Genomic DNA, 247,336 nt, shown 5'->3' on the forward strand with positions numbered 1-247,336 from the left:
CATACACTGTGTTTAATCCTTCCTTCACGTAACACAAAACTCTGCGTGTAGCAGACTTTCGGCTGCTCTTTTGAAGCAGCAATCCACAACTCGCTCAGGGGAAGCGCGATCTCAGCGCGGCGTTTTGCTCTCCTGACTATAATTGGAATATCTTGAAGTGTTTGTCTCAAACTCAGGAGGAATAACTCGGAGCCACCACGGCAGATTTTCACGTTTAATGCCTTCTCATCAAAGCCCTCGCCTCGCTGCGAGTTAACAGCGCCCCCCCCCCCCTCCAACCCCCCCCCAAGCCTTTGCTAAATGTAGGCGTGACGGCATTTTAACATTAGCACAACAGACAAAAATTTGGAGGCGTTTCAAGAATGGCCAGCAGGCAGCAACAGGGCTCCCCTCCAGCCGCCCACGCTGCTCCTTTTTTTTTTTTTTTCCAGAGGGGACAGCGAGGAGGTGGCAGCGCCCCGCGGGCAGGGCTGCTCGGGGCGGCGGGCAGCTCGGCCGCCTGTCAGCTCGCCAAATTCAGCCGAAATAAGGCTAAAAATCGCCTAAAAATCGGGACGGCCGCTCTGCCATAGAGGGAACGAGCCGAGCCCTGAGGAGAATTCACCTCAGGAGCGGCCAAGAGGCGGGGGGGGGGGGGGGGGGGGTGTATGTGGGGGGGGCGCCTCAGCTCGCTGACGAGACGGGGGCGGGCTGGCGGCGTGAGGGGAGACGGGGGGGTGAGGGGGGCAAAACTGCCGCCTTGCGACCAAATAAGGGTAAATTCGCCACCAGGCGGCCGCTGGGAGGTGACACGCGGCGTTTGAGGGAACTTTCAGGAATTATAAGCGCTGTGGGGGGGGCGCTGCCCCGCTGCCCCCCCCCCCTCCTCCTCCCACCCCTGGCGCCCCTCAGGGGCTCGGGGTGACTCTGAGGGGGGGGGGCGCGTGCCCAGCCCCTTGGCAGCGCGGCGCGAGTTGCGTAGCGACCACGCCCCGCCCCCCGGCCCTCCTGCCCGCTTCCCATTGGACAGCGCTGACGTCAATCCCCCGGCCCTCGCGCCCAGCGTCCAGTGGAACTTTCTAGCAGAGCTTCGGGCGCGGGGGGGGGCGGGGCCAGCGGGGAGCGCGCGCTGTGATTGGCCCGCGGCCGTGGCGCACGCTGCCAAGCGAGAGGGATCGAGAAACAACAGGAAGAAGGCCGCCGGCCGCCCCGAGGGGCGTGGCTAGAGGAGGGGCGGAGCGCTGCTGATTGGCTAGGAGGAAGGGGGCGGGCGCTGCTCGTGGAGGCGCGGCGGCGATTGGTCGGTCGCGGCAGGCGGGCTTCTGGATTGGTCCGCGGCGTTCTGGCAGGTTCCAGAAGGAGGCTGAGCGGGCTATAAAAGGGGCGCGGGCGGCGCGGCAACGGCAGAACGCGCCGCGGCAGGCAGCGGGAGCGGGTGGCGGGGACGTGACCGGGAGTCAACGAGCAGCTGATCGCAGAAAGCCGCCGTCATGTCTGGCAAAGGGCCGGCGATCGGCATCGACCTGGGCACCACGTACTCGTGTGTGGGCGTCTTCCAGCATGGCAAAGTGGAGATCATCGCCAACGACCAGGGCAACCGCACCACGCCCAGCTACGTGGCCTTCACCGATACCGAGCGGCTCATCGGCGACGCCGCCAAGAACCAGGTGGCGATGAACCCCACCAACACCATCTTCGATGCCAAGCGCCTCATCGGCCGCAAGTACGATGACCCCACCGTGCAGTCGGACATGAAGCACTGGCCCTTCCGCGTGGTGAACGAGGGTGGCAAGCCCAAGGTGCAGGTGGAGTACAAGGGCGAGATGAAGACCTTCTTCCCCGAGGAGATCAGCTCCATGGTGCTTACCAAGATGAAGGAGATTGCCGAGGCCTATCTGGGGCGCAAGGTGCAGAACGCTGTCATCACGGTGCCTGCTTACTTCAATGACTCCCAGCGCCAGGCCACCAAAGATGCTGGCACCATCACCGGCCTGAACGTGATGCGTATTATCAACGAGCCCACAGCAGCTGCGATAGCCTACGGCTTGGACAAGAAAGGTACTCGGGCTGGCGAGAAGAACGTGCTCATCTTTGACTTGGGAGGGGGCACTTTTGATGTTTCCATCCTTACCATTGAGGATGGCATCTTTGAGGTGAAGTCCACAGCTGGGGACACCCACCTGGGGGGGGAGGACTTTGACAACCGCATGGTGAACCACTTTGTGGAAGAATTCAAGCGTAAGCACAAGCGTGACATTGCTGGCAATAAGCGTGCGGTGAGGCGACTGCGTACGGCTTGTGAGAGGGCGAAGCGCACTCTCAGCTCTTCCACGCAAGCTAGCATTGAGATCGACTCCCTGTACGAGGGCATTGACTTCTACACTTCCATTACTCGTGCCCGCTTTGAGGAGCTCAATGCCGACCTCTTCCGTGGCACCCTGGAGCCCGTAGAAAAGGCCCTGCGTGATGCCAAGCTAGACAAGGGCCAGATCCAGGAGATCGTGCTGGTTGGAGGCTCCACCCGTATCCCCAAGATCCAGAAACTACTACAGGACTTCTTCAATGGCAAAGAGCTAAACAAGAGCATCAATCCTGATGAGGCTGTTGCTTACGGTGCGGCCGTGCAAGCGGCTATCCTCATGGGAGACAAGTCCGAGAATGTGCAGGATCTGCTCCTGCTGGATGTCACCCCACTGTCCCTGGGCATCGAGACAGCCGGCGGGGTGATGACCGCCCTCATCAAGCGTAACACCACCATTCCCACCAAACAAACGCAGACCTTCACCACCTACTCAGACAACCAGAGCAGTGTCCTGGTCCAGGTGTACGAGGGTGAGAGGGCCATGACCAAGGACAACAACTTGCTGGGCAAGTTTGATCTGACAGGCATCCCCCCAGCGCCCCGCGGGGTCCCCCAGATCGAGGTTACTTTCGACATAGATGCCAATGGTATCCTGAACGTCAGCGCGGTAGACAAGAGCACGGGTAAGGAGAACAAGATAACCATCACCAACGACAAGGGTCGCCTCAGCAAGGATGACATTGACCGTATGGTGCAAGAAGCAGAGAAATACAAAGCAGAGGACGAAGCCAACAGAGATCGGGTGGGAGCCAAGAACTCGCTCGAGTCCTACACTTACAACATGAAGCAGACGGTGGAGGATGATAAACTGAAGGGAAAGATCAGTGACCAGGACAAGCAGAAAGTGCTCGACAAGTGCCGGGAGGTGATCTCTTGGCTCGATCGCAACCAGATGGCTGAGAAAGAAGAGTACGAGCACAAGCAGAAAGAGCTGGAGAAACTCTGCAACCCGATCGTCACAAAATTGTACCAGGGAGCTGGAGGAGCTGGGGCAGGTGGATCCGGTGGCCCGACCATCGAAGAAGTAGATTAAAAGGACTGAGCACAGACTGGTTTATGGACAGTCACTCCATTCTTTGCTTTATATTTTTCTAACGTTTAAGAAAAACGTCATTGCCAATAACAGAGTTTATTCTGTTGGGTGTGTATAAAGGCAGATCTATCAGCTTGGTTTTGATAAAAGGGAAGGCACGTCCTGCTTTATAAGGTTAGTAATAGAGAAGTTTTGTTAATTCAGATACAGCTACTTGTATTCTGGATGTTTGTCTCTGTTTAAGTGTCTCTTCTAAAGTAACCACGCAACTGTTGCAGTTGACAAGTTTCAAGTTATGCATGGGGGAAAAAAAAACTTTATGGAAGATGAGAAATGCCGAACTTCTGGAAATTTTGGTAATAAATAAAATGTATTTAAAGCATAAATCTAGCTTCCTTCATTTTGTGGGTGGGGGGCGGTGGGGTGGGTGGGTGCCCCCAACCCCCTGAGCGGGGCTGGGGTGGTGACGGGGAGCCCCGGGGGTGCCTTTCCTTACAGGCACAGAGCTCCTGGGCGGGCTCGTCCCCTCCCTGGGGAGCTGAGCTTGCTTCAGGCTGGTGGGGGGGCTTGGGCTGGACTCCCCTCAGCCGTGGGGTGTGGGGTACAAGCCCCTTAATCGTGCAAGTGCCCCCGAAAGGAGCGGCATGGGAATGAGCACAATCAGACAGATCTGCTCTGGGGACAGCTGGGCTTGGCAGTGCGTGGCCGGCTACACAGCCTGCTGAGTTATTCCTGGGTTGCTTGCATGCACGCTGAGCTTCTATTTTATTTTTTTTGTACTGAAAGTGTTTTTCCTCTAAGTTGATCGAAAGTACGGCTGCCAAGGATCCTGAGCGCGGTAAATGCTGAATAATGAGTCCGGCTGCCGAAGCCGATAGAATAGGCAAATCCTGTAGTAGTTAAACTCGCCCAGCTCTCCTCCAAACAGCCTCTGGAGCTCTTGCTCTGTTTCAGAAAGCAAAACAGCAGTGTTTGGAGTCAGAGGAGCCGAGAGCTAATCAGCTGTAGTGGTAGAGCCTGATGACACGCACATTTCGGGCTGCCTTGTCCTTTAAGGGAAAAAACTGCTCGGCAGCGGGCAGTTGCAGGAAATCAGCAGGCTTGGGCTCGCTCTTGTTTGGGTGAGCGGGGCAGGCGCTGCGCCCGCTGCAGCTCCAGCAGCTTTCCGGGCTCGAATCCCCTGAGCTTGTAGGTGGTGGAGAAAACACCTCTGTGGGATGTTTTGTTGGAAGAGGGCAGGCTAAAATAAATTTGTGTAGTGTTTAATACCGGCGGAGATGTAAAAGGCTGGTTTACAAGGTGGATTTCTCTCGGCTGGCTTGCCAAGCGCAGGCTGCTGGTTGCTGCGCACTATCGCGTGGCTGCAGAGAGGGGTTACAGTGCTACTGGAATGCCAGCCTTGTAAAAAGCTTGTTTGATCAGCTGTTGGCTTAAATTACTCAAAACCACTTAAAGTTTATTGAACGGTTCATATGTAAATGGTAGTACAATCACAGTAGGACTTGAAAAGTCAATTACTGCAACTTAAGCACCTGCTGACTGCTTAAGCAAAATCTGGGAAGGCTGTAATCAGGCGGGGTGTTTCTGATGTTTAGATACGCAGCATTTTCCTGGCAATCAACCCCTGGATGTCCAGACTGTAGCAAATACAGGACCCCGAGAATGTAGAAGCCACCGTGGCTTTTTGATTATTTTTTCCCAGGAGCTAATAGAGAAATACACTTATGAATAGCAATAGGTCGTCTGCAAGAAACAAGTTGTTACTGTGAACTGTAATATTTCGTCGGATGCCTGCTTCCTAACTGCTACGGGGCGCCGATAAGGGTCAGGTAGCACCCGTGGTCACTGTAAATTAAGGTTAACTATTTTTTCTGTTGGCTGACTTGTAATTGTCCTCGCCACGTAGTTTCCTTTGCTCTCCAGCTCTCGGTGTGCGTTCTTCAGTGTCGCTCCCCGGTTATTAAATACAATTTCTTGTTGTTTTTCCCAAGCGTCTATTTAAGTGTATCGCAGAGCTCATTTGGCTAAATGCAGGCAGCAGGTTGTTTGTCACCTGTCCTTTCGCTCACCTCGGTCACTGCTGCTCTGTGCTGGTGGCTGCATTTCGGTGTAGGGACAGGGACCAGGGGAGCAAGGCACCTCTCCAGATGCTGGGAGTTAAAGCACCCAAGCAGCCAAGGACATGCACAGGCTAAAGCTGGAGTAATTCTGGAGTATTTGTGGGCTTTTTTTTTTTTTTTTTTTTTCTGAGAAAGGGATACTTTTTAACCCAGACAGATTAGACAGATTGTGGGGCACATTTTAAAGATGAGGAACTTCTGCTTGCATGCACAACTGGAAAGATTGGAAGTCTCAAGGCACAAAGTAACCTTTCAAAAATGTAAACAGCTCCCCAAAATGCAAGAGGCAGAAAACTTGAAGAGCTCAGAGCCGAATTCCTCGCATTGGTCTACTTGGTTTATAAAACAAAGAATAACTTTGGGTTGGTTTTCAGTGTATTGAACTTACTGCAGAGAGAAACTTTTCCTGCTGAAGTTGGTGGTGACTCCCCACTGACTCCAGTGGGTATAATTTTTCCACCTGGTTTCTTAAAGAAATAAAGTAGGTGTCAGAGGGGGAAAATGCCTCTCCTCATTTGCAGATGGGACAATTTGATCTGTACAGGTAGTTCTGTGGAGTAGTTGCGCATTTGAAGTGAGTTTGCCAGGAAAATAATCTGGTCTAAAATCTGCAGTTTCATTGCTTCCACACTCAGCGTGCCTCATCCTCGGCACTGTCCTGACTCGCAGGGAAAGCCGCCTCCTTTTGCCAGAACTGTGGCTTTGCCTTTCTGAATTTTGCTTATTCTTAAATAGGGCTGTGCAAAGACCAAGCCCATGGGAAGGTTATAAAGTGGCTATAACTTTGTAGCACTTTGTGTAACTACAGCATTAACTTCTGATGGCTCCTTGTATTTGCTGATCAGGTTTATATGAATGGCTTTATTTTATATAGAGGAACACCCGTAGCCTTAATACTGGAGAATTTAATCACCCAAATTAAAATCCCTAAGCGCTTTAGTGCTTCCCCGGCCGTGCAGCCAGGTGTGGAGCAAGGTGAAGCAATCCCTCCATGTGCCGAGCAGGGAACTCTGCGATGCCCCACCCTCACTCCGCAGGGGAATGGGAAGAGCCAAAACAGCCGAAGCAAAACCAAAATAATAATAATAATAATAATAAAATACTGAACTAATGCCATGCAAGAGAGCTGCGAGGGAGCTGAGGACACCTGAGACAACCTGTTTGGGAGCAGGGAAGCTGGGACGTGCTGGGGCTGGCTGCGTCCCCCCAGCCGGGCTGGTGACTCAGCCCCATGCCTCCGTAGCATCTGTTTGAAGTTCTGAAGCACAGAGGGCTTAGCAGACAGGCTGCAGCCCTGCTCATCCCTTGTGATAGCATCTTAAAGACCAGAGTGAATATACCCCAGCAGCCAGCCTTTTATCTTGCGGGAGACACGGCGGAGAGCCCCGCAGGCTGGGCAGCTTTGCTCTCGGCAGCTGCCTGTCATTTGTTTGAGAGGTTCTCCTTCAAGGTTTGGGGCACCATGGGGCAGAGCCGAGGGGTGACAGCTCTGAAGATGTGACATTCCAGGACTACGCTGCTAATCTCATCCTCCACGTTGCCAGCTGCTCCCCCAGGTACATAGGAGGGACAGCGAGAGAAGGCGACCGTGCTCAGGGAATTCACATCTCCAGCCTCGGCATTTTTCTGCATGTATGTGCAAGGTATGACATTAAGAAACCTGCACTTACTCTCAGCCTGCATACTTAGCATTAAAGTGCATTTTTTTTTCTTTTTTTTTTTCTTTTTCAGTCTTGCCAAAGCATTGCAACATAACAGCATTTCAAGCTCTAATGATTTAAAAGGTGTTCCAAATGTCTCCTTCTTTACCCAGCCCTGCGCCTGGCATGAGGTTCTCCTACTTTGTCCCTTTGGAAAGCACACAGTGGTGTAATCTCTGCCTCCCTTAGGAAGCTGGTGCCTTGGTATATGGGAATCCTGTGATATTAACCCAGCAAAGCACGTGGATGCTCTTACAGCAGCAAAATTATGCTCTGTAGTTGTTCATCACAGGAAAGTTGCCACCCCTCCCTACCCCACAGCAAAACGAGTTATGCCAGTAAGGCTTCTCCAGCACACCCACGTGGGGCAGGTATCACATCTCTCCACCGCTCTCATCCACATATTTATGCAGGCAGCAGCCTTTAGCGTGGACCTGCCTCTCGAGTGGATTTTGCTTGTAGCAGTGCGGTGATTATACAGTTGGGCAGGCCAGCATTTCCAGATGCAGCAACATACTTCACTTCCACATATGAAGCAGCAGTATTTAAAACCCCTGATCCGCCCTTGCATGACCCATTTGCCTTTACTCTCTCCTGCACCAGTAGGGTGGAGACATAGAAAAGCTGGTTCCTCTGGTCATCCCAATAACAGCACCATTTTAGAGAGGGGAACCAGGACATTTTTGAAGTATTTTTTTTTTTTTTTTTAAAGGAAAATCAAAATTAATGCAGGAAATTTTTGTTCCTTTTTGATTGCTGAAGATACCCTCTCCTACTGCTCAGGAACCACTTTTTGTGTACAGAAGGTGCCAGCTCACTGCTGTGTCCTGGACAAAAAGGCATGAACTCATTTTTGCTCGTGCTAAGGCAGCAGTTAGCAGCACCACAGCTGTACCCTATCTGTTGGAACATGCTAAAATGCCACTGCTCTGTTTTGAATAGCAATAAGAACACTTCCAGAAGTGCTAATACTCTGTACCTCTGTATCTCAGACAAAAAAAAAAAAAAGTACATGGGTTTACTGGTCTTGGTTGCTTTGCTTTAAACTGGCTAGCATCATGAAATATTTGTTAACTATCAGTCCCTGTAAGAGCTCTTGCAAGGCTGAGCTGACAGTTTAGCAATCACATATCATAGCTGGAAGCAGCATTTCTTTCCGCTAAGCTATATCCAAAAATGTAGACATATTTCTCATATTTCTTTCAAAACCATGTTTATTTCTCATTTGGCAAACTCCTTGTTTTCCTACAGATCTCATTCACAGCATGTTTGCAAGTGTACTAAGACAGCCTGCTTAAAGACAACCGATGCTAGCGAGTCCTTAGTCCTGTCCCCAGCTCTACATGTGTAAGAGAAGTAAACTAAAAATTATAAATTAAATAAAAATTCTCAGTAATAAACTAAAAATATTGTGCTCTATAATAATTATTTCAAGATTCACAGTATTGAATAGAGAAGATCTTGTCTGTAGCTAGACTATATTAAATTTTCACTATATTTTCCTCCTTGTATAGCAGTGAGATGGTTATTATGCTCTGGAGAAGAAATAGAAAGTGGGCTATTGACGTTTTTGTTAAGCTCCGTAGATTTCTGAGCACCTCAGAATGCTGGATCTAAATCAAATTTATGAAAATACCTGTTGGATATGAGGCACATTTAAATACTTCTTCCTTTCTGTAAGAGGCGTGTTCATAACAAAAGGTTGATTGTTAGGAGCACAAGGCAAATGTCTAGCTGCATGAAAATAGCTGACAAGTGCTAATGTTCAATAATCTCATCTGATAAAACCACGCGGAGGGAGTAATTGCAGGAGGATTTCATTAAAAGAATGTGCAGCTGGTTTTTCTGGCTTCCCAAGTGCAGGCTCTATTCCCATACGCCATGCTAGGCAGTCATTGTGGTCTGCTTTCCCTCAGAACTTCATCCTGGCTCTGACAGCTAGTTCTTACTCTGACCATCAGCAGGGTTGTGTTCGTGGATGTGGTCGCTGCCAGACACGGGAGGCAGCTGGGCCACAGGGCTGGGAACCTGGGGCAGGGCTGGCAGTGGTGTAGCAGGACGTTAGGGGGACACGGCATCTCGCCAGGAGCTGTGGGACAGCCCTTTAACCACCTTTTGCTTTGGATACCTGAATTACGGAGCTAAAGGCTGCGGTGCTGATAGAGGGGGGCACTGCAAATTGCTGAAAACAAGGAGCAGGAGCTTCAATTTTGCACAAATATGACGTGAAAAAGCACACCAGTGCTAACAGTGTTATGCCCGGGGACATTATTCCATTCATACAGCATGATCATCTTTTTAATGAGCAGGCAAAAGTAGTTGGCAGGTAAGTGGCATAGTCATGGAGTAAGTATTACCTCCTGCGAAATTGAATTCTACGCTTCTGTGTCTAATGCAAACAGCTGTGCACACACAGAGTCTAATATTCCCAGGGAAACCAGGGCTGACATTTACCTGCCCCTGGGAAGAGAGGAGGAAATTAATATGGTCGCTCTGGAAGCCAGAGACTTGACACAGCGAGAAGAAAAAAAAAAAAAGAGGCAGAAAAGAGGTGAATGACTCTGAATGGCCAGTGAGTCAGTGATATTTTTCTTGAGTTTATGCATGTGTTTATTTTCTGGGTGTGATATCTGAATTAAACATTAGATATACCTAAGGAATGGTTACATATGCGTACTGTTGAGTGTTTGCAGCTACTGAGACGCACACGGACACAGACACCACAAGAAACAACATTAAAAGAAGGGCTATTAAGGCTGCAAAGTCAGTTGCTCAGAAAGTATGAAGTGCTGGAATTATGACCATCTGAGCAATCCTATTTCTTGCTTTCTTTCTTTCTTCTTATGTATCATAACCCAGTTTTTAATTACATGGTAGCATATTTATTTATGTTTTTCTATAGGGCACCTCAGTCCGTGCACAGGACGGGCAGCATGTGCTCTGTAAGTAATATGTCCCAGTTCAATGCACGCCTTTTTTACTGCATGCTGGCCAGCCCCACCTCTGAAGGAGTGTCCTGTGAAGCTCATCGCCATCACATCTGAGTGCTTCATGCCAGTTTTCACCCCTGAGATGTGACACAGGGGATAAAATAAAACTATAAAAGCAGAACACCTTCTTCCTATTATGGGCTTGTCCGCTGGAAATGCCAAGGCACTCAGCTCAGTACTTTTTTGTAGGTTTAAGTACAGTTCCCATTGGCTTTGGTCGCAGCTGTGGATACTCAGTCCTGCCAAGGCCCTTTGCTCAGAAAGAAAAGAGAATGCAAATAATGGTCATTAGCTTTAAATGCGGGTTGAAGTGATTTGCCTGGAATTTTGTGACTGAAGCCTGTATGGAAATCAGTTTCCCACATAGCCTTCAACTGCTTCAACCATTACACCTTAATTTCACTTCTTGTAATCTTCTGGCGCACTCGCTTTATAGCTTCCAACTTTTGCAACAGCCAAAGCAGGGATCCAGCAGACACTAATCTCCTTTGCGACACGATGCCAGGCTTTTAATTCTTTTTCAGACTGATATCCATTTGGGCCATCAGCATGGGTGGGATGTTTGGTGCTCAGCTCTGCATTAAGTAGCTGTGCTGAACTGATCTCCTGCAGTGAGCACTCAATTAAGTAGAGTGCTGTGTCTGAATGTGCCAGGTCTCCTGTCCAGGGAATACCGTCAGTCTCGGGGTCCTCCCAGCACTGTTGTCTGTTCTAGCCTCATAGCTTGGCCAGAGCCAGTTCTGTCCCACTGCACACAAATCCCTTCTGGATATCTTCATCTCCCCTACCTCACCTGGCTGCCTCTCCAATTCCCAGGCCTTCCTTGCCTGCCTGGCCAGCTCTTTCTTTAGCTCTCAGCCCCAGACTTCCCATTCAGAGTTGTGCTCCCTGTAGGTAGTTCTCAGTTTCAGTTTATTCTTGTATTTCCTCTGGGCTTTTTGTGTAAATTTGCTCCCAACCCTGGTAAAGCAGTAGTCCTATTTCCTGAGTATCTCCCACTTGTCCTTTACTTTCGGTAGTTCTTTTGGCAGGACTTGTACTGGAGCAGAGGTGGGCTGATGGTCCCCTGAGGCAGATGACAGCCCCACTCTATCAAGCAGTCTGCTGACGAGCCATTAATCCCATACCTCCCACTGTCCTCTGGTGGGAGCCTATTTCTGCAGTGCTGCCTGGCTGCTGTGAGTGAGATCTGAGGTCGCTCTGAAACCTGCTTCTCTCATCCTCTTAAATATGTAACTTGGCTGCCAAGTCATGGATATGTACTTGGCAGCCTGCAATAGCAACTGGAAACACAACATACACAATATGATTGTCAAAAAAAAAAAAAAAATAATGGGGGGGGTGACTGCAGAGAACAGAGTCAGCTGAATTTTCAGGATGATTTGAGATTCTTGCTTAGCTATTCATGGACTAATTTTGTTAGCATGGATAAGCCTTTAAAGAGTACCTACAGGAGAAAAGATGCAGTGTCTGGACAGCTGTGGGAATGGGAGGCAGCTAGGGACAGGAAGCAGATTGTTTCATGGAAATTCTCTTTCCCCACATTGTATTGTCCCTGTGCTCTTCCATGTGCTCACGAACATCTTAGTGCTGCTTTCAGGAGTATTTTCCATAGTTAGAAACTATCACACAAAAAAAAAAAAAAAAAAAAAAAAAAAAAGAATGAGGCCATCTGTTAGAGCTGAAAGCATAGGAAATGTTATTTCTGTCTTACAGAGCTGGCCTGTCTAAAAGCCTTAGATCAGGTATTTTCATTGCTTCCTAGTGGAGCTGTACCAGGAAAATTTGCATAGACTGTGGCTGGTTTTCACCTTACAGCTGATCTGACCTACTGAGAGCTGTGCTCCTGCCCCCTTAACTTGTTCTGCATCTCCTCTGGCCCTCTCTGACTGCACTGAACCGCTGTGAAGCACTAACTCAAAAGAAAACTTATTGTTTATTTTTGCTGGATTACTCTTTTGACAGGTTAGGGAGCCGCCTTGCTGTGGGGCCTGAGCAGATACAGAATAAACACAAAGATAACTGATGGGAAAAGAATGCCTCTCCCATCAACAACGAGCTTTTAGGCTGTCTTAGCTGTGACACAAAACCTCACCCTTCTCGAGGGCTTGACTTCTACCAGCGGGAAGTACTTTTGTTGATACAACTTGTACCAATTTTGGGTGCCAGCTAAGCAGTACCAGTTGTACACAATGACACTGTTCCACTGCCAATGACTACTATGAGACCTTTTCTGCTTGCACAGCAGTGCTTCAAAGTATCCCAAAGATCAAAAACCCTCCCTCAAAACCATGACCTTAAGCGTCCTGCCTTACCGCATGGGAATTATTTGCAGGGGGAACTCACAAATCTGGAGCTGCCTGCTTGTACAAGGACTTGAGACATGTCACAGGAGACTTGTGACTTAGCAGATACACTTTTATATCTTGTAAAGGCCCACGCTAAAGGATGTGTAATGCCCACAATGGGGGGAATGGGTGCCATCCTGTGCCAGTGAGCAGGAGCACCTCTGCGGCTCCCTGCCTTCAAGGGACACAGTAGGCCCAAACGAGTGTCTGCTGAGGTGTCACTGCACAGGAAACACTTCATTTCTCTGTTTTGACTGAAAAGTTACCCAGGGAAGATGCATGGGGAGAAGGAGCTGAGCATGTGGAGTGTGAGTCCTTGTGCACGGAGCAGGCCGGAGGGGGCTTTGTGTGCTGGGATCTGCAGCTCCCAGGCTGTTACCGGGACACTACTGTAAACAGAGCCAGCCTGAGCGCCCAGCCACGTCCCAGGCGAGCACCATGACCTCGGTGAGTGTCCCCACCTCGCCCAGCTCCACGTTGTCCCTGCTGCCCACCTCTGCCTCTGCAGCAGGTCCCTGGGGGAGCGGGAAATGCCATGGGGTGGCTGGGGAGGGAGCAGGGTAGCCCTTCAGCCATCGTGTCAGTGAGAGCCGAGCTGTGTTTGTACGACATGGGGGTGGTATTTCCTCCTGCTGTGGTAGGCGCTGCTCTGCCGTGCTGCCACATTTTCTGTTTTTCATTCACAGCTCATAACCCGTTGTGTCTAATGTAAAGGTGTTGCATTTGTGTGGGCCTTTTCTTCTGCGAGTTGTAAACCAGTATTTGGAAGCTGGAGCTGAAGACTAAAACTGACAAGTTTAAATAGCCGCTCTTTGACAAAGGATTAGGGCCACGGTTTCCTAATGTTCATCCCTGTGGTCTAACCATTGCTCGGGCTGCTGGCTGCCGACATAAAATTATTTTGGCATTCTGCTACCAAGTGAGATTGAGCAAGAAGCTGAGACTCGCGGTGCTGTCTGTCTGAACGACACCAGGCAAAAGTTCACAGAAAGCCTGCTTTCACCTCCTTTGAGTTTGAGTTTTAGGCAGAAGGATTTCAGCAATAAGAAGGATTTTACTTTAAAGGTGACCAGCAAAAAACAGTTAAGAGTTTGCAAGTCTCTTTTGTTAATTAAGAAAGGGCTAATTAATCTCTATTTATTTTTATTTTTTTAGGGGATTTTTGGTTTTGTATAATTTTTTTTTGAAAGTATGGATACTGTACAATCCTGTTATCGGTGGTTTTGTTCAGTGTCTCCTGCCAGGTCTATCTGGTGTTGACTTAAAGTTCTCAGGACATCAGTAAAGTGCATAACTTTTTTTTTTTTTTTTTTTTTAATTAAAACAAGGATTTCCTTTCTCCTGGTGCTTAGTCACCATAATTACACAAATGTTATCAAAACCAAATAAAAGTGATATGTTGTATAATGCAGGGCTCCATTCGATTTCTCAGTCTTTATTGATTCACTGGCATCCAAAAAACTGATGCTCCTTAGCAAATTTTCAAGTATTTATTAATAACCTGAAAGACATAAAAAAGGATGGATTTTTGTGTGAATGTGTGTGTATGTGTGTGCATGTTTTATCTTATGCTGGCAACCTCTAATCTGAGAGAACTTCTGTTTAACTGAGTCACAAATAACAACTACGTGAAAAGCAGTTTTAAGAAAGGTACATAATGGGCAATATGCACAGCACTCGTGTTCTAAATATTTTGTTGAGCTGGGCCGAGAACAAGAGCTTTGTGTTTGTGACATGTAACCTGCGTGCTGTTTTCTTGCAGACAATAAAACTAACTTCAGGCGTGTGGTACTGGAAAGATGATACTAATACACTTGAATTTGCAAGGTAAAAGAATTCTGTTTGATTTCATATTGTGCAGTTTTAAAGCCTTGATTCAGCTGTTCCAAGTAAGGCAAAATCAGTCTAACATAGCTTCGGCTGAAAAGCATCGACAAACTCCATGACAAATATGTATTTGTGTATATATATATAGATACATGTATATAGATAGATATAGATATATATATATATTGAGACTGGAGCTCTTAAATGTTACTCTGTGGCATTTATCCCCTCATGTTAATGGAGAAAAACAGAAATATGCATTTGTTCTGTACTGGTCTCAAGATGAATTCACTTCAGAGGGACTGCTAAAAGTGTGTGGCAAGTCCTGCCCTGTGCCAGAAAACCATGCGGTGCAGCAGCAGTGCTGAAAGCAAGGGCTAAATGCTATCCATGGCATCTACAGGTGGAGGTCCACTGAGTCCATGGACTGAAGCTCTCTACATTACGTTTGGCCCCACATGGCAGTGAGCACTGTAGGACTGCAAACCTTTTGGGAAACCACAGCTGTGCAGGGCAGAAAGCTCATGTACCTGCACTTTGAGTTGGTGTGGCAGCTGTGGATTCAGACTTCATCTGGCCTGAAAAATTTCCATACATTTAACCACTGGGGAGAAACAATATCCTCTGCTGCCCTCTTCCCAGATGCAGGGCAGGCAGTGCACAGTGCAGCGCGGCATGGCGTGGTGCAGCTGGGTCAGTCGCCCACTCCCTGCTGCTGCCTCCCTGCCCTGCTGGCATTTTCCAAGCCTTCGTCACGGCAGAGCTGGGCTGCTCACCTCTTCCCTGACCACACGGTTGTTGTGGGAGCCTTTCATGGTCTGAGTCTCAGCAGCATCAGCCAGCTTCCCTTATGGGCTTGGGGATGCTGCTGACTCTACCCGGTGCTCTCTGGGATGGGAATGAGTTTCCCAGCCACGTCTGCTGCCTCTGCCCTTGGTGAACCCAAAGCCCCTATTCATTGGCGTTGTCAGGACAAGAGCAGGAGGGTGAAGCCTCTTGAGACATGGGTGACTTGAAGGGTTTACATGATGCAGTGCTTACGATGGCAGGAGACAGAGCAGGAGGACCTTTTCTTATTTTTGCCTTCTCTGTTCTTGAAAGCAATGTCTCATGTGGACCTAAGCATGACCCAGATGTTTTCTTAGTGTCAGTTAGAGGATGAAATATATATTCCTCTTTATCATGGCATGTTGACCTTTTTGCACTGCTGCTAAAAATGTAAATTCATGCCACTGCATGCTCACACTCTCTATTTCAGCTCCAGTCCAGCATCTCAGGAAAACCTTAAGGAAGGAAAAAATACTTGCTTTCGGGAAATATGTGTCAAGACATTAAAGAGGTATGTCAAACCGACTGACACAGCTCAAGAAGGAACAAGATTATTTGGGTGGGAATATTTTCATCCATTGTCTGAGGATCATGTCTGAACAAAACACGTGAAGCAGGGAGCCACCTGTCATTTCAATAGGGTGGATGAGTGGTCTGAACACAAAAACAGGGCCAGACATGCCTGGTGCTGAATGCTAGCTCAGGCACTAGCCTGCTGTGAGTTTGGTAAAGTCATTCTGCATCTTTGTTGCTGTTTCCAGATCGCTCAGAAAGAGGTAATAATTCTCATCTGCTCTGAAGAGTATTGTGAGGTAATTAATTCATCTTTGTAAGGCACTTCAAAGATTAAAGTATTATTATTATTATTAATTTTATAAATTCACAACACGGTGTAGCTGACTTTCATCCATTACTTAAAACCTCTTTGATCTAAATAATATAGTCGCAATTTATTATATTAGCAACTAAAAGGGCAACTTCAGAAGCAAGCTTGGAGGTGAAATGTCCTATTTCTCCTAACATTCCCAGCCTGTTTTGTGGTTATAATAGCTGAAAGTTAGCTCAGGCTATCTGCCAAGCACATTTCACTGCCTGGCCCTTTGAAATTGTGTGCAATGAGGAAAGTGCATACCAGGTAGATAATGTGACTGTTCTGTGACTGGAATTAACAGTGTCCTTAAATGCTATGTATTGGTCAACTCCTAGCATCTTCCAAGATGAAGGCAGCGCAACGCTCCCTGAAAAAAAGCTGGATGACAAAGAGGAAAAAATCCATAAGCTGTCAAAGTGGGTACAACATGAATATGTGACGTTGGATGATGTCAAATGTGAGTAAATGTTGGTATCTTGTATCAGCAAGGCATTGCCCACAGAAATCAGAAAACTATTGCTACTAATAGCTAGTGATTTTTTGGAGGATATACTATTTTCTCCTCTGTGTTTTCAGATGTTGCTTTACTTTTGAAAGAAGAAGAAAAAAAGTCAGAGCGCATGCTACCTTCTTCAGCAGTTATGGGGTATGTTATGTACAAATTGTTTCGAGAATTATGTGTGTGTGTTGGGTAGTGGAGAGACTATGGTGTATGAGAAGTGGAGTATGAAATATCAGAGGCTTAGAAGAGGGGTTTAGTGTGAGATAACACCACATGTATTTTAACCTTGGCATTCAGAGAAATAATCCCACTGCTTGTTTAGAAGCCCTCCACTCTGTTAGCTAAAGGTAGCCAGGAACTTGGGCCTAAATGTCCAAAGGTTGTTATTCATCTTACCCTAAGTTAAATTCCACGTTTGCTAGAGCATCCACAACACTGCATGCACCGTGAGTACCTAACACAACTGGGCATCTGGGCTGCCTTCTTGTGCAGCTGCTGTTCTGCTCAGAGCTGCAGAGCTCATTAATTGCTGCTGCTGCTTATCTGTGTTACTCCTCTACATGCTAAAGGAAGGAGGCAGCCGGCAGAGCATCACATCTCAGAGGCGTTTCCCTGAGATTGCCAGGGCCATGCAGTGGCTGCATTGCCTTTGATTTAGAATTGCATCTGTAGACTTTGTTGGGCCTTAGTCATACTGTCCTTGGACAAGAGGAGAGGTGTCCCAGTTGTCCCAGTTTTCCTGTCTTACTCTGAATGCAAATGCTGCTTTTTCAGCATGTTCAGTGCAGAAAATGTGCTTGCAGGAAGTCTGATGATACCCAATTCAACCCACTGTTCAGCATGTTTCTTGGACACTGCTAGTACTTCTCTAACAGCCTCCAAAATCTCGCTGTAGAGTGAAGTGCTTACTATGAACGGGTCTCAACCACACAGCCACACAGATATTCGATATAATGCAGGCCCTTGAGCAGAGACTTTGTTCTTTGTTGTAATGGTCTGGTGGTGTCTAGATCTGCAGACCTACAGACTTCCCAGTGACATTTCTACCTTTCATTTAGGAATAAGAAACTAGATGAGTTCCTCATGGCCCTGCTTTTCTACTTATCTTTTTACCTGGAAAAAATTGCCCTGGAAAAAGAAACCACATCCTTGATTTCGTGAGTACAAAACATTAGAGTTGTAAGTACCCAGAGCTTGCCTGACTTTAAGTGTGTAAATACCCAGACTTTGCCCTGGGTATTTATCTCCTCAAGATAATACTGCAGTCTGAATAAATCACTACTACTACCCGAATGTTAAATCTGTGTGGGTGCCCTGACCCAAATAACCATCCCCTATTGCCATTTCCCAATAACAGCATTAGCATCCCGTCGTTTCTGCTTGCAATATGGAGCACCTCCGAATCACAGCTGAGTGTGCTGGGCGTTTAGTTGTGCTGTGGGTCACATTGCTCCAAGATTCCATTTCTAAATACTTTGCAAGACAGGTTCAGATGACTCTTCAGTGCTAGAAACATGTTACAGCATGAGAAATATATGCTAGGAAAGCAGTTTCCAAGCAAGGGTGTGTGACCACACTTGCTACCTTGCAAAGTGGAAGTGGGGATGCCAGAGGAACAGTTTAGGAGCTGCTGTGTTAGAGAGTTTTATGCCTTGGGAGAAAGTGTTACTGAGTTACAAACCATGGTTATAAGAAACCTTAATGATTTGCTGGACTCTTTAATAGTCTCTGAGAATTGATTGACCATTTTATTAAAACACCTGATAATTACTTTCCTCACAATTCATGAAGCCTTGATATACACAGGGGTTGAGTTCTCTGGATTGAAGAAAAGACTTCTGGAGAATTGTTGGCCTTAAGGAAATGATTTCTTTCATGTCTGTAGATTGACAGGTTCTCATTGTGCAAGGAATATTTCATAAATAAAGGAAACCATCAACATATTTTTGAACATAAAAGTCCTAGATACAACTGTGGTGATTTGGGCTGAAATTTGCAGAATGATTCCCTTGTTCTTGGCTGGTAAAGGACAAGGAGGACTCTGCACTGGCCATGGCATCTCAGCATGGTTCATATCATCAGCTGGTGTGGCAAATACAAAAACAGACTGAAACAAAGAAGAGGATTTGGACCTATTGCCATACAGATTTATGTTTCCTGGGTCAAGAGGGCTCTGATTAGTAGCTACCAGCTATAAACACTGGTTAAACTCTGCCAGAAGAGACATTTTGCTGCATTATGGCATGCAGTGCTCCCAGAGTGACTGCTGCCTTTTGGTGGGAAACATATACCATCTCTGAGCTTCCCAAAGAAAAATTCTGTAGCACTGTTTTATTTAGATTCACTGCCTCCCCTGAAGGGAAGTGGCTTGCTTGCCAGGATTAGCTGCATGCAATGTAACATCAGAGAAGCTTAAAAAAGAGATGTTTACCATGCAGAAGGAGGAAGTCAGGATATTGATCTTCCAAAGTATAAATACAAGGAAGGATAATTAAATGAAAAAAGGCTATTTGAGATCTTACTTAATGTTCAAAATTTCCCTTAATTGTTCTTGCATCTTAGCTGATATGGAGGAATGAGAAGATATTAATCATGGTGTGAAGAGCTTTCTGACATTGCGTCTTCATTCTCTGTTCAAGTGTCGTCGTCGTCCCCATTCTTCCCTCCTCTCCCCCCCCCCATTTCCTCTGTTATCCACCTTGTCTGCTTCTGAATTTGGCATATGTTTATTTCAAATCAAAGGTAGCAAGGACTGTACTTTTTTTTTTTTTTTTTTTTTTTTTTCTTCCTTCTGTGGACTAAAGTTCTGGAATAGTCTTCTAGAAAGTAATGGGGGCTGGGGAGAAAACTACTTTTTTTTTTTCTGAAGGTGGAGCTCTGTGAGCTCGTGAGAGGGATTTTTTAACCACATAATAAAATCATAATGACAGAAAATGACGCTTGTGATAAGAATCCTTGGGTATGTGATATGTTGATGTATTTGAGAGGATGTGAAAGAAGATTGCATAGCCATTTGTTTTCCTGTACTTATCCCACTTAAATCCCATGCTCAGGGCTGTTGCTAGTTGTTTCTTCAGGAAGAAACCTCCCTCCCCTTCCTCCTAGATGTAATTTAATTTCAGAGGCTTTTTCGCTTTCCTGTGTAGTACTGGCTACATGCCACAGGTAGAGACAGACTGCAGGCAAGACAAGCTGGTACCATTTCATGTGTCTGGTTAGTGACACCTATAATTTGCTCAGAGTTAAGCTGACAGACAGATTGCTTGGAGACTGGGCTTGGTGACCTGCCTAGTCCTTCAGCAGCCTGATGTTCCTGTACGGTGGACACATCCAATGACCGTGCAGTCCTTGAGCTGCTCTTCTTGCAGACCCTGTGTGCTAATGCAGTAATGCAGAAACAACAGCACAGTTCATTCCTGCTCATACTTGGTGTTTCTGGAATTCCTGCCATTTGGGCTGCCTGTGAGAGATGCCCAACTCCTCTGTTGTGAATTCTTTGTCCACTGGGCTTGATGGGCTGAATAACTCAATTGTCTTGAACCTAGGCAGTGTAGAAGTACTCATGTCTCAAGATGTCTCAAGAAAACATCTAAGACCATCTTTGCTTATGAAATCATTGCTTCTGTGCATTAAACTTTCTTATGTCAGAAGGAGTTCCTATAAGAGAAAGTCATCACAAATCTGGACATCTTTGGCTTTTTGCAACCTTATCTTCTCTTGATGCTATTCAGATTCTGCGTACATCCAAGATTTGTGTTTTCCTGGCTTCTTCTAAATTCAGAAAGATCTTGTAGACAACTTCTAAAGCAACAAACCAGTTTTCCAAAGCAGTGGGCATGAAGCATTGCCCCACTGGAGACAGCCTGGGAGTATTCATCTCTGAAATATGTGACTCTAAGAACAAAAATTAAGCAGTAGTGAATGAGACATGAATGGAACATGGGCTATTATTTCTGTCCTGCATTTTCTTCCCCCCTTAGTTTCTATCTGTTTCTGCTTCCAACCCTTTCATGTCTTTTGAGGAAAATTTGCTGAATTTTATTAGCAATTATCCTTGAGAAGCCCAGAGTAATTGTCCTAATTATTAAAGGTGGGTCATGCAGGAAGCTTTAGAGCTTGAGGCCATCAGGGATGGGACAGATAAAAACACCTCTCCCGAGCGTGAAAGGAGGATTGTAACTTTTAGGCCTGTAGCGCTCCCAGGCCCTGGGAGACAGTCGGCTGGATTACAGGGGAAGCAGAGGAAATAGAAAGCTCTTTGGTTTGGCATTTCCTTAGCGTTTGATCTGAAGTGGTTTAAAATACAGGCTTGCGGTGTCAGCCGTTCCTGTTTAGAGGCCACCCCAAAAGCGCTTCGTGTGCCTTTTTGAAGAGAAGTAAGTGCTGTCTCCGAACGAGCCAGACCCACTGCTTCAGGCTGCCCAATGACAGAGTCTGCGCCTGGAGAGATCTAAATGCACCTCCAGGGCTTTCGTGTAGGCTGCAGAAAGGGTTCATAAGCTATGTAGGATCAAAGACAGCAACCTGAGAGGCTGTGGGCACAGAGCTTACAAGTTCTGTAGGGCAAGGGAGACTGTCTGGGCCCAAGCCCCAGGCCTGGTGGCCCCACCAGCACTGCAGAGCTGCGCTGGATGCTTGTGAACTCAGCCCTGCTGTAGAGGGGTCTTCTGATAGCAGAGTCATGGGGTGTGTTGGTTTATGTGCCTGAAAACCATGCATCCATTCTCTAAAATCTTTTTTTTTTTTTTTTTTTTTTTAAACAGAACTATGATTTTGCTGGAGAATAAAGAAATGGACGAGGTGTTGGCGAAGTTAGCAGTGGCCAGGATTCACCTTGCCAAGGTCTACAGTAACTTTATCCTCGAAAGAGGCCTGGCACAGCAGAGCCACTCACCTAGTGGAAAGTAAGCCAAGGAAAGCTCTTCCTTCTGGGGACCCTTGCTGTGTCAAGGGCCACGGCAGCCCAAGCACAAGGCCCCTTTTGGGTGACACAAGTGAAAGCCCGAGGTAACAAGTCTCATGAGTCGAACAGTCACAGGGGCAAAGAGACCAAGACACAGAGAAGTGTCCCAATCTCCCAGCTGCTCTAGCTGGTAACTGGCTCCAGAAGTGTTTCTGGTGAGCTGTTGCCAACTGGTTCGGCCACAGCAAGTTGCAGCAGAGTTCTGAATACCAGCCTGGGAAGCTCTAGCCCTGGCATGCGGAAGGCTTGCTAGATACACACAACAGGAAACTTTGATGGGTTCAGTGTGAAATCCAGCAGTGCAAAAAGCCATGCCAGCTGTGGATCTCACCTGTGCCATTTTGACTCATTAAACCTTAAAAGCAAATGGTTATGTGCCTGCTGTTTGCTATTGATCCTTGCATAAATTTCCTCCTATGCCAAGTCTGAAATAGCATAAGACTACTTGCAGGTGGAAGGGACCATGCTTGTGAAGGGACTAGAGACAAGAAAAGGTTGTGCTTAGGGACTGTGGGCTTTGGGAGCGCAGGACTCCTACCTCTGAGCAAGGAACATGGTACATGGCTTTTTCAGAGTGGTGGAAACCAGTACGTCTGTAGATGCCATGGGCCCAGCTAAAGACTAAGAGGAACAAAAAGCTGTAGTGGAAATTTAAAAAGAAACTGAAGGAGGTATGAATGAATGGGAAGGTATTTTAAAAGGCAGAGAAACTAGGGGAATTATGAGGCTTGGAGACAAGTATGCATGTTTCCTTTTTTGGGGCAGTAGCCAGTCACTAGGATTTTCTCAGAGCAGTTTCAGGCACGTTTTTTCAAAGTCCATTGGTGTGAAACTCTGCTGCCAGTTCTCCAGAGGAGTCACAGTCCTTCTCTTGTCTTCCTGCAACACAGCTTCTGGGCAGCCTCACTTCTCTCTGGGGCTGGAGGAACCTGGGTATCCTCCTAACCAAGAGGAGAAGGTAACTTATGAAACAGTGGAGGCAAAGAGGAGGTGGAGACTGCTATCCCCACAGGGCTTTCATTTTGGTGTGCCCCCATGCCACAGGGCACTGGACCCTGAAAATTAACTGCACATTCTCACAGCATCCTGGCATGTTGGTATTTCAGGGGGCAGATCTGGGAGCAGCGTTGCGTGCCACATGCCTGCTTCCAGATTTCTGCTAAGGCATCCAGTTAACCTTCTTGCTGGTTGGACAGGGAGGGCTGTGACAGCATTTCATTGTTTCTGTTGGGTGGCCCTAATGTCAGCACTTATGAGACTCAGCTTGAGGAACTTACTGCAACAAGCAACTTGAATCCAAGGACTGGATGCAGCTGGATAAAGCAGCCTGTGCTGCATACAGAGCTAGTTAGCTCTGCTGCCTCTCCACTCACTGGCATTGTCTGGTGGATGGGAATGTGCAGGATTGTGGCAAGGAAGAGGTCTAGTGGCAAAAAGAACAGCAGCTCGGGAGTGAGAGTAGAGAGCTGAAACAGGAAAATGTGTTCTTTAATATTTCCATCACAGTGGGGGTTAGAGGCTGGCATTGGGTTGGGACGCTGGTGTCTAGGCTGTAAAAAAACACAAAGGCTAGAAAAGGGCTGTGTCCTAAAGCATTCATGAGGTAAGGTGCTGTATGAAAAGAGACCTGACTGGGTTACTCATAGCAGGGTGGTGGTAGCTGACTACAGCTGACTTCAGAGTTAGGCTAATGCTGAGCATGTTACAATGTATGGCACTTCCCATAGCATTTGGCAATTACATAAATATAATCTCTTCCAGGCTGACTCAGTTTAGCCTTAAATGTTATCTGGAGCCTCCCAGACCATTATATGAACTGCCAAATATGAGAGCTAAGGGACAGAACTGATTAACACTCTTAATTGTAAAAGATGATTAGGAATTTTTTAAGCATACATTGTTTTGGGTGGAAAAGGTCCTTTGTCAAAATGGAAACTGGGGCTAGGGCTACCTTTGATGATTATTTATGTATTTATTTTACTTGGAAAATGTTTAGATTAAAAAAATGAGAAATTAACATTAATGTAAAATTCATTCAGTTTTACTATGTTTTCTTATAACCCAACCATGTTTTCATGCTGGTATTGAAGCTTTTGCTTTTTCTTGTAATTCACCATAGCAACATCTTAATTAAATCTTATACTATGTTGAGAAACTGATCTTCCAAGTGACCCTTCCAGATCTTCCAAATGTGTATGTGTTCGTATAAAATTATTGATTTTTCATGTGAAGTCTTTCTCTGAAAGTCTCCCATCTTAAAAAGGGAAGCTTAGATGGAGAACATCTTCATCTTAACAATTTACATGATTTGTAAAATGCAGCATTAAAATCCTATCTTGATACCATCCCAGACTGGAATTTGAGAGAGTACCTCCAGACCTGTTATTTGTGTATGTTAGCATTAGTCCTTTTGTGCCTCCAACGCTGAGGAAGGAATAGGTGTGTCTGGCTTTCTCCTTTTAAGTTGATGGAGGTTGTGCAACCTTTTTGTGGTGCCAGTTTCCTTATGGGTATTTGTCATAATGGGAAAAATACAGAGTGTTCCCAAAGCTGCAAGCATCGATGGCACAAATAGTTGAGTCGGCCCTTTACTGATCCTTGATGCTAGCTTGATCCATGAGCAATTGGAGTCACAGCCGTGGTCAAAGGAGCTGTTAAAATGGCACAAGAAACATTGCCCTGTGTGCCCCTACACAGAACAGTAATTCTTGTAGATGTCTGAAGCCATGATCTTACATCCAAACCCCATGCCTACAGCACCGTCTGTTCTTGGCGCTGTCCTCTTCCACACATTAATTCATCCTGTCACCCTGACAGCTCTAAGAGGTCACTGTTGTTATATTTCTGGAAATCGTGATGCTCTTTGCTCACTCATTCACATATTTCTTACAAGTCCTGTCCTGAATCTTGTTGCAAGTTTGATGTTTTCCTAACCCTTTCTGCATTTTCCTAGGTAATGAGCAACTGTGCTGTAGACATGGGAGGTGCCTCTTGCTTCAGCATTTATTTTAGGAAACTTTACTTCAAGCAGGTCTCTTAGCTTAATACCTTACTTGAAGGAAGTAAAGCACTGGGGAAAAGAAGGGTGGAGACCCCTAGCATTATTTAACTCTAATTATTGCTGTTAATTTCTGTTGCTGGCCTCCACATTGGTTTCTCTGCTAAACCGGGGAGTGGTTCTAAGATAATGCATGAACTATCTAATGTTAAAGGTAAAGCAGGGTTTTACATTGAGGTTTTAAAAGCTGGGGTCACATTAGGTTCCTCTGCTCTGATATTCTGAAACACAGAACATTGTGATTTTCCAGAATTCATAAGGAATTAAAAGCGTTGAAGTTATCTGGGAGATCTGCTTGGGCAGATGGCTGTGCCACGCTTGAAGAGTCAAACTTCTTTTCTCTTGTACAATATGTGGGTTTGGGATCTCAGCTGGTGTCATGAAGGGTATGATTAGTGAGAGCTCGGCAGGGAGATACACAGTCCTCCTGATCAAAATATCAATAAATTAAGATCAGAAGATAGTAAATAGAGCTATGGGGTTGCAGTGACGTTTCTGGGGTGATGGCAGCTGGGTGTACCCTAAGTGTGTGGAACAGTTGATGCTATCAGGAAGGTTAGGGACATTTCAGGAGTTGGTGAGTTGACAGAGATGGAGTTTATCGTGCATCTGGCAGGACTGTGGAGATCCAAAGGCTGGTAGAGAAAACTTGCTTTCCCTTCCACAAGGGTGAGCCGTGCCAGCTCCCGGAGAACCGAGTGGCTGCTGGGATGTGTGCATCACCCTCCACTCTAATGGTTGCTTCCCTGAAGGACAGTCATCTGGCTTTGCATGAGAATCCCCAGGCTCAAGTGGGTGGTGAGAGCATCTCTCTGGCGTCCACTGCGCAAATTGCTGCTTCTTTAACAAAGGCCCTTTGTCGTTTTCGTACATGTTTTACATTTCTGCTTGGAGATGCATTTGGCATCTCCTTCCTGACTTTCAAGTATATTGTCTCAGCATTGGCCTGGCTTTGTGCCCTTGGTAACTGCGCTCGTTGCTCTTGCAGTGATGTCAGGAAGAGTTTTCTATTCATTTCAGTGGGAACTGGGTTAGATCAGAGCTGACCACTTTTAAGAGGCCCAAGCAGAGAGATCAGTTTTGATAGCATAGGAGGGGTGCCTCCCCTGCTCATCACATCCAGCTTTGTTCTATTGGATTTAATTAACTGAGCCATACAATATTTTGCCTTTTCTCCTTCTGAGGCAGCGCAGTATTCTTGTCTTTCTCTTAGACAGTAGGTCTCTGCATGCTAGTAATGAGGATTTACCAGCAACAACTTTATTGCCCTGGTGAAATGCCAGCTTGGCAGCAGCCCCGTGAGTCATATTCAAAGCTCTGTACAAAGAACTGAAAGGATGACTGCTGCTATTAATTTTGTGCTCTTGTTCACTGCTTTAGGAGAACAACATCATCACAGAAAGATTGGAACTTCTTTGAGGTAAGAAAGACACAAAGATAAACGGAGATTTTGACTGAGTGTCAGCACAGACCATGTCCCCCTCTCACACATTCAGGTACTTCAGACAGCCTGCTCCTTTCCTTTTGGTTCTCCCAGTGGCTTACTTGCAGGGCAGAGTAGTACCCACAGTAAACTTTTACTTCTTGAGCCTAGATTATAATGTCTCTGTAAAATACCAACTTTTTGCCCTTCAGCCCAAGCCTCTTCCCCCTTGGAGCCCTGAGCTGGGGAATTTCAGTCCCTCTGTGGCTCAGAGCCCAGCCAGTTCCCATCACAGCCTGGGGTCCCTCTGGGAGGTCTGGTCTATAGCTTTCTTCTCATCATTGGCCTCACAATTTCATCTCTATAGGTAAGAAATTTCACAGTCTTCTTTCAGTTCCATTGTGCTTGGCAACATTTTTAGATGCCAATAAGCTTTTCTGGCCTGCTACATACAGCTCAATGAGCAATTTATGAGCCTCACTATGTAGCAGGGCTTTGGCAAATTAATACAAAACAGCTAGGCCCAAATTATACTCTGTAGTTCACAAACTGGGGAGCCTTTCCTTGAAAGAGAGGAACTGGATTCAATTCCAAGGATACACAGTAGTCCCAGTGAGACCACCTTTTCAGGAACCTTAGTAGAGACTCAATCTACTGGGGGTTGATTCAACTTGGGCCAGGGATCACAAATGTTAAAATGGACTGAAAAGCTGGATCTTCTTTTTAACCAGCAAGCAGAGATGTGGAAGTAAGAGGCACTGAGTTCATATTTGGTAGCAATATCTTCTGTGATCACAATGCTGTCATTTTGGGTGGGAATCATCTTGTCTAACTCCAGCTGCCCAAACAATAGCTGTCCTGTCAGCCTAAGCCCTTAGGCTTCGTTGACAGTCGATGCAGACAAAGGGGGTGAATTGTTGCCTTTTGAGACAGATGTGTGCGATAAGAACCCCCACAGAATGACTCATCCCACTAGTCTCTTTCCATTAATTATTGAAGGAAACTGGATGGTAATCCCAGGTTCACTCCTTAGTTCCTAGCAGCAAAACTAAGCCACACTGGTCAGCTGAGCAAGACAAAATCCATCTGAGCTAACTGTGTTTATAGCCTCATTTGTCTGCAAACCTTTAAAAAAATCTGCTTTCAAATCTTCAGTGATATTTGGTGAAGTTAGATGCCAGACTGGTTGCTGACTTTTTAATGGAGTCACGCCAACCTGCACTGTGGGACGCAGTGAGATTCTGAACCTTCTCCCAGTGAAAATGTGATCTGTGTTTTCAATTTAGGGCTTCTACAACTTCTGCAGCTATGTGGCTTGGCTTGTGTTCAGACGGAAGCACTTCCAAGTGATTCGGGAAGAAATCGGCAGGCTTCTTTGCTCCGACATGTTCAATCCCACCCTAAAAGACAGGAGAAATGTTTTTTTGCAGGAAGCAGGCAAGAGGGCTACTGATGCAGATGCAGTGAGATTGCCATGGCAGAGGTACAGTTTGACATACCGATGAGCCCTTCGATAACGTGCCCTGTACAAATAGACTGAGATAACAGCTGCATTTGTTTTCTTTCAAGACAAGCCCATGCTAAGCATCCACCCATAAACAGCATGGTCCAGCAGCGCTCGCCCATGCTCAGCACACTGCTGCCCTTGCCAAAGGAGAGAGCTCATTACCTCGCCCAGAACCACTACTGTCAGGGCATGGACCCGCGCCCCTGCTCGTGTGACAACCTGCCGGACTTCTCAGAGCTGTTCACTACCAAGTGAGGGGCTATTTCTCTGCATAAATAGATCTGGTAGTGCTGGTAGGAAGGATGTCTGGCAGCTAGCTCTTCCTCACCAGGAGAGGGGCTGTTGGATATGGGCCTTGCATAGGCAGTAGTTAGAGAGGAAGAGGAGTGTAAGGCAGGCGTGAGTGAGCCTGAAACTTGCAGATGAAGAACTCTTGGCTAACTGCAAGCAACACAGCTACTGCCCATCATACTGTTCTGTTAAAACTGGAAAGTTTTTTTGGGAAAGCAAATATGCATTGAGATAAATTTGAACAAAAAACAAATTCAAACTTGTCAAAATCAAAATGGGATGTTTATTTTTTTCCTCTCATGATTCATTACAGTTTCTTATTTCTTCAGCATTCTGATCTGACATGACCAATGTATTCTATTCTGACAATTTTTTTTTTTTTTGTTACTATATTGCACTTAAAAAAAAAATAATTTAAATTGTAATACAGATAGAACCTTTTCTTCCAATTCAAAACAAACACAACATTTTTCAAGCCTGGATATGCCATGAAAGAGATATTCAATTTTGCATCTGCCTATGGTTAACAGCAGTATCACTACAATTGTTTTTATGTAATAAGTGATGCAAACATAGAATCATAGAATCATAGAATATCCCGAGTCGGAAGGGACCCATAAGGATCATTGAGTCCAATTCAGTGTTGCTCTGCTGAAGTGTATATAAGGCTCCCTGTAAGACTTTTCTACGTAAGTCATCTTCTTCTGCCTGGAAATTATAATTTGAGAATTGCCTTAGTTTTTCTGGATCTACCAGAATTCTGGCAATCTAATGAACACTACAGCACTCTACATGCAAAATTGTCAGACTTATCCAGAACACACGACCAGCAAGTCCAGTATTTCCTCAGAGAGTGAAATTTGCTACAAATGCACATATAGTTGTTTTGTGCATGCTTTGGAAGTTGGGTGCCCCCTAAGCATCTCGGTGTTATAACTTAATCACAGCAATTCATGTGCAATACAGCCAACCTTTCCAGGAAGGGCCAAGTTTCACTTGGACATACGCAATTCATGTTGTGTGCATGCACGTTCGAGACAGAAACATGACATGGTATGCAAGGTGCTGAGTGTCTAAGTGTGGTTATTTGTTCTTCCCTGGAGGAAGCAGACAATCACAGCATAGTGTGTGTTATTCACAGTCCAGTTAAAGGAGGCAACGTTCCTTGCTGGTTTACCTTGGAAATACTACAAGCTGTTCCCCCTTTCTCCTATTTTCCTCTGCTTCATTGTGTCAAGCCTATTAACACCGTGTTTTCTAACAGGGTGGGCATCATTGGAGCTCACTGTAGTGAGTTAAATTCCTGTATGCTCGAGTCTGACGAGGCGATGGAGGAGGACGAACAAGAACAAGAAGAAGGACAAGAAAAAGAAAAAGAAGAAGGACAAGAACAAGAACAAGAACAAGAAAAAGAACAAGAACAAGAAGAAGGACAAGAACGAGAACAAGGAAGACAAAGGAGTTGTTCCTCTGTCCTGACAAATGGCCTGAATCTGCCACCTCTATAAAGCTCCCAAAACAGGTTTAGTAGTGAGAGTGCTGTATTGTCAAAAGCAATGGCAGAAGATGATTGTAATCAGAGCATCTAGCAGAAGTGGTATCTTATTTCATTCAGTGGCATAATTTCATATTGCTAAGTAAATAATTTTGAAATTGCAGATTAAAAAGCCAAAATCATTTGTCAGAAGTGGGGTAGTTTTACACACAAGGATCTGTACTGGGTGACTGAAGAACTGGACTGTAATTCCTGGTTCTGTCACTAACTATTCCTCTTTCATCTTAGTGCTTTCTTTGCACTATTTCTGAGAAGACTGTTTTACTGACTTATTTTGGGAAGTGCTTTGACACCCGCAGATGAATATGATTATGGATTTTAACATCAACCCTCTTTTTCTACAGGGTTAGTAAAGCAATGAGGGGACAGGACTTACTATAGTTTAAAAGTTCCTGGAACTGTACTTTTAAAGGAAGTTACTCTTTAATATATCGTCTTTAATATATTGTTTAATCCTTTTTTGATTTCCATCATCTCTCATTTTGTTCTTAGCCTAATTTATGATTCATTGTGAAAAGAGTATAGCAAAGAGGAAAGCTGTTTTTTAAAATATCTATGAACTTTCATTTTATCTTTTAAATAATATATATATATTATTTTTATCATGGACTTTACATGATTGGAAAAGCAAATCTTAGAAGTTCAAAATCAAAGTATGCAGCTGGGTTGTCAATATCTTGAAACATAACGCATTCATGATAAGAAATCATGTATCACTTTACCTACAAGACTAAATATCTGTACTAATCCTTGTCATCAGGAGGAAAATTTAGGATGAAATCCTGGCCTTTGCATAGTCAATAAGAATCAATGAAAAAATAATGGATGATTAAAAAGTGAAAGAAAAGCTGAGAGGTAATATTTTCAGCATTTTTAGAAGTTTGCTGCATCAGTGATGGTTTGGAAGTTTTTCAGTGAAATATATTTCTGCTAGATAAAAATAACAACACAATTTTCCCTTGCAGTGTGTGGTTCAGTCTTTAAAAGGATGAAGGTTTGCACTGAAATTATATTGAGGAACTTCTGCAGTTACCAATAGTCCAGGGACTAGGTCACTTACATGAGATGTTCTTGCACCACCTTATTGAGACAGACATTTGAACTGCAGACTCACAGCTATTATTTAGTCTCTTCACTTAGGCTGGCACATGTTATTTTAACACCTAAGTGGCATTGTGGACTAGGATGGTTTTCCACGTGTCAGGTGAGTCCTTTTATCATGGGATGAGCCGTGGCCTGCAGTTTATCTCTCAAGCTTTTCAGTAGACATCTGTTCTTGTACAAAGCAAAAATAAATAAAAAAAAAAACTCTTAGAAATTTTGTGGGGCAGAAAACACATTATCTCCTGAAGGAAAAATACATAAAAATATTAATTTAAAACTGAGTGATACTTCTATGTCTTCTTCACATACATGATGTGGAGTGGTGCACTCTTTGTTTCAAACTAACATTTCTAGGTTATATGCTTGCATTCATTCTGGGCAGGCAGATTAGTGCTCATATGGTCTGAAAAATGGTGGGAAGACTGAGATGGTGCTTTAGTTGCAGGTTTCCTGAGAGCTCAGTTGGTCCAAAGCATGTGCAGCTGTTTTTCCAGGCTGCAGGAGTGACTCCTGACTGGACATGCAAGAGACATTTGTGGTATCACTGCCCTGCAGCAACAGTTTCTCTACTGAATGATGTAGCAATATGTTGGCCAATACCTGGAGCTAAGGGACACTACATCACAGCTTGCTTCTCATGGTCTTGGGAGAAAACTTTTGGTTTCTGCATTAGGGGACCTCTACAAGGCTGGGCGATGTTTTGTCTCTGTAAGTGTGACACTGTCCCCTCTCTGATCTGTGGATTGACATCCCAGGACGCTAATCCTTTCAAAAGCATCTTGCTTTGCCATGTCCACGCAGACAGGTATAGTACAGGGCCTTAGAAAAGAGTATGAGGGAAAGGTATTCTTTGCCACCTTGGTCCTGCAGGGCAGTGCAGTCTGTGGTGCTTGCTAATAACTGGGATCTGTGAACAAGCCCCTGCAGTGCCTGGGGCAGAGATCTCATGGAGTTACACACTTGGCTTGTGGTGGGCCTGGGGCAGCCACAGGAAGACAGGAGAAGACCGAAGGGTGGAGCAGACACTCACGTAGGCAGCAGAGCTTCTGGATGCGAATGAGCTTTTTGTGCAGTGTCACCTACCTGCAAGGTCTGTGTCACTGCAGGGAGGAGGAAGCACCGGGCAGCTACCAGTGGTGATCGAAAGCAGCTGATGAGCTACTCAGACTGAGAGATGATGCTCAACATGATATGCTTGTCCCTTTCCAGGTTCCAGGTAGGCTCCTCAGAGTCTCCTTAAGGGGAATGGCCCCACTGGGGTACTTCCTGTCCATGAAATGGAGAGCAACAAGTGACTGGCTGCTCTTGCAAGCTCTTTTCCATGGACAAACGGCAGCTCAGTTACTTCTGTCTGCACCTGTAACATGCCATCAGGCTCACTCAGGGTAAAATCTGATGGCCCTGGTCTAGTTTGAAGACACTGGTAGTAAGGCAAGCCCTCAGCCATGGCTTTGGGCCTATGCTTCCTGTGGTAATCTAACAACATCCTTGAACTTTCCAGAAAGGATTGAGAAATACCTTGAAGTTCTGATCCTTTAGTCAGCAGAGCCCTTTCCAGGGCTGCCTTCACGGTGTTGAGTGTCTGCTGCTTCTGAAGCGATGTACGGCCAACACGGACAAGCCATGCTTGTTTCAGCATGTAAGCAAGACCTGGCAGCCTTTCACACATGACAGTGAGTCATCCTTCCAGCAGGAGAGACTGAGTCAGAAAGGGCACTTGACAAGCTTATTTATCAGTCTCCTGTTATTTGGCCCTGGAGAATTTTACTCTGGGAAACCCACCCTTGTTAATGAGAGGCAGAGCTCAGAAGTGTATCATACCGGCTTTTATTTCCATAGGCTTTGCATGCAGTTTCATATTAGGAAATCACAGCAGGTTGGCCATTTCCATGATTTTTTCCTTTTAAAGGGATTCTGAATATGCCAGCGATATCGGAATAACTTGCCCAAGCTAGGGTTACTATGAAGAGTACAAACTCGAATGCCTTGGAGTGACGAAAAGAGCCTGGGGGCTCTGTGCAACAGCACTTATTGAGTCCCCATTTACTTTCTTAGGCCTGATTTGATCAGAGCCTTAATTGAGTGCTGCTAGCATGGCCTAGTGTCTTGACTGGGTTTTGATTATGGCTCTGCCACTCATAGGCTCCATAGAGGGTGTGTCAGGCTTTCCAGTGTAAGTGTCTATTTTCAGAAGTTATATTGCTCTGTTGTAGAAATTCATGCCAAGCAGCAAGTTGGCAGGAAATGTCGCAACTTAGAGATGGAAAAATAGACAGAGAAAAAAAAAATCTGCCTGATGGTTAATTAAGGAAACTCTGCCTTTGTTGGTTTCAGGCTTTGGGCCTGAGACAGTGATGGCAGTGCAGCAAGGGGAGCCATCAGGCCGTAGGGTGACCATTACGTGCAGTTGGGTGTCCTGAGGTATGGAAAGAAGCAAAGTAGCTCAGGTCCATTCTATTTGCGTTGCAGAGGGGTTTGGAGCAGTAGCCTATGAAGACAGCACTCACACAGCAGCAGGGCTACGGGGCTCAGCAAGCTCTCTGTGAGCACGGCAGGGCCTGGAGCTCTTGTAGTTTCCTTGTCTGTGGACCCTCTGGTTCAGTCCTGTTTGTCTTGTCGTGTTAAGGACAGCACTTACTGTCCTTACAGTAAGGGAACAGGGAACAGGCAGTCTGAGCCTTCCCATTTTCCTGTGCAAGAAAGACATGCCAAAAGCAGCACTTTGTCAGCATATAACAGGTTCTGTCCATTTTTGCTTGGATTCACACAAACATTTTAGCAGTGTTATGCCCCAATGAAATCAGAAGACTAGCACTCATACACCTTTGGAAATGTGGCTTTTTGTTGCTGGGTGCTGCAGTGGTGAAAGATGCCAACATGCTTCCTGATCCTCTGCCTTGGGCAGGTGGGGAATATTTTTCAGCCTTCTTTTCCCTCTCAGCTAGACAAAACAGTCCATGAATCCTTGACAGAACCCTAAAGAGGCTTCTCATTGCTCCTGTTTGCTTATCTTCCCTGCCCTTTCAAGGCCAAACTGCACCTACCAACCAGGCAAGGAGAACCAATGGCAGCTCCTTGGTATGGACAGCTGATACCATCACCTCAGGTGCTCCTCGCCAGCATGAGCTTGTGATGCCTTCTTACCTCCAGGTGTGCTGGGGGAAAGAGAGCAGCAGTCAGACTGGAAATTGAACCAGGCAGCGATTTGCAGTAGGAAGAGAAGTTGTCAGTCTGGATTTTCTTTAGAAAGGCTTCCTAATGGTGGTGGTGGTATGTGTTCCTGCAATGGATAGGTCTAAAGCCTGCATCCTGTAGACAAACTGCACTGGAAGCACCATGTACCAGCTACAGTTCTTGTGGCTCAAACTACAGTATAAATGTTTGCAGTGAGATTTTTTACAGCTTGCAGCAAAAATAAAACAAACTGCAATTCACAGAATATGAAGATATTCTTACTCTAGCTCTTCTTCCATGTGAGAAAGGTTGAAAGAACAGGCTGTAAATATACTGTCATCTGTTGCAGCCTTTCTGTTTGGAAGAGATGTGATAATATGAATGCAGTCTATTCCCAGTGTGTTCTGTGTTATTTACAGAAGGATAAACACAGAGTCTATTTTCCCTCTATTTGAATGCAGTAGAAACAAGCACAAATGAATAGTTTCTGTACACACATTCCCAAGACTGCTGGCCTTGACAAGGTCTGACCTCAAGAGAGTCCCTCTCTACATTGCTCCTTACTTTTCCCTCTCCAGTACCAAACCAACCTAAGCACATCAGCCATTACCACGTCTGGGCAAACACAGCAGTTCCTGAGTTTTCCAAGTCCTGCTGTGGAAGCTAGATCTCTGGGAGAGGGCTTCCACTGATCAACTGTCCTTACTACATTATAAGAGGATGGTTATTCCTTCTGCTGAACCTGGAAGGGTGTGCATGATGTGTTCCTGACAGTAATGGGATGTGTGGGGATTGTGGATTAAAGACTTGCCCAAAGGCTGCTATTAACATTTTTCAGTGTAATAATCAAGAGACGGAGGAGGAACATCTAATTTAGGTGTTCACAGCAGGTCACCTTAAGACAGTGCCCAGATCTCTGTATTGATTGGATTGGGAGACAGAGTAGGGCAGGCCTGGATAGGCAGGGAATTGACCCACCCATTGCTCCTTTGTGCTTAGAAGCTATAAGAGCTCTCACACCTGAAGGGCTGTGATACGTGCTTTTAGGAAGGAGGCAGGTGAGATGTATGGGACTGTTGTGCTCTGCACAGACAGGAGCAGCTCAGATGCATGAAGTTCTGTTATGGACTGGTGTGATGGGCTGGTCAGAAGTTTATGGGACAGGATCAGAGCAAAGGCCAACGCAGGTAACTTTGTGGTAGGCATCTACTGCAGATCACAGAGTCAAGAAGACAAAACAGATGAAAGCTCTTTAGACATGTGGAAGAATGTCACAGTTTCAAGCCTTGTTTTTTATGGGAGATATCAACCAATGTGACATCTGCTGGGCAGGAAGCAGTAGCGCACAGGTAATTCAGGTTTCTGGAGCAGGTCAGGGACAATTTCCTGATATAAGTGCTGGACAGGCTGAGTAGAAAGGTGTTCTGATGGATTCACTACTCAAAAGCAAGGAAGAAATGGTAGGGGTTGTGATGGTCAGTGGTAGCCATGGAGAGACCAAGAGGTGGCAGAATTTAAGATCGTGTGAAAGGGGAGAGAGGTGAGTAGCAGAACAATGACCCTGAGATTCAGGAGACCAGACTGGCTTGTTCAGGGAACTGATAAGCAACATCCCTTGGCATACTGCTGTGAAGAGTAAAATGATATGGAGTGTTAGTCTGTCTTCAAAGGCTGCCTCCTCAAACCCCAGGTATGGCCCATACTGATTCACAGAATGTTAAGCAGGTAGCATGAGACCAGTGTGGGTGCACAGAACTACCAACTGAGAAAAAAAAACAAAACAACAAAACACACAGATATAATAATAATAATAATAATAAAACAGAAATAAAACGTGTAAGAGCTGGAAACAAAGACAGTCATTCAAGGAGCAGTATAGAACTACCCAGGTATGTAAGAACAGGATTAAGAAGGCCAAGGCCTGGCTATGGTTGAAAGCAGTACAAATACGAAGAGATTTCTACAGGCATGTTAGTAGTGAAAGGAAGACCAAGAAAATGTGGGTCCACTACTGAATGGGGCAGGTGATCTGGTGATGAAGGACACAGAAAAGTCTGAGGTTCTCAGTATTTTCTCTGTCTTTACTGGTGGAGTCTGCTCCCATTATCTACGTCTAGTGGCAGAGTTTGGAACAGAAAGATACTACCCACAGTGGAAGATGATCATGCTGGGGCAACATAGATAAACTGGACATATACAAATTCATGGGACTGGATGGGAGGCGGTTTAGATAGACAAAAGGAAGACAGTTCTTTATAGTGGGGGCTGTCAGGCACTGAAGCAAGCTGACCAGAAAGTGCATACAATTTCTAATCTTGGAAGAACTCAGAGCTTAGCTAGATGAGGCCTGCAGAAACCCACCCTTTCATTGAGCGGAAGATTGCAGCAGAGTCCAGCAGAAGCCATTTCCAACCTATTTTTTTCTATGATTCCAGTAGGTGTCTGGAATATAAACATAAACTGAAGAGTCTCTGGAGAAAAGTTTCACCCTTAAAATGTGCAGCACTGAACACAGCATGGCCTAAATGCCACCCAGCCCTGAATGGGCCCACAGCACATGGACATACAGAGCAAAGGGCAGTAATGGTGGTACAGGGACTGCAGCTGATAGGAAGACCTCTTGCTGTGAGGATTTGTAGGGCTTACACAGCACTCTCTGCTGCTCCATTCTAGCCTCTCACCCTTTAGGTGTGCTCCAGGACTTCTGTCCTAAACCTCCCAGTGCTCAAGGTATTGGTGTCACACACTCTGAAGTCTTTGTGAGTCCCTAACAGATCTCTCTCCAAGAGCCTTGGGTAGGCCGAGACCTCTCTGAAGTGGTGCTGACATGAGTTTGAGCAACTGCGGCAGCTGAGAGCTGATGTGTTCTTGTTTCACCGAGCTGGCAGCGGTTACAATAGCAGTACAGAGTGCAGTGTAGGACTTGCCAGGGTGTTAGTCACCAGCAGACAAGCTATCTGAGATCCCTGGGCAAACACTCAGTTGCTAGGGCAGGCTGGCACCTGTGCCACTGCATCTTCACAGCTCTCGGTACTTAACCCGGCAGCTATGGTCAGACATCCAGCACACAGACCCCAAGAAGGGTCTGGTTTTCTTGCTAGGCTTTTACCTTGTCCCTGAGGAGCTTCTGACCCTTCAGAACATACTTCAGATGTTGTTGCACAGCTGCTGGTTCAGCAGGTTCACACCCACAGGAAGGCTACCATAAGTGTTTCAGGTTTAATGTAGGTTAATTTAGCTTTAATCAGTGTTTTGGACATGTTGCCATTCTTTATTTCAACACTATTTCAGAAGGGCTGCCTTTTAGGCTATTTAATTCTCTGTAGACTTCTGTTTGGAAGCATGAGCAGTTTTTCCAGGCCTGTAGCAGGAGACTGTATCTCTACAAGTGAGACACTCCATCCCCTGCTGCCTGACCAAGCGGAGCCATGGATGTCCTCGAGCAAAACTCAGAGAGTTCCTGAAGCCTCTCTGAGGATGATGAAAGCCTGGGGAGTAAAGCCCCAAAAACAACTGAACCTAACTTTGTAGTAAGGATTGCACTTTAAACAGGAGTAAGTTGCATGTGCCTACTAGTAATTAAATGGACATTTTATATCATTTCTTTGAACAGTCCTTCTTCTTGAAGTTGAGTCTGAATTATTGGCTGATGAAAGTCCAAATGGCAGTCCCGTATACGATCTTTTGGCAGAAGCTGTGTGAATGTGGAAATGGGAAAAACCTTGCTGAGAGCATGTCTGCATGAAAGTGATAGGCTTTGGTGCAATTCTAAGGGTTCATTTCCACATGGGGCCTGATTCCTGTGCTAATTTGCACTTGACATGACTACAGACATATTCCTTTTTAGTCTTAAAACCTTCTCTCCCCAGTCAGAAACACCTGCCTGTTGTGACTCGGGTGCCACTCCAGAGGGGACATTCTCTTCAAGGAAGGGACAACTGATGTACAACAGCAAGCAGAAGGTTGGGAGCAAAGCAGAGAAGCCAGTCAAAAACCCATGGATCAAGGTTCAATATGAAGACTCATTTATTGCCTAAATGATTGTACTTGTAATACAGTAAGCATTACAGGCTAAGAATTGTCTCTGGATATTTTTTTAGCAAAGATTACTGAAAGATTCCTATCAGAGTAAATAACACTGTACCCAGTAGAGCTGAGTTATTACGTGAGAATGAACATCTAGACTTGGTGTGAATTTTGGATTTCTCCATAATGCTCTAATTTAAAACAGAGGGGAAAAAAAGAGAAAGAAAAAAAAATCAGGAAGCAGTGGAACAGTAACTTCATTGTGACCATTATTAATACAAAACCATGGCTGTACCTTTGAAATGAGTTCTAGATGTAAGTCTGTGTTGTCAGTTACACTGAAGATTAGAAACATGTCTACATATTGTATTTTGTCAGAATATTCTTCCATGGTTTCACATTCTCACCCAAGGTACCACGCAAACCAAGCCTGTCCCTGACGGATTAATATCAATGGAGTCACATGTCAGGATTGTGACTCTTTCAGTACTCATTAGTCCAGGATTAAATTGGTATTGAATTGGCCTGGTCTGCAGAACTAACCCCTGGCTCTCGTTCAGTGCACACACTGCAACAAAACACAAGCATTTAGGACCTGTCACATCCTTCTCTCCCCTCGCTTTCTCAAGCACCACGGACTTGTTAACCCAAACAGCTGAGGCACATTCAGACCAAATACGCATCTCACCTTAGGCCAAATATTTCTGCTTTGCTTCTGCTTTGCTGAGATCACACTTTTGTATGTTTTAGTTCATTTGCACCAAATGTAAACCTCATTTGGAGGCATGGAACAAGCACCTGGGGTGGCTGGAACTCCCAGAAGAGGACCTGGGAGTGGGAGATGCTGGTGAGACCCCATGGCTTTTGAAGTCATGCATGCTTTCTGCCTTTTGGAGAAAGACAAGGACCCCGGCTGGTGACAGCAGGTACTCGCCAGAGGTGCTTTCAGTGCACACCATGGGGTTATTTCGGTCTCACAAAATCCACTACCTATGCTATTTATCCTTGAGAGTCTTTTACTAGCAGTGTGTCTATTTATATTCACACAACTATAGCACCCTCCGTAACGCCAGTAATTCTCAATGCAATGGTATTTGTCACGGTGAGCAAAAAGCAGAAGCTGTCCCCCCTCAGTGGCAGGCTGTCCGGTGATGTTGGCAGTGTGTCACACAACTCAGTGACTCGTGGCTTGTTCCTACCTGGAAAAGAAACAGAAAGAGGTGGACAGAATCATAGGGCAAGCGGCAGAGGCATTCCCATAAAGGCTTAGTGGTTTTGCCAGGACAATTAAATTTGCTTTACAAGGAATCTGGTAGGTTTAGAGGAAACTTGGAAATCTGTGAATGCCAAGAGCTTCTCATCCCTACAAGGTAAAGCTGTTAGCATTCTGCTTTGTGTCGTTACTTCCTGAGGTACCCCATCCGTAGCAAATTGTTCATCTCCCTCAATTCACTCTTCAGTGACAGCATTTTAGTTTGATAAAAGGGGAAATAATTGCACCCAACAAGCTGTCATTTTACTCTGTTCATGGAAGAGATGATAGAGGGAGGGAGCAGATTCAACATTAGTTCATTAGTTAACAGTTACATCAAAGAAATTAGCTGGTCTTCTGGCTGACGTCTGAAAAAAAAGTAAGATTAATTTGTTTGATCAGAGCACTTTAAAAAATGTAAAATCCTATTTGATAATATTATGCAATAACCAAGGCACACAGAGCATCTGGACCTTCATGCTCTGCTGGTAAGTGTGTCTGCCTGTTCAGAGGCACACAAATTTCCTGGCACTGGCATGAGCTTTTTGAGGATTAAGCCTTGGTTCCCCCAGCTGACATTCTCCGTAAAGGTCAGTTAGCCTTTCCCGTGTCCCCGGTCAAACTCACTGACACTGAGCCCCTTTCCTTTGCTAAAGATGATCCAAGCCTTGGAATATGCTCTTGACTAATGAGCTATTTTGGTTTCTGAACCAGCTGTTTCACTGGAGCAAGTCAATGTAGCTCTGATGTGAATTAAAAGGAGCCAACTTTGGCTTTGATGCCCTTAGCTGCTTCGCCAGTGTATCTGTTTCAGCAAAGCCTCCTAGCAGACACACAGCTCATATTCACCAGAGTGCTTCGAGGAGTAGGTCCCATTCTGGTTCCCTGTAAGAAAGGATGTAGAACAGCAGAGGCTGCTTGGCTGAGGTATCTCATCAATATCTCCTTCATGTGAGGTCTCCCAAATACTTTCCTTCTCTCCCTGCCTTTTGTGCCAGCCTCAGTGTCATGCTGTCCCCTGAGACCTTGCTTGGTAAATCCTGTGTCCTCCTCCCAGGCAGATCTTTCCTCCCTGCCATGCTAATGCTCCTGACAGCTCTGCAGCAGTCTCTGTCCCACCAGCTCACCACCATGACATCTGCATGGATGAGGCCTCTACTTCAGTCCCCAGGCTGGTCAAACCCGTGTTCTGCTTGTGTCTTGGATCAGGTCACATTCATCTTTGATTCTTCCACTTTATCCTTGCTCTCCTTTGTGGTCAAAGAAATCTCTTTCTTGGTGTATGTCTCTATGTAATAATCTAGGAGAGCCAAACGAATTATAAGGGGTTTTGAGTATCCATATCTCCCTTTTATAGCTAAATAACTTGGGCCCAGCAATATCTGGTGTGTAGCCCAAGGCCATAAAGAAAGTCTGCGTCAGAACCTGCAATTATATCCAGTTTTCTGACTCTCATACCCTTCTCTTAGGCATTAGAGTACCTATAATGGCTCTCTTCTACACTGCTCCTTGCACATACAAATGAACGTTTTCTTATTCTATATTTAATGATTTCTTATCATGAACTCTTTATTGTTGTACTCAGGTGCAGTCTGACAAAAACATGCTTTCTCTTTACTAAAGCAATGAAGACATATACTTCTGCTGACGTTTGGCTTCTTCAGCTCATGGATCAGCAAAGTTAATTGCTGAATTGTCCTTAATTCCCAAAACCAGTGCTGAGACAAGTCCATTCACATAGCGTTTATCTACTGATGCATTGGAATTGTGAGCATAAAATCCAGACTTCTTACATCAGTTCAAACATACCAGACATTCTCCAGTTAAGTTTTGGGAAAAAGCTGTCATGTTGCTTATGGAGCAACAGTGAATTTTATACATATGACTTACACTCTGGTTTTAGCGTAGGAATATCTGAAGCATGTATCAGTGAGTCATTTGTTAAAGTATTGAATCCTGAAGCAAGGGAATCATTTTGCTGATTGTGTTTCTGTGCTTTCTAGTATGTGTCATGGAAAACATTGGCTATCATGCCAGACTTTGCCTCAGAGGAAGGTCATATTCCTTTAGCACCTCTTGATTAACACAATACTTGAAACTCCCTTCCCTACTTTTAATTAGTAAGCATGATTGAAACCTCTGTGGGTATTTCTAATAGCTGCAGGAATGCTGAGATCGGGGATATTTACCTGTTCTGGCCTGCTGGGGTGGAAGAACCCAGAAGAAGTCATTTGTTTACATTAAATTTCCAGTACTGGTGAAATTTGCCCAAGAAGACTCCGCAGCTGTAGGGTGCTATATCTGCTAACGTGCTGAGAAGTGTTGTAATGATCTTCCAGATCTTCAGAACTGGCTAATTTTTGTCACTTGAATCTTTCAGGCACCTCCTGTAGTACAGAAATAATGCAAAGCCTCATGCACCCTGGAGGAAATGTCGGCTAAGTGGGATTATGCGACAGTGAAGGGCCAAAATAGTAGAGCTGTGAGTGGTGGGAGCTCTGATGAGCCATGGTCCTATGGCAAACAACAGGCTGAAAGTATACATGAGCTACTCAGTGGAATTGTGTGGAGATGTCACCTCCCGAGCCTGGCTTTCTCTCTGAGATGTGGCAGGGCAGAGGTAGTCTGGTGCAGGAGGGCAGTCAGGCAGAAGGAAAGCAACCATGGAGCAGTACCATGGGTATGTCTGCTATGAGCCTGTCTGCAGAAGAGCTTGGCTGAGAAGATCTCGCACTCAAATCATGAGATGTGATGGATGGAACTGGGCAGATGAAGAATGAAAGAGCCATTGGGTGAGCTGGACCATGGCATCCCAGCCACCTCCTTTTGCTCGGCCTGAGGATGCTGCAGGGAGCAAGCAGTGCCCCATCATGTCAATAAAGGAAAGCAAGAGCTCTGTTGGTGTAGCAACTGTACAACTGAAGGCAGTTACATCAGCTCTGTCCCAACTACCTAGCAAGTCGTAGCAGAAACTCAGGATTTCAGCAATGCTGTTCAAGGTTCACAGGCTTTTCTAGAGGATTGTCAACACTGTCCAGTGCTGTTTGCTTTACAACTGAGTAAAAAATGGTGTGGAGGATACTACATTGCTAGGGTAGGATTTTATTTAATCTGTGTTGTGATTTCACACTCAAGCTCTTTGTGTGACTATTGGGCAATTTCCCCCATTATTCCTATAAGTTAATTGCGGGAATTTCTCTTTGAACAAACAAACAGACAAAAACAAAGCAGCACAACAACCATTTGGTTTTGTTATTCAAATGAAAAATTATATCGGCATGCATGCATTTATTGAATTAGAACATTTATTAGTTGCTCATTTATTCCTTTAACTCTGACAGGAAATTTTCTCTTTCTGATCTTTCCCAGCATGGTTCTGTCTGGGAAAGCTGATAATATCTCACTTTTTAGGTGCTATTTCTCATCGTGCTTTTGGCAGACACGATGGTTGCAAATGAAAGGTGACCACGGAGGGAGTGGCTAAGAGGTCATTGCTGTATGGGCTGATAATTATTAGTCACAATATATATTGGGAAAGGCTCTTCGTACTTCATAATTTTATATGTCACAAAAATAGTTTGTTTTTGCTCTGAGCCTGATAAATTGCTGTTTCAGCTGGATAATTGTTGCAGCTTGTTTGATTACAAAATCTTTGGTCATCTGAATAGTATTTCTGTAGCACGGGTGAGAAGTCATGGTAGTAGCTCCAAAGCTTTATTAGGAAGAAAGTTCTACTGTTGCTGTTTAGCGTGGGATAGGCTATGAAGAAGAAGACAGGATATGTTAGAAATACCAACACTATTACTGATTTTTTTTTTTTTTGGACATTCTTTCTACTCATATCATAAAGAAAGCTCCTTTCATTAGGGGCTCTCTCTATATAAATTATCATGGGTGAAAAATGTATGGGAATGTCTTTCTTCTAATTTTCCCTTCCAAAGAAAATCATATATTAATTAAGCTTAACATTTTCTAAAATGCCGCATGCATATGGGTGTGGGATTGAGCATGCAAAGGGCACTCCGAAATGCTTCTCATGCTGCTATTAATAAAGAAACCTTACTGACAACATGCATTGACAACATTGTTGTCTACTGTACTCGTTTAAAAAATAATAGTTTTGTGAATTTCTCAGCAATATGGTACAAACATAACTCATGCAAAGAACAGTGGTTCAAAAAGGGACTGAAAACCTCATTGTTTAGTGGAATACATAATCTGCTGACAGCTCTGTTCAATTTGGGCTTCAGACTGTAAACTCCTAGCTCAGGTTTTTTATAATCTTGGTGTGAGCTGACTGATTGAAGAACGGACAATGGAAGGGCAAGCCAAGGGCTCCAGATCTTACTGGCATATTGTTATATCACGTTCTCAATTTCAATTTGCTGTACAAAATGCATGTTTATCCCATGAACTTGGGAAGAAGAGCTCAGAATTGAGGTTTTAATGGTGACAGTTGCTAGTGTGAATTGGCAGCACCTGGAAACTAGGAGATGTGCTAAGAGATGTGAAGAGATGTGGGCTAAGAGATGTGAACCATTGATTCCTCCCAGGGTGGTGCTAGTTCCCAGAACTGCCCCTCAGGCAGACTCTGTGCCATAGCTGCCAATGCCCTTCTAAGAGGATGTGCTGAAAAATGCAGAACCAAGAGATCATCCTTTACCCTTTGAATAAAGCAGAGATTGACACTGCCATGGTTATGGTGTTCCCCCTCTGTACTACTGACTTTGACAGTTTTCTGAAGAAATGGCAAGATATACTGCTTTGGGAACCATCCTGTCCTGATTCTGGAGGTGCAAAAAGTATTTCCTGCCTTTGGGTGAGAGCAGAGGAGAAAAGGTATAGCTAGCACTGTACTAGAATTTTTCTCAGAAACTATTTTTTTTTTTGATCAAAAAAAAATTGATGCACTGTGATAAAAACTGAAGTTAAATGTCTCATTTTGAAAATTGTGGCAGGTTTGTTTTTTTTTATATATATACTCTCTTTTGAAAGTTTCACATTTTAAAAAAATGTATATATATTTTTAACATAGGCTAACTCAAATTATTGGCAAGACATAGTTTGATTTACTCCAAACATGTTTTATGGTGCCCTTTGAAAAATGTTAGGTCATCTAATTTATTCATCTAATTCAAACTGGGAAATCTGCCAAATTCTTGAAAATTCTCCAGGGACAGGAAAGGATTATACTGTGGCTTCTCTAAGCTCTAGCGTTGTCTTTATTTAGCCCACTCATAGCTTTAGACATTGGGCAACAACTACAAGTACTGACGGATGGTTTCTTTAGCCCTGGGTTAGCTCTGGCCTATTTGAGGGACTGGTAATCTCTCCTCAGAAAAGCAAGTAGTGACACACAGCTCACTGAAAGCAGAATTCTTTGGGTTGTAAAAGACATCCAGCAGGAGAGAGCTGCCCTCACCCATAGGTCAACAAATACTTATCCAAGCTGCTTGCTATTTTATACCTTTTCCTGATTCTAGTGGCCTGTTTGAAGGAGGATGCCGTTCCTTGCCCTGTTCCCTTTCCCTCAGAGGCAGAGGCTTATGTGCGGCAGCAGCAATGCTCTCTATTCTCTCTGCAAGTTTCTCTGTGAAGGGGTTCCCTAATGGCCAGAGGAGTTGTGACATTACCCTACATACATGTACTCCTTCAAATCTATGTTGAAACACACATTTCATGGTCTTAAAGGACAGTTGACTGGCATATTCTGCTTTTCTGCTAGCACAGCCATTTAGACTATGGCAGACTTCTGCCTATGAAATGCCAACACAGAGAGTGTGGATTATTAATACCACCTGGTGACCTCAGGATTTTTAACATCCAGCTCTAATGTAGCTAGCTAACCCCTGTTCAAGAGGTTGTTTCTTCTTACAATCCTACATGTGACTTGTTAGGTATCATTTCTAAATCATGGAATCATTTTGGTTGGATAAGATCTCTAAAATCATCAAGTCCAACCATTAATGATCAACACTATCTTAGGCACTTCACAGGCATAGTTTATAGCTTATTTTTTTAACTGCATTGCATTTACTTCAACGCTAAGCAGATAGTCCACTACTGTGTAGCTGCTTTTCCAAATCTATTCGGAAATTATCAATAAGACATGTGGCTTGCGCCTGCATTTGAATGTGTAAAACCATCTGGTGTAATATACCTGTTTGGTTTTGTTTGTTTGTTTTTTTCCTTTTAAGTGAATATTAACATTGAGCGAAAGCCTCACTTTCAGTCTATATAGAAAATGTATTTGCACCAAAATAGCCCCTCATGAAGTATGCACACAGCAATGGCACTTACATGTATAACCAGGCATTTCCTCATTTTGGTTTGATTTCTAGGTATGCAGGCAGTTGCTTAAATAGAGAATTAGCTGACTGGAAGTGTTCTCTGATGGTGAGTGAGGATTTCATGAACATTTGAACAAACCAGATGCAGAATACCACAGCTGCAGATAAGCAGAGTTGTATTTTTCACAGGAATATTATTCTGCACTTGCAACTTGAGGTGATGGAGGCCTTCAGTTATTCAGTGCAGAATATAATCAATGCTATCAACAGCAATGCTATGTCAACAGCATCCTGGCTTGTATCAGAAACAGCATGGTCAGCATGACTAGGGAAGTGATTGTCCCTCTGTACGTAGCTCTGGTGAGGCTGCACTTCGAACACTATGTTCAGTTTTGGGCTCTTCACTACAAGAAGGCATCAAGGCCCTGGAGTGTGTCCAAAGAACGGCAACGAAGCTGGTGAAGGGCCCAGAGAACTAGTCTTATTAGGAGTGGCTGAAGGAGCTGGGGTTGTTTAGCCTACAGAAAAGAAGACTCAGGGGAGACCTCTTTGTACTTTACAATTATCTTAAAGGAAGTTCTTGCGAGGTGGGGATTGGGCTCTTCTCCCAGGGACGAAGTGATGAGGGGAAATGGCCTTAAGTTGTGCCAAGGGAGGTTTACATTGAATATTAGGAGAAATTTCTTTACTGAAAGAGTTGTGAAGCATTGGAACAGGCTGCCCAGGGAAGTGGTTGCATCACCATCCCTGGAGGTCTTCAAGAAATGTGTAGATGTAGAACTTAGTGGCATGGTTTAGTGGCGGATTTGTCAGTGCTAGGTTAAAGGTTGGACTAGATGATCTTGGAGGCCTCATCCAACCTGAACAATTCTGTGATTCTGTGCTTCCTTAAAAAGGGTTTCCTCTTAAGTGACTGCCTTGAACAGATTTTATTTTTTTTCCAGACTGCTGCTGATCAGCATTGCAATTTTCTGGAGGAAGAGTTGCTCTTGTGAAGTGATCCTGACTGAGAGAAGCTGTAAAACAGGAGTATAAAATCCTGAATGGCATGAAGAAGGTAAGAAGGGAGCAATTATTCGTCACTCATTATAGCCCAAGAACTAAACATTATCAACTGAAATGTTTAGTCCGTTTTAAACTTTTTTCACTTGCTAATCAACTAAGCTGTGATAAACCCTAAACCACCGGATGTTGTGGATGTTGAATGCATACACAGTTCAAAAACTGATTAAACAAGCAGATAAAAAGTCTCCTGCTGTGTATTAACCTTCAGCTGATGAAGTTCTGAAGCTGCAGATTGCTGGAAACTGTGAGGACATACCTGTTTGTTCCTTGCTTTATTTACATCCTTCCTAAAAGCACTCAGTTATTAGATGTAAGTTATTAGTTGTACATCTTCAAGTAGTGTGTGTGCAGGGGGGATTTTAGGAATAGAACAGCTAGACAGCAGTATTGCACACAGCTTCCTACAATTAGCTGATGAGAGGCTTCCCAAACTGGTGGTTGCTTTGGGACCTTTGTACTCAGTAACTTTCCATCTGCTGATTTCTCAGTGGATTTTCTAAGATGCAGAATTTGAGGTTTCTCCTCACATACTAAGAATTGTGCAAGGTGCAGATCCTGGAACAGCAGCTGTGAGAGCCGTTTGGTCTCTCTGCCGCTTACCTAGGAATCAAGGCTCAGTTGCAAAGTGCTGTCTCCGAACAGCAAAGACGTGATTGCACAGAGATAAGTTCGAGTGTTTGCTAATCTGCTTTGCCACCTGATTTAACAGATGCCAAGAACTTTACTTCTCAGAATGTTTTTCCCAAAGCTTTTTTAATTTACCCTTTATTGATAAACGTCAAGAAAACAATGTCAGGAAATAATTAGAAAAGACGCAGGAAAAAAAAAAAAAAGGAAAACAGATGGAAAATGAGTCTAACCCGGGGAGCATTGCAGCTCCTCGACCATTTCATTTTCCTTGGGTGCCCCCTTGTGTCCATCACTAGTATAGACAAATGTATTTGGCCTGGCACAGAGAGAAAAAGAAGCATCCAGCTGCTATCACTATCCTTATAAGGTTAATCCATTTCGAAATCCTTTGTTCCCCCTCTATCTAGTTTGGAGCTGACTTCAGCTCCAAAGAATCTGTGTGCAAATTTGCAGGTTGAATGCATCATTTATTTTGGCTTATTTTGGACAGTCCAGAACCAAAGAAGGTTTCCTCTGTGTTTTGCCCCCACCCCTGTTGTGGGCACATCCCAAACTTATCGTGAGAGTTCAGACAGACTCTTAGGCCAGATTTTAAGATGCATGATCACAGCTGAAATCCCAGACTGCTGTGGATACTCACATGCTCACAGCAGCCGATCAAGTCAAGGGATTAACCTCTGTGCCTCGAACTTTAACCAAAAATATTTCCCACGCATGTGGGTGAGTTGGGAGGCTCAGTACACAGAAGGCTCAGCTATGATGACAAGGCACAGAGTCCATGAGTTTTCTCTCATATGGTATGTAAGAATCTGCTTCAAATTAGTTTATTTATAGAAGAAGACTCGTTCCTTGTGAAAGTGCAGTGAGTGATGTGTCATCACCTTGCTCTAGCATAGTCCCTGCTGTGCTGTTCAGCATTAGCAGAGTGGGATTCCCTTGCACTCCCGCCTGTTTTTGTACAGCCCATTTGCATTCTTCCTACTGTTGCATGAGCAGTAGGAAAAAAAATATACATATTTATTCTATTTTTCAAGCAAGTGAGAATAGTTCCTTTCTTTAAAACCCAAAAAGGGTGGGAGAGCTTGGGGTTATATTCAGGGTTCCTGCAGACACAGCAGGAAGGAAATCGGTCAGTCTGGGCTAACAGACATCCTGATCACCATTTTTTATTACATTTAGAGTGAAAATAAGAGGTATGAAATATGAGGGTAGGTAAAATGGAAAGCAGGTTCTTTTCTCCTCTTGACCGAAAGGGGAAAATAGTGCAGATACTGGGGTTCTGTCAACACAAATTTTTAATCTGTCAGTTCTAACTCCAATTCCAGCTTGAGATGGCTTACTAATAGGTTATTATGCTATCCTAAGTGAACTGAGTAAATGGTCAAAAAGGATTTAGTTAATACTCTTGCAAGCAGAAAGGACAAAGATCTTACAGTGGTGACTTGTGTATAAGAAAGCTTTTCATGAGCAGGATGAGGCAAAGGACACATTTCCTTATTCAGTATCACATTAAATAACTTTTTTTTTTTTTTTTTTTTTGGCACATCAGCTGTATGTGATACTTTCACTGGGGCCCTCTGCTGGTCACATTCAAAACGAAAAACTCAAAGCACTCCAAACTTCTTTGGGACTCCCAGGAAAGACTGGTAACACTTAAACAATCAAAACACCACTAATTTTGGAATGGGGATGCAAAATTTAATTCTTCATGGATCACAAATACATCAGCCTCTACTTAAGTGAGTTAAGAGTAAACTTTTTTAGGGAAAAGTATTTCATAGCTGTTTGCTGCAGGGTTTCTTGTGTTGGTGCTGACCTCTGTCATAGAACTGTATGAGTGATCTGGTTTGGTAGTTGTCAATTAAAATGTTCTGATACTGCAGAGACTTTTCTGAGTGAGAAAAATTATTATTATTATTATTATTATTATTATTATTATTATTATTATTATTATTATTATATTTTTTTCATGGGACCTTCTCCTCCTATAAATAACAAAAATATTTGTTCAGGAATTGTATCAGGATTATCATTTTCCTCTGACATTATCTACATGGTGTATAATTTTGTGATATTTCTGCATTAATGGATTTGTGTATTTCTAATGCCAACAGCTCAAAGTATACAAAAATCCTGCTGTGGTATCTATTCTGCTCAGTTTTGGTCAGTGGAATGCCACACATATGGGCTGCGTGATAAAGCAGACAATAACCTTGGCTGAAAGTGTATTTGTTGGGTTCAGGAACGAATGAACAAAACAGTTACAAAGCACTAGACTTAAATGCTATGGTACCTTAGGCAAAACTCAGAGTACCTACCTGAAACCGATTCATTATGCTCCATAACATTTTTACCCATTTATTATAATAGAATGGTCGAACAGATTTGATTGATGAATAATTTTTGAAGCATAACAGAAGCATTATTTTGAAATATGAGCGTTGTAGCTCCGATTTTATCTGCAAGGGAACACAAATTGGCATACAGAAGATGAGAAAATGAGGCCCACACTTTTCTCTGCCGCATATTTTTACACCACTTTTAGTTACTGATGGCGTATACACACCTTTTAATTATTATAGGCTTGATAGCATGTCAAGAATAACAGAGCAGTCAGGCATGGGAACGGGCTGCCCAGGGAGGTGGTGGAGTCACCGTCCCTGGGGTGTTCAAGGAAAGGTTGGACGTGGTGCTTAGGGACATGGTTTAGTGGGTGGCATTGGTGGTAGGGTGATGGTTGGACCAGATGATCTTGAAGGTCTCTTCCAACCTTAATGACTCTAGATTGTATGATTCTATACCACTTGCTATCCAAAGTGCAAATTTCCTTGTTTAGTGATACTCTTTTCCCTTGAAATGAAACCACCTGAGTGTGAAGGACAATGACTAGCAGAGAGGAAGCATTTTATTGTGCAGAAACCGCATCATGAACTGATTAACAACTTAAATAAGCTTAGATTAGAAGCCTATGATGAAATCAATGAAACCTGGGGAAACTTGAGTGGATTTTCATACAGCCTGCAACCTCTCACTTTCCCGCAGCTCAACACGAAAAGCTGACGGGCTGGCTTCACAGAACACTGAATACACTTGAGACACGCATTTATAACAGCCCTATCGGCCAGAATCCCCACAAACACCCGTGTGGTGACTCCCCCGAGGCCCTTCAGGCGCCGCCCCGCCGCCATTTCCTCGCCCCCCCGCCCTGAGGGGCGCGGCCATGTCTCGCGAGAACCGGCGAGGGGGCGGCCGCCGCCGCGCTCCTCCCCGTGCCGGTACCGGCGAGCGAGGCCTGAGCGGGGCCGGGCCGGGCCGTGCCGGGCCGGGCGGTGTCAGTCGGGGGGTGGCGGGGCTGAGGTGAGGGGGGGCCGCGATGCCGGGCGGGCGGGTGTGCGCCGCTTGCGGCTGCTCGGAGATCGAGGTGGACTCGGCTCGCGGGGACGCGGTGTGCACGGGCTGCGGCTCGGTGCTGGAGGACAACATCATCGTCTCCGAGGTGCAGTTCGTGGAGAACAGCGGCGGCGGCTCCTCTGCCGTGGGGCAGTTCGTGTCGCTAGACGGTGAGCGGGGGGGACAGGGGGGTGGCAGTGGTGTGGGTTTTGGGGGCAGCACGTGGAGAAAAGAGCTCTGCAAAGCACAGGGGGGGGTGTGGGAGAGGGGCACTGCCTGCTGTGTGAGGTGGGGGACAGGGAGATGGGGTGGGTGGGGAAAGGTGCTGCGGGAGGTGGGGAGATGCTTCGTGTGTGGCAGGGGTAAGTGCATGAGGGGCTGGGGCTGTGTGTGGGGTGGGCTGGGTGTGCGAGGGAAGGTGTCCAGTGGAAGGGGTGGCTGTATGGGGAGCTGTGAAATGATTTGGGGTGGGAGACGGGACAGTTAGGTGGCTGGTGGGCAGAGGGAGTGAACGGAGGCATGGAGGTGATGTGGTGGAGGCAAAAAGAGGCTGGAAGCAATGGGTGAAGGGGCTCATTCTGTAAATGGGGGGGTTGGGGTGTAGCCCTGCAGGATAAGGGGTGTGTGTGTGGCACAGGGCTGCATGCAGAGGACAGGGTGGTTGGAAGAGGAGAGGAGGAAATAGCTGTGGGGAATAAGTATAGGGAGAAAGAAAAAGCAAGAAACATGGTAAGGAGCCTTGTGAAGGAGCTTAGTAGTGAAAGAAGGGGCCTGAAGTGTTTTATGGTCTGTGGGGAAGAAAGAGTCGGTGTGGTGGAAAGGCCAGCACTGCATGGTGGAGTTTGGGGGTTTGTAGTGTAGGGTTCCCCTAGATGTCTGGTGCCATTGCCATCTTCCATCTCAGGGTGCTGGCATTACATTTCCTCATAAGCTCCTGACTAACTCACGTATCCTGCGCTTTTTCTTGTAGTGATGTGGGGAGTCCATTTTTACGGACTTGTACTGCTTTTTACCTCCCACCCAAAATTATGCAGGACAGATGGCATGCAAGGTAAAACTCATTTTGGGAGCTCTGAAAAAATATCAGGAGAGAAAGAGAGAACTGCACCATCCTGAGGTTCTTTCCTCTTTGGGCTGAGCTGCACAGCAGTTTCCAAAGTTCCTTTAAGGGATGTTCTGTGCAAGTCCTGGGATGCTGTAATTGGCTTCTCCTTTTAATGGACAATGCAGTAATGAATTCTCAATAGGTAGTTCCTTGGTCTCGTGTAAATAGTTACCTATTACACATCACACTGAAGAATACCTCTAGCAGCTGGGAAGACATAAGCACTGTGAAGATAGGTGGGTGTGTAAAAGTGAAAAGCTAATTGGAGTGTGTATGGTGGCTTTATCTGGCTGGCACAAGGTGTGGTTTCAGGGGCTTCACTGCATGCTGATACTGTCATACATACTAGCACTTAAGTCCCCGTGTGCATTAATGCTTGCATTTTGGTGAAATTGTTTGTGAAAATAATAGAACACTGTTATAAATCTACAATGCTGCTTGTGGATTTGCAAAGTTAGCGCGAGGATGAGTGAGGGGCCCTATTTCACACAGTAAATATTTTATGGGAATTTGGGCATGATAATTTATGTAGGTATATGTTATGCTTTAAGACAAATGCTTCCGTCATGTCATGGATTTTTTTCCCTTGATTTTAAACTGAGGAATACAAGCTAATCTGAAAAGATGTATTTGAGCTGTAGTAACAGTGTCTTTGTGATGTATGCTTGTCTATTATGCTAGTATGACATTGATTTAAGTACTTGGGAATGGGGATGAAACTTGTTTCCTATATAAGGAAGACAGAATTCATCCTTCTCTGAGTGTTGTCCTGTCTGGGTAATTTGCAGTGGAATGTACATTTCTTTTAATGTGTTTGCTTAAAACAAGGTTTTCTGGTAAGCTGTAGCTTTCGGTGATTCTTCTGATGATATAAGCAGGATTTGATCAAAGTTATCTGTTTTTAACTTCTTTTCTCATCATCTCTGTAGGCTTTTTAGCACTGTGGCTCTGAGGGATCCCCAGTATAAGAAATGCCTTGGGCTAAGTTTCCTTCGACTGCAGTCTGGTGTTCGTGGGCAGCCCCCCAGTGTGGAGTGTTGCAGTGTTAGAGGTGCCTGGGCTACCATTTTTGAGACCCCGACTTCTGATCAGTAGAGGTGGGCGACTCGGAGACCATCGCCTAGGTTTTGCCAGTTGTGAGGGCTGTCAGGTTCTCTGGTGCAGGGCTGGGATTTGAGTGGGTTTCTTTTGTCTGAGGAGTTTGGATTTCCTGGTTGTGCAACAAATCTTGTGAGATTCCTAAGCCCCTCCAGGCTCCATAGGAGCTCCCATTTGTGTGCTAATATATGTAGAATAGCTATAGATGCCTTTATTCATTATTTATTTTCATATTCATAAAAAAGAAGGAGGAAATGAAAAGCACTGAGATACTGTTATTGACTTCTCTTTGGTACATCTAGCAAAACCTTTTATTTTGCCAAGCTGCATGTTGAAGATTCAGAAACTTGCATTTGTTTGCTGAAAGAGGGAAGAGTCCTGTGCTTCTCAGCATTGATGCAAAGCGGCCTGTCTGCCTCGTGCCAAGTCCTTGACAGTAAGCCCAGCAACTGACACCTGGGAAATCCCTTCTTTTGTCCTGTAAGGGTTGGAAGAAGGTGTGAGATCAGTTATGTTTCCACAGGCAGTACTGAACCTTGGATGTTGGTGTGCCTAGCATAGGAAGCTGATGCCTCTCACAGAGGGTTGGTACGGCCAGTACTTTCCAACGCCCGTGTGTGTGTCTGTTTCATTGTTCAGACGGTTTTAACATCTGAGCATGGGTGTGCTGAGAAAATGAGGGGATTTGAGTGAAAGATCTTGGTTCGCTACTAAAGGGAAGTTTTGAAAAAATGCAGGCAGAAATGGGCAAAAGGACAGAAATGGGCAAAAGGACAGAAACAGTGAAAGACAGAACAGGTGGATGTACAGGTAAATATGGGGGAAGAATGGTTCATGGCAAGGTGAAGTCGTGCCTAGCAGATTTTTTGGAGCTTTCTAAAAAAGTCAGTAAGTATGTAGACAAAGAAGATTGTTGGATTTGCAAAAGGAGGTCAGCGAGATCCTTCACCAGAAGCTAAAGAGTCTGAGCTGTCATGGATAAGAGAAAGTCATTACAGAGAAACTACTTAAACACTACGTAACATAGGATATAACTAAATAATAATAATTCTCATGGAGGAGGTGGCAGTGAAGTTCCACAGGCATTCGGGCTGTCTGATAATGTGGAAAACAAGTGAATGTTGTGTTAATGAGACTTGCTGACAACACTAAATTATTTGGGATAGTAAAGACTGTACAATAACCAGTTGCTAGTAGTAGTCTAGGTAGTAGGGTAGCACGTGGGATTAAGAGTTGTGTGAGTGAGGATTGTTCCTTTCCTCCATGAGATGATGGAATTTGGACCAGTCATTGTAACTTTAGAAAGAGGTCCTTTAGGGTTTCAATGGATAACTATAAAAATATTTAGCTCAATGTTCATTCACGTTACAAAACAAATAAATAAAACACGGTATGGCTAAGGTAATGTTAGAAGTTTTCAGGAAAAGGCTATAACAGTGCAAGTCACTGTTCTGTATCTACAGCCCTGTCTGCAACTTAAATACGGCGTGCAGTTCTGGTCTGTTCCTCTGTTTTTTTCTCCATCCTCAAGAAAATGTCTGGTAGAGCTAGAAAAGATAGAGAGGGAGATAAGGTGATCAAGAGGAGCGTTTCTCCTCTTGAGAAATGACTGAATACACTCAGCCTCTTCAGACTAAGAAAGAGATGATTGAATGGGAACATGATAGAGGTCTGAAATTGTGTACAATATCCTGGTTTCAATGAGCAATTGTTCAGTATCACATAATGCAAAAACGGGGGAGCACTAACAAAGGTAGCAGGTAGCTTTTAAAGGTAGCAAGTAGGATGTTCAGAAGCATCACGAGTGGTGGTTGTTCTTTTATTTTTGTCTTTTTTTTCTCTCCCAGAAAAAAACAAAGCAGCCCCTATTTCATTAAATTGTGAGTCTTAAGTGGTGGGTGTTAAAAGTTCATACGGGTTCAAAAAGGACTGAACAAACAGGACAAAGATGTGGCGTGGCCATTAAGAATAAGATACAGTTTCTGGCTCAGGAAATCCATCTGCCTTAGATCTCTAGAATCAGGGCAACATGACAAGCTTTGCTCTTATGCTTTGTGCTTGTAGGTATGTTTGTTAATGGTCTTTACCTTTCAGAGGTAGGATACTGGACTAAGACCTTTGGTCTGACTTGGTGCAGCAGTGCTGAGTCTACAGAAGAAGGTTGATTTTTTTTTTTTTTTTCTCTGAGCTCTACACAGATGCTTTTGAGGGTTTTCACTGTCCTGTTAAAACTGGTCTAAGAATCTGAGGGCAATGGTTTTTCAGTATAAACATCAGGTGTCCCTCAGTATTAATACTGTTTTCTTTCAGCTTTTGTTTGGGGAAGTGATAACAAAAATTCTCTGATGTTGACAGTTATCGGTATGTTATCTCTTGAAAGCGTTTCACAAAAAGATCAGAATACGTAGTTAGAAGTTGATAGAAGAAACATTTATGACTATGAGAGAGTCTTACTATTAGGTATCCAGATATCCAGACTGCAAGACAAAAGCTTATTTAGAGTGAGGTTTATCAAGTTCCATGTGCCATCCTTTGTAATTGGGATCATGAATTTTTCCCTGATGGTAGTTGGGGGCGTTTAAAATGAGGTATTGTACATTTATAGATACACAAAGAGGGTGCTAGGCCATGTCAGTCCTGGTGAGACACCCTTTGGAGAGGGGCATCACCTGCCTGTCTCATCAAGACACCAATGCTCTTCATGGCCATGATCTTGATGGAAGAGGAAAATGTGGTTGCAAGTTAGCCTAATCCCACAATTCTTATTACTGCTGCCCAACAGGGAGTGGTGAGTCTTGTGAAGCACCCACCCCTTGGTGGGTGGTGGGCTGGTAAGGCCCTTCAGTGTGAAGGTTACCATCTTCATGCCCTATGGGGGGGCTGATGTGTATCTATCTATTCTCTGGTGGGAAAGTCCTCCAAGCACGAGCTAGTGAAAGCTTTGGTAAGCCCCGTTCTGTTCCAGTTAATTGCACTTTTAAATTCTGTTGCAAGTGGTCACAACCAGGTAAGAACCTAGCCTCAACATTTGATCCTGGCCATGTTATTCTCTCGATGCTTGTGAAGGCCATGCAGAAGAGTGTCATTCCTGAACTTTATTAAACTGATTCAAGAGTCTGCAAGTACCAGTGGAAGAGAGTTGTCATGTACATGTGAGCTCCAAGGAACTGTTATCTGCACAAGCTATGTTTGAAATATGTGCTTTTCATACAAGAATTTAGTTTTGAAGAATAACAGTTCAGTTTATAATTGATAGCAAGTTCAGACTCTCACAAAATCATCCAAAGAGGTTGCTGCTTGTGTCTTTGCACCAAATTTGCAAAGTGTTTGAATTAAAATTCCTCGTTTTCCTAATTGAAGTTAATGTAATCTGTTTTTTTTGTTGTACCCAAGTTCTTAACAGACCCCTATCAGTCATAACATTTGAATGTACCTCGACACTGAAGCACAGTGATGCAGGCTCTGGGAATGAGCTACATTTCCACCTCCTCATTATCCTGTAATTGTACACTGGAAAAAGGAGCTCTACTGAGCCCTCCTCAGCATAGATTTTACAGTCACTGCTTTTGTAGAAAGGCAAATTGAGTTGTATGCCGCATCTGAAAGCAGCGTATCCTCTGATCACTCTTGTGCTGTGTCTGTACAGGAGTACCCCGTCTTGTGGTACTTGCTGGGAGAAGCGGCTTTCACAAGTATTTTCCCTGAGGCTGACAGGAAAAATAAGTATGAAAGCGAAGATAGCATGGAGAGGAAAGCTCAACGTGGAGCAGACTTTGATAGTCTAGATCTCTTCAGATTTTCTCTAAAGAAGCTGAGAAAATGGAAGTCTAAGGCTTCAATCTGACACTAATCACAGGAGAAGAAAACAGCTCCATGCTGATGCTCAAGCAGTGCAGCAGCGAGCTGGAAGACGTAACTGAAAAAAATCAGCGTTGGAAGATAGCACTGCAAGGCACACTGAGCTTGTGATCCTGAAAGGCACTGTGCCTGGGGAAGCTGAGCTTTAAGTTTCAGAAAAGGTCCTTAAACACATGGTAATTAATTGGGAGAAATAGCATCTGATAAGCTTCGTAGGAGTAACCTGCACGGAGATGCCTGATGCCCTGGGCTGGGGCTCCCCCTAGCCTCCTACAAAGTTTGTGGTCGTATCTGTAGTAAAAAATTAAATTAGAATTATTTTTGCATAAGCTTTTGACTAGCTCTTACTCAGCATTGTCTTCCCTAACCAGCTGCGTAGCTTTGCAAAATGTAGAGGAACTTCATAGAGACCTCTACCTCAGTTTGTATTAAATTAAAGATCTTGTCTTTGCTTTACCTTGGTCATCGAATGTTAGACGCAGTCAAGGTTAGTGTGGAGTTAAGTAGAGAAGGGACTTCGTTGCTCAGATATTGGTGGCTGCTATAAAAAAAAAAAAAGTCCGTGGTACTTAATGGAGGTGGTGGTGTTCCTGATTTTTTTTATGCTGTCCGTCTCTTTTCAAGTTGGCTAGTTCATAGCAGCATGAAAGGAAATCGTACATCCATTTAGACACAGTCATTCTGGTGATGAAACTGTGGAATGGAGAAGACAAGTTAGTGGAACTAGGGTCGTTTCCCAACTCCATATAAGACCTACAGGATATTTTATCATCAAATGCACGTTGTGGAAAGCCTCGATAGGATGGTTATGGAATGATTGTGGGCTGGTCACCGAAATAGGATTCTTGCCCCAGAGGACTTAACTTGTATTTGGGATCTGAGATGTGTGTACATCACCAGCATCTCCATGTGAGGTTGAACAGCATGACTGTCCTGAAATAGGTTTATTCCCAATTTCTATTGGGTTTGGTGACTTCTGATTAAAAATGTGATCAACTAAATTACAACTGTGTACCTTTCTCTGAATGACATCTTGACATTTGTTTGAGATGTACAATAACTGGTGCGAATTAAAATCTTGTTCTTATGTAGTAACTAAGCCAGGAGGATTTAGGAGGGTCACAGCTGTATGTCATAGGCATGGTCATAGAAATGGGAGGTTGCAAGGGGCATTGACAACATTAGTCCAAGTTCGGCAGTGAATCAGGATCAAGTAAAGCTCATGGCTCTTGTGCAGCATACATATATAAGATTCTCCATCTGCAAATGTACATAAGATTGCAAAATACCAAATTGAGGCTGATAGGATGAATGTCACTTGTAGGAAGTTATCTGCTTGCTTTTGCTCATATGTGAAACGCAAATTGTGAACCTGTAGCCCCGAACACACCAGCAAGCATTTGTTAAAACTTCTAGAAGAGGAGGTTCCACAACTTTAAGTAATCTGTTTCAAGTATTAGAATATCAAGGGAAAATTTTGCTAATCCAAATCTTTGCTTGCAAGTATATTATAAGCAACTTACTGCAGTGACCCATTTGTGGTGTCATAAATGCTGAACGTGTGTTCTCACTCTTTAGTGTCCCTTGGCAAATTTAACGTAGGATACCCTTTTGTAAAGCTATGGTATGTTCAGTTTTTCAGGTGTACACGTGGAAGCTTAGTGTAGAGTTTTATATTTACTACTTTATCCTTAAAAACTTCTTTGTTCTTAGATCTGAGAGTGTGAGCAATATTGACCCTAAGTGCAGGACGTGACTGCAGTTTGACTTATCAAAGTATTTGAGTCTTCTGGGGTTTGTGGAAATAAAGTATGTTGAACAGTGGAAAGCTATGGTCAGCAAAAAAGAAAGAAGAGAGGGACTAGATACAGGGAAGAAAATGCTTTCATAATACTTAAGCTAAGCTTATTAACTATTTATATGATATGCCTTTTTTCCCCCCTCTAGAACTTGAAAGTAAGTACTGACAGAGTGGGACACTTGGTAAAGATGATGATTTCTGTATTCCTATCAGATTATTTGTTTTTGAGTGGTGACTTGTATACAATAAAGGATTATTATGTATTTTTCAGTCTTACAGAAGTGGTAGAAGTAGGGGGGTTGTTTTTAATTGGTAGCTTTTAATGGGTTTCCATGTAGGATGTATTGATAGACAAAGTCCTGGAATAAAATATTTCTTACAGTACAGCCTTGAACAGTTCTGAAATGGATTCCAGCAGTAATGCACATACTAAACTTGAAACTCTGTGAACTGAAAATAAAAATATCAGCAAAATTCCTCTTATTTGTGGTCTGGATTTCTAGAGATGACAAATTCATGGTTAGTGTTAAATTATGTAGAGTGGTCATGATGTAACTTGCAAAACAGAAGAAAGTGTTGGTATACTGGATTTGCAGACCTTTTGGGGAAGTTTTGAAGAGTATATATGTGTTTCACTTTGTGCTAGGTTTTCACTTTTCTGATTACAAAACTAATCCTGTTGGGAAGGAAGAGGGGAAACTTGCATCTGCTTCATGCATAAAATAATGACTGCAGGTTTGTGACTTGAGCGGAATCACTTTTTGCTTCTCTTCTGAAATCCTCAAGGTGGCAATCTTGCATCAGAGCTGAGCATAGGATTTTTTCCTACACTGAATGTTTTATGTGCTGTCCTTGTGATGGCAACAAACGCTTGCTTGAAGTGCTGCAGAGTATGCTGCTGTCGGTTGGGTAGATGCTGAGCGTTGCACGTAGCTTGGACGCAGACTGACTTTCAGAGACTTGTGCAGTCTTAAACTTGGGCGTGGTGAACACAACGGTATGTTTATCTCCCTGGTTGGTAGTTATGAAAATAAGCACATAGAAAACTAGCTATGGGTGGACTAGATTAAAAGTTTTGTCTGTATAAATTTATTCAGCAGTAGCGTTTGCGCTGGCTGTGGTGCATACATGCAGGTTTGTTAACTTCCCTTTAAAAATGCCTGAGAAAAGAAGTCTACTGATTTTAGTTGTTTTTTATGCTCGGAAGACTTTAATTACATCATTTTATTATTATAGGCATGAATTGTAACGGGACATTGACCTACTCTCCTTTTGACTTTTGTGGCCTGACTTTAGTAGGAAGCTCGTTAAGTTTTATGATAGATTACCTAGCCCATCCTGACTATGAAACAGTTGATGGGATGCAGTTTGCATTATTTACTGATTTTTATGATGGGTCTATAAATACGTCAGTTTAAACTGAAGCCTTTTCTCCTATCATGTGCAGAAGAAAGGGCTGGAGTTCTCCAGTTTTAATTTCACAGGGAAGGGTTTTGGTAGCCCTGGTCCTATCGAACACCAGATACGCTTCAGTTCCACTTGTAGCAGCTTCATTCCTGGTCTTCACGTGCTTGTTCATTTAGAGGAAACAAGATCCATGTCACTGGGAGTGGTGCTGTTTCTTCTCCAGGTGTTGAACCTGAAGCTCAGAAATAGCCAAGGTGGCAGGGTCTGAGGGGAGCTGTGGGGCTGGGGTTGGAAGGGGCCCTTCAAGGTCATCCAGCCCAAACCCCCTGCCCTGGGTGTGGGGTTAGGAGCTGGGTCTGGGCCTGTGGAAGCTTTGCCCAGGTATCATCACGTTTCCAGGTGTGTGACCTCCATTGGTTCTCCTCATTTTGTGTCCTCGGGCACTGCATCCTGCCAAGATGACCCCAAAAATTCGAGTAGCTCCTCTTGAGCTGCCTAGCACATCTCTCCATGCCTTCTGTTGTCCAAAGACTTGATGTTTTTTTTAGGTCCCATCCAACTGAAGCCTTCCAATTCAAAACTTCAAAAGTATCCAAAGCTAACAGGAAGGAGAGAGGAGGCTTCAGTGAAGCAAAGCTTGAGAATCTGAGTTGTTTTCTAAAAATAACCAGTAGATGACAAGGTGCCCTGGGAGGCACCACCTCTCTGAGGAGGGTATTTGAGTTGGCTGCGGGAAGTGTTAGTGTTCACGTTGAGGAGTTGGCAGGCAGTGCTCGCAGACACCAAATACTTCTCGGATGTATTCCTTTTCCTCCGTCTCGAAAGCTGAATGTGAAAAACCAAAAGCCTGTTTAATTCATTTCTGAAGTTGTAGAGGAAAAATAGAAAAGGTCAAGAAATGTAAAAACTTCAGTGAAGCTGGAATGTTAATTCAGTTGTGCCTGGCAATTGCTGTTCCCTTCCTTTGTACCTTTTAAATGACTAGCTTTGTAGGGTTTTTTGGTCTTTAAACGAATTTGATGATTTCACAGATTTAAAAAAAAAAACTTTTTTATAGTTTCTCTTTTTAATACCCAGCTGTACAGTTGTATTAATGAGTTTGCTTTGCATTCCCCCTTTGTAAAGATTAAAGCTGAGGGTGAGACTTCATAGTCCGTGGAAGCGTCAGTTTGCGGCTCTGAGCGTGCGTGCCCCCAGCAGAGCAGCTTTCTGTCAGCTTGCAAAGCCAAATGCCAGCTCCAGCTGAGAAATGGACGCAGCAATTCTGCTGGCAGAGTTTGTAAGTTAAGTTTGTTGTTAATAGCATTGTTATCACCGCTGATTGTTTCAGTGCAGGCTTTTTATTAGTAACACAGAGACCTATTAAAGAGCGATGTAGCTCTTTTGACGATGATAGTCCAATATAGTTGAGTGTTTTCATGTCTTCAAAGAGCAAGAGGACTGGAAAAGCATCGTGGAGCTGTGAGGCAGTTGCTGTGTGAGCCTGCTACCCCCAGCACGCCCTGCTGCTCCTTCCCAATCCTGCCCCGTGTCTCTGCTGCTGTGCCCTCTCCTGCTGGAAGTCAGATGAGGGAGATGGCCCGTGGTAAAGCAAACCTTGAAACAAGAAAAAGGGGAGAGTAGGAAAGAGAACTTCTGGAGGTAGATTTGCTGCTGAGGAAAAGGTGCATAGGACTTTGTCACGGTTCACATATTTTTGTGGGGTAAACCATTCTTACTAGTTGTACACCAAAACCAGCATAAGCACTGGGATAATTTGGTAGTCTCTGTTTTGCCTGATCTGTTTGTTTTGGTACCTGTAAGAATAGAAAGGAGATGTTGCTGACTATAACAGGCAAAATACAGGGTTGGGAGGCTTACCTCTGTATTCAGTGCGGAGGTCACCACTGACTATTTTTATCTCTAATTAGGATGTTGAGGTACTTAAGCTTTGGGGCATTTATGTGAGAGCTTCTGATTATTGTTTGTTGAAAGGATCTGTTAATGAAGTGAGGGTGAACTTGGTTTCTGTTGTGGATAGTGCTGGAAACCTAATTGAAAGGTTGCCTGGAAAAGTAAGCTCGGAAGACTTGTAGGCAATTCTACCAGAATATTAGCTGTTCTGTTCTTTCTCAACAAGATATGTATTAAATACAGCTAAGAGAGACTAGCTAAGAAAGTCTAATAAAAGTTCAGGCCGTAGTTTCTCATGGTTTGGATTTGCTATGGAAGTGTCTTACTCAGGTGTGTAGTGGAAATGCCCTGAATTGCTTTCCACTGGTACTCCATGCCTTTGTATGTGTCTGTCCCAAAGCCACTGCAGTTTGCTCCAGAGAGCAGGTGTAAGATGAGAAAACACAGCGACAAGAACCTGAGGAAAACTGTAGACATGGCAGGAAACAAGATGACTTCGCTTCTTATTCTGCAGAGCAGACTAAAGTCCAATTACTAGCAAATTTCTTGTTTTTAGTCCTGTGCAATTTAGCTTTTTGGTCGCGCTGTTAAGCTGATAGGTTCTAATATCCTGCTTGGAGTGGCCTGATTATTTTTTAAAAACTTCCTGCTTAAGTAAGAGACTATTTCTGTCCTTAGTAGTTTTAATTCCCTGCTCTGGAAGATTCGTTTGCATGAGCAGTTCCATTGACTCCCAGAGGACTCCGCATTCAGACTCCTCAGCATTGGCACAGACGCATAAACCAGCCTCTAGTTGATGTTAATTTACAACACAGACTTATTTTAGTCTCCAGCCTTTCAGGGTGTAAACATAGCAGTTCCAGACTTGCACTTTTTGTAGCCAAAGTTTCGCTCTGTGTGTCTGATGTTAAACCAAAGTTATTATAAAGTGTGTGTTACGTCTGTAGTAGCCAACACAAGTCATTATTGAATGCTAACTGTGGTTTTATGTTCTGTAGTGCCAGTGATTAGCTAGTAAAATTCAGTATTGAATATTCTTCAGACAAAAAATGTAACTAAGAATTTTTCACGTTTTACTTTGAGCGGTGTCTCATGATACTGATTTTTGTTTTCTGCCCAAAATAAGGGATGTGGCGTTTTTGTGCTTTATTTGGAGCTGAGTTTAGGGGGACTTACAGAGTTTTGTATGTACAGTGGTATCCTGAGGAGGAAATAAAATGACACGGGGTTTGCATTCTGTCTTAAGTCCTTCAAGCGCTCTGCAGTATCCTTTTTAATGTAATTTGGCATGTTGTAAATTATACAGATAACAAGTTCAGTGGCTCATTAAGTTTTCTTTCAATGTTTTAATTCAGGTATTGTATTTGACATATTTTTTATTTCCTTCCCTAATAGGTGCAGGCAAAACACCGACCTTAGGAGGAGGATTCCATGCCAACCTGGGAAAGGAGTCACGAGCACAAACTCTACAGAATGGTATCCACAAGCTTTAATCTTATTGATGTGACTTTTTTTTTTTAATTAACATGATTGATTTGCTATTAATTTGTAGTTTTGAATGTGACCTCAAAACCTTGGCAGGCCACTTGCTAGTCACTAGACAAGTCTGCCAAGTTCTGATTTTTCCTTTGCTCTCATTTGGTTGTTATACCTGATTTATGAGGTCAGGTAGATGGCTGACAAAGGGTAATGGCACCTTACAGTACTGTTGGATTTTAAAAGGGCTTTTTCAAGGTTGATATACCAATTGCACATTTTTGTTATCTTGTTAACCTACTTCAGCGTTTTATTTCATCAGTTTTCAGCGTTCTTGGAGTGTTTTTAATGCATGTTTATTTTAAAGTATAATTGTTGAAATGCTTTTGTTTTTATACAGTATAAAAGTAAAGATACACACATTATGCACACTTCATAGTAATCACATGCTTAATACATGACTGTTGAACAGAGAAGGGAAAAGTAGAAAAAAGATTTTAGTGTTCAGAAAATGTTTAAGGAAACGGTCTGGTTACATGCTATCCATTTTAATTGAGTTCTTCCCAAAGTACAGTCCTTAAAGAGAATGAATAAAACAGCTTTTATTCCAGAAACCTAATGTTCTTCCAGTTTCAATTGCTGTTGCTCATATCAATGGACAGGAGTTGTCATTTTTCAGCTAATTAATACTCATGTCTCATGACTCTTGGAGATGACAGCTGATGGACTGCCATATCAAAGGCTCAGAAGCTGATGTGTAATTAACCAAGAGTGTTAGATGGGTTTCACTGATATGATGCTTGTTTTGGGGGGGTATTTTAAATAAAGGTATTTTCCTCAGTTCAAATCTTAGATAAATAATTAAAACACAGAGAATCTTGGCTGGTATTGTATCTGCATTGATGTTGAAAGGATAAGATTGATCTGTTATATCTGCATACGTACAGAAAGAGTAAAATTGATCTGTGCTATTGAAACATACCCAGATTGGTTTGTTCAGCAGTATTTGGCTAATTTATATACAGATTACTGGGCTGCTTGTACCAAACAGTGTCAGGCCCTGCTTATTTGACAGAGTAAAGCTTGCAGTTTGTGAGCAGGTCTCATAAGATAGTAACTTTGGATGTGACACTGAATTTTGAAAATGTCTGTACAAACTGTTCTAGTGGAATAAAACCACTAGAATACCATTTACAGCTGTTGAAGTTTGTCATTGGATGAAGATATTCTAATCATAGCTGTAATTTTGCATAGGTATTTAAAAAAAATCTGCTTGTTGTGAATAGGGACTGCTCAGTTACTTAAGTATAATTGTAGAAAAAATAAACTGAGGGGAGAAAGTGCACTCTTTTTGTTGTTGTTGTTCAAAACCACGTTTTGGTAACTGAAATTAAACACAGCCTAGGATTGTTCTGGAATATAGACGTGGCTTCTTTCCTGACTGTTTGCTGGGGAAGGTCTGAGCATCTTTCATCCCAACAGCTTTTGTGTGTACTGGACTTGTCAGGACCCCCTAATCATATCCAATGATCTTTACTTGGCTGAAGTCTAACAGCATCATAGAAAAGAAATTACAGTTGTTTGAAACGAAATGGTCTTCCAAACAGTTTTGAAATAGGAAAATATTTTGTCTTTTTAGTTATACCTGTCTGAGGCTTTTTACAGTTTTTCTTCTCTTGTGGTGATCCTTTATATTTAAATAAAAAAAAAAAGGGGGGGGGGGGCATTTGGTCTTTGATCTCCTCAGCCAACCTGTATTTGTCACGGTGCCAAGCTGTCTCTGAGAAAGTTCGTTTCAATGAGCAAAGCAGTGTTCTTGCTCAGTCCCAGGCTTGAGAACAGCGGCTGCTATTTCAGGTAGAGCAATTGGTGTCTGAAAGGCCCTTCTTTCTGCTGCTCTGTAATGAGCTAGTTGTCTGCTGCATTTAATCACGTTTTTAGCTTTGTGTAGTTCTCAATTGCAAATTGAGCTATGGCAGTGAACTTATAAAATCTCACCCTGCCATTGTGTTCATGATTGCTTTTTTTTGTAATTGTGTTAATATCTGTTGTATTTATTCTTTATAGCATAGCAAGGTAAATGAATTTACTGTATATTTTTGAAAGAAAAAACGTGAGGTTATTCACTGAATGAAACTGAAGTGCTCTGATAGCTGACTGCAAGAAAAATGGGCAGTTGTCCCTGGAGCACTGATCTGTGCGTTTGGGAAGAAAACACGAAGCTAATTGTTTATTTGCTCGTACTCCCATGTTTACATTTCCAGAGTTACCTGAGTTGCACATGGACTGCTGAAATGAGCTGCCATGGGGATTCTGGTGCAGCACGACTTGTAAACGTGCTTCCAGGAGGTCTGCTCCTTACTCAGGTCCAGGCTGCGTGCTGCCTTCAGCATACGATCGTGCTGTATCCTTCTGTATGGTGCTCTGTGTAGGCTGCTGCCCAAGGGAAGAACCGGGCTCTGTGGAAAGCAGCGATGGGCAGGGGAGCCCAGCTTGCTCTGGAGGTTGTCCCTGGTGGATGAGAGCAGCTGGGAGCGCGCGTGTGTGGTCTGAGCGTGCTGGCAGGTCTCGCAGCGTGCCTGGTCTGCTTGCCAGCAACCTGCAAGCTTGACATGATCCGGGGAGAAGTCCAGCAACGGAGCAGGAACTTGTTTTTTAAAAAACAACAACCTCCCCCTGCTTGCACTTCCCTCCCCCATGTAGTTTGGGCCAAATTCTTCCTGCCTGTAATGTCTGTCTTTTCAGGGGAGGTGAAAGGGAGGTGATTTGGCCTCACTGTCTCTTATTTAATCCCTAGTAAAGCAGCTGGGGTTGGCTAACTCTGCGATGCTGCCATCTTTTGAGGGTTATAATTAAGGGATGTTTAGAATTACATGAAAAACAGTTTTTCATTAGAATATCTAAAGTAGTAACTCGTGTTTTTTTTCTTTTCCTCCATTCTGAAGTGAAGAAATGCCAAAGTAAAGTCTCCCAACAACAACTGCTTGAAACTTTTCTGCAAAATCATTTTGTGCATTGGTATTTACATGTATGCTCTCAAGAAAGTCACGGGCAAGCCCTGAAGGTTTTACAGTTTCCAGGCTTGTGTAAGAATATCGGATACACGCCACTAGTCTCCCTTATCACACATGCCTTTGCTGTATGTTTCCTTGCTATTTATAACGTGGTGGTGCGTGGCAGTTCATATTCTCTGCCTTTCTTTACTGAACCAGCTGATGTTTGTGGGTGTTTGGTGAGGAATTGGCTGCAGTTATAAAAACTGGAGTCTTGTTTACACTCGTTTAAAATATGTATGCAAGAAAGACCTAATACTGTTGTGTTTGTTCATTACCAGTTTGATTTTCAGTGTGCTGCGCTGCGCTAATTGAGCAGGCTAAGCTCCACGAGTTCTGTAATGTCGGGCCCACGGAATGGCTCATCTCTGCTCACGTAGAGCTCCTTCTTGTAAAAGCCTACACATCTGTGAGATGATACGAAGAGGTGTTTCAGCTTTGTTTTTAAAAGGTTTGACCAAATAACCACGCAGTCTTCTTTCTGTGAGAAAGAAGAGTAATGAAAGGAGAGTTAGCTCAGAGAGGGGACCCTGTGACAAGACTTTCCTTTGTTGTCTGAGCCTCTTCAAATTGCCACAGGATTGCCCAACTTCTGTGGGCATTTAACAGGGCTGAAGTGGAGAGTTCTGTCTCTTTAAATCTCATTTTACAGCTCTGTGCTACATTACATAATCTCTCTAAATAGCTGGTTTATTCTTGCTTCCTTGCAGGCAATCTGCTCTCACTATATCCATGTCAGATCCATAGTTACAAGGGAGTTGTTCTTGACTTGGAGCTCTGATACTTTCAATAGTCTTCAGTGGCTGAAAAGAAAAGGGAGAGGGGAAGGAAGGTCAATGGCGTGATTATAACTTGAAAGCTTCAGTTGCAGATATTCAAATTTGGTTAAAACTAAGTTTGAGGATTGCAGCTGCATCTAGCTTAATCCAATTTCTGAACTGTTGTGCTGTGTTTTTAATCATTACTTTAAATGAATGTGCTTTCCTTCAGTCCTCTTAAATGCCAAAACGTAGCTAACAGTATTTTAATTCTACATGGGAAGGCATTTCTGAAGATGTTTTCTAATGCACTTTTGACTGTTTAAACTATTTACTTAATTCTTTAACATTTATTGTCATCCCTAATTTCATAGCTGGTTTATTGCAAGTGATTATAGAAGGCCCTACTTCCTACCAGAACTGTCCAGTGTGAATTACACCAGGATAATATATTATGCGCATGAAGAACAGATGTATCCAAAGAAGAGAACTGGAGAACACATCTTTATCTAACAAAACCTGAAACAGCAAGGGGGCAGAAGTGAGTAGAATCATACAATAATTTAAGGATCTCTGGAGGTCTGCAGTCAAAGTGGTGGCTTTGAAGCTGCATTAGGCTGCTCAGGGCATAGTGCAGCTGAGCTTTGAGTATCCCCAAGGATAGATATGGTGCAGTCTCCCTGGACAACCTGTTCTAATGCTTGACCACCCTCACTGAGAAGATTTTTTTTCCCTTATATTTAATGTGATTCTTGCTGCTTGTCCTTTTGCTGTGCATATCTGACTCTTTATAACCCCCCACTGAGTAGCTGAAGACACCGGTAAGACCTCCCCCTTAGCTTTTCTTCTGAAGACCAAACAAATTCAGCTCTTGGCCTCACATCATGTGCTCCGGTCTCCCAGTCATCTTAACGGCTCTTTGCTGGACTTGCTTCAATATGTCAATGCCTTTCTTGTGCAAAGAAGTCCTGAACCAGACAAAGGACTCAAAATACAGTCTCACAAGCATGGAACAGGGGATAATAACTACTTATCTTGACCTGCTGGCTGTGCTTTTAATAATGCAGTTCTAATATAGAGTTAGCCTTCATCACTGCAATTGGGTGCTGCTCAGTCACGTTCATCATTCCCTAAGGACTCCAGATCCTTTTTCTGCAAAGCTATTCCCTAGTCAAACAATCCCCAGCCTGTATTGTTGCTGTTGGTTCTTTGTTGGCAAAAAGAAATAATTGCATTTGCCTTGTTGAGCTGTGTGAGGTTTGTCAGCTTGTATTTTGCGGCATTTTAAGGTCTCTCTTAAGGATCTTAAGGCTGAGGGGAGCCTGACTCACCTGTGGTTTCCTACTTCCTCCTCTGGAGGAAAAGTCTGAAACACTTGTAATTCTTCCAGTCGCAGAGAGCCTCAATTCCTACAACCTTTTAAATATTATTTTAAAGATACTACTTTTTGCCAGCTCCATTAGCATCCTCAGGTATATCCCTTCTAATCCTGTTGGCTTGTGAATGTGGAGTTTGCTAAGTGATCCCTTGCTCAGTCCTTGTCTGCCATGTATAGTACTTAGTTTCCTCCAAACTCTGGTGAAGAGATCTGTGAGACCTGAAAATGATATTGCTGCTGAAGACCAGTGGGAGTCATGAGCTGCTCTGAAGCTAAGTTGACCCCAAGAACACGTCAGTACTGAATGGCACTGTACAGGATCACTGTCATTATCGGCCTGTCACTTGTTCTGCAGCAAAGCTTCATGCATTCGTTTAGGACTAGAGGGAATGGCCTCAAGTTGTGCCAGGGGAGGTTCAGGTTGGAAATAAGGAGATTTCTGCTCAGCAAGAGCAGTCAGGCATTGGGACGGGTTGCCCAGGGAGGTGGTGGAGTCACCATCCCTGGGGGAGTGTTGAAGGAAGGGTTGGATGTGGTGCTTGGGGACATGGGTTAGTGGGTGACACTGGTGGTAGGGGGTAGGGTGATGGTTGGACCAAAGGATCTTGGAGGTCTCTTCCAACCTTAATGATTCCGTGATTCAGGCTGTTCCTTTGCATAAAATGAACACCTCTTTTTCTCCTTTCACCTTCCCTGTCTGTCCTTCCCATAGAGCCTGTAACCATCCATTTTACGATTCCAGTCATGCTACCTGTCCAACTGTGATTCCCAGCAAGTTTGTAGTTTTGCAGTTGTGCATAGTCTGTAAATCCTTTCTGGTTGTTTTCTTTGCTGGGTGCGATCTTTTCTTTGGCTCTTCCTTGTCTATCAGCTACAAATGTATCTGGCCTTGATTTCAGTAATGAAACTTTGAGTCTAATCTCTCTGCCTTACACTTACTTGTCCTTCTGGCTTTCATTTCTGTTGTGGTACAAGCTAGTCTCAATCCTTCCACCTTCGATTAGTACCTCCATTGCGTTTTCTTTTGTTTCCTCTTCAACTAATTGCTTAAAGTTGTCCTTGTCTGGGTTTGTCATGTATTTTTTATTTGCTAAGGCTTTGAAAGACTTACTCTTCTAGCCAGACCATTGCTTTGGTCTTACCCTCTTTGACTGATCTACTGACTTGTCCCTTTATTAGTCCTTTGTCATTAAGAACTTAACTCATTTTCTTCATCTTTCCATTTAGCGTGTCAGCTTTTGCCACGTCTCCTTGGGGAGGATGTATGATTCCTTTTTCATTTGGGATAATCTTTTCTACTTACTAAGTGCAGCTCTTTAGTCTGGAAAACATCTTCATTACTTCATACCTCTTCCATCAAGTTCATGGTAGGTTGGGATCCAGCTGCCAAATCTTGGATGTCTGCGTGAGTTCCTTGTCCTGAACTCCACTGAGGGTCTCTATGCAGAGGTGGACAGATTCAGGGTGTGATTAAGGAGTGACCTGAAAGGAAGTCATACATGACTCATTTTTTGAAGTGCCTCTTTGCTCACCGAAAGGAAGTCTGGATTGACCAAGCTCAGATGTTCATCTCTGAGGACAAGGGTGATGAATCCTACGCTTTGGTGTCTGTGTTTGGGGATCATCTTGACAGAGACCTAACATGGTCAAAACTGAACTACTGAATCACATCCTACTGTCCTGTTTTTTTGCATGTTAACAAACTCAAGCTTCCCCCTTTGAGGTCACTCACAGCTTTCCCTCTTTCTGTTTTGTAGATTCATCCTTTCTGCTAACATGGATGGGTCTTAGACATAACACTCACATATTTGTTACTTGCACAAGTGTCTCTTGACCTTTGCTCTCGCTCTTTGGTCAGAACATGCTACAGAGTTGGGAAAGCAGAAAAGTTTTGAGTTGGGATGTTAAATCTTTGGTACCATCATAACTTTATGGAAGAATTTTAAAAGGAATGTGTTTTTTCCCAACCTCTTTGTCCTTCCATATTTGTGATCACTGTTATTTATCCCATAACTTTTCAATGGGGAACTTTTCTGTTCTTATGGGGCTGCTGTGCTTGCGTTCCAGTGTATCGCCCCTCTGTGCTTCTAAGTTTTGCTTGAATCTCAGTAGGTACTGGCTTTCCTGGTCTTCTGCCTTGATGCAGGCTCTGGTAAGTCCCAAAAGTACAGCCCACAGCTCAGATGCTGGAGGCTCTGCTGGCTGACCTTCAGGGTATCTCAGCAGCTCACATCTTCCTCAGAGCTTCAGCTTTCTGGGTTTGCAGGGAACTTGTTCAGCATAGACTTGAAGAAACACCAATTGAGAAATATTATTTAAAAAAAGGGGGGGGGAGAGAAAAAACAAACAAAACAGGCAGAAAAACACTTTGTAGCCAGTGATAAGTTATTCCAAAAAATATAAAAATATGATTTGTCCTGCTGACTTTGTCCTCGCAGGGTTTCCAGGGAAGAGGGGCTGTGATTCTTCAAGTTAACGGTAGAGGATTTGCTGGAAGTACAGTAGTGGTTGGATTTTGCCATCAGCAAACATCAGTAAAATTCTTCAGCACAGCATCCTGGCCAGTTGGAATACATGCATCAGGCTTTGTCTTCCCTACTCTGTTCATGTGTTCGCGTATCCAGAAAAAGGAAATATTAGAAGAGACTTCCAAAATAGTTTGGAGGTGTTGGTTTCATCTGTACGTAGACTTAGGACAATTTTTGTTGTTACTTTCTCTTAATTTTCAAGATTGTTCCTAAAATTGGGAAGAAAAAAGTATTCTTAAAGGAGTTAAGAGATGCTTTCTGTTGTATTAACTGAGACCAAAAAACCCCTTGGTGTTCAGCCTCTTTGAGTTGGCCTGACTCTAACTGGCGTTAAAGGCGTCTTTCATGACTCTTGTGCTCTGTCTCCTCTCCTGTCTCTGCTCTGTCTCTGAGTTTATTAGTTGGCTGTGGGCAAGAAAACTGTTGTGCCAGGGAAGCACAGATCTCTGCTTCTTTCTGTCAAACAAAAGAAGAAATGCACGCTTGTGAAATTTCTTACTTGGTATTAAGGTTTTGGTGTCTTGTATCTTAAGAATTTTCCCCATTAACTTTGACAATGTCTATGTGACACAGAGTAGGACAATACCTAGCACGTTTGTGGGATTCATTGACAGAGATTTATCTCCCTACAGCCTTGTGTAGATAATTGGAACCTGTCGTTTCTCCCGAGAGCAATCCTTTAAGTAAAGACAGTTTATCTAGCAGGCTAATGTTTTTTGAAGCATTCACTTTTTATAGTACCATTCATAAGGAGGTGAACTTGGATATTAATAGGTCTAGCTTCCTACTTGCACGCTGTGACAGAGAATAGGTAACTGCCTCTCTCCCCTTTCTCCCCACCCCTCTAGTAATGTCTATGAATTTCCGTGCTGCCTCTCTTAACCAGCTTCTGAATTAAACCATTTGAGCTGTGGAAGGTTGTTAGACAAGTTTAAAATGCACTTTGAGTAATGTAGCTTTGATTTCAGTTCTGTGTAGCTGCCACTCTTTTTTATCATGAAAATGTACATCACTTACAGGGCATAGGACTGGTTTTAAATGCTTAAACGTGATTTTTGAAGTGTTTGTGTCATTTTAGGCACTATGGCTATACCATAATATAACCCAGAGGGGGAGAACTCTTGTTTCTTCTTAATGCTGTTCCCTGATAGCACCTAGTTCCTTACTTCACGTGCTGAAGCAGTGCAGGGAAGCGTTATCTCAGCCTGAGGATCTGCAAGCGTGACTTGCTGATGGAGCTGTTGCAGCTTTCTTGGAAGACGGCTGTTCCTAAGTAATGGCCCCAGCCTTGACCTTCCGGACCCCTGTGCTACGGGATTAACAAACACCAGAGTAAACTCAGGGTCTGTGTACATTGCTTTTAAAAGGAAGATTTACTTGTTTAAGTTCTTGCAGACATGCTTGTGCTCGTTGTCACCTGTGCTGTGCAGCTGGAGGCGAATAAGCTGTGATCCTGAGCTGCTTTCTTCACGTCGTGGTGGATGGTGTCAGTGTAAGCACGTAGTGGCTGCAGCGTTGGAACCGGCGGGTGTCATTCAATGTGGGATCAGGATCCTGGAGGTGACAGCTCTGGCCTGCCTGCCACAGGTCATGCAGACACGCTGTGTGCATCCCTCTCATAGGGATGCAATAACACCTCCGGGCACATCTGGCACAGTGTCTGTCGTGCATCCTGCAGTGGCTGAGGGAGCTGTATCAGAGCAGTGCGTGTGGTGGTGCTTCCTCACTCATCTAGTCTCATTTTCGTCTCGTTCCTCATGCAGAAGCTGATCTGTAGCTTTGATCGTCCTCGTTGCCCTCCTGGTTCTGCGACATCCTCTCCCAGATGGATGAGGGCTGTTATCGTGTGTGTCATTCACAGGTAGCTCAGGGAAAGGCTTTGGCTCCTGCGCACTATATTGCTGCACCAGCCTTTCTCAGACAGGTGTAGTACATGGGTGAAAGACACAAACATAAAGGTAGCTGCTATTAGTTACAAATGAGTAGAAACGACAGGGTTCTCTACCAGGTATGAAACATGTTCTGTTCTCACATCCAATGCAGTGGCAGACTAACCAACATCCAACACCCACCCAGAAAAACAAAGCAGCAACAGAAACCCCTCAGGAGTTTAAAAAACAAACAAACTTTCCCAACCAGGACAACTCTGTGCATGCATGCAAGTTATTTTTAACCTGAATGATCTCTGTCATTTGCTGTGTTCCTGTGGGTAGTTGTGTCAGCCTGGGAGCTGACGTGCTGTGGTGCACGGGTGGCAATGAGGTATTGTGTAAAGGGTTGGGAACTTCTTTAAGTGGTATTGCTATCTGAAGCCTTCGTTTTATACAGCTACAGCTCTGAAGACTGGCTCCGTGGTACATGCCTAGCAGTAAAGCCGGTTTGTTCCATGCCTTTCAGTGAAAATATCTGGGTTACACAAGAAAAACAAACAAAAAAAACAACAACAAAAGCAACCCACCAGCCAAAACAAAAAATAAATAGACCAACTCTTTTCCTGCTTCACTTCGTTTCACTCCTCTGCATGCTGCCATAGAGTAGATGAGGGAATGGATGCTGTAGAGATGAGCCTCTTAAACCAGCTTTGCAGCAGGAGAGGCTGAACGCAGGACCACATTGTTCTCCTTTATATTTTTACATGTATTTATAACTCACCGTCCTGTTACGTTCAATCCTGCGCAGTCAGAGTGAAGGAAGGTGTTTTCTGTTCTTTTGGCTTGACTTAATACGAGTGGGAAGCTTTTAGAAATGTTCTGTTCATTGACTGCTGCTGGCAGATGGATGCTCTCTGCTTGAAGTGCCTCAGGCCTTCATATCTTCCGCTTCCCCCCCTCCATCCTCCCAGCACACACCCTGGAGTGTGCAGGCTGTGCTAATTTAGTCGCAACTTAAAAAGGAATGATGAAGAAGAAATGCTCCACTCTAATAGAATTCTTGTCGCTCGCTACGTCTTCAGGGAGTACTTTTTCATTTCAGGATCCCTAAGGATTTTTTCAGCAACATGTATTAGCTGTTCGGAGATACTCCACTGGAACAGCAGTAAAATTCTTAGTGCGTTAGGACCAAAATGCTAATTCTGTTTATATATTTAATCAATTAGAATATATAGCATACATGACATTCAGTTTGATTTTTCAAGTGATTTTAATAACTTAGGCTTGACTGTTTCTAATTCTGAGGTGGCCTTTCATCTGTATGAACTATAAACCAAGCCATTAAATAAACAGTTCATTAACCTGTTATACTCTAACATTTGAATGAATTCCAGAATTTTACTAAATTGGCTGTTGCTGTGTCAAGAGCTTTCCCCTATTTACCAGCAGAAATCAGCTGGTGTTTAGCTCTTTCTTTAGCAGAATCATAAAATGTTACTGTTTACTGATAAAAAGTGCATGTATTTCTAATTGAAAAGAATCCAAATTACACAGAACCAGAACTAATATGTTTTTCTATGCTGCTTACTGTAGCTTAACTGTACAGTTTTTGTAAGGCACTAAAGAAGGTCGCCAGGTGGTGCTGTTACACACTGATACAAGCACTTGTTAATAGAGCTCAAATCCTAAAAGAAAATGCCGTTGTCATAATTATTCAACTGTAATTTCATGGGAGGAGTGGCGAGAAAGAGTTGTGTTTTTTTTCTTTAATCATGTCTTTAAAGTAGAGCTCTTCCGGAGAATTTTGGTTTTGCTCTTCTGGCTGCTCGGTGTGAATTTCCCACATGTTCCTGCTGTAAAAATGGAGCGTGGGGTAATGCAAGAGGTTGCGTGCTGGGTGTGTGGGACCATAGCTGGGCTGTAGCCTTGGTGATTTCTACTTGGGTGATGAGCTTATGAAGTTCCTCATTAGATAATGAGGGAGGATAACATGCAAGTACTGCATGTTTTATCAAAGATTGAAGAATGAAGAGTGATGTCTCTTCATAAGCTGAAAATAACCTGTTTCTTGAATAGCAGTTAATTTAACCTTACAGTTTTTGAAAGGCAAGAACTCCAGCCTGCTATGGGAGGAGGCTCCTTACAAAAAAAAAAAAAAAAAGCTAGGTGACTTTTTTTAATATGTTCAATACATGTCATGTTCCCCTTCTTTTTTCTAGGAAAAAAATAACTTCATACATAAAGTCATTTTTTCTAAAGCTGTATAGTAATTATAGTAATTAGTGTTGTAAAGAAAGTTTCTTTTTTCCAAAGGTTTTGTGGTAGTGGCTATTCACGGATGAACTGTGAAATGGGGGAAAAAAAGTTGCAAACTGTTCCTTCAGTGAAGATTTGTAGGGTCTTTTTGTATTCAAGTAATTGAATAATTTTGGACAATATGGATAATTAAATACTAGCCCATGTAGACTAAGCCTAAGTACTGTTGAATATGTAGGTAAAATGAAGGAAGGTTAAGCAATTGTGGGAGGGAGAAGGTTGTCAAAGGATAGCTCTCCTGAAGGCTATCACTTGTGATTTCTGACATTGAGGATGTAACACTTCAAAAAATGAATTGTATTCCTTCACATACTATATTTTTTTCTTTGATTAGTTTCTAATAGAAATTACAAACGATTTTTATAAAGCAGAGAAAAAATACAGCAAGATCTCCTTGAACCCAAGCTGCAGTGTAGGTAGGACGTTAGGTTCAGCATGCTTCAACCTGTTTTTGAGCTGTGCTCTTTAGATCTCCTCTGGATGTCAGCAGGAGCTGTGTTTGCTTGCCATTGTTCTTTAGGATCCCAAATATGTATCTAGAAATCTGGCTTTAATCACCTAGATTTAAAGCTTTTATACTGTTAAGACAAAGATGTCCCAAACAAACACAGCATAAATTAAGTGAAAAGGTAATTGATTGCTTAGCTGTTCTAAAGTCAGCTCAGATTACTCCTGCTTCAACTGAAAGAGGCTTCTCTTAAGTTTGAGCAATAGAAAAATCAAACAGACGTGGATCTTTCTTCAAAGAAAGGCCATTAGCACTGAATGCAGCTAAGCAAGTGGCTAATTACCTTCAACTGTGTGTCTCCCTATGAAATATTATGCTAATGAACCTGTGATTTTTTTTAACAAAATCAATTAGAGTTTGGATTTTTAGGGTAAGGCAGTATATTTTTTCCTTCATGTACTCCGAAACTACACAGTTGATTATTAGTACTTCTGGGCATTATATTATGAGATGTGTAATGTTGAGGAAGCAGGTTAGGATCTTCGTTCCGGATTTCAGGGGTATACGGAGATGGGTTCTGGTACAGGGATTAGACACAGGTTCTCGTGTACGGTTGTCACTCATTAAAGTACATGAATGTTTACATCTGTACCTTATGTGCACTATTTGATGACTTCCATAAATCCCTATTCAGGGACAACATTCCATGCCATTTTTATGGTGGGAATCACGAGCTTATCATTGCTCCAAAGGGAGCTGTGCAGGGTTCAGTAGTTAGCACTTCACTTTGTAGCCTGTTTTGGATGAATTTCTAAGAATGGATAGCTCTCCAGAAACCAAGCAGTAGGTCTGGTCTGAGGTGGTACCGAGCTACTTTGGTCATACAGAACGTGCTGAACCTGAAGGTGCTAAAACCTCTTTCCCGTCCTTGCAGAACTGATGTATAAAACACAGCCATCTTTGATGCTCTGGCCTTTTGGGAAGCATCACGTTGCCTTGTCTAAAAGGGAGACAAAAACACTGCAGAGTCTTGTGGGGCATAGCATGGGTACTAACCATTGGAAGCTGTCTTGTTAGTTCAGGCTGTTACAGAGCCCCCATGCAGAAGGGCATATCTGGTTCCTTTGGACACGTGCATGCACGTGCAAGCCTAGATTTAAGGAAATCCTTTTACGTGGGAAAAGATGCTTTCTAAATCAGGTTAAGAGATTAATTTGTCTGCTCATAGAATATGTATACTGCACGTTATGAGGCAGTGCAGACAGCTGTAAACTTCTGCTTTCAGACTCTGGGTAGCGTCTTAGATAAATCGGAGGAGCTGCGTGCTGTGGAACTGCTCTCGAGGCTTGCTGCTGTACTTCTTGCACGTGTCTCACTTCCCTTCCTTGCTCAGACTGATGTCTTTAGGAAACTGCCCACTTTTTCTTTTTTTCTGAGTTAGTGGTTTAGCACAAGACATGAGGAGTGCTGGGAGCTGGTGTGAGAGGTGTGTGTTGGGGGGGGGGGGATAAAAGAGGGCTGGGGGTTTCCCCTTTCAACTGCCTTGGGTAAATTCAAAATTCATCCTCTAATACTAACCTGAATTCTTATTTAAAAAAAAAAAGTAAAAAAAAAAAAAAAAACTAATTGCAGACAGATTAGGAAAATGTTCTTGCCAAATACAAATGATTAACAATACAGACCAAGCTGCTCCAGTTGCACCTAGTCTTCAGGCTGAGGTTTTTATACGATACCTCTCCTGTTTCTTCCCCTAGGTCTGCCGTGAAGTGAAATGGAGGAAGCTGGCTTTGTGTGAGAAATCAGGAAATCGGTAGTAGCCCTTAGTTTATCATTCACCCCTCTCTAACTAGCAGCCTCCATTTTAAATGTGAGATGAATTGTCAGCATTTGCTAATCCAAATTCACCCGCATTTCCAAAGGTGAGCACAGCTGTCATCAGCAAATCAGCATCTGTAAATGAAGAAGATTTCGGAGGGGTTGCCTTGTTATTCTGAGCCCCATGCAGCCTGCCAAATCCAAGCAGGTGTTGTGTTTGCTTACTTCCGTGGCTAGGAAAGCTCCGTGAGCTCAGGGAAATAGCTAGAAATAAAATTATTCAATGTCAACTGAAATCTTCTAAGTGATTTCATAAGCAATACTAATGTGGGTGAATAGCTTTGCAAGTGCAATCTCTTTCCATCTCAGAAAATGTATTTCTGTACCTAAAGGCTTCTTTCTTTTGGGGGGTGGGAGGTGATAAAGTAGTCTGATGTTTTTTAGCTGCATGCAATCTCTGTTTTAAAGTTTAAACACCGGGAAAATAATTTGCCAGCTTTCCTAATGATACGGTAGGAAAATATGGATCTTGAGACTATTCAAAATCATCCCAAAATAGATTTAGAGACTATAGTTCCTACCATGCACTAGAGAAAAATACTGCTGCTGGTGCAAGCTGAATCAGTCCTTGAGCGTGTCAAGGAAGAATACCACTTTTCAAGTGATTTTTGGAACAAATCCAGGGTGCTTGTGAGGTGACGTTTGTTGTCTGAGTGGTCTGTGTTGTTCCAGCTGGCCCTATACTGGAAGTTAACTCTTGCTTGCTGCCAGCTTCTTTCTTGAGAGCAAGCGGGTATCTGTGGCTTTGGTCAAAATAAAGTTGTTCAGCATCCTGTGGTCATAAACGTACTTCTGTCTCCGTTCTCAGTCCACAGTGAACCTACCGTACATTGATGGAAGATAGGGTGCCAAATACCCTTAAGGAGACTATTTCTGGTTGTGCAGAACTGGGAATGGAAATAATGTTCTTTCTGAAGGGTTTCAGGGCTGCTTGCGTGTTCTTTTTGTCATTGGTTAGACACTTTTCCTACTGTATGTGTGGGTAGTTCTCTTTCTTAAGAAGGTTGTGGTTTGTTTGTTTGTTTTTTAATGAAGGTCTTTGGCATAGAGAGCTAAAGCTCTGAGGTTGCTTGGGATTTCTGCGAAACGTTGACTTGTCGTGCTAGGAAAGTCAAGTTGTGAGCTTACAGTGACACTAAATACTACCCTAAGAAAACTTCAGAGTACGAGGGAGTCTAAGTGGTGACATGGAAACAAAAGTCAAGTTCTTCAGAGAGTACCCATGGAACATTTTGTCTCACAGCAGAAGAGAGGACCTGCCTCCGTGGCGCGGTGCAGAGAGATGCCTGCCTTCTCCTCCAGGTGCAGTCACTCACTGTCAAGCTATGAGGGATCTTAGTCAGATACCCGTTCCTGATTTAGTCTGTGGGAAGGAAGACATAAAAGGGAGACAGCGTAATAGCAGCCACTTAGAACAAAATGCTGCGCTGAAGTTTTGGAGTGTTCCTATTTCCAAAGGATAATAGGCACAGTGACAAGAAACTGAGCCCGTGATGGATTTGGAGCCCGCAGAAATGTGTGGCTGTGCCAAGGTCAGCTCCCCCTCCACATGAGCATGGCTTTCAGGAGGAAGTTGAGTGCTGAAGCTTATGATAATCAAAGCTGGTTTAAACAAAGTGGGGCCTATACCTCTTGTTGTGTGATAAAGTAGCAGGATGGTGTTTGATCATACGGAAATGCTAACTTCTGCGCGTCCTGGAGCTACTTTGTCGGCCAGGCCCGTGATTATACAGACATCAGGTCATCATGAACAGAGCTAGGCTGAATTTCATCTGCCTGTCTGCTTTTCTTACTGCTCTAGAGTGAAATATAGAAGGTAGGAAGGAGAAAGAGCCAGTTTGTGATTGTTCTGCAGAGGGAAGTGGGTTTTTTGGGGTTGGTCAGTACAGCGGTACAACCTCTGAGGCCTTCAGAGAGGAGGCCGCTCATAGCGTTAACAGATCCGAGGCAGGCAGTTGATTGAAGAGTTGGGTTTTTTCTTGTGGGTCTTAAGAGGTTAGTAAGTAAAACTTACTCTGTGGACTCTACCAAAGCAGTACGTTGTTTTTTTTTTAGGTTCAAGATAATGCTGATGTTAAGTGATTCCTTAGGGCAGCTTCATTGAGCGTAGCTCCACAAAGTCAAAGAGGACAAAAGTAAAAATTAATTTTGGTGTTTACAGCACCTACCAAATTGAAACTCTGAGGCAGGTAGTGTTTTATAGCCAGCTTATTAAGAAAAAAAGAAATCGAAACACTGTCACTAATGAGAAAAATGTTAAAAAGTTAAAACCTGTCTGATTCAGGCTTGGATGTTATTGAGACAGATCATTCTCATGACTGGTATAAGAGCAATTTTTGAGATAGGTTACAATCAATATTCCTCCTTGTGTTAAACATCAGTGCCTACCCTGTAGGAGCAGTGGCGGTGTCAGGGGAGGAGAATCCATATCTCCTTTAATGAGGTCCGTTAGGTTGCTGCATAGCAATCATCACGTAAATCCACTGATTTCTGTTTAAGTCTTTAGTCAGTATGTTCTCTGGTAGCTGTTCTTCACCGTGCCATATTACCTAGGGGGAAATGAATTAATAATGCATCTAGTCCTGGATATGTATGTTTAATGGGTAATCTCACATCCTGTCTTGGAGTCAGACTGCACAGAAAGCTGTGTTGCAGTTGATCTTTGAGGTTTAGCATGTGAAGAGGAGAATGTAATTGTCCTTACCTGAAATTGTCTTTAACTACTAAGTACTTTAACTACTAAGGACTGGCACCCAGAGGGTGAGTGGGTTATATAGAAGAGCCAAGGAAGTTGGTATCTAAAGATTTGATTGTGGAAGAAATTCCACACAGTTTGAGTGGTGTTGTGTTTTTATTGCTGTTGGTTGGTTTGCTCAAAGTGTCATTAATATAATATTTAATTTAGAATGGAGTGGTGACTGTGGAAAAGGTTTCTGAAGATGTGGGAAGATGAGTAGGTGGATCTTTGCTCTACAGGCTGGGTTGTTCTGTCAGATTGCCCTTGGGTCTGTGTTGATGTGCTACCAAACTGCAAACGGGCTGAAATGCTGCTGTACTGAGCCAGCAGAGATGGCAATTTTGGGAACGTGGGGGGAGGATGTTTCCTCCTCTTCTGTACACTCTGAGCACACAATGTTTCTGTCATAGAAAGTTGCCCCTTTCTCTTAAGCTTTACAATTTTGCAAAAGCATGAGAACTTCAACATAGGAAATCAGCACGGCCTATTTTTCTTCCACGGGATCGCTCCATGCTGTGCGGTTTTTCTTGTGTCTTGCTCTTCCTGGATTCATTTGTTCCAAGCAGCGGGGCTTTCCACCAGTTCCCTTGGGAAACTGTTATGAGGTCCGATGAGTTGTGTGGTAAGTTCTTGTTAATATGGTGCTTACATTTTCCTTTAAGTTCATGTCATTAGGTCTTAGTCATGAGCTCATGTACATTTCTATTTATGGTTTAAACTTCCATTATCTTCCAGAAATCTACTGATCTTCTGCTCCTCTCTTAACAAATCGTGTTCAGTGATGTGATGAAGGCTGGACGTTTGATCCCTGGGTCTTTCACAGTCGTTGTTGTCCCCCCGCCACCACGTTCTCCCTCTTTAATTTGAGGGTGATTGGGGTTCCTGAGGAAAGCAAAGCCTGGGGATAATTCACTCCACCTGGAAAAGTTGTTAATGGTATATTGTATGTGCCGCATAGGTTCTTATAAATGGAAGAGATTACATACATAAAGAGGGATACTGCTCAAATATGCCAAATATTTTCCGAGAGGGACATGTTGGCTCTGTAGGAATACATAGATGGCATTGTAGTTCTAACCCTTTACTGGAACAGTCTGTACATCTGACTTACATAAATGTTATTGTTTAAAGAAACGTAGGACTGTGTCTGAAATATGTGCCTTCTCTCGTTGGCCATAAATCTTCTCTCAACTCCAAGCCAAAGCAGATAGCACAAGAGAGCGGTTTGATAAATAGCATCACCCATCTATTTCATTGTTTAGCTGAGATTTGTGGCAACCTTCACTTATTTTTAGTTTCAAAAGGAAGGAAATGCAGAAGTTGAGGTTGAAGCTCTGTCCCTAACTTCTTCCATCGTGTATGGGCTGTGCGCAGATAAAATTATCGGGCAGTCATAGCTCTGATCTAAATAGGCCTTTTGTAGCAGTAAAGGAGAGCAGCCCCCTCACATTCATGCTCCTCGTTATCAGTAGCTGATGGACTCAGCTGCCAGGGACAAACTGAGGGCAGAATTGCATTCTTTAGCTGCAGCCCGAATAAAGATTGATGCTCTTTTACCTAACCGCTGGGCTTCTTATCCCTTTTAGATAAAGGGATGAAATATTTGACTGCTCTTGTCAGCCTCACATAAAAATACCTTAAATAAGTATTAACCTAATACAATCTTTCTTGTTTTTGTTATGGCTCTGTGCCTTTTCCAGCTTGATTTCACTTCTTCTCTTTCTGCTTCCATTTTTAGATTGTGTTTTATCTCTTATCCCTTTGATATTGTTAATAACTGCCTCTTTTTCTTCACACCCCCTCCAACTACTTCACTCTGCGTCCTTTTTCCCTTGATGCTTTTTCTCCTTATTTCCCTTTTTGAGGTGGCTTAAGGAATTTGCCAATTAGTTGATATTTATGAAGTTTTTCCTTTTGCAATTACTGTGTCATACGTGTTTGCCAGCTGGGTATGGTCTGGATGGGGAGAGAGGGCCTTTTGTTACATTTGCATGTAGAACCGGAGAAAACAAATTCATTTTATAAAAGAAGAAAGAAAAAAGGCAACCCCAAGCCAGATGCTGGAAGTAGCATGAGGCTTGCAGGCCTTTTCCAGTCCTGAAGCAGCAGCAGCAACTTTAAGGCCAAGCACAGGTTGCGAGCAAAGCGGTGTTAGTCTCTGTCAGTAAGGTTTTTCTCTGCCTGCACAGTTGGACGATGGGGAGTGGAAATAATTTACCACTGCCGGTTGTATTTTGACAGAACAACTGGCATGCAGAAGAGCGGAGCTGAACTCTAGGGGAGCAAAATTGTTCTGCATGTGTCTGAGGACAAGGAAATTCTCAGGCATGTAATAAAAGATAAGTATTAAAAGGTGGATGAGGAGGGTAGGGAAGGCTTACAGAGATGCACAGGAGCCTTTTGGCAGGAAAAGGGAAGGGCTGGGCTGGCTTTTATAGCAGGGAAGGTGGATTAAACTTTTTTTTTTTTTTTAAACATTCTTAGTATGTATGGCTCTAGCTAATAGTCACTGCAGTGCAGTGGAGAGGTAATTGCTTAGCTGCAGTCACTTGATTGCTTCTGCTCCTTTCTATCTCCTTGCCCTCATCCAGCTGCAGTTCTGGCCACGGGATACCTCCAGCTCCTGCCTCCTTGCCCCAGTGGATCAGTGCTGATCTGGGGTTCCTGCCTGCTTCCGCGGTGTCCGCAGGACTCTGAAAAACAGCTCCTGTCAGTTTTCAGTTCTCACTCTTTGCCTTGCAAAAGCCCTGATCCGCAGGGAAGGCACTAGAACTTGCTGTCAGCGAGCAGATAACATTGCGCTGATTTATACGCCCTGCGCATCTATAAAGTTTTCCACTGCAGCAGTGAATCCTGTTGTGTTCAGCCCTCACTTTTGTTTTGTTTTAAAGGTTCTGACAACTCACACCAATAGGCAACAGATTCCGCTTGCATATGATGCTGCATTCTTGAATTTTCCTCCTTGTGTAGATTGGACAAAGTTGTTTGTTAGTTAGATGCTTTTTGCTTTGTAGGTGGGAAACAAGTTCTGACCTCTCTAATAATACTCAAATATCTGTTTTTTAAAAGTTTAAAAAAAAAAATCCAAACTGTCAGGTTATGTCACGAGCAATTTTTTTTTCTTGCAGTAATATAGAAATTTTGGATGGTTGAGCGTAGTGCTTGGATCAGCAGTAATGCTGTGTGACAGCAGAAATATTTCATTTCTTGTTGTGACAAGAGTAACAATTGGTAATTGGTAAGTGTGGAGGGAAAAAAAGCTTTACGTGCATATAGGTATAGAAAAATCAGAAAAATGTCACTTAAGATGTAATTAAAAAAAAATCACTGTCCAAATAAAACAGAGGAAGCTTAAAGCATAGCCTAACTGATGGTGCTGTCAGAAGGATGCCTTGCATGCTCAATAGCTACCATGACCTAAAAGCTCCTGATATCCTACATTTTTTTTCTAATTCTCATGATGTCAGATAAGCAAGGGCTATCTTATATTAATCATGCGTGTGCTCTAGGTTCTTGCCAGCGGTGCAGCCTTCCAGCTGTTTCAACTTTAAAACAGTAAAAAAAATCAGTTGATAAAACTTCAGGAAATAAAAAGGGTCGTACAAAACCCAACCACCTGAAGCGTTTCAGTGCACTAACAACTAAATGAACGCGTTAGCACGTATTTAAGCTGCGATACGTCAGACTTGTGCAAGCAGGTTGGATCAGAAGAGCAGCAAGGGCTGGGAGCAGTAGCAGAGAAGCGGGAGGAAGTGTAGGGATCGTGTGTATGCTTCTCTCTGACCCATTTAGGCGGTGCTCTCACATTCGTTTTAAGTCGATCCACGTGTGTGCTGCTGCTGACAGCAGTTCTCCTCGCCCCAGCCACCTTCCGCCAGCTCGGGGCTTGGGAGGCCGCTTGTTGAGTTATGGGGGAGCTGCTCCAAATGAAAACTTAACTTCTTCGGGCTGATTTTCAGCAGGGCAAGTTCCCTCCTCTCTGTCGTAAACGTCGGGCTGGAGGTGGGAGCGCTGCCTGCAGCAACAGCTTGGGCTTCAGCTCGGCTCAGCCGTGATGCCGTGCCTTCAGATGTGAGTGAATCAGCCACGTGTTGCTTTTCTGTGTATTTTTTTTTAATGTCAGCATCAGCATGGTTTTCCTACTTGTGATAGCAGAAGTAAAGTTCTGTAAGGATTTCATTAGCAAAAAGTTCTTTAGCTGGATTTAAAAAGCAAGTAAATAATAATTAAGAAGCAGGCAAGCTACTGTCTAAGGATGATGGGGGGAGAGAGCAATCGGTTAGGTACAGCACATGAACAAACCCTAGGGCTTCAGCAGCCTGTTGTTGAACCCAGAATAGTGTTTAGATGGATAAAATGGGAACAAGGCTGCAGCAGCAGAAGTACCACCTGTGAGGGGAGCAGGGATCCAGGAACTCAACGCAGCAAATCAGAGGAACTGCTCGCAGTGCCAAGGTTTTCAGAATTGCAAGGGAAATGAATTCAAATGGCCAGTTGCTGTGTATGAAAGGAGCCTGTCCATGTGGGAGTGATATCTTATAATCAGGGAATGGAAAAAGGGGTTGGGGGGGAGTTACGTGGGCATTTCGCAGGCCTGTGTTGGCATTAATGGAACACAAGGACCAAAATTGAGGGAATGAATACTTAAAGAAGCACAGATAAGTGCTGGGAAGAGATATTAACAGCAGATTTTCTAGGTGGAAGAAAAGTAGCTTAGTATCAAATATTTAAGAAGTAGTTGGGGCAGTGACGACTATTTGAATTTTTAAGCCATTAATCGTGACGGCGCCTGCTGTAGCTCTCTGTAGCTGAATGAACCACCCTCTGACACGTGACAGAAGGGCTTCTTCACCAGGAGGGACGGGGAGCTGCAGGTGGTGGTTGGGGTGCTCCCACAGGAGGCAGAACGGCTGCGTTGGGTGGATGTCAACAGGCAGGGAACCGAGTGCTGCAGGTCGGGACCGACGTAGCGTGGTTCTGGCCATAAGAAAGTAAAGTAGAGGCATCAACCCTTGGCTAAACAGGTCTGGCTTAAATCTTTTTTTTAATTTCACAAGGATTGTTTCACAAGTTTGTTTTTTTTTTTTTTTTCAGTGCATCTCCCCAGTCATGCAGACACAGCTGTGGGAATGTCCAGGGACAAGGCTGGGTTCCCTTCCATCGCGTGGAGACCCCAGTGGCAGCCGGCTCCTCCAGGAGCTGCCTCCGGAGTGCTCAGCCCCAGGCCCCACACCTCTCCTGGGGGACCTGGGGCTTGTTCTGGGAAAACAGACACAGGTTTAGGGACCACGGGCACCTCAGCAACAGTAGGGTCGGGGTTTGGGGCTAGGCTGAAGGTGGGCAGAGCATGGGGGTGAGGCCAGCATCTCCCATCACTCTCCTTGCAGGCAATGAGGTGTTGCTGGGAATGTCTCTTAGCCATCCTTAATAAAATTAAAGCTGTTGTGCTAGGTCAGCGCTGCTATAATGCCCTGCTGTGCTGCTGCTTTTAGTGCTCGTTGGCCGTTTTCCTTGCAGGCTCGCGGAGATAAAGCTGCTTCTCACTTGCCTGTGGTGCCAGTTGCTGGAAAGGCTCCGTGCAATCGCTGCAGTCAGCGCTGCGGTTTCCTCCCTTCCTCCCGCCATTGTTTGGCCTTTAAATGTTTTTCTTGTCTTTGATCATGGGACCCTACTCTTGATTAGGCTTCTGGGACCGGCCTTCATAAATGTAGCCGTGCTGGTGTTCCTGGACTTTCCCTGTTGTGGCTTTGTTTGTTTGTTTTACTCGTTTGTAATACAAACAGCACAGAAGCCTGGCATGGAGCAAAGAGCAGGAAATTCATTCAGGCTTTGAGCTGGGACTTACTGAAATTGAAAGATATGACAAAGCATGCAGGGATGCCCACACATAAAAACTGCTCTTTTTCCTTTTCCAGGGAGTTCTTCTGGTGAGCTTTTTCCAAGCAAGAAAATAAAAGGAGCGTAAAACCAAATGCAGAATGAAATCTGCACGTAAAATTCAGTCAATAAAGTAATTCAAATTTGGAAAATGAATACCCAAGTAAAAGTCACCCAAATCATTTCCTTTAATAGAATCCAGTGTTTGTTACCATAACAATCCCTTTTTGCAGAAAAGGATTAGTGCTGTTAACACGACTCCATCGCCCAATTCAGGTACCATTAAGTTTCCAGAGCCCCTTGAGCAAATAGCAGACGGGGAGGAAATCTTTATGCTTTGATTTTGATGATGCAGTTTAGTATTGTAATAACAATTCATTTAGGCTCTGGCTGTGTACTGCCTGTTATTTCCCTGGAAACTTACGAAACTTATAAAAAGTGCTACTTTGAAATAGCAGCAGTACACACTTCATTGGTCGGAGGGAAGAGCTGCAGATGAGCAGGCAGAAGCCAGAGGAGAGTAATAAATAGCTGCAGCTACTTGACATAACTGACTTTTAAGGGATCCAAAAAAAGGTATGATCCCTCTTGAAGAGTGGAAAAGAATAAGATGTTTCTGTAGTAACGAGATCATAAAAGACAGAAAATTGCTTGTAAAGAATGGGTCTGATTTTTTTTCCCCATTTTTCTATTTTGCTTCTATAAAAATTGGAGCTGCAGTTTTGCTATCAGCTGCCACTTGTGTAAGCATTTAATATTACCAAGTTTTTTCTTCAGATCTGTTTTTGTGGCAGTGATTGCTAACCTCTACATTTTGTTTTGTAATAACAAGTTTCCTCGGTCCAAAGTGTGTAAATTTTCTGACCTAAAAGGACAGAGGAATTCAGCTGTCCTATCTGAACTTCTTGGTTTGAGGCTTACGTGCGTGTCTAAAGCACTGAGATTGGCATCAGCTGAGAAGAGATGAGAGTGTTTGTTTCTTTCAGCGTGCTGGGAGTTGGATGAGTAGAAACACTTTTTTTAGTAGACTTGGAACTAAAACCAGAAAAGGGCCTTTTGTTTGTAGATGCAGATTCAGGAGCGTGATAAACTTTACTACTTGGTAGCCTGGGAACTTGATTTTGTGTGCTGCTTACAGAAATGCAAGCTTTCTCTCTCTTCCTTTTTTTCTTTCTCTATTCCTCTCCCTGCCCAGTATGATGTGCCCTAGAGAAGTAAATGGGAACTGCTTGGTATCTGTCCTAAACATCATAAAATTTCTGTTGTTTCTAGACTTTTTTTTTTTTTATTTCACTCTTTAAAGGAAAATAAATTTACTGTTTTACTGTTGAGGGAAGGGAGAGGATTTTTGTAACCTTGCTGATGGGCTTGTGCAGCCTCTAAAAAGACAGTTCCTAGTCCTTTTCCCAGAGATACAGCCACCATTTGAATGCCATCACTAAGTTGCAAGGCCAGCATGAAGTGTAAGCTTTGATCTTATATTTTTTTCTGGTTCAAAAAGAAATCCCAGGTTCTGTCAATGACCTGTAAGGCCCAAGAAAGGAAACTATTTTTGCACGCTACTGATACACAAAAAACGTACCTAAAAAACGTACCTAATGGGGGTGTGCTTTACCTCTGTCTCCTCCTTGTCTGCTTGTTCTTGTCTTGTCTTGCAATTTAGAAAAAATTCAATATGCACTTATGACTGTTTCATACAATGATATTACTTTATAATACTGGGATGGTAGTTGCCAGTTTTTTGTGTTGTCCTCTCAAGCTTTTTTTTTTTTTTTATCGTTCTACTGGGTATAATGGATAAGAAAGTCAGAAAGTTGTCATGCATTTTGTTTTATAACCCAGAGCATGGTGTGGTTTAAAGGTAAATTCTTTTCTTTTCCAGCCAGTAGAGCAATTCAATTTATTTGATGAGTTTGTAACACTGCAGTGTAATCTGGTGAACGCTGGGTTGAGCAGATTGCTAATAAATTGCATTGCGATGCTGGATATTCCTACTGTTTTGGCTGAGATCATGAGGCTTGCTGCATCCTTGCAGAGAGCTGGACCAGCTAGCTGCACGCTGGGACCATATGGTCAGACCAGCAGCACGGGCATCAGCCAGCACTTCGGGCTGATTGAAGCCATGCTGGTAAGCGTAGAGCAAACCAGAGATAGTCAGGAGAAGAACAAGAAATAGCAGGCTATAAAATGCCACCCGGCTAGCAAGGAGCAGGGGGAGTGAAAGTGCATCCAAGGGCTGGTGGACGTGCTGCAGTATTGTGGGTTTGCTGGAGGGAATTACTCATCTTCTGAGCCCCAGAGCTGGCAGCTTCTCGGCAGATCCTCCCTGCACTGCCCGTACTGCTGCGGTAGGCTCTCTGAATGCTTAGCAGCCTTGTAGATACCATCGCACTCCTACGAGGGCTTTTTCATGTTGAGGACCGGCAGTACGAATGGGAATTTGGTCTCGGTTCATATTTGTCTTTCTTGATGCTATCTGGAGTGCTGTATAGAGAATTTGTTTTGATGAGTTATTTTCTTATGCCCTATTTTTTCTTAAGTGCAAACGTTTTCTCTTCACATGCCAACAGAGCAAAATTGCTGTACTTATAGTTAAATAAAATATAACATCTATATTTTTCAGCTCTGGAAATACCAAATCGGCGAGATTGGCAGAACAGATAGTATATTGCTTTGTGATTTCCATTCGGTTGTCATCTGGCTGAGCTGAGGGCACTGTACAACAGTTTGCTACTGCAGCACTGGCACAAAAACTGTTGAGCTGATACCTGCCTTCTCTTGGCTGCTACCTTTTGAGTGGAAATGCTTCCTGAATTTGTAGAGGAACCAGGAGGAGTACAAGGGATCTGATGTTCCCTGTGTAGGAATCCAGAAACGCAGTTAATATTGGTAACTCTTTCAGCTCTTTGTTGTTGTTGCTGTTGTTGCATAAGATACCAGGAAAATAGAAATTTGTTGTCATGTTAAATTCAGGGCAGGAGGGAAACCCAACATATCTTTTGATCTTCCTTTGGTAAATAGGAGACTGGTTGCCGAATGTAAATGTTTATCTTAGACGATGGTGCTATAAATAGTACATTTATCCCTCTTCTGTAGCAGATGAGGACAAAACCAAGTTAGTCATCGAGACACATGTCGCTTCTAAGATGCTGCTGCTTGTTCTGCGTAACGTTGTTCGTTTGGGGGGGTCACTGGCAGAATCACAGCCGTATTTTTGCTCAAGCTGTCTGCCTGACAATACTGCAGAGCAGCTTGAGGAAGTACCAGCACACAGATCTAAAGCCTTCACTGGTCTGCAGAAGGCTGTGTATGGCACGTAATGAAATACTCATCCCTGTTAGGAAATGCTACCTTTCTGGGCTCTCAGATCTCTTCGGTATTTGTCCGTAGACAATGACTGGCCACCCCGAAATTAATTGCATTTTAAAATACTGATGCTGGGTGAAAAGCTCTGCTAAAAAAAAGTGTACGTTATTCAAACAAGCATACTATTTGCCTAGGATGAATTACGATGAATTCTATTTCAACATTTGCAATTAAGGTTAAATACTCAGAGAATATTAATGGTAGCTCGGGGGTGAGGCCAGATAGTGGGAAAGACTGGGGGTGGGTGGGAAATAAACACCTTTCTCAATGTTATTGAGTGCCCCATGAGGTGTGGAGCTAGCTGTGCCTGTATGGGAAGGGAGTTCCTGGGAGGAGGAATGCCTTGCAGTGGGGACAGGCCAGGGGGGTGCTGGGGTAAAAGCCCTCATGTATGCTCGTCCTGTTCGTGCTCTGCATCCCCAGTTCACTTGGGCTGGTCCCTGGTGTGTGCCCTGAGCTACTCTGGTGGCGATAAGGCTTCCTCGTCAACTTTTGTGTGGTGGCTGCACCCTGTGGGTGCCACCGCCCTGGGGAGCCAGGCTGGCCCTGCGGGCCTTCTGCCTTCAGCCCAGGAGCCTTCAGAAGAGCTGGTGGCCCTTCACTGGCTGCTCTTATGTTTGTTATGAAAGCTTTACTCAAGTGTTGTCCGAGTTTTGCTTTTAAAACTTCTGGAATTGTTTCCTGTTAGTTGCCTTTGTGACTTTGAAGACGTTGAGTTGGAGGGAATGACGTGCTCTCGCTGCTGAGGTGATTCCGGTCTGGGTCTCCTGAAGCTGGGGGAGGCACAGTGGTGCAGTCAGCTCTCCTTATTTCTTCATTTATTTTTAAGTGGTTGTACGTCTACAGGTAGCGCATAAAGTCTCTACAGATGACAGTTCTTTGTGTCTTCATCTCAGCCTGCTGAAGCGTGACCAGAATGGAGAACACCACCAGTGAAAGGCACTTCTGACTTAAGAGCCCTAATAGTCTCCTTGGGGTCACAAACCACAGGGGATCGTCTCCTTGCCTCTCCTTGCCCGTGCTTCATGCTCTGTCAGATGGTGGATTGCTTCTGATGGCTCTTTCTCTGTTGCCTGTCTGTTCTCTTGGCTCAGAGGCCTGGGCAAGGTGGATCCAGTGTGGCTCTGCTTGAAAAATAAGTTTGGAGAGCAGGAATCTCTGCAGTCTGTCCCCTCATCCTGGGGCTTGATAGCTGCACAGCTCCTGCCGTCACTTTTGTATCGTGGTGGGGGGATCTGTAAGCTTTGGGAATGTCCACAGCTCTTTGTTTTTCCTGTGTGAGGAAAGGGAAGAGGGTGGCTGAAGATGGGGTCCCAGTCTCCAAACTGGGGGAGACCTGGGGCATGAGCACTGCCTGCATGTCACTGCCAGACCAGGACCTGCTCATGTCTTGCCTTCTGCTCCATTGGGTGGGTCTCTCAGGATCAAGTTGGGGGATTAAATAGGAAGCTTAGCTGATAGGAAGCACCTTTTCTAGCCTCGCTGATCCCCACTGGCCTCTGCTCACTGAGGGTTGTAGAAACCCAGAGCCTGCTTCAGAGCACACGTCGTCAAATGCGAAATAAAACTCGGGGAGGAAGAGCACTAGGTAGTGTCTTAATTGTGGGGAGATGTGTTTGTATTTGAGACTCTAAGGCATCAAAGCCACCAGTCCAGTGCCTGCTGATGTTAATGGAAAAGCAATTCACTTAATGGGCTTTGGAATACCCTTGGGTAGCTTATTGTCCCAGTACCTCCTGTGGAAGGTGACGTATCCTTCCTGTCATTACTTCTTCATCCAAATGTGTTGTACCCGATTGCCCCAAGTGACTGTGTGCTCACCACCGAGATCTCCTCCATTTGCCATCCCTACAGAGAGCAGGAGCAGGAGCTTTGCTGTAACTTCTGTTCGTCCAGAGTTTTTCCGGCCCTGGTGGGTTTCTGGAATCACTCTTTATTAAAGCCAAGTTGAGCCAGCGCTGTCAGCAGAAGGTTGTTCAGAGGTTAACCATTTTACCATGTTATTAGTGATGATTATGTAGGAAATTTGCATAAAATTAAGAAGTGCAGTGTTTGCAGGCGTTTTTGGGGTAAGTGTTGTGCAGTCACCATCACTTTCTGCAGGAAGGGTTGCTGAGGCACACGCAAGCTTTGTGCCCGCTTCAGCAAAGCTGCTTCTGACATCTCTGAAGGGAACAGATGAGTGTTTCCTGTAAATATGCATACTGGAAACATCTGTCCAGCACGTTGAATTAAAGGATTTTTCTTGATGTGCTGTCTGACCCCTTTATGGTGAGGAACTTCAGTACTGTTTTCCTCATGACTTCCCCCCATCTTTTTTCTTAAGCTGTCTTTTCGGTGCACTTTTTTGTAGCTGGACTTGTGAGAATGGACTGAATCTTGCTTTCCACATCTGTCTTAGCAGCTGTACTGCTTCCTGCAATGAATCATCCGAAGCACTTTTTTTTTAATTATTATTATTTTGTTTAAGGGTGAAGGCCCATTTGTTTTCCTGGAGCCACAAACGAGTCTCCGCAGTCTGGCAGCCAAGCCTTAAATGAAGGCACTGCTGTGAAAGTGTTCGGAGGAAGGAAGTGCCTCCCTATCAGTGGTGATCACAGACCGGCTCTCAGAGCAGCCCCTTTCCTTATGGGCTTAGGCTGTGGTCAGAGGAACTGCAAACTTCATCAGCTCTTGGAGAGATGAAGCAAAATGTCTCATCTGTTTGCACGCTAACATCAAATCTGACATGATCTGATGCTTTCAAAAGCTGAGCTCTGTAGTGCCAATTTTCAAACTGTGTTTGGGGAGGGGGGTGTAATCTTTCCTTCTGAGGAAAATCTTTTTGATCCTCTCTTGGAATGATCTTTGCAACTTCATTTTCCAGGGCTCATAGCTTGAATACATTTCGGTTTAGGAGTGCAAATCCAGGCTTTTTTTTTTTTTTTTTTTAGCCCACCAATGATGTAGCTCCCCGGAACTTGATCGATTGCTGTGTTCTAACTTTTGTATTTAATACAGAGATGAAATCCAAAATCCACCCTCTTGGTTTTGTATTCAAACCCTACCCTGAAAAGCACTTCAGTTACGAAGTTGTTAAGAATTTATTCTTCCTTGTTAATTTTTCTAGGAAAACGGCAGATTCACCACTTGGGAAACCAGCTTCAACTGAATCAACACTGTCTGGATACCGCCTTTAATTTTTTCAAGATGGCTGTGAGCAAGCACCTAACCCGGGGGAGAAAGATGACCCATGTAATTGCTGCATGTCTCTACCTGGTGTGCAGAACAGAAGGAACTCCTCGTATCCTTTCACGCTTGTGCAATCTGAGAGTTATCACTTGGTCCCCTAGGTAACACACCTATGATGGAGGGCAAAAAGTTCACTGTTCAAGCAGTGACAATAAAAAACATACTTTTAGCAAGTTAAGATCATTTAAAAAAAAAAAAGATCAGCTAGATCACTTAAAAAAAAAAAAAATTGAAAAGGTAAGTGTTTAGGACCTAATTTTATGACTGTTGGTTTTGTATAATGAAGTGAGTGGGATATTTTCCTGTGGTTCAAGTAAAATTCTTCCCTTTCTAAATAGACAATACGTAGTATTATTTTCAAGGATCCATAAATTTATGTCTGCACACCCTTAGTAACTTAATTTCTTGTTTCTCAACGTTTTCTTCTAGTGAAAAGCTGTTTTTTTTCTTGTGCTTTGCTAGTTGTTTTTTTTATTATTATTATTAAGGAAAAACAAAAAGTAAACCAGCTGAAAATTAACCCCAAGCCTTGTGCACTGTCAGCATTAAAAACCAGATCTTAATTCCACTGGGTTTTCCAACAAGATACTTGGATATCTTTCTTTTAATGCTTGTGGGAAGGACAGTAACATGATTGAGGTTGGGGGGAAAAGACATCTGATAAATTCTGAAATTTGCTTAAAGATCATGCAGGAAGTCAATGGCTGGAGATGGCATGGGTTAGAGTTGCAAGTGAGTACTCATTGCTCTATACATCAATATTTTTTTTTGTAAATATTCTTTTAAATCCCTATAAACTTAAATACTGATGGGTATTTCAATTTATTTGCTATATATATGTTTTTTATGTTGTGTTGGAGTAACTGCAATTTGGAATTTAGTATCATGAACCCAAGAGAATACAAGCAATTACTTCTGTATTATTTTAGCTGTCCTTTTCTGCTTTAAAGCAGTTTGTGCATATCATTAGTATTCTATTTGATGTTTTTTCTAGATTGCTTGTTTTCATTCTATATTTCTTTTAGCAGTTGAACAGCTTATCTTTCCTTTTAGGATCTGAGTTATTTTTACTTTTGAGATCTATCTTTATCTTAAAACTTGTGTTTTCTGGTAATGTAGTCATCGTGTTTGTTTTTTAACATATAAACATTTTTGCAGGAATAATGGAATTTAAAATAGGGCTTGCCTATTACACTAATCTTTTCTAATGTATCTTGTGCAAACTTTTGAATGGTATAACTCTGTTACTGTAAAGACAGTGTTCAATTAGAAGCATTGCCACTTTTTTATGCCCATATCACATTTTTATATTTATAGTCATTATCTGATATTACTAAATCATAGCCTAACCATAATATACAAATCCATTTTTCCTAATTGGCAGTGATAAAAGTATTTGGAACACTAAGAGCTGTAATAGGCAAGCAGGTACATTGTAATGCAGCAGCAGCTATCTGTGCAACAAGTATATCTAACTGTTCTAACAAACAAACAACAATTCTGTTTTTGTTTGACATACTTTTTTTTAAAGTATTTCAGCTTCTATCTCAGTAATGTGCAAGACATACTGGTCTGGTCAACACCTAAATCAATTTTTCCACCTTTTTTGTTAAAAATAGGTCATTTCCTATGTAATCTTGCATATAGAACAGTAGAAGTATGTTATGAATAAGACTACAAATATAGGCTCTGTATTTTTATATTAATATCCCCCAAAACTCCATCTTTACCTGCTTGGTTACTGTGTGACCTGGGAATCAAGATGTGATAGTGCGTGACTCTATGGCTCAGTTCCTTTAGTGCTGATTTTTTTTGAAATCAAACTTCATTTTGTTGTTGATATTAAGAACGTAACTGTGATCCTTTGGGAGAGTGAGTTCAGGTTCTGCCTGTGTTCTGCTGGTTTGTTTTTCTCGATTTTGTTTTAAAGTGTTTCAAGGCCAGTGTAGTGCAAAAACAAATCCCAGATTACAGATTCTGAACATTGAATCATATATTGCTTTTCTGGTTTCTTACCCTTTCATTAGAAGTTTGAAAACCTGGGAGAGACAGGTACATACTGCTGGCCTTTGAAATTAAAATACATTCGCATCTCCACAGATTAATTATGATGGTCATTATCAGTGTGTTATATTTATTTCCAGCCTAGATCTGTCAATATACAGAAGTGCTATAGGAGGCAGACCTGCTCCCACAGCAAGAAAGACCAAGAGCAGGTATAGAGAATGGCAAAGTGGTGAGATGCTTTAGCAAGAACAAAGATGCATGTTCAGGGTAATAAGCCTGCAATTGGTTTTGGTCTTGTGGAGAAATCAGTAGAGGATAGCACGTAAAGAGAAGAAATGTGATGTACAAAATATATACAGTATTTGTAACACTTTTAGATTTATATAACATTGCTAAGAAGATTTACAGACTTTAAAATGCTCATTGTCATTGTGTTGGATGTAGAACTCTTATGAAGAAATTATTTGGGAGAAGTTTAGAAAAGGAAGTTAAAGACTTTGAACATATTTTAGAGGAAAGAGATAACCTGGAAGAAGATGCAAAGAGCAGCGTTTTTGGAGCTTAAAGATAATGCCTTGGTTTTGGGTGGCCTGTGTGAGTGGAGTGACTGGAGTCATAGAGGCAAGAGAGATTCGATGGGAAAGGATTAGCCTTTGAAATGGAAGACAATGCATTTAAAATAAATATATATATGATGGCAGAAGGAGCAAAGTATGTATGTGTCTCGGGGAGTTACACTCAAATATAGCCAGGGGCTGAAGTGATGCGAAATGGTGGTGTGCACTCACCAGTGGCAGGACCAAAGGAGTGGGAAGCATTTGGAGAGGGAGAACAGGATTTAATTGTCTGCATTGAACTCAGTTTGAGGGAATGGAATGTATTAATCTTATGTGGATATCTGCTTATTCTTTTTTTCATAATGTACGTGTTGCCAGCCAGCCTCTGTGAAAATGTGAGGAAAACTCTAGCCAAGTCTGCTGGTGCAGTCGGAATTATGCCTGAATAACCCCAGTCTGAAACAGAAAAACATTAAGTTCTCCTTGTTTCTTATGTGTTGTTTAATTAATAGCAAAATGCAAAATACTCACGTAATACAAATAAGTTTGTTTTCTTTAAGTTATAGAACTATTTTTTTTCAGCTTCAAAAATGATTACAAGTACAGCTTTTATTTGCAGTTCTTTGGAAAGATTAACACTTCATCTGAGATCTGAGTTCATTTTACATCAGTTTATGGCTTTTAGCTTATTTGACACAGAAACCCACAGTGCAGTAACTTTGACACGGCTTTTCCTTTACCTTGTTTATGTTTCTTGTCAGTGGTAATGCTCCAAAGGAAGACGGCTCGCTAGCCATTAGCTGGATCTGGGAGGGGTTTCATCCTTTGGGCGAGCTACCTATCAAAGCTTTAATTTATTATTCTCTTTGTAAAATGTGTCTGTGTAAGCAGTGTCAGAGAAAGGAAAAAATAAAAACCTGTATGGAGGGGTTGCTGGTTTTAAACCATCGGGTCTGCTGGGGCTGAGCAGCTCTGAGCACTTCCAGCGACATCTGACTTCAGCTGGCACTGGGAGCTCTTAGGGCACTGCCGGCTTCGGCTGGTAATTTGTTTCTTGGAATAGTAACAGTCCTCAGTTGTTTCTCTTTAATGTTTTGAACAGCTTTTCCACCCCTACATATGTTTGAATGGAAACAAAGGGCTCTTTCGCTGGTCCTGCTGTTCCCGGAGGGAGAAGTTGGGAAGCGCCAGGCCGCGCTTGGAGTGGCTTCGGGCCGGGCCGCAGGCTGCGGCTGCCCCGGGGTCACCCAGAAACAATGGGAGGCTGGCTAGGGCTTTCCAGGTGGGATATCGGTTTGTTTAAATCGAGGCACATTTCATTTTGTTTGTGATCCTTTTTGCTGTATGCATCTGCGATAAAAACTGTACGACTGTCCACAGTTCTGTTTGTAATATTTTCCAACGCTGCCACCTGGGCTTTTTATGAGTAACATTTTGCATGGTAAATACGTTTTATCTCCATCACCACCTTTTTTTTCCCTTTTTTTTTCCCCTTTGATGCTCTTTGGAAAATGCACCCTTAGCTGTAAACCAAATCCTGTCATACTAGACCTTAGTAAATAAAACCTTTTCCACATGAGAGGAGTCCTCACAAAGTTCCCTCACCAGCTATCTTGTGTAAATATCCCAGTGTTTGCCTGCAGAGGTAAGTTCAGGGCAGGTTTTTCCCCCTGGGCAGCCTTCTCAGCTTGATGTCCATGTTATTCAGGTGGCTTCAGCGGTGTTTTGTAGTCAGAGGAAAGATGTGGGCTCCTCCCATGGTCAGTGCAGGGTAGCCAAATGAGACCTTTTCTCTGGATTGTTCATGGAGAGCCTTTCTGCCAAACATTGAAGAAAAACACCTCTTAAATGTAAGTGTTGGGAGTTTAAGGCTGACAGGAGAAAGTTTGGTGCCTTGGTTGCTTGTGTGTAAACTTGTGCTGGGTTAGAAAGTGTCAGGCACTTTTCCTCCCCTGCTTCCTCTGCCCCCGAACCACCCTTTTGTTTGAGGCAGGATCACAGAGGCAATGCAGGATGCCAGCAGGCAAGGATTTGGGAAAAAAACCTGGGCATCGCTTCACTGAATGGGGCAGTACTTTGTTATTTCCTATTTGTCTGCAGTACTTGCACTCTATTGCCAAGCTATTTGAATGCCTCCCGGTTTAATGTGTTTATTTTCATGTCACAGTAAGGGAAGTTGAGAGTATTTATCTTCATTTTCCAGGTGCAGAACCAAAGCTAAGTGACACATTCAAAGTTACCCAGAAAATCTGAGATGGAGCAAGGAATTGGTTTCTTTTCTCCTGGATTAGGCACTAGCCACTGAACCTTTCTTCCTTTTTGGATTTTGCAAGAGGTGTTCAGCTAATTTCCTTTAGAGCAGTGTCAGGTTCTGTTGGCTTCCATACTGTCATGGGAGGCTTTGTGCAGCCTCACCATGAGAGCCTTTGATGGATACATCTTTGTTCCCCTGCTAACACTTCAAGGTCCATCTTAGCAAGGAAAAGGGCAAGACTTCCTTCTTTATTAGAAATGAAAAATTAGATCTCCAGCAATCTGTTGACCTCCGCTAAGCTTCCTGGAAGCCAGCAGGCCCTAATGTTCCCAATTAAAAAGTTAACTTTTGAAATGAGATTTTCTTTAATCAACAAAATTTCAGAGCTCTAGTTAGGGAAGTTAATAAAAATAGTTTCTATTTCTCTTTGCTTATGGACAGTCTTCTTAGTCACTGACCTCTTGATTAAATATGATTGCGGTCAAAATGTGGTTTGCCCAAGTGTTGAATTTGACAAAGGCATAAGGTATTAAAAACTGATTTTAAATTGTATAGTTAAAAATACATGTAATATTTACCAAAGCAAACGGCTTCATTTCACTAGACTATTTTTGTGGTAAAAGATGCTGCGGTCTTACTTCCTAGAAAGGTGCTAGGACTTAGTCTTAGAATAGCCTTGTCCACTTCGCTTCAGAATGAAGTTTTAAAATTGGCAAGCTTTTTTTGTGGCTGGATTTTAATTGGGAGAGTCTCACCCTGTTAATGAAAACTTGTCACGTTAAATACAGTGCAGCTCTTGTTGTCCCATATTAGTTGCATCTGTTTCCAAAGAGCTCATGTATTTTGTAGTGTGTGGCTTGTGTGATTCCTTTTTGATACCATAGGTGAAAGTGCTAGAGTTATAATGAAGAAGACCTGTATAGCAACAGAAATTTAGTTTCAGCTAAATTGAAGAGGTGCTGTTTCTAAACAGCACCTGTTTCTCTGTTTTCTCCTCTGGTTCTCCAGCCTTTCCAACCCTTTCCTCCAGCCAGGGTTGGGACTGCTGGATTTCAACAGCAGGACTCATGACCTGAAGCCAGCATATCCAGTCTCCTTTTCCGTGTATTGAAGGGAAGTCATATTTTTTCACTTGACAGTACTGCCTCACACTTTTTTTTTGCCATAGAGAGAGATGCAAGTACACTTCTGAGAGGATGTTTTATGTTGCTCATTGATGGGAAGGATGGACACGTTTTCCTTTCGTGTGCTCATTTGATGCTGTATGCAGGCTTGTTCTCTCCGGTTTTGTCATGAATTTGAACCCATACAAAATGCTATTGAGAGATTAACTCTGTTTTGGGAGGAAAATCTGTGGCCACTGCTCTAGCTATTGCATATGGGTGCTTGTTTGAAAAGCACTGTCCACCTGCAGTCATCTGGGGCCAGTCCTCCATCTTCCAGGTGAGCCAGCTCCATTCTCATCCCCACACTGCAGGGGCTGCTCCTGGTGCTGCCCTGCGCTGCTGGAGTTGTTAGGGCAGTCGGAGCTGCCTCACTCAAAGGTATCTTGCCAGGCAGAAGAGCCTGTGTTTCCCTTAGGCCTTGTGCCATTCGTGTCAGTCCCCTGTGAATGTCTTTGTAGTATCTAAGATGTTTCTGGGTACTTGCATTTAATGCACAGTTTTTTATTCCACCTGTATCTGGTGGTTTGCAGTGTCTCTTAATGAGAATTAGCTCAAGAAGAAAATGACCTGAAGCCTTTCAGACTGGTGGAGTGGCTTTGCCCCAGAGAAACAGGGCTGGGGAGGTAGTAAGTGGCCCTCAGCTTCTCCTCTTGTCCCTCAGGGACAAAAAAAAAAAAAAGAGCCAAAAACTTCACTTGGGTATGACTCAGAAGTGGCAGGAAAATAGGGAGTGTGACCAGCGAACAGCGTTATCCCCCAGGGTGTCCTGCCTCCGAAAGTTATTGAAGCTTCCCAGAGGAACACCACGATTTTAAAGTGGAGATTCAGTACTTGGGTGATTTTCTTTGTTCCTTTAAGGTTTTGGGAATATAAGAAGGGAAGGGAGCCTTACATTGTGGAGTGTGTCAACTCACCATCTTGCTGTTTCAATTCTCCTGCTTAATGCCCGTTATGGATGCTGCGGGGAGGGAGGGGAAAAGCTGCTGTAAGTGCAGTAGTGATAATTGACCCACTTAAGAGAGCTGCTCTAATTTTGCATGTTACAGCATCCTGGAAATTCAGATAAGAATGTTGATCTCTCCAGCTAATAGGATTTCTAAATATATCATCCAGAAGAAGCAGGAGGACTGTAATTTTGCATGTCTCTGTGTATTGAGGCTAACGTTTTGTTTAAGAACTGCACACTCTGAAAATCTGCTCTTTTATGAACTTGCTACTAACGCAGGATAGAAAAGTTGTTTGACCTCTGGGGCTGGCGGGTGCGGGGGACACCTGGTCCTGCTCTCATCAAATGCGGTGTCAAAATTCTCACAGCTTCTGTGTGGAAGAGTGACCAACTTTTTCCCCTCAGGATGCTGGCACCCAGCAGGTGGCTCAAATTGTCAACTTTTCCATAATGCAGCGTTAAACAAAGCGTCTGCAGAGACAGAGGGGGGGGACAGGGTCACAAGATGGCCTATAAAGATTACAGATTAGGCAGTTTTTGATAGTTTTGCTATTTCTGTTTTTCCCATTCAAGTGAAATTTTGAGCAGTAAAGGTCAAAATAATCCTCTTCTGAAATTTGACTGCAGAAGTCCTTTTTTTTTTTTTTCTCTGCTTTACAGAGCAGAGTGTTTCAAGTCTGTCTCTAGGCAGTTCTTTCTCCAAGCACACTGATGGATGTGACTGCTAAAAACAGAGCTTTTGCTCACAGTAGAGCTGTTGCACCTAGATTGTTTTTAATTTTTTGCAGGTACTTTGCCCTTGCCCATCATACCTGTCCGTGCTGGGACACAGCCAGCTGTCATTGTCCCTCTTGGGAAGGAAGGAACAAGCTTTGCTCTGAAAACTTCTGGATTAGGCCCACCGAAGCCTTTGTTGCTGTGGGTTTGAGTCGTGTTATGGGCAGGTAGAACAAATGCTTATTGTTTGGCAGCCCCGTGCTCTGTCACTGTGTCGGGCCTTGTGTAGCACAAAAATACTTACAGCAGAAGAACCTGTGCCAGATTTTTTATGCATGCAGTAACGGTCTGCTTAAATTCATTGCATTGTCTGCCCTCTTAGTAAGTGGCTTCCAGTTTGGGGTTTCTGAACTGATGAGACATTCCCGTGGTGGAGGTAAAATGAGGAAAGAAACAAGAACAGGAAAGCTGTGGAGGCATTGGCAGCAGTGGGGTACAAATGCTGGGGGCTGCAGCCCTCAGATACCAGCAGCACAGAGTGGGGGTGAGGCTTTGAAACACGGTGGCAAAGCCCCAGGAGCTAATGAGGTGAGGGAAGGCAGGGCGAGTTCTGGGTGGATAGAGGGGGTGATGGATGAGGGGAGAGAAATGTGATGGCAGAGGGGCCTCCTTCAAGTGAAACAAATACAAAGGAGGGGCGATAAGGAAGGGGATCCCACCTCTGATGTCTTTGACCTTCAGCAGTCCTTGCATGGTTGTGAAAATAAATATTTAACAATCTCTTAAAGCTTGTTTAAAAGAGGAAATGACTGGGTTGGCTCTGCTTAATTCAGAAGTTTCTCCCTGCATCTGAATTCTGCTGCTGATGTCAGCAAAAGCAGCATTATAAATGGGGAGTGTTTTGCCCTGATGGGAGTTAATACATTGCAAACACTAGCTAAATACAAAGTGGTGTGGTGTGGCCGGTCATTGTATAGCACGTTATTGCTTTTGTCAGAGGATATGCTGGATGTGGTGAGGGATGTGGAGGAGAAGCTTCCTCTTCCTTCTCTGCACCCCCACCTTCCCCTTTTTTTTGAAAGGAGAAAGAAAAAAATGTTACCTGATGCTTTGTCTAAATAAATCCTGGTAGCAAACACGATCAATTACTGTTAATGCTTTTGATGCATTCGCTGAAAAATATTCCTGATTGTAGCCATCGCTAATGATTTCTGCATTTTAATACTTTGGAAATCAATTAGAAAATTAAATGCTCTCTTCCATTAAAATCATTTTGAAGACTGTATATTTGCATTTTAATGCAGTAAGAATGATGTCTTAGCAGGCAAATTCATATTCTTAAATAGTTTAATTAAGATAGGTAATACAAAATAGGGTAAATAAAAGCCACTGAATTGAAAGCTATAAGCGCTAATATGCTCGCTGTCTGCAAATACTGCTTTAACTTGAGGTCTTCTAAAACTGTTTCTACTTTCATCATCCTCTTAAGTCTCACACTTTCTTTTTTTTGTCTTTCACTTCTTAATGTTTTAAGAATAAAGTAAAGGTGTATCAGAGAAACAGTGTTACCTTTTGAATTTGTTTTGGAAAAGCACAAGTCATTTTCATACTGGTCTTTCCTTCTATCTTGGAAGTAGTCCTGAGAATGATTTCTTAGATCCTAATAAAGTATAAGCCTTTTAAAAAATAGTAAAAAAAACAAACAAACAAACAAAAAAACTCTTCAAGAGCTCTCTTATTTCTTCAGATGTTTGTCACTAGGATTTTGTTTGCATGCTGTAATCTTTATACGCAAGCTTCACACTGGAAATGCAATCAAGGATTTCTAGCATTTTGTAATGTGGCAAGTATAACTCTGATCTGAGCCTTTCCTAACCTTCTCATTATTAGCCTGCCTTTATGGCAAGTCCATGTCCTTCCTCAAAGGAGAAAGAGAATATCTTCTAAATTTAACTGCCAGATTGGCTCAGTATTGTTGTAAGACTGAATGATGTAATACCCAGTCACATGGTGGTATAGCTGCTATTTTCCCCCTTGAGAGAGAGAGAATTTTTCCATATTACTCAGTTTCAGCAGTTTGGGGAAAATGGGAATCTTAAATGAGACCCAAAACAACCAAAATCTTGATTTCTTCCAAGCTCTGCATTTGAAGCCAAATGTTCCCCATGCCTTCTTTATTTTGACTTGCTAATTGGAAATAAGATGTTGAAGATAATGTGTGCTTTGAAGCTAGTGTATTGTGTATTTTATTTAGACTTGATCCTTTAAACATTTGACAATAAAACATAAATTGCAGAGCTCTCGTCTTTAGATCAGCTGTAAGTGAATCATTTAAGTTTTCAACATCCTTCCAGTTTGGGAGAAACACAGTAGTATCAGTAATGTTTTGACTGCATGTGTTGGTAAAGTGCTATGAGATTTGCTAATCTGTGTTTTTAAATGGAGATATAGAACTGTTTCTTCAATGGTGGAGCATCTTGTCTGCCAAAAATAAGATTTTATTCCTAGACAGTAGAAATCAGTGCTCTTCAAATTCTCTTTGTATTGATAAGCAGGGAGGAATGGTAAATGTATCTATAATATAATTTCTTATACCGCATACAAATTACTAATGATGAAAAGCAAGTTTTGAAAGAGGAGAAAACCTTTTAAGTGTATAAGCTGAAAAAATAATATGGTGAGAAAATTAGGCATTAAAAAGGCATATTCAGCAATGTGACGTGTACTGACTGAAATACGCAAATATATTACAATATATTAAAAAAAACAAAACAAAAACAACAACAACAAAAAAAAACACTCCAGAAATTGCCTCTGTCTTATTGTCAGGAGATTTTCTCACCTTTATATGTTCTGCCATTGTGGTGGTGTTTTTTTTCATTCTGTAATTGGTCCTTTTAACTTTTTATTGTGCTTGTAGAGGGCCTTTTGGCCTTGCAGTTTCCAAGAGGAAACAACGTTGTTATTGTCACTTCAGGTACTGTACTGTGTGGCCCCATTGTGGGACAAACAAAGAGCTGATGGTTCAGGTTAGACTGCAGAAAATCTGAGACGTTGCCTGAATGCGCTGGTTTGTGAGAAATTACGACCGTGTCCGTACTTTGCAAGGATTTCGTCCCCTTTTAGCTAACTTGCATTAAGAACACACTTTATTTATTTTCCCCCTAATGAAGCCATGCCTTCAGAGTAATGAAGTTCTGCCTGTTCAGCTCCAAAGGTTGTGAGGCTGTAGATGCTCTTTTCTGTGACTTTTCCTGTTGGGCAAAAGGGCTGGGCAGTCTGCGCTGAGAATATTTCCATTTGAAATGTGCTGTTGAAATTACCAGTGGGCCATCCTTCATCTTCAGGGAGCTGAGGGAAAAGTTATAAAATAATTGTAAGTTATTACCGAGGAAGTTTTTTGAAGAAACATATGGAGTTTTCAGCTGCTGGGTCTCAGTTGGTACCTGACACTGGAGAACATCCTATTCTGTACTTATCTGGAGTTGAAAGTTTGGATTTCCCATGTGAGTGCCATTACCTTCTGCAGGATCTAAGTTAAATTTTCTTTTCTACTTGACAATTTCTGGTCCTTAAAGGATTAGTCTTCTAGGGAATGCAACAGATGGACTACATCTGTGCTGCTGTTTCTTAGGGACTCCCAAATCACTGCATTCTTACTGCATCTGGAGGACCTAGTTCATTGCCAATAATTACTTCCAGTGCATATTCAGATAACACTTTCTCAGCTGAAAAATACTTTTGTATACTTTCAGTATTATATTTATCCATCTCTGCTTGTTATCTTCCACCTAGAATCTAGACTTCTGCTGTGGCAAAGAAAAAACCTCAAGCATTGGTTGCTACTCTATTCATTCCCCAGTCCTGGAACTGATGGCTTCATCGTTTCAGCTGTTTCTTGAAGTCATTCAGTGATGAAACAAGGGTGCTCCAGTCCTTGTTTTTTTGCTGATAATGTTGGCAGCCCTCCCAGTGGAGCTGTAAGCAAGTCACTTTCCTACTGTTGCAACTGGAAAAGTTGGGAGCATGATCAGGAGCCAAGAATGTTGGCTGAGGATTTGCAGCATCCAGAAGCAGAGGACAGTGTCAAAAACAGAAGCTGTAAAAAATATTGCTTGAAAAAAGTATTTGTTCATGAGAATCCCTCCCACCAAAGTATTCAGAGGGCTCTAGGGTGGAAGGGAAGAGAAAATAAGAGATTTTTCCATCAGTTTCCTAGCAGACAGAGATGGTGGGATGCATACAGGGAAATGCTTACATAGGCAATGTATTTGAAACTTAGAAAATGCAGAAGAGACAATGCCTGTGCTCTCTGTAGGATCACAGAATAATTTAGATTGGAGGGGGCCTCTGGAGATCATCTGCTCCAATTCTCCACTCACATCCTCATTAGATCACTGAAGCCCTGCTCAAGCTGAGTTTTGGTCGTCTCTAACGACGGACATATCCTACTCTCTCTGGACCGTGTATTGCAGTGTTTTGCTCGCTTCATGGTAAATATTTTTCTTCCTAGTATCTAATCAGATTTTGCCTTGCTGCAACTTGCATCAGTTGCCTTTTGTTCTGTCACCGTGTCCAAGAAGAATCTGGCTGTCTTCTCTGCACACCATCGTGAGGTAAAGACAGTGCTTGGTCTTTCTTGATGGAAGAGCGTGCTGCTTACTCCTGCTCCCCTTGTCCATGGGGACCTCCAGCTCCTTTTCTGTGAGCTGTTCAGAGCCGGTCAGTCCCCACCTGCACTGTAGCAAGGGGTTAATGTGCCTCAGGCAGAAGACTTCTTGAATTGAAAGGCAGATGCAGTGCCTGCCAGCCCTCTTCTCCAAGTCGCAAAGGTTCCTCTGAACTTGGCTTTTATAATGACCTCCCTCCTGGTGCACTGACTGCTTCCCCAGCGTGATGGCATTGCAGACCTGCCTGCGGTGCCTTCTGCCTTGGCGTCTCCTTCTGAGTGAAGACAGCTTGGCCTCGAGGGGTGCCTGGAGTAACTGTCTGCGAGCTGGGCTTTGTACCACTCGTCACAGCCCTTGGAGCCTGGCAGCCCAGCCAATTCTGTGCTTACCTCACAGATCTCAATTGTAATGGCTCAGCAGTTTGGCTCTGAGCACTGTGGCAGGCCATGTCTTTGTGTCCCACATGCCATCAGCCAGGTTGCCACATGAACTTCATGGGTTGGTAACACCGTGCCTGTGGCGCCTCCGCACTGCCCTCCTCAGTCGTTCTGGTTTTTGGCCAGTCCTGTACAGAGACCATCTCATCTCTCTTCTGGTGGGCAACACAGGGGCAGGTGCTTGCTGTTTTTTAGGGTTGGTGCCTGAAGGCCCTCCCAGAGCAGCAGCAGGCCGGGGTTCACTCCCTGAGGGGCGTCAAGGCCGAGGGAGCAGTCGGGGCCTGGCCATGGGCCTTCTCCTTCTGAAGCTGTGGGTGCTGTGCAAGCCCAAGCACCACAGCTGTGGGGCGAGGAGGAGAGCAAAGAGGAAGCTTTTCTAGGTGAATGGTCAGGCTTTTTGGCTGAGAGGGTGCATACTTTTCTCTCAGGTTGTTCCTCTGTTTGTTTTTGTAATGTATTTATTATGTAAGATTGTGATGACCCAATACATAAACAGTTCTGGCAGCAGGGCTGTAACTCCAGTTTGCTCCCTCCTAGCTGAGGGGTAGAATTTGCAGTACTGTGTGGAGAAGGTTGGCATTACAATCCTCATCTCCTAATATCAGAGCAACGGAGGCACAGAGGTGAAGCCAAGTGTCTTGCTCAGCTGGGCAGTACCATGGTGCAGACACATGTCCCTCGGGCATCCAGCAGCACGCTGCCTCCCAGAACATCAGAGTCCTGTCCCTGCACACTGTTGCTTTTTGTGATTTCATGAAGGCCCTGGAATATACCTTTCCAACCATATTTTTAGCTAAAATTGTGACAAAGAGCAGGTTCTGAAGGCTCACTGGTGCTGTTGTGCTGAGCTTGTTATCAGAAGTCTGTGCTGAATTTGTACGTCTTGGCAGTAGGGGGAAAGAAGTTATCATTTTTCTTGAAAGCTCTGCAAATATGACAAAATCAGCAAGCAGCTGTAAACACGGGACCCACAATAGCACTCTCAGTTGTTGTTCGGAGCAGAGATGTATTTTAGGCGCTTGCAGCCAGCGTGCTGCAGAATGTTATTTGAAATTACACTGCTTGGTTACAATAAAAATGCTGCAAGACTGTGTGAAAGGAGTCTAAAGAGATCTTTCCCAGCATATCGCTGGCAGTTTTTATTTTCCCAGAGGCAGATGATATGTACATCACTACTGATTTTTTTTTTTTCTGGCGAAGAATTCCAGCAGCTGAGATAAGTTTACAGCTTCTTAAAACTGATAATGAAAGAGCAGCCTCTGTGCTGTAAGGGAGACATGAGATAAGTGCTTGCCATTGCTACGGCATTCAGAAGATAATACAGGGATAAAAGTTAAAATGACACTTGAAGAAAATATTCCTCGTTTTCCATCTTGATTAAAACCATTTAATGAAGGTTGTTAACTTTTAAGAATGTGAGAAATGGCATTTGCAAGTAAATTACCTTCAGTGTGTTCGCTAACTGGTTCTGTGCAGCATTGTACTGAGATGCTGTGGGAGTTCCTGTTTAAGCGAAGTAAATATTGACAGTAATGTCAACAGAACTGCAATATCCATGACAAGTAGAGAATTGCAGCAGACTGCTTACTGAGGATTTGAATTTTCAGTAGGACATTTGTATGTGTATTCTGGCCACTTCCAGCCCTGCTCTCCCCACCCCGTGCCTCACCCCAGGAAAGTGTTTTCCTTTTGCTCCTTAAGGATCCCTTCATAAACATGAGTAACCCAATAACAAGGAGTTGACTCTTGCTTTACCTTTTTAAAACACTTGGTACGTGTATGTTCAAAGTGATTTGAGTAAATTGGTGCAAAACTCAAATTTTAAACTGAATAAAGGGATGCGGCAGAGTTAATATAAGAACTCCTTTAGCTATGTGTTTTGGATAACAGATCTGTGGAAATTAGAACTGGCATACTTGGGGGTGAATATCCGATACGCATTGCATCTATTTTCATCATAAGGAACTCAGTATGTAACTTAGCTCTTAAGCCCTCGTTGCATGTTTTGGACAGGTGGGCAAATTTGCATAACCCACCAGTAATATTAAAGCATTGCATTAAGGCAGGGTATAGCCTGGGTCTCTCAAGGGCGAGGAGATGGTCTGAAAAATGATGATTGACCATAAAGCTAACTAATGGGGATTACACCAAAAATACAGTTGACAGCTTCTTTTCTCTGACCCTTTGGAGATACTTGGGAGCCCCAGAGTGAAAATGTTTATTATAATAGTAAGATAATTAAGAAGATTTAAGCATTTTATCAGGGAAGGGAGAACTATTTTTTTTTTTAATATAAAAACCATAAGATAGAAGGATAAAATGTGTTTTGCAGTGCATTTGGAGCACTGGAAACAGAAACCCAGTGTCCTGAACCACAACCCAGCGTCCCTCTGGACTATGCCTTTCATTTTCTTGGGGAAAACTGATTCCAAAGGAGAAACTTCTATTTTCCCAGCCTTTCATGTAGATAAAGTGGAAAGTGTATCAAATGCCTGTGACTGTATTTTCCCAGCTGAATAGATCATCATGAAGATTTACTGTAGTAATTGAACTCTCTGAAAAGTTAGCTACCTTAAAATCTCAGATATGTTGTCTTTCTGCCCTGATATGTGAACTCCTCCCTCCACCTGCAGTGTTATACTTGCTCAAGGACCAAATTTAATCTTGTTTTGGGGACAACTTTTCAAGACATAAATTTGCTTTAAATTTAAAATCTGGTGTTTTATGTCCTTGAAGGGGAATGTGTCATGCTGAGAACTGTATCCATTTCAAAGTGTGATGCATCGCTTGTCCCTTACCCTGAAAGGTACTTTAAAACTATAAAATATCAATTTTAAGTTAGGAAAACTATTAAGTTGTTGGTGGTGGTTGTTTTTTTTCCCCCTCCTCCTTCATCTTTTTCTTCTTGAGCCTCGGCTCACGGGAAGTGAAGATATCTTCTCACCCTGACCGTGACAGCTAGTGGTAATCTCTCCTTTGTGCACTGCTGGGAAGTAGAAGTGAAGACAAGGTTGCATATCATGTCTTGTCACAGGTTGGTCAATTCAAACACGCTAACTCTCTTGCCAGTGTTTGCTGCTGCATCTCAAGATACCTGGCGAGCTGTCTGAGGAAGTAACACGAGTTTTCTGCCCACACACTTCCAAATAAATGTCCCTCAGATACTCTTATGGTAGTAGTCTGAAGCATAACCTGTGAAAAATGCCTTAAGCTTTATTTGGCAAAATGCTTTTTTTAGTAACTCATTTGGGATAAGCTGTTATTTATGAACTGCAATGCAAGTCTGATTTAGAAAACATAAATTCTTAATGAGATAGCAAATTGTGTACACCTCTGTGCTGTTACTACTTATGTAGGTTTCTCCTATGGCTAATGGTCTGATGTAGGTTTTTTTTTATGTTTAGTGTAAGCATTTCTTAAAGTGAAAGCATGGGTTGAGACTTCCCCAACCCATTGATACAATGCATCAGTTCAGCTCCATGTTTTTGATTTGTTTTATTGAAAGGTGACTAAACCAGAGCGCTTTGTGGAGTTCAGCCAGCATAAAAGTGGCACGTGGTACTGACTTCCGAGCGAGGCTGATAAACTAGCACTGAACACCTAGCTCACAGCTCCGTGCCGTGTTTAAGACGTGTTCCAAAGGCAGGTGGGTGATGGGAGCAGTGCCTTTAATCAGACGTGCTTTGAGCACTAATTAAGTTTGGTGGCATTTGTGGAAGTGTTGCCACGTCCATGCCCTAGCAGGGAGCTGGCCACATGCACAAAGCCACCATGATCATGGTTTCCCACCAGAGCTCTGTGGATTTGGGTAACTGGGAGTGCAGAGCATCCTCACCTGCCAAGGGTAGGGGTTGCTGGCCAACAGGAATACGCTGCTGTGGGACACGTGTGCCTCTCCTACCTGCTTTCTGAATCCAAGGGCACCCTTTGGTGCACTGCTGCAAGGATTGAAAGGAGCTCCTGCAGGCATGTGCCCACCTGCAACTGCTACAGAAGGGCTTGGGACAGCTTTATTCCATCACTGCGTTACGTGATACAGGTTGATGTGACTCTGTTAAAGGCCTTTTACAGGGGGAAGCTGAACACATCCGACTGCTGGACTTTCTACCAAAGGCCATTAAGGAGTCAGCAGCCTCAGAATGGCAAGGATGCAATTAATTTCTGTTTAAAGCCCTGCTCTTTCTTTCTTTTTTTTTTTTTTTTTTTTAATAAAGCCTCCAGCGTCAGAAACTTCCTGCTGAGTGGCGGTGTTTTACGTGTGAGATATTGGATAATGCATGTGCACGGATAAATCAAGTTCATTGATAGTGGCAGGAGAGCAGTGTTTGAGATTCTGGGCAAACTCCGCTGTGTCCCAGCGCAGTTGTACAGCAGCTGCCACGCTCCCATCCCTGCAAAATTCTGTTGAGCTAATTCTCCCAGGAGCAGTTAATACCAGTGCATTAGACTCAGCGTGGGCATGAAAGGAAAGATGTAACGCTTGGCTTCTAGCATGGAAAATGTAAAACATTCTGCACCGATACAATTTGGTTTTGTTCTAGTTTAACAGAGCAGGGCAATGGTACATTTCTAAAGGTATAGCTGGGCGTTACCATGTGTACACCAGAGCAATACTATGATGAATTTTGGCACGGGAATTGTGTATGTGCTTAAAACAAAGGTGTTAGCCAGCTTCACAAAATCGCGATATACTATAAAGCAGTTATTCTGCAGACTTCTGCTCCTTATTTGTTTTAAGGTTTCTCTTTCAGATAAGGTGGGGCGTTGTGTTTTGGAGCCAGCTGGGGAGGACTCTGCAAACAGCATTACTTGAAAGAGAAATTGGAGAAGGTGGGCTGGGTGACGGGGAGATTGGCTGGGGCTGCAGTTGGGATGAATGCTTTGAGCCAGGGTGAGCTGGCGCGGCTTCAGAAAGAAATCATCGAGCTCTGCCCTTGGCTGGGTGTTCCTCCCCCAGTCCGTCCCCTGCCCTGTATCAGCCCAGGTGTTTGTGCAGTTATGTGTGAACTAGGGGGGAGTTAATCCAGTTGAAAACAGGCCCAAAAAAAAAAAAGAGGGGGGTGTATTTGTATCAGACAGTTCCCTCGGCTGGTGTGCCCTATTGCTGCACAAACAGCAGTCCAGGGAAAGGGGTGGTGACAAGTAACAATCAAGCCAGTTGGAGCAAGGCTGAGATTATTCTCTTTGTTTGTGGTGGTGTCAAGTGCCAGACAAACCATAGCCTTATCTTTTATCCCCTCCACCTCCCCCAAATCTTTCCAAACACTTCCATTTGGACTTTTCTGAACAGCAGAGTGTAAAGGCTCACGGCAGCTCTGGTTTTCCTTTGCCACTGCTGGGCGGGGAATGATTTTCTCTGCTCCTTTCTTCCACTTTTCTCTCTGCCAGCTGCAAGCTTACCTGCCACGTGCTGTGCTGAATACCTGATTGTCAGCTCAGAGTAATTCTTCCAAATCTTACATTTTGTGAAATTTCTTTCAGTGTTGGTACAAGTCATAACCTTTATAGACTCTAGATACAGGGAAAAGAGAAGATTAAACTGCTTTACTTTTACCTAAATTGTTCCTAAAATCGTTCCTATTGTCCTCCTTCCCGGCTGCTTTTTTATGTCCTTCTATTACTAAATGGCCATTCTGTGCGGGTTTTTGGACTGTGCAGCTTCATACCTGCTTATGTGCTTGAACTTTTTTCTGACTCACGATGTTTTTTGCAGTGATTTTTCCTATTTACTGTTTCTTTTTCTCCTGCAGCCTCAGCTCTGGTCCTTTCCTGGTGCCACTCTCCCGTTCTTGTCCGCCAGCTCCACTCTTCTTTTAACCTGCTTCTCCTAGCAACCTCACCGGTGCTTTTTCAGGGGAAGGGGTCTCTTTCTTCTTGGGACTTTTTGTTTTTTGACTGTAGCCAACTGTTTTTACATTGTCACATCACCCAGGTTATAGATCAACTTGTCTCTAAAACCTCTAAAATTAATATTTACACTTTCATACTATGCCTTAATTTTCTTTTCCTGAAGTGTACTAACTCGATTATCTCTCAGTGCCAGAGTTCACATATTCCTTGTGTAGTTTATCCGTCTAATGTCCTGAATAATTGAGAGTTAACAAGCATTTTAGGATAATCTTTTTTTTATTTTTTTACTTTTTTGGTTGTGTTGCACTGTGAATAAATTTACATGTGACTATGTAAATACTTCGTAATATCACACAAAGCAGGTTACCTACTTGAAGTCAGTAACACTAGGACTAGAGCCGAGCTGGAGCTCTTTGAAGACTATTCTCTAAGGGAAGCATTTGGAAAAGTGCTGAACGCTCACTGAATATTCAGCTAGCCTGGCATGCTTTTGAAAACGGTACTGTAAAGGGGAATGTGTCTGAAGACAATTATTAAGAAAAGCTACAGCATTAATTTTGTAAAGGCTGAACTGTACGTGCATCAGGGAGCTGGAAGTTTAATGTAGCTTGCAGGCGGTGGATTCATCCCGTCTCACTGGCGGTGGCGCCGAAGTCAGCAGCCCGGCTGCCCTAGATTTTGTCTGCAATCGCTGGGGATAGAGGAGAGAGAATTGGTGTCAGAGGCTAATTCAGATCCTAGGTGAGCCAGGAAGCTACTTTTCTCCCCATTTCACTTACTGCTAATATCAGGCAGGCTGAATGCAGCCCGAAATGTCTGTCTCCTTTTTAATAGATCTGCCTAGGTGGTTGTGCAGTGCTGAATTACCACCGCTGACTTTGTTCTAACTATTAAGATAAAGGTGTTCCACGCACTAAAAGGGAGCAGCTACAGGAGAAACACACCGATTGACCTGGGGAAGGAGTCCGGCAACGCTTTTTGTCCTTAACAACTAGGGATTTTAGGATATAGTCTTATGGCATGCAGACCTGCAGTTATGTGCAAAGAAGAACAAAAGGAAAAACCCATACAGACCAAAATCTAGTCCTTTTTTTTTTTTTCTCTCATGCATTGATCTGCACATAAATAAAGATGGCTTTTTATGAAAATGGCGTTAGGAATGTTTTTAAGTGCTGTCTTTATACTCAAGTGCAGACTGTGCTGTGCAGTCTTGTTCTTTGCACAGACAGAATTGCAAGCTTAGGAAACTTCAGAAACTGGCTCCATAGGATTTCGGCCTCAAGGCAAAGCATTAGAGTTATGAGAAGTAAGTTTTCTACAAAAGAATTGGCTTTGGTTATTATTTTCTAATCCTGTTAGTTCAACGAAGTTAGGAAGAGAAATGTTTACTTAAAACAATTAGTGCTGTCAGTCAGTTTTAATTAATTGCTAATTAAAATGGCGAAAGTTTGTAAAGCAGCAGACATGTAATTGCGATAAGTGATAATCAGACATGGCGAGCTGTATGAAAATATGGAAGGACAAGGATGTTGATGGAATGGGTGATGGAAAATTAGGTTCAGGGCCAGGCAAATGCAGTCACTAATTTTTTTTCCCCTGATATCACTGCACTTCTTTGTCCACCCACTTTTATCTTATCTGCATATGTTTGTTATTGTAAGTGCTGCTGGGAAGTTCATGTCTCTTACGTAGCGTATTCAAAACTGTAAATAATTAGTTTCATTTAGAATTTGAGGGGGGAAAAATTAACATTCAGAACTTCTTGTTTGCTTTCCAGTCACCTTTCTTATTAAACTTTGCCTTTTTTGTTTGGTTGTTTGCTGCCAGCTGAAATGTTCTTGTTGAATACAGAGAGAATTCAAATTTAATTATTTTATATACCTAGTGGATCTGTGAGGAGCTTTTGTTAGAAGCAGAAAGCATTTTAGCTTCAAACAAAGAAGGTGGAGCTTCATCAGTGGACAGCACAGGATTTAGGGACGTCACATTTCTGCTGAGTAGCTTGCAGTCAGGATTCCTTGGCATTAAACTTTCTGGGGTGTGACAAATTTTGTAGTACACTTGTAAAAAAAAAAAAAAAAAAAAAAAAAAAGTTTAGAGGGTAACTTAAGAAAACTTTAAAAATAAAATAAACACCATGACCCCCAGATAAACCCCAAAAGAGAATACAAAACACAAAGTCCCACCAACCAAACCCAGACTCTGCCTTCTCCATGCTGTACATACGTGCCTGTATCTCCCAAGCATGACAGGGCAAGTAGTGCAAGATCCTTGACACACTAAAATTGACACAGTAAAACCCCACAAAATTGTTTGAGGGTTTCCTGATTACTGTAGACTTTGTCAAACATTAAAACCAAGACATTTTTAGGAGGGGCACGGTTATTCTTGCATTTCTGTACATGACTTTGTCAAATGGCAGTTTTGCCTCCTGCTTAATGATACCCAAAACCTAGGGGATTTTTCTCCATATAAGTACTTCAGAATTGCTGGAATACATAAAATGTGGGCCTGTCTAAAGGACAAATGCATTCTTGTTTTGGTATTTGGGGTTTTAGGTTTCCGGTAGTATTCATTTCATCATGAACTTTTGTTTCCTCTGGTGCTGAGAATGAGATCATTATTGCTGTGATTCATTGTGCTCTCACATTATCCCCAGATTACCAGATTATAAAGGCAGAAAGGGAGTGCTGTGACCACTCAGACTGACCTCTTGCATCATGTTGGTCAAAGGATTCCCTTGAATTAAATCTTTTGAAGTTAAGCCTTTAGACTCCTCTCATTTTGATTTTAAAGTTTCCAAGTGATGGACAATCAGTTGCATACCTTGGTGAAATTAGCTAAAAATAGCAAAAGAAAAGCAGCTGAAACCATTAAAACTTTTTAAAAATAAAATAAAATTGGGTGCATTTATAACCTTGACCCCCTTGTGTTTATATTCTGTCATTTTGCATGTGTGTATCTGCAATATCGGTAGCTTTCTGTCCCTTTGAGAACTTTCCTGTGTGCTAGCAGGCTCCATATGTAAAATTATCATTGTTTTCTTTTGGCTTCAAAGAAAACATTTATCTTAGGGTTGTATAATTTTTGAATACATATTAAGTATTATCTGCTGCTTTCAGCTGTTGTGTGTTCTCCTGAACTGTTCCAGCTCTGAAAAGGAGTTTAAAAACAACAGCCTGTTTTTACAACTACTTCCTGCTGATAATTGTGCTCACAATATTCATAGTAAAGGCCAACCCGTTGCTACTGCATGACTCAAGTTTCCCCTTCGCTTTTGCTTTGCCGTAGCAACTGCATACACATCGAATCATTGAGAGGGATTGCTGGAGGCTACCTTAAATGAAATCCAGAAATGCCACATTTTTATGGTGACCTTTGCTTTTACAATTTCAGTGGACACTTGAACTAACTTCTCTACGGAGCAAAGCAACTGCATGCTAGAGCATCTGTAGTGTAGCTCCAAATTGTCTCAGATTTGCCTGAACCCTGCAAGTGAATTTCCCAACTTCTTAGCTCTCGTCTGTTGTCCCTACAGCTGCATGCACGTTCTCTGTTTCTCCTTACTTAGACAAAAAGGGGGATTTGATTTTTCTTCCAGTAATAAATTCTGGGCACTTGTAGTGTGTTATTAAGTTTAGCTCTTCCACCAAAGTGTTTTTAGCAGTTTGAGGAGAATGAAGATGACTTTTACATTTCATAACTCTAATAGAAATGCCTAGGTTAGAAATGTAGCTTTCTCTTTCACCTGAGATCTGCATTAGCCTCTGGCAGTGATTCTCTATCTGCAGTGGCAGTAGGCAGCCTCAAGGGCAATGTCCGCCCACTTTGGTGTTTAAGGAACCCGTAAGCTGCTTTTTTTTCTGGTTTCTTTATGTATTTGTTTATTTTCCCCCCTAAATAGTGATGAAGTCTATCAAATAGAAGTAGTAACTTTCAGTTATCTCAGCGGTGAAAGTATCTCCAAGTGGGCATATTACAACCAGGCACTTCAAGTCAGTAACGAGCCAAGAATGTTTTTAGGTCTAGAGTATTTCTCAAGCATAAAATTGGTGATGTCTTTCTAGATCTGTTTGAGGAGCTGTCAAGAGCTGTGGTTGCTTGGCAGATTCATTACTAAACTCATTCGGTTTCTTTTTTCTCACCACTTTGACCAAAAAGCTGCACTGAATTCTGTATTGCCCTGCGTAGATTTCTAGGCTCCATTTCTTACAGATTGGTTTAGTTAGCAATTCCCATACTGTCTTAAATTTTAAGATTACTTTGATTTCTTGCATAATGTTATTTATAATAAATTTGGGATTTTTTCAGAGACTTGGTGAGGTCTTACCTAATAAATTATCCAAACAGACCTACTGTGTGTTTTTTAATGCTGAAAACTTTCACCAAATATTATTAACATAATGTATTGAATTTTGTAGCGAATTTGGAATGCTAAGTTCCTATAATTTTAAATGCAAACTAAGTATAGAAATGCTCAAGGATAAATATTTTTAGTGAGACAAATGTGTATGCATAAACTGACTCTATTAGCTGAATTAGTCTTCTTCCGTGGCTGATACTTAGTAGAAGTTTGTCCTCCAACAATACCTTAAAAACAACATACACTGATATTTGTATTGTAGTGGTGTACCAAACTAGACTGATGTCCCTCTATTTCTTAATACTCAATTTCTTCACACATTGCTACATACAAAAATTTGCATATACCTCTGCATACGTGTTTCCTTTGCCTTCCTCTGTCTCTCATGTGTTTTACTTTGACACTGCTTTTAATGGCAATACCGGAACTCCTTTCTGACTGGTAAAGGAGTGGCCGATGGATCGAGCCTGTGATTGTCGCTTTGCTATCAGCGACAGGGCTACCTTTGCACTTTAAGCTTAATGTTTGTTTGGGTTTGGTTTTAGGTGTTATTAGGACAATGCATTTCTAAATGTGCTTAATTGCAGTAAAATCCGGTGCAAACTTGTGGTTTTGGCTTGTTTTTAGTCTGTTGTAAGTCTCAAATGTGCTCATAAGGTATAGTAAATGGTGACCTGGTCTTTTAGTTGTAACAATATAGGATTACAGTGAACTCAGTGGTTGGACCAGATGATCTTGAAGTTGTTTTTTTCCAACCTTAATGATTCAAAGATAACAGCTGATTGCCCTGGTCAGAAGAATGAGTAGCCAAAGTGGCTTTCTGTTCCTAACTCTTTGGCAAGTCATGCTAGATGAAGGCAAAAAAAAAATGTATTGCCATTTTCCTAGTTTGCTCTTCCAACTGTTTTTCAGTGCAGTGGGATCCCTGACTCTTGAGCTAGCAAAGGAGATGGATGATCTTTATACTCCTGAAGTGGGAAAGTATTTATCTCATTGCTAATGTCATTGTTACTGTTTTCTTCCTAGGCTACGATATATGGTGAGTATTTGTAAGTCACACAAGGTATTGGCTTTTCTTTCAGACCATCACGTTACACAGGCAGCTTGTGGAAGAACTGCAGCAAGTGCAGGCAGGATTTTTTGGGCAGCTGACCTGTTAGCTGGGTGCTGGCTCTTAGCAGAAGCACTGCATCCACGCACCTCACCTGCATTTGGTTTATGCTGCAGTTTAACCTGGGTTTGTTTCTTCCTTGTTTGGGTTGCTCATGACACTTAGAAATGCTGTCACAGTCAACAAGAGTGTGTATTCCTTGACTTCTTCACAGACATGTTACTTGACCTCAGTGATCTTCTCCAGGTATTGTATCTATTTTTGTTTGAAACTTTTGCTGAATTGTTAAACTTTGATTAATTTCAAGTGAAGAGCTGTCAGCATGGGCTATTTGGGATGTTTTAATTTCTCTGTAAAAATTATAGTTTGGAAAATCACTGGGTTTGTAGTTCAGTAATTGTTCAATGGAATTATTTTTTTTTTCTTTTAACGTTGCAAAATATCAAGAGTTAGTATGATGCTTTCTTCAGGATTCAGTGGCACAAAGTAAGATGTTACACATTTTTAAAAAAAACAGTTGTTGAAGTTCTAACTTTTTTGTAGGTAATGTGGTGTAAATGGATTAGTGCATTAAAGTGACGTGTTTTATAAAATGTGTTTTCAAAGAAATTTGTATTTGCTCTTTATGTGGAAGTAGAAAGCTCTGCTGACATACGCTGTCTTACTCTCGTTTTCCATGTTAGGACTGTTTTACATACAATGTGAGTAGGTTAGTTACATCTATTTTTGTCCTCCCAGCTGTCCTGGTAAATGGCATCCCTCTGAAGGCTATTTATTGCTTACAGCAATCTGCTGGAATTGCAATAATCGAATGAATCTTTAATTCTTCAAATTACTAACTTTCTTCAATGTTTCCAAACTCTCATTGAATTATTTTGATTGCAAGCAAATACTGCATGTATAGAATGGGGGCAGGGGGTGAGATTTTCTTTTAAACACAGGTGATTGTTCATGGCAATTGTTATGAAATAGAATGACTGTAGTAAAATGGAGCATATTCTCTAAATGTGAAGAAGAGTGGGTATTGAATCTGTAAAAGAAAAAAAAAATGAGCAGACGAAGATTGAATGATTTGTTTTTTCCCCTCTGTACATTCCAGCCAGAAAAGGTGTCAAGATGGGGGCATATGGGAACCAAAAGGTTAAAGAGGGGTAACTGAAGAGATGGGAGAGCCAGAAATAGACTAGTGGTATGGAAATAATCAACACTGGAAGGAAGAAAATGCAACATTTTACTATTGTAATCTGTATTTAAATATGTGAGACTTCTGGTACGCTCCAAATTCTAGTTTCTGAAAGATGAATCTGAGCAAACAGAGGTGTTAAACATTATTATTAACTCTAGCTAGCCAGAAAGCCCTGTTTAAGAATGCATAAATGAGCTTTTCAGGTCTTCTCTAGATCTCCTCCCCAGCCTGAGTTTGGTTAATAAAACAAAAACCAACCAAACAACAACAAAAAACCATCTCCAGTTTCCTGTTTTAGGTCAACTGTATACATGTTTAAAATAAAATGAATCTATCTGCCAACAAAAGCTTCCTAGATGGTTCTTAGCTTTTGCTACTTTATTTCTCTGTAAACTTGGTGGCAAAACATTTACTGCCCAGGCAGAAAACTTCAGTGCGTTCTCCTTTAGATCAGTCTTTGCTTACAGACTGTATGCTTAAAAAAAAGAAAAGCAATTGATTTATTGAATGGTACTATTACCTTGAAGAGGCTTTTTCTTTCAAGGTCAGCTCTCTTATTGTAAAGTTGAGGTGTAAATGTCATTAATGAATAAAGAAGGGTTGCAGTAGCAGTGCTGTTTCTACTTGATGCAGCTCTGTTGCTGCAGGAGGACAGACCTCTGCATCAGTGACCTTGAAGCAGTGTCCTGCAGGCACTGGGGAGCTAAGGCCCTCTGGGAGCTCAGTGTAAGAGAGTTGGGTAGCTGAAAGTGAGAGGAAGATGAAGAAGGTGCGAATCTGCTGTTACCTGCAACTCGTTATCTGTCTCGTAACCTGCCATATACATATTCTTTCTCTCTCATAGCTTTTCAAAATAAATTGAAATAAATTAAAAAAAAAAAAAAAAGTGAGTGTGTGTAGGTGTGGAAGGGGAGTAGACAAATCTAGGAGAGAAAATCTGAAGTTTGTCCTCTGAGGTTCTGCTCTGCACCTCTTGTGCGTTCACTCTTCCTGTACTTAGTACGTTGCTTTGGGATTTGGTTCCCAGTTCTCAATAGAAAAGAAAAAAGAAGAAAAACAAAACAAAACCAACAAACAAACCTATCCCTTATAATGCTATGCTAAAAGCATATAATGTTATGCTGCTAAAATTGAGCAATAGAAGAGGCTAACTTTCACTGTTAATGGCAGCCTGTTTCTGAAGCCCTATCAGTTTTCCTCCTGTACTGATGACCGAGATGGGAGAGTTTGGCTTGTTCCACTGGGGAACTACACATTGCATAGCAACTTTTGGAACTCAAATTGCCATCAGAATAAAATATCCCCCTTTATTATTATTTTTTTTTATCAGACAGGCCAACTTTTTGTATTTTGTCTTCCATTTTATCTCTTCGTGAAATGTGTCCCATGTCTCGGAAACCTGTTGAAAGTGTTGTCAGATCCCGTATGCCTCTGGTGCATTTAGACTTGGAAGCGTTATCTGAAATGACTGAAAATGCACAGAGCACTGCTACAAATCAGGCTCCTTCCTCGTGCAGAGCGGAGTCATGCTTCGTGTTGATTGAGTTGGAAGGATGATCAGTCATCAGGCTCTGACAGGGAAAGTACTTGTTTATATTTCCAGATATTGCATTTTACTTGCAAATACATTCTTTAGAGAGGTCTATAATCAGGCCCTTTGTTTGCTTTTTTGTTCTTCCAATCTAAGTGACAGGACTTGCTTGTTTAGGAGAGTAGGGAAGCTTGTCTAGCCTTGGCCCAACTTTTGAACAGTTTGGGTTTGCCAGTCTCTTTCAGAGCACTCTCATTCCTTTCACCTGGAGAACTATTTGGCTCGAGTTTTGATTGCTGCCTTTCTAATCCTGGGAGATGCCCATCTCTTTTTTAGCCTCTTCTAATCTCCAGTGTCATGGTCTTCGCGACGTAGTCATAAAAGACTTCAGGAAGATGTTGGCAGTGCTTTGATCTCCCATTTCAGCCCAGTAGAATATCATTTCAGTGTGCCTTGTGGTGTGTCCTGCTGTTAAATAAGGCTAATGCTTCCTGAAAAGATGTAAGACACAGCCAGGCTCTTCAGAGCAGCGCGCAGCAGGAGGCTTAGCAGCAATGGATGTAATAAATGAAAACGAGATGTTTGGACTTGGTATCAAGAAAAGGTTTTTCCACCAAGAGAACAGTCCAGTGTGGGAACAGGTTGCTCAGAAGAATTTCCAAGTCCCTGTCCTTGCTCAGAGCAAAACCCTGAGCAACCTGGTTGGTAGCTGACCCTGCTTGGAGCAGGATGTTGGACTGAGAGCTCCCGAGATCCCTTCCCACCTGAACTACCCTACAATCCTAGATAAGAGGAGAGGGTGTACCAGAAGTGAAAGCCAGTAACTGGTACTTGCTGGTTCTAGTTCTTCAGCCTCTCTTCCACTTCAAAACATAACTCTTAGCTTCTTATGTCTCTTCTTCTTGAATTTGTTCAGTCAAGTAACAATACTATCTTGTCCGGAAGGATCATTATTTTGACTTATTTCTGTAAACCTGATTTATTTTATTTTTAAGGCAGCATTAGCCTTCCTGATTCCTCTACACTTGTCACAAATTACTCTCGTACTTTGTTGCATAGGTGGTATGATTCTAGTTTATTGTACAGCTGTGGTGTGGGAGGACTGCAGCATATGCCATTAGAGAAAGCAGACTCTCTGTGGGGTCCCTACACTGGAGGCAGTGCTTTAAAGCATAGCAGAGGAGCTGCTTAATTTTGATTTGTGGCTCTTCTTCAACTGCAGTCTGACAAGCTGGGGTTGGTACATGTTTGTAGTTTCACATTTTGTTTGTCTTTTGAGGTTAAATGTAATGTTCTGGTTGCAATATGGACCCAAAAAATAAGACACTTCAGTAGAAGGAGGAAGAGGAGGGTAAAACAGTATTTTTTTAAGACAGTACTAATTTGCCTCAGTTTTTGATACTCTTTATTCATTTAAAGATATTAACATGTTGATGGCATTTGCCTTTATTGCCCCTATGCAAATTGCTATTTTGATTGAGTTAATTTAAACAACCTGGCTGGGACCCTCAGGCATTACTATACTAGAAATGTTAATAATGAATCAAATAACCACAGGTGCCTCTTTCCCCAGCAACAGACACTCTCCTTAAAAACTCATTTGCTTTTCATGCTTGCTTAATTATTTAGGCAAGCAGCCACGGATATTTCACAGTGTGAGTTCTCATTGAGTTCCAACTGCCCGGTCTTCGTCTCTCTGAACGATAGAAGACCTTAAGCACCGTCACCACTTAGAGTGTTTTCCACAGTGCTGCACCACGGTCTTGGAAAGCCTTTTTGGAAATTGCTCGTAGTGAAAGGGTTTTGATTCATAAACTTACGGAACTCGTTAAATGAAAATTTTTGCTTGCCCATGATCACAGCTTTATTGATTGCTACTGTCGAAATTACCATAATCTGGTATCAATGGGAGATTCCCTGTTTCCCAAAGAGAGTTTAAAATCCTGGAACGCGTTAGGCTGATGAACAGATGAATTCCCGTGGTACTGGGAAGGAAGGATTTGTTATTATTTGTAGAAGTGGAAGTATATTGGTGTTTGTGAACACATCGGGCATGATGTGAAATCGAGAGGAAATTATGAAAGGATAAGAGTCCCTATGGAAGTGTCCCTTTGAAATCAGCATCTGATGACTGACAGATGTGAAATGAAAAGGCTGTGTCTCCGAAAAATAGCGTGAAGGGCAAAGAGTATAACAAGTAGGAGGATCTTTCTATAAAGATGTAAGTGAATAATTGGAAGCCGTTCCTTCTCCAAGTGCCACTCTTAACTGATACAAACTGTGCTATAACAAGAGCAGAAATTATTGGTACAGGGCAGCATCTTGTACAATCTGAATTTCTCCTGCAAAAGCTTAGGGATAAAAATGGGTTGCATGCAATGCCTTGGAGAGTGTATACTTTTTGTCTGAAAAACGTCTTCCTGCTGAAGTACCTAGTTCAAAACCAGGACAAAACAAAATGCGTAGTGACAGGTCCATGTGCTTGCAAATGCATTCTGTTAAATGCGAGATGAATGTAAAACTATGCGGTAAAACATATTGGGGCATGCAGATATGTAACAATACTCCCTCTGGAAGGGATCCGTGCTGCTCTCTGTTGTTTCACGTGTTGATGCTTAAACCTAGTGACTGCATGGAGTTTAGAAGATTTTAGTATTTGACCAAACTATGAAAAACAGCACAGAGAACACAGGTCTTAGGGAAGTCTATAAAACAATTGCTATGCTTTCAAACTATCGACTGGAGGCAGTTGGGGAAAATACAGTCTTTCTCTATGATCCTTATAAATCAAGAAGTGGGGAAAAGAGACTGAAGTTAATGTGGTAAGCTTGAAAGCTACAGCAATTGAAGTCTAAGCCAGACCCAGCTTTCTAGAAGGGCATTTTTGTTTATTCACCGTTCAAAGGACTCATAAAATTAGATTTTATGAATGCAAATGTCATATGGTTCTAAATTTGGAGCATTAAGCTTTTGATGGATTGGAGTATATGAATTTTTATAAGAAGTTCTTAATGAAGAAAGAACTAGAAATTAAAGTAGGCCTCTAAATTAATTCTCTTAATTTTTGAAGCTTAATAGAGTGCAAAAAAAAAAAAAAAACATAGAAAAGATGAGTAAAGAAAGATAGACTCTTTCTATATGCCTAATATAGCTATCATCTCATCCATCACAGGAGGGGTGTGTGTATGGAATAGTTCAAATTAGTGACAGCAGCATTGAAATTTAGCAGAAGGGCCTTCTTCCACTAAAACCAGAAGTTAAGTGCCTCATTTAAGCAGTTCAGCACCATCACTGATTTCTGAGTGAGCTTTATGCCATCTTTAGTTCTCTGCCTGTAGGAAATGCCCCAGAACTTCTGAATATTTGGTAACTTTCAAAGATGTGAAGCGTTTTGCTTTAGAGGGCCTGAAGTGTCTCTTCCTACTGATTTGCCAGGAGAACTGGAACCAGTTAAGTGCTCCCGATCCTTTTTGTGACTTTACCTTGACATTAAAAGAGCGTCAGCTTCATGAGGAAAACAATACAGAGTACGTAATGCACTGTGTATCCTACTTCTTTCTAAATTGGTAGTGATGAGAAACTGCAGAGAGCACTTGTGATCAAAAGAATGAAATTTCCCTGATGTACCATTTCTATTTGAATTTACTAGTTTGTGTAAATACAGTGTCTACGCCTTGAAGTCAGCCATAAAATACCGATGATGTGCATAAAGTGGAAAGGCAGGTTAGTTTTAAAGTACCTTACTTCTCGAAAGACCATGGACCTGGAGACTTTTAGGCAGGTAAGGATAGGAGGATGAAAAGCAATCATTAGGCAATTTTATAATGCGTTTGTCTTTGCTTTGTATTTAATCCAACGTCTGTTTTTGTTGCTAGAGTGTAGCTTAAAAAAAAAAAGTATCTTTGTCTCTTCATATCTGTTTGTTCTTTGATGATTGCATTTATAGGAAGTTTGCTTAGGAGGAGTTTCTTCCAGTGACACGGCTGGATATGGATATGCACAAAGTATTTGGATGTCCTGACAAAAAAAAAAGCCAGAGGGAGAAATGCTTGTCTGAATTAGAGGTTCTCTCTAGACTAAAATGAAGGAACTAGATTAGTTTGTGAAGCCTCTGATGGAAATATCATATGGACTTGGCTCCTCTGAAGTAACTTTATTGATTTGTGCAGTGAAATCATCCTTGCAGAACAAGATCTAAGTGATGAGCTTTAAGATTTATAGTAACTCGGTCAGCCAACTTAAAGGCTGAAATTACAGCCAAAACCCCACTCTTTATGCTGATATTTTTTAGACAAAAGGTCAAAAAAAGCCATCCCAGACTTGCAGTGAATGTAGAGCATCGAAAGCCAACTGAAACACTGCAGATATTTTAAGTAATGTCTCTGTGGCTCATGGAAAGTCGCGTGCTCCCAAACGCCTATATGAACTGCCAGGTTCAGCGGATGCTTGGTTTTCTGTGTAAAATTCTGTGACTTATTTCCTATTTACACTTACTTCTATTTACACTTGTTCAAAAAGTATATTTTGTTTTTCTTCCTTGCCCTAGAATAGTATTTCTATGTTGCCTGGCATCTGGGAGAAAAAAGGAGTGGTAAAATTTCAGACTATCCTATGGAGCCTTCTAGGGCAGAGAAACCACTGGTCAGACAGACAAAGCATGGGAGGTATTCAACATTTTCCACTAAATATGGCCTAAATTAACATCACATCATACGCACTTACTTGTTTGAACAGTCATTTTCAGCATACATGCGAATTCTGAGGATTTATTTGAAGTTTTCCTTTTTTTTAAATTTGAGTTCAGAGGGAAAAAAAAAATCACATTAGGAAAACTTTCACATAAAGCAAAAAGTTGTTTTGCAAGTGGATGGCTAGGTGAAGATGTGTCAGAATTTGTTTTTTTACTAGCTTGGCAGCAGCATCTCTACACTTGGGAGGCCGGCTGCTTTTAAACCAGTGTTGGTAAAGCTCCGTGAAACTGGAAGACAGTACTTAGTAACAGATTATTAATTTCCACGGGCTTGTACCTTAATGGACAACTCCGTTGTGTAATTGCTTAGTGAACACCTTCATTATGCTGGCATAGGAAAGAGAGGGGCAGTTCTATTACATGAAAGCAACAAAGGGCATGCTATTTACCCCTAAAAATAAAAATGAAAAGTTTGCATTGTAGGAGGTTGGATTTATTTTTTAAACTAACCTTTATATGCCCCTTAGGGGGAGCAAGGTGTGCCTAGAGCTTCATGGGAACGTTTGGGGATAATTGGGATTTGAAATACATGCTGCCTTTCTTGCTCACCACAAAAACACGTCTTCAGATAGTGAAATAAAACATCCTCCGACTTTTCAAACGCTGTACTTACGCCATAAATTGCAAATCGGAGTATGAGGAACAGCTCCTTCCATTTACATCCTCCTGGTCAAGAGTGGGACTATGCCTTAGCAAGCCTGCTGTGGTTCAGGGTGGTTTGGTGTTTGTTTGTTTGTTTATCTTTTTCATGTGGGGCAATGTCCAAACAATCAGAAGTGACGAATACCCTTGGGGCATGTAGCATTGCTCCTTTCTTTGGCAGAGAAGCTTGGTTTGTGCTTGTGCAATACTGAAGTGTCCCACTTCACATGATTTTACAGATGTAAAAGATGATGTAAAAGCAGAGATGCTTGTGATTATTTGCTGAAGTTTGGTTACGTTACAAGACAAATGACACTATAAAGTCTACTTAATACTTTAACATGTTAGGTGACAACTGGAAATTTGCCGAACTAGTACAGAGCAACACTGAGTCCACTGAAGAGCATAACGAACAGCATTTTGTATTTTTTTTCAGTATAAACTTAGGCTTTGATTTACAATGCTAACTTATGCAGCTTTTGACAAGCACCAGGTATTATTCTGTATCTGTGAATATTTCTTGTATTACTTGCATTGAATTTCCTAAAGCAGGTTCTTTACAATTTCAAAAATGTTTTTTTTTTTCTTTTCTACGTAAATGGTCTGTTTAAAAGCATTTGTGGTTTAAGATTCAAATAACAATTTTTGTCTTTTAATAGGTGAATGTCTATGTGCTGGGAAAAACTTTCCTTCTGCTGGCCAGAGAACTCTGCATAAATGCTCCAGCCATAGGTATTTTTTATTATTTAACTTTTGGTTTATTTGCTGCATGGTTGCTTAAGACAATTGTGTGTGTGTGTGAGCAAGATGCCGTTTTCTTTTCCAGCTTTGTTGTTTTTCTCAGAGCAGTTTAGGCTATACCAAGACAATGGACTGACGTGTGGCATCTGTGTTCGTCTACAAGTTTGCACAGGCCTGTCAAATTCAGTTCCATGAAGATGCTCCATCTCATAAACATTTGCCAAACTTACTGTCAGTCCATCACCTGTAGCTGAGCAGTTCAGCACTTGTAATACAAGTGACTTGATGGGAAATGAGGTGCAGCGTTTTCCAAGTAGGCAACTTTTTCCCAAGCATTTTAATAACTTTTTAATTAGTAAGTTATTGTTGAAATTATAGCACATGGTGATAGGGAGGGGGGTTTTCACCTTGTTAACAGGGTTAAAAAAATATTTTTGCCTCAGTTGCAACTTTGGAGCCAATTTGGAATTGATACCAATTCCAGCTATAAAAGGAGGAGTTTACAGAGAGGTCTTGTGACTGTTACCACCTCTGTGCACCATTTTTTCCTGTATTTTAATCCACCCCTACTCCCACTCTCCTTAATCTGCAGTGAGAATCAGATGCCTTTGAGTTCAAGAACACATGCATACTCCTTCAGTACTCCTTCAGATGTACTCAGCTGGTCATATAATTGTGTTCTTGCTCGTTTAGTTTGCAGCAAGAGAACCAGCAGCTCCTGTACTGAGCTTTGTTTTAATGGCACCCAGACAGCATATGGCAGGACATGGCTATCGACCATTATGGCAGCAAACTGCCTCAGTTAAAAGAGGTTGATGTCTGGTAGAAACTACTTTTTTTTCAAGACTTAGTACCCCTTTTGAGAGGGAAAACAGGCACTGTATTGCAACTTAGTTTCAAGGTGCAAAAATAACGCAGCTTAGGTAAAGACAAACAGAAAACCCTTCTAAAGTAAATCTAGAGGTACCTGTTGTACAGGGGGAAAAACAATGGTTTAGCTTGCTGTTTGAATAGTCTTTCCAAGGTCATTATGAGATTTATAAAGAAAAGTACTTCTAAGCGGTTCATCTCTAATCATAGTCAGAACTTTGAGGAACACACCTACTTTTGTCAGTCTTGGAGACAATTGAAGGATGGTAGCTATTAAATGTCTACTGATAGTGGATGGAAGGAACTTACAGTTCTCAACAAAAATACAGAGGGAGAAAGAAGATGCAGCATCATTTGCTTAAGGCAGCTTCCACCAATTAGTAACTTTGAGTGAACTTAAAGACCATATTGTAAATATTTCTCTAATGTATGCTCCTGTGATGTGTATTTAGATAGTGGCTGTCAGTATTATAGCTCTTGGCTTCATCACTTCTTGTGATGAAGCCTGTTGCTGTATTAAGCTTCATCAGTATGTCCTGACTGGCTCTTTGAATCTGGTGCAGTTTGACAGGCATCAGCGCTGCTGTTTGCTGGGCAGGCTGGAGGTTAATGCAGATGATGCCAAGAGCGTGTTGTGAACAGATGCTATAAGCTTTCAAGTATAACTACAGGGTGATATTAATTGGCATTAGATACACTCAAGTTTTGTCCGTGTTAACTTAGGCAACACACAAAACACCTCTAAGCTTCTATATCAGCTTCCCTGTGAAAGAAAATAAAAGCAAGTAAAAGCTGCCTGCTGGATAGTCTCAGCAGGCAAGGGAGCCTTCATAGGGGCAGGGATACACCCCCACATGTAAGGGGCAATGGCATTATCAACTGTAGTTGAATTAACAGACACAAGCCATAGGATCAGTAACAATCAAGTACACAGGAGTTAGGGCAAGTAAAAAGGTTTTATATTTCACAGATTCATAAACTGCTCTAGTTTAGAACATTCTGTTTAAGTCAGCTGCAGTCTGCAAGTTAGTTATCTATATACAAAATAAATGCACAGTACGTGCGAAATTTAACATTTTTCTGCTTGTTGCAGTCTTAATTAAGTCAAATAGCTTATGAATAAATAAAATAAGATTAAATTCGAGAGCATTCCTTCACTTATTTGTATAGGCTGATGTAGCAGATAGGTAAGTAGCATAACATTCCATACTGCTGTACAGTTTTGTAGTAAAATTGGAAAATCCCTTAATGTGCATTGTTGCAGTATCGGAATACAATCAAGGTGAAATGCATCATGCATAGAAAATGAGCTCAGGTATCTGTCCTCCTTGTACTCCAGTTCCATTGGTACTGTCCGAGGAGCACTGGAACTGGAATGTCACTTTTCCACACTGCACTTCAGTCATTCCCTCTTGCCCGAAGTAACTGAGTTCGTTGCCATCGAGAATAGCACTTACATTGTAAAACGTGTCCTGCTCAACCTGCACAGGGTGTTCAAACCACACAGAGAAAGTATTACTGGACCCGTCGGAGGTAAACTTTGTCAGATTTTGAGCAAGGACAACTCCTAAGCGCTTCAGTTCGATTTTGACGCTGTATTCAGCTTTGCCGCAACTTGACCCATACAATCCCAGTCCTGCTATAAATATCCGTTTGTCTACGGCAAACTGAATACTGTCACACCGCCCTCTGTACCTCCACTGGTTACTGCGGTACGCGGACGACTGAAATCGATGGCATCGCTGAGGTACGAGTCCTTTCCTTTTCGTCAGGGGAAACTCAAGTTTGGGTTTGTTGGCAGCCGTGTACCATAGGAATATGTTGTGAGTTTCCTCAAGGGTGAGGATGTCGGACTGGGCAGCTCCGTTGGCAAACTCTTCCAGAGTCATAGTGGGAATCCGCACCAAGTACAGCGCTTTTCCTAATACATTCCTCTTGTTGCGTGGCGTAACCGGCAGCCCTTGCCTTTTGCATTCAGCCTCTGCCCAGTTGAGAACGGCCTCGAAAACTACCACTTCCTTGGTGTTGAGCGCCTCCCGGGTTACAATGATCTCTAGCGTCTGTTGATCTATCTCACAGAAGCCTTCTGACTTCAGTGCCATTTCTGCTTGAGCATCAATCACCTCCCAGCAGCGCTGTGTCAGCTCTGGCTCCTCAAAGAGCCTGCTCTGAGACAGCAGAACGCAAGCGTTCTTCGCCTCTAAACTAGTCTCCAGAAAATTGACGCAAGCCTTTGCTAGGGCTGGCACGATGTACTTCTTGGCAGCATACAGCGTAGCCAGAACTGTGTCAGCTTCCAGGTCTATTTCATCACTATACATGTATCTAGAGGGGGGAAAAAAAGAAGTTTCTTAAGGGAAAAATAGATGTATGTATAGCCCATAAAAAAAAAAAAGAAAAACTCATCTGTAGTCATCTTTGCTGGCAGCGAGTCTGACACTCGGTATTTGTCAGCACATGAAGTAAACAGTAATATGTGCATATTGCACAATGCCAATTAGGAGGTAGATGTATAGTTTAAGCTACTTTGATTCCGTCCACGTAATTAGTAACTTGTAGTGGCCACTTACTTTAATAGGATTAGAAAGGCTGCAGGTTCCACATCTGGTATATGGATTTCAGATTTGACCTCTGCGAGATCACCATAAAACATAGCGTAGAAGACAGAGCTACCGACTGCCAAAACGTACTGGAAAATAGAGAGGGAGGGAGAGAAGCCTCAGTACCGTGCGTCTGTGATGACTGAGCGTGCTGGCTCTTGATAAGAGCTACACTTAGGGAAAGTTAAAAGCTGCAGCTGAGGCAGGCGCCCGCCTTAGACGGTTCCCTTTAACTGCCATATATGCCAATTACTTCTGGGATTAGGCAGGAGGGATAATTAAGAGAAAAAAATTGAATTGAGTTGTTGGGGTGGGGGTAAGAAGGGGGAATGATGCTCAGTACTATCACAAAAAGCAGGGGGGGGAAAAACAAAAATAATGCTCTGCACAAACCTTATGGGCAGGAACTTTCTTGGATGCCCCTGGCGGGCCCACGATGAAGTGGACGTCAGCCATGAGTTCGTTATTGAACATCAGCGCGTTCCTGCAAGCGAGGGGAAGGGAGGGAGGTGTGGAGAGGCCGCTCAGTGCCCCCATCTCCCCCCGAAACCCCCAGCCAGCCCGGTGGCGGGGTCGCTCGTCCCTTGTCGCTCGTCCCTTACCTCTCGCGCAGCGTGGGGTGGAAGGACTGCCAGTTGGCGCTCTCCAAGTTGTTGTTGTTGAGGTTCTGGAGCTGTGGCGGCGGGGGCGGCTGGGCGCTCTGCTGGAGCTGCAGCGCGTTCTTCTTGCTGTTGGCAGCGGTGGCGGCGGCGTTGCTGTTGGCGATGTTGGTGTTGGCGCTGGCAGGGTAAAGTTCTGCAGCCATCTTCCTCTTCAGGGCCAGGGGCACTATCTCATAGCATCCTGGCACCTTGCCGTTTGGCCTCGCGCTCTTTTTGGACTTCTTTAAGGTCTCTGGAAGCAGAAGAAAAAAAGTCAAACACTTCATGATCCTGCCATTGAGGCACCCATGGGGCAGTGGCATGAGCAAGAGAACTAACAGATCCCAACGCAGGTCCCGCGGTTCGCTTCTAGGTGCGGGGCGGCCTCTCTCTCCTCTCTTTTTTTTTAATTTTTATTTTTTTCCTTTTTTTCCTCCTTGGCTCCGAGGGGGGCTGCCCAGCCTCGGCACCGCCACGACTGCAGCGAGCGGGGCTGGCCGGCAGCTCCTTCCCCCGAGGAAAAAAAAAAAATAAAAAAAAATATATATTTAAAAAAAAATAGTAAAAATAGGGAAAAAAACCCAAGCACACACCACCAAAAAAGCCACAGATCCAGCAGAGCAGGCGCAGCGTTGAGGGGCGAGCCTCAGTCCCCGGGTCCTCCAGCCGCTACAGCCCCCCGCCGGCTCCCCAGCGCCCGGCTCCGTCCTTCCCCGCCCGGCGGCGGCTGCTGCTCGTGGGGCACATCCGCGGCGCTGGGGCTGGCTCCGGGGGCTGGCTCCGGGCTGCCCCGCACCAAGTTTCCTCCTCCTCCTCCTCCTCCTGGCCCCAGCCGCGGGGGCGTCGCTGCCCCCCGGGCGCTCCCCTCACGGCGCTGTCGGGACGCGGCTCGGCCGCGCTCGGCTCCCTTCGGCTCCGCTCGGCTCTGCCGGGCCCTGCCTCCGCCTCCCGCCCTAAGAGGCAGCGCCGCGCCGCGCGTCACCGCCAAGCAGCCAATCAGGAGAGGCGGGGGGAGCCGCCCCCCCCTCCCCTCCTCCTCCTCCTCCTCCTCCTCCTCCCGCCCGCCCCTCCTCGATCTCCGACGCCCGCCTGGGGGCGCAGAGCGGCCGGGGCCGTGCGCAGCGCCGAGTGGAGCCGAGCGGAGCCGAACGGAGCCGAGCGGAGCCGAACCGCCCCCGCCCCTCCCCGCCGCCCTTCCCGGCAGCACCGGGCGGGGGCGCCGCTGCCCCGCGCTGGGGAGGGGGGGCGGGAGGGGAGGGGATGGGATGGGGATATGGGATGGGGATGGGGATGGGATATGGGATGGGGATATGGGATGGGATACGGGATATGGGATGGGATATGGGATAACTGGGGGGAGCCCAGGGCCTCCTCACAGACCCTATCTGACGGGTGCTGCCCCCACACCCCGGTTTCCCACTTTAATTTTTATTTTAATTTTCTCCCCTTTATTTTTTTCCCATTTAACTTTTTTCCCTCCACTTTTTCCCCTTTATCCTTTCTCCCCCTTTTTGCCACCTTTACTTTCCCCCCTTAACTTCCCCTTCTTTACTTTCCCCCTTTATTTCCCCCTTCTTTTTCTCCCTTTATCTATTTCCCCTTTATATTTACCCCTTTTATTCCCCCCCTTTATCCCCACCCTTTATTTCCCCCTTTATTTCTCTCCCTGTTTTTCCCCCTTTATTCCCCCTCTTTATTTTCCCTTCTTTATTCCCCTCCTACTCCCCCCCCCCCTTTATTTCTTTCCCTGTTATTTCTTTCCCCTTTATTTCTTTCCCCCTTTATTTTTCCCACATTGATTATTTCATCACCCCAAGGCCCTCACAGTGCCCCCTCCTCTCTCCCTCCTGCCCTGCAGCCCCGTTACTGCTGTCTTATATCCTTCACTGGGGGTTTTCACTCTCCCTGCTACTTCTGTGCATCCAAGTTGCAGCTGGGATAGGGAGCAGCACCTCCCCTTAAAAACAAAACAAAACAGAATAAAATAAAATAAAATAAAATAAAATAAAATAAAATAAAATAAAATAAAATAAAATAAAATAAAATAAAATAAAATAAAATAAAATAAAATAAAATAAAACGTTTGTATCACAGCCCCCATCGTAGAAAGCCAGCTCTGCCCCAGGTGAAGCAGCAGTCCCTGGGCAAGGAGCAGACCCCTGGGGACGGGGGGCTCCTCCTGGGGGCACAGCGCGGTGCTGGGCGGCTGCCACTGGGGTCGAACCCCAAAAGGGTTTGTTTGCCCTCCTTGGGTTTAGCAGCATCTTAAAAAGCGTTTGTTCAGTCTTATTTGTCATTCCGTGCAGGAGATGGTCCTGTTAACTTTGGCCCCGTGTTTGATTTATGTATTGGTAGCTTTGCATCCTGGCCATTTACGGCCTCTTTATGGCTGTTCACTTAAAAACCATCCCTGTGCTCATTTTCTGACTGGGAGCTTTCAGAACTGGAATTAACGACGTGTAATGTTTGGTCAAATGACCCGTGGGCACGAACGCTGGCGGAGACCTCAGAGCAGCCACCACGCGGATGGGCCTCGCTGCTCCCTGATCCCAGAGGGGGTCGAGGAGCCCCCACTGCAATCCTTGTCCTCAGCAGGAGCCCGGTCCCTGCCCCAAAACAGGCAGCCGGGGGTCTTTGGGTGCCAGGCACCCATTGCTCCTGGGAGTGCTTCTTCTCCTGTTTTGGGATTGATGGTTTCTGTTAGTTTTAGAAGCCGTACTTTTGTAACAATCTGTAGTTGTGCCAATAGGCATTTATGCAAGAAAGTGCTTAAAATTGGGTTTTCCTCAGCTGTTCTCCCAGGCAATCTACTTGCAACGAGCACCTAAACGTGGTAGGGATCTACTAGCACACCGCATGGATAGCTGGAAGTACGGAGCCCTAAAAAAAATCGCAGGGATCGGTCAATCCCTTGGTTTTTGTCATCACGTTTAGGAGCTGGCTGCACTTGGGTGTTTCTGAAGTTTTGAGGGAGATGCGGTTGGAAGCTTTTGCTCGCTGAGTGCAACGCGTTCCTTCACGTGCCTCTGTAGGACTGACAGGCGTAATCACGTTCGTTGTGATCGTGGTAATTACGGAGAGCAACAGGGCATCATTGTCAGAACTCGGTGCTAAATGAAACCGCTTTGATTAATTGTAAATCTCGAAGCCTGGCGCAGCGATCTGAGCTGGGTTTTCATCTTTATCAGTTTAAGTGCCCACATAGGGGATCAGCTAAGGAAATTGAGTTGAGGCTAATAGTTAACAATTTACCGTACATCATGGATTTTCGGTCAAGTGATAAAAGGCTGGCAGGAAATGAGAAATTGATACCTCAAATAAGAGTAAACATGTGTTAAGCGTAGCATTTACAAGATCGTTTGATAAATTATAAATTGGTTTAGGCAAAGCACAATCCGAACTGACAGATTTCGGTTAGTTTGAAGCTGATAACACCAGCACTTGAAATAAGTTTATACATCACGAGGCAGATCCACAGCTGATGTAAATTGTCATAGTGCTGCTGACGTTAATTGGGTTCCAGCAATTTGTGCCGACGGAGGGTACGCCTGAATACATGCAGCATGTGGAGCTTTGAACCCTGAAAAGCATGTAAGGAAAACATGGTGTGGTGCTTTAAAAGCCTCTTGTCTGCAAAGCAAGAAAGGATTTTGTTTTAGCTGTACCCATAGTGAAAAGGTGTTTCAAAAGCTTAGTGTGTGCTGCTCTCCGGTTGTTTTCTGAGATGTGAAACAAGCTGACCATGACAGCCCCACGGTGCTGCCGTTCAAGTTTTGTGGTTCATAAATCAAGGTTCAGGACTAGTAATAATCGTGTTACCTTCTATTTCAGATCCGTGTTTATACATTCCTCGTTTTGCACATATGCTTGAGTTCGGGGATAAGAACCACGAGGTGTCCATGACGGCTCTCAGGCTGCTGCAGAGGATGAAGCGAGACTGGATGCACACCGGCCGCAGGCCGTCCGGGCTCTGCGGAGCAGGTAGGTGAAATGCTGGGCACGCTGCTTTGACCCCAGCAGGATGCACAGGAGGGTCTGCCAGCTGGGAATGCATGCAGGCTTCTTCATTTTCTAGGTGATCCCATATTCCCTGGGTTTTGCCCTGTCAGGCACATACAGCGTAGACAGCATTTCATCATTTTTGCCCCTACATTACTTGCTCAGATCCTTCGCCTCTTGCATTTTGCATTTTTAAACCTTCTTTCTGGTGCTCCTCTCTCCCCCACTCTCTGCAAGCTCTAGGTTTTTGTCAGCTAAAACTGCATCACGAGTGCAAGCACTTTGTTTTGTGTCTTCACACTGATTCTTATGCAAGAAATGCCCTCTCTGACCTAATCTGTGAAATTGTTTTCCTCTCCTTCTTCAGCTTTTTCTGAGATTCATTGCTAGCATGATGCTTACAAAAAATCTGCTGGCTTGGGAGGGCTAAGCTAAAAGGCAGTCAGTACCAGCCAGTGAGGTCAGACTGATGAAGAGTGCATATAGTCACACACACAGTTCATGTATGCCCTCGCTTTTCTTTGAAAGATCTTAAACGTGCATGCTTGAATGAGAAATAGTGCACAAACCACAGGGAACCCAGGATTATGAGATGATACTGAAATTTCTAGCCTTTTCTTGTTAATAGTACTTGCTTACTGCACATCACCAAAAAATCCGAGTACAGGCTCTGTAGGAAACCAGCCTTATCTTCGATTCACTACATAAGCTACGTCTATGTGAGCAAGTGATTTGATTCAGTAGACATGGATCCAATAGATGGAAGCAGGAGGTGCTGAGTCCCCTGTATCCATCCATGTCATAAGCCTTTTTTGTGGTCTGGGATGAAAACAGTTCCCTGGCCTAAATGGGCCACACGTTTGGGGCTATGTAAAGGACCAGTCCTTAGTTCAGCCCCTGATGTTCCATCAAGAACTGGAGCACTTCCCACACATACCTGAAGTAGAGCTCCGCTTTCCTTTCCTCCAAAAGAAAGCACTTTTGCCCGCTTAAACCTCTTCTGCCCACTGAACCGCTGCGTGATGAGTGGGGTTGGTGCTGCAACACTGAGCTATTGCTCTGACTCAAAACAGGAACGCAAATGCAGCCTGTGCTGGTTATCTGGCTATATAGAGGGTCTTGCATGAGAGCTCTTGGGCACCAGCAAGCCAGTGATCATGGTGACAGCAGTGAGGATAACGGCTTAAGCAGATTCAGTGTTTCGCTTCTGGAGGAGTTAACTGGAGATCTTTTTATTCAAGACTACTAATTCTGCTAAAAAGATGATAGCATTGAAAATGTGTGATCATGTTCTTCTGCTGTATGTAAGTAGCTAACCACAGTTTCCAAAATGAGCTAAAGCTTAGAGTTTTTTAGGGTGCAATTTGCAATCAGCTTAATTTTATTGGGTAGGAAGCAACATTTGTAACGTCAAATCAATCACCTGTATTCAAGGATGCAGCTGAACGCAAGCATTTACTGCTCTTTAGCTGAAAGCAGGGACAAAGGGAGGTCATCGTTACCTGACAGTTTTCTGCTTTTCTTGAGGAAATTTTCTTCTTTTTGACATTGACTTTCTCTGCTTATTCCTTAGCCCTGCTAGTGGCAGCAAGAATGCATGATTTCCGACGCACTGTTAAAGAGGTCATCAGGGTGGTCAAGGTTTGTGAGTCTACATTAAGGAAAAGGTCAGTGCAGTTTTATTACTTTTATCTTCCGTTTACAGTACTGAAAAGTGGTGTAGTCTAAAATGGACGTGTATCAGAGAAAAACATATTCTTTTCCTTTTCACAAGTGCCAAGGATAAAATAAGTACAACATGTTTAGCTGGTCATTTTAAAGTGCTAACACCTGCCTCTTATGTAAGGCCTCAAATGCTTGGCAAAGATGGTGAGAAGCATTGTGCCTATTTAACGGGTGAAGAGTTTAAGGCGAAAAAATGTTGGGTCAGAAATTTTAACAGGATGGTCATGAGTTCTCGGAAGCAATAACTGATTAATTCTCAAAGCTGAGGATGTAACGTGGGAATTTTTTTTGCAGTAATCCAGAATAGAATGCTGACAGGTCTTGTCTTTTAGCTGGTACCGAACAGAACTTTTCCAAATATTTTCAAAAAATGGTCATTTTCCATAGCGTTAAACTGCTAACAAATGGAAGACAGCACAATAAGTGTAGCGACGATACCTTCTCTGAGGGGGGTCAGAAGTAGGATTATCAGTAGATGTGAGCCTGAAAATAAGAATTTCACATGAACTTTGTCTTCTTTTTTCTTTTTTTTTTCCTAAAAAAGGTCCAGTAACATTTTCCGCATTTTCCGCATTTTGATGAAGTAAATATTAATAGCAATCACCCAGTCTCCCTTGTTTTAGTTTTGGAAAGTTGTAACCTTTTATTTTCCCATAGTTTAGTAAAAAAGTGACTTAACTGTGAAATGTTATGCTTTCTGTTGCCCCTAGTACAAAGTTTTTCTACCACCTGTGTATTTGGAAGTTTGTTGAACTGAAGTTTATCTTTAGAAAGCTTCTGGATGTTTCTCTTTCTCTCAATTGCATTGAGAACAGCTCAGGAACATCCTGCTGAATCTAATATTTGTCAATAAATAACATTAATTTCTTAACCTTGAAAAATGTTTTTACCCTAGATCTTTTCCTTTTTGCTCTGCCTTTCACTGGTGGTAAAGGGATAAGTCTAAATTGTTTAAATAGCTGTAGGCACTATAAGACCAAGGATGTATGAGTACAAATGACACTTTTTTTTTTTCTCTGGTCAACAGGTCATATGTTTTAATGTGGATTTTGTATAATTAATGATATATGCACCCAGAACTGACTTCAAGATGCCTTGGTTAAATAGTTAAAGAGTTCATTCTTACTATGAAAATAAGCATAATAAATTAGAGTTGGAAGGAAAATTAATCTGAGCAATTGTTTCAAGCGAAGAAATCTAGCTTCAAAATTCATGCTTTGAAATGTTTACTCAAGTCACACACGTCAACTAAAATGACAGCGTTATTTACTTTGACAGGGTAAACGTGACAGCTGAATTATTTTCAGGCAGCTATAATTACAACTGTATTTATCACGAATCTATAAATTTGATTGATGTTTTTCAAATAAGAGCACGTTATATAGTATTTAACGAGGGCAAATAAAAAATACCCTTGAATAACCATTCTTTGCACCCCATTTTTTTCCTCTTCTTTCAAGAATTGCTCTCAAAATGCCATTGAGTAGAAGTAGAAATTAATAAGCACTTGTTTCGTGTTCTTAAAAATTTCTTTGCTTCTCAGCTTTATGTAGTTTTATTTCCTTTTAATTATTGCTGTAGTTGCTCAGATCTGCAGAGAGCTGCTGCTGCTTTGTGCATTGTGAAGGTGTGGAGTGTAGCTGGGTGAAAGTGCAGCCTCGGGTGCTGCACTCATTGCTGATGGCTTTCGTCTGAAAGCTTTGGAAGGAAAAACAAACATGAGTCCAGAAAACGCTGATGCTTCCAGCCCAGGCTGGGGTGGGGCTGTGCTGAGCGGTGGCTGAGCAGGTAGGAGTGATGGATTTTAAGAAAGCCATGCTTGGTTTTCTTCCTATTTTGGGAAGACCTTCAGCAAGGGGTAGCAACCCTTAGCTAAGAAGTTGTTTCTAATCCTGTGCACTACGAGTCGTGCAGCTGTGTACAGGAGGATTTGTCACCCTGTTGTCCAGCAGCTGGAGAGCACCAAGCCCTTCGAGCCTGTGGTCTGTCACCACTTCCATGTCTGTGCATGGCAGAATGGCTTTTAGGAGGAGGTTCACAAAAATGTGACGTACATTCAGGTCATAAAAACGAATGACCCGATCATAAATTCAGTCTATTTTGGAAGGAAAAAGCAACAAAGCATGGAATTGGCCCACCGGCCTCATCACCCATCTTCAAATCAGGACTTCTTAATTTAACTGCATGGCTAAAAATATGCGTCTTTGTTTTTAATATGCATGGTTTTGGTACGATCTTAGTAAGAAAACTTTGTAGTTACTTCAGAGGTCCTTTTAGCTGTATGTTTTGAAGCACGCAATTAAAATGTAAAGCTTGTTGCTGTTGTTGAAAGAGAGCATATTAAATATTAATAAACGTACTGATAATTCTATCTGTCTCATTTCCAGGCTAATTGAAATGATATTAACTTATATATCACTTTATATATTCAAAGTACTGTACAAATATTAACTAATTAGTCAAATTGTTATTTTTTGTGTAATCATCTGTGGAGATAACGGAAATTAACTTTTAATAAATTTAACTCTTTTATTTAGTTTAATTCTCGCATTTCTGCCTCTTTCATGCACCTGTTTTTGCTTCTGCCTCTTTAGACTTTACATACTCTGACCCTTCTTCTGTTTATTCACCTCTTGCATACTTTTTCTGCATACTGAATTATAGTTTATCTGCAGTAAGAATAATTTTTTGTGATATTTGTCCATTGTGCATTATCTAATACTGTGCGGCCCTTATTCCTGTTTGAAGATCTTAGGCATTTCTTCAATAGAAATAAAAAAAAATAAATCAGCTTATCTTTGTTAACACTTGCATTTTGCTTCTTTGGCTTACTCACTCTCTTTATCTATAAATTGAGCTGCTTTTTGCATTAAGAAAAAAAAAATGTTTCTTCTCAGTTCCATACTATCTGTAAAAAAAACTATCTGGGGTGAACTTCAGAAAGGGTAACATTTCAGTGGAAATGATGTAGAAGAATCTGAAATGAAAGGCCAGAATGGGTTTAAAGTGTTCATTTTTGAGGTGAGTGTTTCTTTGCACAACCAAACAGTATTTTCAGTGAAGGAGAACCAGACTTCTTGACAAAGGAACTCCCTTTACCTGGCTGGGTGGAGATACTGCGGGTATTGTCATAATTGGAGTCCTTTGCTCATGGTCCAGGGACCCAGCTGTAGCTCTTGCAATGATTGCATTGGTAATTTTCTGGAAAAAAATACAGATTCATGCTCAGAGATGAATGTATTGCCTGCAGCTTTTCTTATTTTCATTGCAGCAGTGCATAGTTCGTATGAACTTCATGTCCAGACTCCTGCTGCAGTCTCCAGCTGGGTAGACTTCTGCGAGCACAAGCAAAGAGAGGAGCAGGTTGATCCGTGAGTTCAGAGTCAGGGTGGGCAGAGATGATAACAGGGGCATGCATGGCTGAGCGGTAGCTGCAAGGCTGGGTTTTCCAAAATACCAAAGCCATATCAAGGTCAGCACTGAAGGGAAAGGCGTGATGTAGTCAGTGGTGTGCTGTGATACAAGCAAAGCCATATCAAAATCCTGTGAAAGGAACGTGATGGATTAAGTGAGAGCCATTTGCTTAAGGTATTTGAGCATGGAGGGGGGCTGAGGGTGTCCGGGAAGTCTGAGTTGTTGAAGTTTGTTTGCTTAAAGTGTGGTATGGAGAGAAAAACTCTCAGAAACCTGGACAGGTTGCTGTGTGAGGAGCCTGGAGTGGTGTCTACTCTGATCTCAGATCAGCAGCCGTGGAGCTTCTTCACTGACCTCTAAACTAAGTGAGCTACACTAAGAGAGCAAATGGAGAACTATTTGATGTCTTAAGTAAAATAGCTTCAAGTGGTTTATAGGTGATTTCTAGAAATCTTTCTGGTATAATGAGTAAAACTGAACTGGATCCAAGCAAGTTGGTATTACACACCTTTGCAAACTTGATAATCTGTTTTAATGAAAACAGGTTTTATTTTTGATGAACCCAATTTTACAGGCAATGCTAGAAAGCTAATACATTAATTAGATTCCTGATATATTTCAGCACTTCATACTTACTTTAAAAATTGTCATTTCAAAGTTACTTGGTGGCTGTTACTTTTGATACAATAATTAACTTCTTAGCACTAAGTTGGTCTTAGCTCTTGTAAACAGTTTGCTCTTGTTTGACTTAGCTCGTCCGAGTGGCTCTGTTACAAAGTGAAGCAGTGGCTCTGTTACAAAGTGAAGCAGTGTGCTATTTTTCTTTTCCAAGAGATCATAGAATGTTTTGACATATTGCAGTAGAGGAACCATGCAAATGAACCAAAGTTTTAAATAATGCTAAAGCATTTTGTTTCATTACCGTGATGTGAACGCTGGAATCAGGAAAAAAGAACAAGAACAAAAAATTCCAAAGGGTTCAGACTGACAGATTTCAGGGACGCCCAGGAAGACCTGTTTATGGGATTATCAGTGGGCAAACCACGTGCGCAAGTGTTAACCTGAGTTAACTCTGTGTAAGCATTTGTAGAATCAGAACTTCAAAATTTATGCTAACAGAGCTGTGATAATTTCAAATCTCTGTTTTTGTGTAAGCAAGTTAAAGTCAGCGAGTAAAAGCAACTAATTGTTGAGGGCACTTCTCATTATTAAAGGAATAAATCTTTCTTGGTACCCATTCTTATTAAATATTTCTCTTTACAGTTGCATTGGGCTAGGAACACAGGGAGAGTAATGTAGCCCAGCTCAGGTGTTTAGTTGTACTTTGTAAAACCACAATAACGGTAACTAGATCACCTCAGGTTTTGTCCTTACTTTTTAGTAATGAGATACGTGCTCATATAGGCTTTAAAAATACCTCATTTATGTTGCTGCAAGTAAGCATCAAGTTATATAAAGTTACAATGACTGCACTTCTATTTGTTTACATACTGGTGACTACTGGAAAACTTGCATATCATGTAGGAAGCATGTCATCACTATTTCTGATATATATTCTATATTAACTACCACAGTTAGGGTATGTGTTTACATACTTCTGTAAATAGTTCATGCATGAATATTGCATAGCTTGGAAAAAAACGGAGAGGAGGAGGATGTAATAGACATTTGTAGTGTAATAAGCAGTGATGGTTTGCCACAGCAATGCAAATTCTGAACTTTTCTTATATTAGTGAGTGTGCGTGTTTGAAGTGGTAGACAGCACAAATGAACACTCTGTTACAATGGAGAATATAGTTAAATATAGGAGGAGTGGCTGAGGTCCCTTGGTTTGTTCAGCCCAGAGCAGAGCAGGCTGAGGGGAGGCCTCATGGCGGCCTGCAGCTCCCTCACAAGGGGAGCGGAGGGGCAGGCGCTGAGCTCTGCTCTCTGGGGACAGCGACAGGACCCGAGGGGACGGCGTGGAGCTGGGACAGGGGAGGGTCAGGCTGGGGGTTAGGGAAAGGTTCTGCACCCAGAGGTGTTCTGGCACTGGCTCCCGAGGGTGGTGGTCACGGCACTGAGCTGCTAGAGTTCAAGAAGCACTTGGACGATGCTCTCAGACATACAGTCTGATTTTTGGGTGTCCTTTCGGGACCTCAGAGTTGGACTCAATCCTTGTGGGTCTCTTCCAACTTGGGATATTCTATGATTCTAAATATTTTTGTACTTAAGTAAGATAGAAAAGTACGTCCTTTACTTTTCCTGAGCTTGCAGATGTTGGAGTTGCCAAATCAGCTGATCTATTCACCAATATATATACATTTTTTAAATTGTCTCTGAGGTTATAATCTGCTTGCCATTCTGTGCCGAGGTCCAGCCCGGGATACCTGTGTGCTGTGCTGCCTGCTCTCCAGATCTCGGGGTTGGCCGTGTATGTAGGAGGGCAGTCGGACGATGTGCGGCTCACCAGACTTCTCCGGTCCCGGCTGAGCTTGGCCGGCAGTTTCAGCTGCTTTTCCTCTTCTTTGAACAGGGAGTGGAGGCCAGTGTGGCTTTTTCTAAACTGTCCCTGCTTAGAAGTCCCTCTTGGACTTTGAACTTGGACTCCTGAAGCGATCGTGAATTGGACTTCAGAAGACCTCGCGCTTTTAAATGCTTCATTGCACCCCACTACCACAGAATTTCACATAAACACTAAAACTGAGCATTCAGCTGCACATGGGAGTCCTTTTTTTTTTGTCCTTAGCTGTAGACTGGATTCATAAGTCTCCACTGGACAGTGTCCCTGAAACAAAACAAAGTGAAAAAAACATTGCTCAACTTCAAAGTAACTGACCCATTTTCCCTTATTGGGAGCTAAATTAAGTGTGAACAGAATCGGTTTACTGTTTTGTGCACAAAAGTGCTTTATCGGAGCACGAGGTGTGTTTTTGTCTGTAAACTGACTGAACAAAAGCCGTGGAAATTTTTCTTTGAAAAAAAACGTCTGGGGTTAGGGGCAAATGACACCAAGCTCTGGAAAAGCTTTTCTCCCAAAGGAATTTGCTTGAAAGAGTCTGTGAGAAACTGTAAGACAAGGGTTTGGACTGGAAGTTGAATCTCAGCCTGAACTGTAGCGATTGCCTCTCCTTCAACTATAAATAGAAAATACTTATCTGCCAAATTTCAGTTTTTAGAGCCCTTTTGAATTCCTGCCAAGGAAATAATCTTAATTTGTATATCTGTTTGTTTTCCTCCTCCTGTGGATGACTTAAAATGGCTACACTTACCAGATTTTTTTTAGAGATTATCGAAAGTACAAAACGAACTTGGGTATCAGTTTTATGCAGAACTTAAAAAATAGCCTGCAGCTATTTTTTTTCAAGAGGGCACTCCCTCGCCCCTGAAACTATCGTGCCTATAATTAAGTCTGCATCAGCTTTTCTTAGCCGCCAAACTGATGTTACCTTGTTCCACGCAGCGCAGACTGCCGCGTGCATCAGTTTGTTGCCTTGGTGGCATGTGTCCAAACACTGGATAACATCAGAGAAATGTTTAAAAATATGCAGACAGGATATCAGCCGATGTAAGACGTTGAGGCAAGCGAGCGGTTGGCAATCACGGGTATTTATTTATATCGAGTTAAAGGAGAAAGCACTGAGCGAACGGCTCGCGCTCCCGCAGCATGGTGCGTAGTACTGGCTCGGAGCAGGACTGAGATCAGACCATGTTGGCTCACCCTGGGCTGACACCCAGCAAGTGACCTGAGTCACACAAGGTGGACAAGGAGAGGGACAGACGGAGCCTCAGGTGTCCACAAGGACATGCGAATGATGTTAGGTGCTGAAATCCAAGTGTGGTCGTCTCGTCCTCGACCCGGCTTGTCAATCCCTGGTTTTGCCACTGATGTTCTCCACGTTGCTCTGAACGCCCAGAAGGAGTTGCTGTTTTGGCTGAGCCTGGGTGCTCATCTCAAACTCTGAGCAAGCATGGGATAAACAGCAGTGTCTTTGCCAAAGCACGTGCTGGTTTGGTATGGTGGGAGGAGGATAACAATTTGCCTCGGCGAGGCTGGCTGGGAGGAGAGCCCTGCCAGGGTGGGACTACCTCTACGTGTGTGATTTGTCATGAAGAGGTGGTGGCTGCAGCTGAATGAGGACGGCTGGGAAACTCCCTGCTTCTAAAGGGATGCCTGGGTTTGGCATTAAATGAATCCTGAATTAAAAAAGCATCAACAGTGCCCTAGCCAGGTCTTTCCTTCGGCCTGATAGATGAGGCCCCCTCCTGTAAGGCAGGTAGTGCACACAGGAAGCTTATTAATGCTGCGAGATTACACGTCTGTTAATTAAAAGCTGGGTGCTGCTGCCACCAATATCATCCTCTGCTTTCCAATTTAAAAGAGGGGAGACAAGAGCTGGTCAGTGGTACTCCGAGGGAAAGTTCTGGGCTGTCAGTTGTGCTTAAGTACACAGCTCGTTTGGAGCTTCATGGAGATGCCTTAACCCCAGACAGGACTGGGCTGCAGAGCTTTCTTCTCCTTGGCAGCAGTAGGGCTGGTGGGCAAAGCTGTGCGTGGGCTCGGCAAGCTGCTTGCTGTCGGCTTTGCTTGGAGTCGGCTCTCCCTGGGAGCGGGGGGCACAAGGCAAAGTCTGCTGAAGTTACAGCAGGCCTGGGTCCTTTTGTCTGAGCTGGCTTGTCTTGCTCCTCCTTTTATAAAAAAAGATAATGTAGGTAGTGATAAGGGTATGGGGAAAGAGAGTGGCCAGGTACACTTGACCTTGGCCCTGGAGTTGGAAACTGAATTTCTGCCCTATTGAGAATTTCTTCTTTGAAGGAGTTTTCTTGCAATCAGAAGCAAAAGAGAAAACCATGATTGCTTTTTAGGAGAGAGAAATTCTGAAATGTCCTGGGCTGGGAGGACTGAATCACAGGTTTTTAGTTTCCTAGCTTTGCCGATGGAAGCTGCTGTCAGCTTTGCTTCCTCTGGAAGATGGGAATATTCCAGTGAAGCAGCTGCAGATGCGTCGTTGTGGTTTTCCCATGGAAAATGTTGATATTATTAAAAGGGCACTTTCTGTCAGAAAAGCATTCTGCCAGACATTTCCTGACCTGGCTTTGTACTTAACCTTTTGTCTTGCCTTCTCCATCTGTAAAATTGATGTGATCATTCTCAACCACCTGTGCAAAACGCTGAAATCTGGGGATGAAGTTATGACGACATGGTGTCATTTAAGAGTCGATTTCTTTGAAAGATTCAGCCGCTTTCATGGCAATTCCCCACGGAGCTAGTCACATCTCTCACTTAGGCAGGAGCTTCTCAAATGTGAACGCTGAACAAATACAAAATATGTTATTGTAAAATTACATGCGTTCATCTGTTCTACGTGCGGATGAGCCCTTTATTTTACTGCTGCTTCTTTGTGTCCTGGGAAGATTGCTTGTCCCTCTTCCCGTCAGTATTTCTGAGCATACTCTTAAACTATGATGGCAGATATTTTAGGTTGGGAATCCGTTTTGGTTTTGTTGTTGATCCCAAAAGCAGCAAGACAGGAGGAATGAACCGCAGTTCTCGTCTCAATTTTGACTGCACATAATTGACTGTAGTGGCTGCGGTAATTCTCTTCCGTCTTTGTTCATCAAAAAAGTGTGTGTTACATACTCTAATAAATCAAAAGCTAATTTGCGATATGAAAAGATACTTTGCAGCAAATGAAACAATTAGTATCACTTCAGTTTTAATGTATTCTGTATTTGAGCCAAAGTTTCTAAGGATGACATGTTTATTCTGAAAGTCAGCAGTTTGATGCGTTTTGTGACTTTTAAAGAAGTTCTTAACGATGCTGTGGTAATATGCTGTATGTGTTGGTAGGTTGACAGAGTTCGAAGATACACCAACAAGCCAGCTAACCATAGATGAGTTTATGAAGATTGACTTGGAAGAAGAATGCGATCCTCCTTCGTTTACAGCCGGTCAAAAAAAGTTGAAGATACAGCAGGTGAATTCTAAGCTGGATGCTCTGTGTATTTCTCCCCTTTCTTCCCTCTCTCTATTGCTTCTGAATTAAATAGCACTGAAGCCTAACTGGCCAGCATCTGATCAGGTAACATCTGTTTTGAGCTTCTTAAGAAAAGGGTGAGCACTGGTGCATATAACGCCCATTAACTTAATTTTTATTATTTTTTTTAAAGAGTATTGTTTTATGAGCAAGGGGACAGCTTTCCATTAAAAAAAATGCTTAGAAATTCTTCTCCCCTATAATTTTTGCTGGTTACTCCAGAGAGGTGTGCTCTTTCAGATACATAGCTTCAAATCTAGCTTTAAATATCCCCCAATGAGGGATTGAAGTCTCTCTCCAATCCCAGTTAACCACTGCAGGAAGCACAAAGTCACTGCTTTTGCTAGTGCAGATCAGGACGTTTGGGTGTTTGAGCAAACAAGCACCCGTGGAGCTCCCATGTTTCTCAGGATACCGGTGTTTGGTGCTCAGCACACGACTGCTGTGCTGTAGAGGAGGGCTCAGTACACACGGCCCAGGTGTGTCCCTGTTTGCAAGGTGATGCAGTTACTCCCTTATGTACTATTTGCACTATTCTCTCCCTTATGCTTGCTTTCTGATGATGTGCGTGTTTCTCTTCTTGTGCTCTGACCTTTTAGCGAGGCATCAGATCTTTGTGTCCTTACAAAACTGGAGTCTCTCATGTGACAAATAAAGCTGAGCTTGTGGCTTGAGAAGCTGTCCTAATGTCTGCACTGCTCTTGCCTGTGCTGTGTGCGCTCTCTTGTCCTACTTATCCAGAGTTAAGACACCAGAGTTGAAAAGGTTCATGCCTTGTAATGGGATCAGAAACCGTGCACTTTTTTAAGGCAGTAATATTCAATACTCTAAATATACTATCATTTAAAGGGCTGTTGATGTGTTTATGGTGTTCTTAAGAGTCTGTCAGATGCTGCAGGTCAGTACTTCAGTCTGCCATAGCACACGTGCTGTGTGTGGCCTCTGCACAGCGACTCCAGCACTGTTTTGCACTCACCCTCACCTACAGACACAGTCACGAAGTCTAACTGTTGAAGAATGAGGCCTTTTGTTTGCAGCTCGCCAGAGCTGAAAGTTCCTTTTGAAGTATAGAGATTTGTGACGTAATATTTGAAATGGGTCAGTATTCTGAAATTTGTTTGTCTTGCCTGGCAGACAATACAAAATAAAATAATTTGAATTGGGATTTGAAACTTGCTTATTACTTTTAAAATACCCTATGATTCTGTGTCAGCATATACAGTTCACAAGTAGGACAGAGGTATTTTTGTAGTAATTTCACGTTTATTTTGTTTGTTTTCATTTCAGCTTGAGAAGGCGTTATCAAAAAAGCTGGAAGATTTTGAAGGTATAAGTTGTGTTTAGTGTAACAGATCGCTCATTTCCTCAAAATTACATTGATGATTGCTGAGTTTTATTTTTATTTCATCACCACAGGTGAAATATCAAGTTATCAAGATGAAATAGAGATTGAATTAGAAAATAGTAGACCAAAAGCAAAAGGCGTATTTGCAAATTTCACTAAAGATGGTAAGTCTATAAAATGTTGTGACTACTTAAATAATAATGGGTTCATATCCTGCAGACAGTCATAAGTGTATGAACTTGATTATGATAAATGTGATCACGTATATGCCTGTGCAGTAAAAAATCTCTACTTATTGCATCGGGGCTCTCTTTGCTTTTCAGCACATCATGCCAAGTAGTTGGTTCAAATGTCAGCCTCCAAAATAACTTAATGCAAAATAATAATACAAAATAGCAATAACAAAATAAAACCTGTTCAATTCAATTACAGTACATTAATGACTTTGGTTGTTTTTCATTCCTGGTACAGTGTAAGTTTGGCACTGATGTCTGAGTTGCAGAGGACCTTTGTGCAGATCCCTTGGTCACTGAATGCCCTAGTTGACAAATTGGCATGATGGGTCTCTGTGCAGGTTTAATTGGCTATTTTTTATTTGTAATTAGCCCAACAAGTAGTTGGCTTCTTTCAAAAAACCCTTTTATCTGGCATAATTCAATAACACAATACTTCTATTTTAAGTGATGACTGTATTCACAAAAACACATTTTAATAGCCAGGCTAATGAATTTGAAGAGCATGTGGAAACTTCATATATTCATACCTAGTACTAAAATACTGTGTATATGTTCTACAGCTTTTCTCTGCAGATTTTAAATCCTTTTAGTGAGTCCCTCTCTATTTACTTAGTTTCTCTAACAGATGGTATGCAATGATGTGTTGGTTTGTTGTATTTTTTTCCCCCTTACAGAATCTATAGAAGATAATGCGTCTAGCATATTTGGAGAGGAAGAGGCAGAAGATGAGGAACTGGAAGCAGCTGCTAATCACTTAAACAAGGACTTTTATAATGAATTTCTTGAGAAGGATAGACTAAAAACAAGTGAAGACGGAGAATGCAAAAATGGAAATGAAGCTTCTGTAAGACCACCCGCGCTAGAATCCTTACTTGGTCCACTCCCCACTGCAGCTAGTCTTGGCATAACGGAGTCCATAAAAGAGTGTATATCCACTAAGGACCGAGAACTTGGTGAGTAAGAGATCAGTTCCAGAAAAAGCTGAGAGAGGATATGTTGTGTAATTTCCATGTATCTTGATGGTTACTGTTGTAGCAATTCAGTGAATTGCTGTAGCACTGAGCTGCAGGAGTCGTGAGGCTGGATGAGACCCGTGGTCTAAGTTGCTGATATCGGTCATTGACGTCTGTTCCTCAGGAGGCTGAAGGAAAATTTGGAGTGCCTAATTATTTTCTGAAGCCTGAAAACGTGTATTTCTTAGTCAAGTAGATCTGCAGTTATGCGATAGCTGATGGGCATATTTTAAGCTGTGCGGTCTCAATTAGGAAATTGGAGGAAGCGGATTCGTGTAAGGATGGCTTGAAATTAAACCCAAGTACAAGAATTTTAGATGAAGGGAGGCTTTCATAAGAGACATTTAGTGGAGTCAAACATGATGCAGTCTGTCTCTGATTGAGCATCTTCTGTCATTTGTGAATGACAAATGTTTAAAATGTTTGAAAGAGAGAATAATTGGTTGTATATTTTGTTGTTTTTTTTTTTTCATTGATATGGACTTTGTTGTGTATTTTGGTGGTTTTACTTTTTATCTGAAGTCTGGCTGTAATGTATTGCTCTGTACAAAACAGTAAGACCAGGGCTGATGAAAGAATCCAATTTTGCCAGAGCCATAGGGCAGCCAGTAGTGCAAACAGGCAGTCATTCAGGCAGCTTTGTTTGCTTTCTCTTACGTGTGCTTGAGCTTTATGGAGATGGCATTTTTTAAAATTCCTTTTGCATCTTAATGACACCGAGAACTGAACATGTCTAAAGGGCACTTTATTCTTTTCTTTATCAGAGTTAATTTTTCCATCACAAGACACACCTGCCCAAATCTGTTCTGTCAGCTTACTTGGAGGCTGACACACCAGAACATTTTGTTATCCAAACAGTTCTGATGCTAATTTCTGTTCAGCGGCACCTCCTTATAATAGGGTACTCCCTGCCTCAATGGATGAAATGAATGCATGCAGATTCTTATTATGTTAGTGCTCACATCCCAGAAACATAGCAGGATGATTGCACGTTTATATTTGGTATCAACTAAAGCATACAGAAACAGTTGAGTGGTTTTGTGTTTATTTTAATTATGATTAAGAAAATGGATGGCTCATGGCTCGTCTTTCTCCTGGAAATCAGTGGTTCGTGTCGAAGCGAGGTCAGTAATGGCTAGAAGCTGTTGTTGCCTGGCTGGCCGCTGACCTGTAAAGATGAGCTCCCGGTGATGGACATTTCTCAGCTGGCATCGCTATTGACCATTTTAATGGATGGAATGAGGTCTAAGTGAGTCTAAGCTGATGAGCTAAGCTGATATAACCCCGTGTGTTCCTCTGAGCTGGGCTTCAGGCAGGTGGGCAGGAGAATGCATGGCTGCTCATGCTAGGGCTCGTCTGTGTTTTACTGTGGTTTTCTGGTTTTGTTTTTTTCCAAAAGCGGAGGATGTGCCAAATTAACTGAATGTTCAGAACCAGATAGGTTTCAATATCTTCATTATTTTTTAATGCATCTGGGAAATCACTGTGGGCATTTGAACAGGTGCTTGTATTCTTGATATGCTGTGAAGCTGGTTTGCTAAATTACTGTTTCGGTTGTGTTTTGATTGTAGGTCGTGTCCCAAACTTTTTTTCTTTTTAGTGGCTCTGAGGATTTATTTTAATTTTTTAAAATTTCCATGTTGGATCAGATTCACTTGTCTGTATTGCAGGGTAAACATGTTGTGGTCCCAGTCTCTGAGCCCTTGCTACCTTTTTGCTGGGTGGTGTGGCTGCGTTGTCTCTGAGGTCCTGGTTATCTTTGGGAAGCTGTCTGGGTGCAGGAACAGTACCAAAGCCTTGGTTTATTCTGGGTGATTGGGAACCAGGCTTGCAGTTTGCATATTATCATGTAGAATAAAGAAAACTCCTTGTAAAGATGTGTGCTTCTGGTCACCTGTGCATCTTAGCACTGAGCCTCATCAAAAAACAGCAAAGACGTCTCTGCCATCTCAGGCACTGACTCCTGGAGTTCTGCCTCACTGTGCTGGGAAATCTGGGAGGGGTTTGTACGCAGAGGTGGTGTCTTCCATCAGGCCAGCTGGTGTGGCTGTAAAAATCAGACAGCTTCCAGCCCCCCCAGCAAGGCTGAAAAAGAAGCAGCATTTTTCAGAACTAAACACAGGATGAAGGCGGTTGCTGCAAGTTTCACTTGAGATGGCACAGATCGTCTCTGGAAACAAAAATAGTTGATACCTGTGGAGAGAGGAGGAAAGATAATACAATTTCCGCTTTCATCCTGTGTGTCTGAATTGAGTTCAGTGCAGTTTATATTGTGAATCTTGGCTGGCAACGGGTTTGCTGTGGTATTTCATGTTCCAACACCTCAGTTGGCAAAGGGAGAGCAATCATAACACTGAACCCTTAGGGTGACATTTTGGGCCCTCTCCACAGCTGTATAAATCATAAAACAGGAGCCTTGCCTGTGCCTCATCTCCTTCCAACCCAAAGTCACCTCCTGCAGCGCAGTGAGGCTGGGTGAGGCTGAGCTGCAGACCTTGGTGGCATGGTGCTGCAGCTCCTGCTGGGCTCCACGTGCCGATGGGCACAGCACAGCGGCTGGAAACAGCGTGCATGCTGCTACGTGGTGAAGATTCATGGAAAACCCTCGTGGTGATACACGGCGTGGCTGGGCAGGTGGCTATGAAGCAGAAGCTTGGCGAGCAGGTGCACTGTGTGCCACGTTTAACCTCCTTAAATGCATGGTATCCTCTCTCCTCTCTGCATTAATCTCTCTTCCACAAAAGAAAAAAAAAAACTCTGCTGTAGGTACCTTCTACAAAGTCTTCTTATTTGGCTCATGCATGTGGTATTTCAGTTTATAATTGCCCACATCATCTGCTTTGGGAAATCTTCCACCTTTGTGGCTGCAGCAGCAGCAGCAGGTTTCTCACAAACTGCATGTGCAGATAAGACTTAGGTGCAGAGCCTAGGTATTAAGAAAAATTCGGTGTATTTTTGCTTCGCTTACAATTGGTGTTTGAGCAGTGTGAGACTGTCTCTGTGAATGTTTTATGGAAAGCGCAGTAGTTTAGCAAATTTGCATTACAAAGAGGGCATGTAAGGTACTGGGTTAATGAGACAGGCAGTAAAATGCTTAGAATAAACACTACATTTGACTTTTTTTCCTACAAAGTATATTAATTTGCAGAGACATTTGAGCTGAAATCTCTTTGAGTCGTTGCAAACTGCTTCTTATTCTTCACGATAAAAGAGCTTTTTGTGAAATCACAGTTTCGGAGGTGGAGATGTGGTAGATCTGTCTCTTGGTTTTCCTGGCGGTGCAGCATCCCAGCGTCCTCTCCACGGTGTGCGTGTGCTTTCCGGATCTGAAGTTCCTCCAAACAGGAGGAACTGCCATCTACAAATACCACGGACTCTTGTTCTCAAGAAATATATTCTTAGGTGTAAGATTTCCCCTTGCGATTTATTTTTATGTCCCTTTTATATCACTCCAAGTAATTTATCATCTTTCTTGGTGTTTCTGGCCTTCTGGTGTTTGCTGACTGTCACCTTGTCCTTCCCGTGTCACTTCTAGGCTACACACAGCCAGTTCATCGCTTTGTGCCTCATCAATCAAAAGTCATAAACTTGATTCTGGCCATGATTAAAACTGAAGAAGGTCTGATAACAACAGAGATAAAGACAAACTACAGGGGGTTGGTTACCAACTAACTTCTTGTAACTTCCCCTTTGTAATCCAGGTAGCGTTTCAGACCTGATTTAGTTTTTGTTTTGTATCAAAATTCGCATGCAGTCATTCTGGGCAATAGTTTCAAGTGATGGATGTGAAGTGGGTGGTAACACGCTCCTGCATGTCCTCATGAAAGTAAGTGGCTCTTGCAGTGAAAAATCGCTATGCATGTGCTGTCTTGCGCTTCGTTAGGCATCCAGCTAGCTGCATTCAGTGCTAATTTCACCAAGTATACATGAAAAAGGTTTTGTGCGTGTCCGTAATTAATAGTTTGCTCATTTATTACTCCGTGTGTTTATGCCTCCATTTCTGCCGCAGGCATAATCTGACACACGGGCCGAGGTCGAAAGATGTTTCCATTGATTTCTGGGGGTGTTAAAGACCCCATGCAGACAGCGCTCATCGATCCCATAGTTGTCAACATCCCTGGGTACCAGCACTGTCCAACTTCTTATCCAAGAGGACGTGGAAAGTGGCCGAAGATGGGGTTACAGAGGCAGGGGTGGGCTGATCTGCCAGGGTTTTATACTCTTTTCCTCCAGCTTTCACCCCCCTCACCCTCCCAGCTGCCTGCTCCCACTTCTTTTTTGTCCTGGCACTGGTGGAAGCAGGTCGAGGAACAGCTCCTGGCAGCAGCGTGTGTGACTCTGAGACAAGCTTATTTGCTCCCCATCAGGGAGCCCAGACCTGGCTTCCTGCGTGATGGGCAGGAGGCTCATTGAAACGTTACTCACCATCACTTTGTAATAGCTGGAGGAGTGTTGACTCCCTCTGTCTGTTGATTTCTTCTGTGATCTTCCTTTCTTCCTCAGATTTTCTGAGTACATCAGTGCCAGCCGTTTGAGAATACATAAATGTATATGCACGTATGAAAGTATACAAGAAGATATAATCACTAATTAGAGGGAACATTATGAAGCCCTATTAAATCATAATTACCACACAGATGAGAAATAAAGCTGCTGAGTTTAGCGCTAATTGTGTTATATATGCAAAGTGCACTTGGTCATCAGTGTAAGTACGCGTGTCCCCATCCTGGTGGCTCTTCTTCTTGGCTCTGACTGTAATGGTGCTCTTGATTTTGTGGCTTTAAGCACCACCTGTGGAAAGGAGCAGCGTGTGACCTGCTCGGTGCCACCATCCTCCTGTGATAGCTCGGAGGGTTTGCTCTTCCTCTCGGTGTGCCGTTGGATCACCGGGGAATATTTTCTGTGGCAGGGCTACCTCTTCACCAGTTTTGAGAGAACTAAGCACTAAAAGCCTTGATACTAGCTCATCTTTCTAAGCCAGCGTCCATATTCCTACGTTTGGCAGTCCTGATAGACCGTATCCTTGATTGAGCCTTCATTATGCTGTTAATGAGATGTGAAGAGCTTGCTGCAGCCAGCATGGTAATAGGAGACCTCCAGCTGGTTTGAATACAGTTTTCTGATACCTGAAGTCTTTGCCTGGGATTACAGATGACACAATTTTCTTTCTTGACTCTGTACGGCCCTCCCACATGAGTGCTGTATGTGCATGTGGTACTCCAAAATTCATGGACACGCTTTTTGCACGCAAGATCTTTGCATATCATTACAGGATAGGAATGCTATAAATTTGTTCCTATTCATATCGTGAGTAACTAGGAAGGTTAAGGGATGGAAACTAGTCATATAGTTTGGCTGAAAGACTTCCAAAGGAATCAGGAAGGGAGTTTTTTAGAGAAACGTGCATTTTTTTTTATAGGCATCAGGGAGATAAACTGAAGTGGCGGCTTAAGCTGAATCATGTATTTTACACATTCGTGGATAGATCTTTTAGGAGTTTTCCAGAGGCTTATCAATGCAGACACTCCTTGTAGGAAAGTGCGTGCCACTTTTGGCAGGATCGCTGGTCAATAAAAGCTGCTGCAGTCAGCAGAAAGTGTTGGCGAGGGGGAATCGGGCTCCTGAGGGGAACCACACAGACCCGAGGCTGCCCTGAGCCTCCAGCTGGCCTGGCCTTGCTGCTGCCTTACCCTGACTGTTCCAGAGGGAATCTCTTTACCCCCTTCTCTCCCTTTCCTTGGTTTTCATTCTGAACAATTCTGGACATGGTTTTGAATCTTGAAAGCTTTTCCAGGCTTGGATATTTTCCCTGACCCCTGCATTATCCCAGCTGCAGGGTGGGCAATAGGCAACGTGTCTCTTCTGCCTTGAATTTTTCCAGTAACAGCCTGACAGAAAATCAGCTTTATTTTTCAAGCTGAGTAACCAGAAAGCCTCACGTTGTGCTTGGTGAGAAGGCTCAGCCGCCATTCAAGGCCTCACCCTCCCTTGTATGAGGAAAAAAGGGAAAAAGCTGCCTCATCCTCTCTGCTTTCTTCAGCCGGCTGCTGGCTGGAGGCTCTGTGGGGAAGGAGCCACCACAGGGCCGCTTCCCCAGCCAGGACGAGCTTGGCTGGGACAGGAGGCTGAACGTGCCCATTGTGGCCCGAACATGTCACCCTGCCACGTCTCGTGATCCTTGATGTGTGTGTGCTGCTGCACCAGGGCTGCTTTTTAATGGAGCAAGGAGAAGCAATTGGCAAGGGCAGGTTTGTAACGCGTTGTTTTCCTTCACTTAGAGGGGAAGGCAGGTCTGCCGTCATCTGCTCTGTCTGCTCTCCTGGCTAGATTTAGGGAAGTGGAAATGTTAGAAATGTCCAGGAGCACAGCACAGAGCAAGCAGGGAGAAGGGGAGAAACTCAGCTGGGTCCTTAGACATGGTTCCTTCCCCACACCTAAACAGCAGGGCTGTGAAAACACTCATTCCCTGAATACTAAAGGGAACTTGTGTTGTGGGTTGGCTTTGGTACGTCAGAGTTTGTATGTGCCAGTCTAAAATTTTCCTTCCTTTGTGGCTTCTTTTTAAGGTTTTCTCCTGTCTGCACATCCTAGTGCCTGAAAAGATGCTCCTTCTCTGTGTGGGAGATACTTTTAGGGGCATTTATAATTGCTCCCATCCTTACACAGGCCTGTTTCAGGGAACCTGTGGAAACGTCTCCATCTCAGGAGTAGCTCCCCTGCTCTTACATCGTTGTCGAAGTAGGCTGCGGATGGAAAGAGAGCTGGGGGAGGTGGTTTTGGAGGCTGACGACACAGACACACAGGAAACCTGGCTAAAAAACCTGAGTAACTCCCTGCCAGTATGCGAATTATATGACATTTCCTTTTCCACACCTGCCAAAATGTGAGCCTATTAATGCTCCCAGCTATTTGGTTAGGTGGCCTGTTTTCTGAAGAAGCGGACATTCCTGCCCTACCCTGCTGCCAAAAAGGAAGAAAAATCTTTCACCAAAAAACTTGGTGAAAACTGTAATTGTTCATTAGAGAGCTGTGGAAAGTGAAATGTGTGGAGCCTACACGGAGAACATTAAATTCGGATGGAAAGCTAACTGCTTAGAGGAATGTTATTTGAGCAATTCATCATGATATCTGCAGTGTCAGGAGTGGAGACCTGGGTTCAGTTCAGGGAGGCTTCATGGTCCCAGTTGTTATTGAGAATAAAGACTTATTAACCTAGGTCAAGAAGCCACAAAACATGCCCTTGGAAGAAGGAAATACAGCGCAGACAGATTTGCACAGCTTAGCTACTTTGAGTTTAATATGATAGACGATAAATCCATGCGCAGTGCTGTGGTGGATCCTGACCACTCTGCGTTTGTCTTGCATCTTGTGAAAAAGCTAAAATAATCCTCCATTTAGTGCTTTATTTTCTTGTGGTACAGGCGCAGCTGTTGCAGGCAATACCTGCAAACTGAAAATGCACTGAAGTAAAGCCTTCAAACGATTTGCCATTTCCCTAAGGTTTGATTTTTTTTTTTTTAGCAGTTTTCATTTTCCTTTTGTTTGGTAGCTTTGAATTTAGTTTGAAAAATTAATTCCTATATCCTCTTAAGGATTAACTTCATCACACCCCTAAATACTTCATCTGTTTTGTTTGTTAGTCTGAAATCCCAGCACTGTCGTAATGGTCAAGAAAAACATGTATATCTATGGGTTGGACCGCAGACTTGCGTAGATGACCTTTGTAATTAGGGATTTTCAGATACGATGCTACAGACTGTTGGAGGAAACTGTCACGAGTTTCACTTTGTATGATAGCAGTTTGCCATTTTTGGTTTTCTAAATGCTTTCATTGAGTAAAATGGATTTATTATCCAGTAGGCTAATAACATTAATGTTGACAGTGCTGGCAATTAAAAATAATTTTGGAAACCAAATTTTATTACTCCCGTTTGCATCTGAAACAATTTGTTTTTCAATGTTACTTTAGGATCGGTTCATTTATTAGGTCTTTTTTCTTGTGTGACAATGAGATAATTGCTATTTATTTTTTATTGGGTAAGCAATTATAATCAAAACAGCCAAAAATAGATGCTGTTTTGACCTGGAATCAGAGTGACCTGTCAACGTGAGGCTACTGTAGTCTTCAGCTTCTCAATTTAATCTTTTTTTTTTCATATGTACTCACCAGAAAGCATTCAGTAGGGCTGAAAAAATTGCTTTTAGAGTTTTCAGTGTTCATTAATTACAGTGGTGCAAAGCAGTAGAAACTGGCCGATAAGAACCTGCATCAGGTTGGTTATTTATAACAAAAAAGTGATTTTTTGTTGAGGATTGTGTGGACTGTAGAAAGTTGACTCTACAGATTTTTTGCAGCTACGTTTTGCAAGAAGGAAGCAGAAAATCCTTTATTTTTAAGTTAGCAGATTGAAGATAAGGCTCATCTTTCAAATCAAGATGTCTGTTTATATTGAAGATCATGGAAGTTGTTTTCTGTGATGAAAGACCTACACATATACAACTGGGTAGTAGAAATAAGGGAATGAATATGAAATGAGAGAGTAAATAATACTGCTAAGCAGTACCAGGAAAGAAATTCAGAGCAAGAAACAATGCTCCGGAGATAGGTGTAAACACATGAGCCAGAAGTAAACAGCTGTACAGGGGGGTGGAAGGACATGCCATTTCCCAGAAAATTCACTACTATAATGCTGTATTTAATGCAGTTATGGTGGGGAATCCACCATGTCTTCACAGATGGTGAGGAAGTAAAACAGTTCTCTGTGACCAAATTGTTAACAATTATACAGGAAGAAGATGATAGGAGCAAGACGATAGGAGGATGAATTGTGAAATTATGTTCCTAACTGATTTTCTGTTAAAGGTAAAAAATGCATATCCATGGTATTACAGAGGTCAATGTCTGAAATGCAGCAATATTTTGGATGTGGAGCTTAGGGACGTGGTTTAGTGGGTGATATTGGTGGTAGGGGGATGGTTGGACCAGATCATCTTGGACGTCTTTTCTAACTTTTCTGGTTCTGTTCTGTTCTGTTCTAGTCTAGTCTAGTCTAAATATCCTTATCAACTTGAAGTTGCATCACCAGTAGTGCTGCTGTATTCTGTCCATGTTTTTCATTAAATAAAACATAAATAGGAAATTGCTTTTCCATAAAGCCTCTCGCCCCTTATCTTCATTACAGTTTCTGTCACTTGGTGGAAGTGCTGCTCTCCGTGCCTCCACAGCATCTCCAGCTCTGTAGTTGCAGCAAAGCCAGTGCTGAGAATTTAGCTCTTCCCCAAGCCCAAAGATGAAACCCCTGCACTGTTTGAGTTTGGTCTCCAGCTGTATCGCAGAGTAGATGTGACCAGGCTGAGAAGTGTTGTTCCACCAGCTCAGCCCCCTCGGATATGCTGCACTAAGTGCACGTGTAGTCACCTCCCTCACCTGCTTGTGTCACAAATACCACAGGCTCATGCAAGCATTTTAATAACAGGGTCATTCGGATGATGTGGGCAAGGGAATGACAACTTGTCTGGTATAACAGCAGGTCTGAGGGAGGTGGCACCCGCTGTGGGAAGGAAGGGGCATGGGTTCTGGGGCTGGAGGAGTGCTTTGGACCACATCCATGTGGAGGAGAAGCGCAGCTCTGCCTGTAGCACCTGGGTCAGAAGGCCTGGTGCTCAGGAGGTGTTTCTGAGCGCTCCCTTCCAATGCTTGAAATGAATCCCTTCCATCTCCCCACTTTCTGCTGGAAGCTCCAGCTTGCCAGCTTTTTGTCCCATGCCTATGTGAGCAGACCTGTTCTGATAAATTCCCAGGTCTAGGCTCTCCCGTGTAGTCTGACAATTAAATCCACCGAAAGTTACACCCTCTGCCTTCGTAACAGCAGTTTCAAGTCACGCAAGGACTAGTTGTGGCTTCAGGTCCACCTCCTGCTTCTAGGTCTCATGTGGCCCCTGTGGTGTGTGGTGACCCTGCCGGTAGCTTTGTGCTGGTGTGGGGGGATGTCCCCTTGTGGGCTTACTGAGTGTGGGGTGTGCGAGGGCTGCGAAATGACTAAGGGCTGTTGGCTCTCTGGTGAGGCTCTTGAAGGCTGTTTTTTTCTTGTAGATGTGTTCCCAACATTTCCACCACACCCTCGGTTGCCCATCTTGGCAGCATCTTAAGCGGGAACGCAAATTTTAGAGGTTGAGTGTCAGTCATGCCTGCACTGAGGTACGAGTGCTGGAAAGATTTTAAGGCCCTCCGGTGAACTGGAATGGGCAATTTCAGATGTGCTGTTGTTCAAGATTGTTTTGCATGTGTGGTCTTTCCACAGGGAGTAAGGTTCATACTTGCCGTTCGGCTCCAGCAATGCAGCCCTTAGAAAAATGTGAGCAATGGGGAGTTTGGCTTAACAAGGTGGGGAGGGGATTCTAGAGGTATGCTGAATTCTTTCCTGAGAAAGCCTTCTTCTAAATTTAAAGTTTGTTGCTTTATTGAGACTTTCAGAAAGCTTGCACAAAACCTTCTTGCCTTTGAAAACTTGATAAAAACTCTTGAAGTACTTTGACTGAAACAGAAAATTTAATATTGAGGCATTTTGAACACGGAACGATATTTGTGGGCAAGCAATTTAAAGAGGTACTAATACGAAGCGGTGTTGTACTTGAAAGGATACAATCCGTGTACACAAACTGGGTAGCAATAAAATCTAGGAATTCTTCATACTACTTTCATTGCAAACAATTTTTATGGTATGGCCTGTGAAGCAATTGAAATGCAGAGAGCTGGCACATCACTAGATTGATAATTCCTCCTGCTAGTTACAACGTATTCTCGGTACAGATGTCCCCAATTCTTTCTTTCTATCACATTAAAGCTTCTTGTCTGTTTCAATTTCATGCCTGCCTCAAACGTAGCTTTTTTTTTTTTTCTTTTCTTTTTTTTTTTTTTTTTGGAAATTGTCCCTCTACTTTTCTTTTTTCTCTTTAAAAGTTTATATCAGATGAAATCTAGCCACTGTTTTTTATCCTAAGGTTTGCACTTAAACTTTTAACAAGCTCATTTTTAAGAACAGTCTTTCCTTGAGAGAGCACTTGGCTCATGCATCAATAATTATGTAGTAATAAAGCAACTGTGTAAAAATGGCACCTACTTGCTGAACAGATCGGTTTGCAGAACCAATGACAAAGATAAATGTTTATTGCGTTTTACTGCTTTTGGTTCTGCAGATGCAATACAGCTATTTTCTTTTTGGCTTAAGCGTCACGAAAAGTAATTTCCAATTGTGGAATGTTTATGGTAATAAGGATGCATAACTAGAGAGAGCCCACATTGACTTTCAAATACCAGCATGAGTTTGCAATGCTGGTGATTTAGAAATAAATAAACAAAGAAAATTTTTTATTTTTTTTTCTTTGCTTAACAGATTTTTCAATCACTGGGACAGAAAACAGACGGAACCATACAGTGTCACGTAGTTACTCTTTTGAATTAAATGGTATGATATTAATTGTCGGTTCCCCAAAATTTGGCAAGCTTCCTCATTCTTCTTGTGTCCAAAGTTTTCTTCTTTTAATTTACTACAATACAGAGAAAAATACAGGGTCTAAAAATAGCACAAAAGCTTGAAATTGTTATTCTTGCTTCCTTCCTTTTTTTTTCTAAGTGCCAGTACAATTAAGGCTGTGATTTAGATGACTTTGTGTTGTTCAAGTCTATCCTCTCCTTTTGGGCAAAGCAGGGGATATCAGAGCCTGTTGCCTTTCATGGCCTGTAGATGCGCAGCCCGTCACGATGACCGCCTGCAGTGTCACCGCAGCGCAGAAATCGTCTCTGAAAAGCACTTGAGCACCTTGAGAATCAAATTTCTGCAAATATAGACACCTGGATCCCTGCCGTCACAACCCATGATGGTGCCCACTAGTGTCACTTGCTGAGGGGACGCCTGAGGTAGAGGTGCCACGGGCCTGGTCATGGCTGCCTGTTGGCTGCGGCCTGGCTGCACGCTGCTTCCCTCGACTTGCAGACCTCTCCTGAGGGCAGGCCGAAAGTCGTTGACTCCCTGCCATCGCTGCCAGAAGCAGTGATTTGGCTCTGGGTCTGTTACGCCCTGTGTAGGGTGAGCGATACAGCTGGTCCTGCTTCCCCAAAGCCCCCGAGTGGCATGGCTCCAGCGCCATGCCCACGTTCCCTGGGGGCGATGGCACAGCTGAGGTCCGTGTGCCTGGTTCATCTCAGCGGGAGGTGAGGAGCTGATCCATGGACCGTGTGCTGCCAGAGCCCTTCAAGTCTTTGTGGCAGCTTCTGGCCTTGCCAGCAAATGCTTTCAACCTAGATCCTTCAATTTAGTTGGCAGTCACTGGCAGTAATGTTTCTTTGCTAGGCTTTGTTTCAGCATTTGAAGACTTCTATGTTGATTTTGATGGCATAAGGGAAATTTTTTGTGTGGCCTTTAGTATCCTCTGCTTTATCTGGCGAGTAGGACTCAAAATCCTTCTCTTTCAGGAGGTAGGGTTTCTATCTATGCAGTTAGCTAACTCTTCCCTCATCTCTCCCATCTGTTATCCCATTTTCCCAGGCTGATTTCATGGCACAGTTGATGATGCTTAAGTCTCCTGTGGAAAGAGTTTGCCTAGTTAAAGCAAATGTAGAGAACAGTCCATCCTTGTCTTATCTAAAGAAATAAAATATAAATAGCTATTCCATAGAAAAGAACAGTAAGTCTGGGGTTGAAAAGAGGATCTCGTGGTTTTAGTTTCATTTTCTAGAGAAAAAGGAAACCAAAAGTTATCTAAATCTTATTTTGTAAAGGTAACTTTGACTTAGTTAATTGGAAGTAAACTTGAATGATTTCGAAGAAATCAATATAGCATTTAATGCTGAATGTGTGTGAGTGGCTTGGTACATGAAATGCACATCCCTCTCTCCAAATGGGCTGCAGACACGTAGTCGTGTTTCTGAGAATTGTTGCCATAATACAGTGTGTTATGGTGAACTTAGATTTAGCCTCATGGGAAAGCATCGTTATTCAGTTAATTAAAGAAGAACGACTTTGATACTGTGCCATATGCTGTAAAATAAAATGGGTGCATGGTGGAAAGAGCCATGAATCCTCTTAGTGTATGTAAGACAGCCATGATTTGTGATTTTCTTCCTGCCTCTGCAATACCATGTTAAGTAAAGGCCTAAGATATTTAAATAAAGAATAAATTACATTTAACAGGGCATGGGACCTTCTCGTTTCCAGTGCTCTCTTTCAAATATGTTAGCGCTCTACCAGGTTTTTTAGGCTTCCTCAAATCTTCTAAACTCATCTCTTCTTTCTGTATCTGATCCACGTTCAGACTGGGTCTTCCATGCACCCGCAACCCAGAGAAGAATGGCAGCTGGGTGGAAACCTGTAAAATCAGCAGTACCTAACCTAGCTAAAACGACACATGAAATACAGTCTCGGTACTATATAAACTTCATCTACAACAGTCTGATGTTAAGATTAATCAGAGTGACAGGTTGTACAAGCATATGGCTGCCCTTCCTGGTAGCCATTAGCTTGAAAGGCTGGCTTTGAAGCCGGCTCCGTTATTAATAGGTGAGTCACGCTGCTGGGCTTTGTCGGGGAAAGGTTATTTCTTGAGAAACCTTCTGTGCATGGGAGCGCCTTTTTCCACAATTCCTGGAGAATGAGACAAATTATTCTCTAGGAACTCCTCCACAACTTTCTTCTGTTGGAAAGTTGTGGTATCAGAGGGCATTCCAGTGCTCTAACGATGTATCCCAAGCATATGGAGTACACATGCTAATTATACTCTGCTCGGCTCGGTCTAATCAAATGCCAAGGCATTGGGGCCTCGGAGCTGCTGCAGGCAAAATGTTACAATCCTTCACCACGGCCTACGTGCATCTGGGAAGATGTTCACTCGAGTCCCTGAAACGGCTGGGGAGAGGCAGAGGGAGTGGATGCCCATCCTCCCGAGGAGCCTGGTAAAGCACGGCCACTGCCTGCAATGGGAATGAGCTGCAGCCGTGCCCTGCTGTCACCTGGAGCCACCCGAGCAAGGCCCATGCTTGGGGCTGCAGAGATCCATCTGTACATGCTCCACAGGGCTGCAAAATGACACAGAAATAAATGCCTGGGGCCCTGGGGCAGGGCTTCTGTCTGAGCCTGGTTCCCACCCGCCTGCTGCCTTTTAAAAGCTTTTGCTTTTTGTAGAGGAGCTTCCACTCTTGCCTGTTATTCTACTTTAGTAATAATAAATAATAATAATAATAATAAACTTTTACCTTCTCTTTCCTCTCCCCATCTCTGTAATTCCCTGCTTGCTATTTCTCATTAGCAGTGAAGGAAGGAAGAAGCTGGGTAGCAAAATGAGAAATTTCTTACCTGATAATTTTCTTTCAGTTAACAGCTTCTCGCCATTCAGCCCGCCTGGACAGCGTGGTAAATAGCCAGCATACAAATTGATTTTTTTTTTTCTCTGAACGAAGACTCAGATATATAATTTCATACACTATATTGCGTTGTTGTCTTAGTGCTAATAATTGCCAGCTGAAGCATTTCTGTGGTCTGGGTAGCTTCTGGTGGCCGGCGCTGAGCTTGTCATCTATCTACCGTAGACCAGCTCTGAACCTCAAAAGGAGGGGGTAGACGTTAGGCTGCTTTGCTGAGAAGAGGTAAGGATGATTAAAAGAAAATTCTAAGTGGAAAGCTCATCTTGTTCCTCTTTCCCAGGTCTGCGTGAGTTATTTTGCTGGGTTTATCTTAACCTGGAGCCGCTCTTTGGTCCACATGGCTGTACCTGGCTGCACAGAGGCTGTACCCTGCAGAGGAGAGGAAGCTGCTTCGTTAATGGCAGAGCTGGCGTGCGCCAGGTTAAAGTGTGCAGGAGTCTGTGGCCTCGAGATACCTAACACTGGCCTGGGGCATGGAGCTGTTGGGTAAGGGTGCAGGGACAGGTACAGGATCTCTGACATGGCAAGCGATGTGTTGGAGCTAGGCTGGGCTGTGTTTTGCACTTTGTCGTGAAAAGTCAAGCACGCGTACTTCTGCTAAAGGCAATTTCCTCCGATTTCTTGGGCTATCATCTGAGCCAACCTTGAATTTCCAGGATATCCTAGGAAAATCAGTTAGCTTTCCTTTACAGTTCCAATCAGTCAAAGTCAGCCTCTAAAATACTGTGTTTTGAGCCTCTGGATTTCTTCTTTCTTTCTGCCTTACAAGCTGTGTGTATATATGGCTGTAAATATTTAAGAAATTCCCTGCTGGAACAGAATTTAATTCATAATTAAAAATACACAGAGAAGAATAATCCAAGCAGAATTCTCGGATTTGCTTTTCAGATCTCATTTCATTTAGGGTGCAGAAAGTCGTACATTGCAGGAGTCGATTTAAGAGAGACATCACAGGGGTAGGTTTAATTCTCACTAAAACATATGTCCTTCTGCTCAGGCGGCTGAGTGCTGGCCAGGCAAGGATCCTGGGCTCGTGGGGACGGCCAGCGGAGCATTTAGCGCCCGCAGCAAGACCTGGCTGCGTAACCAGCTAGCTGCAGTTGCAGAAATGGTGCCCAGCACTTAAATGTAAAACCAGCTGTTCCTTCACGGCTGGCTCCTGTGCGAAGTGCTCTCGCTGTTTTACACAGTGCTCTGGCAGCACGGAGAAAGGGAGCCGGAGGCTGTGATCTCAGCCTGCTTCCCTTTGCCGTCGGCTCTCCGGGGCGTAACGCAGCCGGCGCCTGCCGCAGGAGGTACAGCGGCACTTTGTGCTGGCGGGGTGTGAAGAGGGGAGCTGATTAAGATGCCGGTCAGTTCTTCTCCTTGGCCTTTCCCTTTATACGAACTGTTACTGTTGGATACCCCTGCAGAGATGGAAAAAAAAAAACGCAGAAAATAGAGGCCAGAAGGCACCAAAAAGAAGGAGGGCCGGGGGAAGGGAAAGGAGAGAGAAGGTGCCAAGAACAGCAAAAAAGGGAATGGAGGGAAATACAGCAGGGGACTGGTGACTTTTCCAAATCAGATGGAAAAGAGCAGTAGGTAGGGGAGAGCCTCTGTCTACGTAGTCTTCATTTTAAAAATCTTTTAAGTTCATGGCCGCTCAGGCCAGGGAGCTGAATGTATGGACAAAGGCTGAGATGTGAGCGTGTGTCAGGAGCCGCACTGCATCTTCCACAGACGCACCATGATCAGGGCTGGCATCGTTAGACACACAAATCACGAGCTGGAGGAGGCTTGTGTCTTTGCATGGGAGCTTGTGCCATTGCTTTAGAGCTGAAAAATGTCACTTATGCTAGGTAATTAGTATGTTTCTGGGCGTTTGTCAAGGTGGTCATCGCTGGTTACCGGCTTCGTCAGCAAGAAATAGCTTTTGGCATGTTGTGGAGAGCAGCTGTCATCTGAGCACTTGGTCATGACAGCGGAGTTGTGATCTTATAGAAGAAGGAAGGGTTGGATCAAGTAGGTTGCATAAAGGATGCTCTTTTGCACCATTTTCAAAAGGTGCTGGGGGCACACGAACGTTATTAAAAAAGAGGAGCATCTGCTGCAGGTGCTGAGGACAGTTCTCAAGGTGTTCTCCAGTTCAAAAGCTTAACTTTCAGCTGTATTTATTTTGGGAGGTTGAAAGGATTTTTTTCTTAAGGGCTTTTCATGTTGCTGTGTAGCTCAATAAGCGTGAGCTCACCTTCTCAAAAAAAAACCTCAGGCATCAGAGTGGCATTGTTTATTGCTGGACTATTTTCTTACTACCTGCTTTAAAAATACACGCTGCATAGGGGATCTCTGAAAAGGACAGAACGGCTAACTGTTTTTCTGATGAATTAGTGCTTAAGTTAGCAACTTTCCATGTCTGGTAGGCTAGTGGCATAACCTTTAAATGGATATAAATGTCTGGATGTGGTTTGGTGAGATCCTCCACGCGCTGGGAGGTGAAACAATTTTTTCAGTGTGGGCATGCTACCAAAAAGGGGCAGCATTTTTTTTTCTTTTTATCCCAAATTGAAATTTAATTTATAAAACACGTGAGATCCCGTCCTCACGACGGGATAACTGTTCTGTGACCGCTGTATGAAAGCGGCGGCTGCAGGAGGGCCGGGAGACGTCGTTCAGCTGCACGGGAGAAACCTAACACCTGGAGCCTGACTCTCAGCACGAGGAAATAGAGATGCAGACGCTTAATAGAGACGGGTTTGTAGCCGTGCACCGTGTTCAGACCAAGTCTCGAAGGAAAACCATCGGCGTACAGCGAGGCGGCTGAGCCTGGTGCAGCAACTGCAGAGCAGGCGGGCTGATCCCAGCTCTTGTTCCTGTTTGCTCTCTGGCAAACATTTACAGTAGACGGGAGCGGCGACAAAACTAATGAGCCCGCACATCCCTTTTTTTTGGAAAAGCTTACCTTGCAAGCAATAATAATGCTTCCACGTTGCTCCTGCAAGCTGTTATCTCCTGCTTGCACTGGCACGGTGCGTAGCAGCTAGGTGACATGTCTTTGTTTTTATTAGCTCAGGCTTCTTCCCTCTTTGCCCTTCATTTGTCCCTTCTAGGGCTTTGCCTTCACACTCCTTAGAGCCCAAATGTGGGTGTTTGGCTGTGCCAGTGCTTTTGGCTGTGTGCTGCCGGGCAGCGCGGCGCCAGGCAGAGCCGGCAGCGATGGGCATTGCTGGGCAGAAGGGGCCTCGCTGCCCCTGGCCTGCCCCGGGCTTTCTTTTAAGAAGCGAGGAGGCTGGAAACTTGGCTTCGGCTGGAGAGGACCCCGTAACCTTGCCTTGGCAGAGGGAAATAATAATGTGACAGGCTTCATCTATCTTTGTGCTGTATGCGTGGCCTCGCATGCTCTGTAGTCCTTCGGAGCTAAATCCTGGTGTGAAATTGGCACTCTGAAGGGGGAGACTGTAATTTTCAAGGTGGCTTCGGGTACAATAAAAAACACCGCGTTTTCACTTAAACATGAAAATACAGGACATGTATTTTTGTGACACTTACATTGTCAGTGAGAGCAATGCATTTTGCTCTGTCCTTACGTTTTGGTTTTCATGGCTGGCGCACTTTTGCTGTGACAGCACATCGGATGTTGTCAAAAGTGGCTGGGGGAAATCGGAGCCCTCGGCAGCGACTGCTCCGCCTTTGGGGCATGGCAGGGCAGGCTGGAATTGCACGGAGAGGTGCCTTATCTGGGTGTAATACGCAACCAGCAGCTTAAAACAGCTTAAGCCGCTGAGATGACCTCCCAGCCTGCTCAGTCAATGTTAATGACACTGGCAGCAGCCCCTGCTCCTGCAGGCACATGGGCAGCGCACACCTGGACCCGGCGTGGGTTTGTTCTCCCACAGACATGATGTCTGTCAATGCACACCGTGCTTTGTGCCGTGCTGCTGCTGCAGCACCTCCCATCCATTTCTGCTGGTGCCCTGCTCTCTTCTGTCCTTTGCCCCGTGCTGCACCCGCTCCCCTCCGGTTACTCCAGCCTAATGAGGGCCCTCCTAGCGCACCTCGGTCCATCAGCACCAGCCCCTGCAGATGGGCTCTTGTCCTCTCTGACCAACTGATTGATTATATTCTGGTGCAGGCGGTGGAGCTCCTTCTTCACCTGAAGCTACAGCCTCCTGCCAAGGTTGTCACACCTCCCTGGGTGGCACCAGCACCGCCAGACCTGGCTGCAGAAACCCTCCTGCCCCGGGGGCTCCCGCTGCTTCTCATCCCTCCCCGGGCAGCAGCAATCAATCCGGCAACTCCCGATGCCCGTGCTCAGGGCTCGGGTTATCCGGCTCCTTGCTGAAGTGTTTTTCTCAGTGAAAACACCGTTCCCGGCTGTTTTCGCACGTTGCCTTGCCCTGGCACCAGAGCGTTTCTGAAATGCTCCGGGTGTTTGGCGCTGTGCTGGAGAGGGGCCAGGCTGCTTTGTTGAAGCTCCTCCAGCTCTGCGGCTGCGATGCGGTCGTGTGGCCGAGGACGTGTTCGCTGCGTGGGACAGGAGGACCCGGTGCCTGCCATTATATAAGCTTCAGAGGATTTCCTGAGAAGTGCTCAGCCTTCATTTCTGTCTGCGAGGAAATCCTCTTATCTGGGCAGCGCAATAAATAGTTCTGCCTCCCGCACGAGGAACAGAAAAACACATCCTTCAAACGTCGGGTTTCGAAACCGTGGGTTTTTAAAATATAGCGGCTAGAGTTAGTCTTCCGTAATAAATCCCCATAATAGCGGGCTATGTATACATTTAACTGGATCCACAGAGGTAGGAGAGGGGGAGACTGCGTTAAAAGAGGGCTTAGTATGCATTTGGTAATGACGAGAAGAGTAAATAATCCTGCAGGTTTACAAACCTAATCCTCAATGTCTGTTTGCAGCCCTCGTGTCTGTTGGAGTCGGCTGGCAGAGATGTTAAAAAGCTGGAAAGAAAGGGCTTTTTTTGCTTTTATTTTTAAATATGCAGGGGGCCAGCCAGTGACTGGCAGTGGTAAGTTCCACGAATGGTGTTGGGGGGACCTTGCTCGAAGGCTCTGGAAGCGCCATCTGCCCCTGCTTGTGGTAGAAAACCACGGCGAGGATGGAGCCGGCTGCTTCGCTTCTCCTCTGCCTCACTATCCACTCCTCCAACTGTAGTTTCCTTCAAATACAGGAGCTGGGGGGCTGCTGCTTTCAATGCAGGACTTATTTTTTGCCTATGCCCTGCAGAAAAGCATTTTTTTTCTTTTTTTTTAACAGAAGAAATCCGCGCTGCGAGCCGTGTCACATGGCACCATTGCTTTTAAATAAGCTTTTAAGAGGTTGGACCAGATGTTGGTCACATCTGTGTTTTCATTTCGTCGAAAATTTCATTTCAACCCTTTTATTAAAGGAGAAAATGATCATTTGGAAATTGTTTCGAGAAGTTTAGCAGCTGGGAAGATCTTTCTGGTGTATAAAAAGGGAAGGGGTATACTTGCCGTGCCCCGGAGTGAGCGCCGTAACGCGCAGCAGCTGAGTGTTTATGGCTGGTAGGGTTTGCTCGTGTTGGAAATGATTGCCATGGAAATTTTCAGATCAAAACGAATGTATTATTTTTCGCACTGGCACTCTGTGACAAAACACTTTTTTTTTTTTTTTTTTCCAGTGAAAGTGTTAAACTAGGGATTGGAAGGCACCTTCTCTTCTGAAAACCTCCTTGCACTTAATGAGTGCCTATCACACTGGCAGAAGAAAGGGGCTACTTGCAGGCGGAGTGGATATCCTGCAATTACTCCCTCTACTGCCGTTATGGGGTCTAAGAAATGCTTATTACGTACAACTTGCTTCTGGATTTTTCTCTGCAATTTACCAGTTGGAGAATGAGTTTTCTGTCCCTGTTGCTAATTGATCCAATGAGAAGAACTGGCACCTAATTCAGTAACAAGTTATATTTAAAATGACATGTGAAATTGTTCATGGTGCCTGAAATTACATCATTTTCAGTCTGGCATATTAGGGCTGTATAAGGAAACAGACATCTACTGTGCTGTGCCATATTAAATTTTAAACCTCTGATCCAAAAATACAGCAGACTATAGGCAAAGCGAGGTGTTTAATGATGAATAAAAGCAGCGGCAGTTGATTTTGGTGGGATATTTTGATTGTTCCCAAGGCACTGTGACAGTTTTTGCAGCAAATAATTTGGGAATGCACAGAATTTTATGTAAAGTTGGGCTGTGACTTGAGTCCAAAGTAGTTCTCAGACACGACTTCCAGATTTTGATTTTCTAGCCTTGTGATTTTCGGGACTTATTAGTGGTTGTTGAGGCTGGCTCCTTTCTAATTTTATCCCCAATGTGTAATGAATATGGGGGGGGAAAAAAACCTCTCTTGGTTCAGATAAACCAGCTAGAAAGTTTTATTTTTTCCCCAAAATCTTGACAAAGGGCTGGTAAAACAAAGACGGGAGGAGATCACCCCCCTTCTGCCCTACAGCTCAGTGCATACGGCATGTACCCAGGATTTGGGAGGCCAGGTTTGGGGCCCGGTTCTGCACAGCCTCCTTCAGACCCAGGGGATGGGTTGCCTTGCCCTGGGCACACTTGCACTCTGTCGAGCCATTTTATTTCGGGTAGGTCACGAAGCATTTCTTGGAGCCAGGTGTGCAGTCTCCTGGGAAGGCGTCTCAGACATGAGGCTGCAGTTCTCACTGCCTGCCCTGGTGAACAAGCCGAGCATTTAGCTCTCTGGAAATCCATCTTTCAGTTCCAGCAGGAGAGAGCGGCGGTGCTGCTCTGCAGGACAGCCCGGCCTCCCACTGGGGATGCAGCACACAACGACTCCTCTTTGCGCTTTGCCTGGTTACAGCTTGCTAAAAAATTCCAGTGGGTTACATCCAAGTTGTTTTAAAGAGGCCACGAACCACCTGGACGCGGCTTTTTTCACCTTGATTTTCCTCTGCAGCCTCCCGTAAGGGCACGTATTGCCATATCCTTGGGTGGCGTCCCTGTGTGCATGGTAGGGGGAGCTTGCACGAGGAGCTGGTGGCCCCAGTGCCAGAGCTTTTGCTCTTCCTACGCACTGTAGAGATAAGTACATGTGATGACTGATTATGTAGTTATTATGAAATCCTTACGTTCTCAAAGTGTTTTGGGGAAAATAAGTTGTAAAGCAAATCTTTCACACCCTGGGAGTGAAGTCCAGTTGATTTGCAAATATAACATTAGGGAGAAATGTTCCTTAAGGCCTTTTCCGTCCTGTTTGCCTCAGATTAACTGAACTGGTAAAGTTGTTACCGTGAGACAATCTCAGAAGATCAGAGCGCAGCGTTAGGTGATGCCTTGCCACAGAACATTTTCTTTGGGCAGAAACCCCTTCCGTGTTTGATTTGGCGTGGAAAGAATTTAAAACTTTCTGTTGATTGAAGTGGATTTTGAAAAGAAAATTGTAAGTGCTCAGTGTCTGATACCAGTAAGTGCCCGTAGAGCTGAGAGCCAGCTCCTTTACACCACCTCCAGAAGCTCACCCATTGCTCCTACACAAGTTGTGGCTGGGCTCCTGGCACTGTGATTTCACGTGTTTCAGGCAATTGCTTTAATGCCCAAGTTGTGCCCAGCGGAGGATCGCTTGTAGCTCTGGTGAGTGCTCCTCATTGCTGCCTTTGCTCCTTGGCCCCTGCTGATGCCCCTCAAGGCTCCACGTTGCCATTACCTGCCAAGGACCAAGGAGCCCCAGCTCCACCAGGAGCCACCAAGCTCTACGAGAAGCCACCAACACGGGCAGCCAAAGCCATTCAGCGGTCTTGGGAAGTTGGGAGGCACATGGCTGGGAACGGGGAGCTGTATCCCTACAGATGCCGAGCTGTCCTGCACCATTTCATTCTTCATTTGTTGTTTTGGGTTGCTGAAACTCTATTTCTTTTTCCTGCACGGCAGCTGGTTGGGTTATCAGTTGTCTGGTCTTGATTAGACGTAACGGAGATGACCAAGAAGCTTGCTTCATTCCCAAAAATAAGTCTTTGTTGAGTCATTTAGTTTCTTCTCTACCTGGACTACATTAATAGTGCATTACTACCGTACATTAATATGATGTGGAAAATCACTTTGCTGCTGTAAGTTATGCCGGTCCCAAATTTAGCCTCAGTTCTGTGCTGTTGTGCTTTTTAATAGATAAAATATAAAAAACTGTATTTTCAGAAGAAGTCTCAGTAACTATAAAAATGACAGTGAAATTGTAATTACAGAAACTCATTATCGATGAATGTTTATTTACACCCTTCTATAGCTTTCAAGTTATTTTAAAGTTTGGAAATGTTTTAATAATTCCCATTTACAGACAAAAAAAGACTAATGCACATCTTTTTAGAGAACTGCTATGAGTTAAGTGGTTCAACTGATGAGAGATCAGAATCAAGAATAAAGCCATGCTACGAGTGTCGGCATGATGTATTATTCACTGGCCCATGCTGCTTCTCTGTAAACAGAAAATATTTTCGAAGTCGTAATTTACAGATGAATCACCAGCCTATAGGCCCTGACAGAGAAATTCATGTGACGATGAAAGAAAAATGGTGTCATCTTCCTAAAATGGTTTCCTCAGCTTCATGGTGAAAACCTGTGGCTGGAAACCAAGAAGGAAGAAAAAAGGCAACTGGAAACGAACGGCAGATTTTTAGTACCAAAGAGAACTCTGCTGATTGCTGAATTTGAAATTAATTCAGCGTGGTGAATTCTGGTGCATATAGTACCCCCATATTGAGAACACTCAGCAACATGTTAAACCTCACTGGTGAACACAGAAGGGAAGCAATTATGAAGTGTTATTGTACCATAGAACTTGAATTGCGATTGATTTTGAAGAAATATCTAGCTAATTAAAATGTGTTCTTTTATGTAGGTGAAAATGCAGGAGATGGTGAATTAGATCTCAGTGGAATTGACGACAGTGAAATAGATAGGGTAAGATACCCTTTTATCCTGAGTCTCTTCTGCATTTGGATATCTGAGAAAGAAAAATGGTTCTTATCTGGTGTATCCTCTCCTTCCCTGCCTCTTCGCTCTGGCTGCGCCTGCTTCTGATCTATAGAGAGGTTCAAGTGATTGCAGTGATCTGCGGTCAAAACTAATGTTCATGCAAGGCTGTGAATTTAGTCTGTTCTTGCCCATTTTATAGATATACGGGACTGCTGCCGCTGCTGCTTTCTTTCTGTGCTGAAATAATTATGTTTTAGAACGTCTTTTATTCTTACAAAGAAGTTTTAAAAGTTCGTTGGATCTCTAAATTCATTATTTAATTACAATATATTCAGCTTGTGAAGCTGCCATGGAAACCAAACTGTAAAAGCAGCACATACGGCTCCTGTGTTCTCTCAAAGATTTCTGTAACATTTTCTTGATTTATTATTATTTGTGCGGCAATGCAAGATACCCTTTGCCATATAGCCTGACTATAAAAGACAGGCAGCTGTGGAAAATGGCTTGGTGGAGGCCACACGTGAACACACAACAGAGCCCAGATCTCCTTGATTTTCAGCCTGATGCCCTCTCCAGCCACCATGAGAGTTTAAAGTGAAAAGTGTAATTTGAACAGATGCTAAAAGCTCCTTCTAGGGTACAAAGTCACTGAAAACAGTGGGGTTGCATAGAGGTTGCTGAGAATTGAGCTTGATCTGCAGGATATTCTTGGTGATGGATGGAGGAGCAGGCAAGCGCTCAGCTTGAGGTCAGCAGTGGAGCAGAGTTTGCCAGGCTGGGTGGTAGGAAAAGCATCCTGGAAATGGAGGAGACACGGCATGGGGGCATGGGGACCTCACAGGCCTGATGCTGAAGGGATTCAGTATAGCAGATCCATCCTTTAAACAAAAGCGGGGAAAGCAAAAGCACGTTTTCTCCACCTTCTAGACTGTAGTGAGGTCATAACTCTGCTTTTATGACCTCATGTTCATTTCCATGGCAATAGACTGTAATATTGTAAGCCCAAGATTATGAACTCTCCAAAAGCATAAGAAGGATGAATAACTGAGCTATGAGGAAGTTTTACTGTTATGACCCACCTTTAATAGAAACAGATGAAACAGTGAAATATTGGTCTGATAAACCAGCACTTGTGCAGCTCTTTGCTCGCCCCGTTTGCCCTCCAAAGAAGGACTCCTCCCTGCATTAGTTTCATTTGAATGGAGCTATTTTGCCCATAAAATCCTTATGTGTGCATTGTACTTTGGAGAAAATCTGGAATAGTAAAACCCGTAAGACGGAGAAATCTCAAATTGTTTTTCTAGCACTTAAACATTGTTTTATTATTCCTGGGTCCATTGCTTAAAAATAAAGCATCACGCTCATGAAGGATGATCTGGTTTGTCTCCTCCATTCTGCAGCAGTTCTTCACTGTCAAATAGCATCAGCCATAGGGAACCTTCTCTTTGTAGACAGTTGTGCTAAATACTGGGCTTACTTTTATAGCTGAGGAGTTGAAGGGGAGATCTATCCAGCAACCTGCAAGCCTGCTTGCTACCTACCTACCTATTTATTTATGTAACTTACATGAATAGTTCTAGGTGTGTTTTACAGCTCCACGCTTACTAATAATATTACTGTGATTAATTAGGTTTAACTGAAGGAAGTTTAGATGTGGGTTCTAAATCAAGCTCTCTAAAATCTAGAGGACTAAGCTCCATTAATCTTAGCTGGTTTCCTTCATGTAGAGGGGCCACTGAACTAATAATAATCCTAGTAACTGTGCCTAAACCTTCCCAGGAACCTACCAAGAAGACACGTCTTTCTCTTTTGGTAGCAGGGGGCAATGGCTCCCTTACTGTTTCAAATTTAAGACCGCCATCACCTTACAGAATTACTTGCAGACTGCCATTTATCATGGTACTCTCTCCTATCACCTGAAAAAGATCATAAAAGTGATAATTTTAGGTTTATCACGGATCACATACAATGAGTCCTGTGTGGTTGTTGGTCACCCCACCATAGTTTGGAAATCCAGCACTGTATTTTGAAAAGGGGTCATAGCTTTTGCTAGCTTTAGAAGTTTCTAGAAATGCTCTCTTCTAATTGTTGCATCTTGCTCATATTTTCTTTTATTAATTTGTTTTAAAACAAAACATGAATTGACCTTGTTAGTGGTTTTTCAATTCAGTTTTGGTCTGTGGTTTTCACGTTGATTTCTGAAAGCAGCTGAACTTGTTTTGTCTTTTAGTATATACTTAACGAAACAGAAGCTCAGATAAAAGCAGAGCTGTGGATGAAAGAAAATGCAGATTATTTGAAGGAACAAAAAGGTAAGTGTATAGGACTGAAATTCTCCTTTTGGCTAGTGTTGCTGAAATACACAGTCTGTATAATCTTCATGCCGGTTATCTTTTTGTCATCTTTCAGAAAAGGAAGCAAGAATAGCAAAAGAGAAAGAACTTGGGATTTATAAGGAACACAAGGTATTAAACTGTGTGCTACTTGTGTCTGTTCAAAAATGTCTTGTAAATTCATTACATCTGTCGATCAGCTCTCTGTAGGATGTATGGGAATAATGGTACGGGTCACCACTAAAGAGGCAAAACCTAGCATATATTTACATGCTATAGAAACACAAAACTAATTTTTTCAGGTGGTGAATAAAACACTTTCTTGCCCAAACTTTTATTTTGAATTGCTATTATGAGAAAATTCTGTGCATGGCAAAGTCAGAGCTAGTCCTTTGCATTTATGATTGCTGTCCTAATTGCTTGCTTATTTAAATGCAATTCTTAAGGCACGCCTGACTTTTTTAACGTGTGCATGGAGAATTTGTTTGTACTTGCTGTACCTTCAGTAGCTTTATTTGCTCTTTCAATTATGATTTCTTTATGGAGAACTGACCAGGTCTTTGTTAGTCACTTGAAGGAGGATTTCACTGTACCTTTCATAAAGAATGTGACAGCTATGTTAACAAATGGCATGTCCTGTCTCCATGTTTAGCAGTTTAAAAAGCCTAATTGGCCATATATTCACAATTTACAGCATTAGTGTTTTGTGTAATTGAGCAAGTGACAAGTCAAATCTTCCACATGCAACTAAAATCCACGTTAGTTTTTTATGTGTATATCCTGTATCTTTTTTTTTTCTGGCTAATGTGAAAGACAGAGTTTCCTACTTCCCCTAGGTATTTCAACAATAAAAACAAAACCAGACAATGAAATACTGTTTTAGGCCTCAAAGTTTCTCATTCATCCCACCCTTACAGAGACGTGGCATTCTACCAGCAATTTTCAAAATTGTATAACTCTCTGGCACCGAAAAGTAGCCCAAACAACCCACCTTTTTGTTCTGACAACACAGGAGTTTTTCTCTAACTCTGTATTGTTTCCGACAGCCAGAGTAGAACTTGATTAATATAGTGCTTTCCAATTTCAAGGTAGCACTTGACCCATGTAGGTAAACAGAGGGGCTATTATACACTAAAAAATAAATCTCCTGCAGAGCTCAGTGTTAAAACCTTCCTTTGAAAAGGAAAACGCTGAATGAGAAACAGAGGATCTTTATTTTCTACCTACCCAGGCATTAGACCTGGATAGAAATGTTCTCCGGTGTCATTTCTCTGTCTGGGTCTGTGCAGCATCAGGCGCTGCGGGTTAAGGTCGGGCTCGGACCTGCAGCCTTTGGCTGAGAGGGGAGGTTGCCTCTCTGCAGCGTCCTGCTTCCTATCCATCAGCATTAATGCCAGTCCACGCTTAGAAAATTGCTTCTCATTTTCTTGGCTTTTCTTTTTTTCAGTTTTGAGGAAGAGTTGGGTGGTTATTTTTGTATTTGGCTTTTGAGCTTCATATAAAATGCTGTTACCGTTTTGATACAGATTTGTCGGTGCCTAGGGAAGCAGTGACCCAGCTTGACTCTAACTTTGAAGGCGATTTTAACAGGGGCGGTTCTTTATTTACATGCTGGGTGATGTTATCAGGGTCCCTGCTCCTGCAACAGGAGTCTGCTCCATCTTTTTCACATGTGAGAAATGGCCCACATTTCTTTTCTGGCAGCGTTACAGATACGCAGCGAAGAATTTGTAATAAACTGTGTGGGCATTTGGCAAAAATATGAAAGCCAACACTTATCTCTCGGAAAAAAAGAGAAGCCCTTTAGCCCTTAGTCCTGCTCGGTCGCAGGCCAGCGAGCACTGCCCCAGCTCAGCCCATCCTGTCCCCGAGTCCGCGGCACCTGTGCTGGGGCTGCCGAGCTGCAGGTCGCCCTTCTGCTGCACAACAATTTTGTTTGTGTCTACATCACTAATTTTATATTTTAATTAAGCCAAAGAAATCTGCAAAGAAGCGGGAGCCAATTCAAGCCAGCACAGCAGGAGAGGCAATTGAAAAGATGTTAGAACAGAAGAAAATCTCAAGTAAAATTAATTATAATGTGCTAAGGGACCTGAACAGCAAAGGAAGTAACACACCAAAGAAAGAGGATGACAGCACTGATGACAGCACCAACACCAAGAAGCTGTCAAGAAGAAAATCTAATGCCAGTAGGAATATAGCCAACCCTGTAAACAGTGTGGGAAAAAGGTACTGCAATTGTTCATTTCTATCTCTGTCTGTGAGCCTGTCTATGTATCTTTCTAAGCCAGACAATGTAGGTACTGAAACATTTGTTTGAGGCTAAAATAATGCTGGGGCTCTGTTTTTATTTATTTTGCCTGCAGTGTCACAGTGGAAACTTATTTATAGTTCCCGTATCAGAGGTCTGTTTTGGTGTGAGTTAATCATTCTGGAGAAGAGAAAAAAAAAATCAATGGGAATTCATAAACACAAATCTTTTGGCCGTGGACACCTTTTCTTCACATATCCGTGACATTTGCTGTCCTCCCTTTCGGAGTTGTCTGTATCTGCTGACATGACACTAAATGTTTGAAAGCTTTGGCTTTTTGCTTGAGTTGAAAAATACAGTTCCCATCTGTTTTGACAGCTAGCTGTTTTGATTAGCTTTTATTTTAGTTTTATTCCAAACTTTCATTGTTAATTGATGACACAAATATAAAGCTTTACAGTAAATACGCTTGTCGGTTTTCTGGTCTGCATTTGCAAATGTTTTATAGTGTGATGAAAGCTACTATTTTAATGAGTAAAATATTCAGACTTGCTGGGCAGATTTGTAGTGTGCTGTAAAGTGTATAAGGAGATTGATGTGTCCTATCTGCAATATTCGACTGTTTTATTAGCCTGCAGTTCATGAAATCATGTTGGATGATCATTTGAATGGTCTCTATATATAGTCATTTCTTATTTAGTTGTTAGATATTTATTTACTCCTTAAAAGACACCATTTTTTTGCTTCCAGGCACTACACCACAAGGAAATTCAAGCATTTAGTTTGGAAATGCTGGACTGTTTCTTCATGCCATAGTTTAGAGGATAAAGTAGAGGGGAGGGATGGAGGGAGTGGAGGAAAGCTGGGGTTAGGCCATGGCAGGGGAGCATGGGAGGGACGTGGGGGTGTCTGAAGTGAAAATCAGGGAAGAGCTGTTCTGGTGGTGCCTCAGCAGTGTTTTCCCATCCTAATGAAGCAGCTTTTGGGAGAGCGGGACAACCTCGAGGTGTGAGAATCCCTCTCTTCATGCAGGAGCGGGAGACGCAGGATACTTGCAGATGGGAAGGTGGGAGGGGTGGTGAGGAGACTTCCCTCAGAAGCTGAGCAAACGCAGATGACGAGACACAAGCTCCTTATTTTGTCCTGATTTGAATTAGCTTTGGCCAATGCATTGGCTTTGGCTTTAGCATTAGGCTTCTCAGCCAAAACCATGTCTAGCCTCACTGTCACCGGCACACAGATTTTTTGCAACGTAACAGACATCTTTTCTTTTTCTGCTGCTCCTTCTTCATTCTGTATTTTACCAAGATGGCTCCGTTCTCGTTCAGCTTCTCACCCTTAATATCAACAGCTTTGCTTTCCAGTTCTTTACTCACTCAGGGTTTTAGTCTGCCATGGATGTTGCTACCTCATGTCCTGCCTAATGACCCAAGCACGCACATTTTCCTCTGGTGACAGAAAGCAAAGATGCATTGAGGATTAACTAACAGCACTGCGCATATGTTTTATTTGGATTTAACAGGTATTAGTGAGTCATGTTTCTGGCATCTCTAGTAAAACATGGCTCTGATTCAGTTGTCAGAAATGAAATGCTGCGTTGGGAGGTAGGGGGAACCAGGGGCTTGTGAGGTCCCCATTGCTTTTCAGGATGTAGCAGTAGTATTGATGCTCGAGCTTCTGTGCCACATCTGTGCCTTGTCCATACAAGGCCCAATTTTCAGAAATGTTGGGCACTTGGAGCTCTAGTTGAAGCCAGCACGTTACACTCTTCACAGGTGTTAAACTCTTTGGAAAATCATGCCATAAATATTTAATTTAACAGTGGTGCAACTTGAAAAGGTTTCTAAATAAATACACAAATCAGTATTTTCCAAAAGCATCTAATAAAATATGTTTATTTTTCCTCTTGAGAGTCTAAAGTACGTCCTTAAGATGCATAACAGAGTTTCCTGATGATGATTAGCAGATCTTAGATACAATGAATTTTGCAGCAGAGCACTTCAGAGAAGGTTGGGGATACATGCAGATATGTGAGTTAAGATTTTGCACTCCAGAAGTAGGCAGCGTTCTTGCTTAAATAATATCGAGGACTTGGCAAACCATTAGTTCTTTATTTCTTACAATTAAAGATTTATGACATATTTCTGATTTTTTTTGCTAGTAGTCTAAATGCCATGCCTTTTAAGTGGCATGCATAAATTTCTGTGTTCTGCATTGTTCTTAGATGCCACGCATCCATTTCCTTTGTTCAGCATTGTTCCTCTGAGAGGTGAATGGCTAACTGCTTTCCTAGTGATACAAAAATCGTGGTGATTTATATGCAATTAATAATAATAAAAACCCTGAACGTTGCTCATTAGAAAATGAATGAGGCACGTAATGTAGCTTTATCCAGGAGGCATTTGCAGAAATCTTGCTAACTGTTTTGGTTTGGAGTGATTTACAGTCCTACATGTTTATCTTTCTGGGTCTGAAATACTTAGTAAGCTGTATTTGACTGCAGCAGCACCTTGCATAGCCATGCTTTGATCCAGTCCTTTCAATCATTTCAGATACAGTCAGTTTTTAAAGAGCTCCTGATTTAGTCCCAATCCCAATTAAAAGGCCCCGGTACCAAGCTACTGGGAGCTTCGTGGGCTAGGAGAGGAATGCTGGATCTTGGTGACTGAGGCAGTACTCTTGTAAAGGTATAAAATTAGGCATGTAGATTTTATTGCTTTCCACTTGCAAGCCAAGGTTTTACATCCCTCACTAGGTCTGGACAGATGATGCGGCTTAGTTTGGCAGGTGTCTCAGAAATCATCTTCATATACAGCATGTAGCACTCTGGAAGCTGATCTCCTCCATTTTCCTAATTGCCTCTCACAGTAAAATGCGCTACCCTTGTATTTCTGGGAGAGGACTTCAGATTATCTCTTAAAAAATGGTTGCCCCAGCCAGACGTGGTGCAATTTCTGTTGATTTGTTGTTGTTGTTTTGCAATATGGCATAAAACAGCAGTTACAGAATTGTTTGGTGGTTTCTGAAATTTTCTTGGGAAGGTGATTTCAAAGAATTATTCCAAGGATCACGCAGCGTTCCCCCTTTTTAGATGAGTAGACACTACACACATCACTATTTTCAAAGGCAAACTGGATTTTTGAACAGTTTTCTTCCCCATGAATGCTGTGCGACTTTCTGACTTTTAGAAAAAGCTAGGCTTTGTTTTTCAGATGCATTTCCCAGAATTATTCTGGGGTTGTACTTACTGTATGTGTCAACACAGTAGAAAAACGATAAAGCCAACACAAGCAATTTTAAGAAACTTTACTTTGTGTAAATGTGCTTCATTACATTTCTTAATGCGTTGGGGTTTGGGTTTTGTTTTAGTGGGCATCACAACTGGTGCTGTGGAAGGAAAAGCCATTTCACTGTGTTATAGAGACGTGGCACGGTGGATGTTACCATAATAGATATTGCAACTTTAATTTCAATTACCAGTTGCTCAGTTTATCTTCACTAATGTCTTCTGTGCATATGAAACAGGTGTCACAGAAGACTAATATGTTGAACTCCTGGGAAAGAGCGATTGCCACTTTGAGCTACTTAAAACCAGTTCGAGCTGTGTTATGCACCGGAGCTCTTCAAGTCCACTAAAGAAGGGGTTTAGGTCTGCAAGCTTTTGGTTAAAAGCTTAATAATTTACCTTATATTTACTTGAGCTGAATCTAACAACAATATTTGCAAAGTGAAATGTGTTGTACCAAGAAAAAGTGGGACCAGAAAAGCTTTCAAGTCACTCCTTTTTAAAAATGTTCAGCCTATTTATTGCTATGTACTTGAAATTGGTAATGATATCAGAGAGGACAGGATATATTATCGGGGGAATAAATGTGTCAGGTTAATCTCCTGAAGAATTTGCCGTGGAAGAAGTGAAGCAGGACTGCAAAGCACAGCTGAATCCACTGTAATGAAACAAGGTTGTTCTGAATGGAAGCATATGAATATATAATAGAAAACCAAATCAGGCTTGATGCAAATATGACTGAAGCCCTTGGTAGAGAATTCAGATTTGATTAGATTTTGAATTTCACTTCTGAATTCTCTCCATGGCCTCCCTGTTTATTGGCCATCATTGGCCAGGGGCAACGTCCGCCCCTGGCAGCAGGGACCCACGGGTGCTCCTGAGCCCCGAGGTCTGGACGGAGCAAGTGTTATGTGGGAAGGGCTGGGTGCTTGTCGTGGCCCTCGAGGACACTTTGCATTGGCATCTGCTCCAGATACATTTCTGTTGGCTTCACGACCCCAGAAATGCCCCTACATGATGAGGGAGGATGCGCATCATGCCGTCTACCAGCCTTGTGTTGGGCTTCCTACTTGAGCACATACATTGCCTGGTACTTTCTTGGCTCTGATTGAAATCAGATTCCCCAAGAGGGTAAAATATGAGCAGAACCCTGATTTACTAGTTTTTGGTAAAGTTATATCAGAGAAATAGCGTTAGCAGCCACAGGACTTGTCACTGCACTGGGTATTTCACCATGTGCCAGCAGCAGCATGGCTGGGTGAGGGCAGCGAGCACAATTCCCCACCCCACTCACCTCCTCCTGCTGCGGGTGCCCAGCAGGACCTGGACGGCTTCTTCCTGGGGAGTAAGAAGGGAGGAAGCCCTCACATCCAGGATTACTGACGACAAGCCCTGTATTTTGGGTTTTGTGGTCCAGGCATGTGGCGGTGCGGGGCTAGGTGCCGTGCCGTTGCGCTGCTCCCAGCCCAGCTGCAAGTCTCCATCTCCGTGATGCTTGTCGGCATTTGCCATGGCTTATGATTTGTTTTTATAAACTCAAAGCAGACTTCTTTTTTTTTTTTTTTTTAAATGTACACTTCTTGTAGTTTATTTTACATTACGGGACTGGTATTTGTGGAGGGGAAGGGGGTGAGCTCAGTTTTTCCAGATTGCTTAGATCACTCCAAAACTGCATGAGACAAAGCCCAGCCTGACTAATCGAAGGGATGCCTGAGTGTCTGAAAAACCTCCAAAGTGGTATTTCTGTTGGGGTTCTGCCTGACCTTTACACCAGTTAGACCCAAGTGACCATGATGGTTACAAAGCACTCTTGATTCCTTGCATCTAGAAGAGAGCTGTTGTTTCAGAACCCCTTTATTAGGAAAAATAACCTTGCAACCAGGGTTTAAGAGATTTGGAAATGGTATCTTTGAGGTTCCTGGATTGCAGCAGACACAAGGGGGTCTGGCAGGCTGATGGTGTCTGCAGGGGTGCCCCCGGGCGAGCTCTGCGTGATGGAGCTGAGCTGCTGAAGAGGGAAAGGTCCCCGTGGTTGGCAGACGTGAAGCTTTTGAGTCTTTTCTGTGCTGACTTCAGTGTGTATTCCCCTTACAAATTGGTCCTTTGAGATGGGATCTTAAGAGTGTTTTTATATGCCTTAATTTTTCCACCGTTTATTTTTATTTTTTTTCAGCATTGCCTTCAGCTCTCTGTCTAATTTACCTTTGATAGGCTGTTTTTCCCTCTCTGCTTTGAAGTCTATTACATGGCTCGGAATTCGTGTGTATTACTCAAAGTGAGATATTAAACTTTATTTCTTGTCTTGTGCAGCGCTTCAGGCCTTCTTTCCATATGTGACTAATGCGCTAGCACAAATGTGCTCCCTGAGACAAAATTCCTTACAGCAGATACTGGGAGTGCTTGCTGAGCTGCTAGCTGCGAGTTTCTTCTCTAAGCTTAATTATTTTTCGGTCGGCGTTTTGGCGTTTCCTCCCGAAGCAGTCCCGTGTTGGCTGGGGGATGAACTAGCTCTGGTTCCTGGCTATGAATGGACATGTGGGAGCCTTCAGCTTTCGGTTTGAGTCTTCTGTGCTTGGTAAATAAATCCTCCAACCGCTCCACGATAACTGTTTTCTTATGTGAGCTCTGCTTGGAGAATTTCTGTGGAGTGTAATTTGATGTATGTTTGTGCTTTGCTGTGGTATATAATCATTTAAATCAAAGGTTAATCAAAATGATTAGTCATTTTAAACAGGAAAATGGTGACATTTGATAAGTACCTCCACTTAAAATAAATCCTGCCAGTATTTTTCAGTCTTGTAACTTCAGAGGGACAACTTCATACAAATTACGGCTAGCATTTTATTTACCAAAAACAAAGCCAAGAAAAAAAAGAATGCAACACTTCCAGGCTTCTGCTTTTCGAGTCATGCATCTGCCTTATTAAGGGTGCCTGTCTGGGGACACAGAGCTTCACCAGTGACCTTGGAGGGAGCTGACATCCATTTATTTGCTTGCTCACGGTAGGTCTGGGGAGTTGGTCTCTTAAAGCCTGCTGTGTGTGCTAAAATTTGTGAGCGTGTGCACTAAAATTTGTGAGTGCTAAAATCAGATAGCCAGCACTCCTACCCTCTTTCCCCCTTTCCTCCCATTAACATGGGAGGAAAAATGCATTTCTTTTGTGCATGCACCACAGTCGGGATCAGTGGAGTGGGTTGGTTCTCTGCCCTCCACTTCGTTCCTCCTCATGCTGAGGTGGGACAGAAGGATGGGGAAAGATTTTTTATAAAAGAAATCCCAAACCCATCCTTCCAGGAGCTGGAAGTATTTGTCAGGATGTGGTGTTTATTCTGATTACTCAGGATATTTTGAAGATCGATTCCCCGAAAAGTTTTGGAGTCATTTCTTTTTGAGTACTGGGATTTAAAGTACCAGAATTTCGGTACTGCAGCAAACCCGCCTGTGTTTTCACTCTGTAAGATATAATTGGAGACAAAAGCCCCTGGAATGACTTAACGATAGGAGAAATAACATAAAAAGGCTTTCTCGTGGTGAACCAGTTAATGTCAGCTCAGTGATGCTACAAAGCATCTTTAGTTGTACATCTTTCATTAATGGCATTCAACTTTTATAGTGCAGCCGTTTAATGTTGTCAGGAGTTAGCTTAGTGTAAGCGTAAGGGAACATGGTCTGCTGCCACTGCAGAGGGGAGTTCCTGAGCTGTCAGTTATTTAGTCGTACGAGAATCTTGGAAAAATATATAAAAATAAACCCTTCAAGACTGGGTGAAGACACTTCTAGGCTTTGTGTGAGCGTTTCAGTGGTAACAAGCTTCTGCCAAATTCAGCGCTCGGTTCCCTTTACCCAAAATGATTAGAGTGCCTTCAATTTAAAACTCAAAAGGCATTGATCTGGCTGACCTTGTGGCCCAGACCCAGGTCAAGTCTCCGTATTTTTACAGCAGCCTCCGTGTTTGTTTAATATAAATTGGATATTGCTTTTCCGCCTCCCACTCAAGAAAATCGTCTCCCCGTCGGATTCCAGGGGAGGTCAGCTGGGCAGCACGAAAATGCAGAGCAGACTTTAGTGACCCTCTGAAACCATCTCATCTCGCATTTAAGGCCAAATAGGAGCGATTTTAGCCCAGAAGATAATTTTGTGTGACACTTACGCTGTGAGCTCCTTGTTATCTCTATTCTCGTTTTCAGGTTTATTAGAAGAAAATGCTCGGTGGTCTTTTACTTCCAAATTAGCTGTGGTACATGTAGTGGGAGACTTAATACGTATGCACACATTAACAGTGTGTTAGCAAAAACAGTTGTGAATGTCTTGTGTGTAGAGGGGAGTGGGAAGAAGCAAAGAAATAGAAAGTGCACGTTGCTGTCAGAACCTAAAGGTGCGCATCCGGCTCTAACAGCCGAGAGTCTTGGGCACTGGGAGATGCTCAAGTTGTTCGTCTGCAGATTTTTCTGATTTTCTTGTTTGTTTGTTTGTTTTTATGGCTTTAAAGTGGCTGGTTTCAGAACTGATTTTTCTCTTGACCCTACCCCAGCAGCGTCTGCTTGTTGATCTGCTCTTTTTTTTTAATGTAAGGCGAGGGAACCGTGTGGCTGGTGTGCTTTACATTTGCAAATGAAGTTGAATTTTCCATGGATATTTATTAAATGTTGAAGGAAATGGGACAAAACCAAGAAGTTACCTTGTTCTCAGTAGGATAGGACATATGTTACCGTACCGAGGCTAATACCCAAGCCAGGAGAGCAGTCACAGAAGCGTTTTGTTTCTCGATGTTTGCATACATTGCCAGACTGGGTAAGTGGCAGTCTGTGCGGCTGTGATTGCTGTTCCTTCACTGTAGCTGGGTAAAGTATTGGAAAGTTATGGCAGTTTGTTGCAAAACTTGAGGTACTGTGTTGTTCACAGAATATTTAACAGAATCTACATAATTAGTTTTAAATTGGCCAGTGTACTGTAACTTAGTCATTTGTGTAAGTGCTGTTCCATTACCCGGTGATGTTTCTGGTGTGCTGACTGATTTCAGCTTTACCTTGCTGCATTTGCTACTAAATATAGGCTGAAACATATTGAGATGACTTCTAAATGCGTTCTTGGAAGAGACGTGCAGCAAATTTAACTTCTTCTGTTGTTTAATTTCCAATTCCTTCTTAACTCAGAAATTCCTGCCCAGCATTTCCCCCTCCCTCCCATCCAGCACGGGGAGAGCCTGAACGAACCGATCGCCGTCTTTAGCACTTGCAGCAACCGAGGTAACTTCCCCACTTGATTCAGAACAGCACAACTTCTCTCACACAGACCCCTTCCCTATGACCCAGAAAGGTGTAAGGGAGCAAACCACTGACTTCTGCAAACATTTTGCTCTCCCCCCATGTTTTTACACTGGAAAAGAAACCCGTGCAGCTACAGAGGTCGGATGGGAAGGCACAGAGGGCAGTCAGTGTACGTGGATGTAAGGACCCGCAGCCCGTCTCCCAAGTGCACATTCAAGATCCTCTCATCCTGAGTGCTTTTTCAAGGCATGCTTGGCTCAGCAGCTGTCAAAAACTGTAAATGATTTGAGATCTTTCTTTTCAAACAGGGCCCTGATAGCTGGCAGTGAAAGGATACAATGAGCCCATTATAGCCCGCAGCGTGACATGGTGTGACAGATCTGAAATCTGTATTGATATTCAAAGTTGAGTGTAACCTTGCTGAATTGGAGCACTGGAACCTTGGACACTGAGAGCACTCTGAGGTCCCATTCAGGATGGAAGGGTTGGGCGTATATTAACAGGCTGTTGTCTCTTTATTCGGAGATGTTTTAGATGCAGCATTTCATGTGAAAGAAACCTATGCTGCTTTACAGTGCAGTGTTCTCTTAAAAAGATATCAATATATTTAATCTGGGTGTTTGGGGATCTGAAGTATGAAGGAAACGCATACAAATTAGGAAGCAGAATAAAGACGCTGGCATATTTATTTTGTAAGGTTATCTTTGCCTGCCTAGGCTGGTGGCATGGTAGCTTTACTAGAAAAATGGCGTGTGCCTCGGTGTGGGTTTTATCAATGCAGCAGTAAAGAGACGGCATGATTTGGAATCCAAACTAACACTGCTGCTGCTGAAGTTGAGCAACACAATCATCAGATTAAAGCTGTAGTTCAATTAATCAATCAATCAGCTGATGAATTAATAGCAGAGATTAAAATCAGCAGTGAATCAAATGATTAGGTGTAGAGAAGCACGACAGAAATCAGGAAGTTTTATGAAACAGGACTGCTTATTGCAAGGTAGAAAGGCAGGATACCCAGCGAGCATCGCCTGCTGCCTGCCCCTTGGAAGCAGCCCATGGACCCTTCCCATTTGTGCATTAGTAAGTCACGTTAGGGGTTAATTCTGTGCCTAAGCATGCTACTTAGATGACGGTGAGTTAGACACTTGCTCTTTTTCCATTTTCTGCTAAATGAGCTGTGTGCAAACACTCTTTATTAAGCAATATTGGCTTAAAAATATGATAGGCAAATATAGCACGTATTTAACATGTTTGCACTTTATTCATACCTTCTAAAATATTACAGGGAAAAAAAAGTGATTGGAGCAGAGTAGAAGAAAGGTGAACTCCTTTGTGCAGGCTGTTGGTGGAACATCACAGGTAGGCGAGACTGATGGATGCCTCCTGCGGGCTTCTCTGGGCATTCCTGCATCAGGCTGTGCCCTCCAGAGTCCCTCCTCTTCTTCCTCCACCTCCTCCTCCTCCAGACAATGTTCAGGAGATTAGGACCATGAACGTCTCCCAGTAATGTGGCAGCATAAAAAAGCCCTACCTTATCACTGATGTGTTTACTTGTGGTACTGACTCTGCTGCACCTCTTCAAGTCTCCAGAATGCTTTGGGGAAGTATGAGCCTTCTTTTCCTACAGCCTGGTTCAGTCTAAATGTGATTTTGACCTTTGGACAATCTGGAACATAAAATCTGACAGTAAAGTCCAATCATTTCTTATATAACTTATTTTAAAAGTCAGCACATAATGTGCTCCTAAAGCGTAAGAGGACTTGCTGGAAAAGCTTCAGTCTCATCATGGGAAAAGTTCAGAGTACATATGACTTAAATTTCCTTAAATTCCTGTAGTAACAGGAGCTACTTTTAATCTGTGGAACCATTTTTTTTTTCATTTTCCTGTTATTCCTTAAAGTATTCCCATTCCTTTTCACCAGGAAGGAATTGGAGGAATGAAGGAATTTGGTTTAACTAGGTTAGAAAAGTGTCCTAAAGAAAAATAGTTGGTTGGAGTAGTACACAACTAATTTCAGTTAATATACTAGCACCTCAAGAAAATTTGAGGTCCGTATATATATCAAGTGTAAGCAAATGAGCCTTCTCACAAGAATAGTGCTGGGCCTATTTGTTGCCTTACAGAATCCATTTAGGGCTTTTTTGATATCTCTCTTTTGGTCAGTGTAGTATGGTGTAGAGCTGCTTTGCGTGCATTGTTGATTTTACTGCATAACGTATAACAAGAATTACAAAAATATTTCATACAGGGAAAACGTAGTTATCGATTTTGATTTGTATATGACATTTCCTTGCAGTTCTCTTCCTTCTGAATGCTTTTGATGAGCTACTGCTCAGCGTACACTGATGTTTTATGGCTCAGATAGACTGTGCCGTACATTTCATGAAAATAAACCTGAATACTGATTCATCAGCTCTAAAGGCAAGAAATGACCATGTTCAATTCTGTTCTATTAAAAAAACACCACCAACAACAACAAAAAAATAAACAGAGGGAAGGGAAGAAAAGAAAATGAAAGGGATAATTAAGGACTTAAAACCACTGCATTTGTGTTGTTTTATTCCTGCAACGAGTGAAGCGAGTCCCATGTAAAGTGCGGTGTGTGTAAGCCACAAGAAAGCGTGAATTTTGTATCATGCAAAGTACCTTACTGGCGAGTGACCTACTCGCTGGAGAGGTCTGGGCTGGGAGGTGCCCGCTTTGTAAAAATAAACCTCATCTTGCTGACCTCTGCAGCCCCTGGCTGCCTCTCTCCATCCAACCCGAAGAGATTAGGAAACCCCTTCTCATCAGAAAGCACTGTGGATGCCGTTGTCTCCAAGGGTCCCGTTGTGTCTGGGTGTGATTTATCGGGGCAGCAGCCTGCCTGCTCCGGAGCCTTCACCCGCTGGCACCAGCAGCTCAGCAGCAGCCCTGCTGCTGTTGGGCAGGCGTTCAGGCTCAAACCTCTGCCTGCTAAAAGCAATGCACATCTCCAATCCCAAAGTGATGGATGGGAAACCTGACCCCCTGAGGCATTCGCCCAAACTTGTTCCGAAGGCTGGCTGCTTTTGGTGAATCGACGTTTTCAGGTGCTTCCTGTATTTTCTCCAGGAGTGGATAACTCGTGTTTTTTTTCAACACAGAAAATAGGAACATGATTAAATCTCACAGAAAGTTTGTCTCTCAGCACATGGTAATCTTCAGCTTCTGGATTTTATATGGATACACATGCGTTATATATATACACGTGTGAATATATAGAAAAAGAAAAGTCTTAAAATGCAGTTTTTATACGCTTATGTCTATCTCATTGGGAGAATTGGCAGAGAAACATTTGTAAGATCCAGTGATTACTAGGCTGTAGTTTTTCTATTAGCTTTGGGTTGCAATTTGAAATTGCTCCTTAAAACATAAGCAGATCTTAAATCACAGAGCAGTAGGAAATGCTGGGACCCAGGCCTGGAGTGAGCTTGCAGTATTATTTTGTTGCAGCGTCAGTAGCTAACAAACATTAAGCACAGCATTATATTAACTTTTCTGTGAAGATTGGAGACTAGAAAACTCAAGTTTATGGCTCAAGCATTTGCAGATAGGATTTGCAACTCAGGGAAGTCCAAATGCAAAAATGCTTTTTGCAGAGTGCAGCGAGAGGCCAGCCTCAGTAACAGATAGTGGTTTTGTCTAAATGACTTTCCCTCTCTTTTTCAATCTCAATATCTGTTGATTTCATTTTAGGACCCATTTTAAAGCAAATGAAACAGCTAAGGCTTTTTCTATCATGGCCTTGAATATCCCACCTCTCTACAGCCCATAGTTTTAGGAGCTGTGGGAGGCACAGTGGAGCTGAGAGGTACCTGTACTGGGCTCTGGTTTCAAGCATTTTACACATTGGTGAAGATTTCAGGCTTTTAATGGCAGGACTTATCTTTCCTCAAGCAGGCTCAAGAGACCAGTGGAGCTCCTCTTTCCTGTACACCATGCGCCACATCACAGCTTCAGAGGGATCTGGCTAGCTCCCAATTTAAACTGTCCTAATAGGGTGAATCTGAACTGATTTAAATACTCTTAATTTACCACCGTAACTAGAGGGTCAAAGGCAAGAGGCACTAATATTTAAGAGAAGTTTTAAAGAGGAATTTGAACCTAGCTGCTTTAGAAGGGTCTCTAAGTTGGGGTAGGGAAGGTTATAGATAAAGATTTGAATCACCCAGGTTTTTTATTAATGGATTACCCTAAGGTTTTCTGTACTGTACACGTCTAGGGCTGGATTTTGTCCCACTGACCTCAGCGGATGGTTCTACACCGTGGAAGGGTGGAGCAGTGTGTGCTTTGGGATGTGTGCAGGCACCGCAAAGAGTTGTGAGAGCCGGTCCCTGACGAGGCAGACAGTTAAACAAGTGTACGTTCTCAGGCTTTGTGCATGCTTTTGGAAGGAAATGGTAAAACAATCTACTTAAGAGCATCTGAATTTTTGCCAGCGTGTGTTATAGCTTTCCCTGATAAATTACTAAACATGCTTTCCATAGCTATTGCTATAAATACTTTCCAGTCTTTTTTCTTTTTTCTTTTCTTTATTCTTTTCTTTTTCTTTTCTTTTCTTTTCTTTTCTTTTCTTTTCTTTTCTTTTCTTTTCTTTTCTTTTCTTTTCTTTTTCTTTTCTTTTCTTTTCTTTTCTTTTCTTTTCTGTCTTTCCTTTCCTTTTCCTTTCCTTTCCTTCCTTTCCTTTCCTTTCCTTTTCCTTTCCTTTCCTTTCCTTTCCTTTCCTTTCCTTTCCTTCCTTTCCTTTCTTTCCTTTCCTTTCCTTTCCTTTCCTTTCCTTTCCTTTCCTTTCCTTTCCTTTCCTTTCCTTTCCTTTCCTTTCCTTTTCCTTTCCTTTCCTTTCCTTTCCTTTCCTTTCCTTTCCTTTCCTTTCCTTTCCTTTCCTTTCCTTTCCTTTTCCTTTCCTTTCCTTTCCTTTCCTTTCCTTTCCTTTCCTTTTTCCTTTCCTTTCCTTTCCTTTCCTTTTCCTTCCTTTCCTTCCTTTCCTTTCCTTTTCCTTTCCTTTCCTTTCCTTTCCTTTCCTTTCTTCCTTTCCTTTCCTTTCCTTTCCTTTCCTTTCCTTTCCTTTCCTTTCCTTTCCTTTCCTTTCCTTTCCCCTTTCCTTTCCTTTCCTTTCCTTTCCTTTCCTTTCCTTTCCTTTCCTTTCCTTTCCTTTCCTTTCCTTTCCTTTCCTTCCTTTCCTTTCCTTTCCTTTCCTTTCCTTTTTGCTCTGCTCTGCTCTGCTCTCTTCTTCTCTTTCTCTGCTCTTCTCTTTTCTCCCTCTCCTGTGCAGTATTTTTAGGATGGTCATCAATCTTGTGTTTAGTGATCCTGCTTGCCTTCAGCTCTTATCAAGTGTATCTCAGTGTTATTTATTCTCTTTCTGTTTCACTTAGGCTCATAGGTGCCATTTGGACTTCAGTCTTTCTCAAAATCTAGAAGAAGAACCTTTCATTTGGCATGAAAAGGGAAAAGTAGCTTTGTTTTTCTTTTTCTTAGGACTTCAGAAGCACAAAATAAAGATTAAATAGGAAAATGGAGAAACAAAACTCAGAAACACTGAAAGGTGCACACTGATTAAACTGTAGGGAACATTCACATATCTGCCATTTGGTCTCCTGAAGATCAATACTATGAGACTAATCTATGATGCTGCAGCAGTCTGTAATAACTCTAACATATTATCTTTCAGTGTATTATTACTGGACTAAAAATTGCTGTTTTTACATTTTGAAGATACTGGGATACTCATCCTGGCGTTCATTATTTCATAAAATAGATCAACACTGTTCTCTGTGAGCACACAGTTCAATATTCTTTCAAAATGATATTGAAGGGTGATCCTGCTGTTCCAGTGATCCTGGCCAGCACAGTTACGCCTGAATGGACGCCAAAAAAGCAGAGCTCAGAGCAAGCAAAATATGTCTGGTTGTGTCTGATGCTCGGTTGTTTCAAAGGTGTCATCCCTCTTAGCTGGGTGATAAATAGAAGGAAGAGCAGCATCTGTGTTGTCGTGATTTCGCCCAGCGAGAGCCACAAAACCAACCTGAAGTTTTTTGTTATGACTTCTGGTCTTCGTAAGCTAGATTCTGGGAGTTTGTAATTTGGCAAGGAGGGAAAAACATCTTTAGTAATATACTTACTGCTGTACTGATAGGCAAGTTATGAAGTTTGGGCTAATTATAACTTCCTGAGTCTTCATAAGTGGATTCAAAATGACTCGTTTGCTCTCGTGCTGTAGTAACTTTTTTTCATTTATTCTTTTCCCTTTCAAGCAACTGAATACCATATTGCCTCTAAATTGGCAAAATATTAGATTTCCTTAGCCTAATCTTAGAGTCTTGTTTTTCCAATTATATTTCGCAACACTGATGGACAATAGTCAGTAAAAGTAAAAAGACAGAATTCTTAACAGAGGCTGGATTTGGAAGCCTGTCAAAAATGTGGTTATAAAACAACCTGTCCCATGAGCAGAGTAACCAGCAAAGGCTAGTCCTCTACCAATTGCTGCCTTTTTTCCCTTGGTCTTTCCCTTCCTCCTCTTGAGCAACAGCTCCAGCTCAGCTCTGTGAACCTCTGTGAGCTAGGTTTTGTTTCTCTCTTTTTTTTTTGTTCTTTTTTTTTTTTTTTTTTTTTTTGGAGTGAGCCATGTACCTGTGTGATACCGGTGTGGGACATAGTCAACTCTTTCTTCTCTGGTGGTGGAGCAATTTTTGTCTCCTCTTCCTACTTCAGATTTTCACAAAGGGCATAGGGACTTGGTTAGTTTTGTGACTCCTACCTCTGTTAGATTTTGTGGTCCCTGGATGTGTGGAAAGGTTGGAATGGAGTGAAAGAGAAATGCCAGCATGTCCTATAGCTGTCCTTTTATAATTATCTTTTATTTACAATGGAGAGTGCACCTTGTGCGTATGGGAGGAGATTTCAAAATGTGTGGATTACTATTACACTGATTTAAAAGGATTTTTAAAGTTTTTGTGTGTTTTAACTGAGCTATCTAAATGGCTTCTAATGTTTAAAAACTGTTGCTCTAGTGAGCAACTTTCAGGCTGAATCCAAAATCACAGCATTCCTAGGGAAAAAATAATCTTTAACACTCAAAAATACCGATGTTTAAGTTGCCCAGTGTTGGCAATGAGTACGTAGGCGTGATGCATTTTATCAGCTTTGCTTGGAGCTAACCAAAGAGAGTTTGTCATAGCACGAGCCGCTTATTGATGACACAGTTGTCCGTGATTGATTAAAAGTGGCAGATTTATTTCAGCTTCAACTCTTTCCATTAGCATTCCTATCGACCATCTGGCAGTGGAAAACCTTACTTGTGAGATAGACTTAGATCTTGTTAAAAAAATTACAAGATTTCTTGGGGCTTTTTTTGCCAATGTCCTGGTGAGCTGGAAAGTTGTCAGCTTTAGTTTCTAGACAGTTTTGTTATCTGAAAGGGTTGAGACATGTAGGGTCAGGCTGTGATTTGTTTTCAATGGTTTTAATGTATTTTAATTATTGCTTTGATTGCAGCAAATATTTAATTAGTGGTTGTGCAGGTACCTTTTTTGGGGGCTTTTTTAGCTCTTCTGTAGCATTCACTTGCTGGTTAGGGTGAGAAGGGCCGTGTTTCTGTTTAAATGGGAGCAAGAGGACAAACAACCTTTTTTCACAATGGTACCTACAGAAAACCAGAACTTCCCCTGAATTACTTAATTATGAAAACGTCATGTAATAATCAAAATCATTTGACCATGCTTAGGTCACCACAGTCAAAATCACTTACAGATTACGTACCAAAGAGGGATGCCTGAGGGGCACAAAATGAATGCTAAATGAATTGTGATCTTCCAAAATGTGCGGTTGTCTCTGTGCCCATTACATGCTAGAGATATGTACTGATATGAGAGATGTATAGACCTGTCGTACATTGGACGATGAAGCCTCAGGACATGCAGAGGAGCTCCTGCAGTGGCACTGTGAATTACATCACGCTCTGAAGCCGAGCAGCTGCCCTGGCCCTACCGTCCCCTGATGAGTAATGCTGTATCGGGGCTATCGCTGGTAAACAGCTTGATGTGGCTTTGCTGCAGCATTTGGCACCTGGAACCGTAATGCTGCCTGTGCCTTCCCACCTGCAGCATGCCCTGCTTCCCACAGACGTAGTAAAGCCCTGACATCTCGTTGGTAGGGCCCCTCACATCTAAATTTTATAGGGGACGCTGTAAAGATTAATTTTATCTATGTGCTGCAGAGAGGTGAGTAATGGATAGGGAAAACGCATTCTGCATGATTTTCCCTGTGTTTGCAGGGTTTGGTTGTTACACTGCTTTGAAATCTTCATTGAACACATTTTTTAGGGGGGTGTGGGAGTTGAAAGAAATCCTTCCATTTTTCAGAGCGTGATAGATTTCTGTCCAGGATCTCCAGAGCTTGACCTTGTTGGCTGTAAATATTTTAAACGGTTCCATGGCTATTTCAGGCTTGTGGTTTGCTGAGGCGTAATGCGCAAGGGACTGCTCCTAAATGGGCTCCTCGTGGCTCTTAGGCTCACACAAACACTGCAGCAAGCGGAGGTGTTAAAATACATGGCTGAAGGTCAAAGTGCCAGGTCTTATTAGGAGATCACTGGTGATAGTTCTCTTCAATAATCTCCTAACAATTTATTTTCAGTTTTGTCTGCGATTTTGCAAATTGTGTTGAGGCAGTGTTAAAGTTACGTAGATGCTAGTTACTCGTGTGATATTTAGCATTAAAAAGGGAACGGATCCCTTCTGGTTTTATTTTCCGTCATTAGTAATGTTTATGCTGGAAGAGTATGCAATTGCTGCAAATCAAGTGTTTTTGGACAGTTAGCGGGGATTATCTGAAACACATAAATAATGTATGGTGGAATTCATTTGAAGGCCTGCGTTAGCCTTTTTTGGTCTTAAAGAGGATAATATTGGAGGAAAAAATTGGAGGAAATTTATTCAGCCACTTGAAGGCGTTTTATGGAGGATCAAGATTTGTTTGGTTTGAGTATTTCTCAAAAAGTGCCTCTCAGGTCCTCTGTTTTAACTGTGCCATCACGTCTGTGAAAGATCATTATCCTTTTCTTTTCTAAGGGCACACATCAAGGCGTTGCTTACTTCCAACCGTCCGCAGACTATCTGGTACAAACAATTCACAAACAGAACTGCTAATAGGCAGGGCACCATCCTCCTATCAGAAAGTTTCTTAAAACGTCTCACCTGTGGGTTTATTTTGTCCTACTTACTCTATTTTCTTTCAGAAACGGTATCTTTTGGCAGCGCCTGTTGTATTCATGCCGCTTTTTGGATAACTGACCAGACTCACACACGGCACCATCTCGCTGCACTCTTGTAGATCACTTGCCAGTTGTCTGCTCGAACACCATCTGTTCCTGGCAGAAGTTACCTTCAAATACCTAACAAAACAGGTCATGGGAAACAACAAAACCTTCCAGGAGCTTAATGGTGTTAGCAAACCCTGCGTCTCCACCTCCACGAGCCCTTTCCTCGGAGCACTTCAGGAAACTTGCACTATTTAGGCAGATTCTCTTACCCTGAGATCTTTCCTTTTGAGGAGTACCAATATCTGCCCGAGCTAACAGTGAGAGTGCTGCTAACTTGCAGGAAGATGCTTAGTGGAAAGCTCGAACAATGTGTGAAACCCAGTCCTACTTCATAATGACATGGAAAACTGTGCTAATGAAATCTGCAGGAGACAATAAAGTGACTCATACAGCAAAGAACACTGAAAACAGCCGTGCAAAACAGGGCCACTAAGAAAAAAAAATACAACTGAGAGCAGGAAACAAAAAGAGCATCTTGGAAGAAATCCAGACTAATGCATCCAAAGAAATATAATCTGAAATGCAGACGTACATGGGATCACAAGCTGTAAAAGCCATAAGGCTGAAAGAGATAGAGAGATAGTGGGCTGCAAATTAGATATGAGGCTCTACAAAAGGACCAATTTGGGCCACGTGTTGGAGCAGCACCACGTGACGGATTAGGGAGGCATTAGGCCTTTCTTGGAGAATCATTCACGTCCCTGGATGGGAGAATTGGAGTCATTAGGGTGATTTCAGCGAGAAACAACGTGGCGCTGATGTGGAGGAAATACTGAAATACAGATACGTAGTTTGATGGTAGGAGCCGACGTATACGTGAACATGCAAGCATTTAAAGCATAGCTGAGTGAAAGAGCAGCATATGGCATGGCAGAACTAGAATGAAACTGAGGAAAAGGCGGGTTTCAGTGGGACAGCAGAAGGTGGCGGTCAGGTTGAGTGCCATGTTGAAGACAGCGCAGTCAAAATACAGGTTGAGGGCCAAATACAAAAGAGGTATGAGGAGATTCGTGCCTTTTTTGAGCTATACGTGGTTAAACCAAGCCTGAATTTGTTCCTTAAGACATTCATAGGCTTGAAGAAACAGAGAAATGTTCCTGGGCAACCTGCTCTAGGTGGCCCTGCTTGAGCAGAGGGGTTGGACCAGATGATCTCCAGAGCTCCCTTCCAACCATAACCATTCTGTGATGGTAAAGCATTTTTGTATATGCATCCTCTGCAGCTGGAAGTGAACTTAAATACACCGTGGCAATCCAGAGGGTGCTGCACGTCCTGGTCACTTGAAGGAGTTTGTCAATTCAGGTCCCGGGAGAGGAGGACACTGGACTGCTGCGTGCAACTGCAGCTCTGGCCCCGTTTCATCTTCCTGTGTGGGAGTCAGCAACCTCAGACTTCTTTTTTTTTTTTTTCCTTTTTTCTTCAGCTAATAACACAAGTAGGAGTGTTGAAAGGATTTGAAAGCATCTTAAAAGAAGATTGTAAGTGACAGGAGCTGGTTTGTGTCTTCTGCAGGCTCTTAGTGCTTGCCTGCTCCTCCAGGTGAGGAGGCAGCGGCAGCCTCCTGCTTGTTTGCAAGAAAGGCAGCAGCTGCCCCCATCCCCACGTGAAAGGGAGTTGTCCTGGCCTTCATCCACCATCGCTTCTGCTGACCCTGTTGACGTGGGTTTAGTCTTAAAGAAACAAATCTTCAGGTAATTATTTTCCCGCCCCAGTTGCCACTCTCAGAGACATTTTTTCCATTTTAAGTTGGAACAGTTACTTTGCAACAAACAGTTACAAGCTTTTTTCCCGATGCAGCAAATCGAAGTTAAAAACTAAAATCTGATTTACTGTGATCCTGGACACAGTTCAGTTGCTCATATGGAAAAAGCTATATGAAAACAGGTTGTTTACTTGCTAATGCTTAGAAGTGGTCCATCTTGCTGCTCGGTAAAACTGCATTTCCCAGAGCCTGATTATTCAAACTCCTTTTTCTAATATTAACATTGATTCCCTTACAGCAGTATGATAAAGTTGCTTATTTCTCAGCCCTTTTAAATGTGCAAGCCTGTCTGTAAGTGTGGTAGGCAGCTTATCAGTTCAGCAGTGCTGCTTGCCAATGCCATGAGTTTGGTAAATGCTTGCAGTCAACCTTGAGAGTTTATGGGCACTGGCTTGCATTTCCTTCTCTCTTTATTTTACTGCACCGTTTAAATCAGGAGTGTTACAAAGCCTGTTAAATTTGGAAAGAAGAGGGGATCAGCAAATACTGCACCTCTCCCACAAAACTGCCTGTCCCTGGCCAGCCAAGAGGTGAAGGTCTCAGGACCTACCCTTAGCAGAGTTTTTGGGGGTGAGAAGCAGCCCTGGAGTGTAATTTATGACTTTTTCACAGAAATGGAGAGGAAGGGACTCCAAAATAACACTTTTAATAGCTCAGGGTTGTGTTTTGTTTTGTTTTTTCCTTTCAAATGTTTTTGTTTATTATAGCTGACACCAGTCAAGGAGAGACGAAGCTCTTTAACCTTAATGCAAATAGAACAGTGGTGCCGTAACAACAAAATCTGTTCGCTTTATACCTCTGGGCTGATGACCCTGACAGACTGGAGATTTTAAAAATAAAATTTCTCACTAGTTGTTTTTTGTTCTTAATCTGTTTAGCTCTATCAACCCATTTGAAGCCTGATTTTTGCTTAGGAGGAGTAAAAAATTACCTATAGCAATAAATCCATCTGTCTGTTATGCTGTTTATCTGTCTATCTATATATCCCCTGAAGACTTTAAAATGCTGTTTTTTATTTTCATACTGTTGCTGAAAATCAATTGTGACATTTTCTGTTTAGGCTGCTAAAGGTTTTGGCAGATAGAACATGGATTTTGTCTTTTGATGGTGAATTCAATTCAGCATTTATTGCAAAGTCCTCAAGTGTTTAAACGCGTAGTGATAGACAACTAAAACTCCTGCTGTGCTAAACTCCACCAAGCCTCTTCAGTAGTTCTGCTATTCAAAAAGAATTGGGACTTGTTTCATCTGTTTTTAATAACTGTGAGGCTTGCACGCTCTTGATGTCAGAACTAAAGCCAACTTTGCATTTCAGTTTGACATCTAGGATCTAAGTTTTTAGCTGTTACTCCTGAAGACACCTACTCGACTTCTGATGTTGTTATCTGTTAAAAAAAGGTGAGGGCATCATCTTGAACATCATCTTATCTAAGCTGTGCTGCTGAGATCTGTGTAATGAAGGAAAAGCAAAGGCTGGTCTGAAAAATACTGGTCATGTGAGAGAATACACACACTGGCCAAGGTGAATGCCAGCATTTGGGAGCAGTCCGCTTTGGTTATGTCCATCATGCTTTTGCTAAATTTAGCTCTTCCCATGGGTGAGAGTCTGATGGAGTTGTCTTTTGAATATCAGGACATAAGGGGAGGGCAGAGCCTGGCTCTGTGGGTCAAGCACCAGCCTGGCACCTCTTGGACGAATCATTTAGGTGATGTCTGCAGGAAAAGGGTTGGTGATCCCAACCTTCCCAGACCATGCCCTGAGCTCCCTGAAAGCTGTAGCACACCATAGGTGTAATTTTGTCTCTGAGCTGAAGTGCATTACGTGCTGTTAGCGGGGGCCATGGGGTATTGCAAAGATCAGCATAAGGCAGATGAGCGAGGCCTGTTCCAATGGGGTTTTGCCAAATGCGCTTTCATGTCGCCAGGAGCGCTGACGGGCCAGGACCCCGGGGTTCGACTGCTGGGGCAGCACTCGCTCAATGGCATCCACCTATTTCTTTTGTAGGGAGATGAGAGAAATCTGCTCCGGGCTTCTCTGCGTGGTGCTGCCATTTGGTAAAAACATCACATTGCTCATATGCCGCTCTGAAGTGTGCGTTTTCCACTTGTATTGGGCAAGATGAATGAACGGGGAATTTGAATGCTCAGACTCCTTGCATGGATGTCGTAACTCAGTGGGAAGTTGTAGAGGCAGTAAATAAATTTGGTATTGGTTGGATCAACTTTTTTTTGCCATTGTTGGTAATTAACACCTTTGTGTGAGACAGGTTCGTGCTAGAAGGATGTATTTTGGTCATGAAGAAACTGGAGGTTTATGCCTCTTTCTTGTTCATCTATTAAGATTTTAAAATAAGGTATTAACATTCAGAAGCCTAGAGGTAACAAGAGCCTTTGAGGAGCTTCAGCTGTAATTTTCCCATTGAGGGCGGCCAAAGCATTTCACTTCTGAACTAATGCATTCTTGCTCTAAGAACGACTGTGAAAGTTCACGTCAAAGGGTCGTAAATTGCTACCAAACTAATTTCCAAATGTAAGTCTATCGTGCAAGTGTTTAAATTTGATTCAGTTCCTTTAAAACAGTTTACTCTAAAAGGCTTTTTCCATAAAAAAGGCGCATTGAAAAGTGTTTACATTACAATATGGCACTTACATTACATTGCACTAAAAAAAAAAATACTTTATGCAACTATTTATTTGTTGTAACATTTTGCTAACCGACCAAGCAAAGTAACAGCGAGCTCTGTAGCGTCATGCTAAAAAACCCGAGTGTGAGGTTGCCAAGGAGTGATGTTCCCACGATACTTTGTAGACACAAAAAACTCGGGCAAACTGGAATGATGCTGTAGTGCTGATAAAGGAAACGCAGTGTATGGAGATTAAACAACCGAAAGGCAGACATGTATTACAAGTGAGGCTGTACAGACTGTTGTCACACTGGGGTCAAGCACTTCTTAGGCATTTGTTGCATATTTTGACCAAGTACAGTATGTAGGAAATCTAAACGCGACACTTTCAAGACTTACATTAAAAAAAAAAGAGAGGGCAGGGGCTCTCTTTTTGTTATTAAACTAGAGTTTCTTAACTGATGCTTCAGAAATGCCTTTTCAAGCTCCCAGAACAAAACGAGTGTGGTGATGGAAAAGAACAAAGGCAAAGTTGCTCGTTAGACTTAGTTAAAGCTACGTTGATCATCGATACAAATTTGCATTATTTTCCCAGCGTGGCATTCTGTAACAACTTTCCTGGGTGTGCTTTTGTTCCAGCTGACATTTGCTTGAATGGCAAAGCAAGTTGGCAAATTTTGTGCTGCTGGTCTTTGAAGTTGTGACTTCAGCCCAAACAGCCTCCTCTTTGTGTGCAGCGGGGAGCCCTTTGGCTTTGGAGAGGGATGCGAGCAGCACAAAGGCTAGAAAGGGTCTGTGCATGCGAAGGCTCACAATCCGTCCTAGCACTTAACTTGAAGTAGCTCAGGTCTTGGAGGAATATTGGGTTGTTTTCTGTGAAATTTTCCTTTGCCATGCGAGACGTTAAGGTTCAAAGTGCAGCAGATTAACCTGAAAGTACATTTTTTATTGATCTTCAAACAGAGCTTAGTATGCAGAAGGATTTAAACTACAGTGGGAATTCACTGTCTTCTCTGTTCAGTACAATTGTTTTTTCAGGCTGCAAGCTCTCCGAGGTACAAAGGAAGGAGCGGGGATTTAGTTGAGATGGATAAAGTTTACTCCATGTTTTACTCGTTCTTACTAGAGCTGTACGAAAATCTGCTGTATGTCAACACTTGTCTGAAAAGCTTGTCAGAATACAGGGACAAAATATGAATGATAGGATGGGAAGGAGGGACTTTATATGAATAAGACAGCGTGTAAGTATCTATTTATTGTAGTATTGGCACATTTCACGGTCAGTTAAACTCCTTTTACTGTTCGCAGTCGCTATCTTAGTAATTGTGATAGGAAGGTAGCTTGCACAGCATCCATGTTCCTCCTCAGGTGACCTGATTTGGTCTTTAGTTGTACATTTCCGAGGGAGCACTCTGCTGAAAGATAACCACAACTGTTAGATCTTTCACTATTTCCATGTATACAGAGTTAAGGATGTGCATGAGCAACCCTAGGATGGAGCCAGAAAGCTGCAGCTATTTTCTTTGTAATGAATCCTCTAGCCATGGTTAAGTGGACTTGGGTCGGCGACACGCACCGCTCGCCTTGCTTTTACACTGTCCCTTCTCAGCTGCTCAATTTTTGGTGACTGAAGGACTAAGCACCAGGGCCACAGCTTCTTTAAAAGGGAAGGGTAAAAAATGAGGTGGGGTAAGGATTTTTGGACAGATGCTCACAAGTGAATTTTGCCATGCTTTGCTTTGCTAAGGAATTAACTTTAGGGACCAGTTCTCAGCTACAGAAGGCTTGGCCTCCCAAATGCTTGCGATTGAGGTCAGCCTTCCTCCCGTTCAGGTGTGGGTTTGGGGGGAGAGGAGGTGTCGGGAGCCATCTGGATGCTCTGTAAGGCAGCGTGCTCTGCCCACCCATCTCAGCCCCTTCCCACTGGCCCTCAGATCTGCAGGCTGACCTGCTTTTGTAAGCCCCCTTTAACCGATTTCAAAGGGTAATAGGTAGCAAAAATCTATTTAGGCTGACTCAGCTGGTTTTATCTGAGCCAAATGAGGGGCTGGTGGCCCAAGCAGACCAGCAGAGTGGCAGCAGAGCAGCTCTGTGCACCTGACTGTGGCCAGCACAGGCTTAACCTGGGAGGTTTTCCAACTGATCCAGTTAAACCAGAGCAAGAGGCTGCGAGAGGCATCTCCCCTGCAGTTTGAATGAGGTTTCTGTTGGTTAATTCGTATCTGTTAGCATTAGTATTAAGCTGCATTAAAGCAAACCACTACTAAATGAAAATAAATCTGCTTTTCATGTAGGATTCCCTTTCAACAGGTAAGCAAACTTCATTTGAGCTGTGTGGCATGGGGCTTCTCCAAGCCAATGGAGAAGACATTACTGCCTGCTCCCTCCATTAGAAACGGTGTCCTCCTCTCTTGAAGGGAATTGCACATATTGTACACAGATTTTAAACCAGCAATTAGTTTTGTTTTCCTTATTAACGCTTCCATTTAGAATTTTTCTTTCCGTAGGAAAATGTGGCTACATTTTTACCCTGCTCTGTTTGTCTGTACCAAATGCATTGCTAAGGGGACAGGCTTTTTATAACGTGAAGAGCTTCTGGGACCCAGTTCAGTGATTCATTAGTACATAATAGGATGTGTAAGCAAGGGCTTACAGTGTGTGGCAACTCCTTTTTTACACTTGTATCATGTTCATTGGTAAATGGCCGTTTTCCCGGTGATTCATACCATATTTATAATTTATTAAACATGTATGCTTAGATCCAAGTAGAGATTGCCATGCAAGTAGCTTCCAAGGTTGTAATAAAAGGGTACGGTTTAGTCTCTGGACCATTATTGTTTCAGTAGACATTGGATCCAACGTTGTGAGAGACCTGCATGAACCTGTAGATTTACAGAGACTTTGACTTGGAGTGATGCTCTCGCAGCAGAACGTCTTGTTGGGCTTTTGTTTGGTTTTTAGAGATTTTGGCTTTGAGGTAAGACGTGAGATCAGCTTCATTTTAACTTTGAAATAGGCTGTAAAGACTAATCTACGACGCATGCTCGCAGTGTATGCTGGTATCTGAGGGAAGGATGTGCTGGGCACAGGCTGTGGCTGAAATGGCTCAAGAATGGCCACATTGATCGGGTTCCTGGGTCCTTCTGGTATCAGCATGTCCTGGTGAAGTGAGAACAGGTATCCCACAGCACACCGTGCGGAGCAGGGACGCAGGCACACAGAAGATCACATCACCAATGGCAGCCAAGCCTGGATTATCCAGCTGGGAGGAAGACCTGGCAGACCAGTCCTTCAGGCTTCCTTAGGGATCCCGGTTTGCACAAGACAGAAAGTACTCCAGTGGTTACAAGGCAGTCACATGCCAGCCTGACGAGCCATCAGCAGAGCATCGCTAGGATTATTAGCTAGGTATTTCCATAATGTGTGTCTCTACAAGTTATAATTAGAGCCAAGCCTGTCCCTAGCTAATTACAAGCTTACTTAGAAGTATAGTTTATATAAAGCCTTTAAAACTTTGTATGGGGAAGATATACATCCACAGGCAGAATAGGAATGATGTCTTATTTTCAAACTGAAATGTATGAGCTTTGGTCTCTGTTTCTCCCGCCCTTTACACTTTTGCATAGGCTTTTTTGTTGCATCCTCATCCAAAGTTTTTGCCAGAAGTCCTGTCCAAGTTTCGCCAACATCAAACCAGTGATTTTTGAGCTTTCTTCCAAGTGCTTCATTCTCACTACTGAGAGAGTAAACCAGATGCTAAGATGTCTTTGAGCTTTGTGTTTGGAGAAGATTAATAAATAATACTTAGATCTCTTTTATAAAGAAGATAAGGAGTCTTGAAAGTCACGAAAGTATTTGTTGAACACTCGGTACAAGGTGTACATAAATAATGATCTGTCTATGGGGACTTGCTGTGTGTTTGCCTAGACGGTGCTGCACCTGCATGCCTTCAGCTCCGGCTCTTAGGAATAAAGTGAAGTTGGCAGCATAACCACATAGACTGTGTGTCATGGTAGTGCTGTGGCATCGCGTCCTTCGGGGTCTGAAAAGGAAAGCAAATGTTACAAGGAGATGCTAGTGTAGCCTCTAACATCATGGCTTTTTGGGAAGAAAAGCAGAGTGGGGTGCATAACCCTCGTGTGGGGGTAAGGAAAGGAAACTCTTGAAAGAACTCCAGCCGCTAATGAATTATCTCTCCTTGCTTCTGTCTAGCCATATTTGAATTTTGTATTAGTTTGATTATTCAGGTCAGATCAGATTTAGGTCAGTTGCGATGGATTTTTTCCAAATCCAGTTCCCTCGATTCCTACTGTAAACGCTTACCAGATGACACGATGCGAAGCTGGAACAGACTTGAGCTGCGTGATGACCAAATAAAATCTCAGTGGGAACCACTTCCACGTTCCTGAGATCAGTTTCTCATGTAATAAATTCTGCATCCAAAATTATATCAAATACTTTTCTGACAAGAGTTCTTTCTTTTTTTTTTTTCCTAGCAGACAAATCCCAGCAGAGCTATTTATAAGATGCCTCTCTCTTGTGTTTGCTCTCACATGCCTGTTATTCAGACCTACAGTGAAGAACAAATACATTTAAAAATGTCTCAGTGTCCTTGCCAGTGCTCTTGGACCCACCTTGTTTTGTCTCGTCTGAAATCCTCCAGTACATTTCTTTGATAATTCTTCTGTCAGTAAGAGTTGTCGTAGGAAATCACCATTAAAGACTTCTCCCCAAAGGAACAATCCGGATTTATTTGGTGACGCCTTCTCTTTGCAGACCGTTTCATGGCCTTGTTCTGCCTGATCCCCTGCTGGCTGTGAGGGATGGAGAGGAGTCATTCAAGTGAATGCTGTGCTCGTGCCAAGTGCCACACTATAGGATAAAATGTGCAAAATCTTGTTCAACAGAGATAACTGAGGGGGTGAGCACCTGGGTGTGCGTGGTGGTGTCCTTGGGCTTGCAAGGAGGAGGCCAGGCTGCTTGTGAGAGCTCAAACAAATGCTCTCATGGGAAAAGTTGCTTTACTTGTGTTTTCTGTTTTTTTGTGTGTGTTTTTTTTTTATTTTATTTTATTTTTAGTATTAAATTTACAGCTGTGTACTTTTACCTTTGTAAAAAACAAACTAAAAACCATCCAGAACTTACCCCTAGACCAACCTACAGCTTCTTCTCCTGTTACAGCCTTTTCATTCAGTTCCTGGTATGTTCAAGGGAAGTCTTCACACCAGACTTCCCTGAGGTGCCTACTGGCTCACGTTTCACAACGTGTCAATCTCTTCTGCATTAAATCAGGCGGATAAGACCCGTGCCTTCGGTTCTGGCAAGGCCTGGCATACTTAGGTCACACGAGTAGGGCAGGTTCCTCCCTCTGTGACTCCTCCCTGGCTGCAAAAGCCAAGTCAAATCGTCATCTACCACTCGTCTGCTTGATTAGATGTGTGCCGTGCGTACCTCAGAATGCGTGATGCTTTAAAGCTAGATTTGCTATTTAAATAAGAGGTTTGCCTTAATTGGCTGTTATAAATTACAAGCAAGAGGGAATGATTTATTGCTTATAATTAGAAATGAGTTACGAAGGGGAATGTTGGTAATCATAAAATAAAGCTTGGAATACATTGATTTCCAGATGGCTGGCAGTGAAACTGCTCTTTAATGTAGAATAGACCAGACACAAGGAAAAAAAAATCTGTCATCCATCTTTATTCCTTGATGGATTACTTGGATGAATCTATAGTTACCTGAATTTTGAAATATTAGTTTTGGCTGCGTAATCTGATGAGAGAAACTTAATTTGCACAGTGGTATATGCTGTCAGAGGCACTGGAAGTGGTGAGTTAGTGTTATGCCTAGCATGATTTTTGTCCTTGTAATGTCACCAAGGAAGATCTAATGATAAATCTGGCAGCACCTTTGGGTATAACAGTCTCAGCGGATTGTTCACAGAGGCTGCAGGTTACTAAGATGTTTTTCTTTTCATCTTTTGCCTCATTAGCAGTTTTTATGAGGTTGAGATTGATCAAAACACCTGTCCAAAAGCAAATATTTGTAATCCTCCCTTTGTGAGTCTAGCAAATACATTTGTATCAGAAATAAAGACGGCGGTGCTACTGCTGAGATCTTTTCAGTAATACGTTTCTGTTGAGATGATGGGTTTGTTTGACTTTCTGAATTTCATTTCTGCTACTGTAGTCCCAAGCATGATTTAAAAATGATTTATGTTTGCCTTATCTGCTAATAATAGTGCTTTCTGCTATAATAGATGCATTCGGCACTGTTACCATTTGAAAGACCATGCTACGAGATAGTTGGACGTATTTGGATTGTCACCACATGAGTTGTCTCACGCTTGTGTCTTAAAAGTGACATTGTCATTAGACTTGCTTAACTGAAACCATCATGATTAATCATTTACCTTCATTAAAATGCTTCACAGCTTCCTTATTTTAAATAGTTTTTCCCAGCAAGGTGCAAATATGCCTCGCTGCCATCATTTCGTCTGGAAAAATTTGCCTGGTGAAAGGAATAGCATATTTTCAACTAATATTTTCCTGACCTGTGGAGAGATGAGCTCATCAGGATCTTTATTGACAAGCCCAGGAAGAAGGTGTGTCAACCAGAAATATTAGATCAGTCAGCCTTTCTTGTCCTGGAGCAATTGTAATTTCCCATGGTCTGCAGCAATTTCCTTTAGAATCTGATATGTGCAGAGATTGTTTTGGATCTGCTGCTGTAGTATAATTTCATTTGGTCCCAATAAGGTGGCTTTAGATTTCATTCTTTTCATTTTTGCTGTTGAAAATCTTTTGTTTTAGTGGAAAGAATAACAAGGTGCCATTTTACAGCACCTAAATGAGGAATGATTGCTACAGCTATGCAGAAGAATATTGCCCACTCCGAGGTGGGTTAGTAACAGCAGGTGTTGGTAACCTCCACCCCCCTCAGAAAAGTCTGAAATGGGTGTTTAGTTCACTATACTTGTGAACAAAGTACATTTTTTTTTCTTGAAAGCAAAGTTCTTGTTTTCCAAGAGAGATGCAGGAGTGTATTGGTGAATGGTGTAGGTGCTTATTTCTTTGCTGATAGCTGTTTCCTGTAGCCAGTGATAGGGGTTCTTATTTTTTTGCCCGTTTACTCCTATGAGTTGTTGGTCCCTAGGTACTTAAGCCTGGGTATTTGCTAGAAGAGGCCGATCTCATTAGCGCTGAGGATGTTCTCGGTGCCGCCTTGTCTGATGCTGTGCTGATGAAAGTGCCGCTCCTCTGATCCAGCATTAAAGAGGACTGAGTAGGAATCAAAAGTGGGAACAATTTCTCATTTTGCTCCAGTTTCTGTTGTCACTTTAGCTTTGCTTTTTCCCTCCTTAAAATGGCTCTTTGTGTGGTGTCGCATGCTCAGAAATAGCAGGAACATGTTGGCTACCTTGGTGTAGGTGACGGAGTTCTTGCAGGCGTTAGGCTCAGGCGGTGCTCAGCGCACCCTGATCTTGCTGCCAGGTGCCTGGTTGTGTCTGGTAGGGTTCTTACCCTGCCTCATGCCCTGTCAGCCTCTTGGTATGGCTGGCAGTGCTGGGTTAGCCAGCTCCAAAGGAGCTTAGTGTGCGTGAGCTGAGGTCACTGCAGTGAGGACGTGCCCTTGGTTGGCGTCTCGGTCATTAGCTGAGGTGTCCGTGGCCCTATCACTAGAAAGAGTGATTCAGAGAAGCTCCCTGAGGCCTTCGTGCTGCTGTTGAGCTGGGTTGGGCTAAGGGCTGGTCAGTCTGGCTTCCAGAAAGCCAAAAATAACTTTCTGCCTCACGTTCAGGCACACATGGTGTCAAGGTGTGAGCATCAGAGCTGTTTTGTCTTTCTGTAGAGCTGACATTCCTGTGGCTGTATCTGAACTTCTGGTGTGTCACAGTGTGCCTTTACACCCTAGTCCCTGTTCAGAAGCCATCAGGCAGACGTTTGTCAGTGCCACAACCAGCCATGGCCTTGGTTTCCCTCCCAGGGGAAGGGAATGGCTCCTGTCAGGGCCCAGCTCACAGCCATGACAGGATGCAGAGGACGGTGGGCCTGCAGCTCGATACATGTATGCAAACCCTGAAGTGCTGTGGGATTGGGGTCATGATTCCAGTCTGTGTTTTGTCTTCTGGAAAAGAGCCATGGACCCTGCCCAGGTGGGTCTCTCTTCCCTCTGGTGCTGACGGTAGAAGGATGGGTCCGTATCTCCTGCTGCTGCTGTGTTTCCAATAAGAGCATTAAAGCCTTGCAGGGAGGTAATTCCCAGCTTTCCGGTAAGGATAACATTGACAGTACCTAATTAAAGGGCACTTTTAGCCGGGATAAACATTTATATTAATTTCCTTCTCACACAGATGTCTGGTAAACTGACTTCCTGAGGCAAAACCATCTGGCCTCAGGTGGGAGGAGTATCTCAACCAGCACGAAGAACCTGACCGGTCTCCCAATGAATCGTTTCTAAATAGCTTTTTCTGTCACTGAAGTGGCATACATACAAAATGCCTGTGGTATGGTTATATAGGTTTTATACGCATTTGTCTTAGATGACCTGCATAATTATACCACAGGCTTGTGGCTCTGGGCCCCATTGTATCTCTGCTTGCCATCCTGTATCCTGGGTTTGTCTGCATATAAAATTAGTATGTGCGGTAAGCAGCAATAAGATGTTCCCTACTTGGATGGACTAAATTAAAATTCAGTAAGAAACAGAGCTTTGGGTGAGTTTCCAAATTACTTTCAGGATTTCACTGAGGAGATTGTTACAGTATCATAAACCTTTTCAGTGGGCACACAGCCTGATGCGAGTTAGCTGCTTTTATTGCCTCGTAGTATGCCTTCTGCGTTATGTTCTGTGCAGTGTAATCCTTTGTTATTAAATAATAAGCAAAATAAAAACAGTTGTTTGTCACAGCCAGCTTGTTTTTCAGAGAATTTGTTCTCTTTGAAAGTTCAGTCTGTGTGATCTTCAGCCCTGTCAGAAGCTATTATACCGAATCTTCTTTTAAATTGTTAAGCTGGAGGACAAACCGAGATGTTATCGTGCACATCTCAACTGCGAGCGAAGCGCAAGCGGAGCAGATTCGGCGGGGAGCAGCCTCTGATGCCATGTACCGTGCCACTAGTTTTTGTCGGGAACATGTCAAGATTATATGCTTCCAGTGTTAAGTGTGTTGGCTGACATGAGCATTTGTAGATCTGCATAATTTTCGAAGCAGTTTGAAATGTGGATATAACACTTAGGGCTGTGTGAAATCTTTTTTTTCCCCTCTTTTTACAGATTGTATTGCTGTTCTGAAAGTTGCTTGTTTTGTTACTCCCTCCCACAGTGTACTGTATTAAATTGCAGAGTTCATAATGAGAGTGCCCCAAACTAGAAATTGGCATCACTAGTGAGCAATAACTGAAATGTTTGGGAAGGCCAGGGGCACCACTGCTCTCTAGTCACAACATTACATTTTAAATCATGGCATCGTAGAATCTTTTAGGTTGGAAAAGACCTCTAAGATCATCAAGTCCAACCGTTAACCTGGCACTGCCAAGTCTACTGCTATTAAACCATGTCCCTGAGAAAACAGAGGCTGTGGTTGCTTTAGCGTATATGGGGTTGTATCTCCATGCAGGATAGGATGCTTATTTATGGGACTTGGCAACCTTGAATTCGAAGTGGACTTAAATAGACAAAATTTTTCACAGATAAGGTCTGTGTGCACATGTGTACCTTGAAAGCATTTTATAGATGAGATTGAGTAATGCCCGTTAAAAGTTGGGTAAGATGCTTCAGTTACCTGTTTTTTCAAGCTGCTTTTTTGATCCTTAATACTCAGACCTGTCTCAACCTCGAAAGCAGTTGCGATTCTCCGTGTGAGGACATCCTGCACTTCTTTCCACCCTGTGTGGTGCAGCCAGACAGCAGAAGGATCCTGTATCTGTAGCCATGGCAGCCAGTAATTTATTGCTCCATATGGCTGGTGTGGCAGCAGCTGCTCTGGTTTAAGGAGGTCAAGGCATCGGGGCATTTGAGAAACAAAACAAAACCCAACTGCCCCTATAAAACCCTCCTGAATGGTTTTGTACAGTAATAGGCTTCTCCATAGACCTGAGGGAGCCAAGGGAGAGAAATCAACATTTTATTTTAATCTAATTGCATTGAAAGGTATTATTTTAGATGGAAAACAAGTTTTTCTCTCTCTGTGATGGTTTTAGCTTTTTTCAGGGCTCAGCCCATGTGGCGAGCTGCCACAGCTCACCGAGGGGGGAGACCAGCCCCATGCTTTTGGGTGCATTAAATACTATGCTGAGGGAGAAACTGAATTACCCAAATTGGATGACAACGCTATATTTCTAGTAATGGAGTGAAGAAGTACGCTTTGTGAGCAATTATCACGGAGCAGAAATACACCTTTAATTTCAGAATGGGTGTGAGAGTCACTCGCTGCTGAAAAATGGTGTGGAAGGGCTCCTAGATTTAGCATTAGTTTGCAAATAGGCCTTTCATAAGCATGAATCTTTTTATTTTCATTCGGTGACCGTTTTAATTAAAATTAAACTGGAATGTTTACTTTCTGCTTCCTATAGCTGTGATGGTTTTCTTCACTGTGTGAGCACATGCATAATTTGCTCTAAAAGAAGTGTCAGCAGTTTCTGATTACCTTGTGAGTCTTACTCAACAGCTTGATTTTAATTGGGGGGAAGGAAAGATTTCAGAGTGCTCTAGGGAGGTCTGAAGTCTTCTGGTAGCATGAAGCAATAGTTGCTATCTTTGGTACAATGTTAATTACAATAATCACTACTAGTGGTTTAAAATAAAGGTCCTTCGTTGCTTCCCCCTGTTGTTTTTTTTCCAGTTATGTCAATGAAATACAACCTGGTTGATAATTAGCATCCTTCAGCTACTTAACCTTTTGACACCGCTGCATTTGTATGTTTGTAAGCATCTAAACAGGGTGACTTTTGGAAAGCAGTGATTGACAGGTAGTCTCAAATTTTGGGAAAACTGTACGGTTCACGTTAGAAAAAGAAAAGAGGAGGCCAGGCATGTAGGGAGATGTTTGTGTGTACCTTGAAATGCATTCTTTCTAAGCCCAGAAGTCTGCCAGGAATTGTATGTAATAGATAATTTATGTGGGTCAAGAATATCTCTTTCTTGAAGTTTTTGATAATCATGAAATATGACAAGAAGTATCTGTAGCAGAATAATTTGTTCTGGACCGTGCAGTAGTACAGCTCCTGAAGCGTTCCTGTGCCACCTTTTCATTTAGATCTATTGTAAAGAGTCACCTTGGGCTGCTTTGGTTGCTGAAATGCCCTTCGGGTATTGTGAAGCATTCCAGAGATGACTGTTTTCTGACCATCTTTGGAGCTTAGCCAGGGTCTTGTATTTTAATATTGCCTTCTCTATCAGAGATAATGATCTAAAGTCTGCCCTGCTCATTCTCCAGGGTTTTGTTTCCTCCTGCTGATCATTTGAAATATATAAGTAGGAAAACAACCAGTATCTGCGTGTTAACAGGAAGGAATGACTAATAGAAAAATGAGAAGAAAGATACTGCTTATCATAAAAGACTGTATCTCTAGAGACATAAATTGGTATTCATTAAGTTGTTTGCGGAGACTTAGTTAAAAGACAAAGTTGAGGAGCTGTCTGAGCAGCGTTTCTGTAGAAAACAAGTCATCCTTTTCATGACTGGGTATGTCTCGATGAGGAGGAGAGACCAGAAAGCAACAGTAAATGATGGATTGAGAACAGCCTTCATGGCACTAAGGAGACAACCGGCTGTGAAATGCTTTTCAGAAAAGAACAATATTTAACACTTAGCTGTAGAGTAATGCTGATCCATCTTTTCTCCCCAAATATGCAGGTCTTTTTGTATCCGCTGCAGGGTATTTTTAATGTTTATGTTCGATTTCTGTCACTTCTCATTCAAGGTATGCAGAGTCCCCTTGTTCTTGATAATGGTTTCTGTAGCTGGAGGTTAAAATTCAGTTTGTGATAATTACGGTATCCTTTTGTATGAAATCTTACTGATATCCTGCATATGTCATCAACTAAAGGGAAGTAGAGTAATGCTGGGCAATTCAGAAAGTGGCTTATTTTTGTCATGTCTGCATTGTTCCAAAAAATCTGTTGTTGTGCCCAAAAGCATGACCTGCCCCCCTGGGTCCATCCCCGGTGCTTTCTGGCAGGCAGCCTGCAGGTGCAGGTTTTGCTCTGCTCCAAAGTGCTGCGGCCACACATTCAGACAGCAGCAGAGGGATGAAGCATTGCTGTTGTTGGTCTTCTCTTCCTCACCGCTTCCTTGAGACTGTTGACTTTTGTAATATGTGATAAAGCCATCTCTTTTACAGACCTTCGGGATGAGCTGGAGCTGCAGTCTGAGATGAAGTTTTGCTACTGAGCTTGTTGATTGGCATTTTTTCTTATTATCCTGAATTGGGGCAGATGCTTACAAGGGAATGTGTGTATTAATTATTGTGAAGTATGGGGCTATCCACTGTGAACTTTGTTTTGTATCTTAAAAGAAGTAATTGCACAGTGTAACTCTAGCGAAGTGTTTTCATTGTTTGGATAGTGAATAATGTGTGTGTCAAACTCTTGTGTGTGGTGTATCTTTTCTGATGTTCACCGTTTCTTCTTTCCTTTTTTTCCAGATTAAGACCTTTAATTTCTACACAGCTAGCTAAAAAGGCTGCCACCGAAGAGGTATGTAAAGCCCAGCACTTCTCACAGTGCCACGGTTAGAGTCTGGAAATTGTGACAAGCATTTCTCAGCCTGGCTCAGGTTATGCGGTAGATATGGGCAAAATAAAGGAGAATCTTGTCTCGGTGATCAGAGCAGGAGCTGGTTAATGCAAACACTGCATTAACATGCACAGGTTACCTGCCTTCTAACCAGGATTTGCCCTTACTTACCCACCAGTAACCTTAACCTCATAATCCCTGGTTAGACAGGAAAAAGAGAAAACTCCCTGCAAGCCCTGAAAGGGCACATTTGAACAAGTGGGTAGGAGCAGTAGGAGAGGGCAGAGCTTGTGCCTCTTTCATCACTTGGAGCGTACCCCCAGAGAAAGGGGACAACGCAGAGCTGCTTCTGTGGAGCTGGTGGGGACTCAAGGAAAGGGCTGGGGTCCTGGGGTCTGCCTCAGGAGACCGGTGAGGAAACATGAACCAACAAGGTACCCAACAGAGCATGGCTTACTCTGTTTGTTTTGTTTACATTGGAAATAATGATATTTCCATAGAAAAGTTAGTGCTAGTATCTGGCCACCATCAGAAATCTTCCCTGGGTGGCTTTGTGAATGTGTATGTTGGGACGAAGGGGTTGTGATTGTTACCAGTCGCAGCAATCACAGCTTTCCTCTGCTATTGTACTTCCACTGTACAAAACAAACACCTGTGTTTTGCAGGTGATAAAAGAACTGCCTACCATGTATCTAACAATCCTGTTCCTAATATACCAAAGGAAAGCATTCTTGCTTTTCCCACGTGTGTGTGACACTGGTGCCCTTTTGAAAGTATGCTAGTATTCTTTGATAGTCTACTGGGCTTTCACAATGCCGATGTGAAAGCTGTATGCCCATGGAAAGGTACAAGCCAAACAGACGTCCAGGTTGTCTGGAAGAATCCAGGAAGTTCTATTTAAAGGTGTTGTTGGACTGCCTTATTCTTAAAATTACTAAAACCCATTGATTTTCAGAAACAGTTTGATATCCTGCCTAGGGAAATACATTTTCACTTACGCTATGCTCATTAGAAAACCCTGCACATTTTTAGAACTATAGCAGTCTGGAAGTGGACATGATAATTAGAAGAAGGTCACATTTTAATTAGCATGGTGCAATTTAAAAAAATAATGACTCAATTGTAGCTCTTTTATATTCAGCCACTTTTTCAGAGCAGATGGATACTTTAAGCAAAAAAAATGATATACATTATGATACTGATTCGTCTCAAACTGTTGTGTCTATTTCTGCTTATACCAAAAGTGTAGATGGACCCAGTGTGATCACTCTACGGCCAAAAACAGTGGTAGGAAATATAAAATAAACTGGAGGGAAGTTCCTCTAAATAAGATGATTAATTTGAGCATTAAAAGATCATGAAAACCTGTCTCTGAGTGATCTGAATGCCTAAATACTTGATTTTCTGTTAAAATTAATGGGTGTCTTGTGCCCTATTAATGAGCTATTGGAGCAGACCCTTAGGTGACTTTGAAAATCTCTGGCAGATTCCTTAGGTTGACTGGCATGGTATGTGACAAGCTTAGGAGCAGCTTTGATGTTTGAGTAATTAGCCCATGAGCTTTCTGGTACCGGGGCTTTCTGTTACGGTGTATCTCTAACGCGCCTGGAACTGGAGGGATTCTGGGGGTCACTTCATCACAAGTAAATACATTTATAAATAAATGCTTCATGCAAGTCAGACCTTAATGCCAACAGAATCGCAGCAGCACATTGTTGTGTGCTGTGATTTAACCCTAGAGCCCTGTAGGACGTTTTGTGTACAGACCCCAAATATTCCAAGTACAGAACGGAGTGGAGAAGTGCCCCGTTACGAAGCTGGTGGAGCTGAAGCTCCTGTGATGTTCCTTCCCTGGATGAGACGGGGAGGCAGTGCCTCACACTGAGCATAGCAGAGCACACCCCCACGCTGCAGGGGCTGCCCCGTTCCCAAATCAGTCTGTAGTGAACAGGACACACCATTACCTTCAGCTCCAAATTCACCTCTGCCTCCTTGCTCTGTTACTCTTTCTTGTCCTCCCTGCTTTGTCCTGCCTCACCTTAGAGCATCTGGGCAGGTGCAGCTGCTGGAATGGGCCCATCAGCGTCCAATTCCTCAATTAGAGCTTGGAGCTCATTACTCTGATGAATCCCATAGGTAATGTTACAGGTGCTGATATGTATTATCAACCTAGTGCTCTACCATAGCATTAAGTGCTGTCTAAAGAGTGCTATTTATTCATCACCATTTTCATCATTATTCATCATTTATTCATTGTACCTCCAAATAAATCCAACCAGAGTTGTCAAAGCTAATAGTCTTTTTTTTTTTTCTGATTTGAAGGGTACATTTCTGCTGTCATTAAAGTGTCAATAATGTTTTTACTGTGTAATAGGCCTGATATGAGTCAAACACAATGAGAAGGTTGTAAGTTTTCCTGCAGAGCTCTGCTGATGAGCCTTCACTCCCAAATTTCTCCTTACCTTGTGCTCTCAAGAGGCTCCTGTTCTGCTGTTGCTGTCTCTGGATACTTCAATTGCCTGGCTCTGGAATATGTGAAAGCTGTGAATGTTTATTCCTGATTTGGATTCAGGCAACATTTCACTGAGCAACTCGGATGTTCCCTGGAATAGTTTAGCCTGTAGCACTAGATGTGGGCTTCCAACTTTCCTGCCCCACTTGGAAGCTGCTAACATTACATACAAATACTGAATAAAGGAAGGGCTGCAATGCTGTCCTGTCTTCTTTTTTTGCAGGTGACCTTACCAACTGCACAAGCAGAAGCCCCTGACTTATCAAAACCAGCAGCTGTGCTAGTGGAGAGTGGCCCAGTAGCTTACAACCCTGATGAAGAGGTGGAAGAGGAGGAAGCAGAAGAAGATGACGATCATTGCATGAGTGCGTTGCAGTTAATGGGAGGAAACGGTGAGTTGGGATGTTGCCTAAAGCACAGCCTGTTATTTCTCTATCTGTGCTGTGGAGTTTGTTGTTGCAGGGCTTGGGACAGACAGGGTTCCCCTGCTTGTCCCAGCTCGTCCCAAGCAGAGCACATTCCTGCAGAAAAGCCCAGAGTCACCCCCGTCAGAAACATGACCTTCCTGGAGACTTCCAGAGAAAGCTCTGCATCTCAAGCTTTAGGCTAAGAAGGCTTCTCAAGAACGGACCAATGTTATGCCTTCTTCAGAATTCTATTTATTAAAGGAAATCTGAGGAATTAAGGGGTCAGCAACCCCTCAGTTAGCAATGCTTGGGGCTCCTTGCCTCATGATTGTGCATGAACCCTGCAGACTTGGCTGTCCAGCTCAAAGCAAAGAGAATCGTCTCGCTCCGTTTCTGGGATAAGTGTTAGGAAGAAGGAGTTCTCCAAATACAAAAATGACATTGATAGTGTGTGGCATGCTGTAAGGCACACAGATGTGTGCTAATTTCTTTGGGTTACCCAGCAAAGCCACTCATTTAATTAGGTTTCTCTACTGGCAGGAAAAGTCAGTATCCTCCCATTGTGGTTTTTCGCAGCTGGACACATCCACATTTATCCTTTATTAAAAACTTCCCCTTGGAATTGAGGTTTGAAAATACACTAAAATATATATTTTTTAAATAAGGGCGGCTAATTATGGATTTTGGAAAAGCAAGATGAGAGTAAGTAAGGTTTCCGCTGAAATTTTATTTACTGCAAAAATCTTTCCAGAACTATTAATTTAGCTTTCATAGACAGTATGTATACATTTCATAAGAGTCTGTGATACTTTTAAATTGATTTCTCCACTGGAAAATAATTGCTGAATGTCAGGAAAAACAGTTTGTTGCCTGAATTTATTATTAGAATAACGTTCCCAAGAAAAGGCACCCATGTGGGGGAGGGTGGGTCCATGTTTATTAATAAATCCCCCACAAAAATAGAATAAAGGTCACTGAGCTTTTTTTCTTTGTAAATGTTACTATTTTTAAACCATTCTGAGAACATTCCACTACTCCCTGTCTGGTCTGGACAACAGCTGAAAAATCAGAGTTTAAAAAAAAATAAAAAGGAAAGGAGTATTCCCAGAATTCAAATGCAGGTGTGCAGAGCTGTTCAGCAGAACAAATAACTCCTTTCTAACTGCTTTCTTCATGGCTTTTAGACCTGTCTGCCTGGAATAAGTGCAGGAATTACAAATGGTGAACTTCACCCATTCTACGCAAATTATTATAGATTACACTTAATTCTGCTTCGGAGCATTTGCTTGACTTTGGATGAAATGTTGCACTGTATTAAATTTGGAGTATAAAGGTTAACTTTACTGAATGCTCATATGTAATAGTTATCCTTTGGTTTGACTTTGCAACAGAAAATGTTCACTGTTTTACTTTTTTCAGGAAGCACGTAGGAGAGAAATCAGTGCATTAGAAACACAAACATGCCTTCTGACACACAAAACACGCAGTCTTCGCAATCAGCATTGTTTTAGAAAACAGAACTGGATTGAAAAAATGGGCAAAAATTTAAGTTGTTCCTGTAGGAGTAAGTAAATGTGGGAGATCTGAGTCAGATCTATCGGTCACGATTCATTGCAAGACTCGTTTTGTTGTTGATGGGAACTCTGAGCTATCTCTGAACCCTTGCAGTTTCAGCTTATAAATCTATGAATAATATAAACAAGCCAGCTCTTTAACTGGTGTCTATGTCTAGTGAGAATCATGCCTACTTGTAAATGTATGCTGCTGCTTCTCAGCTGCTGTGTTTTAAATTACTTCTGACAATCAGGCTTGATCACCTTAACCTCTAAATTAAACCAGGTATTTCACATATCCATGTGCCAAATATCCCTAAGTGAGGGCCCAGTGACAAGTGAGAAGAAATATTTACACATACATGTTTACAAATAATTTTATTTAGTGGAGGAAGAATTGGAAGAACTTCTTTAGCCCTAAGAAAATACATGTTTTTTTTAAATGCCTGCTTAGGGCAAAACTTACCATCTAGCTACACAGCAGGAAAACAACCTGAAAGTAACAGTACTTTTGTTGGATACTCCATCTACCTGGAATATTTGCATTTTTATATGCCTTTGTCTTATGTGTTTCAGATTATGGCTGTGATATGGACGACGATGATGGCTATTAGTTCGATTTGCTTCTAAAGGACATGGACTGTTTCTTGTTCCCAGCAAGCCTGCAATCTTCAAAATGTGTGAATGGTGAAAGAAGCTGTCTGTGGTCAGCGAACGGCATCAAACAATCCTTACTTCAGTACAGTGAACTCCAGGTTGGCAGTGACTCGGGCCAGTTTACACTGACCCACAACCCAGCACTAAGTTTGGGTTTGTACTTGAATTTTTTTTTATTTTGGTAGATCATGGTTTGAGAATGAAATTCCTGGGAGTTGTGTTTCCAGAGAGCACAAGAAAAGAGACAAAATAGACTGCGTATAAAGCATGTGTGGCAGGAAGCAACACATCTCGTATTTATGTGACTTTGCTTTTACACACACTGTTGAAAGGGAGCGCATAGAAGGGCAGAAAGAAGGACAAGTGAAAACCAGAAGCCCACCCACTGATTATTTGAGTACACTTGGATTAATTGTCTTACAATACTACAACCGAAAGAAAACATTTTCAATCTTTATTGTAAACTTGACCCTGTCATTGTATGCAAGCTGCCATACCCAAGCCTATCAAAAATTGATGACAAGTTTTATATCATAGGGCAGTATCTGTTTCTCTGAAATGAAGTAAATACTTCTTTATTTTAATCAATTCATAGATGTTCTATAAGTTATGACAATAGAAGGTAATGGTGGCAGTGAATAGTTGTCTTATGCTGTGAGATGTTTATGTGGAAGGAGGAAAAAATCCTGGGTGAGGCAAGGATTGTATAGGGAAAGCAGAAGACAATGCTGGTGTCACGTACCTTTGCTTGGAGTCCTGAGGGACAGCCAGGTCTCGTTGTGGCTGATGTTGCTGCAGGAGAGTAACTCTTGCCACCTCTGTAGAGCTGCTCCTGTCCAACTGAGTTGAGTGCAGGTCTGCTCCCCAGAGCTGCCTGGCTCTAAAACCACTTGAAAGCAAGAGAAAGCTGAGCTTTTTAATAAATAAGCTAGCATCTGCTTTGGCTGAATTTAATTTAATGTAATTTATTTAACTTTCTATGGGTAAATTAAAGGTCACCATGCAGCAGTCTGACTCTCATGGCTCAAATCCCACCCTTGAATAATCGCTGCTCCATGGAGCTCCAGCTGCATGTGCCCCAAAATGTCAGCAGGTCCTTCTCATCCAGATAAAGCAGCCATTGCAACACGGTGGGACAGGGGGTCGGATGGAGCCAGATCCTACCCTGTCGCCTCTGACCCGACACTGCCATGGCCTGAGGCTCTCAGCTCAGTGTGAGAGGCATGGCACTCTGCGTCTTGGTCTTGATGACTGCAGCTGCAGGAGCAAAGATGTTTTTATCTCTCTCCCTTGTCTTGAGACAATCACGAATGTAGATTTCTCTTCTACCGGGGAAAGATGAATGTTCATCCTACCAATGTGGTTTCTGTTAAGCTGTCTTTCCTGGCCGGCTCATCCTTCCTATTTTTGAGGAGCACTGATCATTAAAGCGCCTCTCCTTCTCCTGCCATGTTGGGTGGCTAGTGGCAGGAGAAGAACCTGCCTTGGGAAGCTGTGTAGCTCCTCCAAATCAGAGTGACAGAGGAAAGGACCGATGGTGCTTGTACCTGTGGTCATCACCAACAAGGGGAAGGACCATATGGCCTTCCATACCTCTTCTGTCCCTTTCAGTAACATGCATAAGAGAGATTGTGTAAATAGAGCAAGAGCAAGTGCTTGTGTTAGGAGCAGACTTGATTTTCTTTGGCTGGTAAATGTTGTTTGTTGAGTAGGTTGTATCTGCTAGATATTTCTGAGTAGTGAGTAGCAGTGTTTCTGCAATGATTTCTCTTAACAGCAGAACTTGGTAACAAAAATGATGTAGTGAGGCTAATGGGAAGAAAAGCTCTTCTGAACCAGAGATCAGTTACTTGGTTCGCAGCACTTCAGTGGGAAAGAAGAGATTCCGTGTAATTCTTAGGGGAACAGCTGGTGTTTTCACCAAAAAGCGATAGATTTTTTTTTCTGATACTTTATAAATACTGCACAAAAAAAGTACATTGAGGAGATAAACCTTTCTACCTCTCTTTTATCTATACCATAATTCAAAATCATGCTGTAAGCAGACAATAAAAAGAAAAGTAGTTTGTTTTATCAAAGTTCGTGGTCTGCAAGTCTTTGAGACAGCTGAGTTTGAGCATTTGGGTTTGAATTAATCTGCCAATAGCACTATTACAAATACCCGTGCTCTCAGTATATTCTCAAAGCTGGGTTTTATTCCAAGGTACACATTATTCTCTATGCAGGAAATAAACATGCATAAATAAACATGCGTATGACTCATGTAGGTCGAGTGCTTTTCTCAAATGCATAATGTTGGTTCTTAAAGAAACCGCTAAGATGAGTTCTTTATTGCTAAGGGTCTTTCCTGCAGTTTTCTGTGTAGATTTTCATTGGTTTGTTCCCCCGAAAGAATACTAAACCTGCTGCCAATGTAGTGACATTATGTGCGAGAGCTGAGAGTCCACTCAAATAACTCCTGCTAGTAAATTTGAATTTCAGTAGCACATTGCATTGCTGAGAACATTGCTTCCTGCACTGGGAGTAGAGGATGCTTCTCTATATAGGAGAGGAAAAAAAATTGCTGTTTTTGAATGCTCTCATGTGATTTGATTAGAGAAGGCTATCACATAGCCTGCCAGAAGGGCACTTGGAGAGCAAAAAAAGGACCTGCAAATCCATAGCATCTCAATATTGCTGGTGAAGTTAATGGCACAGTTTCTGTACAGGAGTCCTAAAGGAAAAGCCATGGTATTGGGTAGGGAGACTTCACCTTGAGCATTTTAAGGCTTCTTAAACTATAGTGGTTATGTATATTTTTAATTTATTGGTGACTTACCGGGAATTTTATAATGTTCATTCCTTCTTGATTTAACTAAGCTCAGGAAATGTAAACAGATTAGAACATGCTAGTTTCTGTTTTTATAGCTAGTCATTAAAATGTAAAAAGATTAACACTGCATTAACTCTGTTTACTACTGTTGATGTATCTGGACAATTTTGTTGTATGTAAGTGAGCCTGTATTCTCTTGGAGTAATTTGGACCCTGCTTTTTTCAGGATTCTGATTATAATGAAGAGAGATTATAAGGCTTCAATATTTGTCGTTCCTCGTTCTTTTTTCCTTGAACCCATACAAGCTGTATATCATAGGTTTTATTCCATGAAGCATGTCTCGTTGCAAGTCACTTTGCTTGACAAGCAAAACCCTCCAGCTGTTGCATCCAGCTTGTCTGCCGTGCAGCCTTTTAACAGTCTTTTATTGTGGGGATAAAAAAGAAAAGAAATAAAGAAAATAAGGGGATTCTTCACTGTGGTGAGTGCATTTTCAGTGTCTTAATCATCCATGACATTTCTTTAAAATCACTGTGTTCAGTACAGCAACTTTTAAATGGTGCCAGACAACCTTGTCGTGAGGGTTAAATGTGTTCGTCTACAAAGTTCTTGCCATCCTGATGGCTTGTTTGTATTCTTTGGATTGCGTTGAAGCTCTAGTCGCAGATGTGTACAGTTAATGCAGAGTTTTGCCTAATAAATGTTCTGTTTCTTATTTTTGTGTTGAAACCTTGCATTTGGTTCAGTTAGTGCCAAGGAAATTAAACCTGTTTGATGTAAGCATATGTATCTTCCTTACACACCACACTATGAGCCATGTCAAGCTTTTTTTACTGTAATATATTTGCTGTAAATAAAAAGTAAAACCCTTGCAAATCCCATCGTTGATGATACTTTCCTTCTGATTTCTGATTCTTGTCTTCATTCTTATGAATGCTCATTTTTGATTGCTGCGTGATTGGTTGATAGTGGACAAAATGCTTGCAATTCAGAGCTGTCTTTTGTCTCTAAAAGCAGAGACAAGTCTAATCAGGTAAGTGTTTTTTGCAAGATACGGTTCTGCTGATAAATGTAGATACTTTCTGTAAACTGCATAACACTGACGAGGTTTTACACCGAGCTATATAATTAACTGACTGTGGGAAAAATATACAGTGTATGTGTTTAATGGAACTGTTCCAGTGCTTGTTTCTGAAAGCAGTATCTTGATAAATAAGGTGTACGCTGACTTAAATATCTAGTTATTTTATCAGCATCTGGTCACCACAATTTGGAGGCCAAAATCCGCATCTACCCTTTATGCACTTGGGTATTTGCTTCTTTTATGTTTCCTGGTAGTGGAGCTTCCTGGACCCTCAGGAGTGTTTACTGCAAAATTTCAGCATATAGTAGGGCAATAACCAGTAGTTTCAGTACAACATTAAGCATGTCTCATGCCAGCATTTTACTGGGTTCTCATCTAGGTACAGCCTTGCTCTCATTGACTTCAGGGTGATTTTATCTGTAGTTTCTTTTCAGCTGTTCCAACCCTTTCCACTGGTGGTTGGGTATTTCTCCAGTGATATCCATCATTGATGTTCTCTCAGTCCTAACATCTAAGCTGTTAAAAAGTATTGGCCACCCCAGCCTCGTATTTTCTGTTCTTCCCAAGCAACACAGTTTATTAGCTTTGTCCTGTATTTTTTGTCTTCCCTACAACGCTGGGCTTTCCTAACCAAAACCATGCTGTCTTCCCAACTGCCTTCATTGAATATGCCTCCTTTAAGGGTCTGGAAGTAAAATAATATTAATAAAGCTGAAATCTTGCAAAGCTTCACATTAGCTTCATTTGTCACCAGTAAATCATAGCACACTCATTCTTAGGTTCACATATTGTAACACAGAAGAGGCTGTTGTAATTTTCTACTCCAGTCACATGTATAAGAAGAGTTATAGCATATTATTTGGTAATTTTTTTTTGCTAGCCCTGATCCCTGGCTGTGGTCTTGGTGAGTGGTTGTTTGTTTAGTGAGAAGGATGAAGTGCTTGAGAAACGAAGCTGGAGGAAAACTCATGGCTTACAGCCTAACAAATTTACTCGATGAGTTTCCTCATCCTAATTGTTTTACTCTTTTGGGACTGTTGTGCATTTTCATGGAAATGAGGGAGGCATATACATTTCATAAAAATGCAAACTGAGATTCCCGTCCTGCCATGTGACTCTAGGAGCAAAGGATTTAATGACTTCTAGTCTGAATCTAATGTTTGTTATTGTATGAGTTGGCAGTAAGTGGCATTGTACTAGACACCAGGACGGCAGTCATTTTATTATCTGTCTCTATTGCAGCAAGGATGCTTTCTTATTGCTCTTAGTACTCCTAGTAAGGTTTCTCAATTCTTCAAACCCGAAAAATACAGCAAATTAGAGGAATTTGAACAAAGCAATGAGAAAAACCAGCACCAACACTGCTCTTACCAGGTAATTTTTCTTCAATGCTCTTCTGTGGGAATGGTAAAATGTATTTATACAGAGAGACTAAGAGGTGCTAAAGCTGCATCTTGGCAACAGCAGAGGTGAGATAGCATTGTCCATTTTCCACACATGAAATGTTGTCCATTTTCCTGACTCCTTTTTCATGCTATATCCTGCTCCATTTCAATAATGTGCAGACCAGTGGGTCAGACTGCTGGGGGATATTAAAAGTAGTAGGACACCTGGCCAAGTAAGGAAGAGGAGATGGCGGGGTGTCACTAAGGTACAAAACTGAACATAAAAATATGAGAAAAAATAGTTAAGATTTCTTTGCAGTGAGGTGTTAGAGTGTGCAACAGGCAGTAAGCATAGGAACAGACCAAGGGCAATTTTCACATCTTTGGAAACTGAACAGGTCTCACAGCTACATTAAAAACTGAAATCTTGGGCCATACAAACAGTTTCTGTGATACCTCTGCTTTTTCAGGTCGTGGTGTGATTTCTAACCCAACCCTGAGATGTCAGCTGCCCTGCTGTGGGTCGTGGGTGGTGGAGTTCCCCAGCCATGGGCTCATGGACACGTTTCCAGCTCGGTGAGGATGTTTCCTGCTCTCCTACCAATAGCCAGTCATTCCCAAAGAAAAATCTGTGAGGTTTTCAGAAAAAAAAAAAAAAAAGGCAATATGCTCATTTGTTAACTCTGCCTTTTTATAACCAGGGCAAGACACAGGCCAAACTGCTGATCGCACAGCCCAGTGTTGGAGGATAACACCCAGGGCTGGTGCAGCCGTCCATCCTCGAGTAGCCTGGAAGGAAGTGGAGCTGGCAAGTCTTCAACTCCAGTTCTTTCCTGAGCCTGCCTTTATTGCAGAGGTGCTGCTCCTGGTCTTGGCTAAATGCCCTTGTGCACATGAGGAGTTTGGAGCAAACATTTTGAGTAGAAGTCCTGTGAGAAGAGCATGATCCATGCCCTAAGCAGATGTCTGTTGGTAGCGAGGCGTCTGAGGTTCCTAAAAATGCAAAGGATTAATAAAAGTAGAGGGGCACATGAAAATACCCATGATAGATAGTCACAGCATCAGGCCTTACATCAGCTTCATGCTTTACATCAGCTGAGGATCTGCGCCATTAACGACAGTCCCGAGGGCTGGTAACAGTCGGAGAGGAAGGCAGGAAAGTGCTCTGGGGTAAACACGGGTTTGTGATGCTGAGGAACGTTGCCCAAAGCCAATTCACACTCTGTTTGTCAAGCACATCAGACTGCCTTTCCTCATTAACCGGCAGAGCAGAGTTACCTATTCTGCTGGTGTTAAAATAAATGAGGAAAGGGAACTTCAGTGGCGATCCCGCCGCAGCGCGCAGCACATAATGCATTCCTCTTCAGCTCTGCATGGGAACGGCTGCGGCTGTCAAAACTTTCTCTCTCGAGGTGGTAATAGACTACTCCAACGCGGATCTGTAATTGAATAATGATTCTTCAGAGCAGCACTGTGTCTGGGAAACAGTGTAGATCCTTGTATCTGCTTTGATTCCTCCCTGTTCACCGAGAGCCCACCAAAGGAGGCTCTACACACACACACCAGCACAATTCAGCTAAGATGCTTTGGCTGACGCAGGGTGAAATACAGCTAAAGCAAATGGTTTCAAAACTCCAGTCAATGTTTTCAAGCAAACTCTTACACAAGGCCACGGGGAAAGTGTCTGATACTGCTGCATGCTGCATTAAATCAGCAGGACCCACTGTAGGCTCTGAGGTCTCTCAGTGCCATGTGAATCATCGCAGTTTCATTCTGGACTACCTGGCACCAAGAGAAAGGGCCTGAGTGGATTTTGCTGCCTGAGGTAAGATGAAGGATCTTTCATCTTTTTGATCTTTCCTGTGTATTTTAGATAGGTTCAGAGGAGCTGGCTGCACTGCATTAATGAAGTGCCATCTAAAACACCATTAGCTGGTGTGCTCGGCACAGCCACAAGTATAAATTTTCTGATCTCCCCTTTCGTCCTGGGAATCGTGGAGTCTCTATCCAGAGGAGCATTGACAGACCTTGTAAAGCAGCCCAGGAGAGACCCCAAGCATTTTTGGTGCCTGCAGGTATAATTCTGGTGTGAAGCCACATCTCAGATGTCTGTGCTTGGTGGGGTATGTCTATTAGGAGATTATATTGGTCCCAGTCTGCTGCTGACGTGAGTGGGGGAAAGAAGGGTTGGGGCTCCAAGGGCTGTGTTCAGCCCGTGGATTAGTCCCGTCTGTTTATCCACCTTTACTATCACAGCACATGTGCTCGGAAGGAGATAAGCAGTTGAGACCATCCGTAGCACCTCAAGTGATGATCAGAAGTGGGCAGAATGAATACAGAGCAGGAGTGCTGATGATTACAGGATGTAGGTAAGGTTTGGAAGGAAGGCTCTGGCTCTTCCAGCATCATTTCAAACCTGCTTTCCCAGTTAAGCCTAGCTTTCATTAAATTTTTGTGTAGATCTTGGGTTGATTGGAGCCACAGATAGCTTGCCATCCAAGAAAATGTTGTTTTTTAAAAATATTTTTGAATTTACTCTGTCCATTTCTGTAAATTGCCATCACCTTGCTGGGAATTGCAGCTTTCTTTCTAAGCAGAGTCCTCAGTGCCCAGCAGGAGCGAGCCGTCACTACTGAAGAGCGGTGGTGTCAGATGGTACAGGAAAGAAGGGCAAAAAGAAGCATGGGTGGAGGACTGTGGTGAGACTTGGAGCATGAAGACATCAGTTGCTCCATGAGCAGCACGCGAAAATGGGCTGAGCTGGGAGCATGGCATAGCAGGGGATGCCATCAGGCTTTCCCGGGTGACAGCTGCTCCCCAGCCAGCTCCAGAGGAGAGCGTTAGGGACAGAAGTGGGTTTTGCTTCTGGATAGCAGCTCATCAAGACCTCGAGCTTTATCCTCAGCTGGTGCAGCCATCGGTGCTTGGTGAGTCCAAACCTGGTGCCACAGTCGCCCTTATGGGCGGGTGGAAGTCCTCCCGTGTGCTCACCCCATCTGCCAGCAAGGAATCTCTCTAGAGGAAGCAAAATTACCCGCTGGTGTCCCTGGGATCTGTAACAAGTATTGGAGGTGTAAAATGCTAACAAAATGGAACCAAGTCAGACATGAAAGTGAAATCTGCCTTTTTTAACTTGAAACCAGTGTGATATCAGCAATGCTGCAGTGTCTGGGAGCAGTCTGAATAAAAATGTGGATGCATTTCGGAATTATGGTATTTGTACAAGAAATCGTCAAAGGGCTGAAGTCTTCAGTCTCTTTAATTTGTCATGGGAGTGAATGCCATTGGCTTTCTGTGAGAGAACAGCAGATTGTTGCTGTTCTGCCTTTCTAAGTACATGTCCTGTTTTCCCTTAGTATATTTCATTATAAAATACAAGGCTTAAGCTTTAAAAAGTCTTTATTAGCTAGCAGATGGTTTTTCAAGTTGTTTTAATGAGATGAAGAAAACTTTAACAGCAGACGTTTAGAGTTATGCTTAGGCGGGCTATTGCCTTTAGGAAAAATCCCGGGAATGTTTTCTCCTTGTTTTGGCAGAGCTTGGCACCAGATTATGTACAAGGAAATAGAAGGGGATGATTTATGGTGACTGGCTCCCTCCTGAGAGCGATTTTACATCAGCGTAACATCACCGAGTTCCTCACTCGCTCTGATTTACAGAGGTGCAAAGGGAGAGTGAAATGTCATTAGGATGACGCAGTTCAGGAGAAATATTGCATTGCTCGGATACTTGCCTCATTCCATTGCCGTGGCCAAGAGATTTGGGGGAGAAGTTTATAGGCAGCCCTCTCGCAGGCTGGGCAGCAACGTGCCAACCCCTTCTGGTCATCGCTCCTCCTGCAAGTTGGCACATGGAAGATAAGAAAAATGGGATAGTAGGGCCCTGAGGCCCTGTCCACACAGGACAGCCTGGCAAGTTTTGGCTTTCTTCTTCCACCATTGCTCAAATTCCTGAAGGTGGTCGTGGTGAAAGCAGGTAGGAATATGGCCGTTGTCAACAAAACCCCAAAACCTCAAGGCCTGCGTGGTTCTTCCAGGCCTGTGTTTCTTCCTTGAGTAACCAACACCACGTTCTTCGGGGCCATGAGCTGTCCCTTGACTCCCAGGCCATGACGAGGAGGGTTTATGTCCTTTTGAGTCTGTGAGCTCTTGGTTGTGATGTCCCATGGGTTGTTGGCACTCAGACCGGCCTCCTGCGAGGGTTCGTGGTGGCCATGTGGGGCCTTGGCCTCACAGGAGCATGTGGTGATTTGTTTGCACAGGCAGAGGACTGGCTGTCCTCAGGCATATTAGGAGATGAATCAGGCTTGACAAAACCAGTAAAATAAGCCTACTAAGCGAGTAAGTGCCTGGCTCCCTTCTTAGTCTTCCCAGCCCTTTGTTCCTCCCCTGGACTGCTGGCCCTGTTACACCTGGCCAAGCGTCAGTGTCAGCTCTTTGCACTGCTGCAGACCTCCGTCCTGCTGGTTTTTCTAGGTCTAGCTGATCTTATCTCAACAGCTGCTTTACAGATTTGGGACAGCCCTGCAGCTATAGGCACTACACAGGCCGTTAAGGAAAGCTTTCTCCTTTCTCTGCAGATAAAGTGTCACCTACACTTACACTATCTGCAGATAAAGATCACCTACACACTTATTTATCCCGCTGACTGCCAGACTGGCGACTCCATGCTCCAAGATGTAGCAGTGCCAGCCATGCCCATACACGTGGACACCCACACTGCAGAGCTCTAGACTCTTGAAGAACCCACTGCTTCATTTCAAGCTGTCTCCTTTGCTTGGTGACTGCCCAGGTAGCCTCTTTCTCTCCAGTGAACATAACGGACTGGGTGCACTGGGACGGAGCTGTCAGCCTTGCAGGCACCGTGAGGAAATCCCATTGCCCTGTGCCTCAGCCTTTTGGCCCTCATTGTCCGGAAGAGCTGGAGAGCCTCCCTCCTGCTATTAACTGGCCATCACGTGCCATGAAACAAAAGAGCTTTTCATACAGAGCCAGGCTGACGAGGCATTGTAAAACTTTGCGCCACAAATAGATTAATAATTTGTTTATTTGCCACTTCGCGGAAGGCAGAGCGAGCATTTGGGAGGCTGTTAAGCAATGCTCACTGCAGCTAAATTCGGTGCCTTAAATGTGCCCGTGCGACAGGCATCACAAAAACTTCGTGAGGAATGGAGACAATCTGAAATGTCTGAAGCACGTGCAGAATAAATTGCAGCTGGCCTACTTGCCCTGCACGTTAATTGCTGCTGCTAGCTTCTTTCCCCGGCATTTCCCACACTGCAGTTTTATTACTGAAGTTGTCTCATGTCCTGCTACACATGCGTGTTTAATCAGGGAGACCTGAAGTTCGTGTGAGCCAAGCTAAGCCAGTGCTGGAGCCAACAACCCATGAGGAAGGTGGGGAAATCTGAAGCTGTCCCTGAACGCTGCCTCTGCTGCACAGCACTGATGTCCCCAGCAGTGCAGGTGCCTGGTGGCTTCACTGGGTCCCGTGCCGCCCTAAGGATGCTCATGAATATATTTTTATTTCATTTCTCCATGACTTTTACAAACACTTATGACCATGGTGCCTGTTTTATAGGCTCTGAGTAAATCAGTGCTGCTAATGGCATTTTACCTTCACTTTGGGCGAGCCAAACATGATTTAAGGTACTTTTGTAGCCCCATGGCTGGGCAAACCTGTGAGCATGGCTGCAGGGCACACATCCCCGGGCAGCACCTCCCGCCCCCAAGGGATGAGGTAACAGAGTGGACCCTTGGGGTCAGTCTTGGGAGATGCCACCAGCAACGCTGAGAAAAATGGACAAAAATGTTCAGCCCCCACCAATCATCTTGTGCTTTGTTTTTATATGGCTGCTGGGGTTTGAGCTATTTCCCTGATGTTTGTGACTGCTCAATAATTGCTCATTGTTGCAGAGGGAAAACGGGCCTGCCTGTTCTCTCAGGAAGGACAAACGGCCCCATCCAAGTCGTCCAGCGTGTTAACATTTCATTGAAAATTCATGCATGCGTTCATTGATAGAGCCTTGTCAAGACCATCCCGCTGCATCCCCCTGGATGCTCAGCCCCTGCTTTACCCCCGCAGCCAACATCCCCTCCCCACATGAGGAACATTCCTTGTTTTGCTTCCCTCTGGTTGCCCAAAACCCAGCAGCAATGCCGAGGGTTTCTGTGCTGCTCCCAGCCAGATGGGCTCGGGCTGCATTTCCCTTCTACCCGCTTCTAAACCTGGGTCCAGGGTGAAGCCGCCTTGGAAATTCCCCTGGGAATTGGTGCCGAGCTGAAACGGGAGGGTCGTAAAGCGCCTGGCGCTGCTTTTGGAGCAGCATGGGAAGAGGAAGGTATGTCAGCCTTAAACTGGAATTTCCTGTAATTTGTCAGTTTTCACAATTCTACAATTATCACAATGAGAATTTTCTCCTTTTCCTCTGCGTTTGCTGGACGCCATGAATCAGAAAGTGTCTGGAACAGTTATCTTGCTCCAATGTAATTTGATTCTCACCTCCCCCCCTTAGTATTTGATGAGAAACCTTTGTATTTTCATGCTTTAATACAATCTGGCACATAATTACAAATGACTCATAGATAATCTCGGTCATGGAGCTCTCTGAAATTAGATGATAATTTAGCCTGGAATTTCTGTAGAAAGAACGAAGGAAAAGACAATTATAATTATTCTAATCAAGATATCTTTTTCTTTGCCTGGGGTATTGCTCTATGAACTGCCAGAGGCCTGAAAGTATTTAGACCATTCCTGCTGCTCGCTGTTTCCCAGACAAACACGGCTGATCACTGCGGATTTTCATCACCGTGAAATTTCCGTAAGCGCTCCTGACAGAGAGGAAAGATGAAACACGCAGGGGCAGAGCTGGTGGGGTGTGAGCAGAGCAGTGATGGGAAAGAGACGATCGGGGAGCTTTGTGCCAACCCCTGGGGCTTCTTCTGGGGAGGAACCCAACTGTGCTCGCAGGGAAGGAAGCTGCCTGGCCCCTGGGATGCTAAGCAAGGGGTCACCACGAGGTATGGCCCTAAAGGGGGATGAGTTGGTTGCGTGAGGCCATCCCTTGCATGGCGCGTGGGGCTTGGCAGCCCAGTGGCCTTGCAAAGTGGCCTCAGGGCATCACCTGCCCTTGCTGCTGGGCCAAAGTCTTCCCAAGACTGCAGGCGACTACATCCAGATCTCACGTCCTGGTGACTGCAATAACGTGGATGGAAACGCCAGCAGATCGGTAGGAAAATAAAGCATTTATGAGCAACTCGTAGGAGCATGGCTTGTCTCACCCAGCAAAGGCAAAGAGGGGATCTGAGTTCAATCTATAAATACTTCAAAGGGGCAAGCACCAGCAAAGGGAAAAGCAATGAAAACAAGGTTGCATAAGAATAAATAAGAATAAATTAACCGTGAAGTAATCTAGGCTGAAAACTGGAAGGTTTGTCGGCGTTCTGTGAAGTCTCTCCTGGTTTTATGTTCTGTTTGTTTGGAGAGGGAGATAAAGGCTGCTCCCTTCATCCCAAGGATGAGTCTGAAATGTAATGACCGGCGCTGGGTGTTTGCCAGCATCGCTGACCATCCTGCTGCTGATTGCTCCTGGCAGCAGCATAAAATTAATGTGCTTAGGGCTGACGCCGAGCCCTGCCTGCGCCCCGTGACGGCCAGCACCTTCCTCCCATCCCACCGCCGGGCTGCTCTTGGCAGCATCTCCAGGAGGGTCAAGCACTGGTGATACGGCACCTGGCCTGGCCAGGAACCAGGAGGTGGGAGACCAGTGGGGAAGTCAATGAAAGCGAACAGAAAAATGTCACAGGAAGATGGGGCTGGAGAGGGGAGGGATGGGATCGTGCTGATTTGCACGCCCTTGGCTTTCTGTCGAGTAAAATAAAGCTTCCCATTGAAACGAAGGGTGCTGGTTTCCCAGCCTGCTGCCCTCGCTCTGCAGGACCGGGCACAACAGTGCCAAAGGGGTCCCAGGGAAGTGGTGGAGTTCCCATCCATGGAGCTGTGTAAGGGAAGTTTGGGCGCTGCACTGAGGGTCATGGTGTCGTGACAGGACTCAGTAGGTCAGGCTGGTGGACAGTCTTGATGATATTGAAGGTATTTTCCAACCTATCTGGCTCTGCAAATCCATGACCTGAGCCACAGGAGAAGGGTCGTGGCGTGGCCCCTGGGGGCAGCACCCCATGGGCTGTGTGGGGACACAGCTCCCCTCCTCTCTGGCTCACTGCCCAGAGCTTTTCATGCTGAAGCTGTGTGTCAACCACCCAAATCTCACCTTGTTTTTTTGGTTTTTTTTTTTTTTTTTTTTTTTGCTTTGCATGTTTATAGCTCCTGTCTTTTCTCCTGCCAGCTGTTTTTCCACTTCCTCACGCACGTCATGCTGCAGGGTCATGCTGATCACCTGGTGAATGGGCTCACTGATGGAGGAATTGAGCAGAAGTTTCCTTAAAAATAGCCTGGCCAATTTTCTTTCTTTCTACTTTCTTTTTTTTATTATTTTATTTTATTTTTTTTCTCTCCTTAAAGTAAGAACTTTCCTTTCCTGGGCACGGCCGCACTGCCAGCACGCTGCATGCAGGATGCCATTTCAGCAGAGCTGGCAGACAAAGGCAGGGTGAGATGTTGTGACAGGGTGAGGAGAAGAGGCAGGAGTGCTAATGTGCTGCGAAAACCACTCTGAGACCAGGGAAGGTGCGAAGGTGTTCGTTCTGCCTGCCAGGCCACTGTCCGCTCCTGCAGACATGTCCCCAGCATCCCAGCAGTGCCTGCTCTCACTGCGAGGCACAGGGCAAGGGGCTCTGCTTCAGTGAGTGGAAACAGAGTCTCCCAACCTGCATTTTTCATCCCAAATTGGGGTTAGCTGTAAAATGGGGGGTTGTTCATGAACACCGGGTTCAGTGCTTTTGGGGAAATTGTGTGCTTTTTGTGTGTGCGTGCCTGTAAATCCTTATCTCAGCAACAGCACGAACAAGCGGCTGTGCTGGGAAGCAGCGTGGGAGAGGAGGGCCTGCCCTGCCTTCCACAGCCTCTTCTGGGATGCTGGAGTGGCAGGAGACAGAAATCTCTGACAGATGCAAAAATAGCAAGATCACAGAGAGATGAGGCGGGATTCGGAGCAGCTGCTGGGAAACGAGCTCCTTGCAATGAAGTGACATGCTCCGAGCGCTCGGTGCGTGTGTTACAGGGAAAGCCTTGCCGGTACGGAGGGTTTGTTTTAGCTGCGTGGGACAGAGCCTGTCAGATGAATGAACAGCCCCTGGCGTGACTGGGTTCGCTTTCACGTGTGTGATTTTTCAGCCCCTCAGCAGCTCTTGCAGGGCTCATTGGTGCTGATTCCCTCACGCTTTGGAAGGTGGCTTTGTGGGAAGCCCCTGTAGAGATGGGAGGCTTGGAGCTGCCCCGTGGGCTCGGGAGGGCAGTGGTGGGTGCTCGGGTCTGCCAGCTGAGCTAAGGGGCTGCAGGGAAGGAAACACAGTTCTAAGTATTTCACTTGATCTAAATCCAGATATCTTATTACACTTCAGATAAACTGTGTATTTCTATTTACTTCCACCCCCATCAAAGTTACGCTTACCCTAACATTTACAGTAAGGGGCTGTATGGAAACTCTGGAAATGCTGCTTCAAGAAGAAAAGCCTTTTGATTTCTTATATAGAGAGATTTTAAGAAGTACTGTACAGACTTTCCCCTGCCAGCAATCCTTTGGGTTCTCTTTTGCCTTAACGACTTCAGCACAGATTTGTGAATTCCTTGGGCCCACCCAAACCTTCATTTTTGATTGAACAAGCCCTGAATGAAGAAGTTTCCTGGTGACGCTGGGCAAAGCCACTATGGGGCCTCTGCCCCCAGCACCAGCACCTTCCCCTGCTCCTGACACCTCTGTTCCCAGCATCGCTCCTTTGCCCTGGTGGTGATTTCAGCGGGTAAAGCAAAGCTGTGCTGTCCTGCACTGACACACTCGATGTTTTCGGGGGTGCAGCCGGGGCTGTGCGTGGCTCCCCACTCCTTGGCTGTGCTCTGTCTCCGGGGGTAGCGCCTGCCTGTCCTCCTGCTGGTTTCTGCAGGAGAAAATGAATAGGCACGGAGCCAGCAGCTGTACAAAGGTGGGACATCGTGACAGAAAGGGACTTCGGCGGCGCTGTGAAAAGAGAATTATTTCTATACAATTTAACATGAATGAACGTCTCCTGAAGATTTAAAAAAAAAAAAAAAAAAAAAACAGGGAACAAAAAGGAAAATGTTTTTGCCTTTAGCACAGCGGTGGTTGCGCTGCTCAGCAGTGGACACAGGAGGCTGATGCCTTCTTCCCCCAGGCACCAAGCAGGAACACATCTAGCAGGGCTTCTGTAGACACAGCCGAGGTGGCTGTAAGGCCTGTTCGCATCCAGAGTGGCTGCCCTGGGCTTGTGTGGTTTTGGGGGAGAACACCAAAAGCTTGTGGGCAGTGGAAAAGTTCTTCAACATTGTGGTGGACCCAAGTGTGTAACGTGAAGCAGGCAAAGCCACCAGGTGCTCTCCATCTTGCTCAGCCCTCCTGACGTTATCCTCCGATTCCTGTAATTAATCAACATTTCCAACGAAGAGCCAACCCGGAACCTTGTAAGCCAGGAATGAGAAAGCGATTGCTCAGAGATATGTATCTAAATTGCTGAACTGGTACCAACCAAATAACAGATGTGATTTTGACAAATGCTCCTACCGCATGCAGATGCTACGCCGCTTTGAGGAGCGGAATAACTCAGCCAGCCGGTACCTGGCTGCAAAATTAATGTTTGACTCTCGGTTCCATATTTATTTTGAGGTGTTGCCTCCACTGTAGTTTCCCCTTCTTGGGAATTATAGGATAGAAAGCATAAAGTCATGATGGGCTCGTGCAGCATCAGTCCTGCACATGGGCAGGGGAAGAGTTCCTCCAAATGTGATTTATGATAAGTGGAGAAAGGGCGGGCCTTCCCAAAGCAGCTAAGGGAATTAGGTGCCTGATTCCCATTGATTTCCCTCTGACAGAGATTAATGTACTGTTTTCCACTTTGTGATGCGCCCAGATGCATTGGCAGGGGAGGATAATATATCAATCAGTGAGCAACGCGTCGGCTTGCTACCTTCGATGAATGGTAGAGGGATATTTTACATGAGGCTCTGAATCAGGTTGGCTGCTTATCATATTTTACTTTCGTTGTGCGTGTCCTGTGGTGTTTTTTTGTTTGCTTGGTTGGTTTGGGTAGTGATTGCAAGACATGTTTGCTGGGGGTTATGGGATGCTGCACCAATAGCGGGTAGGGCTGAAACGTGGGCTGCTTTTTGCAAGGGGGACAGCAGAAGGTTTTAGAGAGGCGAAACCAGGTTCAATTCCATTTCCCCAAATCTACAGGCGAACGCAGGAAGAATAATTTGACTGAACGGTATTTTCCGACCACCTTGGGCGTTTTGCTGAGGCTGCATTTGCATGACAGAGCTTTTTATTTTCCACTTTCTGATACTCAGCAGGAGAGGGACATTATTGTCACTAGAATATTCCCGATTCAGTGAAATTTGAGTGGGCTAATTAAATAATGTAAAAACCTTGCCAAAGCCCAACAGTTTTGTGTGAAAGGAAACGGCATGGCATCTCCTCTCTTTATTTAAATGGGAGGAGAGGAAATATGTGAGTCTAATGAACTCTATAAGTTCCTGTGGCTTATTCTGAGCAAAGCAACCTTTAACACTATTTGCATTATTAATATCCCAGATGGGCAAACTGGCTGACATTTGACACCAGATAAAAATCGCACGAAAAACTTTATTAACGTCTTCCTGCTGTCTTCTTTGGATCCCTCCTCAGGCTCGGGGAGTGAAAACCGCTCCTCGGAAATGTGCTGGAAATGGTGAGCGCTGTCTGCCTGCTCTCCGTATTAATTTCATATTCTGTTTGTTTAAGGACTGCGAGTTTCAGACTTGGACGTCGACACCAGGCTCCCATTTGGGATGGCTGATTTTGGACAGGGCATGTGTTGCTCCAGGTCTTTCTATAGAAGGCAGTGATCTTCCATCTAAGGAGAGAGGGAAATGGAAATGCTTACTGGTGGTTTCTTCATCCCTCGGCGATAACTCTTTCTTCAGCTGCTCTTGGCAGAAGGAAGCAGCCAGGCCCCCTTTGCCACCAGAGAGCCATGCCTTTTGGCTTGGTTTGGTTATAGGGAAAATCGAAGTAGTTTCATGCCCCTCGGTATGTCTAATGTTTCTGCAAACCCTTCTTGCTTATGTAGTGCCACTGGAAAACCATCCCTAGCCCTCGAGCACTGTATGGATGCACCTTGTCCAGAGTGCCTGGCTTGGAGCCTGAGGATATTGCTGTTCCTGTTGCCCATCTTTTGTCTGTCCATGCGACACAGAATGAAAAACCAAGGGTCAGGCAACATTTCTTGTGTGCAGAACCATACAAGTGCCTACAAACTCACAGGGAGCCTCCTGGTACTCTGTGCTATGCCCAGGCAGGAACCATAAGGGAAACCCCAAGCAAGACCTTGCAAATTGCTAGCACAGATCCCAGGCTTTCCCAGAGGGGAGCAGTGGGATGGTCCCACCTCCTGATGTGCCAGATAACCCTATGGAGAAATGGTATTTTGCTCTGCAGAGTTTGGGGTTAGGAGCACATCAGATTAGATTTGTATGAGGTCTCGTGCAATTTTCTTTCCTGTGTGACATCTGAGATGTGGTGAGAAGAAATGCCTGGATTGTTTTGTGCCTGAGTTGCTGTTGCCAGTGAGCGCCTAAGGCTGGATGTTTCTGGATGGTTTCACTGTCCGGTCAGGGCTGCTGATCCTGCTCCATCAGCTGCTGGCAGCTTGCTGCCTGTGTTAAGAAGTGCCGGGCTTCTAAATGGCCTTAAACATATAGCCTGCCTTTGCCAGTGCTGTGATAAATATTTTAAGGTCCCTCAAAGGCGAAGAGGACCTTGGAAACGTCCCAGATGTTTGCAGGGATAAAAGCTGCTCCCCTGGTTTCTCTGTCCCATGCAAGGATGCTCTGCTGCAGCCTGCCAGCCCCTCTGAGGTCCTCAAGCCCCGCAGATGCTGCAGTCTGCAGGAAGGATTTATTGCACAGTCCCGGGACACTGTCCATGTTCCTGCACAAGAGAGGGCAAGGAAGACCTTGGGGTCTCTGCCAGCTTGCCTGGTGACAGGTTTAACTCCAAGGCCCTTGGAGGCTGAAGGAAAACTGTGATAAAGCTGCTTTCCGTGCTGGGCTGGTTCTCAGCCTCCTACTTTACGTGCTTTCTATTTTTATCTGGAGTGCAGGTTTGCTGAGCAAGGCTGCCCTCCACCTCTCCTAATCAGCTGCCTCCCTGGGCCTGTCTGGATAAGTAGAAGTGTAACATGCTCCAAACGGCAGAAGAACTGCAGAACTTCAGCAACTAATCACAGAGAAAGGGTGCATCACAGCCACCAGAGTGATTTCTGCTAAGCTCAGGCTAAAAATCCCAGGGCAGATGCTATTTATGTTGCACAGCACTTCAGAGGCAGTGCTGCAAGGAAGCAGATAGACAGAAATGAAGGTCAGCCCAGGCCTTTTAAACACTACATTACTTAAATGGCTTTTCCTGCCTCAGCTGTCTTGCTCTGAGATTAGCCCAACTCCAAATGAGAAGTGTTTTTTTTTCCACTTTTTTTTTCTTTCTTTCTTTTTTTTTTCTTTTTTTTTTTTTTTTTTTTTCCCTGCTGCAGTAAATTGCATGCATATTTCCATGCTAGTTCTGAGGCTGGGGGATTTGGAGCAGTCCTAAGCATTTTTGGACAATTGCTCAAACTAAGAGCCTGGCTGGGCGATCCCTTCCAAAGCAGTTAACAATTGCAACATATCCCCAAATTGCCTCAAACCTTTGATCTGCTTTGTGTTTAAAGCAAAACAACAAAACAAAACAAAAATCCAGCAACTCATTTTCTAAATTATTGTCAAGTCTTTAATTTTTTTAGATACATAAAGCTGATGTGAACACACCCATGTCTGCAGCATAACCTTGGCTTCTCTGAATTTATGAGAAGCCTTGCAAAATTTGAATGTTTGAGTTACGAAAATAACTTTCGATGTAATTAACATGCATTGCCTTTCCAGGTACCGGGGAAATTGGATAATTGAGGTTCAGGTGATGGAGGTTGCAGGGCTCTTTGTAAAAGCACAGAGTGTCCGCTGTACCTCTTTGAAGCATCCTCATTAAAATCAATAGAGCGGCATAATAAAGCACTGTGTAGTTTATGTTCAGGGAATAGCTTCTGCTCTTCTGTTGTCTTTTTTTTTTTTTTTTTTTTCTTTTTCCTGATAGACCAGCTGGGAACCTGGTCTGATGCTCGTGGATTTTGGAAGCTGCTGCATTCAGCGAGCTCCGTGGATGCTGCAGTCACTGTCTGCAGTGGCTGTGCTTTCCAGCACCTTGCAGGGGCACAGGGCCAGACTCCACGTTTTGAAAGCAAGTGCAAATCCAGATTTAGCATCCTACGGGTTCCAGATTTAATCCAGTGTAACAGAGAGCAGCATGTGGCCCATGCCTCTGAGCCATCAGTGGTTATCGAGTGCTAAGGCAATGGCTCAACCCCGAATGCCTCAGAAACCTGGGTACAACCTCGCCCTGACAACTGCGTGCTGCGGGAGCGCTTGTGCCATGGATTAACATTGCATTTACCAACACAGACGTGAACACGGCGCTTTTGGAGCATTTGTAATTTGAGTGGTGCTTGCCATGTGCTTGCAAAGGTCTCTGTGCACCGAAATGAGTGTGTCCTTGACCTCTTGATATTTAGGCAGATTGCCAGGTTATAAAATGGGTTATTTGTTCCTACGTTGCCTTGAAGATGTGTAAAAGCGAGACTGCCCTGTGAGCTCAGCTGGCCGAGCCAGGCACCCCAGAGACCTTTGTCCCAGGCTCTCAGCAAACTCAAGAATGCATCAGCTGCATTTGTTTCACACTTTGTAGTTTTCCCTTGGAAATAGAGTATCTGGGGCTTTTTGAGACCTCTGGGACACTTGCCTGTGCCCAGCTTCCATACGCAGGCAGCAGAGGCTGGGTAGGGCAGGGGGTGCTGGGGCTCCCTTTCACCAGGTACCAGGGGAGTGAAAGATCAGTTTTGGTTCATAACAACACAGGACATCTGCCTGAACAGAACTGTGTAAATGTCTGGGTTTTGTTTGTTTGGTTTGTTTTGTTTTGTTCATTGACTCAACTGAAAACTGAAGAGGAAGCTCAAGCTAGATCAATCCAAACAAGATTTTTCAAAACTATTTTTGCAAGGTGAAATATTAAACAAAATGCTTCGGTTTACTAAGAATGCAATGACTGACTGCTTGGATACTTAACTTTTCCTTTTTTTTTTTCCTTTTTCTTTCTTTTTTTTTTTTCTTGTTATGTAGTTTGAAACAAAGCCATGTATTTCAAGAGCAAGCCGGAATTTCCACGAAATCCACTCCCTGCCCCCACTCCTTTTTTTTTTTTTTTTTTTTTTATATTTGGGACAAAACCAAGGAATTTGGTCCAAGCTAATAAACTTTGGCCGTCTTGAAAGCTTACTTTTGTAGTAAATCTTTGTTTCACCTTAACATTTCTGGATGTTTTTTCCTACAAGGAGCACCCAGCCTGATACCCCCAGGTCTTGCCTCTTGCGCCCTGCCCCATGCGGAAGCTCTGGGTGAAGTGACATTTGTGGGGTTTGTGTTTTCAAGCATGACTTCAGCTTGAAGAGCAGTGGGTCCGTCAGCATGGTCTCCAGTGACAGCTCAGGGCAGGATTCAGAAATCTGGAGATTTCTGAGGAACCGAAGGACTAAAAATGTTAGGAGGGCCAAAATTCTAGGGTCTGATCTACATCACTGTCATAGCGAAAAGTCAGTGTGTTGCATGCATCCAAGATGTATCAGGGCATCTTATTTTGTTATCTGAGTGTGATATCAAATCCAATTAAAAAATGAAACAAAACAAAAGTCTTTAGCCCTGACTGGGAAAAGAGTTATGAAGTTGATTCAACGCAGCCCTAGCTAGGACAGAACTTAAATGTGCTCCCAGCCTTCATTTTGTACTTAATTTTTATGTGTTTTTCAGGGCCCAGTTCACTTCTGCTCAGAAGATCCCTGCAGAAGCTCTTGCCTCCATGGGTACCTTGTATGAAGAGAGTGAGCCTAGTACAGTTTCCAGAAATGTAAAAACTATAATTAAACAAAATCGCAATAATTTGATTTATCTCATCTAAATAGTCTTTGATGTGAAATCTCCTGTCTGTATGTGGGTGAAAGAATTTCTTTTTGCATAAAAACCATGAAGTTAGGGAAGTGAGAACGTATAAACATATCCCTCAGCTGTGAGAGTTGTATTGAACTGGCAATCCTTCAGCAGATGTTGACTATTACTACCTCGTAGTGTACACATTAGTAGAGTATTACATAAAATCTTACTGTGTTCACTGTTCTCCATTAAGCAGAGGTATATATGCATTTAAATAGACACATCATGACTTGGGTTTATTGCACCAATATTTTATTTATTTATTGCAAGCTTATTTTTATTGCTGACAAATATTTTCTCTGTAGTTTGAAATTCAAAAGAAATAGTCACAAACAGTCATTAATGTTTAAAGTCACAGGTTATTATTTAGTGTAGTGCTAGTTATATTATACATTATGCATTAAATACTTTTTGGTGGTACACTTATTAAATACAAATTGAGGCAAAGCAGTCCCTCAGTGGGAACAGAGCTGCCAAACGACTATTTTCTTTTTACTTTCAGCCTGACATACAAATGAAGATCTTTTGGATTTCAAAGCTGGTGCTGTTTTCCCCCTAACCCCCCCGCTCTGTTTTCAGGGCAGATTTCCAGGGCTACGGGGACTTGTTAGGGAAAGATCAAACATAATATATATGTATTAATGCATGAAACAGATATATTTACCTCACAGGGGCATTGAGAATTAATTAGTCGCTGATTAGAAAGCAGTGGAAAATGAAAACCACTATCTAAGCACTTGATAGTGTTTTTCCTTTGAATGCACAGCTGAACATGGAGCTAGTGAGGGGCTGTGTGGGGAGAAGCGTGGGGTGCTCTCAGGCAGGGCGCAGCTCGGCCTCGCAGCATCGGGCCTGCCTGCTTGGCTGGGCCCAACAAAGTTTACCCGATCCCATTTTTCAAGTCATTTTCTTAGGCTGCTTAAGCACAGGCACGTTTAATGAACTCAGTCCCTGCCTCGAGCACCTGGCTATGTTACTGGTGTCCCAGTGGAGCCGTTCCTCCACTTCTGACCACGAAATCACCTGGTTTGGATCAGCACAGGAGTGGTCACCCCGAGCCAGGCCTCAGAGCAGAGCAGACCCGGGACAGTGGTTCTCCTTCCCAGTCCCACAGCCCATACCAGTTTTCAGCTCAGGGACTTCCCTGGCCAGATGCGTAACCATCCCCAGAGGATTTATTTTGTGAGGATGTGCTCGTTTTTCCTTCAAGGCCGGGTAAACATCCAGCACCCTCAGGGCAATTCTGTGAGGAGCTTCTATAAGTCCCCTATGTCGTCTGGAGAAAACCTTCTTTTTTGTTTGGTTTTCACCTGCCATCCACCCATTTGATGCCAGCTCGTTCCTGTGCTATGGAAGCAGCGAGCCATTGCTCCCTGAACACCTTCTCCATACTGCTCTCACGTTTCTAGGCCTTTTATAGACCTTTATCATAGCTCCCCTCGGTCATTCCTCTCCCAGCCTGGGCAGAAAGTCAGAGCCTATTTAGCTGTTTCTTCTGTGTGTTAATTTTCCTGAACTATCCTCCAGGGACAAGGCCCATTGAGCCAGTGCCAGAGGAAGGAAAAGCTGCTTCCCTCCCACATCTGAGACTGAGTTCAGCAAACAAAATCTGGGTTTCTGTGTGAGCTGTGATGGGTGGGAAGCGGTGGGTATCCAGTGCATCCCTGTGCTCACTGGCAGAATTTCTTGAACCATGGTTCTTCATCTCCTCTGGAGAGCACAGAACACCACAAAATCTGTAAAAATAAATAAATAAATAAATAATTCCAAAGAAACAAAGTAAAGCACTTCAGAAATGAAAAAGAACAGACTGTGATGGTTCTATGGAATAAGAATTGTGCTTTCTACACAGACTTTAACCCTTTAATTCACTGCCAGTGCCCCCAGACATCTCACCTGGAAATGAGCTGGAAGTGGGTCTGACTTTTAGAAACAGAGCATGGAGGGGGGCTCGCAGTCCCTTCCCATCCACCTCAAATCCACAGACACTGCCCTGCCCATCAGCCCTCAGAGATGCTGTATCTGAGCAGGTTTTTCATCCCCTGGGAAGCAGCTGCACACCATGCACTGGCAGTAGCCAGCCCCTGACACAGCCTGGCTTCCTTCTGTCCATGTGCTGAAAATGCATCGCACTCTAAACAGAAATTTTAGAAAGCTATGTTGAGGCTTGCTCTGAACTTCACGTTGAGTTCCTCAACATGACATCTTCCCTTCCCTTGGGGACACCATATAAAAGCATCCAAATAATAGCATCCATCCGCTGGCGCCCTGGGAGAGCGCGTCCATGTGTGTGTGGCTCCAGGCGCGGGCTCTCAGGGTGCTCATGTGCTGTCACTCACATGGGACTCCATCAGTTTTACACAGGAGCCTTCGGACACAGTGGGGACAAGTCTCTCAGCACACAAGAAACATCTCCCAACATTGGTCTTTCTGCTTCAGCAGTAGGTGGATTGAGCAGCGACTAATTCTTTTTTCTCTAGAACAGGCCGAACCCCAGCACATGAATCCCTCATTAAACAAGCAGAATCACTGCCGTCTCCTCTCCTATAGATTTCTTTTCAGCCTCTTCTCAGCTGTGCCTCCAGCCCTGTCAGCTCCCCGTCGGATGGCAAGTAGAAGCAGATGCTGTGATGTACTTGGGGCGATTCTGGCTGTGCGGTGGGCCAGTGCACGCATGCTGCTTGCCAGCTGATCACTGCCTTTAACCATCAGTAAGGTGTGAGTCTTAGTGACCTTTCTCACTGTAAAGACATACATTTAGGTCTCAGGCTGCTTTTAACCAACTCTTTTAGGAACTTGATGTCTTTGGCTAAAAAGTCAGGAAAGAGGAGAGGCTGGGAAGTGGGCAGGCAGCAGTAAGCAGGCTGCTGAGACCACCAAAATAAAAATAGGCAGAATAGGAAACAATGATAAAAATAACTCCAATTTTTGGGGGCCAGCAGTTCCTCTGCAGGATTTGTGGGAGCTGAAGGACTTTCTACCCCTGCAGGGAGGAGTGTTAGGAAAGTGGCTGGCAGGTGAACAGTGTCTGCCAGGAGGTGGAATGGAGCTCTGGGAAGAAGCCCAGCCGAGGTGGCTTTGCTGGGCTGGCTCCCAGTTAAAACATTGGCGTTGATCACTCCAGCATCAGCTGGAGCAGCAGCACACCTGGGCTGGATGGTGGGCCAGAGACAGCAGCATGGGTTGGCACCAGCTCTTTTCCAGGAGAGGTGTGGGCATGGAGGAGGCAGTGGTTCCTATCCCATGTCACTGCCCACCCAACCACCCGGTCCCACCCCGCTGCTGACTGGGACCCGGAGGGCTGAGATCCATCTGCTGGTTGTCTGTCTGGAAGAAGCCATGAGAAAACAGCAAGGCCATGAGTCAGAAAAGAGCCTGTTTACATCTTTGGTAGAGCAGATGAAAGCGCCCAACCAGCCCTGTTTATTTTAGATAATGTTTTGTAATTCAGCAGGAATTTTCAGTAAAGGGTTATTTCTAATTTTGCTTTTAATTCTTCTGATTCAGGGAAAAGTGCAAAGCCAAGGAGACCCTCTTGAGTCCTGACAGGGTGATTAATCCACCTTCTCTACAAACTCTCCTTCAAGCCTCACAACTTCAAAGAACGCCCCCCGGCACCTTTGGCTGCAGGGTGTCCGTGCCTCACTGCCTGACATTTGATGCGAAGGGGATTCATTCTCCCACATCCAAGCTGAAATTCCCCAGGTGCTAATCAGTGATTTCACATTTTCAGCTTGAAATGATTCGTCTGAAAGCCATTAGATGCTAGGAAGCAGTGTGTGTGAGAGACATGCTCGCTTGGTCTTTCCAAAGAGGAAGTAATTTTTTATTTGCCTTCCTTGGCTGGTGACATTTAAGATGTTTGCCCCCAAATTTTAAGCTGTAGAAGGAACTTGACCACCCTGTGCTTCAGCATTGATGGGAACAAAATCTGGCTGCTGAGTATTTGTGTGTTGTCTTAAACCTGAGCTTCCTTGCTGAGATATCTTCTTTAGTGGAAATTAAATAACATACAGTTGCCCCTGTCTACAAGGCTCATTACTGTCTGTCAGTTCTGACCATTATATCCACTTAAAATACCACAGGGAGAGCTTATTGGGATTCTTCTGATATACTATTCCTCCAAAAGTCAATCAAAAACCAATCTAGTGCACTTAGGGCTTTTACTGCTTTGCTGAAGACAATCTCCCAGTATCGGCTAATCTGCACAGTCTGCTCCGATAGCGCAATGATTTTTAAGGGCATGTGAGAAGAGATTACCTACCTGTTTGTAAATGAGAATAATGGCTCGCTTTCAGTGGCTTGTGGGTGTAGGAACAGAGGTGACAAATGCAATTACTCCTCCTTCTCCAACCGGAGGGGGAAAAACCCAAGCGCAAGACGCTTGTTTGGGCTGTGCCATAAAATCAGGGGAGAGTTGCTTGGTGGGAGGGAACCGTCGGTGGGATCGCTGATCAGAGAGATAAACGGCAGGCAGAGGGGCTGAGTTATTTCCCTGAGGTGCTGCTATGTGTTGCAGAGGCCAGTGTAGGAGGGGAAAGGTTTGCTTTCAGAGCAACTAATAGTCCCACGGGGTCCTGCACATCGCTCTCTGAACTACGGACAGGGCAATGGGGAGATAGAGGCAAAACGGCACTGCAGGGGAGGTACAGCCTGCAAGAGCAGGGGGCTGGGACAAGATCCCTCAGCAGATTGCATGCTCCTGCAGATGGAGGGATGGATGGACAGATGCATGGACAGGTGCAGCGCTGCCCAGTGCCACAAAACATACTGTCCATACAGCGGTTCTGAGTACTCCTTGAATGCTTCTCAGGAGGGAAGTAACATCCTCCCCATAATGAAGATGGTGAACCTGAGGCACAGAAAGCCTCAGCAATTAGCACAGATAATTTACAGTAAACCAAGGAACAGAGCAGAGGTGTCCTTGCTCACTCTCCTGCTTCAATGGAAAAGGTATCTCTGCTCCCTCAAAGCTGAGCATCCTTCGAATGGCTTGGAGGTTGTGTGTTAGGGAGATGGATACTTGCTATGTCTCAGGACCCCTTTTTAATATTTGTGGTTTAATAACCCAGTTTCTATTTCTTTTTCCCTTAGGTGAATCTGGAATCACCCTCTGTTATCTCAGGCTGGAGTTTCCTTGCCTTGTTTGTTTACCATAGGGGAGGTGAAGGCGCAGGGACAACGCAATGCCATCTGAAGTTAAAATGCTCTGGACTTGCCTGTGCCATCCCTCAAAGTCCTGACTCGTTTGCTTGCAGGGGTGGGATGCAGGAGACCACTCAATACTCATCAGAGAGGGATGGATTCACCTTGCCTGCTCCTCCCTCTCACCGGGGAATCGTTGAGTGTTCATTCTTTTCTATGCTTTAACTAGCGGTCCAAACATTAGGCTACTTGTTTCTCTAATTCCATTATGGAGGTAGTCTGGTAAAAGCTCTTACATCATATTATGAAGATATTAAATGCACAGTCTTTTATGATACTTCTATGCAACAAACACTATTCGGAAAGCACAAGAAAGGGTTCCTTGTACCACAGAGTGCTAAATGTGGAGTGTGTTTCCTAATCTGAGCAACACCGTTCAGTCCTTGTGGAGATTTGCACTCACAGGCGTGTGCTCTGGGGTGCAGCAGTCCCCACAGCAACTACAGGTGACCAGATGCAGCCGGGGCTGCACTTGCAGTTAGTTCATTACTAAATAAATCTACAGCAGAAAAGGGAGCTGGATCCACAGCCACGCTCACAAGTTGCGTGCCCAGAGCTTGTGTCCCCATTTTCTCCCCTCCTGGTCCCTCCATCTGGGACGACCTCGCTACCTCCTTTCCACCACCTTTAGCACACGCTGCAGGGGAAGGCAATCCACCACTCTGCGTGTGATGTAGCGAAGTCTGGATGCTGTAAATGCTTAGCCAGGCTTAACTGGGTGGTTACATGTTGTTTTCTGAGCTGCTAAAAGCTGCATTTGCAGTTGAAAACTCAAACAGTGTAAAAATTGTAAAGTGACTCATAAAATGACTAACATGACATCTATATAGTCTTCGGGAGACATTTTCTACCCTTTTCATACCCAATCGCAGATTAATTCATCAGTTTGATAAAATAAAAAATAATTAATATATTTCTGTCATGTATCTCCTTGCAGTCAGAATGATAAAATATTCACAAGAGAGGTGGCTTGGAAACATGAATTTGATGAAGATGATTTAAAAAGAAAGAAACTTTAATTAAAGTCTAGAAAGGTCATTGAGTCCTACCATCAGATAATGGTGAAATTATAAAACAGATGGCAAATGTCCCCAAGAAGAAGAGAAGCAGTGGTCTGGAAAAAAAGAAAGAGATATTGTTAACAAAGTAAAACTCCACTTAGCAAAGGCATTGCTGCCAGTCTAACAGCCCGTAGAGCAGGGAGAAGCTGTCAGACACTGTGGACATGCAGAACTAGACATTTTACTCCTGTTACAAAACAAATTGCACTTTTGGAGAAGAACACTGTATTTAGATTTGTCTCAATTATTTTACTGATTTTTTTTTTTTTTTAGATGCACTGTGGTAGAGGAAGGACCCCTGGTGTCCCCACAGATAGTAAGCTTGAGTCATGATGTGAAGCCTCATTTTTCAGCCAAGCTAAAGGTGAGGACCAGCTGCCCCTGCTGCACCTGGGTGACTGTTCAGAGCAGAAACAGAGTGAAAAGGTCCTGTTGGCAACGGGCATCTGCATGTCTTAACCCACTGACTGAAAGGGCTGTGTGTGCTTGGGATGTGCCGAAGGCTGGGCTGTGGTACGGTCATCCCGGGGTTAGATCCCCATTGTAATAGAAGTTGTAAACACACAGAGCACTTCTGTGCTCTTGCTAGGACCATTTAATCCAGCTACAGCTGGCAATGAGAACAGTAAAGATGCAGTGGCAGCAGTTTTAAATCATGCTGGCAGTCTGGCTGCATGCTTTGGTTGACCTGTGCTGTTTCCTGGCCCACCCTGCCATGTCACTGCAGATAAGGAAGAGAATAAAAACCACCAGCATTATTCTGCCATGGTATCGAAGCAAGGTCCCCCCCTGCACTGAGTGCTCTGCGCAGCCCTGAGTGTACACACCTCAAATTAGATAGGCAGATCCAGAAGTGCTGCAGAGATGAGGGGAGGTTTGGAGTGGCTTCCTCGTGATGTGCTCCTGGCAAAGGGCTGTCTTCGGGTTGGGTGAGGGTCTGGAAGACAGAGGCCATCAGCTGTCCTCTGAGAGCAGGATACAGTTCTTACAGCATCAGGAGCAGACAAATAAAGAATAATTTGGCATTTGGACTCTTTTCTTTCTCTCAAATTCTTTAGGAAAACTAGGAATTCCCCATAGGGATGCAGGTTCAAAGCAAACTGCAGGAGGCCGTTTGTCACACGGCTCACAACTTCACTGGAACTCATCAATGGGAATTTTAAAAGGGATGGAGAAACACTTGGAAGAGAGCCCACTAGAGTTAGTTTACAGCAAAGATGATGGTTTGGGCTCAAGAAATTTTCAAGTTGAAAAACTTGGGATCTAGGAGAGCTTTCTGAGGAGGTATTGCTATACACTTGTCACATCCTCCTACCTTTCCCTAGGCGTCTAGGGAAAACCTGACTGACTGATGTTAGAGCAGGACATCAGGTGAGACAGACCCATGGTGAACCCAGTGTGGCCATTCCTGTAACCTTACTGCTGTGTTTTCAGCCAGGTTAATGTTATACACGTTCCCATTTCTGTGAGTCCTGTCTTACACCAAGGCCTTACTGGTGGCCACAAATAATGGGAGCAAAGGCAAGAAGGAAGTTCAGGAGCTTCTCTGTCCATGCTCCTGGTCTTTGACAGGATCAGCTCGACCTAACCTGTACCTGGCAGATGCCTTTTTCTGGGCTGAGGAACTTCTGCCCTCTGTCTGAGAACTCTCACTAGTGCTTTGCTATTCTGAGCATCAGAAAGTGTTTCACAGGCCTCAACCTCTTGTTCTACAGCCTTGATCTGTTCTCTTTACTCTGTCCTCGGGGAGCATGAAGAGGAGAGAATGACACTTTCAACTAACCTTCAACTATAACCAGAAATGTTTACCATTTTGGAAGATCCTGGACAGAGACAAGAATAGAGGAGAAAAAAAAAAAATCTTCCATGTTGTAGGATATGTGAACTGCTGTAATACAATATTTGGGGAAGAATTGTGTGGCTTTTGTGGGAACTTGGTGCTGAGAAGGTCTTATATCCTTTCTGTCTGCTCTTGAGGGAAGTAAGAGGAGGAGGGTTTTTTTGTTTGTTTGCTTGCTTTTCTTTCATTTTTTCTTTTTTTTCTTTCTTTTTTTTTTTTTTTGTTTCTTTTAAAAAAAGAAAACAACTGAAAACCTGGAGAATTTTTAGTTGCCCTATCCATATCGCTGTGATTACTGTCCTGCTCAGTGTGAGCTGTTACACGCTGCTTCCCCACAGACCCCACTGCTGCTCAGTGTTGTGGAGGTCTTAGCGTTAAGGCCAGCCAGACTCAGGATTGCTCATGCAACCTTAATTCACCATGATCTCATCTTCCCTTAACCTGTCACAAACTATTTTTTTTTCTACTAAACCCTGTCTCAGCTAAAGCAGAGAACGATGGCTCTCTGTTACGGAGCAGCTATTTGAGACACTTGGCTCCTTATTGTTGGATGCACAGCCCCAGGCCTGAGCTATTGTGCTCTCTTCAAACCCTCCAGGGTTCTTGTGCCCATTGCTGCCCGGTGAGTGAATGGATGGCTGAAGGGAAGTTAAGAGCCTGGAGGCTGAGTTCCTGCCTGAAGTGCGCCTCCTTTGTCCAAGCACCTTACCTTTACACCACTACGTGTCCTGCAGCACCCAAGAGGGCCCAGCCCTTGCCACCAGCAGGCCCCCGGGGACCGAGCCGTGCTGAGCACACCACGAGTGATGGGTGAGGGAAGTGACAGGGATCACACTGTCATTCCCAGCTAAAACAAACAGCTTTCTCTTCCCTCCCCAGCCTTCACGCTTTCTCTCCTTGCAGACAAAGAAGGCAGTAAATGCTCTCCTTTGCTGCCCAGCATTGACTCATACCTCGAGCACATTCATTATGGTGAGGCAGCGCTGTTGTGGAAGAAATGTCAAGTGGCTATGTAATTAAATACTGCCAGCAAAAATATATATACCAAATGACTTCCCAGGCCCTCATGCTTCACAAACCAAACAGTATGGCACTTCGCAAAGGAATCTCATTGATTTCAGCAGAGGACGAGTTTCTCTCATAATCTGAGTCAGCCTTGATGTTACTGACTATAAAACAGCATTCTTGGCATCTGTCTCAGGCTCTCAGCGGGGATATGTGCAATTTGAAGTGACGGTCTCAGACATTTAAATCACAGATCCTTGTCCCACACAGTAGATAAAAGAAAGTGAAGACGGGCGAAACTAAGCTGTGACACATGCTGGCTGGCAGGGTGGGCTGAGGGAGACGGGCCAGGTTCTGCCCCCACTTACCTGCAGCGCTCCTCTCTGCCTGGTGTGACCCTCCTGGCGCTGGGCTGGCTGAATGGGATGTTTGTCCTTGAGCAGCCACTCTTCTCAGGGAGTTATTTAATACTAAAACCCATTAATTAACAGAGATAAATGGAAGTTTTCAGAGATATCATGTACTATAAAGAGGCAGATGAGATCCACACCCTACGCAGTAGCCCTGCTAACTGCAGCTGGCCGGGTAGCCTGAGTGGGGTACTCAGCTCCATCCACTGCAGTGAAACTGGTCTGAGACCCTCAGCTGGGGTCTGGTTTGTAAAATGGCCTTCAAATATCACCAGTTGTGCTCTCCATCCTCTGACCCAGCACCCACTTTGCTTTCCAGTCATCTCTGTGCTTCAACATTGGCTCTTTGTCCTAGTAAACTCAAGGACCAAGCCAATTTTCATGTGCAGTGTTTTGTTTGTATATCTCGTGTATGAAAGATCAAAGGTGGGCTGACAAGGCTGCTCTTTTCCCTACTATCTTCAGCATCCTTTGGCTCACTGAGATATTAAACAAGTATGACAGTACAGACCAAACACTCTTGGTTACCTTTTGGGCACATACTGGATGGACTAAGGCAGACAGAAACCAGATCGACATGCCTCTTTCTTTTTCCTTTTTCAAGGAAAATCCTGCAACCGGGGACCAAGGATCTAACACACCAGAGTTTGACCTTTGTTGTTGTTGTTGTTGTTTCTATAGCAATTAGCTGATTTCCTTTTGGTTTGTCTTTTATCTGGTTTTGCATGTCTGTTCCGTTTTCCAGAAAGTGTCTTTGATTTACAGTGTGCTAAAGATTCTAAAGGAAATTACTCCCCTTTCTTTTGCCTATTTAAACTGGTTAATGTGTTTAAACATTTTCTCCTCCTGCCAAAGGCAGTGTAAAATGAAGGTTTTGCAGTGGCGTCCATGGAACGACTCACTGCTTTCATGTGCATACCCAAGTTTACATAATTTCCCTCCATCAGTTATAACCTTCCATCATCAGGAATGGGGTGATTTAGGCATGTTTCTTTGCCAAAAGAAAATTTGAAGGCTGTTGCTCAAAGGATCTTTTTTTGTCATTTTACCCCA

General features: G+C 43.4%; 4 protein-coding genes across 9 annotated transcripts; 3 read left to right on the forward strand and 1 right to left on the reverse strand.

Moving 5' to 3' along the window:
• Positions 1-1,368: 1,368 nt before the first annotated feature.
• Positions 1,369-3,760, forward strand: HSPA2 (heat shock protein family A (Hsp70) member 2). The gene has a single exon (XM_068682542.1). It carries the CDS (start codon positions 1,470-1,472, stop codon positions 3,372-3,374), a length of 1,905 nt encoding a protein of 634 aa, XP_068538643.1. The 5' UTR covers positions 1,369-1,469; the 3' UTR covers positions 3,375-3,760.
• A 10,414-nt stretch (positions 3,761-14,174) lies between these two features.
• PPP1R36 (protein phosphatase 1 regulatory subunit 36) lies at positions 14,175-30,740 on the forward strand. Of its 2 annotated transcripts, XM_068682548.1 has the most exons (10): positions 14,175-14,359; positions 15,618-15,698; positions 16,394-16,515; positions 16,635-16,704; positions 17,619-17,717; positions 21,324-21,464; positions 25,962-26,001; positions 27,291-27,487; positions 27,574-27,762; positions 29,067-30,740. In XM_068682548.1, exons 1-10 carry the CDS (start codon positions 14,190-14,192, stop codon positions 29,308-29,310), a joined length of 1,353 nt encoding a protein of 450 aa, XP_068538649.1. In that variant the 5' UTR covers positions 14,175-14,189; the 3' UTR covers positions 29,311-30,740. The 2 variants fall into 2 exon arrangements, with proteins under 2 accessions (XP_068538649.1, XP_068538651.1); XM_068682550.1 differs by lacking the exon at positions 21,324-21,464.
• Positions 30,741-43,482: 12,742 nt separating this feature from the next.
• Positions 43,483-218,933, forward strand: BRF1 (BRF1 RNA polymerase III transcription initiation factor subunit). Of its 4 annotated transcripts, XM_068682552.1 has the most exons (19): positions 43,483-43,752; positions 46,148-46,260; positions 62,846-62,926; positions 92,243-92,416; positions 116,657-116,688; positions 125,211-125,283; positions 133,235-133,384; positions 134,976-135,069; positions 144,372-144,498; positions 145,846-145,885; positions 145,975-146,067; positions 146,814-147,092; positions 170,431-170,492; positions 172,738-172,819; positions 172,917-172,972; positions 174,813-175,069; positions 210,022-210,073; positions 212,848-213,016; positions 215,161-218,933. In XM_068682552.1, the coding sequence occupies exons 4-19, from the start codon at positions 92,323-92,325 to the stop codon at positions 215,196-215,198; spliced, it is 1,698 nt and encodes a 565-aa protein (XP_068538653.1). In that variant the 5' UTR covers positions 43,483-43,752; positions 46,148-46,260; positions 62,846-62,926; positions 92,243-92,322; the 3' UTR covers positions 215,199-218,933. The 4 variants fall into 4 exon arrangements, with proteins under 4 accessions (XP_068538653.1, XP_068538652.1, XP_068538654.1 ...); XM_068682551.1 differs by lacking the exons at positions 43,483-43,752; positions 46,148-46,260 and adding an exon at positions 50,140-50,458; XM_068682553.1 differs by lacking the exons at positions 43,483-43,752; positions 46,148-46,260 and adding an exon at positions 60,720-60,836.
• Positions 127,100-130,346, reverse strand: BTBD6 (BTB domain containing 6). 2 transcript variants are annotated; one of them, XM_068682556.1, is made up of 5 exons: positions 129,997-130,346; positions 129,365-129,656; positions 129,156-129,246; positions 128,733-128,851; positions 127,100-128,487 (listed from the first exon to the last, which is right to left on the reverse strand). In XM_068682556.1, the coding sequence occupies exons 2-5, from the start codon at positions 129,565-129,567 to the stop codon at positions 127,455-127,457; spliced, it is 1,446 nt and encodes a 481-aa protein (XP_068538657.1). In that variant the 5' UTR covers positions 129,568-129,656; positions 129,997-130,346; the 3' UTR covers positions 127,100-127,454. The 2 variants fall into 2 exon arrangements, with proteins under 2 accessions (XP_068538657.1, XP_068538656.1); XM_068682555.1 differs by lacking the exon at positions 129,997-130,346 and having other exon boundaries at positions 129,365-129,990.
• Positions 218,934-247,336: the final 28,403 nt, after the last annotated feature.

Source organism: Anas acuta, chromosome 5, assembly GCF_963932015.1.
Source record: "Anas acuta chromosome 5, bAnaAcu1.1, whole genome shotgun sequence".
Lineage (NCBI taxonomy): Eukaryota > Metazoa > Chordata > Aves > Anseriformes > Anatidae > Anas > Anas acuta.

Bases quoted from the DNA above. Each gene is read 5' to 3' on its own strand.
- HSPA2 (XM_068682542.1), top strand. From the start codon at position 1,470: ATGTCTGGCAAAGGGCCGGCGATCGGCATCGACCTGGGCACCACGTAC.
- PPP1R36 (XM_068682548.1), top strand. From the start codon at position 14,190: ATGGGCAATATGCACAGCACTCGTGTTCTAAATATTTTGTTGAGCTGG. The intron at 16,705-17,618 runs GTATGTTATGTA...CCTTTCATTTAG, and splicing joins CCTTCTTCAGCAGTTATGGG to GAATAAGAAACTAGATGAGT. The intron at 27,488-27,573 runs GTACAGTTTGAC...TTTTCTTTCAAG, and splicing joins GTGAGATTGCCATGGCAGAG to ACAAGCCCATGCTAAGCATC.
- BRF1 (XM_068682551.1), top strand. From the start codon at position 50,272: ATGCCGGGCGGGCGGGTGTGCGCCGCTTGCGGCTGCTCGGAGATCGAG. The intron at 146,068-146,813 runs GTAAGTCTATAA...TCCCCCTTACAG, and splicing joins TGCAAATTTCACTAAAGATG to AATCTATAGAAGATAATGCG. The intron at 147,093-170,430 runs GTGAGTAAGAGA...TCTTTTATGTAG, and splicing joins CACTAAGGACCGAGAACTTG to GTGAAAATGCAGGAGATGGT.
- BTBD6 (XM_068682555.1), bottom strand. From the start codon at position 129,726: ATGCCACTGCCCCATGGGTGCCTCAATGGCAGGATCATGAAGTGTTTG. The intron at 129,247-129,364 runs GTAAGGGACGAG...CCTCGCTTGCAG, and splicing joins CACCCCACGCTGCGCGAGAG to GAACGCGCTGATGTTCAATA. The intron at 128,488-128,732 runs GTAAGTGGCCAC...TCCCCCCTCTAG, and splicing joins GCCTTTCTAATCCTATTAAA to ATACATGTATAGTGATGAAA.